At 42.0% G+C, this 249,365-nt stretch overlaps 6 protein-coding genes and 1 long non-coding RNA gene across 11 annotated transcripts; 5 read left to right on the top strand and 2 right to left on the bottom strand.

Moving 5' to 3' along the window:
* Positions 1-224: 224 nt before the first annotated feature.
* ptpn9a (protein tyrosine phosphatase non-receptor type 9a) lies at positions 225-42,909 on the top strand. The gene is made up of 13 exons (XM_039017136.1): positions 225-718; positions 14,020-14,163; positions 21,191-21,280; positions 32,237-32,361; positions 32,938-33,043; positions 33,187-33,297; positions 34,803-35,119; positions 35,540-35,627; positions 38,085-38,154; positions 40,023-40,101; positions 40,296-40,446; positions 40,707-40,914; positions 41,294-42,909. Exons 1-13 carry the CDS (start codon positions 686-688, stop codon positions 41,482-41,484), a joined length of 1,713 nt encoding a protein of 570 aa, XP_038873064.1. The 5' UTR covers positions 225-685; the 3' UTR covers positions 41,485-42,909.
* Positions 42,910-47,277: 4,368 nt separating this feature from the next.
* Positions 47,278-73,014, top strand: sin3aa (SIN3 transcription regulator family member Aa). Of its 4 annotated transcripts, none has more exons than XM_039017137.1 (21): positions 47,278-47,338; positions 57,462-57,675; positions 59,308-59,469; positions 59,602-59,708; positions 59,814-60,108; positions 60,258-60,509; positions 60,607-60,759; positions 61,504-61,659; positions 61,844-61,933; positions 62,422-62,540; positions 62,743-62,953; positions 63,139-63,255; positions 63,762-64,000; positions 64,267-64,450; positions 64,572-65,148; positions 68,352-68,521; positions 68,730-68,903; positions 69,045-69,137; positions 69,404-69,498; positions 69,618-69,819; positions 70,784-73,014. In XM_039017137.1, the coding sequence occupies exons 2-21, from the start codon at positions 57,493-57,495 to the stop codon at positions 71,012-71,014; spliced, it is 3,810 nt and encodes a 1,269-aa protein (XP_038873065.1). In that variant the 5' UTR covers positions 47,278-47,338; positions 57,462-57,492; the 3' UTR covers positions 71,015-73,014. The 4 variants fall into 4 exon arrangements, with proteins under 4 accessions (XP_038873065.1, XP_038873068.1, XP_038873067.1 ...); XM_039017140.1 differs by having other exon boundaries at positions 61,847-61,933; XM_039017139.1 differs by having other exon boundaries at positions 60,261-60,509.
* A 21,591-nt stretch (positions 73,015-94,605) lies between these two features.
* Positions 94,606-126,140, bottom strand: crabp1a (cellular retinoic acid binding protein 1a). Its single transcript, XM_039018071.1, has 4 exons — positions 125,823-126,140; positions 120,774-120,952; positions 97,801-97,914; positions 94,606-94,967 (listed from the first exon to the last, which is right to left on the bottom strand). Exons 1-4 carry the CDS (start codon positions 125,890-125,892, stop codon positions 94,917-94,919), a joined length of 414 nt encoding a protein of 137 aa, XP_038873999.1. The 5' UTR covers positions 125,893-126,140; the 3' UTR covers positions 94,606-94,916.
* A 9,259-nt stretch (positions 126,141-135,399) lies between these two features.
* Positions 135,400-153,963, top strand: wdr61 (WD repeat domain 61). 2 transcript variants are annotated; one of them, XM_039017141.1, is made up of 11 exons: positions 135,400-135,481; positions 135,660-135,706; positions 141,483-141,510; positions 141,659-141,764; positions 141,853-142,025; positions 143,024-143,172; positions 147,275-147,368; positions 147,920-148,013; positions 151,992-152,084; positions 152,434-152,512; positions 153,449-153,963. In XM_039017141.1, exons 2-11 carry the CDS (start codon positions 135,695-135,697, stop codon positions 153,536-153,538), a joined length of 918 nt encoding a protein of 305 aa, XP_038873069.1. In that variant the 5' UTR covers positions 135,400-135,481; positions 135,660-135,694; the 3' UTR covers positions 153,539-153,963. The 2 variants fall into 2 exon arrangements, with proteins under 2 accessions (XP_038873069.1, XP_038873070.1); XM_039017142.1 differs by having other exon boundaries at positions 135,413-135,522.
* Positions 153,964-156,083: 2,120 nt separating this feature from the next.
* Positions 156,084-170,158, bottom strand: slc25a44a (solute carrier family 25 member 44a). The gene is made up of 4 exons (XM_039017144.1): positions 169,961-170,158; positions 158,967-159,660; positions 158,676-158,803; positions 156,084-157,356 (listed from the first exon to the last, which is right to left on the bottom strand). Exons 2-4 carry the CDS (start codon positions 159,601-159,603, stop codon positions 157,165-157,167), a joined length of 957 nt encoding a protein of 318 aa, XP_038873072.1. The 5' UTR covers positions 159,604-159,660; positions 169,961-170,158; the 3' UTR covers positions 156,084-157,164.
* Positions 170,159-184,993: 14,835 nt separating this feature from the next.
* LOC120066522 lies at positions 184,994-185,456 on the top strand. The gene is made up of 3 exons (XR_005478777.1): positions 184,994-185,036; positions 185,145-185,249; positions 185,368-185,456. It is a non-coding gene; the product is annotated as an uncharacterized LOC120066522 (long non-coding RNA).
* A 20,369-nt stretch (positions 185,457-205,825) lies between these two features.
* Positions 205,826-240,941, top strand: ireb2 (iron-responsive element binding protein 2). The gene is made up of 22 exons (XM_039017145.1): positions 205,826-205,905; positions 216,837-216,926; positions 217,158-217,323; positions 217,948-218,085; positions 218,236-218,475; positions 220,014-220,083; positions 220,284-220,467; positions 220,913-221,052; positions 222,720-222,891; positions 223,781-223,881; positions 224,022-224,138; positions 224,479-224,638; positions 224,748-224,883; positions 225,145-225,229; positions 225,482-225,638; positions 225,886-226,010; positions 226,127-226,231; positions 226,452-226,594; positions 226,816-226,963; positions 227,210-227,332; positions 238,222-238,407; positions 238,540-240,941. Exons 1-22 carry the CDS (start codon positions 205,881-205,883, stop codon positions 238,648-238,650), a joined length of 2,922 nt encoding a protein of 973 aa, XP_038873073.1. The 5' UTR covers positions 205,826-205,880; the 3' UTR covers positions 238,651-240,941.
* Positions 240,942-249,365: the final 8,424 nt, after the last annotated feature.

Below are 249,365 nucleotides of genomic sequence, written 5' to 3' on the forward strand. Positions count from 1 at the left end.
ATTAGTGGTCTGTATATAATGTTTTTAAAAACACGTGTATATATACACACACACACACACACATACATACATTTACATAAATTCCTTCTTAAATTTAGGTTATAAGCACCAATCTTTTGAAAGAGTTATCCACCTCGCAATGTTTTGAAATGCAGGCTTTTATTTTGAAGGTTTCTCATTACCATAGAAAAGTGACGTCATTAGTGCTGCTGGCAGAATAGTAGTCCAGGCGACGTACGTAGAGAATAAAAGATTGAACACCATGCCTTTTGACTTTATTCTTGATTCTTAGCAAAGGTGGGTGACTTTACTGGCTGGACAAATGGGTCAAATTCGATCAACTGCGATTCGTCCCAGAGAAACGCCAAACTGTTGAGGACTATTTTCTTCAGTACTCGAGATTTGACACAACAGCGATTTTCGCTCATGCATGAGTCTTTTGATGGAAGATTCCATATAATTTCTTATTCGACTCAAACAGGCCAGACAAACAAAAACAGTATAAGCTTTCCATTTCTATATGAGGAACATTTCAGTTTTGTGAAATGCCAGTAACCTAGGCAAAACCGGTTGAGGTACTGCCCGGTAAGAGGATAGAACTTTCGTCGTTTACCTTTACGAAAAGAAAAAAAGGCCACCAAGTTGAAGAATTAAGGTGTCAGAATCTCAAGAACGAGACTGAAGAATGGCAGCCAGTTTGTCAGCGGAGGAAGAACAGGTAATTTTGAAAATAATGCAAAATATTTGATAATCTATACCGCCGTAAGAAATCATGATATTGTTGTGTGTCAAGTAGTTGCATTCCAGGTAGCCTACCATAGCCAGAATCCGATTTACGTTCATATCTTCTCTCTAGTCTGAATGGTGTGGTACAGTATGCTAGCCCAATAATTTACTGTTAATGCGAGCCTACCGTTACTGTAGCAGGCCATTGGATTCCATGAAAATACGACGCCACGCATTGGCGTGAGTAACCGGAAGTGTTGTCGAATCCAACGGTTTGCTTTAGCATTAGCTAGCCTAGAATGCATTGCTGAAGACAATTGAAGTTTAATTAAAATCTAGCAGTATTTAATTGTTCTCAATGTATAATTAGGAGTACAGCGCCCTCTCCCATCCCTGGATTCCGGTACGTTTAACGAGCCATCTCCCGCCGACTCCGCGGTGTCCTGATCACGGCACCCTGCAGTTCAGACTTTAAAGGGAAAATGTAATTACAACGACCTTAATGTCTGATGCTTTAGGCTACCTACACCACTGCAAGTTATGCTCTTAAATGGTTAAATTGTTGCGACTCAGGCATCTCGATCACAAACATTGTATACATTTATGGCACAGGCCTTTACATTGTCGCATACATTACATTGTCGAAAATTCAAAATATTACAATGGATTGTTTATGATTTATTACAGCTAGTGAAAAACACAATTGAAACTTGATTTCCGCGAATGTAGACCGTCTATCAAATGCTATAGCATTAGAAACGAACAGTATAAGGGGCGGCAGGTAGCCTAGTGGTTAGAACATTGGTCCGGTAACCGTAATGTTGCTAGTTCGAATCCCTGAGCTGTCAAGGTAAAAATCTTCGTTCTGCCCTTGAACAAGGCAGTTAACCCACTGTTCGTAGGCTGTCATTGTAAATAAGAATTTGTTCTTAACTGACTTGCCTGGTTAAATTAAATAAGGGCAAGAATCTCAAAAGCAATATTTTGTCATTTTATATTTGCATTGATGCACTTAGCCCACACATCCCCCTTAACATGCCACACAACAACAATATGGCTAGTACAGGTCAATATATCCATGCCAAGCTGCTGCCTCTGTATTTTTTTTTAACCAGGCAGGGAACTGGTATTATATAATGATAGGCTATCTATTGCTAGAGTCCATATGATTAACATTTATCCACAGCATAAAAAGGAGCTGGTTGACCTGTTGTAGGTCTATTCATGCTATAAAGCCTGATGTCCCTTTTTCCAGCCTGTTGGTAATGATGCTCTTTACACTTTCCAGGCCCTAATCCCATTTCACATTCCCCGTGGCTCATCTGGCCGGCAGGCAGTAAGTCTTATCTGGGGACTTAATTTCCTCTGCGGGCCCAACCATGGTGGAGTGCTGAACGCCTGTAGGCTGGGTTATTAGAACCTCGGCCTGGTTGTGTCCGGTTGTAACAGAGGGCCTCTGGGGGACTGCTAGTATGGTGGAACTTCACTTATAGGCAGCTGTTAAAAACATTTCCACTGGAGTGATGCTGCTGTTGTGGGGATACTTTGTGTGTGTGTGTGTGTGTGTGTGTGTGTGTGTGTGTGTGTGTGTGGTGTGTGTGTGTGTGTGTGTGTGTTGGGGGAGGGGGCAGGCAGTCAGTCGGCTCCCAGGAAGCTTAACAGGAAGAAAGAGCGAGTGGGGGATAGAAAGAATGACGCACGAGACTTCCTGTTAGGATCGACTTGTGCCAAATGGGACTGAACGGAATAGGATGGCACTCTCCACATATGGCTAATGTCTCAGCAATAATCATGATCATGTTACATATGAATCACCTTTAACATTTCTAAACTTAACAGTTCATAGGTTTAGCAAGACTATAAGGCCTGGCTGGTTTCTTTTAGATTCTGGCCTGTATATCCTAGTAGTGATGCACAGTATACCAACATTTCTGTAGTTCTTCAAAACGTTTTCTCGTGGCATCTACTGATTTGAGAGGATCAAGTCTATCAGCATAGCCGATCCTTTTATAGTGCGAGTACACCGTTCATGCCTCCTCTTGCCTACCTGTGCTACTTACTCATTGCTAGCTGTAGCCTGCCATGAGGAACCACTGATCTCACTGGGAGTCTGTACTGCATCACCAGTTATGCTGCACAGAAGTTAACACACTTGAATAATGCAACATGGCATGTAGAAATGTTGAAACTGTTAATTACTGACTGTTCCCGAAACAATGTCTAGTACAGGCTAGAACACTGCATACAATGGGAAGAAGATACCGATAGCTTTCCTTGCTAGCTTACAGCTGAAGCCAACATCAATTCACTACTCTTGTACCTTGTTACTTACAGGCAATGTTCCCTCTAAGCTTTGCGTGTGCAGTAGCCCCGAGACTGACATGCTGAAATATCAGCCCACTGAGAGAAGCAACAGATTGTACTTCAATCAACTTTCTAGAACAGTGGTCACCAACCTGTTGCTCACGATCAACTGGTTGATCTCCAATGCATTCCTAGTCGATCGGCAAACATTTATGTAAAAAAATGAAACAAAGCTTTGAATAGTTTTTTTATTTTTTATTCTCTCGGGCTTTTGCAGAAGGCGCACCCGATTCAGCTGCCTTGCGCTCCAGGAACGCAAACTGTTGCCATTTTGAACCATTTCATGTGTCTGAAGGTACAAACCCTGCATTTCAGGTGGGCACAGAGAGCAAATCAAGTGCACTATAGGCCTACCACTGGCCAATCGGATGGCTCAGATGACCGTGTCTGCGGTAATGTAGCAGGCATAAAAGAAAGCTACAGCAAAGTTGATACTGTGAGATTTCTAAAACCATGACTAGAGACTGTCAACGAATACAGCAAAGAGATGTTTTTATGAGTGCGTTCAAGTTCTTACTCAGCGCTGTCAACACTGTGTTCAACACTTTTTTTTATAAGCCATAAAATATATGTTCTTCCTATTTCCAGTCAGCACTACAACAAGCATTGCAGCAGTAATGAGTAGGAAAGTGTAACTACAGTGCATTCGGAAAGTATTCAGACACCTTTTTCTACAACTTTTATATATCACATTTACATACGTTTTCAGACCCTGTACTCTGTGCTTTGTTGAAGCCCCTTTTGGCAGCGATCAGTCTCAAGTCTTCTTGGGTATGACGCTACAAGCTTGGCACGCCTGTATTTGGGGAGTTTCTCCCATTCCTCTCTGCAGACCCTCAAGCGCTCGGGTTGGATGGGGAGCGCCACTGCGACGCTATTTTCAGGTCTCTCCAGAGACATCCGATTGGGCTCTGGCTGGGTCACTCAAGGACATTGAGACTTTTCCCGAAACCACTCCTGCGTCGTCTTGGCTGTGTGCTTAGGGTCGTTATCCATTTAGAAAGCCGATGTGAGCAAGACCTTTTAAACAGGTGAACATTCACCAGGCTGTGGGGCTAGACTGATTACCAGGACGTGTACTCAAAGCATGGAAGGACCAACTGGCAAGTGTCTTCACTAGAGGTCGACCGATAGCAATTATTGGAGGACCCAAAAAATCCGATACCGATTAATCGGCCGTATTTAAAAATATATATATAAATGACAATTACAACAATACTGAATGAACACTTATTTTAACTTAATATAATACATTAATAAAATCAATTTAGTCTCAAATAAATAATGAAAAATGTTCGATTTGGTTTAAATAATGCAAAAACAAAGTGTTGAAGAAAGTAAAAGTGCAATATGTGCCATGTAAAAAAGCCAACGTTTAAGTTCCTTGCTCAGAACATGAGAACATATGAAAGCTGGTGGTTCCTTTTAACATGAGTCTTCAATATTCCCAGGTAAGAAGTTTTAGGTTGTAGTTATTATAGGACTATTTCTCTCTATACCATTTGTATTTCATATACCTTTGACTATTGGATGTTCTAATGGGTACTTTAGTATTGCCAGCCTAATCTCGGGAGTTGATAGGCTTGAAGCACAGCGAAGAGCTGCTGGCAAATGCAGGAAAGTGCTCTTTGAATGAATGCTTACGAGCCTGCTGCTGCCTACCACCGCTCAGTCAGACTGCTCTATCAAATCATAGACTTAATTATAATATAACACACCGAAATACGAGCCTTAGGTCATTAATATGGTCAAATCCGGAAACTATCATTTCGAAAACAAAACGTTTATTCTTTCAGTGAAATACGGAACCATTCCTTTATCTAAACGGGTGGCATCCCTAAGCAGACAATATTAACTAAATATGCAGGTTTAAAAATATATACTCGTGTATTGATTTTAAGAAAGGCATTGATGTTTATGGTTATGTACACATTGGTGCGACAACAGTGCTTTTTTTCACGAATGCGCTTGTTAATAAATCACCAATTTGGCAAAGAAGGCTGTGATTCGATGATAAATTAACAGACACCGCATTTATTATATGCAGCGCAGGACAAGCTATATAAACTAGTAATATCATCAACCATCTGTAGTTAACTAGTGATTGTTAAGATTGATTGTTTTTTATAAGATAAGTTTAATGCTAGCTAGCACCTTACCTTGGCATAACAGGTAGTCAGCCTCTCTCCGCGTGGAGTGCAATGTAATCGGCCATAATCGGTGCCCAAAAATGCCGATTTACCGATTTTTGTTATGAAAACTTGAAATCGGCCATGTCGATTTAATCGGTCGACCTCTAGTCTTCACTGACATTTTCATCCTCTCCCTGACCGAGTCTAATACCTACATGTTTCAAGCAGACCACCATAGTCCCTGTGCCCAAGAAAGGGAATGGCTACTGCCCCGTAGCACTCACGTCGGTAGCCATGAAGTGCTTTGAAAGACTGGTCATGGCTCACATCAACACCATCATCCCGGAGACCCTAGATCCACCCTAATTCACATACTTCCCAACAGATACACAGATGATGCAATCTTAATTGAACTCCACACTGCCCTTTCCTACCTGGACAAAAGGAATGCCTATGTGAGAACAAAATTGACAGACATTTGCATCCCTAATACACACCCCTTGATGTTTTCCACTAAGTTTTTATTGAATCCATTTTAAATGTAAATAATTTTTTTACTTAGTATTTTTTGTTGCTGGCCTACAGACTACCCCTAAATGTGAAAGTTAAATATTTAAAAATGAAAAGCTGAAATGTCTTGACTTAAGTATTCAACCCCTTTTGTTATGGCAAGCCTCCATAAGTTAAGGTGTAAAAATGTGCTTGAGTGAGTTCATAAGTTGCATGGAATCACTGTTTTCAATAATAGTGTTTAACATGATTTTTGAATGACTACCTCATCTCTGTACCCCAAACATACAATTATCTGTAAGGCAACTCGGTCAAGCAGTACATTTCAAACACTGATTCAACCACCAAGACCAGGGACGTTTTCCAATGCCTCGCAAAGGTCACCTTTTTAGTAGATGGGTAAAAGAAAACGGACATTGAATGTCCCTTTGAGCATGGTGACGTTATTAATTAATTGAAACAGTTAGAGTTTAATGCTTGTGATAGGAGAAAACAACTGAGGATGGATCAACATTGTAGTTACTCCAAAATACGTGCCTAAATGACAGAATACAAATATTCCAAAACATGCATCTTGTTTGCAATAAGGTACTAAAGTAAAAATGCAAAAAATGTAGCAAGGAAATGTAACTTTGTCCTGAATACAAAGCGTTATGTTTGTGGCAAATCCAATTCAACACTGTACTGAGTACCACAATCCATATTTTTAATCATAGTGGTGGCTGCATCATGTTATGGGAATGCTTGTAATCTCTAAGGACTGGGGAGTTTCAGGATAAAAATGGGATGGCGCTAAGCACAGGAAAAATCCTAGAGAAACTTGTTTGTCTACTTTGCAACACACTGGGAGACAAATTCACCTTTTAAGTAGGGAAATTACTTAAAACACTAGGCCAACTCTACACTGGAGTTGATTACCAAGAAGACAGTTAAATATACTTAAATCTAGCACAAGACCTGAAAAATGGTTGTCTAGCAATGATCAACAACCAATTTGACAGAGCTTGAATAATGGAAAAATGTGGAGCAATCCAGGTGTGGAAAGCTCTGAAAGACTCACAGCTGTAATCGCTGCCAAAGGTGGTTCTACCACACTACCAGGTCACTGACCTCCTCCCTATAGGCTGACTCATTTGTCGGTGATCAGGCCTACCACCGTCGTGTCATCCGCAAACTTAATGATTGTGGTGTGGTGTAGTGCCAATCACCATATAAGTTCAAAGAAAGCCTGGAAGGAGGAGAGATGACTAGAAAAGATTCATTTGGTCGTTTTATGTGTGGATTAATTAACGGAGTAGAGGACCTTGTGCATTTCAGGTAAAATAACAACTCAATGTTTATATCCCAGGACAAATTAGCTAGCAACAGCAAGCTAGCTAAATAGGACAAATTAGCTAGCAAGTGCAAGCAAACTAGCTAAATTGCCATACATGTTTAATGCTTTTCGACCTGTCCCCAAATTAATGTCATTGGTTCAGAGTTTTTGATATTTGAACCTGAGTGTCGTGATCGCGTTTGGTATGGGGGGACAAAATAAATGTATGCACGGTGGCGCACGCGCACAGCCGGTTTGGGTTCTGTGTTAGTCCTGTTTTGACACTTTGCCTGTTTGATTGCTCATCGGAGGTCGTAACGGTATTTTTCTAAGTGTCCCGCTCCTTGAAGGTGTAAGCTCAGTGCGTATGTTGCTTATAATCCATGGCTTCTGGTTGGGATGTACAGTCACTGTGGGGACGTCGTCGATGCACTTATTCATGAAGCTGGTGACACCTCAATGTTATCAGATGAATCCCGGAGCATATTCCAGTCCTGTAGCTTAGCATCCTCTTCATCGGACCACTTCCATATTGAGCATGTGACTGGTACTTCTTGTAAGCCGGATTCAAGAGGATATAGTTACCGTCAGATTTGCCGAAGGGGGGGCAAGGGACAGCCTTTCATGTATTTCGTGTGGAGTAAAGGTGATCTAACGTTTGTTTCCTCTAGTTGCACAGGTGACATGCTGGTAACAGATTTTAGTTTCTCTGTGTTAAAATCACCGGCCACGAGAAGCGCTGCATCTGGATCTACATTTTGTTTGCTTACGGCCCTATACAGCTCGTTGAGTGCGGTCTTAGTGCCAGCATCGGTTTGTGGTGGTAAATGGAGAACTATGAAAAACTCTAACTCTCTTTGTAAATAATAGGTATTCTAACTCGGGTGAGCAAAAACTCAACTTCCTTAACATCAGAGGTTGCGCACCAGCTGTTAACAGAGATTCCGGAACTTCTACAAACATGGAGCATTGGTACATTGTGGGAGGCAACCCATCTGTCTAGAGACTAATCGGACGATGTTGGCCTTTTACGGATAGCGGACGATAATTCCACCCAATAACGATATTCAATAAATTGGATCAAAAAAGTATACCTCCTGCTTATCTGAACACATGCGGCCATTCTCATGCTGTGTCATTATTGTCACAATGTAAGGAATCAACATTTTGAAGCATATTTGTTTGGACAACTGCTCTTTTGGATGGCAATTGTCCTGCTGTAAAACAGTAGATCTGAAGATGTACCACTATCACACGGTTTTGTTCCCCCGCCCCCCCAAAAAATCGGAACCTGTATCGGACCTCAAAAACGTATCGGTCAGGCTCTAATATGAACTCGTTCACTGGTGGTTCGTATAGCTTTCAGACTTGTGAAATGGCCAGTTTCTCATGTCTACTCACTTGATATTGATCTCCTCTGGCCCTTGTTACAGCATATAGCCAGTCACCCCTCTCCATGTGAACCAAGGAACTCACTGATGAATATGATCCTAACTACTACTGTCAGGTACAGTCAAGTTTCTGAGCTTTCATTTGTCTGCTATCTTAGCCTTTTAAGGAGACGCAACAGACTCTGGGCAGAGTGTATGGGAAGGCTGTGACCTGTTCCTAGAGCAAGCAGTCGTTTTTGCTTTTCTGCAGATGGAGCGAGATCGGTAAGAAAATGACTCTGTGAGGATGGACACTTTTTGCTTTTATTGCAACATGTGTAACCCAGCAGAACCACCATTTGAGGAACAACATACTGGATCCTCTACAATATGTACATATTTCCGTGTATCCTCTTGATTCACAGAATTTGCCTGCGCCAAAACATTTTTCTTCGAAGTAGAACATTTTGGGTTGGTGACACAGGGTCCATAGAATACTTTTTAGGAATCCATTCATGCACTTAGTTCACCTGAAATTAGAAAAGGTACCCATCTTGACGTAACAGGTCAGTAATGGGTCCAACTCTTGGTGCATGTTCAAGTGTGAACTGTGAAGATTAAAAGTTTTGGTGAACCAGAAAGTTATTCCAGAGGTAGGTTACTTTTTAATAGTTTATCCATGCGCAAACACCTGTTTTTAGTCCCTCAATAACATTGTAATTTAATGGGCCTGTGTGAGTCTGAGAGCATATTCAGTGTCCTTGAGTATCACAATTTGTAGTGGTCCTTTATTGAATCCTGGTTGTTGGGCTCTTTTGGATCATAAATAATAGCATTTCTTCATCTTCTCTGGGAGTCCAGGGTTCCTGGTTGTATTTTAAGTAGAGCCAGACTGATATCAGTTGACTGGTATTATTGGCTGATATTGGCCCAATTGTTGTCTTTTACCCGAATATTTTTTTTTTAAATATAGTATCAGTTTTTATACAATTGATATTTATATAGGAAGATCAAAAAAAGATAATGCTAATTAGAGCACTTTAAAATGTACTGATAATCTGATTAGATATTGAGGCCCACCTCCTTTAAACACCACCTGCAACCAGAGGAAATGCTTTTTGCGTGAGATTTCTAAAAGAGCCGGGCCAATATCGTGACGTTCTTGGATTTACCCGTTAAAAGAATCGACTGATACACAGAAACAGAGATGAGAATGAAAGAACTACATGGTGACAACACAATACAGCAACACGGTGCAATTTATTTTTTCAACAATTACAAGTTGGCTTTCTCCTCAGCATTTAGCTGTTTTAATAGTGCAGGAGGCCCTGACACTCACCCGTTTGTCTTTGAAAGCCTGGCCTTTGCAAGAGGAGGACTGTGGCATCCTGTCCTTTTTAGCTCTGCTCATCAGTAGCTTTTTGTATTCTTGAAGAGCCTGACTTGACTACCCCTTCTCGCTGGCTGGAGAAGTGGAACTCTTGCTTTGAGCTTTCATTTCCCCCCTCGGGCTTCTGTGACAGCTTGCTGGTGCTGCCTGGCTGGGCTCGTCAAAGAGAATGTCCGGAAGCCTTTAGGGAGGACATGGACCTAGAGAGCGTGCACGCTTAGATTGGTCTCTTTACTAGTTGAAACATGATATAATGGGGGTCTCTAGTGCCTTTTCACACTACTGTAGGTTTCACTACTGATTTTGTTTATTTGTATCTTCATTAGATTTTGCAGCTACTCTTCCTTGGGTCCTCAAAAAACACAAAACATTGCAAGTAACAAAACATTGATAGTCCCACAAATGTAAAGTACAACAATATACAAACAATACATCATAAAAAATACAGAACAGAACAAATATATAGTGTTATGAAACCCTTTTTGTCCAAATGTGTTTCATTTGAATATTTTATTGAATGGATAATGGGGAAGCTTAAAGCTTTGAATTAGCTCCTGGTGTTTAGAGGGAAAGATGGCATGATATGAGGGACAGGAAGTTAATAGTCCACCTTGATCATTGCCCCGTCAGCTCCAATAGCACCTAGCTAATGTTATTTTTCATAGCATTCTTCTATAAAACATTATCTATGCACATCACTTTTTACTCTTTGAAAAACATTGTTGATTCAAATCTCTACTCAACCTTGTATTTCATAAAGAACGCTTAGATAACTGAGCAGAGTGCTGAAATGGAATTGTGTTCATAGTTATGTAATTGATAAATCAACAAGGGGGGGAGGGGGGACAGTCCCAGGCAGCGTTCATGTATCTAAAGTATCTGCATCTGCTGTATCTAAAGTACATTTTGCTTAACTATCTTAGTGGCCAAGGTGTCTGTGTTTGGTGTGTGCACATGGGTGTGTGTGATCTACATCCACAGGGCTCTACAGTGCAACCATTTTACTTGCATATAGCCTAAATGTTTTGCTGTGCGACCTAGAATTTTGCGCCTCGACAAATTTGAAGGATTCCAGCTTTATTACCTCAAATATTTTTTATTGTGCTCCCAAATTTCTTTGTGCGGTTACATTTTTAATTTAGGCGCACACATTCTCCTTGTTTATTTTTTTTTTTTTTAAGTTGGCGTAGAGCCCTGATCCATTTGTTTAAAACTGTCATTCCTTCAATAGCGAGGGCACATATTTTCTTGAAATTGATACTGATGTTGCAGTCTTGGATCTTAAGCCTCATTTAACTGTAGCTATTAAACATGGGAGGACTGACTGGAAGTCGGTGTTTTCTGCACAGAAGGCCAGTGTATTTGGTAAGGGAAGAGCCCCATGAAATGGACGAAAATGAATGGCAACTTATTGGCATTGGGCGAACCATATACACAATCGCAAATATCACTCAAATGGACGGCAGTTAATCAAAACCATATTGCAAGCGGAACATGGCGAATGCCAAGTGTCATACACCAAAAATCCCAAAGATGGCGAGTGCGCTCCACTGTAGATTTACATATGGCAAATGGTCACAAAGTCAGGTCCCAAGGGTGAAATTTTGAGAAAAATAAAATTTAAAACCTCCCAAGTCCAGTTTTTATTTTTTTTATTTTTATGATTTCTTATTTTTTTTCAATTATACATAACCGTATGGACATTTTGTCTTATTTTACAGAGTTGGTCCATAAGGCCTATGTTTTGTCCATTTGCAATATATGATCATAGGAAGTCAGCTTCCCGAACCCAAAAGTCAGTAAACCATGTCCAAATGGCATATACTGACCAAATGAGATTGGCTTAACACACACATGTCTATTTTGTCATGTTTGATCATAGGAAGTAAGAATTTCTCATTGATGTTGATTCAGCATGTCCATTTTGTAATGAAGTCCTTATGGATATACATTGGCAATGGACACTGTCAACTTGCAGAAGAGCATGTTCACACTGACGATATAGCATATGTGTGATGGACACTGTCCAATCGCTCGTTTGTGTTGATTTCAGCCTGTCCATTTGGTGATGAAAAATCCCTCATTAAATACATTGGAAATGGACAAATGTAATCTGTCCATTTTGCAATGTTACAATGGGCATTTACCATCATTGGACATGCTATAATATACTGCATTGGGTTCCCAGGTGCTTGTGGTTGAAAACATCCAAAATGACCAGGGGCACCCCCTGTTGGTTCAACCTGGGTGGGAGGTGCTCCCTACCTGGCCATGGACCCCTAGCACCCCCCTGAAACCATATTAAAAATACGCTCCTGGTAACCCGTTCAATTACCAGGTGCACGGCTGTCCATTTGCAATGTCTTACAATGGACATTTACCAACACGAATTGGACATGCGCTAATATACTGTAGAAATGCTCAATTGACTGACTCGTTGAACACGGGATGGCCGAGCAGTGATAGTGGTTCCTTTCCATCGCTCGTTGGTTTTGATTTCAGCCTGTCCATTTGGTGATGGTAAATCCCTCATTAAATACATTGGAAATGTACACTGTCCATTTACAATATAAAATGTACAATGCCAATATATTATACTGTCATCAAGTCAGTCAATAAGATATCATACTGACACCAAACTTATACATACTGACACCAAACTCACTTTGTCCAACTCTTTTAATAGCAAGGATTCACATATTTCAGAGCTGGCACACAATTTATAGTGCCTTCTGTTGAAACCATAAACCTTCAAAAACATGGTTACATTCGAGCTGCGGGTCCTGTTCTGACATTGTGTAGACCTAGCTGAGGCGACCATGAGTTTTGGCTCGATTGGTCATTCGGAGACTGAGCAACGACCTTAATTAGTGATGAAAATGCACTTTTTCCGGGTGTGGTAACGGGGTCCCTGAAAGAGCTATCGGACAGACTTTAGGGTCCGTCTCTGGGCCGAGGTGGTTTCAATGCACCTAGTCTTGTGATTCTGGGATTTTTCTAAGTGTTGTTATTTTCGCAACGTTCAAAATTAATTGATGTTATTGCAAATGGACGAGGGTGTTTCTCGGCCTGAGAATCTTTTTAGAGCCACATAACTCACCGTGCACTACCGACTGAAGCCCCAGAACAGGTTTATAAAGTTTCAGATCTCTAGGTCTGACGGTTCTTTTGATAGTTCGAACACAGGTAACTATTGCAGGCTCTGTGTATGTAAACCCCACACTGTGTCACTCCACATTGACTGTGTGTACGGAAAATCACGTAGCGCTTCAAAACCCGACTTAACGGATTCGCCTTAACACGCCGCAACTGGAGCAAACTTTTTTGAAGATAAACACATTTGTTTAACCATCACCAAACGGACATTGTATGATTTCTCGTAAATTCCGATAGATAAATGGATGTTTCTATTTTTCCTTACATCGTAGGTTTATGTACTTAGACTTGAAGCGGTCAAATTAGTGCTGTATTACCGTTTTCAACCTTTAATCCCAGAAAATGGGCATTCGTTCAAAGAGCATTGAGGCCTCGACGCCATCTTGTTTCTGGGCTAAAAGTACATTTGGCCAAACCTGTGTTCACCGAGTTTCATCTTCGAAGTCTTTTCCATTTACGAGAAATGGCCATGTCCGTTTGATGTTTTGACCATTTGCAATAAGCAGCTAGTTGCCATCTGGTGGAATTTTCCTGTACAGCAGAAAAATGTCAAACAATTTAAACATCGCGGAAATAAAGTCTCTCTGACATTTATTCCACCTTATGGAATCCAGTTTGGATTAATAGACCACTGTTGGAAGCACAGAAATGTGGAAGCAAAAAGTGCTACTGTACCTATAATATTTTTATATACATTTTTTTGATGGTATCATTTTTTTTCACAGCCAAGTTAAGTCCCCACCCCCACCAAACACCCCTTCCTCCTCATTAAGGTGCCACCATAGGTTTACTTAGGAAGGGCTCATGGTAATTGCTGTAACGGAATAAATGGAATGGTTTCCATGTTTGATACCATTACCTTTACTTCATTTCAGACATTATTATGAGCTGTCCTACCCTCTGTAGCCTCCTGTGAGATAGCATTTCATGTCATACATGCACCACTTCCTCATAGGATGTATAATGTTAAACCTGAGTTTCACTTATTCTAGTCTTTCATTTCTCCCTGGAGTGAGTACATTGTGTGTGACCACATCTCTCTCTGTGTATTTTTAGGCTACCAAGGAGTTTCTGGAGGAAATCAACAAGTGGACCACTCAGCATGGAGTGTCCCCCCTGTCCTGGGAAGTGGCCGTCAAGTTCCTCATGGCGCGCAAGTTCGACGTGCTCAGGGCCATCGAGCTCTTCCACAGCTACAGGGTGTGTGTGTGGGGGGGGCGGGGCATGCCAGTGGTTGCTGGTAACTTGTGAAGTTGGGTGGAAGATTTTAGGCAAATTTATTTTGAACTAAACTTTTTAGGAGGATTAATTGGTTTTATTTTTCCTACATTTGAGGGGGAACATCCTCTTCCTCCCGGGAAGAGCCTTCTCTGGTCACATGCAGGTGTATGTTTCCGGTCGTGTGTACATGCCGGCGTGCACACGTTTGGCTTATATGATTGATGGTCATGACAGTGTCATAACGTGTATTTTCTACAAGTTATTTAAAATTAGATTTTTTTTTTTTAAATGATTAAAGAATTTAAGAAACAAACTTTCAAACGGAAGGAAACTTCTTGGCAGGGAAAAAAATACATTTCAATAAATGTCAGTTTTGGCACTTATGTAGGTGTCATAACCAGACATAAAATAATTCAATATGTTACAGCGGGTGTAAATATAGTGTCATGAAAAAGTGATGTCGAGTGTTGCAATATGCACTTACCTAGCAAATAAAATAAGTTGTGTAGAATACTTCAGCGGTCTAACCAGAACTAGAATGTCATTCTATTTGTCCAAATATATGGATTTGGCTGTCTAAGCACACACTGACATGCACGGCTCTCTGGGGAGATTGTCTTCAAGTCTCCGGTGAGTGACGAAGTCCTTTCCATCTATGTAATGTATTACAGGTTATGGACAGGTGGATGACATGAGTTTGCCTCAACCCATGTGTCCAGCAGGTAGAGTTCAAGACCTACAGGCAGATGTGAGATGTAGGCTACTGAGGAAGCTTTGCATCGGTCAGTAGCCTACAGAGTAATTTGAGAAGAGTGCAGTTGTTGAACCTATGTACATATTCTAAATAAAGTGTAACAGTTCCATGTAGAATAAACCATACTTTCCATAATACTGTAGAAGCAGTGTTCTCCTAATTCTTTATTTAACCTTTATTTAACTAGGCAAGTCAGTTAAGAACAAATTCTTATTTACAATGACGGCCTAGGAACAGTGGGTTAACTGCCTTGTTCAGGGGCAGAACTACATATTTTACCTTGTCAGCTCGATTCGATCTAGCAACTTTTCGGTTACTGAACCAACGCTCTAACCACGAGGCTACCTGCCGCCCCAGTAATATAACAATGTGCAAATAATAAAATTCCCTGACATGTTTGAAGAGCACACAGCGCCCAAGGTAATGGGTTCATGGTTTTGTGCCTCGGATTGGACACAGTCTACTGTGCGCAAACGTGTAGGATAGACTATTGCGCAACGACCAACGCTTTTTCTATTAATTATAACAACTTACATAGCGTAATGGGTTTATTCACAATATGATCTGCTAATGAATAAAATAAAATATCCATGTTAGACCTGCAATTTTAAACAATACAAGGGGCTTGAAGTAACCTACTTGAATTTGGAGTAGGCCGTCTACCTTGACAATCAGACATTTCCTCAATGTGGTGTTTGAAAAGTCCTGGTAATTGTTGGAGCCAATTTATAAGTTGTCCTGCTCTCTTACAACTATCTCAGATTTTTATTTTTTTCTGTTTTTGAGCGATGTCTCCACTCGTTTGTTTCCTGCCACTTCAGTTGAAGGGTGTTGTGGTAAATGTTGGCTTCAACTTGGGTTTCTAAACAAAGTCTTCCATTTAAAAAAGGAACCTGGTTTTCGTCACATTCTCTTTATAAAAACAGCGATGGTGTGACACATATTATGAGATTAATGCTACTGCTATTCTTGGCTTTGTGTGCCTGCGTCAGCCACATACGCTACAGAAAAATCTCCTTGCATCCCATCTATTTTAGTCAGGCAATGTCCACATTATTCTCACATGCAGTACTTTAGAATGTAATCATCATTTGAATATAAATGCACTATTCTTAGTGGTAATGGCCTACTTTTCTTTTTTACGCTACATGCTTTTTTGGGGAGGGGGGCTTCTGCTGTATATTAGGCCCTATATGTACCATTTTCTTTTTATTATACAATTGTATAACACTGAAGTCCTTTAAGTGCTTGAGAAAGTCCTTGAATTTGACTTTCCAATGTCTGTATGAACCCTGCTTAAAGGATGTATAGTCCGAGGCCTATGTTGTATAGGTGGAGTTATGGGCTAATTTGCATATACAGTGCACTCGGAAAGTATGCTTACCGATATTTCGTGCATCCCTAGTAGTAAACCTATACAGTGCCTTCGGAAAGTACTCAGATCCCTTGACCTTTTTCAACATTTTGTTAGAGCCTTATTCTAAAATTGATTTAAATAAAAATCCCCAGCAATCTACACACAATACCCCATAATGGCAAAGTGAAAACAGGTTTAAAAATAATAATATAAGTATTCAGAGTCTTTGCTAAATTTGAGCTCTGTTGCATCCTATTTTTATTGATTATCCTTGAGATATTTCTACAACTTGATTTGGATTCCACCTGTGGTAAATTCAATTGATTGGACATGATTTTGGAAAGGCATACACCTGTCTGAGGTTCCACAGTTGACAGTGCATGTCGGAGCAAAAACCAAGCCACGAGTCGAAGGAATTGTCCGTGGAGCGCATAGACAGGATTGTGTCGAGGCACAGATCTGGAGAAGAGTACCATTAAAATGTCTGCAGCATTGAAGGTCCCCAAGAACAGTGGCCTCCATTCTTAAATGGAAGAAGTTTGGAACCACCAAGACTCTTCCTAGAGCTGGCCGCCCAGCCAAACTAAGCAATCGGGGTAGAAGGGCTTTGGTTAGGGAGGACTAGGAAACTAGTCAGGATTGGGGGAAAGATGAACGGAGCAAAGTACAGAGATCCTTGACGGAAACCTGCTCCAAAATGTTACCTTCCAACAGGACAACGGCCCTAAGCACACAGCCAAGACACCACAGGAGTGGCTAAAGGACAAGTCTCTGAATGTCCTTGCTTGGCCCCACCAGAGCCCGGACTTGAACTGATCTAAAGTCTCTGGGGAGACATGAAAATAGCTGTGCAGAGACGCTCCCCATCCAACCTGACAGAGCTTGAATGAGAGAACCTCCCCAAATACAGGTGTGCCAAACTTGTAGCGTCATACCCAAGAAGGCTCGAGGATGTAATCGCTACCAAAGGTGCTTCAACAAAGTACTGAGTAAAGGGTCTGAATACTTATCTAAATGGGATATTTTTTTTTTGCAAAGCTTTCTAAAAACCAGTTTTTGCTTTGTCATTATGGGGTATTGTGTGTAGAGGGGGAGACGGGACAACTTAATTCATGGGTATGCTTGTCATCGGCTAGGACTAGGGAGTTTCTAGGATTTAAAAACTAAATAGAGCTAAGCACAGCCAAAATCCTAGAGGAAAACCTGGTTCAGTCTGCTTTCCAACAGACCCTAGGAGACAGATTCACCTTTAAGCAGGACAATGGCCTAAAACACAAGGCCAAATATACACTCGAGTTGCTTACCAAGACGACATTGAATGTTCATGAGTGGCCTAGTTACAGTTTTGACTTAAATTGGCTTGAAAATCTATGGCGAGACTTGACAATGGCTGTCTCGCAATGGTCAACAACCAACTTGACAGAGCTTGAAGAATTTTCTTTCAAGAATAATGTGCAAATATTTTACAATCCCACCACTGCCAAAGGTGACTCTAACATGTATTGACTTTTTGTTTTCTTTCCCCCCCTCTAACATTGAGGGGGGGAAAGAAAACAAAAAGTCAATACATGTTAGAGTCACCTTTGGCAGTGGTGGGATTGTAAAATATTTGCACATTATTCTTGAAAGAAAATTCTTCAAGCTCTGTCAAGTTGGTTGTTGACCATTGCGAGACAGCCATTGTCAAGTCTCGCCATAGATTTTCAAGCCAATTTAAGTCAAAACTGTAACTAGGCCACTCATGAACATTCAATGTCGTCTTGGTAAGCAACTCGAGTGTATATTTGGCCTTGTGTTTTAGGAAAAAATAAACACTTTGACAGAGTATTTTTGTGTAGATTGTTGATTAAAAAAAATTACAATTTAAATCAACTTTAATCCTACTTTGTAACACAACTAAATGTGGAAAAAGTCAAGGGATGTGAATACTCTCTGTAGGCAGTGTATCTACTTAGCTAATGTACCAACACCAGTGGGTTGACAGGCAGCAGAAGTGTCCGTGTCGCATGTAATCCATTCCAATCCTGACCATCTGGCAATATTATTGAAATGCATTGCAAGTTTGCACCAACTTTATGGATGCTCATTTTCACTCCCATTTGCTGAGCGAAATGTATGTGCGTTGCACCCTTATGCAGACATGACAACATTGTTCACATGGCAGCTGGGGGTGGACCACAACGTGTTGTCTCTGGGCAATTGGGCATCATTTGGCAAAAGTGGGCATGTAAGTAATCCATACCCATCTCTCCAGTAAATCGTGACAAACTCTCAACTCGGTTTTGGATGAGACCTGACTTAATGACCAAAAATGATCCTATTTACAGTTAAAACCAGAGAAGTTGGTTCTAAGGGGCAGTTGACCTTTAATTAATCCTCCATTTGGACGGTGCTGTGTTTGGTCACTTTGTGGACAAATGGCTCTAACTGTTGAACACAAAATGGGACTGGTCTGTTCCAATCCACCACAGAGAATGGGAAATTCCCAAATGTCTTGTTCTCCCTCTAATTTCCTGAATAGCAGCAGGATGTGGCTGATAAAGTGACTTAATGTAAGCAGCAAAATCTAGAGGTTTTTGTTAGTGGTGGTTGATTTTTCAAGGACTGAATAATCTTGCCTCTTATGAATAAATACCCTATAAACTCTTTCAGTTTGAGTGAAAGGTGTTTGAAATGCCCATGTTTTACCTCTGCTTGAATGAAAGTGTTTGTGTGAGGTTGAGCTGTATTTGGCTTGTTGATGTGACACCCTTTTTTTTTGTCCATAAAGGCAAATATAACTTAATTTGGTTCAAATGGTGACATACAGGTACCTGCCAAATAATGGAAACACTTGAGTAAATGAGGGATACAAAGTATCGGTGCTTCCACACAGGTGTGGTTCCTGAGTTAATTAAGCAATTTTATTTTGCCTTTATTTAACTAGGCAAGTCAGTTAAGAACAAATTCTTATTTTCAATGACGGCCTAGTCAGCTCTGGGATTGACGGCCTTGTCAGCTCGGGGATTAACCTTTTCGGTTACAAGTCCAACACTAACCACTAGGCTACCTGCCGCCCCAATTAACATCCCATCATGCTTAGGGTCATGTCTAAAAATGCTGGGCAGGCCATGTCTATGGCCCCATAGGATGACAATGCCCTCATCCACAGGGCATGAGTGGTCATTCAATGGTTTGATGAGCATGAAAACAATGTAAACCATATGCCATGGTCTCAACCCAATTGAACACTGGAGAGGTGCCTTTAACAGTGTTTTCCATCAACAAAACACCAAATTATGGTGTTTCTTGTGGAGGAATGGTCTCACATTCCTCCGATAGAGTTCCAGATACTTGTAGAATCTAAGCCAAGGTGCTTTGAAGTGGTTCTGGCTAGTGGTGGCCCAACGCCTCCGTCTATTGCGCCTCTATTGTTCCTCAAGCAAGGGGGAGGGGGAGGCTGATGACATCACTAATTTCCCATCGAAACCACTCCTTGAATGCCCTACTCCTTGAAGTTTGCAGTATTTTGCTCAAAACATTAAAAAAAAAAATACCCTTGAGTGTGTGAACTTTACTGTATTTATACTTGGAATATCGCTTTTCAACAGTAAAAGTTTTTAAAAAATCGCTGCAGGACGTCTGAGGCAGGGAATCATAATACACAAGTAAAGGTTTTTGTCAAATTACTGTGAATTTTACTCAAAATGTAATGGGGAGACACTTGGTTACCGTCAATATACAATTAAAGTATTGTGTTTTTGATTCAAATCAGTAGTGTGGAATTTCAAAGAAATCCAAAAATGTTCTTGTCAGTTTGAGAATCATTAAACCTTTTTATATTAGCATTAATTATGTCACACCAGAGGACAAATTCAAGGCTCTAATGCATGAAATTGTTAATTAAACTGGACAAAAAGTTGGTGGCCACAACAATTTGAAGAAGAAAATACATTTCTACCCATTTGTACTCACTGGTAGTGTGCTTTGTGCACTCTCACTAAATATTGAACGCTACTTTGCCCCTTAGGGCCACTAGTATATTGTCCCACATATTAATTCTATGGTGACCCCTCCTATAACTGTAAGCATGTTATGTAATACGTCATAGTCCTTTGTCCACGGGTATCCAATTGTTTGCCACGGTAGTCCATTGAAGCCTCTTGATCCGCGTGGAGCAAAGCGGGAGACAAGGCAAAGGCGCTCTAGTCACTTGGGCAGGTAGTTCTTTGGAACTGTTATTGTAGTGTAGCCTACAAGGTTTAATTCACAGCTTCCCACAGGTATTTATAGCTTGTCTGCTTCTATATCACGGTATCTCTGTAATATGATACATCCTAGCACTGAAGCAGAACATCCTGAAGCTCATCTGTCAAATGGTTTATTTTCCTTTCTCCTTCCTTTCATCTAAACTTCCCTGTAATCACATGACGAGTGAAAGCACACTTGCTGGTAGGCGTTATCCATATTATTGCCTTCATCCTTCCAGCCTTTGATCAGATCAGTACAGATTAAGGAAAGGCCAGTCACTGAAGAGTTCTGAGACACTGTCTGGGGTGGGGGGATGCAATTCTGTTTGCATCCTCCAATATTTTGCTCTTGCCCAGCACCAACACACCCAATTCAACAAATCAAGGTCTTAATTGAAGACTGATTAGCTTATTTGAATCCGTTGTGCTGGGCTGGAACAGAAGCAGACTTTTGCTCTGGATCGGCACAAACACACCTGATTGGACTAATAGTAGCGGCCTACATTGAAGATGTAGGTGGATTTGAATCAAGTGTGTTAGTGCTGGACTGGAACAAAAAGCATACACACATTGCAACCCGAACATCTGTGTAGTGGATGGATGTTGTACTGTAGGCCTCACAGGCCTGATGTTCCCTTTTTAACATTTTTTTTTTAATGTTTCTAGGAGACCCGTCTGAAAGAGGGCATTGTCAAACTACAGCCCCAGGAGGAACCTCTGCGCTCAGAACTGCTCAGTGGAAAGTTCACTGTGCTGGTGAGTAATAGTTTTAATGTCACATATGTACAGTTAAATGCCTTTCTTAGAAGCTCTAAACCCAAAAATGCAGTAATCAATAACAATTTAATACTAAAAATGACACGGTAGAACAAACACACAAGATCTAAAAATAAGAACACTAAGTAAGTAAGCATACTACATACAGGGTCAGTTCCAGTACCATATTTACAATGTGCAGGGATACTGGATTGATAGGGGTAAGGTGACTAGGCATCAGGATATATGATTAACAGAGTAGCAGCTGTGTGTGTTGGGCCCTGTGAGTGTGCATAGGGACGGTGAAAAATAAGAATGAAAATATAAAGGTCAACTCCGATATTCTGTTAGCTATTTAGCAGTCTTATGGCATGAGGATCGAAGCTGTTCAGGAGCTTGTTGGTGTCAGACTTGATGCACCGGTACCACTTGCTAAGCAGAAGCAGATAGAACAGTCTATGGCTTGGGTGGTTGGAGTCTTTTTAATGATTTTCCAGGCCTTCCTTTCACACCGCCTAATTGTCCGCACCACCCTCTGTAGCGCCATGCGATCGAGGACAGTGCTGTTGTCATACCAAGTAGTGATGCAGCCAGTCAAGGTGCTCTCAATGGTACAGCTGTACAACTTTTTGAGGATTTTGAGAGCCCATGCCAAACCTTTTCAACCTCCTGAGTGGGAAGAGGCGCTGTCGCGCCTTCTTCACGACTGTGTGCATGTGTTGACCATTAAGTTCTTAGTGATTTGGACACAGAGGAACTTGAAGCTCGCAACGCGTTCCACTGCAGGCCCATCAATGGAGTTGTGCGTGGCCACGCAGTCGTGGGTGAACAGGGAGTACAGGAGGGGAATAAGCACACATCCCTGTTAACCAATTGTGTGTGCCAGCTTTGGCACCCTGTTTTCTCCTGCATCGTGTCTACTGAACACAACCCAGATGCTGAAAAATATAAACACTATTACAACTCCAGGACTAGACATTAAATTGGCTATCCTCTGCCTAAGGAGCAGCTAGTAGATGTTTCCCTTCCTGTCACTCACTCCCCATTAGGAGGAAGCTCTCGTCAGGATGGGGAGACCGGCAGAGGAAATGCACTTTAACTTTTTTTTATTTTCCAGCTTTGAGATTTCTGGAGCTGTATGAGCTTGGGGGGGGAGGCATATGCATAACCATGGTAGCAATTAAAAGGGAACAGTTTAGAGATTATGGGACAATTCTTAGACTAAAGGTACACTGTTGATTTAATGTGCATTTTACATTTTTGCTGCATTTGTTAAATTACTCTGGATACATTCAGTAGTATGGTAATATGCTTGGAATATTTGGGGTAGGTGCAATGACAAAAAAAAGGGTTTGAGTGCGAGGTATAACTGGTGCTTCCAAGTGGCCACACACCTCAAGTGTGCACACTTTCTAAGTAATTTCAATGCACTTTTATGACTCAGTCTTCAACTAAGGTTATTTAAAAAATATATTTAAAAAATCCCTGAAAAGCTTCTACCCGCAAGCCGTAAGACTACTAAATAGTAGCTATTGGTTAAATAGTTAACTATCTGCATTGACAGAATCATCACATATGCTGCTGCTACTTTTTATTGTCTATCCTGTTGTCTGGTCACTTTATCCCTACCTGGAGTGCCTTCAGAAATGATTTACACCCCCTTCACTTTCTCCACATTTTGGTGTTACAAAGTGGGATTAATGTTTTTTTTTTTTTTTCAATTTGTTTAACACTAATATATACAAAAGTATATGCACATCCCTTCAAATTAGTGGATTTGGCGATTTCAGCCACACCTGTTGCTGACAGGTGTATACAATTTGAACACAGCCATGCAATCTCCATAGACAAACATTGGCAGTAGATTGGCCTTACTGAAGCGCTCTGACTTTCAATGTGGCACCGTCATAGGATGCCACCTTTCCAACAAGTCAGTTTGTCAAATTACTGCCCCGGTTAACTGAGTGCTGTTATTGTGAAGTGGAAACGTCTAGGAGCAACAACGGCTCAGCTGGGAAGTGGTAGGCCACACAAGCTCACAGAACAAGACCGCCGAGTGCTGTAGCGTATAAAAATCGTCTGTCCTTGGTTGCAACTGTCGTGTCTTTGGCATCATTAAACTGAAGACTTATCAAATAACTCTCTGTAATTATTATTACGTGATTAATCATGTAACTGTAATTAACTAGGAAGTCGGGGCACCCAGGAAAACATTCAGATTATAAAGTTATAATTTTCCTAACATAACTTTCAGATATTTGAATATCTGATCACTTAGTCTTCGAATTAATGAATTATTTACCTCATGTTAGTCTCATTCCAAACATCGTAAATTGTTGGTTATCTGCACGAACCCAGTCTTCACTATGAGTCATCCATACATCAACTGTCTTAAAATATTTATTTACTAAGTAATTCACAGAAATGCATAAACAAACAGTAGATAGTTACAAGGAAATGATAACGGAGTTCCCTAGTGGGATAAACCGGTATCGCGGCTTGGTGGACAAAAAGGGGAGTGGGGGTCAACTGAGATGAGACACTACAAAGTTGATAATTATAACAATTGAAATGCTAATCCTTTGCACATGAATGCTCACTCATTCGGGAATAACTGCAATCAATATATATATTTACGCTCAGTGTGTCGTCGGGATCTCTGTTGAAAAGTTAGTTTCTGTTGGAGAGTTTGTCCGTCCTCTCTCTCTCTCTCTCTCTGCCGTGGTTAGAATGGATAGTTCAGAGTGACATTCATTCATGTCGTTATAGAATAGATGTTTCGGCAGTTGTTGGTCTTCGCGTTCAATGATACCGAATTTCTAGCTGCAGACTAGTAATTAATATCAAAGACTTGTTCTTATTCTGTCGGTATCGATAGTCGAAGAGTTTAACCACGGTTAAAAGATTCAGCCATCTACTCAAACCTTAGGTTTATGGTCTCCTCTCAAACCTTGGCCCTCTCGTTATCAAGGTAAGCTGATCTGGTGATAGAAAACCCGGGTGGGGGTTTTATTCGGAAGAGCAGTAAAAGAACCTAGTGTCATGAGACAGCCTAACTGTGCTCATGGGCGGTCCTCTGATTTAGTTAAACTCCAAAGGGAATTGGAGTTTCCTTCATAAAACAGTCCAAAATCACATTACACAATTTCACAAACAGTATCATCCTCACTCATTCATCTTATACAAAAATTAGATGTACACCTCAAATCTGAGGCTATTATATAAACAGCGTTATGGTAATGTGGCCGTATTGTCTCCCATGAGTTTCACAAAATTGTACCAAACGGACCAGTTCGTAGCTGGATTCTTCACCGATCTTTTATACCTTCTCCAGAACATAAATGTTCAGACCTCAAGTTCTGTGAGGTGGAAGAAATTCCTTTGTTCTCTCTATGAAAACTCCCTCTATACTGTGGCCATGAGGAGATAGGTCGTAAATTCCTGGAGGAGACTGAGGTCGCAGCAGCCTGAGTGTAGGAGAGAGGGGGATGGTGCTCTCTGTACCCAAAGAGGGCAACGTCATGACACAACACTCACTACCAAGTTCCAAACTGCCTCTGGAAGCAACGTCAGCACAATAACTGTTTGTCGGGAGCTTCATGAAATGGGTTTCCATGGCCGAGCAGCCGCACACAAGCCTAAGATCACCATGCCAATGCCAAGCATCGACTGGAGTGGTGTAACGTTCTCCACCATTGGACTCTGGAGCAGTGGAAACACATTCTCTGGAGTGATGAATCACGCTTCACCATCTGACAGTCCGACGGACTAATCTGGGTTTGGTAGATGCCAGGAGAAAGCTACCTGCCCGACTGCGTAGTGCCAAATGTAAAGTTTGGTGGAGGAGCAATAATGGTCAGGGCTGTTATATGGTTCGGGCTAGTCCCCTTGTTCCAGTGAAGGGAAATTTTAACACTACAGCATACAATGACATGCTAGATGATTCTGTGCTTCCAACTTTGTGGCAACAGTTTGGGGAAGGCCCTTTCCCGTTTCAGCATGACAATGCTCCCGTGTCCATACAGAAATGGTTTGTCGATCGGTGTGTAAAATATTGACTGGCGTGCAGAGCCCTGACCTCAACCCCAACTTACACCTTTGGGATGAATTGGAATGCCGATTGCAAGCCAGGCCTAATCGCCAAAAATCAATGCCCAACCTCCCTAATGCTCTTGTGGCTGAATGGAAGCAAGTCCCAGCAGCAATGTTCCAACATCTAGTGGTAAGCCTTCCCAGAAGCGTGGAGGCTGTTATAGAAGCAAATTAGGGACCATATTAATGCCCATGATTTTGGAATGAGATGCTTGAGGAGCAGGTGTCCACATACTTTTGGTCATGTAGTGTATCTTGATTAGATAAGCATTCAACCCCCTGAGACAATACATGTTAGAATCAATTACAGCTGTGAGTCCTTCTGGATAAGTCTCTAATAGCTTTACACACCTGAATTGTACAATATTTTAACATTCTTTAAGCTTTGTCAAGTTGGTTGTTGATCATTGCTAGACAGACATTTTCAAGTCTTGCCATAGATTTAAGATGATTTTTAAGTCAACTGTAATTAGGCAACTCAGGAACTTTCAATGTCGTCTTGGTAAGCAACTCCAGTGTGTGTTATGTTATTGTCCAGCTGAAAGGTGAATTTGTCTCCCAGTTTCTATTGGAAAGCAGACTGAACAAGATTTTTCTTCTAGGATTTTGCATGTGCTTATCTGTTTATTTTTATTATTTAAAAAACTCCCTAATCCTTGCCGATGATAAGCATACCTATGATGCAGCCACAACTATGCTTGAAAATATGAGTGGTACTCAGTGTTGTTGGCTTTGCCCCAGACACTTTATTCAGGACATGGTTAATTTCATTGCCACTTTTTTTTTTTTGCAGTTTTACTTTAGTGCGTTATTGCAGACAGGATGAATGTTTTGGAATATTTTTATATTCCTTCTAACTTATTTTCACTTTTTTTTTTTAAAGTCACCATTGTCCTCATGGTGAAATCCCTAAACAATTTCCATCCTCTCCGGCAACTGCGGTAGGAAGGACACGTATCTTTAGTGACTGAGTGTATTGATACACCATCCAAAATGTAATTACTAACTTCACCATGCTTTTTATTTAATTTTTACCCATCTACCAATAGGTTCCCTTTGTGACGAATTGGCAAACCTCCCAGGTCTTTGTGGTTGAATCTGTCTTGAAATTCATTGCTCGACTGCGAGACCTTAAAATGATCTGTATGTGTCGGGTACAGAGATGAGGTAGTCATAAAAAAATCATTTTAAACACTTACTATTAGTCCATGCAACTTATTATGTGTATTGTTAAGCACATTTTTACTCTTGAACTTATGTGAAGTTGAAGTTTACATACACATTTAAACTCCGTTTTTTCACAATTCCTGAAATTTAATCAGAGTAAAAATTACCGGTCTTAGGCCAGTTAGGATCACCACTTTATTTTAAGAATGTGAATTGTCAGAATAATCACATTCCCAGTGGGTCAGAAATTTACATACACAATTAGTATTTGGTAGCATTGCCTTTAAATTGCTTAACTTGAGTCAAATGTTTCGGGTAGCCTTCCACAAGCTTCCCACAATAAGTTGGGTGAATTTTGGCCCATTCCTCCTGACAGAGCTGGTGTAACTGAGTCAGGTTAGTAGGCCTCCTTGCTTTCACATGCTTTTTCAGTTCTTTTTCAGGCTTTGTGATAGCCACTCCAATACCTTGAATTTGTTGTCCTTAAGCCATTTTGCTACAACTTTGGAAGTATGCTTGGGGTCATTGTCCATTTGGAAGACCCATTTGCAACCAAGCTTCAACTTCCTGACTCTTGATGTTGCTTCAATATATCCACCTAATTTTCCTGCCTCCTGATGCTATCTATTTTGTGAAGTGCACCAGTCCCTCCTGCAGCAAAGCACCCCCACAACATGATGCTGCCACACCCGTGCTTCACGGTTGGGATGCAGTTCTTCGGCTTGCAAGCATCCCCCTTTTTCCTCCAAACATAACGATGGTCATTATTATAAAAACAGTTTTTTATTTTTGTTTCATCAGACCAGAGGACATTTCTCCAAAAAGTACGATCTTTGTCCCCATATGCAGTTGCATATCGTAGTCTGGCTTTTTTATGGTGGTTTTGGAGCAGTGGCTTCTTCCTTGTTGAGCGGCCTTTCCGGTTCTGTCGATATAGAACTAGTTTTACTGTGGATATAGATACTATTGTACCTGTCTCCTCCAGCATCTTCACAAGGTCCTTTGCTGCTGTTCTGGGATTGATTTGCACTTTTCGCACCAAAGTACGTTCATCTCTAGGAGACAGAACGCGTCTCCTTCCTGAGCAGTATGACGGCTGCGTGGTCCCATGGTGTTTATACTTGCGTACTATTGTTTGTACAGATGAACATGGTACCTTCAGGTGTTTGGAAATTGCTCCCAAGGATGAACCAGACTTGTGGAGGTCTACATTTGTTGTCTGAGGTCTTGGCTGATTTTCTTTTGATTTTCCCATGATGTCAAGCAGAGGCACTGAGTTTGAAGGTAGGCCTTGAAATACATCCACAGGTGCACCTCCATTTGACTCAAATTTTCTGGAATTTCCCAAGCTGTTTAAAGGCACAGTCAACTTAGTGTATGTAAACTTCTGACCCACTGGAATTGTGATACAGTGAAATAATCTGTCTGTAAACAATTGTTGGAAAAATTACTTGTCATGCACAAAGTAGATGTCCTAACCGACTTGCCAAAACTATAGTTTGTTAACAAGAAATTTGTGGAGTGGTTGAAAAACGAGTTTTAATGACTCCAACCTTAGTGTATGTAAACTTCTGACTTCGACTGTATTATCACTTGTGAATGATGCCCAGCATGTGCAGTAAGGCAAGAAACAGTGCATGCCTTTTTCTGTGACTTTAAAAAAAAAAATCAGTTACTCACCTCATGTAGCCTAGCCCATAGGCCTATATGTTTTGTATCACAACTAAAGTGGCCAAATATCTTTACGTTTAATCCGCTTTACAACCAGTGTAGAGCCTAACTGGCATACATAGGTGGCATGTGAGTTTCAAGTTTGGGTAAGAATTTTCACCATAATTGCACATTGGTAATAAAGCGATACATGCTTTATCGCATTTGCAGTCACTTTTGAGAAGTGCTTTCTCCCTAGCCTACTGCAGTGTGCGCATTGCTGCTCTTATAATGTGAAGAAATAGCCTAATAGTTTATCAACAATTTTAAGCTAAATGGTTCTGATCTGTTGTATCAGCCTCATTTGCTTTTTAAAAAGTTTTTTGATGCGAGTGTTTATTAATTTGGGATCTCACATCCCACAAATGTCCCGGAGTATGGTTGGAATATTTATTTATTACACAGAAGGAGAAGTTGACCAATAGAATAGGTTAACTTTTGTACTATGGGGATAGTAGGTTGACGTAGGTGTTCGTTAGGCCTACTCATTTTGTTGGCAGACAAAGTAGGCAAAATGTGGACAGTTCTTCTTAAATATGCGCCTCCAAATTCGATGAGGGATTCGCGCAGTTGCGTCCCCGACATGTCGGTCTTCACTTGTAGTATACTACTTAGCTGAGATGCCTGGGAGAAGGACCCGATCACTTGACAGTCATTGGCTAATAATAATTGAGATATCTGAGAGAGCCTTTTGAGTGAGAGGTGCTTCGGCGTATGGTAGCCAGGAGAAGGGAATTTATAATTATTATATTCAGCCCAAGAGCACAATACACTTTGGGTTGCAGAAGTTATGGATTTTTTTAGGGGGCTTTACAGCCACACAAGGAGGATGCCACCGGGAAATATAAGGCCTGGTTAGAATATTAAGTGCTTGTCAAATTGTGAAGGCGAGACTGAAGTGTATGCAGCCTGCACAAAAAACAAATCGGAGCTCATGCCTTTCATGTATTTTTTTTCCCCTTTTCTAATTATCATTAGTCGCATCATGCAACCTTAAAATGTATTAAAAATCAAAACATGTAGCCAAACGTTTGTATCGCAACTAAAGTTGCATAAATAACTCTAAATTTAAGCGCATAGGCTGACTTGTTTCTTTGTTAACTGCTCTACAGAGTAGCCGTTTGTGCGCACTTCCTTGGAAATCGTTTGGCGAAAACATCCTTTCTATTTTATTCATCTTTTTACAATTGTATTCTTCATACTATTAAAAAAATGCCACGGAATTCTTAGCGAATCTTGTCTGCTAAATGAATTGGTGTAGCCCACAGGCATTATGGCATAGCCATATCAGTAGTATTCTGTTCTTCTAAAATAGACTACATTTTCTTCATATCATGTTTCTTTAGACGTGTCTAAAATAAATAATGGATTTATTGTGGCGGTGTAGGCTATATTAAATGGATTTATTCAACTTTTTAAAATGGATGTAGATGTTCAAAATGTCTCCGTGGCTTGTCGGCTATGTGTGGAAGCCAAGACGTGTTTGTTAATTAACGGTCAATTACCGTGAGACCAGCAGTTATTTGCTTGACAATCACCAGCTGACACAATTTCATGACCGCTACAGCCCTAGTCATGAGATAAGCATGGTCCGGTGCAAATTTTCTTCACAAAACAAACGGGCTCATTCTGTTCAGGACATCTCGGGGTATAACACAATGTCATCTTGTACATCAAACATGGCGATCATAAATGTTGAGGCTGTACAATTCGTTGGGACATGGACTCTACAAGATGTCGGAAGTGTTCCACAAGAATGCTGGCCCATGTTGACGCAAATGCTTCCCACAGTTGTGAAGTTAGCTGGATGTACTTTGGGTGGTAGACCATTCTTGATACACACGGGAAACTGTTGAGAATGGAAAAACCCAGCAGCATTGCCGTTCTTGACACAAAACAGTGCACCTGGCACCTACTACCATACTCTGTTCAAAGGCACTTAAATATTTTGTCTTGCCCATTCACTTAAAAATCCTTTAACCTGTATCCCCCATTCATCTACACTGATTTGAAGTGGATTTAACAAGTTACTTCAATAAGGGATCATAGCTTTCACCTGGTCAGTTGATGTCATGGAAAGAGCAGCTGTCCTTAATGTAATTTACACTGAGTGTAAATTACATTAGTTTTCATATGGAAATGTGAGGTGCACATTTGGACTCATGGGTGTTTGGCTTGCTTGTATGACATCAATGCGGTATTATAATCCTCAACGTCTCATCTTTCAAAACACATTGAGTCCTTGTAAGTTACAGCATTTCCCTCACTCAAGCAATAAAAAAATGTGCAAAAGCTGCCAAATTAGTGGGAGAATGGGGGCAACTTCTAGTCGCGTGTGGTGGTCCAAGTCAGAACGGCTGTCAGTCAAAATCCTTACAGAGCTGTGAAGTGGAGTCCCTGAGATCATGTTACTGTCAGGCAACTGGTTTCAATTTAGGCACTTATCAGTGTGCAAATTTGACATTTTCAACCCATTTACGGGTATGAGTGTAAAAGGCTGCTAGTAGTAGTACTACTAGTAATATAAATTGGGTGTTGAATTCAAAATGGTATTTTATAGTCATTCAGAATTGTGAATGATAATGGTAAGCTGCGTAGAGTTTCAGCAAGAATGTTGTGGGGGGGGGGGGGTGTAAGATATCAGCATGTTGGTAGTCTTTAGAAGACTGTTGGAATGGGTTAATAATAACTCAATAGTTCAAATAGAGAAGTCAGGGTCCTTCCATGTAGTTTGTCTTGGACTGGAATCAAGTGTGGTAGTGAAGGGTCCCTCCCTCTCTCCCTGCCCTCCTTGCCTGGAAATCTGAGTCAGTCAGCAGGGCTAGAGCTATGACAGCTGATTGTCACCAATCCCTCTTCTCTCCCCCCTCCCTTCCCATTGTCACGCCACTGCCAGTCTGCTGCATCGATTTGAGACAACCTCCTTCCTCACAGAAAGAACACTTCCACCACTTCAGCACTGGCCCTCTGTCTGTATCCTGTCAGGTATTTTTAGTCATAAGACACATTTTCCCTCAAATAACAGGAGTGTCCAGGGCACGTATTCATTAAGCGCCTCGGAGGAGTGCTGATCTAGGATTAGGTCTTCCACGTAATCTTATTCATTATAATCTAAAATGTCAAACATCTTATTCAGCACTCCCACTCTTAAGACACTTTATGAATGTGGGCCCTGATAAAGGGGTAAATAAATTTGTCAAAATAGTCACTTGATCCGCTTTTTGGATGCTGGGGTGAGTGTAAATTGTGGCATTGTATTGTATGCTCTTCACTGTTGCGGTTCAGACTAGACTATTCAGTTGAAATTCTGTCGTTTTGAATAGGTCACACAGTTGCGCAAGAACAATGTATTGTCATTGATACTCCAGTAACCTGGTAACATGTTTTAATTGAACGGGACCTTTTAACAATTGTTTCCTCTTAAGTGCAATGTCCCATTTCATACTGGTAGTTTCATACAATTCACTCCTTCAGAGATGTGAGGCAGCGCCCATTTTAAATCTGACTGTGAACCCAGGTGCTTCCACGTGGCCAAAGCTCTCATTGCTTCTCATGGTCATGTCTACTCTGCCACCTTGTGGTTAACCTGAACCCAGACCCCATTTTGGATACTTGGACCTGCAAGCTGCTGCTCTGTCCCATGTATTTGATGATTGCATGTTGGATCCAGTGTGCAACTAGTTCTGTATGTACTTCTACTGTCAACTGTATGCACGTCTGTCAGAATACCACTTACAATTCCCTGTATTTAGATCAACAGAAAAAAATTGAAGTTAATACTAAATTAAATTTACAATCACTTTTTAACACTGTTTTAAAAGACTTCTGGTTTGATGTGCTGCTTATTCTATTCCTTTGCTCAACTAAGGTACTGTATAGAATCTTATTTGAATATTAGGATGTTGGCATCTGTGCCCCGCAGTGCAGCTAAGATGCACACCCTAATCGCTCCTTACTTTGACCCCTGTCTCTGTTCTGTTCTACCAGAGTGTGCGAGACCCTTCAGGCGCCTCCATAGCCTTGTACACGGCCAAGCTCCACCACCCCAACAAGACAGGCAACCATGTTGTCCTGCAAGCTCTTTTCTACCTCCTGGACCAGGCTGTGGAGAGGTGAGAACAGAGATTTGTTTGTGTGTGTGTGTATCGTATAGCAGACATTTTTACGTATGGGTGGTCCTGGGAATCTCACCCACGATCATGGTGTTCCAAGCGCCATGTTCTACCAACTAAGCTACGGAGGACCAGTATTAGCCTATTATCTATTCTGTTCAGTTATGTGGATGAGACTCCGGCTTAAATGACATGATCAATTTCCTTTTAATTTAAAATCAAGACCATTGGGTGAAAAAAAAACAGACAAATTGGACCAAATACCAGGTCATTAAAGATGAATAAAAATAAAATAAAAATTTACGCCACTAATTATGTGCACCTATGGCATTCATTATAGTACATTATGCATAGCACACGGAATTATAAATCTGCTTATAATGTATTAAGAAGGTATTACTCAAGGGTTTTTCTTAATTACTATTTTCTAATAGTGAAGACATCAAAACTATGAAATACTACATGATACCATGTGTTAACCAAAAAAAGTGTTAAACAAATCAAAATATATTTGAGATTCTTCAAATAGCCACCCTTTGCCTTGATGACAGCTTTGCACACTCTCTTTCCCTCCAGCTTTGAAACTCAAAGAAACGGCCTGGTGTTCATTTACGACATGGCGGGCTCCAACTACACCAACTTTGAGCTGGACCTCAGCAAGAAGATCCTCAACTTACTCAAGGTTAGAAAGTACTGAGCCAGCATATTGTAGTAGTGTATCAATATCTGTTCACCAGGCTAATATGTTGACAGAAAATGTATGTTTATGAAAAAGTGGCCAGGATTGCAAAACCGTTCCAAAATTGCAGCTCTGCTCTCCACCAGGGGGCGTTCCCTGCCAGGCTGAAGAAAGTGTTGATAGTGGGCGCCCCTGTCTGGTTCCGCGTGCCCTACAACCTGCTGAGCCTGCTGCTTAAGGAGAAACTCAGGGAGAGGGTGAGTGCAGTGGTATTATTCTCACTATGGGCAGAATCATATCTTCAGAAACGAGCACCAAGTCCAACTTTAACTATCAAGAATGTGTGACAGTGACTGATGTTCCAAACAGACTTCCTAAGTATATGTGGCCAATGCAGGAATCACACAACCCTGGTGTTGCTAGCACCATGCAAGCTGTGCCATCAGTTTCCATTTAAAACGGTGTTTTTTCAGATGCAGCATGATGGAGATATGTTCTGGCATGGCGCACTATCATAGGCTTAGCCTCAGTGTAGAGCGAAGCATGGCCCCTGTGTCTCTAAAGACATTACACCAGTAACCCCTTTCACTCCCTGCCGTAGTTTAGGAACATCTCCTAGTAAGGAGCAGATAAACACACCTGGGGATGATCGTTATGATCCCTTCCAGTGTATAAAACCTGACGTTGGAAGGTGAACCGCTGTCCACCCCTGCATGTAATTGGTACACAAGGCACTTCCTCCGCTGTCATGATTGATGGATGCAAGGTGTCTCCACTGTGACCTCTACACAGGAAGTCACTCCCCTCAGGGAATGCGAATGTTTGGTATCAGGAATCCCCACTGCAGCGTCCAAAATGGCACCCTACGCCCTATTATGGTGCACTACTTTTGATCAGAGCCCAATGGACCCTAGTCAAAAGTAGTGCCCTCTATTTGGAAAATGGTGCCATTTCACTAAACGGTAGATATGACAAATCTTTTGCGTGCCTCTTATAGATACAGCATGTACTGTATCTCTTAAAGCAGATTAGTTAAAGGCAGTAGGAGAGTGATTTGATTTTCCTCACCAGAACTAGAAAGACAACTTGAGTTAGTCATTGATGATCTCGTTTTAACTTTAACCTGCATCTTTTGATGAACTGGAGAAGTTCATGAGATTGAGTGCTTGGTTTTATCACCACAATCACATTTTTCATTGAGATGACATTTGTAGAATGGCTTTAATATGCAACATCAGAACTGGAATTAAAAAATTATTTATTATTTTCCAGAGTTTCCGAACTCGGTCCTGGGCCCCCCCAGGTGCACTTTTTCTAGCACAAACACGGCTGATTCAACTCATCAAGCTTTGATTATTTGAATCAGCTGTGTATTGCTAGGGAAAGAAACAAAATGTGCACCCAGGGGAGACCCCAGAAATTAGTTTGTAACCCTGGTTTTATTTATCGACTTACTATTTAAAAAAATAAATAATAATAATAATTATCGAGTCACATTTTCAATCTAATGTCTTGTCCCATGATGCATTTAATGGGAATGAAATCAACCTAATCCTATATTGTACAGAATCCATTGAACATCCTGAAGGCTGAAACCTACAGCTTACAAATCAGGATGTCCTAAAAAGGATTCCAGGCTTGTATTGACATGTGGTCCAGTTGTAATGACGTGAGTGTGTTTCGAAACGGCGCAAGGAAGTTATTTGACTGTGGTAGGGGAAGCCCTCACTCTCTCCTACATCCTTCCCCTCTCCTCTCCCAGGTCCAGATGGTCAAAATGTCTGACCTCTGCCAGCACCTCCCACGGGACTGTCTCCCTGAGCACCTGGGGGGGCTGTTGCCCCTGGATGCCCACGGCTGGAACCAGCAGCTTCTGGCTGGGCAGAACGGCCGTGTGGACCCCGTGGATGAGCTGGTTGGCATCCCCCTGGAGGACTCGTCGGTCCACAACCCTGGGCCTGAGGCCATGCGTCTGCCTGAGCTCATGGCCCACCTGGGTAGTCTCCAGCGCTCAGGCATCCACCTGGAGTACGAGGAAATCCGCAAGGAGCAACCACCTGGGACATTCCATTGTGCCCTGTGAGTAGATGGATAGAAGCACTTATAAAGGTTTAGCTTTGGGTCAGTCTACATTTCCAGGCTTTTGAGCTGGACGGGGAGAAGCCTAGAGTTCCGGGCCCATATTCACAAAGCGTCTGAGTAGGAGCTGATCTAGGATCAATCTCTCCTGTCTGTGTAATCGTATTCTTTATGATCTGAGGCAAAACTGATCATATACCAGCACTCCTACTCTGATTCTTTGTGAGGCCCCTGAACCCTCACTGGGTTACAAATGAGAGGAGACTGTAGGTTTATCAATTAAACTTCCAAGGAAAGAAGTAAAGTGTCAAACTGGGTGGCAAAACTTTGCACCAGTCCCTTGGAGTAGGAACTTGATGTATTGTTTTATGATATTCATAAATCACCATTGGTTGATTTTGTGTCTGTCAATCTCTCCAGTACTGCATACAACCAGGAGAGGAATCGCTATGGGGATGTCCTGTGTCTTGACCAAACAAGAGTTCACCTGAAAACCAGAAGAAACGAGGTGTGTACTTCTCAAAGGTTAAATGACAACGTCATCATGCAGTTAAATTTTACAGAATCATAATACAAGAGATATCAGTAACACTTTCTAGGAACCACCTGTGCATAGTGCATACAGTGCCTTCACTAAGTATTCATACCCCTTGACTTATTCCACATTTTGTTACAGCCTGAATTCAAAATGTATTAAATAAAAAAATTGTCCATCTACACACAATACCCCATAATGACTAAGTGAAAATATATTTTTTGAAATGTTTGCACATTTATTGAAAATGAAATACAGATATCTCATTTACATAAGTATTCACACCCCTGAGTCAATTCACACCCCCACGAAGCAAGCCCCTTTGGTGGCAATTACAGATTTGAGTTGTCTTGGGTCTGTCCGTATCAGCTTTGAACATCTGGATCTGGGGATTTCTCCCATTCTTCCTTGCAGATTTTCTCAAGCTCTGTTAAATTAGATGGGGAGTGAACAGCAATCTTCAAGTCTTTCCACAGATTTTCAAGTCTGGGCTTTGGCTAGGCCACTCAAGGACTCACATTCTTGATCTGAAGCCATTCCAACGTTGCTTTGGCTGTATGCTTGGGGTCATTGTCCTGTTGGAATGTAAATCTTCTCTCTAGTCAAAGGTTGTTTGTGCTCTGAAGCAAGTTTTCATTGAGGATTTGTCTGTTTGGCTCCATTCATTGTTCCCTCTATCCTTACCAGTCTCCCAGCATCCCCATAGCATGATGCTGCCACCACCGTGCTTAAAGTAGGGATGGTGTTTTATGGGTGATGCGCTGTGCCTGTTTTTCTCCAGACATAGCGCTTTGCATTCAGGCCAAAGAGTTCAGTTTGTCGCATTAGACCACAGAATCTTTTGCCTTATGCTTGGAGTCATTCGTGTGATTTTTGCAAAATCCAGGCGTGCTGTCATGTCCCTGTTCCTCAGGAGTGGCTTCGGTCTGCCACTCTCCCATAAAGCCCAGATTGGTAAAGTGCTGTAGAGCATGTTCTCCTTTCGCAGCCAAGGAACTGTAATTCTGTCAGTGGTCATTGAGTTCTTGGTCACCTCCCTGACCAAGGTTCTTCTTGCCCGGTTGCTCAGTTTGGTCAGACGGCCAGAGTCTGGCATAGTCTGGGTAGTGACATATATATATTTTTCAATTTCCAAATGATGGAGACCACTGTGCTCTTGGAAACTTTAAACACCCTAGAAATTGTTTTATACCCTTGCCCGGATATATGCCTCATCACAATTCTATTTCAGAGATCTACGGACAGTTCCTTGGACCGCATGGTATAGTTTCTGCTCTGAATATGCACTATCAACTGTGGAACCTAATACACTTGAGTGTACAAAACATTAGGAGCACCTGCTCTTTCCATGACATGGACTGACCAGGTGAAAGCTATGATCCCTTATTGTCACCTGTTAAATCCACTTCAATCTGTGTAGATGAAGGGAAGGAGACCGGTTAAAGACAGATTTTTAAGCCTTGAGACATGGATTGTGTATGTGTGCCATTCAGAGGGTGAATGGGTAAGACCAAAGATTTAAGTGCCTTTGAAAGGGGTATAGTAGTAGGTGCCAGGTGCACTGTTTTATGTCAAGAACTGCAACGCTGCCGAGTTTTTCACGCTCAACAGTTTCCTGTGTGTAACAAAGGTCCACCACCCAAAGGACAGCCAGCCAACTTGACACAACTGTGGGACGCATTGGAGTCAACATGGGCCAGCATCCCTGTGGAATGCTTTCGACACCTTGTATAGTCCATGCCCGATGTATTGAGGCTGTTCTGAGGGCACAAGGGGGTGCAACTCAATATTAGGAAGGTGTTCAGTGTATAAATCATGTCCAAACAATTGATTTGGCCACAGGTGGACTCCAATCATGTTGTAGCGCTAGCTCTAGGATGATCAAAGGGAATTGGAGTGTCATAGCAAGGGGGTGTGAATACTTATGTAAAGTAGATATTTCTGTATTTCATTTTCAATAAATGTGCATTATGTAAATTAGATATTTGATTTTCAATGTGCAAAAATGTCTAAACATGTTGTCACTTTGTCATTATGGGCTATTGTGTGTAGATGGGTGAGAATTTTTTTTTTTTTAATCAATTTTGAATTCATGCTGTAACACAACAAAATGTGGAATTAGTCAAAGGCTAGGAAAACTTTCTGAAGGCATTGCCTTTCATCAAGCACAAAGTGCATTAGAAGACTTGCTGTTAGTATTCCTGTCTTTGTAAACGTGCCTACGCATTACATGTGGTTCCCAGAACTTGAAATATTAATTTAAATGATTTGATTAATCTTGAATATGCTATTAAGACACACAAATAACTGAGCTATATTTTCATATGTTTGTGTTTGTATAATGTTATCTGAATTTCTACTGTACAGCTCTGATGTTATAAGACCCCTATTCTATCGTTCGCTGTGATAAAGTCCTGTTTTTTCCCACAGAGATCGGATTACATCAACGCCAGCTTCATGGACGGCTACAAACAGAAGAATGCGTACATCGGTACTCAAGGTACAAAGATGGCCGTCTATGATACCTGCTAGTTTCACCATCAGATACTTTTGCACTAATACATTTTCATGGGCTATTTATTAATTTGTAAGCGGTTCCTTTGGTTCTCAAACTATTGGTATTTTGGTAACACTAAAGTTGGCAGGTAAAATGCATTGATGTGGTGGATGCGTTGTAAGACTTGTCATAAGCATTTATAACCCGCTGATTGACAAAATAATTGAGTCAGTTGAAAATGCGATACATAAAGACACATTTTAAATTTCCAGTGCAGTCAAAAATGTGATTTTTTTTTCTTGTTGGGGGTGGGGTAGAAATGTTGAAATGAGTTATTTCCTCACTGTCTAAATTTGCAAAAGCTACTCCTCTATCCTAGTTTATTTACTTTTCAGACTCCCTAGCTTTACATTTACATTTTTGTAATTTAGCAGATGCTCTTATCCAGAGCGACTTAATTAGTGCATTCATCTTAAGATAGCTAGGTGGGACAACCACATATCAAAGTACATTTTTCCTCAAAGTAGCTATCAGCAGAGTCTGAGCTAGTGGTGTGGGGGGGGGGGTCAAGTGTTAGTTCACAAAGGGGGGGTTGGGGTGCTGTGGGATTATTTAAGAAGAGGTAGGGTTTTAGGAAGATGGGCAGGGATTCTGTTGCCACCATTGTGCCAGGACAGAGAAGAGCTTGGACTGGGCTGAGCACAAGCTGCCCTCCAGTAGTTATGGGAGGGCCAAGAGACCAGAGGTGGCAGAATGGACTGCTCGGGTTGGAGTGTAGGGTTTGAGCATAGCTTGAAGGTAGGGAGGGGCAGTTCCTCTTGCAGCTCCGTAGGCAAGTACCATGGTTTTGTTGTGGTGCAAGCTTCAAATGGAAGCCAGTGGAGTGTGCGGAAGAGCGGGTGACATGGGATAACTTGAAGGTTGAACACCAGGCGGGCTGCAGCGTTCTGGATAAGCTGCAGGAGTTGAGTGGCTAGGTTTGGAGGAGAGGGAGACAGAAAAGGAAACGAGGTAGTTTGTGATCAGAGACCTGGAAGGGGGTTGCACTGAGATGTGTAGGTGAACAGCCTCTAGTCAAGCGTATTGCTTGCCTTGTGAGTGGGAGGGGACTGGGAAAGAGTGAGGTCAAAAGGAGGGGAAAGAGTGAGTTGGAAAGAAAGTAATCGAAGGCAGACGTCGGAAAGGTTGAAGTTGCCAGGGAGGGAGGAAGGAAGGAGAATCTCCACTTAGGAGAAATGAGTAGCCCTGTGCCATGACCGCGATGTCCAGATGCTCTCGTACTATGAGAGAGAACATAGTCAGATGAAAAGAGAGAAGCGGTGTTCCATGTCTCCGTCAGGGCCAAAAGGTCAAGGGACTGAAGGGCAGCATAGGCTGAGATGCACTCTGCGTTCTTAATCGGCAGTTTCAAACGCTGCCATAAACTTTTTTTTCTGTGATTACTTGCGTCAAGAAACGTTATAAATGTAGGTCATTATCATTTCTACACATTTTCTACACATTTTCCATTTGGTTTTTGTCCTTTTTAAAGAATTATTGAGGAATTCAGGAATTGGCGTAAGCAGCATGAGTCCATAGCCCCATCCTGCCTGGTGTCACGGTATAGGCTGGTGTTGCAATGATGTGGGGAATGTTGTCCTGGCACATGTTTGGTCCCTTCATGCCAATTGCGCAACCTTTCTATCCCCCTAAGAATTTAGGCTGTTCTGGAGGCAAAGGGGGGTCCGACCTGGTACTAGATCGATGTACCTAATAAACTGGACACAGTGTCAAACATACACAGGCCGTATGCTTGACACCCCTGCTTTATGATGTCTTTGTCTTTATTAAAAGTAGCTCATTCCCTTCATTCTACCCTCTGCTGTCCATAGGACCACTGGAGAAAACCTATGGGGATTTCTGGAGGATGGTCTGGGAGCAAAACGTGCTAGTCGTTGTCATGACAACAAGGTAGTTCATCTTCTTACATATTTGTTTTACCCAGTGGGCATGATGTAGAGAATTGTTGTTAAATGAGTCATTGACATTTGGAAATGACTGTTGTGAACCAGACCCAAATACTGTAGGTTACAATGGGGCACTTCCTAGAGGTTCTAGAAAGATCGTCAATACCCTCATGGAGATAATCGATCTGTGTATTGCAGGGCGGACGAGGGAGGTCGGAAGAAGTGTGGTCAGTACTGGCCTCTGGAGGAAGGCGGTCAGGAGGTGTACGGTCACATGGCTGTGGTCAACCAGAGGGTGGACAATCACTCCCACTACAACCAGACCACCCTGGAGCTGCACAACATGGAGGTACAGTAGCAAGCTACACGTCTCAAGTGGCCTCTGCTCCCTTTACCCAAGGAGAACGCATGCCTTCCCATTGCTGAATTTGTATTTTTTCCAAGGACAAAAATCTGAGATTATCTAGCTATAGCACACACTACCATCTCTTCTTAGACTGTTGGCTAATATCAAAACTTCCATCGAGTTTGAACGATTGCAAAACATTGGTGGTTGTTCACCCATTTTGAAGCTACATCTCATGGGCTGTGTGTGTCTGTCTGTACCAGAATTGTGAGCAGAGGCAGGTGACCCACTTCCAGTACCTGAGCTGGCCCGACTACGGCGTCCCCACCTCGGCCGTGACGCTCATTGACTTTCTGGGGGCCGTCAAGAGGCAGCAGAGGCGGTCAGTGAAGGCCATGGGGCCCCAGTGGAGGGGCCACCCCTTGGGACCCCCCATGGTGGTTCACTGCAGTGCTGGCATCGGCAGAACAGGTGAATTATTAATTCTCATTGACGACCACCACTCCTTTAGTCTATGCGTGTCAGACTCATTCTAGTCCTTGAGTCCCAAATAAAGACACATAAAACATGATATGATAAAGGTTCATACAGGCTTATATCGAACTTAATTATCATCTTTCCTGCCAAAAAGAAGCCCTGTGGTAAGATCGGTGTAAAGCACAGAATGACATAGAATCTCTATGGACAGTCATAGGTGTCATCTCAATTTCTCTAATAGGGATTCTATTTCTAAGGCCATCACCTTGGCTATAATGTATGGAGGCCATAGTGAACTAATGTTATTCCTGCATTTTCCCCACAACACATTTGTTGATAATGATGTCTCCCGCCTTCCCTCCCCTCACCCCAGGTACCTTCTGTGCCCTGGACATCTGTCTGTCCCAGCTGCAGGATGTGGGGACGCTCAACGTGTGTCAGACGGTGCGGCGGATGAGAACGCAGAGGGCCTTCACCATCCAGACCCCAGACCAGTACTACTTCTGCCACAACGCCATCCTGGAGCACGCTCAGAGACAGGGCCTGCTCTCAGCCAATCAGTGATGCCTGGGGGTCGCCTCGTATTTCTCACAGCCAATCTGTGATGCCCTGGGTGTTGTCGTAGCCTATCAGTGACCCTTCTCGCAACCAATCTGTGAATGCAGGGGACACTTTGTAGCCAATCAGCATGCCCACTTCTAGCGAATGCCATCACTTCTTCCCTTTTTAAGAGGCCTTTAAGACCAACTCATTCCTCCTTCTGACTCTGCCACTTCTGACAGAGCCACAGTTGTGATGAAAAATGTTACATAGATAGTAAGACATAATAACATGCAAGACACAGCAACCTGGCAACAAATGTTGTCAGTTTTGTGTCTTCTGAGGAAGATTTTGAATCATTACGTGGCTGTTATCTGTGTTTATGCGAGTCTGTCGTTAGTGTTGTGACATACTGCACACATCATTCGCTTTGGTGTCTTGTGTGATCCAGATACTTAGCAGTAACCGATGACATGAACTTTGCGTTCAACATCCCTTTTAACAACCTGCCACATCTGTGACCAGTTCAGTGACCTTTGAGAAGGCATTTTCTCTTGCTCTCTCCCTCTCTCTCTCCATCCTCTACCCGTGAAAGCAAAGAAGAATGGTATTGGAGAAGAAAGTAATAATAAGAATAGTTTTTTTTTCAATGGTCTTTTGCCTCTTGGTATTGTCGTTGTGACCTTAGCGATACAACTATACTTGGCATACAAGCGTTGAACCCCTCCTGGGACGACCCCCCCCCCCCCCCAACTTCTCCTGGGCCATTGAATCGAATGGCTACATGTAGAAGTTGCCCATGAGATGCAGGTGGACTTCTCATCTTACCCTACCCCCAATCCAAGCCTCAACCATTGAGAGTTAAAATGCATAGATGACCTTAAGTTCAACTTAAAGTAATACTACACATATTAATGTTTTTGTGAGCAGCTGATAAAGTTGCTATCTCAATGCATTTCCTGCAGATCGAATAATTAAGAGCTGGCCTCCTGACAACACATGAACCATCTGCCTTCATTCTGTTATTGTAAGTCATTCACATTGGCTGTTCAAACGTTCCTTGTGAAAATCTTGTAGTGATCGTGACATTAAATGTTTGGTCGCCGCTGCTTTCACTCAGTAGTTGTTCCGTATGCTTCAGTTGTCATGTACGTCTGTTGAGACGCCTATGCGGCTATGGACCTGGTGTAGGAAGGCCATAACCCTGCTTCCGCTTTAAGACACCAGTCTTAGATCTCACCTCAGTAAAGTGCAATAGACTTTTATACACAGCCATGTTGAAGCACTTTGTGCTTTTAGAGATTACAGTTCTTGTGTTGGTGAAATTACAATTTATAGGAGATTGTATACATGTGATATACAGTGCCTTCAGAAAGTATTCACACTTACTTACTTGTTCCACATTTTGTTACAGCCTGAATTAAATAGATTTGTTTTCTCACCCATCTACACACAATACCTCATGACAAAGTGAAAACATGTTTATTTATTTTTTTTACATTTATTGAAAATTAAATACAGAAATTGAATTTACATAAGTATTCACACCTCTGAGTCAATACTTTGTAGAAGCATCTTTGGCGGTGATTACAGCTGTATGTTTTTTGGGGTAAGTCTAAGAGCTTTGCACACCTGGATTTTACAATCTTGGTAAGCAACTCCAGTGTAGATGTGGCCTTATGTTTTAGGTAATTGTCCTGCTGAAAGGTGAATTTGTCTACCAGTGTCTGTTGGAAAGCAGAGTGAACCAGGTTTTTCTCTAGGATTTTTCATCTGCTTATAGCTGTATTCTGTTTTTAGCTTAAACTCCCTAGTCCTTGCCAATGACAAGCATACCCATAACATGATGCAGCCACCACCATGCTTGAAAATATGAAGTGCTACTCATTGTGTTGGATTTGCCCCAAACACAAAGTTTTGTATTCAGGAAAAAAGTTAATTTCTTTGCCACATTTACTTTAAGTGCCTTGTTGCAAACAAGATGCATGTTTTGGAATTTGCGTATCCTGTACGGGCTAACTTTTCACTCTGTCATTTAGATTAGTATTGGAAAAGGGAAAGGGGGATACCTAGTCAGTTGTACAACTGAATGCATTCAACTGAAATGTGTCTTCATTGTGGAGTAACTACAATGTTGTTCCATCCTCCGTTCTCATATTACAACAATTAAATTCTAACTGTTTTAAAACCACCTTTGGCCTCATGGTCAAATCCCTGAGCATTTTCCTTCCTCTCCAGCAATTGAATTAGGAAGCACGCCTGTATCTTTGTATTGACTGGGTGTATTGATACACCATCCAAAGCCTAATTAATAACTTTACCATGCTCAGAAGGATATTCAGTGTCTGCTTTTTACATTTTTTACACATCTACCAATCAGTGCCCTTTGCAAAGCATTGAAACCCCTGCCTGGTCTTTGTGGTTGAATCTGTGCTTGAAATGCACTACTCAATTGAAGGACCTTACAATATATTATCTGTATGTGTGGGGTACAAAGATGGGGTACTCATTCAAAACTAATGTTAACCACTATTATTGAACACTGAATGATTCCATGCAACTTATGCGATTTGTAGCACATTTTTACTCCTGAACTTATTTCAGCTTGCCACAACAAAGGGGTTAAATACTTATTGACTCAAGACATTTCAGCTTTAAATCTTTTCACAACCAAAATTCCACTTTGACATTGTGTAGATCAGTGACAAATCTTAATTTAATCAATTTTTTTAGGCTGTAACAACAAAATGTGGAAAAAGTAAAGGGGTGTGAACTCTCTGAAGGTGTAGGTACAATATAACTTCATTACTGTTGGTTGGACTTTTGACCTTAAAGTATTCAGACCCCTTAACTTTTTCCACATTTTGTTAGCTTTATTCTGAGATGTATAAAAACAAAATTAAATCCTCAATGTACACACAATACCCCATTATGACAAAGCAAAAACCGGATTTTAGACAATTTTTACAAATGTATAAAAAAAACAATTAAAAAAAACACTTATTTACATAAGTATTCAGACCCTTTGCTATGAGACTTGAAATTGAGCTCAGGTGCATCCTATTTCCATTGATCATCCTTGATGTTTCTACAACTTTGTTGGACATGATTTGGAAAGGCACACACTTGTCTAAGGTCCCACAGTTGACAGTGCATGTCAGAGCAAAAACCACGCCATGAGGTCAAAGGAATTGTCCGTAGAGCTCTGAGACAGGATTGTGTCGAGGCACAGATCTAGGGAAGGGTACCAAAACATTTCTGCAGCATTGAAGTTCCCCAAGAACACAGTGGCCTCATCATTTTTAAATGGAAGAATTTTGGAAGAATGAAGACTCTTCCTAGAGCTGGCCGCCTAGCCAAACTGAGCAATCCAGGGAGAAGGGCCTTGATCAGGGAGGTGACCAAGAACCTCATGGTCACTCTGACAGAGCTCCAGGGTTCTTCTGTGGAGATGGGAGAACCTTCCATCTCTGCAGAACTCTACCAAGCAGGCCTTTATGGTAGTGGGCAGATGGAAGCCACTCCTCAGTAAAAGGAGACTAGTCAGGATCAAGGGAAAGATGAATAGAGCAAAGTACAGAGAAGATCCTTGATGAAAACCTGCTCCAGAGCGTTCGGGACCTCAGACTGGGGCTAAGGTTTACCTTCCAACAGGACAAAGACCCCAAGACAATGCAAGAGTGACTTCGGGACACTCTGAATGTCCTTGAGTGGCCCAGCAAGAGCCTGGACTTGACCCGATCGAACATCTCTGGAGAGACCTGGAAATAGCTGGGCAGAGACACTCCCCATCCAACCTGACAGAGCTTGAGAGGATCTGCAGAAAATAATGGGAGAAACTCCCCAAATACAGGTGTGTCAATCTTGTAGTGTCATACCCAAGAAGACTCTGCTGTAATCGCTGCCAATGGTGCTTCAACAAAGTATTTAGTAAAGGGTCTGAATACTTAAGTAAATGTGATATTACACTTTTTTTATAAATTAGCAAAAATGGCTAAACCTGTTTTTGTTTTGTCACTGTGGTGTATTGTTTAGATTGGGGGGGGGATGATTTAATCAAATTTAGAATAAGGCTGTAACGTAACAATGTGGAAAAAGTGAAGGTCTGAATACTTCCCGAATATAATCCATCTGAACCTGACATCTTGTCATGATTACACGTAGAATATTACCGTTCCCATTGCTGTACAGTGCCTGCATCATTCCATGATATCTTATAGTTGGATGAAATAATGTGTTCTTTGCAACTGAATTCATATTGAATTTGCTTGAAGTGGAGCCTCATTTAAGTCCGCCATCCTTGTGCACTCTTAATTATTTTAGAATTATTACCTTCAATGACGGACACAAAGTGTGACCAATATTATTTTTCTATTGTATTCAACTTTTTCTTACAAGTATTCAGACTTTAAAAGTATCTACTTTAAATTATATTCTCAGTTGTAACATTTATTAGTATGATTGAGGACAACTGAATCAAACTATGCTGTATGAAAAGCCAACATTTGTCTACACATGTGCATTTGAAATGGTTCTGTCTTTATTACCCAATTTTTTTTGCCAAGTATTATGTTTTCCAATCGAAGGAGATTGGGATATGTCCAATAACCTTTCAAAGGAAGACCAAAACAGTGTATTCAGCATATTAAATGAAAAATGGTGATTCCCAATTGATTGTGTGCTTTTGTCATATTTGAATCTGGTTTGTCTAGACTAATCATATTTCTGAAAAATCTAAGCTTGAAGAAAATGATTCATTTGGCTTTAATTATTTTTCTGTGACTTGATTACATTTCTTAGCATCTATAAAAGGCTATAGTCTTGGCTCCAGGATTGTTTTGCAGCTTTCTGAGGCGGCCAAAAGCTCCATAAATTCCTGAAGGGGGAGCTAAGATCTTTTCAACTCCAACTTAGTATTCCATCTCCCCTGTGATAACCGTTACTTGCTCTTTTTAAAACTTTGAGTTATCTGCTGTTGACCTTTTTTAGTTTTAGTGTCCAGTAGTAGTGGTTTGGACATCAATGATAGGATGCCCTAATATTATCACCACAGGGAAGTTGTCACCCCTAATGAGCCTTCATACTATCCTTACCTCTTACTTCAATTTTCTTTAGTATTGTTGGACAAATGTGAATACAATTGCATTTACTGCACAGACTCAAATCACATGTTTAGTTTTTTGCTCCAACACAGCAGTAGCATATGGCCAAGTGTCACTTCTCAGTAGTCTGCATGCATTTAAGATATCAAAGATATCACAGAAGTTAAAAGTAGCAGAGGATTTTCTTTTTCTTTAAGTGTCATGCCTCATGTCTTGACTCCATGGTTATACTTTAGGCTTGCTTGAATCAAGATGCTCTTAATTTGGAGGAAACCTGGTGGCATCCACCTGAAAGTGAAGGGAGGGTAGCCTAATCGAGAATAGATATTTATTATTACATTATGTACCATTTTTAATTCTATGGTATAAGATGCATTAAAGAAATTTCTGCTCACATTAGTTGCTCCCAAAAGCTATTATTTAATAAAGATTGGTAACATTTCAACAGTCAAGGTCTTCCTCTTTTGCTGTCACCAGGTGACAGTCTTTTGCCATAGCTTATACATCTGGATAGAATCTACTGACAATAACATATCTACATTTTTTTATTTTTTATGAATCAAAGTTCATACCAAATCCTTATTTGTTTCAAACTATTACATTTCTTAGACTAGACCAGCATAAAAAAGTAGGCCTATAGGTAACAGTTTGGCGGGTAATATTTAAACTCAAATGACGTAAGAAGAAGTGTACGCCAATGTAAGAGGATGGGGGGGGGCGTTTCCAACTATTTTGTTACAAACACGAATCCGGAGTGAGAAGATCATTTTTCCTAGGTATGTAACAGCTGGTAAAGCAAACATAAATGTTGCTGCTTTCATATTTCGAACCATATGACGTTCATAAGGATTGGGAAGGTTAAGGGCATATAGGCTATGAATCTTGTTCTTTCAAATGTATTGGTGTTTACGCGATAATGTCAAAGGAACGGCCAAAATAAGGACATGGTTGCAAGCCAAATTTCCCCCTAGTATGCGTTTCTGTTGCTGAAAGAACACGAATTAAATGTAAATTAGGTTATATAGAAATTGTTTACACTTCCCGAGAAGTAAAAATACTATGTAGTATCTTGCAGACCTCGATATATAGGCTACAGTTTGCAAATGGATCGGCAGGGGGAGGGAGTTATTGTGGTGAATAGGACATTTTACTCCCGAGTATCAAAGTAAACAAAGAATGTAATCAAGACGCTCAAACGGAGGCATTTACTTTACATTTACAACTGCTTTTGACACGGAATTGCCTATAACTTCAATTGTAATGACGCTTACAAAATGTTTCATAGTTCCTATTTGACTTTGGCATTGAGGGCAACTGACTTGCACGTTTCAAACGAAATCATCTAAATTGTCTTGTATATCAGGTTTCAACCATTGTCCTCACTGCGAGTGCCAAATCTACGCACAACAAAGCTGCTGCAACCGAGGAAATAATATAGTTTTCTATGTTTCCCGTATTGTTTTAAAACGCAGCATTTCACAATCGTCCCTGATCATTTTCGGTAGAAAAAGTAAGAGGGGCCATATCGAACCAGCTAGCATTTGGGATTTTGCAGGGCTATGTGAAGCTCCAGTTACAATCTGCTAGCTATATCGAGGGAGACCGAGACTTGTCTGCCATCAATCCTATAAAACTTGAAATGTCCTTGCTCTGTCCTAGCTGGTTAGCTTAATGTTGGCTACATGCTTAAAATGTTTCCGCTCTAGCAATAACCATATGGCTTTTTATGTGTTTGACAACATTATAGATCTGGTGCCTACGTCGGTCGACATTGTTAGCTGTGCTTCTATTTCCGAGTCTGAATAAGTCACATAGGCGAATCCAGTTGACTGTATTCAGCAGAAGCATGCCAAAACCCGATTCAGAACGAATTAAAATGTGCGTACTGGTCAATGTCTCGTAATCTGTACACTGGCACGGTTGTCATACAATCGCTGCTGTAACTCCTCGGGTGGAGGAGGGAGGAATCCCTGGCTGTGCTTCAGCTCCGCCTCCCGTGGGCGATGGTTTATTTTGGAAGTTCCACCAGTTTCTAAACCCAGACGCGCAACATCGCGAGACTTCTGGGAACGCTAGCGAAACAGGCCAGGGTTTGAGGAGTGAAATATTATTCCAAAATTAAGTTTATCGAAATCTAAAGGCATTACCTAGATTTGAGCCAATATATTAATTAATGTCAGGCCAATGTCTTGTTGAATATGTTATTACTCCGACCTCGTAAAAGTGCCAAACTGACACGTTTTCATTTGTCAGAAACAACTTTGTCGGAGTGCCTTTGACAGCCTGCATATGCCCAGTAATGCGCGAGACAACTCGGTGGAAAATCTGTTTCCCTCCAGCAGGTGACGTTGTTTCGCCCACAAATCAAGGAGTTTTTGTATGGAGGTCAATGAGTGTTAAATTTGGTCAACCAAATTTCTTTTCCTACGTGATGTTTATTTGATCGAATAGAAGTTTTGTAATGCTTCAGTTGTTACGAGTGTACTGATAAGTAGTATAAATGACATGCCGGCAACATTGAGAAAAATCACGTTATTGTAGTTGTCTCGAGATTACTTTGCAAATTCATAAAATGAGGTAGCGAAGGATGTCATTGCACTACTTAACGCGCATCCAAGTTCAGTTTAGAGATCCACCTGCGTCATTGGCATAGGGTTTGCTGGACGCTTCTGACTTGGACTGAAATAGGGGCCGGTACTCATGTTGTGTGCCAGTACGGTTGATATTTAGGTGCAGGAGCGCCACAATACTTTTGAGCTAATATTCTATAAGAGGAACAAGAGCTCATGCAATAGAACATTTTAGGTCCCGGTGTTGGGCCGAAAAGCTACCCCCTGCCAGAAAATTAAGTAAATTGAGGGTGAGGGGTGATTTTGGCAAGGCCATTTTCTTGCCTGCTGAAATCGTTGTCGTTCCCCCCCCCCTTCTAATTTCCTTAATTTTGTGGCTGGAGTCAAATACTTCCCGTGGCACACACTACTGGTCAACATGAGCTACCAAAATTATTCTGAAGTGTGCCAGGCCTTGCAGTCCCAAGATAGAAGGGGGGAAGAATTTCGTCAGGCAAGAAAATGGCCTTGCCGAAATCCCCCCCTAATTTTTTACATTTTGTGGCTAGAGTCAAATACTTTCTGTGGCACACATCAGAATCAAATGCTTTCTATAGCACAAACTTCACTTCAGGATAGGCAACCAAAATTAATTATTAATGTATGTGTGTTATATTAAACATAGGAGGGAGTAAAATGTAGGCAAGCAATAAACATTACAGAACTACTAGTCGAATAAGACATGGGAGAGATGACGAATTTTGTCAGAGATTTATTTATAGACTAATACATTTGAAACAAATAGCCAAACCTGAAAACTGCAGACATTACTAGTGCCTCCCCCATGATCAAACCGACATAAAAAAATAAAATGAAACGCAGCCTAACGTGATCAGAAATGTTAACTAGCAAGCAAGTCGCAGCAATGAAGAATTGTGTGTGTGCGCGTTCATGCGAAGGGGGGGAGCTTTTCGGCACAGCACCAGTACTCCCCTGCCCGTCAAGCACTGCTTCTGACTGGTCTTGGAACAGTAACAATGGGCACTCTCTCCCCGCTTGGCTCGATGGGATATGTAGTGATTTCTGCCAACACAGCCAGATATGTACACAGTCTTGTACCCTTAACCTTTTTTAAACTGACTATCGTATTTGTTGATTAAATCGGACATAATTAGTATAATGTGTAATGCTAGAATTTCAAGTTAATTGACAGAAGAAAACTCTACAGATCGCCAATGGCTAAATTACTTCCCCCGACATGAAGGATCCTCCTCACTACTCTGAAAGAGGCTATACAGACATGCCTGGTGACCAAATTGATTATGTTTTCCGTGCAGCGAGAGTTGAGTGGAGACTAACGGATTCGGTTCAGTCAGTCGTCCTGATGAGCCCTGATGAGGAATAACTTGTAATATTGGTACCATCTGGATGTCACGTGATAGTCTTCACTGCTCAATGGGGATGTACAATATTAAGTTTCAAATTCTCGCTGAAGTTTTTAGCCAAATTGGATATTGTGGCTAGAAACTCCAGCGAGAATTTGAAACATAATATTGTACATCCCCATTGAGCAGTGAAGACTATCACGTGATCCAGATGGTATCAATATTACAAGTTATTCCTCATCAGGGCTCATCAGGACGACTGACTGAACCGAATCCGTTAGTCTCCACTCAACTCTCGCTGCATGGAAAACATCATCAATTTGGTCACCAGGCATGTCTGTATATGTTGTGTCTGGGCCGGAAACGATGTTGTGTACACCAGAAAGCACGTCAGGTAGAAGGAGAAGATGAGAGGCGGATGTTTCTTTTGAAACTGATGGTGCGTTTGTAACAGTTTAACTTTAGTCCGTTCCCTCGCCCCGACCCGGGCGCGAACCAGGGACCCTCTGCACATATCAACAACAGTCACCCACGAAGCATCGTTACCCATCGCTCCACAAAAGCCGCGGCCCTTGCAGAGCAAGGGGAACCACTACTTCAAGGTCTCAAAGCGAGTGACGTAACCGATTGAAACGCTATTAGCGCGCTCCACCACTAACTAGCTAGCCATTTCACATCCGTTACACGTTGAGTGGAGATGAGTGAGAAGAAATGCATTGCAGTGGCGAACAAGAAGGGAAATAAGAGAAGTATTGTCATGGAATCTAGTAAAGCCTTGCTCTTACTTTTGGACCGAGTGCGTGATCTGGGAGATCCTTTTGACATCTCGAATATCATAGATGCGTTGGATAAGGTTGATAACAAGTGGGCTTATCTTGTTTTTTTGTGTGTCTGAAGAACAGAAGGAGCGTGCTTTGCAACTGAAAAATATATTGAATTGGAATGTGTTGCGTGTGTGGATCTGTGTAGCAGGGCACCTATCAAGGGGGTTATCTCTGGAGTGGCGCTAGAAGTGTGTGCAAGGGATGTAACTGAAAAAGTAGATGCAGTGGTTGATCCACGCCGACTGTCCTGTATGGTGGATGGAGTAAGGAAGACCACTCCAGCCATTATTTTGTACTTTGAAGAAGAGTCTCTTCCTTCGTATGTACAGTTCCAGTCAAAAGTTTGGCCACAGCTACTCATTCAAGGGTTTTTCTTTATTTGTATTATTTTCTACATTGTAGAATAATAGTGAAGATATCAAAACTATGAAATAACACACATGGAATCATGTAGTAACCAAAAAAGTGTTAAACAAATCAAAATATATTTTATATTTGAGATTCTTCAAATAGCCACCCGTTGCATTGATGACAGCTTTGCACACTCTTGGCATTCTCTCAGCCAGCTTCATGAGGTAGTCACCTGAAATGCATTTCAATTAACAGGTGTGCCTTAAGTTAATTTGTGGAATTTCTTTCCTCAATGAGTTTGAGCCAATCAGTTGTGTTGTGACAAGGTAAGGTTTGGTAAAAGACCAAGTCCATATTATGGCAAGAACAGTTCAAATAAGCAAAGAGAAATGACAGTCCACCATTACTTGAAGACATGAAGGTCAGTCAATCTGGAAAATTTCAAGAACTGAACGTTTCTTCAAGTGCAGTCGCAAAAACCATCAAGCGCTATGATGAAACTGGCTCTCATGAGGACTGCCACAGGAAAGGAAGACCCAGAGTTACCTCTGCTGCAGGGGATAAGTTTGAGTTACCAGCCTCAAAAATTGCAGATCTAATAAATGCTTCAGAGTTCTAGTAACAGACACATCTCAACATCAACTGTTCAGAGGAAGCTGCGTGAATCAGGCCTTCATGATCGAATTGCTGCAAAGAAACCACTACTAAAGGACACCAATAAGAAGACGACTTGCTTGGGCCAAGAAACACAAGCAAGAAATCTGTCCTTTAGTCTGATGAGTTCAAATTTGAGATTTTTGGTTCCAACCGCCGTGTCTTTGTGAGACGCAGAGTAGGTGAACGGATGATCTCTGCAGGTGTGGTTCACACCGTGAAGCATGAAGGAGTATGTGTGATGGTGCTTTGCTGGTCACACTGTCAGTGATTTATTTAGAATTCCAGACACACTTAACCAGCATGGCTACCACAGCATTCTGCAGCGATACGCCATCCAATCTGGTTTGAGCTTAGAGGGACTATCATTTGTTTTTCAACAGGACAATGACCCAACACACCTCCAGGCTGTGTAAGGGCTATTTGACCAAGAAGGAGAGTGATGGAGTGCTGCATCAGATGACCTGGCCTCCACAATCCCCCGACCTCAACCCAATTGAGATGGTTTGGGATGAGTTGGACCGCAGAGTGAAGGAAAAGCAGCCAACAAGTGCTCAACATATGTGGGAACTCCTTCAACACTGTTGGAAAAGCATTCCAGATTAAGCTGGTTGAGAGAATGCCAAGTGTGCAAAGCTGTCATCAAGGTAAAGTGTGGCTACTTTGAAGAATCTCAAATATAAAATATTTTGATTTGTTTCAACAACAAAAAAAAGTTACTAAATGATTCCATATGTGTTATTTCATAGTTTTGTATTCACTATTGTTCTACAATGTAGGAAATAGTACAAAATTAAGAAAAACCCTTGAATGAGTAGGTGTCAACTTTTGACTGGTACTATATATTTAGGCTATGCGAGCTAACCTGTAAGAGCCTTTGTGCTCAAACCCATGCAGTGTGATGAATGTAAATTTGTGAAGTGTATGTAGAGGGGAGGAGTATCATAAGCAATTTGAGGCGAAATGCTGCAATTGTGGTGGCGAGCATGCGCCCGAATGCAGGAAGTGCCCTGTTCGGGTGAAGGAGACAGAGGTGGCGAGAAGAGTGGAAGGCGGCAGTAAAGTTTAAGAAACCATGGTATTTGGATTAGAGAAACGAGTAAATGTTACTCGCCAACAGGATCCTGACATGTTGCATGTTAAAAAGGTGCAAACGTATTGGAAATCTGAGAAAATAGGCAGTGTTGTGAGTGCGGCTTAGCGTTTTTATGGCATTACAAGGAATCCTGTTGATGAATGTTCCATCCTGTAGGGATGTGATTTGGACTATGACTGAAGTAGTTAGATTGGTTTTAGGATTTAATTTTGTATTGTATTTTTTTTCCACTTTCTCGTACCTGTATAGTATGTGGCAGCATACACCTTTAACCAATTTGTAAGTCGCTCTGGATAAGAGCGTCTGCTAAATGACTTAAATGTAAATGTAACCTTTGTTTGCAGGCTGCCATAATACCAGAGAAGACGACTTTGTGGCTGTGTTTATCTAGTGAAAATAGGGTCAAGTGGCCAATGTAGAAATCACTGTATATTCCTGGTTGCAAAAATTTGAAATTTCTCTTGGTGAGAAAAGATGCACTGAATAGTGTAGGGAATCATTGTACCATAGTTTATACAGCTGTTGGACTAAAACCGAGAGTAAAAGGCTCAAGTGCGAGTTTCTGCCATGTTACAGGGAAGTGGGATGAAGGGGGAGATTTTGTCATTAATGACAATATGTCAATGTGAATAATTTCTCATATTTCAGGGGTATAACATTACAGTTGTATAGCTAATATGCAGTGTTTGTAGATCAACAGGTGAATGGACCTACAGCAGCCAAGGATCATCATGGCTGGGGTCATTTTTGCTGTTCTCCAAATCATATTGTTTTTTAATTGTATAGAAATGCAGTATCTCAACTTTGAGATATCCTTCAACTTCACTAAAACTCCAACCCTGGTTATGGCCCTGCACTCATAAGATGAAGGATATCACAGTCAAACAATCATGTATTTTAAACAGTTATTTGTGTATAACATTAGCTCAAATTGCAATGATTAACGTTACATGTCGACATGTAGGCGGTAGCTTATACCAGACAAATAGATTTCTCATAACCCAGCTCAGCAACTCACGTATGGCAGGCTATGGAACCATCGGCATTGGGTAAGGAAATATGTGTGTACTGTTGTAGATACCAAACCAGCTTATTAATTGAAAACGATGGTTTTCTTTGTTAACGTGACATGACGGACATCTGCATTCATCCATGCGTGCTGACAAGAGCCAATGCAATGCCTGAGGCAGGAATATTTAGCTAACCAGCTAGCGCACCCACTGGCAGGCAGCTTGTGGTCGGTCATTCGGTGTTCAAACAAGATAGCGGAGTTCAATCTTTCTCCCTTTTCAGCTAACTAGGTAGTTGGGAGCTACAGATGGGCTAGCTACTGCCTTTGCATACATTCATTCTGCACAATGCTAGTGGGTGAAGATTAAATAAAGTCAATTAAGGCGCTGTTTTCATAAATTGAAAAGATGAGCGATCTATCCAGCATTGCAATTGGAGTTAGCTGGCAATACATTTCCCCCCCAAAATGACATACAAATACATGGCTCTGGCTAGCATACAGTAAGGTCAGCTGCAACCAAGGCAATGTTTGTAGTTTTGTAGTTAGCATTTCCTCAATTAACGAAGCAAGCTAGCTAACAACCTAAAATAATGGAGGCTTGATAGCAAGAATAGTGTTGATGATTTTATAGAAATGTTAAACTGAGTATATACATTAGTCTAGTTATTACGGCGGTGATCTGCATATGGTTTTATTTGCGTTCTCGAGTGCAGCTTTCCGACGCTCGCATCCCGGAACTACCAGAACGGCTTTGTTTACAAACATTCGGATTATTTCGCGAGCATTTTGTTCAGTCTAATTTTCGAATGTTGTGTGCGCGAGGGTTGCGGATGAAAGTACACCCCCTTTCCAGTTAATATTTGAGGGACTTCTCAAACTGCCAATAATAACTACAATACCATCCCACTTTGCCGCTTCTTTCGAGTGCCGACCAATAACATTGTTCAGTGGGTGGGAAAGAGAAATACACAATCGTGGCCACGCCTCTTGTTTAAGAACCGAGCCGAGGTTTTCTCTCGAGGATAATTTTCCTATTGCGGTCCGGGGCGGTGATTGTTAAAATACTTATAGCTGTTTAAATTATTTTATTTACAAAAGTATATGCATGCTCCTGTTAGTCTTTTCGGCTTTCAAAGGTTTAAGTTTATACCCACGAATTGACTGCAACTTTAACGTGCCTGTTCAAGTCAGTGTTACCAGGGCAGGGGGTGAGTTCATTTGTCAAGAATTGAGAAAACAATCATTGTTTCATTTGAATTAGCTATTTCCCGATACAACTTTGATATAGCTAGCACTAAAGGGAAACTGGCGCGTGGAACTGGACTTTCAGTCACTGCTGAAGTACTCTTTAGCAAAGATTTGAGGGGAAAATGTGGTAAATTGGCTAGCATGTGAATATTGTGCAACGCTAACTTACTGTAGATAGTCTGCGGTGCTCCACTCGAAACGATTATCAATGTGTTGTTTATGTTGTATGCTAGCAAGACAGCTTAGCTAACTAACACACCTACCTTTGCAATGGACAAAAATTGGTAGTTTGCGAATTTTTAAAAGGCACCGTTAATGTCTCATCTTTTGTTGTGGTGGTCTTAGCTATGGCATTTGAAAACACTAGTTAACGTTAGTATGTTCTCTAAAGCACTTAATAGTTGAGTCGTTATCCAAAGGCGGGCACTGGATCGCTTCGTCTTGTAACTCGGCTACTCGCGGTCGGTGTTCTGAAATGGTGACAGGCCGCAAAGCAGAGGGGGAGGGTAAAGGGGACTGGCCATTACTTTCAACTTGAAAATAAGGCCGAAGCTATTATTGTGGCCAATACACTTGCATATGAGCCGTTCTCTTTATACTTAACTCGCAATGCCTTTATTTGGGAAACGCTGGTGGTTTGTTTGCAAGCTAGGCATGTGGCTACGATCAAGATACACAACATAAATCGTTAACTAACTAGCTTGTGACGTTAGTTTGTTGGCAGTTAGTTACCTACCTACCTGATCGAAGACGCTTGCTAAGTTAACTACATGTTGGCTGGTTAGCGAGTCGGCCAGCCGAGGTTGTCTAGGTAGGTGGCACCAACCAAAAACATGGACCCGGTCATATAGTTAAGCTAGTGGTCTATTCATCATAGCCTACGTGTGTAGGCTAGCCACAGATGTATTGGAATATTAATTCAATATAGCTAACGTTAACTAAACTTTTGCTAGCAAGCTTGCCATTTCTAAGCATAACAAATGCAGCATTGTGTAACTTACAAGGAGCCTGTCCGAAATGTTAACCAGCTACTAGCTAGATATTTTATTACATCAAAATACATATTTATTGGAACCTCTCGTTAAACTAACCAAGTAGAAATCTCATATTGACTATTTTGTCATCATGCGAAATTGCAGGAAATAAATCACTACCACGGTAGATAGATCATGAATGGAAGGTAGCAAGCCAGTCACATTCAATCAGGGGTGTATTCATTACATCTTAGCACGGAAACCGTATAAGAAGCAAACGAAATGGGGACGAACCTTCCTGAATTTGTCCAGTAGAAACTCTCGTTTTCATTGCAAAACATTTTCCGTTAGGAATAAACGGTTTCTGTTTTGCAAAGTAAATCGGCGTAATGTTCTGAATACACCCCAGTACCGTGGCGTCGCTTCGATAAGTAATTCATAGTTCTGCAGCATGCCTTGGCTGCTAGGTTGTTTTCAGTCTACATAGTATTCCAACATTGTATCAAAACGTGCCAGTCGTATTTTTATGTCCATGTTTAGCTTCAGATTCAAATGACAACTGGCACGCTCATACTTTCTTCCCAGCATGGATGTTTGAAATAAATAAAACCTGATTTGTGTTAAGTTTAGGCTTACATTTTTTTAAATGTATACCTTCCTACCTGAAAGTACATTTATATTTGACGCTGTCTTTCTCCCCATTTAAGTGAAAAGGTTATCACAATTTTTGCGCGAGTATGACAAAAAAAACGGCCGGGTAAATACATGACTACCCGGACGCCATGCTGAAGTTGTTTCGTCCGCAGGTCTTTCAGCCCCCTCGAGCATGAGTTCAACATGAAACGGCGCTTGGAGGAACAGGAACCGGTATTTGCGTCCCAACAGCGGCGCCTCACCGGCAGCACGGAGGCTTTCCAGCACCGCGTCCTGGCCCCGGCGCCTGCCGTGTACGAGGCCGTGGGCGACAGCATGCAGCCTACCGCAGGCAACATTCAGTATTCTGTCCCACAGGGCTACCAGGTACGCAGTGCTACACACGCAACCAAGGTTTACGGTTTAATAGATTTAGCTGCTATTTTTATTCATAGATGAGCAGTAACTTCCCTAATAGTGATATTCTGTTGTTATTTACACTTTGGAATGATTTAACAATTGATCAATCAATTCCAGAACTGCATTCATAAAACAACCAAACAATCAGTAATTTCCTCCCCAAAAAAGAAATGCCTTATACTGGTCAAAAGTTTTAGAACACCTATTCATTCAAGGTTTTTTCTTTATTTTTACTTTTTTCTACATTGTAGAATAATACTGAAGACATACAAATTATGAAATCACACATATGGAATCATGTAATAACCAAAAAAAGTGTGAAACAAATCAAAATATATTTTGTATTTGAGATTCTTCAAATAGCCACCCTTTGCCTTGATGACAGCTTTGCACACTCTTGGCATTCTCCATATGGCAAGAACAGCTCAAATAAGCAAAGAGAAACGACAGTCCATCATGACTTGAAGACATGAAGGTCAGTCAATCCGGAACATTTTAATAACTTTGAAAGTTTCTTCAAGTGCAGTTGCAAAAACCATCAAGCGCTATGATGAAACTGGCTCTCTTGAGGACCGCCACAGGAAAGGAAGACCCAGAGTTCCCTCTTCTGCAGAGGATAAGTTCATTAGAGTTACCAGCCTTAGAAATTGCAGATCTAATAAATGCTTCACAGAGTTCAAGTAACAGACACATCTCAACATCAACTGTTCAGAGGAAGCTGTGTGAATCAGGCCTTCATGATCGAATTGCTGCAAAGAAACCACTACTAAAGGATGCCAATAAGAAGAGACTTGCTTGGGCCAATAAACACGCGCAATGGACATTAGACCGGTGGAAATTTGTCCTTTGGTTTGGAGTCCAAATTGGAGATTTTTTGTTCCAACCTCTGTGTCTTTGTGAGATGCAATGTGAGTTAACGGATGATCTCTGCATGTGTATTTCCCACCGTAAAGCATGGAGGAGGTGATGTGATGGTGTGCGGGTGCTTTGCTGGGTACACTGTCAGTGATTTATTTAGAATTGAAGGCACACTTAACCGGCATGGCTACCACAGCATTCTGCAGCGATACGCCATCCCATCTGGTTTGCTCTTAGAGGGACTGTCATTTGTTTTTCAACAGGACAATGACCCAAAACACACCTCCAGGCTGTGTAAGGGCTATTTGACCAAGAAGGAGAGTGATGAAGTGCTGCATCAGATGACCTGGCCTCCACAAACCCAATTGTGTTGGTTTGGGATGAGTTGGACCGCAGAGTGAAGGAAAAGCAACCAACAAGTGCTTAGCAAATGTGGGAACTCCTTCACTGTTGGAAAAGCATTCCAGGTGAAGCTGGTTGAGAGAATGCCAAGAGTGTGCAAAGCTGTCAAGGCAACTGGTGGCTATTTTAAATATAAAAAAATATTTTAAAGATATATATTTTGTTTTGTTTAATACTTGTTCGGGTTACCACATGATTCCATATGTTTTGATGTCTTCACTATTATTCTACAATGTAGAAAATAGTACAATTTTTTTTTTTTATTATTTTTATACTTTTAATGAGTATGTTTTCTAAAACTTTTGACCGGTAGTGTATTTGACTCTGTCCCCCCTACAGGTCCCCACTGTGCCACATAACTCGAGTGGTCATGGGCACACCCCTAGCCCAGCTGTACACCACCACAGCCCAGCGGTCCAGCCCCACGGGCCCCCTGTGATGCAGGGCCACGCTCACCCCCCTGCCTCAGCCCAGGGCCAGCAGCAATTCCAGAGGCTCAAGGTGAGACCTCCTGGTGTTTTCCAAGCTAGCCTAATGAGAGCAATTTAGACATTTTTCTGAAATATAATCAAATAAGACCCAGATGAACAGTGATCAGACTTAGAGTGATGGATATCTTTCTGTCTCTCTCAGGTGGAAGATGCTTTGTCTTACCTGGACCAAGTGAAACTCCAGTTTGGCAACCAACCTCAAGTCTACAATGACTTCCTGGACATCATGAAGGAGTTTAAGTCTCAAAGGTGAGGTCATTCACTATTGACATTTAAGGTTTTGCCTCTCTCTTACTTTAGCATGACAAAAGTTAACGGCTTTTCAAGCAAATATGTTTCTCTGTTTCGTCACAGCATTGACACTCCAGGGGTGATAAGCAGGGTATCCCAGCTCTTCAAAGGCCACCCCGACCTCATTATGGGATTCAACACCTTCCTGCCACCGGGCTACAAGATCGAGGTCGCGACCAACGACCTGGTCAATGTGACCACGCCGGGTCAGATCCACCACATCACCCCTCACGGCATCTCTATCTCACAAATCCCCCTGTCGGGACCACCCACCCTGCACCAGCCCCAGGTGCCAGCCCCCACCACCACCTCTGCCCCACCCCCTCCCACGCAGCCAACCCCTACCAAGATAAGCAAGGTGAGTGGGTGAAAATATAAATATTACACATTATTTGCCTGTATTATGTTTACCACTCTGTTTTATCAGTCCGCTAGTCCAAAATGTTAATTATGTTAGTTTTTCCCCAACATGATTTTTATATACATGTTCGTTTTGTCTTTGTCTAGCAGCCACTGCAATCTCCAGTCCTCACGCCAAGCAGCCAGTCCAATCCGTCCATCCCCGCCTATGCCTCCCCCCGATCCCCAACCCTGCAGCCCCACACCCCGATCAGTGGCACGCCCAATGCCCCTCCGCTGCAGAACAACCAGCCTGTGGAGTTCAATCATGCCATCAACTACGTCAACAAGATCAAGAACCGTTTCCAGGGTCAGCCGGACATCTACAAAGCCTTCCTGGAGATCCTGCACACCTACCAGGTCAGCAGCCAAACCACATTTTCCTCTTAGACCACTTATCACATAATAGTCCAACTGGAGCATTCATAATAGCAATGTTTTTCTTTGTCAACTCTAGAAGGAGCAGCGGAATGCTAAGGAGGCAGGAGGGAACTACACCCCAGCCCTGACAGAGCAGGAGGTCTATGCCCAGGTGGCCCGGCTCTTCAAGAACCAGGAGGACCTTCTCTCCGAGTTTGGCCAGTTCCTACCAGATGCCAACAGCTCGGTGGTGAGTAGAGCACAAAGCATTTATCTGTGCCCTGAGAATCTAAACTGAGTATACAAAACATTAACAACACCGGCTCTTTCCATGACATAGACTGACCAGGTGAAAGCTATGATCTCTTATTGTCACTTCTTAAATCCACTTCAATCAGTGTAGTTGAAGTGCAGGAGACAGGTTAAAGAAGGATGTTTAGCCTTGAGACATGGATTGTGTACGTGTGCCATTCAGGGTGAATAGGCAAGGCAAAATATTTGAGTGCCTATTGAAGGGGTTATGGTAGTAGGTGCAGGGCAAACCGGTTTGTGTCAAGAACTGCAATGCTCTTGGGTTTTTAACACTCAACAGTTTCCCGTGTGTATCAAGAAAGGTCCACCACCCAAAGGACATCCAGCCAACTTTACACAACTGTGGGAAGCATTGGTGTCAACATGGGCCAGCATCTCTGTGGAACGCTTTCGACACCTTGTAGAGTCCTTGCCCCCAATGAATTGAGGCTGTTCTGAGGGCAAAAGGGGGAGGGGGGTTCAACTCAATATTAGGAAGGTGATATCAAATGTTTGGTATACTCAGTGTATGCCTATAAAGTCTGTTCAAAGTATTAATTTGTATTCAGAAGTATTTGTCCCTAAAAGTCCATATCAGACAAAATATTCAGTGGTTGACGTAACTTTTCGATAGCAGGTTTTCAAATGAGTATGCAACTACTGCTGAGTTATCTGCCAATGTCTTGTCCCTTGTCCTCCCTAGCTGTTAAGCAAGACGACAGCGGAAAAGGCGGAGTCTGTGCGGAATGACCACGGTGGCACAGCGAAGAAGCTGCAGCTCAACAACAAACAGAGGCCCAATCAGAACGGTTGCCAGATCCGCATGCTCTCTGGGACGGTTGCCACACCCCCTGTCAAGGTACTCACCCCTTTATCAGCACACTGTAGATATGAAAATGCATTACACTCTGACTGCTTTCCAGCATGCTCTACTATTTTACAGCTTGTGTTGAATTATTCATCAATATAAACTGATATGATATTTTTTACATCACAGTTGAGAATTCAATCTCTTTTTTGTTCACATCTTTGCTATCTTGAAGAAGAAGCCCAAGTTACTGAATTTAAAAGACTCGTCCCTGGTAGAAGCCAGCAAACATGGAGATGGCACAGAATCTCTGTTCTTTGAGAAGGTGAGTTTGAGCTTGGCTTTCTACCCAATTTAGTTTCATTAGCTACGGAATTAAATAACCTGATAGGTCAATGTTTTTAACTTATTTAATGAAATATTAACGAGTAAAAGTTGCTTATAATTTCCTGCTATAATGAACTAAATGTATTTATTTTTATTTTAACTTTATTTAACTAGGCAAGTCAGTTAAGAACAAATTCTTATTTTCAATGATGGCCTAGGAACAGTGGGTTAACTACCTTGTTCAGGGGCAGAACAACAGATTTTTACCTTGTCATCTCGGGGATTCGATCTTGCAACCTTTCAGTTACTAGTCCAACACTAACCACTAGGCTACCTGTCGCCCTAGGCGGCATACCCCCCATAAAGATTGAAGGTGCAGTATGATATAGTTCATCTTATAGGGAAACATGCTATTTTTTTTATTTTAACTTTTTGAATCTGTCTTTGCTTGACGTCTCATCCAGGTGTTTATACATTTTTTTGCAGGTGCGGAAGGCCTTGCGGAGTGCAGAGGCCTATGACAACTTCCTGCGTTGTTTGGTCATCTTCAACCAAGAGGTCATCTCCAGAACTGAGCTGGTACAACTGGTGCTGCCTTTCCTGGGGTGAGTACGGAAGTTGGGAAACTGCCACACTCATCAGTCAGTGACCGACTAACTCTAGATTCATCCACTCCAAATTGGTCGTGGCTTGTTTCACATCATTGACATGTTCGACTGGTTATGCATTCATTTGATCCATTCAGTAAAGCTTTGTGTGGCTGAATCAAAAACATTTTTTAACCAAAATGGCCACTGTCGTTGACAGGAAATTCCCCGAACTGTTCAATTGGTTCAAGAACTTCATAGGATACCGGGAAATGTCCCACACTGAGCGCTATCCCAAGGAGCGTGCCTTGGAGGGCATTGCCATGGAGATCGACTATGCTTCCTGCAAGAGACTAGGCTCGAGCTACAGAGCACTGCCGAAGAGCTACACGCAGCCCAAGTGCACCGGGAGAACGCCACTGTGCAAAGAGGTAAGTGCAACACTGCCCCTCGAAGGCAATCTAAAGAACTACAGCCATTTAACAGGCCCTCAAGGGAACATTTTTCACCAGCCATTAACCACACCTACCTGTCAGCTGTACACAGAAATAATTACTCCTTTTTATATGTGTAAAGTATGTACACAAGATGTTTAGTGTGTCCTTGCTTCATCCAGGTCCTCAATGACACCTGGGTGTCCTTCCCTTCCTGGTCTGAAGACTCCACCTTTGTGAGCTCCAAAAAGACCCAGTATGAGGAGCACATCTACAGATGTGAGGATGAACGCTTCGAGGTGAGTTAGCCAAAAACTGTAAACCAAATTAATAAAAACAGTTTCGATCTGTTTCATGGACAAATACATCCATCTATGCCAGGGATGGGCAACTTTGATGGGGGTGGGGACCACAAAAAAACAGAACTCGTGTCATGAGGAACCCCCTTGCTAACAAAACATTTTCAGCCCCCCTCGTGACATCTAAAATAAAAAATACATTTCCTGCAATTTTGCCATTGGGTGGAGGTGTATACTTTTGCAGTTTTTAATATAACTAATGTCCAATGGGCCCTACCCCTGTCAGTAATTCGACCATATTCACTACAAGTTTAGATAGCTGGCCGCTAGACTAATTTACCAATCTATAACATTTTTGCTGACATGGTCTAATTAAGTATCTGAAGCACAACCAAATTTTGAAATTGCTCCCGTTTGCCCATCCCTGATCTATGCTATTATGTTGTCTTGCCCATGTTGTGCTTGTCATCTAACGCTCCCTTATTTTCATTTGTATTTGCCTCCAGCTGGACGTGGTGCTGGAGACGAACCTGGCCACCATCCGCATGCTGGAGACCGTACAAAGAAAACTGTCCCGTATGTCTGCCGAGGAGCAGGCCAAGTTCCGCCTGGACAACACGCTGGGAGGCTCCTCGGAAGTCATCCATCGCAAGGCCATCCAGAGGATATACGGTGACAAGGCCCCTGACATCATCGATGGGCTCAAGAAGAACCCTGCTGTGTCTGTTCCCATTGTGCTGAAGAGGTGAGTGTCAAGCCAAAACTCAAACTGTACCAGGAAAGGAGTATTGTTTATTCCGCATGTAATTTGGATGAACTATTCCTAGTTTCTCTAAACTGTTGATTCAATTTTTATATATTTGTTTACAGGGTGTCTACGTTCTTCTTTCATGCATGCTCATATGCCTGTTCTTACATCAAAGTGTTGAGTTGAAAACGATGAATCTTTTCACTTAGTCACATCTTGAGGTTTTCCCCTGCAAGCCGTCCTCATTCCCATGTTGTCCTCAGGTTAAAGACCAAGGAGGAGGAGTGGCGGGAAGCCCAGAGGGGCTTCAACAAGATCTGGAGGGAGCAGAATGAGAAGTACTACTTGAAGTCTCTCGACCACCAAGGTATCAACTTCAAACAGAACGACACCAAGGTGCTACGATCCAAGACACTGCTCAATGAGATTGAGAGCATCTACGACGAGGTGAGTTTTCTTGAATTCTAATAAGTTAAAATGGACAGAATCTTAAATTGTGGGAATTTTATGTTGCTGTTCATTCAACAGCAAGTAGGTGAAAAGTGTGTGCTTTTGTGTTGCGGTGTAGCGACAGGAACAGGCGTCGGAAGAGAACACCGCAATGCCCAGCGGCCCCCACCTGACTTTGACCTACGAGGACAGCCAGATCCTGGATGACGCTGCCGCCCTCATCATCCACCACGTCAAGCGGCAGACGGGCATCCAGAAGGAGGACAAGTACAAGATCAAACAAATCATTCACCACTTGATCCCCGACATGCTGTTCGCACAGCGCGGCGAGCTCTCGGACCTGGAGGAAGAAGAGGAAGAGGAGATGGAGCTGGATGAGGCCGTGGCCAAGAAGCACAATGGCGTCACGCAAGGCGGAAGCCCCAACAAGTCCTCCAAGCTCCTCTTCTGCAACACGGGTGCCCAGAAGCTGCGAAGTTGCGCCGAGGCCTACAATCTATTTTACGTCAACAATAACTGGTACATCTTCCTGCGGCTGCACCAGACACTGTGCTCGCGGCTGATGCGGATCTACGGGCAGGCGGAGAGGCAGATTGAGGAGGACATCCGGGAGCGTGACTGGGAGAGAGAAGTGCTGGGCCTCAAGCGAGACAAGAATGACAACCCTGCCATCCAGCTGAGACTGAAAGAGCCCAGTGAGTTCATAGCACAAAACTGTTAATTCCACACAGCCTTTTCACACTCAATAACTCATTGATTTTCATCACTTTGATTGGTAAGTCTCATAGACACACAGTGCGTCCGCACTGGGTTAGTGGGGGGCTACTGTGGATCTGTGAAGCATTGAGCAAGCTAGAGATTGGCTAATCATAGCCCTTGGCCATACACAGTATGTGCTGTTGTCTGCAAAATTTCCACATTAAATCAGTTGCTATTCAGATTGTGCATTGAAAGATGTGTTTAAGTATAGAGGTCTGCCTGGTACTTGTTTTTTTTTCATCCTGCCAGCGGACTCCCACCTGTTACTGCAAGAACTGGTCCTCAACCCAACCGCAGTCCTGCAATGTTATTTTAGGTCGATGTAATTTTCGCGTGGCCCATTATATTAAGCTATCGATATTACTGGGTTTATCGGCCAATATGCTGGTGTAGTTTGGAGAGACTTTCTCTTGAGCTATTTTATAGCCTACATTTGGAGTGGGACGATTTTCAGATTGAGGCAAATGTGGTTAATCAGTATTTATTCCTAGGCAATGTTGTAAACTAGAGCCTTAATCAAATTTAGGAAGTACAGTTCCTTAGAAAAATACACCACAATGAATTTAACCTTTATTTAATTAGGCAAGTCAGTTAAGAACAAATTCTTATTTACAATGATGGCCTACCCCGGCCAAACCTTCCCCTAACCTGGACGACGCTGTGCAAATTGTGCACCGCCCTGTGGGACTCCCGATCACGGCCGGTTGTGATACAGCCCAGGATCGAATCAGGGTCTGTAGTGACGCTTCTAGCACTGCGATGCAGTGCCTTAGACCGCTGCGCCACTCGGGACACTTGCTCGTCGAACATCTCATTCCAAAATCATGGGCAGTAATATGGAGTTGGTCCCCCCTTTGCTGCTATAACAGCCTCCACTCTTCTGGGAAGGCTTTCCACTAGATGTTGGAACATTGCTGTGGGGACTTGCTTCTTTTCAGCAACGAGCATTAGTGAGGTCGGGCGCTGATGTTGGACAATTAAGCTCGCAGTTGGTGTTCCAATTCATCCCAAAAGTGTTCATTTGGGGTTGAGGTCAGGGCTCTGCAGACCAGTCAAATTCTGCCACAGTGATCTCAACAAACCATTTCTGGACCTCATTTTGTACATGGGGAATTGTCATGCTGAAACAGGAATTGTCCTTCCCAAAACTGTTGCCACAAAGTTGGAAGCACAGAATCGTCTAGAATGTCGTTGAATGCTGTAGCAATAAGATTTCCTTTCACTGGAAATAAGGGGCTTAGTCCGAGCCATGAAAAATAGACCCAGGCCATTATTCCTCTTCCACCAAACTTTACAGTTGGCACTATGCGTTCGGGCAGGTAGCATTTTTACTATTTTCTACATTGTAGAATAATAGTGAAGACATCAAAACTATGAAATAACACATATGGAATCATATAGTAACCCAAAAAGTTAACAAATCAAAATATATTTTAGGTTCTTCAAAGTAGCCACCCTTTGCCTTGATGACAGCTTTGCACACTCATGGCATTCTCTCAACCAGCTTCATGAGGTAGTCACCTGGAATGAATTTCAATTAACAGGTGTGCCTTGTTAATTTGTGGAATTTCTTTCCTTAATGTGTTTGAGCCAATCAGTTGTGTTGTGACAAGGTAGGGGTGGTATACAGAAGATAGCCCTATTTGGTAGAAAAACCAAGTCCCTAGTAATATGGCAAGAACAGCTCAAATAAGCAAGGAGAAATGACAGTCCATTACTTTAAGACATGAAGGTCAGTCAATCTGGAAAGTTTCAAGTGCAGTTGCAAAAACCATCAAGCGCTATGATGAAACTGGCTCATGAGGACCGCCACAGGAAAGGAAGACCCAGAGTTACCTCTGCTGCAGAGGAGAAGTTCATTAGAGTTACCAGTCTTAAAAATGGCAGCCCAAATAAATGCTTCAGAGTTCAAGTAACAGACAAATCTCAAAATAAACTGTTCAGAGGAGACAGCGTGAATCAGGCCTTCGTGGTCAAATTGCTGCAAAGAAACAACCACTAAAGGACACCAATAAGAAGAGGAGACTTGATTGGACCAAGAAACAAGAGCAATGGACATTAGACTGGTGGAAATCCGTCCTTTGGTCTGATGAGTCCAAATTTGAGATTTTTGGCTTTGTGAGACTCGGTGTCGGTGAATGGATGATCTCCGCATGTGTGGTTCCCCGTGAAACATGGAGGAGGAGGTGTGAGGGTGCTTTGCTGGTGTCAGCTATTTATTTATTTTTTAAATCGAGGCACACTTAACCAGCATGACTACCACAGCATCTGGTTTGGGCTTAGTCCCACTTATTTGTTTTTCAACAGGACAATGACCCAACACACATCCAGGCTGTGTAAGGGCTATTTGACCAAGAAGGAGAGTGATGGAGTGCTGCATCAGATGACCTGGCCTCCACAATCAACCGATCTCAACCCAATTGAGATGGTTTGGCATGAGTCGGACCGCAGAGTGAAGGAAAGCAGTCAAGTGCTCAGCATATGTGGAAACTCCTTCAAGATTGTTGGAAAAGCATTCCAAATGACTCCCTCATGAAGCTGGTTGAGATAATGCCAAGTGTGCAAGCTGTCATCAAGGCAAAGGGTGGCTACTTATAAAATATATTTTGATTTGTTTTAACACTTTTTTTGGTTACTACAGGATTCCGTATGTTATTTCATAGTGTTGATGTCTTCACTATTATTCAACAATGTAGGAAATAGTAAAAATTAAGAATGAGTTGGTGTCCGAACTTTTGACTGGTACTGTATACTGGGCGCATTTGATCTCACATGCCCATCTAGAAGAGCAGAGGTAGGCTACTGAAGTTGAAGTAGCGAATTCTAAGTTTGTGAATAATGTGACGTGCTTTTAATACAATGGGTAGGCCTAGGCTAACCCATACAAAGCGGAAAGACCACCATTTCTAACTCCGCAGGACAACAAAAATATTTTCATCCCAAAGAAGTCTGTCTGACCGCCCACTCCCACCCGCAGCATGAAAAATGCTGACCGCGCCAACGATCTGTCGGGATCCTCAGGTCCTGCGGGCATCCCATGGGAATGCAGTCCTCTATTTAAATGTCATCTGTACACTGGTTGAACTGAAATGCATAATGCCATGATCAGTTTCTGATAGTCTTTCTTCCCTACCTACAGTGGATGTAGAGGTGGAGGACTACTACTCTGCCTTCCTGGAGATGGTGCGGAACCTTCTGGATGGCAACATGGAGCCGGCTCAGTACGAGGACTCCCTCCGGGAGATGTTCACCATCCATGCCTACACCGCCTTCACCATGGACAAACTCATCCAGAGCATTGTCAGGCAGGTCAGTAGCCCCTCATTACTGCTTTTCTTTTACACTAGGTTTGGGCTAGTTCCTAGTAGCATAGCTAGTTTTTTGATCCTCCAGGTTGATGAGCCTATTCTAAACCTGTTTTCAGTTTTTGTTTAAGCATTTTTTATAGGTTGGTTCTGTTGGTCTAGACCTTGTGCACTTTTCTCCACTCAGCTCTTCTTCTTTTCTGTGTCTGCAGCTCCAGCACATAGTGAGTGATGAGATCTGCGTGCAGGTGACAGACCTGTACTTAGCAGAGGGCACCAACGGGGCCACCGGAGGTCCCCTTCCCACCCAGACATCCAGAGCTTCCACAGAGGGATGCTACCAGCGAAAGGCGGAACAGATCATGTCCGATGAGAATTGCTTCAAGGTAGATCGACCACTGTCAGGAAAAAATATTTTTTGTCCTGTGATGTCTGTTTCTGACTATCGCACACATGTATAAATAAAAACTCTAACGTTATCTTTCTCTCTCTCCTCTCTTGCCTTTCTTCCCTCGCTCTTGCCACAGCTTATGTTTCTAAAGAACAGAGGCCATGTTCAACTGACAGTGGAGCTTCTGGACACCGAGGAGGAGAACTCCGATGAACCCATGGAGGCAGAGGTAATAGACAGCACAGTACAAATATATGCTTTTATTTTCTCCCCTGTGAACCCAGCCATCTCAGCTTTCCGCCACTTAATTAGCGCACCTGTATTTTTTGTTCTACTGTATTTGACCAATGGCGAAGATTGTTGTCAATCTGTGAACACATCTAGTTGAAAGTTGTTTTTAGTGTTGTGGTAAACGGTAGATGTGTTTTGTCACTGCTAACCTTTTAATTTGGCAGCTGGTCTGTGTATTGAGTGGAGTTGTTTTGTATTTTCTAGCGCTGGTCAGATTACGTGGGTCGCTACCTGAATTCTGACTCTACCTCTCCAGAGTTGCGGGAACACCTTGCTCAGAAACCTGTCTTCCTTCCCAGGTTAGTGTCACTATTTGAATATGCATTCTTTATTCTCCCTTTTCAAGGGAGAAGTGGTGCAAAATGCCTCAAAAGAGAGTTAGCTTTGACTAGCCTAACCTGGAACCTTTTCTAATCAGGAACCTCCGTCGGATACGTAAGTACCAAAGGGGTAGGGAGCAGCTAGAGAAGGAGGCCAGCGAGGGAGAGAAAAAGTCCATGGAGAATGCTGAGAACCTTAAAATGGAATGTATGTTCAAGCTCAACTCCTACAAGATGGTGTATGTCTTCAAGTCTGAGGACTACATGTACCGACGCACTGCCTTGCTGCGAGCTCACCAGGTATTCACCTCCTCCCATTTACTCATATTCCTCTCCCACTACCGTCTTCGTGTAGTGGAGCTGTACATATTACCCTTTGTGACCTCATCCTTTTAATGGGCACAATCCTATTTGTGACTTGTTATTCTAGTCGGTTAAATTAGTAACCATACTCTAAATCAGTGGTTCCCAAACTTTCACTCAGGCTCCCCTTCAAGCATTGGGGAACATTCCGCGCCCCCTCCTGCACGTGCCACGTCTATTTCTGACTGTTCACAACCCTCTTGTTGGTGGAGAGAACGTTTCTCAGCTTTAAAGCTTATTTCCAGCAATTCTACACATTTTGTCACATGTTGCAGAGAAAAATTGTAAGTTCTACATCTCGTTTTGGAAAAATTTATAAAATTGCATATCTAATGTGTTTTCATGTTTGAGTGACTCAAACATTACAACAAAATATATTGCAAAAAAACGTTCGCTGACATGGATTAGTTGATCTGGACATTTCTGAGAGGTTATAAATAGCTCTCTTATGCCCCGTTCACATGCAAGTCGGAACTAGGACACTCAAGCTTTTCAGACTTGCTGATTCATTGAACGCGGCACGTATAACTACAACCAGTTAGCAAGTTGGAAATGTCAGCGTTGCCTAGTTCCGACTAGTTTGTGAACGTGACATACGCTATGCAATGACTGACATGACAAGGAAAACTGATGCACTACCCATTTTCGAAATTGCACCTTGTGCATTCTACTATTACAACTTTCAAGAGTACGTTGAAAGCCGGACTGAGTTCCTTTTTGGGGTGGGACCCAAGTGCCCCCTCCGCCGATCTCTCGCGTGCCTCAGTTTGGGAACCGCTGCTCTAAAGGACCACCAATTGTGTGAGCGATACCATAGAAACCTATATTTTCTGTGTTGAGAGTTCTGTTTTTTTAACACAGTATCATGACCACGGTGTCCCTCTCTCCTTTCCACCTGCAGTCACACGAGAGAGTGAGCACTCGGTTGCACAAGCACTTCCAGGCCTGGGTCGACTTCTGGGTGAAGGAGCATGTCACTCGCGATATGGCCGCTGAGACCAACAAGTGGCTGATGGGAGAGGGGCGTGACGGCCTGGTGCCGTGCACCACCACCCGCGAGCTGGAGATCCTCCACTTCATGAACATCAACAAGTACCGTGTCAAATACGGCTCACCCTTCAAAGCACCATAACCCACCAGGAATGGAAGGGGAGTTTGGGATTATATACTAGGATGGGTCAGGAATGGGTGAGGAGGAGAGGGCATATCAACAACTTTCTAAGGCTGATATGGGAGCACAACACAAAACTAGGTTTTACCGGGGGCGACTGGATCACTGTTTTTAACCAGCGTTTTTAGCTGTGCACACTTTTGCAGGGCCTTCGGTGCCAAAACGTAGGGAGTTGTTCTGTTGGTTGAAATCTAGCCACAGTCACTGACCTGAGCTCTTACCAGCAGACCAAACCACATCGCAAATCATGGTCTTCGGGGCTTTAATAAAAGGCTTTTGGGACTTGCCCTGTGTGCTCCCTAGAGGTGCCTGCTAGCTAACAGCCTCACTTGCGCTCAGTCAGTAGACTGGGGTTTGGTTGTTTGTTATTGACAGACATAGTAATATATGAAGCCATCAGAATAAGGATTCTGTTGTCAAAGATTACTTGTGACGGTGTAACTGCGGTATCCGTGGGAAATAGTTTTGGGGGATAAGTGCACTTAACTAGGAATTGGATGGGGTTGAGTTTGAGTTGCCACTGTTTCAAGGGTGCATGGAGCTCAAAGCGGACTGTAGTTGAAACGATCTGGCACAGCCACGTCCCTGTGTTGGGGACAAATCACAAAACCACATCACTTCAAAACGAGAACAAGATGTTTCTTATTGGTCACCTTTCCTTTTCAAACAAAAGGGTGCATTAAGAGAACGAGGCCTGAGTCACAAGCAGCGTTGTGGGGGAAGTGAGAAGTGAAAAGCACTGTTGTGTTTAATGTAAAAAGACAAGTAGATTAGCCACACAACTCTGCTGTGTCTGACTGTAAAATTGTATAGCTTGTGAATGTCAGATTATGAAATGTATTGTGTGTGTGTATATATTTATTATAAGTATATAAACACAACTAATCCTGGCCGCCCTGATATTCAACCTTTTGAAGTTGCTGGCATCGCCCTACTACGCCAATACACCAGCTTGTACACATAAACTGAGATCATTATGGATGGACTATCCACACACTGTAAATAAAACTGTACATAGTGTCAGACCTTTTTTATGACTAAGAACTGCGTTGTTGTGCTAGTAATACTTTCTAAGCTTACTGTGGACTTTAGTGAGAGATGGCTGAAGTTAGTACGTATATGAAAAATAAAAATGCAAGACAGTTTTTACCAAAGGGAGTTGATTATGATAGTTGTTTTTTGTTTTTCCTTACTGTGTTTTTTTGTTCTTTGTAGTAAGAAATGTTCATTTGAAAAGTAGAAATGTATCCAGGTCTTTGTTTTTGAAATGGAAGTTTTATAAAATCTTAAATTTTTTTGAAGTTTGATTTTGGTTTTCATTTCAGTCGATATCACTGCCTATGTGGATATGCTGAACATACTCTGAATGGAGTGGCGCTGGGCTATTAGCGGAGGGCCTGTATCCATAAAGCATCTCAGAAAAGGTCCTAGGAATCCTGTTTTAAAACCTGTTTTAAGCCAATCTCTATCAAATAATTTCTGGATAATAATTAAGTACCTTATTGTGATTGTTTTCAATTAAAATGGTAAAAAATAATAAAATAGCTTCTTAGCAAAGACTTGCTAGGACTGTCTGGGAGTGGACTGAGTGGGGAGGAAAAAACTGAACTAGCTGTTATTGGTAGAGAGGTTTGGAACTCATTATTGGTCAATTAACTAATTTACCGCATGGTGATGTCACAATGGAAAGGCTTAAGCTCCAACCCCCCAAAACAGGATGACATTTCAGGAAGTCTTTTCAAACAGCTCTTACATGAAAAGGGCATTATCATTTTCACGATTTCAAAGTATTATTCCAACCACATGGTGTGGAAATGTATATAAAACACAGGAAAATCACATGTTTTACTGCGCTGAGCATTTTAATCTTCTCTAAAATTGTTTGGCATGTGATACTAGGTGTACACTGAGTGTACAAAACATTTAACTGCTCTTTCCATGACAGACAGACCAGGTGAAAGCTACGATCCCTTATTGATGTCACTTGTTAAATCCACTTCAATCAGTGTAGATGAAGGGGAGGAGACAGGATTAAGGATTTTTAAGCTTTATGTAAAACACTTTTCAACTTACTCAAAATGATTTTGTCAGGATTGTCAGGATCAAGTCTTACAATGCATCCACCACAGTGCGTTTTTCCTGTTGACTTTAGTGTTTTCAAAGTACCAATAGTTTGAGAACCTAAGGAACCTCTTACAAATTCATAAATATCCCATGTTTTGGTGCAAAAGTCTTGAATGGTGAAACCAGCCGGTATCATAGACTGCTGTCTTTGTACCTTGAGTACCAATGTACGTAGTCTTCTGTTTGTAGCTGTCCGGGAAGCTAGCATTGGTGTGTGTGTGTGTATATATAGATATAGATATCTATATATATCTCAGCAAAAAAAGAAACTTCACTTTTGTCTTTCAAAGATAATGAATAAAAATCCAAATAACTTCTTAGTACACTGAAGAGGCCTTTCTACTTACTGACTCAAAAGAAAGATGCCCATAGTCCCTGCTCATCTGCGTAAACGTGCCTTAGGCATGCTGCAAGGAGGCATGAAGACTGCAGATGGGGCCAGGGCAATACATTGCAATGTCCGTACTGTGAGACGCGTAAGACAGCGCTACAGGGAGACAGGGCGGACAGCTGATCGTCCTTGCAGTGGCAGATCACATGTAACAACACCTGCACAGGATCGGTACATGCGAACATCACACCTGCGAGACAGGTACAGGATGGCAACAACTGCCCGAGTTACTCCAGGAACGCACAATCCCTCCATTTAGTGCTGAATGTTTGCAATAGGCTGAGAGAGGCTGGACTGAGCGCTTGTAGGCCTGTTGTAAAGGCAGGTCCTCACCAGACATCACCGGCAACTACGTCGCCTATGGGCACAAACCTACCGTTGCTGGACCAGACAGGTCTGGCAAAAAGTGCTCTTCACTGATGAGTCGCGTTTTTGTCTCACCAGGGGTTATGGTCGGATTCGTGTTTATCGTCGAAGGAATGAGCGTTACACCGAGGCTTGTACTCTGGAACGGGATCGAGGTGGAGGGTCTGGGGCGGTGTGTCACAGCATCATCGGACTGAGCTTGTTATCATTGCAGGCAATCTCAACGCTGTGCGTTACAGAGAAGACATCCTCCTCCCTCATGTGGTACTCTTCCTGCAGGCTCATCATGACATGACCCTCCAGCATGACAATGCCACCAGCCATACTGCTCGTTCTGTGCGTGATTTCCTGCAAGACAGGAATGTCATTGTTCTGCCATGGCCAGCAAAGAGCGCAGATCTCAATCCCATTGAGCATGTCTAGGACCTGTTGGATCGGAGGGTGAGGGCTAGGGCTGTTCCCCCCCAGAAATGTCCGGGAACTTGCAGATGCCTTGGTGGAAGAGTGGGGTAACATCTCACAGCAGGTACTGGCAAATCTGGTGCAGTCCATGAGGAGATGCACTGCAGTACTTAATGCAGCTGGTGGACTCACCAAATACTGACTGTTACTTTTTGATTTTGATCCCCCCTTTGTTCAGGGATACATTATCCAAGTTCTGTTAGTCACATGTCTGTGGAACTTTGTCTGTTTGTCGAATCTTATGTTCATACAAATATTTATACATGTTAAGTTTGGTGAAAATAAACTCAGTTAAAAGTGAAAGGACGTTTCTTTTTTTGCTGAGTTTATATAAAAATAAATTGACTGCACTGGGCCTTTAAGACACTGCTCAGACAAACTGAGCCAGGAGTAAAATCAATTCATAGAAGTTTCTCCGCTTGTAATCACGACCGTTTTGAGCTACCGCAAAGGAAAGATGGTGATGACGCTCAATGACGTTGCAAATAATGTCAGAAAAACAATCGTGACGAGGCATCGGCAGCTATGAACTCTAGCACGCTTCAGACAATCGCGGTAAATGTGACGATGGTTAAAAAAATATATACACTACTAGTCAAAGGTTTGGACACCCTACTCATTCAAGGGTTTTTCTTTATTTTTACTATTTTCTTCATTGTAGAATAATAGTGAAGACATCAAAACTATGAAATAACACATATGGAATCCTATAGTAACCCAAAAAGTTTTTAACAAATCAAAATATATTTTAGATTCTTCAAAGTAGCCACCCTTTGGCTTGATGACAGCTTTGCACACTTGGCATTCTCTCAACTAGCTTCATGAGGTAGTCACATGGAATGTATTTCAATTAACAGGTGTGCCTTAATTTGTGGAATTCCTTTCCTTCTTTATGCGTTTGAGCCAATCAGTTGTGTTGTGACAAGGTAGGGGTGGTATACAGAAGATAGCCCTATCTGGTAAAAGACCACGTCCATATTGTGGTAAGAACCACTCAAATAAGGAAAGAGAAATGACAGTCAATCTGGAACATTTCAAGAACTAACATCAAGCTCTATGATGAAACTGGCTCTCATGAGGACCGCCACAGGAAAGGAAGAATTCGCAGACGAGTAAGTAAACCACCACTACCCTCTGTATTATTGGCCAACGTGCAATCATTGGAAAACAAGCTAGAGGTAGACGATACTACCAATGGGACATTTAAAACTGTAATAGTTTGTTTCACCGAGACTAAACTGAACGACGACCCTGATAATATAGAGCTGGCTGGCTTCTCCGTGTTTCGGCAGGACGGGGTGGGGATTGGGGGGGGGGTCTATTTGTCAACTTCTGGTGCGCAATGTCTAATACTGAAGAAGAATTGAGGTATTTCTCACCTGAGGTAGAATATCTCATGATAAGAGTTCTCATTTATATTTTTCGTAGCCATCTATTTACCACCACAAACCGATGCTGGCACGAAGACCGCACTCGACGAGCTGTATAAGGCCATAAGCAAACAAGAAAATTCTCAGAAGCGATGCTCCTAGTGGCCGCGGACTTGAATACAGGCAAACTTAAATCCGTTTTAACTCATTTCTACCATCATGTCACATGTGCAACCGGAGGGGGGGGGGGGGAAACTCTAGACCACCTTTACTCCACACACAGAGATGCATACAACGCTCTTCCTCGCCCTCCATTTGGCAAATATGACCATAATTCTATCCTCCTGATTCCTGCTTACATTCAAAAACTAAATCATGAACTACCAGTGACTCGCTCAATACGGAAGTGGTCAGATGACACGGATGCTACGCTGCAGGACTGTTTCGCTACCACAGACTGGAATATGTTCTGGGATTCGTCCAATGGCATTGAGGAGTATACCACCTCAGTCACCGGCTTTATCAATAAGTGCATTGATGACATCGTCCCCACAGTGACCGTACGTACATTTCCCAACCAGAAGCCATGTATTACAAGCAATATCCGCATTGAGCTAAAGGCTAGAGCTGCCTCTTTCAAGGCGCGGGACACTAATCTGGACGCTTATTAGAAATCCCGCTATGCTCTCAGACGAACCATCAAACAGGCAATGCGTCAATACAGGACTAAGATTGAATCGTACTACACCGGCTCTGATGCTCGTCGGATGTGGCAGGGCTTGAAAACTATTACAGACTACAAAGGGAAACCCAGCTGTGAGCTGCCTAGTGATGCAAGCCTACCAGACGAGCTAATTGCCTTTTATGCCCGCGTTGATGCAAGCAACACTGAAGCATGCATGAGAGCACCATTTGTTCCGAATGACTGTATGTGAGCAAGACCTTTTAAACAGGTCAACGTTCACAAAGCCGTGGGGCCAGACTTATTACGAGGATGTGTACTCAAAGCATGTGCGGAACAACTATATAATTTTCACCTGACACGATCACTGCCTACTCTTAATTCTTGGCTAATATGTTGGCATGCGTACCGTTATATCAACACACTCATCTCTCCCGTTTAACTACTCTAAATCGCTTTGGCAAAGTTGTCAAGTCACTTGCTGATAATGTTGTATAAAATGATTGAAAGCGCTATCATTTTCATTGAACTAAATCAAAGTTAACAGGCCCTAGATGCCTTTAATTGCCCAATTTATAGGCATGCATGCCCAATTTAGGCATATTTTAAACAATGTGATATTGTGCTCCAAATAGATGACTTGAAATAACATGTAGGTTATTTAAATAATACTTTTTTTTAAACGGCTTATTTATTAGACTGTGTGGTTAGGTATATTATGTGAAATATGTTCTACTCTGAGACGCTTTGTGGATACGCCCTCAGTTCATTCTTGCAGTCCCTAGGCAGCAAGAAGACTTGAACGAAGTCTAATTTCTTCGCAAGGTCTCTCACCCTGGATAGATTTCTGCTGTGTGTGTGTATGTATGTATACATATATACATATACACACACACACACACACACAGTATCAGTCAAAAGTTTGGACACAAATGCTCTTTCAAGGGTTTTCCTTTATTTTTACAATTTTCTACATTGTTAAATAGTAGTGAAGACATAAAATATGAAATAACACATATGGAATCATGTAGTACCCCAAAAAGTGTTAAATAATTCTAAATATATTAGATTCTTTGAAGTAGCCACCCTTTGCCTTGATGACAGCTTTGCACACTCTTGGCATTCTCAACCAGCTTCATGAGGAATGCATTTCCAACAGTCTTGAAGGAGTTTCCACATATCAATCAATCAAATTTATTTATAAAGCCCTTTTTACATCAGCCGATGCAATCTGAGTCTATTGCTGACCACAGTCTTATGTGTGGAGATTTGGTGGGCTATTTATTATAGTGTTATCTTAGTACTGTTTAGCCACTGGGGGATGTTGTAGGATAGGATGTGTGTCTTGTACCAAACGCAAAGAAATGTACACGCATGCAATGTTCTTATTTTCCAGCAGATGGCGTTGTTTCACCATCTAACTTAAGTTATATACCAGTGTACATTATAATTGTTGATGAGCAGCATTGCCCATAGAAAATAATCAGAATATACCAGTAATGTAAAGTGGTCAACCAAAGTAGATTGTGGTGGTAGTTGGTCTCAGTCACCAACAAAAAATGTTACTAAATATATACTGGGAATGTTTGTGAATGTAAGTATATCTGCACTATATCTGTGTATTCCAATGTGCATAGGCGCCTGAGCAATTGCATTAAAGGAGCAGCTGCATCCCCACTTTCAAAATAGAGGTGCTAACATGTGTTTTACCTGAGAGGTGTCAACGTCCATTGGGTAATTTGTCATTTTCAATGATTAGTAATATTTTGAGCTAGTCTATATTAAAATGGATATGTGAATTTTATATATTATATAAAAATTAACAGATTGCATTTTGCACCACCTCCCCCTGTCGCCTCAAGATGAATGGTTTTGCCCAGTGGAAAGTTTTTCTTCCCTCCACGTTTGTATCGTTGTTGTATGTCGGATGATGGGCACAGGCATGACTGATTAGTCTTCGATGTATAGCAGCCTCTGGGAGAATCTCAATTGCTTGCGTCCTCTCTCCTCGCCTCCTTCTCAAAACCCATTGGTGGAGAAGGTCAGAGGGGCGGGACCTCTGGCTTTCTCATCCAATGGATTTTGAGAAGGAGAGTACGCAAGGAGGATGCAATTGAGATTCTCCCACTGACTCTGAGTAGCCTTTCATCAGCCTACGTAAGGTTGCACCTTTGCAGGAACCTGCATGTGCGGTAGCTAATATTACATGATTAAATCTGTAATAAAAAAAGTATCCCCAAGCTGTTTACAGGCATTTAAAACCATTCTGCATTTTTGCCATCTAATTTCTCAACATCAATCGGTTAAATCACATTGTTAAAATGTTTTTATTCAGTTACAAAAGTAAGAGTCCTGGCTGAGCCCCATATGCGAGCACACCGTGGCCACTTCGCGGTTACAATGTAGCCTAGCTGTGTCTGTGCGCCTATGCACAAATTGAAAAAAACACGGTAATTGTACCTCGATAAAACAGCTCTGCTTTGCTTGGTAAGTGCTTCTACACCTGCATTGCTTGCTGTTTGGGGTTTTAGGCTGGGTTTCTGTACAGCACTTTGATATATCAGCTGATGTAAGGGCTATATAAATACATTTGATTTGATAATATCGCCCAAATAAGCCATTTCTACCTTCATTGCATCAAATATGTAGCCTATGCTTCTGAGACAAATTCTGTCTCTAAAACGGCGTTGGAGGCGGTTTATGGTAGAGAAATTAACACTAAATTCTCTGGCAACAGCTCTAGTGGATATTGCTGCAGTCAGCATGCCAATTGCACGCTCCCTCAACTTGAGACATCAGTGGCATTGTGTTGTGACAAAACTGCACATTTTAGATGGGCCTTTTATTGTCCCCAGCACAAGGTGCACCTGTGTAGTGATCATGCTGTTTAATCAGCTTCTAGGTATGCCACACCTGTCAAGTGGATTATCTTGGCAAAGGAGAAATGCTCACTAACGGGGATGTAAACACATTTGTGCAAAACATTTTTGAGAAATAAGCTTTTTGTGCATATGTTTTTTATTTTACGTCATGAAACATAAGACCAACACTTTACATGTTGCGTTTATACTTTTTGTTCAGCTTGATTTATTGTGGTTAAACCTATGAAAAATAGTTGTTCTGTTCATAAATATGGATTCCCTCTGTGATAAAACAGAAGAATTGCAGGATTTCTTTTTTTTTTTGCACCCCCACTTTCAGACAAAAGTCAGGCGTCTTGCCAAGATTGATTTAGGACATTTGGATCATTACGTAAACAGTTACCAAGCTTGGCGTGTACAAAAAGTGGTTGGACATATCCTTTTACATGAGCACCTGGTTGTGTCCGAAGACACCGAATAAGTTCCTTTCCTCATCCTGTCACTTTCCTGACCAATGATGGATGCAAATACTGGATCGGTTCCATTAAATTGCTCTCACAGACAGGGGTCATGGAGATCAAATGAGACACAAAGAAAAAGCCACTCAAGGTTATTGGGACATGCCATATTGGTCACACACTTGTTTTCAGTGCAGCTGTGTACATAATCTGATGGGGTGGCTGGGGCTGAGGGGACTTCACTGGGACTGAGCAAAGTCTGGCTGGCCAGCGAGCCCTGGGTGGTGCACCATGACTGGCACAGATCCGATGAGGCCGGACAGGTGAGAGATAAACCCAGTCCCCCACCCCTCTCTGTTCCCCCCTGACCCAGTTAGCACTTGTAGCGCCGGGGCCCTGACGAGGAGCCGGACTGACACATGCCCACAGAATCCCTCTTCTCCCACCGGCAGAGGTAATGAGTTCTGTTAAAAGGGAACGCAGGAGAGGGGGTTGTACTTTTCCCCAAAGTCCTTCTGCATGATTATGCCTCAGAGTGCATGCTTCCCAACTTCCAACAGTGTTTGAACGGCCCCTAATGGGGGCCCGGCGTATACAAAGTTTGACTCTCAGAGCAGGCTGCTGTTGGAACTACAGATTAGGTATTGTCTCTGAAACAAGAGGCTCCTCACTGTCAAAGCTACCAATTAACTCACTGATTGGCAAACATTGGCGAATGCTGTTTACTATTCCAGTATGTCATGGGACAGAGTCTTTTCTCTTCTGGAGCACGGGGGTGGATGTCCTCTCATTCATTCTCTGTCCAGTGCACTACGCAGCCAAGACGAAGTGCTCCAGGTACCTCAAAAAAGTCACCTTGGAACAGCAAGTCCCATCTTCATTCATTCTTTTTGCTTTGTTGCAACAATGTTCTTCTTTTCACAACTGCAGTATGGGTATTCTCTGCACACACTACCCGGGGGATACTCCAGATCTGAACTATAATGAGGGCTTTCCGTGCTGTGTTGAGGCCCCCCACCTCCCGGCTCCTCCACAGCAATGGGGTTAGTCAGGAGCAGTCTGGCAATTTTGCATAACCACTGCAGCCTTCTGTAGTACAGTCACTCTCAAGCACTCTACCAAAGTTTTCGCACACCAATTTTCAATGTATGTGTGCATTGTAAAAGCAAACAAATGCTTTTTATCCGTAACAAAACTGAATCAGTCACAGCGTAGATGGGGTGTAAAGGCTACAATTGAATGGAGGACTGCCTCGTGTTAAATGTGCAATCAGAGGGAAAAAAACTCTGGACCACCTTTACTCCACACAGAGACGCATACAAAGCTCTTCCTCGCCCTCCATTTGGCAAATCTGATCATAATTCTATCCTCTTGATTCCTGTTTACAAGCAAAAAATTAAAGCAGGAAGCACCAGTGACTAGATCAATAAAAAAGTGGTCAGATGAAGCAGATGCTAAGCAACAGGACTATTTTGCTAGCACAGACTGGAACATGTTCTGGGATTCGTCCAATGAAATTGAGGAGTACACCACATCAGTCATTGGCTTCATTAATAAGAGCATCGATGACGCCGTCCCCACAGTGACCGTACGTACATACCCCAACCAGAAGCCATGGATTACAGGCAACGTCCGCACTGAGCTAAAGGCTAGAGCTGCCGCTTTCAAGGAGCGGGACTCTAACCCAGAAGCTTATAAGAAATCCCGCTACACCTTCAGACGAACCATCAAACAGGCAAAGCAGGACTAAGATCGAATCGTACTACACCGGCTCTGACGCTCATCGGATGTGGCAGGGCTTGCAAACCATTACAGACTACAAAGGGAAGCACAGCCGAGAGCTGCCCAGTGACACGAGCCTACCAGACGAGCTAACTGCTTCTATGCTCGCTTCGAGGCAAATAACACTGAAACATGCATGAGAGCACCAGCTGTTCCAGAATACTGTGTGATCACACTCTCCGCAGCCGATGTGAGCAAGACCTTTTAAACAGGTCAACATTCACAAGGCCGCAGGGCCAGACGGATTACCAGGACGTGTACTGCGAGAATGCGCTGACCAACTGGCAAGTGTCTTCACTGACATTTTCAACCTCTCCCTGTCCGAGTCTGTAATACCAACATGTTTTAAGCAGACCACCATAGTGCCTGTGCCCAAGAACACTAAGGTAACCTGCCTAAATGACTAGCGACCTGTAACACTTACGTCTGTAGCCATGAAGTGCTTTGAAAGGCTGGTCATGGCTCACATCAGCACCATTATTCCAGAAACCCTAGACCCATTCCAATTTGCATACTGCCCCAACAGATCCACAGATGATGCAATCTCTATTGCACTCCACACTGCCCTTTCCCACCTGGACAAAAGGAACACCTATGTGAGAATGCTATTCATTGACTACAGCTCAGCGTTCAACACCATAGTTCCCTCAAAGCTCATCAATAAGATAAAGACCCTGGGACTAAACACCTCCCTCTGCAACTCGATCCTGGACTTCCTGACGGGCCTCCCCTAGGTTGTAAGGGTAGGTAACTACACATCCGCCCCGCTGATCCTCAACACAGGGGCCCCTCAGGGGTGCGTGCTCAGTCCCCTCATGTACTCCCTGTTCACTCATGACTGCATGGCCAGGCACGACTGCAACACCATCATTAACCCCTGTTGTCTTAAGGGTAAAAAATTACCCACCACTATGTTTAACAGCAGAAAAACCCCCCTAAATTATATTTTTTCAGCTTGACATTTGATGACTTTTCCTAGTGACCCCAACATTAGAAAAAGTGAAACATCGCCTTTGTTCATATTTCCATGAAAGCTGTACACCACCAGGGTACAAAGATTGTCTTTGGGTCATTTTTGACCCGGCAGTTATAAAATCATTTACACACCACAAAAATCAGAAAGACAGACACACACACGCATACAATGAGAAATTAAGATTGTGTGCTACTGATTGAACTCAGCCAGCAGCTCCTGAAGAGGAAGATCACCATGGTTGGCACAGTTAAAAAGAACAAGCCTGAGCTCCCCCCTGCACTCCTCGCAACAACGGGGAGAAAGGCCTTCTCATCAAAGTTTGCCTTCACCCCACCACCACTCTAGTTTCTTACCTCCCAAAGAGGAACAAGAATGTGGTCTTCCTGAGCACACTGCACAAAACGGCTGAGATCAGTCATCGTGAGGACAGGAAGCCAGCCATCATCCGGGACAACAATCACAACAAAGGAGGCGTGGACAACCTGGACAAGGTGATTGGAATTTACAGATGCAGGAGGATGACTGCTTGCTGGCCCCTGGTCATCTTCCATAACATCATTGATGTGTCCTCATGGTATAAGATCAACCCTACCTGGATGCCTGATAAGCGAAACAAGAGGAGGGTGGTCCTGGAGCAGCTGGAAAAAGCACTTGTAACCCCACAACTTCAAAGAAGGGAGCGCCTCCCCCGCACAGCAGCCTCTGCAGTGCTTGTGAAAGCTGTTCAGGGGGATGAATCTTGTCCTGATCCACCTGAGGCTGCAGCTGGAGCAGGCAAGAGGAGGCGACGCAAATTCTGCCCCCAAAAGAAGGCCTGTAAAACAAATATTATGTGCTGCACGTGATAAATACAGTTGAAGTCGGAAGTTTACATACACCTTAGCCAAATACATTTAAACTCCGTTTTTCTCAATTCCTGACATTTAATCCAAGTAAAATTTCCTTGTCGTAGGTCAGTTAGGATCACCACTTTATTTTAATTAAGAATGTGAAATGTCAGAGTAATAGTAGAGAGAATTTTTTATTTCAGCTTTTATTTCTTTCATCACATTCCCAGTGGGTCAGAAGTTTACATTCACTCAATTAGTATTTGGTAGCATTGCCTTTAAATTGTTTAACTTGGGTCATATGTTTCGGGTAGCCTTCCACAAGTTTCCCACAATAAGTTGGGTGAATTTTGGCCACAGAGCTGGTGTAACTGAGTCAGGTTTTGTAGGCCTCCTTGCTCGCACACACTTTTTCAGTTCTGCCCACAAATCTATGGGATTGAGGTCAGGGCTTTGTGATGGCCACTCCAATACATTGACTTTATTGTCCTTAAGCCATTTTGCCACAACTTTGGAAGTATGCTTGGGGTCATTGTCCATTTGGAAGACCCATTTGCGACCAAGCTTTAACTTCCTGACTGATGTTTTAATGTTGCTTCAGTATATCCACATAATTTTCCTGCCTCCTGATGCCATCTATATTGTGAAGTGCACCAGTCCCTCCTGCAGCAAAGCACCCCCACAATATGATGCTGCCACCCCCGTTCTTCACGGTTGGGATGGTGTTCTTCAGCTTACAAGCCTCCCCCTTTTTCCTCCAAACATAACGATGGTCATTATGGCCAAACAGTTCTATTTTTGTTTCATCAGACCAGAGGATATTTCTCCAAAAAGTACGATCTTTGTCCCCATGTGCAGTTGCAAACCATAGTCTGGCTTTTTTATGGCGGTTTTGGAGAAGTGGCTTCTTCCTTGCTGAGCGGCCTTTCAGGTTATGTCGATATAGGACTCGTTTTACTGTGGATATAGATACATTTGTACCTGTTTCCTCCATCATCTTCACAAAGTCCTTTGCTGTTCTGGGATTGATTTGCACTTTTCGCACCAAAGTACGTTCATCTCTAGGAGACAGAACGCGTCTCCTTCCTGAGCGGTATGATGGCTGCGTGGTCCCATGGTGTTTATACTTGCATACTATTGTTTGTACAGATGAACGTGGCACCTTCAGGCATTTGGAAATTGTTCCCAAGGATGAACCAGACTTGTAGAGGTCTACAATTTTTTCTTAGCTGATTTCTTTAGATTTTCCCATGATGTTAAGCAAAGAGGCACTGAGTTTGACGGTAGGCCTTGCAATACATCCACAAGTACACCTCCAATTGACTCAAATGATGTCAATTAGCCTATCAGAAGCTTCTAAAGCCATGACATCATTTTCTGGAATTTTCCAAGCTGTTAAAAGGCACAGTCAACTGTAAATTGTGATACAGTGAATTATAAGTGAAATAATCTGTCTGTAAACAATTGTTGGAAAAATGTATTGTGTCATGCACAAAGTAGATGTCCTAACCCACTTGCCAAAAACTATAGTTTGTTAACAAGAAATTTGTGTAGTGGTTGGAAAACGAGTTTTAATGACTCCAACCTAAGTGTATGTAAACTTCCGACTCCAACTGTACGTCTGCAAAGTCCATGCACACACACTTGCATACTGTCCTACATGTGCTAATTAGAGTAGATAGATTTATGTTTTTGTTTTGAATCAATTATCTTATTTTATTCTTATTTATTGTTGTTGTTTTTACACCTTGGGTTGGGGCAATGGTTCAAAAAATGGGAGAAGACTAGTATTTTGTAGTTGAATTCCTCATTGTACAGTATATGTTCAGTATATAAGAATATATCACTATGTTTCCCTTCAATAAATTGCATCAACTACTTTCTGCACATTTCTGCTACTTTCTTAGGCTATACAAGTGCTATATCTTGCTAGAAAATGTATGTTTACACCTATGCAGTACCTTTAGCAATAATAATAATGATAATAAACATCTACTTTAGTAAAGAAAAGAATTATGACAGGTGTGTTGTAAAAACGAGTGGTGTCCACTGATTAAATGCAGTCTTTCTGCATTGTGAAGAGGGAAAACACAGGTATTCACAAGGTTTGTGATGAATGACAGGTTGTTTCTTCATTCAAAATAGATTTGGGGTTTAAAATTCAATTAAACTGCTTTATTTTAGAGGTTTAGTGAAGGCGGGTCATTTTTTACCCTTAGGACAAGGGGAGTATCCAGAATGTTAAGACTACACAAGGGTTAAGTTTGCCGATGACACAACAATGGTAGGCCTGATCACCGACAACGATGAGACAGCCTATAGGGAGGACGTCAGAGACCTGGCCGTGTGGTGCCAGGACAACAACCTGTCCCTCAACGTGATCAAGACAAAGGAGATGATTGTGGAGTACAGGAAAAAGAGGACCGAGCAGGCCCCAAATTCTCAACGACGAGGCTGCAGTGGAGCAGGATGAGGGCTTCAAGTTCCTTGGTGTCCACATCACCAACAAACTAACATGGTCCAAGCACACCAAGACAGTTGTGAAGAGGGCACGACAAAACCTATTCCCTCTCAGGAGACTGAAAAGATTTGGCATGGGTCCTCAGATCCTCAAAAGGTTCTACAGCTGCACCATCGAGAGCATCCTGACTGGCTGCATCCCTGCCTGGTGTATGGCAACTGCTTGGTCTCCAACCGCAAGGCACTACAGAGGGTAGTGCGAACAGTCCAGTACATCACTGGGGCCAAGCTTCCTGCCATCCAGGACCTCTATACCAGGCGGTGTCAGAGGAAGGCCCTAAAAATGGTCAAAGACTCCAGCCACCCTAGTCATAGACTGTTCTCTCTGCTACTGCACGGCAAGCAGTACCAGAGCACCAAGTCTCGGTCCAAGAGGCTTCTAAACAGCATCTACCCCCAAGCCATAAGTCTCTTGAACACCTAATCAAATGGCTACCCAGACTATTTCACACCCCCCCCCACCCTCTTTCACACCGCTGCTACTCTCTGTTTTCATCTATGCATAGTCACTTTAATAACTCTACCTACATGTACATTTTACATTTAAGTCATTTAGCAGACGCTCTTATCCAGAGCGACTTACAAGTACATACATTCATACTTTTTTTTTTTTTTTGTACTGGCCCCCCGTGGGAATCGAACCCACAACCCTGGCGTTGCAAGCGCCATGCTCTACCAACTGAGCCACACGGGGCCCACGGGGCCCAGTACATATTACCTCAACTAACCGGTGCCCCCGCACATTGACTCTGTACCGGTACCCCCCTGTATATAGTCTCGCTATTGTTTTTTTACTGCTGCTCTTTAATTACTTGTTACTTTTATTGATTTGATTTGTTGTTGTAATTATAACCTATCCCTGTGCTAGTAGCAGTACTTGTAAGTTTTTTTGCTGCGTTGTGCACTACTGAATACAACCAATCTCTGACATGCCTCAAACCTTTATTGAAAACCTCCATTCATAGTCAGTTACTTCACATTGGAGGTTCAAATGAGGACATTCAGCATTCCATGTTTCATCCCTTTTAAACACATCTTATCCAGCAATTTTTTCTCACTTGGATACCAGTACGTGTTTGCGGCCTCATCCTCTTGTGAGCCTTCTGTCTTCAACTCTGTCGTCACAGCCATTAACGTGAACCAAGTGTGAACTTGCACACAGATTCCTAGAAAACATACTAAATCTTGAAAATGTCTTCACTTTCATCAAATGCAGTGTTTTGTTTGGAAATGTTCTACTACTGGATTCCAATTGTGTGGAATAAATCCTTGGACACTTGTGTTGCACTGCAAGTATCTGTCAGAGCTCTGAATATGTGTGAATGCCCTTTGAGAAAACCATTTATTTGGAGTTAAGCGTGACTAAATATATCACAGGATGAAAGTCATTGGGGACATCTGAGGCACAAAGCACTCTGGGTAATTTGATGTGACAGCACTCCCACACTTGGCTGAACTTGACCTTTTTCATCCTTTGTCAGTCTTACTATTTTAATAGTTCCATCTGCTTATGATAACATGAGAATCTTTTAAGCTTTTGACACCTTTCAAAACCAACAACGAAGAAGACCAAAGCATGTCTTTTCAGGCTAGGAAAGTAAAGCTGGTTTTAATTCACCCAGTTTAGCATCATGGCTCCTTTGCTTGGAGAAATGTATTTACCAATTATTTATTGCGCAAATACAGTATATAGTGCATTCGGAAAATGTTCGGACCCCTCCACATTTTAGTTATAGTTCAGCCTTATTCTAAAATGGATTTAAAAAAAGTTATCCTCGCCAATCTACACACAATACCCCATAATGACAAAGCCAAAACAGGTTTCGAGAAATGTTTGCAAATTTATATAGAATACAAAACTGAAATCACATTCACAGAAGTATTCAGACCTTTTACTCAGTACTTTGTTGAAGCACCTTTGGCAGCGATTACAGCCTCAAGTTTTCTTGGGTATGACACTACAAGCTTGGCACACCTGTATTTGGGGTGGCCAAGCTTGTCTTTGTCTTGGCTTTGTGCTTAGGGTCGTTGTCCTGTTGGAAGGTGAACCTTCGCCCCAGTCTGAGGTCCTGAGTGCTCTGGAGCAGGTTTTCATCAATGATCTCTCTGTACTCCATTATTCTTTCCCTCAATCCTGACTAGTCTCCCAGTCCCTGCCACTGAAAAACATCCCCACAGCATGATGCTGCCACCGCCATGCTTCACCATAGGCATGGTGCCAGATTTCCTCCAGATGTGACACTTGCCATTCAGGCCAAAGTATTCAATCTTGTTTCTCATGGTCTGAGAGTCCTTTAGGTGCCTTTTTGGCAAACTCCAAGCGGGCTGTCATGTGCCTTTTACTGAGGAGTGGCTTCCGTCTGGCGAGGCCAACCCTAAAATCCTGATTTGGTGGAGTGCTGCAGAGATGGTTAACCTTCTGGAAGATTCTCCCATATCCACAGAGGAACTCTAGAGCTCTGTCAGTGACCATCTTGGTCACCTCCCTGACCAAAGTCCTTCTCCCCAGATTGCTCAGTTTGGCCGGGCAGCCAGCTCTAGGAAAAGTCTTGGTGGTTCCAAACTTCTTCCATTTAAAATTGATGGAGGCCACTGTGTTCTTGGGGACTTTCAGAGCTGCAGACATTTTTTGTTGCCCGTCCCCAGATCTGTGCCTCGACACAATCCAGCTCTACGGACAACTCCTTCGACCTCATGACTGTGGGACCTTATATAGACGTGTGTGCCTTTCCAAATCATTTCCAATCAATTGAATTCACAGGTGGACTCCAATCAAATTGTAGAAACATCTTAAGTAAATAAGGTATTTCCATTTTTTTATTTCATACATTTACTAATATTTCCTGTTTTCGCTTTGTCATTATGGGGTATTGTGTGTAGATTGATGGGAAAAAACTATTTCATCAATTTTAGAATGAGGCTGTAACGTAACAAAATGTGGAAAAAGTCAAGCGGTCTGAATACTTTCCGAATATGTACAGTACCAGTCAAAAGTTTGGACACACCTACGTATTCAAGGGTTTTCCTTTATTTTGACTATTTTCTACATTGTAGAATAATACTGAAGACATCAAAACTATGAAATAACACATATGGAATCATGTAGTAACCAAAAAAGTGTTAAAATATATTTTATATTTGAGATTCTTCAAAGTAGCCACATTTTCTTTGCCTTGATGACAGCTTTTCCAACAGTCTTGAAGGGGTTCCCACTTGTTGGCTGCTTTTCCTTCACTCTGCGGTCCGACTCATGCCAAACCATCTCAATTGGGTTGAGATCGGTTGATTGTGGAGGCCAGGTCAGCTGATGCAGCACTCCATCACTCTCCTTCTTGGTCAAATAGCCCTTATACAGCCTGGAGCTGTATTTTGGGTCATTGTCCTGTTGAAAAACAAATGCTGCTTTGAAATCTAAATTCAAGTGTGCCTTGAATTTAACACTTTTCTTTGGTTACTACATGATTCCATATGTGTTACTTCATAGTTTTGATGTCTTCACTATTATTCTATAATTAAGAAAATCGTAAAAATATAGAAAAACCCTTGAATGAGTAGGTGTGTTCAAACTTTTGACTGGTACTGTATATGTGTGGCTCGCAGTCGGCGTTCCAATTCACCCCAAAGGTGTTCGATTGGGTTGAGCTCAGAGCTATCTGCAGTCCAGTCAAGTTCTTCAACTCCGATATCGACAAACCATTTCTGTATGGACCTCTCTTTGTGCATGTAGGCATTGTCATGCTGAAACAAAGGGCCTTTCCCAAACTGTTGGCACAAAGTTGGAAGCACAGAATCGTCTAGAATGTCATTGTATGCTGTAGAGTTAAGATTTCCCTTCACTGGAACAAGGGGACTAGCTCGACCCATGACAAACAGCCCCAGACCATTATTCCTCCTCCACCAAACTTTACAGTTGGCACTATGCATTTGGGCAGGTAGCGTTCTCTTGGCATCCGCCAAACCCAGATTTGTCCGTTGGATTGGTGAAGTGTGATTCATCACTCCAGAGAACGCGTTTCCACTGCTACAGAGTTCAATGGTGACGAGCTTTACACCACTCCAGCCGATGCTTGGCATTGCACTTCTTAGGCTTCTGGGTGGCTTCTTGGCCATGGAAACCCGTTTCATGAAGCTCCAGACGAACAGTTCTTATGCTGACCTTGCTTCCAGAGGTAGTATGGAACTCGGTAGTGAGTGTTGCAACTGACAAGTCGGTTTTTACGCGCTACACGCTTCAGCACTTGGCAGTCCCGTTCTGTGAGCTTGTGTGGCGTACAATTTAGCGGCTGAGCCGTTGTTGCTCCCAGACCTTTCCACTTCACAATAACAGCACTTAGCTGACCGGGGCAGCTCTAGCAGAGCAGAAATTTGACGAACTGACTTGTTGGAAAGGTGGCATTCTGTGACGGTGCCACGTTGAAAGTCACTGAGCTCTTCAGTACGGGCCATTCTACTGTCAATGTTTGGTTATGGAGATTGCATAGCTGTGTGCTCGATTTTATACACCTGTCAGCAACGGGTATGGCTGAAATATCCAGATCTACTAATCTGAAGGGGTGTCCACATACTTTTGGCCATGTAGTGTTTTATTGGTCTAATCCTGATTTTGGACAGATTAACTAAGCATTACCACAAGTGCAACGTTTGCACCTTATTTTCAAGAGGTTGTAAAACAACAAAAATGTCAATATTAAATAAAGGTTCAGCGAACAATAAAAATGTACAGTGAAGTATTAATAAAGTTTTTTCTTTTATCCCCCTCTGAAAAAAGAAACCGGTGCAAATATTTAGTAGTTCGGTATTTTTATATTCTCTGTCATCTCTCAGCATCTGACGTCATTCTGATAATGTATACTCCAATTAGGTACTAATTGTCTCAGTTCACAAAACCAATGGGCCACTTTCAACAGGGCCCCCTCCCCTTCAAAACCCTGTGTAGGACTTAATTGGGTTGGGCGGTGGTAAGGAAGAGCTTTTTGGGAAGAGCTGTCCCTCTCTACTGTTGGTGACAGAGGGACAGACAGAAGCAAAACAACAATGACTTTATTCAGCTGTTTGGATGATCATTTGAGCTGCAGCTCGTCATGAAATTAACATCGCAGCGGCTTGTACCCCGGACCCGGCTTCTCCCCGACCCGGCTTCTCCCCGACCCGGCTTCCCCGTGCATTGTGATTCACTCAGGGGGAAAGTCATTCTTTCAAGGGATACCAGGTCAAAAAGCAGGGGCGTTACATTGTCGTCCTGGCAGCCTCTGTGTTGAATAAAGGGAACCGCCGCCTTGCTGCTGTGTTACGGCTTTCAGAGTGGAGTGTTGAAAATCCCTGGCAGCCGTGAAAGACAGACCGATTTGCTTTTTGTTTTTGATGTGGTGCCATTTTCTTGCCATAGAAAGTGGACACGGCTTTCGTTGGTGCCAAGGCTGGTTAGGTCCATAGCAATATGTTTCCCATTGCAATGGTGACGATAACCCAAAACAAGGCCTGTGTACTAGCTTGGGTAAAAACCACCTGTCAACACTAGTGTTGTGATGTTGCTAATGTCAACATGTCACAAGTGTGCCCAAAAGATGCGGTATGTACAATATTGTTACTAAAGTAATCACAGCATTACAACACAGGTTACTGCTCCTTGTGAGGTATTACAATCATCACTCACACATTATTACCACATCAACAGTTCAGTTAGTCCAGGGATTATTCTTCTAATTTGTTCAGTATTTTGGCCTGAAGAGTATTGTGGTTTTAGGGCTGTAAAAATGTTTGGAGTGGGTTCACCCACACTTATGATCCATCTACCAAATGTTCTGGCGTTCAAATGAGCTCAGTCTTGCTGTTTGAGAGTGGGTTATCTCCCCAGAGTCCTCCCACGATCTGTCTTAATCCAGTGATAGTGTTGCTGTCCCACACACAGCCCCAAGGAATCCTCCTGCAGTGCATCTCACATCTGATGCTGCTTAGCTTTGATCCCATTTTCAATTAACTCCTATCTTCAATTTTTTTCTCATTGCACTCCTCAGTCTGAGCCGAGTTGAACTCAGGCACGGATTAAAGGCGTAGATATTTTAAAGGGATATAACCATCCCAGAGTTGTCAGGTGTTTTTAGACCTCAAATGTGGTGTCCCGGGCCATCTGTAGATCCAGCTATATCCCTCAATCCAAAATGAATGGAAAAGATAAGCAGCATGTAATTTTCAATTTTCATTATCTGTTCTGTTCATCTGGGGTTGAGTAGCTGGATCTACACAACCGATGGCGTTATACTTAGACAACCTTAGCGGGCCATATTAAATTGGCCCGCGGGCCATGTTTGACATCCCTGCAATGATCTAACCTGGAGACTTGTTAGAATATATATATATATATTTGCATAACTGGTTCTTAGGGTTGACTCTTGACTTCAGTGCCACAAGTCATCACAAAAGAGCACTTTTTGTTCACTTGAATAGGTTTTCCACTGTTCAGACCAATACACTACACAGACCATAAAGATTTCTCATTGTTCTCCAGTGATATATTGTTCTCTTACCATGAACAGTACACTCATGCAAATTCGCCACTGCCATTTGTCACGCTAGCGACAGCCTTTTTTAAACACATTTACTGTCTTCGGTTTAGTCTGTATGGTCTTATTTCGTCTCTCCATTCTGCCTTTAATCTCATTGCCTGGAGTATCAGACGCGAGAAGACGGTCGTCTTGCAGGATTGTCTGGAAGATGGTGCAGCGCGATTGACGAATGGCTGCGGTATTATCGGATGGAATATGAAGCGCGGGGGCATTGAGTTTGGATTTTAAGGCGTTTTTCTGAGGTAGCCAAACGAAAGCAAATGAAATGGGCCTACTGTGCCTGCATAAATGTTAGTCTAATTTAATCGATGTAACCCCAGTATATATGGCGTTGTTGGACTTTCACCAGGGCAGTTTTTGTCCTACATGTCAAACGTTTTCTGTGTCACAGCCTCTTAGTAGTGTTGGTAGACTTTCTCCAGAGTGGTTTTTGGGTAACACTTTACTTGACATAACCATGTCATAATAGCTGACATAACTTGTCATAGCCTATATTTAGACCTGTTGTGACATATATTAATGTTATTTTATGGCTGGTTATGACACCTAAAATAAGAGTGTAAAAACCCACAAAACCTTTCACGGTAGGTATTTTATGGCTTGTTATGACACCTACATAAGAATGTGAAAACTCACAAAACCTACCACACAAGGCAACAAAAAAAAATGCTCTGTTGCTGATGACTGGGATGAATTCAGGAGCAGATTTCAGGACAAAACTCTTTTTGACTGATGACCGATATAAGGGCATGTACAGTGCATTCAGAAAGTATTCAGACCCCTTCCTTTTTTCTACATTTTGTTACGTTTTTTTCCCTCATCAATCTACACACAATACCCCATAATGACAAAGCGAAAACTGGTTTTTAGAAATGTTTGCAAATGTATTAAAACAAATACCTGATTTACATAAGTATTCAGACCTTTTGCTATGTGACTCGAAATTGAGCTCAGGTGCATCCTGTTTCCATTGATCATCCTTGAGATGTTTCTACAACTTGATTTGGAGTCCACCTGTGGTAAATTCAATTGATTGGACATGATTTGGAAAGGCACACAGCTGTCTATGTAAGGTCCCACAGTTGACAGTGCATGTCAGAGAAAAAAACAAGCCATGAGGTCGAAGGAATTGTCCGTAGAGCTCCAAGACAGGATTGTGTCTAGGCACATATCTGGGGAAAGGTACCAAAACATTTCTGCAGCATTGAAGGTCCCCAAGAACACAGTGGCCTCCATCATTCTTAAATGGAAGAAGTTTAGAACCACCAAGACTCTTCCTAGAGCTGGCCGACCGGCAAACTGAGCAATCGGGGGAGAAGGGACTTGGTCAGGGAGGTGACCAAGAACCCAATGGTCACTCTGACAGAGCTCCAGAGTTCCTATGTGGAGATGGTTGTCCTTCTGGAAGGTTTTCCCATCTCTGGAGCACTCCACCAATAAGGTCTTTATGGTAGAGGGGCCAGACGGAAGCCACTCCTCAGTAAAAAGCACATGACAGCCCGCTTGGAGTTTGGCAAAAAGGCACCTAAAGGACTCTCTAACCATGAGAAACAAGATTGAACTCTTTGGACTGAATGCCAAGCGTCACATCTGGAGGAAACCTGGCACCATGCCTACAGTGAAGCGTGGCGGCAGCATCATGCTGTGGGGATGTTTTTCAGCAGCAGGGACTGGGAGACTAGTCAGAATCAAGGGAAAGATGAACAGAGCTAAGTACAGAGAGATCCTTGATGAAAACCTGCTCCAGAGCGCTCAGGACCTCAGACTGGGGCGAAGGTTCACCTTCCAACAGGACAATGACCCTAAGCACACAGCCAAGATAACGCAGGAGTAAGCCTAAAGTTACCTTTTATGTTCATCTTGGCATAGTTCTGTTATAATCTCCACCCGGCACAGCCAGAAGAGGACTGGCCACCCCTCATAGCCTGGTTCCTCTCTAGGTTCTTCCTAGGTTTTGGCCTTTCTAGGGAGTTTTTCCTAGCCACCGTGCTTCTACACCTGCATTGCTTGCTGTTTGGGGTTTTAGGCTGGGTTTCTGTACAGCACTTCGAGATATTAGCTGATGTACGAAGGGCTATATAAAATAAACTTGATTGAACTGTTAATCCTAGGAAAGGCTTGAGTAACTCTATTTGGATACGGTCAAATATCAGTTTGAACACTCACTCAATTTTTTTTATCCCATTTTTATTCCTGTTTGCAATATTGACAAACTCAACAAAGAAGGTAGTGGTTGTAGATATGGATCAAACATTGAGAATCGCAGTTATAGCAGAACTGTAACACACATTACCACACCACAAATTACCATATTACGCAAATGTTGTTTTATGTAGACTATGCAGCAGATGCTGCTGGATTACGTAGGATATACTATATATTGATTTTTCAGCATGGCAGGGAAATGGGGGGTTAAGGAGTGTTGCAACATATCTGACTGGTTTTATTTTCTGCCTTGTCCAGGTTGGCCTTGGAGAAGCTTCATTCTCGTAAGTAAATCCGTGTGCACACCACGTCGTCAGCGCCGAACATCTAGGGAAAACAAACAAACACAGATTCCCATACTCTCAATTCAAGCTCACATTATACCGTTAAGAGAATAAGTCAACAAAGGTTAAACTATAGCATAATTGAGCATTGGTTTTATTTCCACTACATTAAACACCTATTTGGATGGCAGATGAGTGCCCACGGTAATAAAACAAAGTAAATATCTTCCATGTCCTCAAAATGCTAACATACAGAGGGTTCCTTGTGACCAGCTTTATTCTGTCCCATTTTTATCTTTTGAAGTGAAGTGGGAAAGCTGTGCTAATTGTGAGACATAGCCTTAAACACTGATTTTAATCATAATCAATTAAATGGAGCGTACATATTTTATGGAAATGTGCCCCAGTTACAGCGAGAACTGCCAAAGACAATCAAACTATCACTTTGAATTTCAGCTTCTGAGTCTGTGTGCTTCCATAAAATGAATGGTTGAGCCTCGAATCGAGGCCAGACTGTTTGTTTTGGCTTTTTCGTGAAATTCCTGCATATATTTTAGTCTCACCGTCTGACCCATCATTCAAAAGACACCGTCTGGGTGTAAGTTTGATGATGGATAACAACTCTTTTCCTCATGTTGAACTTAGATTCCAGGGTGAATTTTTTACAGTATATCAGTATCATCTTGGTGTGATTTAATGCTCACAAGTATCAACTTCTTCACATTGGGGTTTAATTTGCTGCATTAATGGTGGCTGCTCTGTTGCTTGACTAAGAGGCTAAACTTTTAAAAGCATTTAAGAATTTGAAATGTTGGACTTCCTTGAACCCATCAAAACATTCTAAATCCTTAGAACTTGAAAGTTCAAAACTACCTACACAAGAAAAGCCTGGTTCATTTGCGATTCAAAAATCAGAGATGTCGGGATTAGAGGAGAGTGATTATAGCATACTGTATGAAACGACAGAACATCCCTCCCGTAGTTACAAGACAAGACCCCTGTTCTCTATCAAGCCATTATGGGGTTGCGTCATATCATGTGCAATAGTCTATGGGGACCAGTGGAGGCTGCTGAGGGTAGGACGGTTCATAATAATGCCTGGAATGGAATGTCATCAAACACATGGAAGCCACGTGTTTGATGTATTTGATATCATTCTGCTCCGGCCGTTACCACAAGTCCGTCCGCCCCAATTAAGGTGCCACCAACCTCCTGTGATGGGGACTGAAGTAAGAAGAGCAGTGCCTGTGTCACCAGCAGCCATCCGAATAGTTCCGCTGCTGTCATTCTTCAACTATATCAATGGGATCCATTAGTGCTGCAAGGCACCCCCACCAGCTGGAGGTCAGACATCCAATGTCACCGGAGCCCGGCTCTGTGCACCCAACACACGGCTGCACTCTGGTTTTATCACTAACCCACTTGAAGAAAATCCATACATACACTCTTTCCTGATCGTCAGTTTTATGAGCAATGCTCATACACCAGTATGGTGACTCATTGACAAGGAAGAGCAAGTATGTAAGAAGATGCATTGCATTTTATAAAAGGAAGATCTACTTTGTCATTAGTAGTGTTTCTGAACAACCATTTTCCACTTGGTTTGCAGTTAACTGTATTCTATTGGCTCATAATGGTGCATTGGACTAATCCTGAACTCTTCCCGTTCTATTTTACTTTTGTGGCTATAGACTAAACCATGACTCAAACCCGTATTCACTGGCTTCATGCAACAGGAGTATAATGGTATTGGCAATACTCTGTTATATAACCCTCTTGTTATCCTGTAATCCTTGCACATCTCTCTGAAAGATGACGTAAAGCTCCTCACTTCAGAAGATGTCCTCATATAATCTAATTTCCTTTATGTGGCATTGGGAAATGGATGCATTTCCAGGGTGGCTGCTTATGGGATTCTATTAACAAAGTATTTCATAGGGCACAGTAGGTGCTTTTATATCCCATCTTTAATGTGCAGTAAATGTACATGCTGCTTTTAGACCTTCCCCCCTCATACTATATCACTAGTTATGAGGTCTGTGACTGAGGAGTTGGGCTGGACTGCAGAAAATTAGGGTTGGAAACATATCCATAGCATCTTATAGATGCAGTGATGGTGTATTATGAAACTGGGTAACACTTTATTTGGATAGTCCATCTGTAGATGCTCTACAGACTGAGTAATATTCAAATGAACTATCTACTAACCCTGGCTCTAACCCTAACCTAAACCCTTACCCTAACCCTAACCTAAACCCTCACCCTAACCTTAACCCTTATTCTAAATTAAACTGTAACCTTAGCAAGCAGTTGCTTATCAACGGATAGTTTGTTGATTATAAATCCAGACTATCCAAATAAAGTGTGACCTGAAATGGTACAATAAAGAAATAGCGCACAACATCGTTGAATAATGCTGTATGCATCTAGAAGGTGCTATGACCTTTCTAAGGAAATATAACAGTTCATAACAATTTCAAGGAAAGATTTACCAATAATTCATTTATATTCTATGCATTTTTTTTACATTTTAGTCATTTAGCAGACGCTCTTATCCAGAGCGACTTACAAATTGGAAAGTTGATACATATTCATCCTGGTCCCCCCGTGGGAATTGAACCCACAACCCTGGCGTTGCAAGCGCCATGCTCTACCAACTGAGCCACACGGGACCATGCGCTATGCGCATTGATCCATGTCAAAATGGGAGTTTGTTTAATCACTCAAGTAGTCTCTTGACAGACTGTGAGCAGGTGATTTGGTTCTGGGTGTCGAGGTTACCGCCCAAGTTCAGGTTTTTGGCTAGCGATACTACTATTACTACTACTACTATTAGTGGTATTGACTACCACTATGACTACTATTGTAGTCCTCACCAGTATCAGCTCGTCTCCTCGCAGTTCTCTTGTCCAGTATGTCTTGGGCCCATCTCCATCCACCAGCGTCTGCTTACACACCATCTTGTTCTCCGTCTCCCAGATTGCTAGACTCTGTGAGGCCATAGGAAGATATAGGGGGACTAGTCAGTGGACTACAGTACATTCATTGTTTTATAATATAAAACATAATTGGCAGATGCCTCCGCAACACAACTGGTCATTTTTCCTTTTACACACAGCAATATTTTCCACATAGGATGCCCTCGAGTAAATGCTTAAAATTAGAACAAAAACAGTAGAAGACTATAAGGTGTATGACTACAATGTATTGTCATTATTGGTGTTCGTAGGAAGCAGACAGTATGGAGCGGTGATACAGAGCTTCTGTGTTTTATACTTTTTTTAAAAATACTTACACGTTTAACATTTTTAAGACACTTGTACATTTTATACCAGTTTAAACTTATGTTTTAAGTGTTTATTGTGGGGCCATGGTGTTAGTGCTGTTCTTTTTGGCTGGATTGTACTGTCTCATGGCGCTAACGTTAGCAGGCAAGCCCTGGCTAGCTCCGACTAGCTAGGCTACTTGGCTGGCAGCAACGAAGCTTGTCTCACGTCACGGTTGGCTCTAGAAGCCGGGACTGCTGTTTCTGACCCGAGTACAAGCATGTTGGACTGCTCTGATTTGGAGTCAGATCCAGAGAAGGACAGTGAAGCCATAAAATGTGAGATCTGTGATATGTTCATCATAGTGAAAGAGTAATAATTTACTGACTTGTACACTTGTGGAAAGTGTAAACAACTCGTTGCCTCAACAGACCAGATCATTGAGCTACTAGAGGAGAACGGGGTCCTAAAAGAACGTCTCGCTCTCGCTATGGAAACTTCAAGACTGCATGCTGTTTTTGTTGCAACAATTCTAAATGACTGAGGTGATCATGCTGGTTGCTATACGAGATTGGGCTCCTCTGCAGTAGCTACTGAGAATACTACCTTGGACCACGTTCCCATATTAACACATCCCACTGACGAGAACCGGAGAGCTACTGCGTCTTGCTCTACACCATTGGAGGCAAAGTGGAATCCAAGTATCCTCCCTCTGTCCTCTCGCCCAGAGCTGCGGCTCTCTAACCGTTTTACAGCTTTGAGCCCCCTGACTTCACCCGGAGCCTTCCGACGAAGTCCTCCGCCACTCCCCCTGTCCTTCTCACTCCACCTCAGTACCCAGTGCAAGATCCTCTGAATCTGGTCCTGGGTTAGTGAGCCTGCCATCTCATGGAGCAGCCTCCGGACCACATGCTCGCAGCGACCCTCTCCTCATCCTCCAGTGGTGGTTGTTATGGGGGAGCTCCATAGTTAGGGAAGTGGTGGTCGCGGAAGCAAGGAACCACTGCTTCCCTGAAGCCTGTGTTTGTGACAGACTGTATATGTATGTCCCACCTTTGATATTTGGCTTATCTTCACAGAACAAAAATATAAACGCAACATGCAACAATTTCAAAGATGTTACTGAGTTACAGTTCATATATGGAAATCAGTCCATTTAAATTAATTCATTATAGGCCCTAATCTATGGCATGACTGGGAGTATAGGAATGCATGTGTTGGTTACAGATACCTTTTTAATAAATGGTAGGGTCGTGGATCAGGAAACCAGTCAAGATCTGGTGTGATCACCATTTGCCTCATGCAGCGCGACACATCTCCTTCGCATAGAGTTGATCAGGCTGTTGATTGTGGCCTGTGGAATGTTGTCAAACTCCTCTTCAATGGCCCAAGTTGCTGGATATTGGCGGGAAATGGAATACGCTGTCGTACATGTCAATCCAGAGCATCCCAAACATGCTCAATGGGTGACATGTCTGGTGAGTATGCAGGCCATGGAAGAACTGGGCCATCAGCTTCGAGGCATTGTGTACAGATCCTTGCAACATGGGGACGTGCACTATCATGCTGAAACATGAGGTGATGGTGGCAGATGAATGACACGAGAATGGGCCTCAGAATTTGGTCACCGTATCTCTCTGTGCATTCAAAATGCCATCGATAAAAAACAGGATTTGTCCGTGAAGAGTACACTTCTCCAGCGTGCCAGCGGCAATCGAAGGTGAGTATTTGCCCACTGGAGTCAGTTAGGACGCCGAACTGCAGTCAGGTCAATATCCTGGTGAGGACGACGAGCACGCAGATGAGCTTCCCTGAGACTGTTTCTGACAGTTTGTGCAGAAATTCTTTGGTTGTGCAAACCCACAGATTCATCAGCTGTCTGGGTGGCTGGTCTCAGGCTGGTCTCAGATCCCACTGGTGAAGAAGCCGGATGTGGAGAACCTGGGCTGGTGTGGTTATACGTGTTGTGAGGCCAGTTGGACATACGGTCAAATTGGCTTATGGTAGAGAAATTAACATTTCATTCTCTGGCAACAGCTCTGGTGGGCATTCCTACACTCGGCAGGCCAATTGCACGCTCCCTTAAAACTTGAGACATCTGTGGCATTGTCTCATGAAACATGGGACCAACACTTTACATGTTGCGTTTTATATTTTTGTTCAGTGTATATACATACACACACTGAGTGTAAAAAACATTAGGAACACCTTCCTAATATTGAGTTGCACCCCCTTTTGGCATCAGAACAGCCTCAATTCGTCGGGGCATGGACTCTACAAGGTATCGAAAGTGTTTCACAGGGATGCTGGCCCATGTTGACTCCAATGCTTCCCACAGTTGTGTCAAGTTGGCGGGATGTCCTTTGGGTGGTGGACCATTCTTTATACACACAAGAAACTGTTGAGCGTGAAAAACCCAGCAGGGTTGCAGTTCTTGACACACTCAGACCGGTGCGCCTGGCACTTACTACCATACCCCAATCTATGTCTCAAGGTTTCTTCTTTAACCGGTCTCCTCCCCTTCATCTACACTGATTGAAGTGGATTTAACAAGGGACATCTATAGGGGATCATAGCTTTTACCTGGTCAGTCTATGCCATGGAAAGAGCAGGTGTTCCTAATGTTTTGTACACTCAGTGGATTCGGAAAGCATTCAGACCCCTTCACTTTTTCCATTTTGTTACGTTAGTCTTTTTCTAAAATGGATGAAATGTTTTTTTCCCTCATCAATCTGATGTTCAATCGGGTTCGTAATGACAAAGCAGAAACAGTTTTTTAGAAAGTTTTGCTAATTTATTTAAAAACAATAACGTAAATATTACATTTACATAAGTATTCAGACCCTTTACTCACTACTTTGTTGAAGCACCTTTGGTAGCGATTTACAGCCTCGAGTATTCTTGGGTATGACGCTACAAGCTTGGCACACCTGTATTTGGGGATTTTCTACCATTCTTCTCTGCAGATCCTCTCAAGCTCTGTCAGGTTGTATGGGGAGTGTTGCTCCACAGCTATTTTCAGGTCTCTCCAGAGATGTTCAATCAGGTTCAAGTCCGGGCACTGGCTGTGCCACTCAAGGATATTCAGAGATTTGTCCAGAAGCCACTCCTGCTTTGTCTTGGCTGTGTGCTAAGGTTCGTTGTCCTATTGGAAGGTGAACCTTCACCCCAGTCTGAGGTCCTGAGCGCTCTGGAGCAGGTTTTCATCAAGGATCTCTCTGTATTTTGCTCCGTTCATCTTTCCCTAGATCCTGACTAGTCTCCCAGTCCTTGCCGCTGAAAAACATCCCCACAGTATGATACTGCCACCACCATGCTTCACAGTAGGTATGGTGCCAGGTTTCTTCCAGATGTCATGCTTGGCATTTAGGCCAAAGAGTTCAATCTTGGTTTTATCAGACCAGAGAATCTTGTTTATCATGGTCTGAGAGTCTTTAGGTGCCTTCAGGCAAACTCCAAGCGGGCTGTCATGTGCCTCTTACTGATGAGTGGCTATATCCTGCCTGGCTGGACAGGGCCAACCAGGCAGGGTATAACCCCACCTACTTTGCCAAAGCAAAGCCTCGACACCACCAAAGGGAGATCGACAGACCACTAACTTACTACACTGAGACAAGGCTGAGTATAGCCAATGAATATCTCCCCACCGCACAAGCCCGAGGGGCACAACACCGGACAGGAAGATCACGCCAGTGACTCAGCCTACTTGTATAGCAAAACAATCCTGGCATAACGTGATACACCCCTCCTAGGGACGGCATTGGTGAGCGCGAGCAAGCCAATGACTCAGCCCCTGTAATAGGGTCAGAGGCAGAGAATCCCAGTGGAGAGGGGAGACGGCCATCTCTGTCCCCAGTGTCTATGCTGCAATAGTGTATGTACAGGGGGGCTAGGGTCAGTCTGTCCTATCTAGTTAAATTCTCCTGTCAGGTGTCCTGTGTGATCTTAGTTATTGTCTCCCTCTTGTCTCTCTCCTCTCCCGGAGGACCTGAGCCCTATGACCATGCTTCAGGAATAGCTGGCCTGACGACTCCAGTCCACCTGGTCGTGCTTCTGTTCTGCCTGTAGCTATGGAACCCTGACCTGTTCACGTGACGTGCTACCATGTCCCAGACCTGCTGTTTAGACTCCCTCTTCCCTCTCCCTCTCTCTCTCTCGTACCTGCTGTCTCGACCTCTGTATGCTCGATTATGAAATTCTGATCATCTATGAACATTTGAATATCTTGAAGAACGATCTGGCCTTAATGGCTATGTACCCTTCTAATCTCCACCCGGCACAGCCAGAAGAGGACTGGCAACCCCCCCAGAGCCTGATTCCTCTCAAGGTTTCTTCCTGGGTTCCTGCCTTTCTAGGGAGTTTTTCCTAGCCACTGTGCTTCTACATCTGCGTTGCTTGCTCTTTGGGGTTTTAGCCTGGGTATCTGTGTAAGCATTTTGTGACAACTGCTAATGTAAAAAGACCTTTGTAAATACATTTGATTGATTGATTATGTTTGAATGTTGTACATTTTATACATTTTGTTTATGCAGGGCTCCCTTTCAAAAGAGGGCCTTGGTCTCAATGGGACCCATTAGTCATTATGTACAATGGACACAAGCTACTTCAATCGGTTTGATGCAACACCCCTATCCTCTCCTTGAACCCCCCTAATCTTGCCCGGGGGTGCAAAAGGAACAACCTCCATTAAATTATATTTATTTAAGTCTCTTTTAAATGAAATACAAACTTCAGGACCTGTCTCCAAATCCTTGAGACTTATTTATTTATTTATCTCATCTATGAAGGCCTTTTTTATAGGCAGAAAAAACACATTCTATAAGCCTCTTAGCACCAAAAAGGTCAAGTTTTTTCTCAGTTAGTTTGATTTAGTAATAGTTTTAAGACACATTTTCCCTTGGGTAATTGATTCAAATATTAAAGGATTATCAATTCATAAAATCCAGGGACCAACGCCTAAGGTCTTGGCTGACTATTGATGCAAATGAGCCAGATCTGTGGTTTTTGGCTAAAGGGTTTCTTGTGAAGTTTGTTTTGATAATGTTACCTTTGACCACCTCCTCTATCTTGGCAGCAATCTCAGAGCCGACTGAGAGACCTGAGTAATATAGCACCACTGTCCATCTCCACCACCGCAGACTCGAGATTCAAACCTGCGTCCCCAACAACGCAACTGACTTAAGCATAACATGCAAACTTCTGGAGCCAGATGCTAGCCTGTCACTCCGGTAACTGACCAGAAGATGAAGTCACTACGCAATGCTAATTTAGTCATCCACATTCCACAATACAGTCAGAGAATATTTTCCAAATGATCAAAAAGGAGCTTAATACTACATTAACTCCAAAATGTGTACGATATTTGGTCTCAACACATTTAGTCACAACTGAGTAAAACATTTTCCCCAAATGATCTAACTACAAATACTGCAACTCTTTTCCAATCAATTATGAAGATTTACGAAGTAATCTATTCCTTCTCATTACTGGTGAATATACCTATTTTTCAATGTAATTAAAAGGACATCTTTTGAACAAAGCTCGATAGTGTGCACATAGCCGTTCTCCACGCTGTTTGATGTTGTCCACAGTAGATTATGCTGCAGTTCCTAGTCTGTGAGACCCAAATGTTAATCACCATATCAAAGGTTGGGGGAAGCGATCAGAGTGCCTGCCGGGCCCGTAGACAGACAAGCTACAGCTGAACAGTGGAGCTCCGCTGTGCACTGCGCTTTTTTCCAAGCTCTCTCCTCTCCTTTCTAATAAACCCAGAGGCGATTTGCTACGGCCCCATTTTCCACTATCATCCGTCTCTGGCACCGACTCGGATGGATTTGCTCTCTCTTTCCCTCTACCTCTCTCCCTCCCTCTCTCTTTCTTCTGGTCTCTTTCTCCCCATCCCTCCTCCGGGCATTTGGTTTACCCCGTCACGCCTCTTCTGTATCATTTAACAAGCTAGTTGACTGGAACATCTGCTGGCTTTGGCTTTGGATAAGAGCCGTTCTGTTACCATGGCCTCTCAGCAGACAAAGAGGGAGTCTAATTTTAAGTGGGGAAAATCCTATTTCCTGCTCTGAATAATCATCTAGGTTTTGGGGTGAATTGGGATTTCTTGTGCTTTACTTAGCGGCATCCTAAATTAAAGCCCTTCCCATGAACTCCACCCCACCCAAGATATTCTTGTAGGCTATTACAGTTTTTCATTTGCTTGCAAGGTATAGATGCAGGGTGCATCTTCATAAAACATTACATTTAGTGATTTTATGACAATGCACAGTCCTGAAAGCTATCTATTATTCATTGGTACGTCACTGGTTTTTAGTTTATCACATTGATCCAGTGAGTTGTCAACATGACACAGTGTTTGAGCAAAATTCAGCCAAAAGCATTCTTTCATGAGACTTTCCATGGCTAGCTGTGGAGCTGTGGTCTCCCTGTGCCTCGCTGCAGGCGTGTTCCAAGCACTTGGCTTACTGTGGATGACACATTGTCTGTCAAAGGACAGCAGGGAGCGTGGCTGTCACCGCAACAGCCTAATAAGCTCCAATAGCCAAGACCCAGGAAGCCATCTCACTTAACTCTAAACTGAAGGCATGTTGCCTCACTGAACTAACTCACTTCGAATCTCCTTATACAGTGCCTTCAGAAAGTATTCACACCCCTTGACTTTTTCCACATTTTATTGTTTTACGGACTGAATTTAAAATAGATTAAATTGATATATTTTGTCACTGGCCTACACACCAATACCCCAAAATGTCAAAGTAGAAATATATATATAGACAGTGGGCTCCAAATTACTGGCACAATACTTAAAAAAATATAAACAATATACTCAAAACTCAAAATACCAACATGTGAGAAATACTGTACTTTATTAATGTTTCAATGGAACCAACCAAAATCATACAATTATTTCATACAAAATACATTTCACCAAAATCAAGGTTTCATAATGATTGGCACTCCTCACTCTTCATCAACCACCCCTGGCAAGGATAACAGCATGTAGTCTTTTCCTGTAATGTTTGACAAGGTTAAGGAACATATTTGGAGGGATTTTGGACCATTCCTCTATGCAGATCCTTTCAAGATCCTTCACAGTCTTGGGTTTGCTCTTATCAACTGCCCTCTTCAACTCAGCCCATAGGTTTTCGATTGGATTGAGGTCTGGCGACTGAGATGGCCATGGCAGAACATTGATTTTGTCACAGAATCATTTCTTTGTGGATCTTGAGGTATGTTTTGGGTCATTGTCTTGTTGGAAAGTCCCCCCACGGCCAAGTCCCAGCCTTCTGGCAGAGGCAACCAGATTGTCAGCCAAAATTGCCTGATAGTTGGTGGAATTCATTATGACTTGAATCTTAACCAGTGCCCCTGGACCTCTGGAATTAAAACAGCCTCAAAACATCACTGACCCACAACCATATTTCACTGTGGGTATGAGGTACCTCTCCTTGTATGCATCTCTGTTTCACCGTGAGTATGAGGTGCCTCTCCTTGTATACATCTCTGTTTCACCGTGGGTATGAGGTGCCTCTCCTTGTATACATCTCTGTTTCACCGTGGGTATGAGGTGCCTCTCCTTGTATACATCTCTGTTTCACCGTGGGTATGAGGTGCCTCTCCTTGTATACATCTCTGTTTCACCGTGGGTATGAGGTGCCTCTCCTTGTATACATCTCTGTTTCACCGTGGGTATGAGGTGCCTCTCCTTGTCTGCATCTCTGTTTCACCGTGGGTATGAGGTGCCTCTCCTTGTCTGCATCTCTGTTTCACCGTGGGTATGAGGTGCCTCTCCTTGTATGCATCTCTGTTTCACCGTGGGTATGAGGTGCCTCTCCTTGTATACATCTCTGTTTCACCGTGGGTATGAGGTGCCTCTCCTTGTATGCATCTCTGTTTCACCGTGGGTATGAGGTGCCTCTCCTTGTATACATCTCTGTTTCACCGTGGGTATGAGGTGCCTCTCCTTGTATACATCTCTGTTTCACCGTGGGTATGAGGCGCCTCTCCTTGTATACATCTCTGTTTCACCGTGGGTATGAGGTGCCTCTCCTTGTATGCATCTCTGTTTCACCGTGGGTATGAGGTACCTCTCCTTGTATGCATCTCTGTTTCACCGTGGGTATGGGGTGCCTCTCCTTGTATACATCTCTGTTTCACCGTGGGTATGAGGTGCCTCTCCTTGTATACATCTCTGTTTCACCGTGGGTATGAGGTGCCTCTCCTTGTATGCATCTCTGTTTCACCGTGGGTATGAGGTACCTCTCCTTGTATGCATCTCTGTTTCACCGTGGGTATGAGGTGCCTCTCCTTGTATACATCTCTGTTTCGACGCCAAACATGCCGATGCTGTATCTGACCAAAACGTTACATTTTGGTCTCATCTGACCAGAGCAACTTCTTCCAGTCATAATTTAAATGACGTTTGGCAAACTCCAAGCGGTTGCGTCTGTGTCTTGGGGTCAGAAAGGGCTTTCTTCTGGCAACCCTTCCAAAGAGCCTGTGGATGTGGAGGTGGCGTCTGATGGTGCTTTTTTAAACCTGTTGACCCCAAGACGCCACCAAGGCCTGCAATTCTTTCACAGTGATTCTTGGGGATTTTGTTGCTTCTCTCACCATACTCCTCCCTATCATGAAGGGCAAAATGCATTTGTGTCCTCTACCCATGTGGTTTTCAACTGTTCCATATCTTTTGAATGTTTTAATAATTTCCCTGACAGTGCTCAGTGGTATATTCAATCGTTTGTGGAACTTCTTGTACCCGTTACCAGATTTTATGAAGGTCTACGACCATCTGTCTCTTTTGAACTGCCAGTTCTTTTGTTTTCTTCATGGTGTTGGATGACAAAGGGATAGTGCATGCGTGTTACCTAATTTTTATACCCTAGTGAAACAGGAAGTGATGTAATGGCTCAATATAGTTCCTTAAGACTTACATAAACTTAAATAAATGGAATTTCATTTTTGGTTTAAATTTGGTAGATGTTATTTACAATAATCTTTAAGGCTGCCATTAATTGTGAAACCTTGATTTGGAGGACATTGATTTATAATTAAATCAATAAATTATTTTGGTGGGTTCTGTTTGAAACATTAATAAAGAACAGTATTTCTCACATGTTAGTATTTTGAGTTTATCTATAGTTATATAGTTAATTTTTTAAAGTATTGTTTGTCCATTGCCAGTCAGGGGTGCCAGTAATTTTGGAGCCCACTGTAGATATACACTACCGGTCAACTTTTGAACACCTACTCATTCAAGAGTTTTTCTTTATTTTTACTATTTTTTACATAGTAGAAAATAGTTTCTCAAACTAGACACTCTAATGTACTTGTCTTCTTGCTCAGTTGTGCATCGTGGCCTCTCACACCTCTTTCTATTCTGGTTAGAGACAGTTTGCGCTGTTCTGTGAAGGGAGTAGTACACAGCGCTGTATGAGATCTTAAGTTTCTTGGCAATTTCTTGCATGGAATAGCCTTAATTTCTCAGAACACAAATAGACTGACAAGTTTCAGAAGAAAGTGCTTTGTTTATGGCCATTTTGAGCATGTAATCATACGCACAAATGCTGATGCTCCAGATACTCAACTAGTCAAAAGGAGGCCAGTTTAATTGCTTCTTTAATCAGAACAACAGTTTTCAGCTGTGCTAACATAATTGCAAAAGAGTTTTCTAATGATCAGTTAGCCTTTTAAAATGATAAACTTGGATTAGCTAACACCACGTGCCATTGAAACACAGGAGTGATGGTTGCTGATAATGGGCCTCTGTACGCCTATGTAGATTATCCATAAAAAATCTGCCGTTTCCAGCTACAATAGTCAATTACAACATTAACAATGTCTACACTGTATTTCTGATCAATTTGATGTTATTTTAATGGACAAAAAAAAATATTTTCTTTCAAAAACGAGGACATTTCTAAGTGACCCAAAACTTTTGAACAGTAGTGTGTATATATATTTAAAAAATAATAATAATTACAAATTAAATCAAAATGAAAAGCTAAAATGTCTTGTGTTAATAAGTATTCAACCCCTTTGTTATGTCATGCCTAAATCAGTTCAGGAGGAAAAACTTGCATAACATCTCACATAAAAAGTTACATGGACTCACTCTGTGTACCGTAATAGTGTTTAACATGATTTTTGTAATGACAACCAAATCTCTATACCCTACACATAGTGAATTTCAATCACAGATTCAACCACAAAGACTAGAGAGGTTTTCCAATGCCTTGCAAAGAAGGTCACCTATTGGTAGATGGGTAAAAAAATATGAAAAGCAAACATTGAATATCAATGTGAGCATGGTGAAGTTATTAATTACACTTTGGATGGTGTATCAGATGTTATACATGTCCACCAAGTACTTGATGTTTCTGTAGTGAATTTAACTTTTTTTTTTTGGTCCTACTTGCATGTTTAAGATCTGAAAGATACAGGCATCATTTCTAACTCAGTTGCCGGAGAGGAAGGAAACCGCTCAGGGATTTCACCCTGAGGCCAATGGAGACTTTAAAACAGTTACAGAGTTTAATGGCTGTGATAAGAGAAAACTGAGGATGGATCAACAACATTGTAGTTACCCCACAATACTAACCGAATTGACAGAGTGAAAAAAAGGAAGCCTGTACAGAAAAACAATATTCCAAAACATGCATCATGTTTGCAACAAGGCACTAAAGTAATACTGCAAAAAAAAGGTGGCAAAGCAATAAAATATTTGTCCTGAATACAAAGTGTTATGTTTGGGGCAAAGCCAATAAAACATATTACTGAGTATCACTCGCCATATTTTCAAGAATAGTGGTTGCTGCATTATGTTATCGGTATACTTGTAATCGTTAAGGACTGGGGAGTTTTTCAGGATAGAAAAGAAACGGAATGGAGCTAAGCACACCCAAAATCCTAGAGGAAAACCTGATTCGGTCTGCTTTCCACCAGACACTAGGAGATTGATTCACCTTTCAGCAGGACAATAACTTAAAACACAAGGCCAAATCTACACTGGAGTTGCTTACCAAGAAGACAGTGATTGTTCCTGAGTGGCCAAGATACAGTTTTGACTTAAATCTACTTGAAAATCTATGGTAAGACCTGAAAATGGTTGTCTAGCAATGATCAACCAATTTGATAGAGCTTGAAAAATGTGTTTAATAATAATGGGCAAATGTTGCACAATCCAGGTGTGGAAAGCTCTTAGAGACTTACCCAGAAAGACTCACAGCTGTAATCGCTGCCAAAGGTGCTTCTACAAAGTATTGACTTAGGGGTCTGAATACACATGTAAATGAGATATTTCTGCATTTCATTTTAAACAAATTTGTTTTCACTTTGTCATTATGGAGTAGTGTGTGTGTAGTTGGGTGAAAAAAAATTTGTAATCCATTTTGAATTCAGGCTGTAGCACAACAAAATGTAGAACTAGCCAAGGGGTATGAAGGGACTGTATGTCAATAAGAATCACCTTTTTGTCGTCTTAATGGACTGTCTTCTCAAACGACGGGAAGGAACTACGACTGCAGTCTTTGCACGGCATCTTAATCAATCTCCCTGAACCCCCTGCACGTAGTGTACCCTGTGGCAGGTGAGTAATTCTAAAAGTCTGTCTCTATAGCAACCAGCCAGGCCAAAAGACTTGATTTGTCAAAGTCGTCTGTTTGTCGTGAAGTGTAGCGTTCTCCTCTTGGTGTCGGTCTACAGGAGAGACCATAATGGTTGCACCAAGGTTCGGTATAAAAAATAAGCGTGGTCGCTGACAAGCAGAGTGAGTTAAACGTGGTATGTACATATACACAGCTGTAGCTTTTCAACTTTCCACAGCATCAGTGGCCACTTTGACGTTGAAGAGCTTTGCGTTGGTGAAATTTGCTCGTCAACGTCAGCCAGGTTTCTCTCAGTCTCATTATCACTTTTTGGGGGGGTCACTGTGACTCCTGACTAAAACTTTGATCCAGCCCCCTTCCCTCTGGGGTGACTCTCTCAGCGCTGAATGTTCCTTATCACTTTCTCCCTGCCGGCAGAAATGAGATGCCCCTGTAAGTGAGAAGGGCTCTCCTGATCCCCTCAAATCCCCCGATTTAGAGAGCGCTTTTAACCTTGTGCCAGTGTGAAATAGCCCTCGCCTGTTTGCCTTGGGTAGATTAGTGTAATCCCTTTAAACCCCCCAACCTGGGCCAGGCCCAGGGCTCGGGACCCTGCCACAAGCCCAGCCAGTACGGTGTCTAATTGGGGACTGTGCCTACTATGAAGCTAAGTGGAAGCCGACCAAGGAAATATACCTGGGGAATACTTGTATCGAGGACGGGAGAAGAGCCTTTTTTAAAAGTGATCCTCAAACCTCACGAACAGCCAGAAAATACTTTAAATCAAAAGGAATGGAGGGATCGATCATATGCTACCTGACAGACACGAGCCATTCCCATAGACTCTACACATAACCGATGGGGATCTGGAGGTACAAGATGGCCTAGAGATGGCAGCCAAAGAGATGTATGGGTCTGTCCACCATGCCTGATGGCACAGACTGTAGGGGCCCTTTCTGTCTCTTACGATCCAACACTGAACTGTAAAATATCCTGCACAGGCTATGGAACCCGGCAGGTAGCCTAGTGGTTAGAGCGTTGGACTAGTAACCAAAAGGTTGCAAGATCAAATCTCTGAGCTGAAAAGGTAACAATCTTTCGTTCTGCCCCTGAGCAAGGCAGTTAACCCACTGTTCCTAGGCTGTCATTGAAAATGAATAAGAAATTATTCTTAACTGACTTGCCTAGTTAAATAAAATCCCAGTGCCATAATCTGATGCTCAAACCAATGAGTTACAGATTCCTGGTTCAGTCAGTCTAGAAATTGAGTAAGATGCATTCGTATCATGACGATACAATGTTGGCATTTCTATTTTATGTTTTTCCACAAAAGTAAGATTTATTTTCCCCAGTAAGATTTTTTTTTCCCCTTACAGTTATGAGCAGCAATTTTATTGACATAAAAGCTCTCTGCGCAATGATGCATGTTTTTTTCTTTCCATTTGCAATTATCTTGCCACCAGAATACCATTTGTCTAGACATTTTTGTGGGGTTTTGTGGGGGATTCGACTGTTATTCTTTTATTTTATTTTAAGAGGAATATGTTGGTGTCCTAGAGATGTATGCTTTGGCGACTGTTACCAGCTCTTTGTAAAATCATCCATGGCCTGTTCTGAAACTGGTGACGTAAGCAGTCTTAGATCTAACATACCAAAATATATGATTCGAGATCAATGTTGCTATAACACGCGATTGCCGGTAAGTACTTCGACCTAACTTAATCACATTTAAAATGACTAACTCAAGAATTGAAGATCCATGTTCTTCACATGCCCCTAAATGCAAGAGGTTAACTGATGTGACTTGGTTCAAACAATAGCATATGGCTTATTATTGTTCTGGGGGTTTTCGGCATTTACATTTTTTAAATGTTCATATTAAAATAAACATTTATTTCATTCAGAATTTATCATGGCAGTGTTATTCAATAGGACAATTAATGTGATTAAAATTAAGTAGAAAAGTCTGTTTTGTGTACTTGAGGGTGAGCTTATTAGGATGCGTTTACACATGCAGTTCAATTCAGATCTGGGTCGTTCCTTGAATAGAGTATATTTTCGGTAGTGTAACTTGGTCTAAAACAACTTCATTTCACCTCATTTTAACATTCTGTCATAAAAAGCATGTTTTTCCATTTCAAAGGGTAAACAAAATGTCTATAGTAAGTGTCAAAGTGCCATCAAAGTAACAGGGTTGAGGGAGGGAGGGGCAATTGAATGCAAGCTTCACAAATGTATTTTCATTGTTAAACATTTTTAGCCTATCTATCTGTTACATAACACGTGTTGTGCTCAGTTTCCCACCACAAAACACCAGCAAATGGCCAAAAAGAGTAGGACCAGCTCACCTGCTTTTACACTATGATTTGAGTATTATATGTTCAATGTTTCTTTTGCAAAAATAATTTAAAAAGGAATAGTTTAACCATATTAAAATGAGAGTTCAGTTCACATACCAGGGTTTACCGTAAAATGAGGGATCACATGAATGAATCACATGAAATACATTATAATCTTCAGAAATTGCGTAACTAGGCCTTTATAATGATGGTGAAAACTTGAAGAAATGTTGGGGTTAAGGGTTAAAATCTTCCTAGAAGTCATGAGGGACATGTAAAAATGCAGATATTTGGCACTAGCAATTTAGGTGTTTATTCATATAAAACATCTAATTTATTGAATTGTCTATGTGGTCTATATTAAAGGGCACTTTATTTAATATAACAATATTGGAGCACAATTTCTACTTAAAATATCAAGGTGACGCAAAATTATAAATTGCAGATTATTTCCATATCTGATACCAATCTGATTTTCCCTAATGTGTTAAACAGCTAAAAAAACACATGGAATCTGATCTTTTTTTATATACCACATCCATACAGTGCATTCAGAAAGTATTCAGACCCCTTTTTTCACATTTTGTTACGTTACAGCCTTATTCTAAAATGGATTCAATTTTCCCCCATCAATCTACACACAATACCCCATAATAACAAGGCAAAAACAGGTTTTTAGATTTTTTTGCAAATGTATTAAAAATAAAAAACTATCTCATTTACATACAATAAGTATTCAGACTCTTTACTCAGTACTGTGTTGAAGCACCTTTGGCAGCGATTACAGCCTCAAGTCTTCTTGGGTATGACGCTACAAGCTTGGCACACCTGTATTTGGGGAGTTTCTACCATTTCTTCTCTGCAGATCCTCTCAAGCTCTGTCGGATGGTTGGATGGGGAGCGTCGCTGCACAGCTATTTTTAGGTCTGTCCAGAGATGTTCGAAGGGGTTCAAGTCCGGGCTTTGGCTGTGCCACTCAAGGACATTCAGAGACCTGTCCCAAAGTCACTCCTACTTTGTCTTGGCTGTGTGCTTAGGATGATTGTCCTGTTGGAAGGTGAACCTTTGCCCCAGTCTGAGGTCCTGAGCGCTCTGGAGCAGGTTTTCATCAAGGATCTCTCTATACTTTTCTCCGTTCATCTTTCCCTCAATCCTGACTGGTCTCCCTGTCCCTGCCGCTGAAAACCATCCCCACAGCATGATGTTGCCACAACCATGCTTCACCGTAGGGAAGGTGCCAGGTTTCCTCCAGACGTGATGCTTGCCATTCAGGCCAAAGAGTTCAATCTTGGATTCATCAGATCAGATCTTGTTTCTCATGGTCAGAGTCCCTTTAAGTGCCTTTTGGCAAACTCTAAGCGGGCTGTCATGTGCCTTTTACTGAGGAGTGGCTTCCATCTGGCCACTCTACCATAAAGGCCGATTGGTGGAGTGCTGCAGATGGTTGTCCTTCTGCAAGGTTCTCCCATCTCCACAGAAGAACTCTGGAGCTCTGTCAGAGTGACCATAAGGTTCTTGATCACCTCCATGACCAAGGCCCTTCTCCCCCGATTGCTCAGTTTGGCCGGTCGGCCAGCTCTAAGAGTCTTTGTGGTTCCAAACTTCTTCCATTTGAAGAATGATGGAGGCCACTGTGTTCTTGGGGACCTTCCCCAGATCTGTGCCTCGACACAATCCTCTCAGAGCTATTCCTTCTACCCCATGGCTTGGTTTTTGCTCTGACATGCACTGTCAATTATAGGACCTTATATAGACAGGCGTGTGCCTTTCCAAATCGTGAACAATCAATGGAATTTACCACAGGTGAACTCCAATCAAGTTGTAGAAACATCTCAAGGATGATCAATGGAAACAGAATGCACCTGATGTCAATTTCGAGTCTTATAGCAAAGGGTCTGAATACTTATGTAAGTAAGTTATTTTGTAAATACGTTTTTTTTTTTGCAAACATTTATAAAAACCTGTTTTCACTTTCTCATTATGGGGTATTTTGTGTAGATTGATGAGGGAAAACATTTATTTAATTAATTTTAGAATAAGTTTAATGTAACAAATCGTGGAAAAAGGGAAAGGGTCTGAATACTTTCCGAAAGCACCGTATGTGGATCTCAATCCTGATACAATTTTGATGTTTGCTCTGATGTGGCTTTTATGCACGTGACCTGGCGTTACCATGACAACCACCCCAAAATGGTAAGTAACAATACCAGGAAATGAGCATTGCATCTGTGTGCAACTTCAGAGGCTATAGTGTGAATGTGCAAATCTGATATGGGTAAAACTGAGTGTGGACAGTGGATAAAAAAATTCTGAATTGGGTTCTTAGGGTGGGTGGTGGCTTTTTACCATTTATTTGGATTCCTCATGTCTTACTCATTATTAGAAAAAACTTTTGTGGACCTCTCGAGTGGCGCAGTGGTCTAAGGCACTGCATCACAGTGCTTGAGATGTCACTACAGACCGGGGTTGGATCCCAGGCTGCCGGCCGTGATCGGAAGACCCATGATGCGGCGCACAATTGGCCCAGCGTCATCCGGGTTAGGGGAGGGTTTGGCAGTCCGGGGTTTCCTTGTCCCATCGCGCTCTAGTGCTCCTTGTGGCAGATCGGGTGCCTGCAAGTTGACTTCGGTCGCCAGCTGTACAATGTTTCCTCTGACACGTTGGTGCAAGCAGTGTGTCAAGAAGCAGTGCTTGGCAGGGTCGTGTTTCGGAGGACACATGGCTCTCGCCTTCACCTCTCCCAAGTCTGTACGGCAGTTGCAGCGAAGGGACAAAACTGTAACCACCAATTAGATATCACGAAAAAGGGGTAGAAAAATATTTGATGAAATCTATCAATTTAAATGTCCAATTTGGGTGCAATCAATTTGCTTAATTTCTCAGAGATCAAATTATATAAATACAAAAATGCTGCAAGAATGCTAAACTTATCTGTTTAAAACTGCTAAAATTATTTCAGAACAATCTGAGATGGTCAATGTCATGGCTTGCTGAAATGACATGCAACGACCCTGGTGGGAAAGCAGCCTATAACCGGGGACTGGTGTAGTACCTTGTATTTGATGAATATGGCTGAGTTACAGTTTATCTGCACTGACGTGGCATCGTGACCCTGCTCATTCCAAACAACGGCTTGAGAAGTCCCCGAAGGGCCAAAGCTTGGAGAGAGGCCCCATCTATCTCATATATGTCAGCCCTCTAAGCCACTTTCTCAGACGTCAGCATGATACTAATAAGTCAGCCATGTAATGTATACATTTTTCATGGAAACGCTACTCAAAAGGAAAATAAGAAAGCCCTAAAAGCCTTGTCACAAACACAGATACACACACACACACACCTTCAACCAGTCTTATTTATCATCCCCCCTTCTCCTCTCCCACACCCTCAGTGTCACGCCCTGACCATAGAGAGCCCTTGGTCCTGGGCACCGGCGCAGAGGAGGGCTCCGGCCCTGGAGCTGGGTTGGACGCTGTGCCTGGACTGGGCACCGGCGCAGAGGGCTCCGGCCCTAGAGCTGGACGCTGTGCCTGGACAGGGCACCAGCGCCTCCCCAGTCCCGCTCCTAGGCCGGAGCCTTCCTCTGCGCCAATGCCCAGTCCAGGCACGGTGTCCAGTCCAGCTCCAAAGCCGGAGCCTTCCTCTGCGCCGATGTCCAGGCACGGTGTCCAGTCCCGCTCCAGGGCCGGAGCCTTCCTCTGCGCCGGTGCCCAGTCCGGGCGCGGCGTCCAACCCAGCTCCTAGGCCGGAGCCTTCCTCTGCGCCGATGCCCAGTCCAAGCACGGCGACCAGCCCAGCTCCAAGGCCGGAGCCCTACTCTGTTCAGCCCGGCGCCATGGTCGGGTCTGGGGAGGGGCTACGACCCGCACCGGAGCCGCCACCGACACTAGTCAACCCCCCTAACCCCCCCATTTGGTTTCAGGTTTTGCGTCCGGAGTCCGCACCTTTGGGGGGGGTACTGTCACGCCCTGACCATAGAGAGCCCTTGGTTCTCTATGGTGTAGTAGGTCAGGGTGTGACTAGGGGGTGTTCTAGCTCAATATTTCCATGTTGGTGTTTTGTATGGTTCCCAATTAGAGGCAGCTCTAATTGGGGATCATATTTAGGTAGCCATTTTTCCCACCTGTGTTTGTGGGATATTGTTTTGTGTTTGTGCATGTGCACCACTACTTTCATGTTTCGTTATTGGTTTATTGTTTTTGTTTAAAGTTTCACCGTAATAAAGATGTGGAACTTCAATCATGCTGTGCCTTGGTCCGCTCTTTACGACGATCGTGACACTCAGGGAACCCCAGAGCACACTTTTCCCAGTCTCCTCTGTAGCTCTGCCACCCTACCCAATGCTCAACCCCCATATTTTGCCAACCCAAATCCATCCCATCACTGAAAGCCAAATTTCCCAATTTCCAATTGTACAGAATCTCCCTCTCCCCCCTACCTACCCACCACACTAATTTGGTAATCCCCAACACAATCACCACTCCTCTCCCAAGTCTGTTAATTGTGCTTTGAGCTTCAGGCACCAAACTCGGAGTTGGGTGGCCTGTGTTTTTTTTATTTTTTAGATTGAGCGGTGAGCTAATGAGTGCATTCTGATTAAACCTATGGGTGGTGGTAACCCATACACATACACTGAGTATACCAAACGTTAGCAACACCTTCCTAATATTGAGTTGCACCCTTTTTCCCCTCAGAACAGCCTCAATTCGTTGCGGCATGGATGCTGGCCATGTTGACTCCAATGCTTCCCACAGTTGTGTCAAGTTGGCTGGATGACCTTTGGGTGATGGACCATTCTTTATACTGTGAGAGCAAAATTGCAAGATTGTTATAGTACTGTACCAGGGGGAGATGGCTCCAGTATGGAGTTGGAGGGCCAGACCCTGGTCTCTACACAATGAGGACAGTATTTACTGCAGATACTGTTTGCTGTGAATTATTAGTAACCTTGTGACCCATTCCATACATCTGTTGTTTGTCATGAACATCCAGGAGGATGGACTTTGCTATAAAATGCTGTGGCTCTAACCAGCTTGTTGAGTTCTCAGTGATCACCTCCAGGGGTGGTTACTGACCAGCTCCATTACTGCAGTAATTAAATAATAAAGTTCACTTGTTTTGAAGAAATGTAAATAACTCTCCTTTTGTTTACAATAATTTCACGACAATACACACAGGAAACTGTTGAGTGTGAAAAACATTGCTGCGTTGCAGTTCTTGACACAAACCGGTGCGCCTGGCACCATACCATACCATACATACCCTGTTCAAAGGCACTTAGATATTTTGTCTTGCCCATTCACCCACGCAAGGCTGCCGGCCCAGACAAAATCCCCAGCCGTGTCCTCAGAGCATGCGCAGACCAGCTGGCTGGTGTGTTTACGGACATATTCAATCAATTCTTATCCCAGTCTGTTGTTCCCACATGCTTTAAGAGGGCCACCATTGTTCCTGTTCCCAAGAAAGCGAAGGTAACTGAGCTAAATGACTAGGTCCACAGACGACGCAATCGCAAAAACACTGCACACTGCCCAAACCCATCTGGACAAGAGGAATACCTATGTAAGAATGCTGTTCATCGACTACAGCTCCAAACTCGTCATTAAGCTCGAGACCCTGGGACTCGACCCCGCCCTGTGCAACTGGGCCCTGGACTTCCTGACGGGCCGCCCCCAGGTGGTGAGGGTAGGTAACAACATTTCCACCCCGCTGATCCTCAACACGGGCCCCACAAGGGTGCGTTCTCAGCCCTCTCCTGTACTCCCTGTTGTTCACCCATGACTGCGTGGCCATGCACTCATCCAACTCAATCATCAAGTTTGCAGACGACACTACAGTGGTAGGCTTGATTACCAACAATGACGAGACGGCCTACAGGGAGGAGGTGAGGGCCCTCGGAGTGTGGTGTCAGGAAAATAACCTCACACTCAATGTCAACAAAACAAAGGAGATGGTGGATCGTGGACTTCAGGAAACAGCAGAGGGAGCAGCCCCTTATCCACATTGATGGGACAGTAGTGGAGAAGGTGGAAAGTTTTAAGTTCCTCGGCGTACACATCACGGACAAACTGAAATGGTCCACCCACACAGACAGCGTGGTGAAGAAGGTGCAGTAGCGCCTCTTCAACCTCAGGAGGCTGAAGAAATTTGGCTTGTCACCAAAAACACTCACCAACCTTTACAGATGCACAATTCGAGAGCATCCTGTCGGGCTGTATCACCGCCTGGTACGGCAACTGCTCCGCCCACAACTGTAAGGCTTTCCAGAGGGTAGTGAGGTCTGCACAACCCATCACCGGGGGAAAACTACCTGCCCTCCAGGACACCTACACCACCCGATGTCACAGGAAGGCCAAAAAGATCATCAAAGACAACAACCACCCGAGCCGCTGCCTGTTCACCCCGCTATCATCCAGAAGGCGAGGTCAGTACAGGTGCATCAAAGCGGGGACCGAGAGATAGAAGCTGTTTTTCAATCTCAAGGCCATCGGACTGTTAAACAGCCATCACTAACATTGAGGGGCTGCTGCCATCATGCTGACTCATCTCTAGCCACTTTAATAATGAAAAATGTATGTAATAAATGTATCACTAACCACTTTAAACAATGCCACTTTATATAATGTTTACATATCCTACATTACTCATCTCATATGTACATACTGTACTCTATACCATCTACTGCATCTTGCCTATGCTGTTCGGCCATCGCTCATTCATATATTTTTATGTACATAGTCTTATTCATTCCTTTACACGTGTGTGTATAAGGTAGTTGTTGTGAAATTGTTAGGTTAAATTACTTGTTACATATTACTGCACGGTCGGAACTAGAAGCACAAGCATTTCGCTACACTCACATTAACATCTGCTAACCATGTGTATGTGACAAATAAAATTTGATTTGATTTGAATGGCACACACACAAGGCTTAAAAATCCTTCTTTAACCTGTCTCCTCCCCTTCATCTACAGTTGTGGCCAAAAGTTTTGAGAATGACACAAATATTAATCTTCACAAAGTCTGCTGCCTCAGTTTGTATGATGGCAATTTGCATATACTCCAAAATGTTATGAAGAGTGATCAGATGAATTGCAATTAGTTGCAAAGTCCTTCTTTGCCATGCAAATGAACTGAATCCCCCCAAAAACATTTCCACTGCATTTCAGCCCTGCCACAAAAGGACCAGCTGACATGTCAGTGTGTCTCTCGTTGACACAGGTGTGAGTGTTGACGAGGACAAGGCTGGAGATCACTCTGTCATGCTGATTGAGTTCGAATAACAGACTGGAAGCTTCAAAAGGAGGGTGGTGCTTGGAATCATTGTTCTTCCTCTGTCAATCATGGTTACCTGCAAGGAAACACGTGCCGTCATCATTGCTTTGCACAAAAAGGGCTTCACAGGCAAGGATATTGCTGCCAGTAAGATTGCACCTAAATCAACCATTTATTGGATCTTCAAGAACTTCAAGGAGAGCGGTTCAATTGTTGTTACCATCAGTCCTGTGTCATGCCAACAATAAAGCATCCTGAGACCATTCATGTGTGGGGTTGCTTCTCAGCCAAGGGAGTGGGCTCACTCACAATTTTGCCTAAGAACATAGCCATGAATAAAGAATGGCACCAACACATCCTCCGAGAGCAACTTCTCCCAGCCATCCAGGAACAGTTTGGTGACGAACATTGCCTTTTCCAGCATGATGGAGCACTTTGCCATAAGGCAAAGGTGATAACTAAGTGGCTCGGGGAACATAACATCGATATTTTGGGTCCATGGCCAGGAAACTCCCCAGACCTTAATCCCATTAAGAACTTGTGGTCAATCCTCAAGAGGCAGGTGGACAAACAAAAACCCACAAATTCTGACGAACTCCAAGCATTGATTATGCAAGAATGGGCTGCCATCAGTCAGGATGTGGCACAGAAGTTAATTGACAGCATGCCAGGGCGGACTACAGAGGTCTTGAAAAAGAAAGGTCAACACTGCAAATATTGACTCTTTGCATCAACTTCATGTAATTGTCAATGAAAGCCTTTGGCGCTTATGAAATCCTCGTAGTTATACTTCAGCAGTCCATAGTAACATCTGACAAAAATATCTAAAGACACTGAAGCAGCAAACTGTGAAAATTAATATTTGTGTCATTCTCAAAACTTTTGGCCACGACTGTACACTGATTGAAGTAGATGTGACATCAATAAAGGATCATAGCTTTCACCTGGATCCACCTGGTCAGTCTATGTCATGGAAAGAGCAGGTGTTCTGTATACTTTTGTATAACTGTATTCGGAAATAAATGTTTTAATATATAGGAAATCTGCAGGCAAGATTCCAGTGAACAGAGTTTCAATCCCACAATTAGCACAATGTATTAGATTGCCGTAATCTGGCAATATTTTCATATTTAGTGTGTTAGATGTAGTCAAGGATGCAGTTGGACTGAACGAGAAGTTGCCCTAATAACAGTGTTTATCTAACAAGTAGAAAAATAAATATGGGCAAATTATGTGTAATTTACCAAAATCTGTTGAATACTTCTTTATGATTGACTCCATGTCATATAGTTGTTTTTAAATCAGTGTGCATTACACTTATTAAGAGGCAACATGTACCTGTACTGCACAATGGAGGATACCCTTTCCACATTACCTTGCATTTCCTGCCGTCCACCGTCTCCTCGTCGAACTCCTGGCCGATGTGGAAGTTGATCTCGGTGGTGCGGACGGTGGTGGATGTCTTGATGTAGAACTGCTCCCCGTCCTGACGGATCTCCACGTGAGGCTTGGAGGCAGCCGCCCCAGCCACCTTCCTCAGCATGGCATTCACGCCTGGATGGGCACAGCAGAGACCAGGGAGGGAGAAGGGTAGGAGGAGGGAGTTAGGCCTGATTCAGACAGACAGACACCCCCCACCGCCTAGATCCGTCTGGACCAGATTTACCCCAAAACAGTCCTCGACCTGACCCCTCTCTCACCACCCCACCCTGCCCTATCTCTCTCTCACTCTTTATGGACGTTCTCTTCTCTTGGCTACTTAATCATGTATATTTTCTTACTTTAAAAAACATGATAGGCCAACTGAATGAGGAATAGTTGTTCTTCAACAAACACCAATTAAAAGTGGTAAACCATAATAGTAGAGCATTGTTCTTCTGGTAAGTGCTCTGTGGTAACAAATCTGAAAACTTGAGGAGAAACCGGAGGAATTGTTGGCACTCCGGCCTGCGCAAGAGATTAAGTTTTTGGCCTGATTCCCCCGGCGGAAAAAACAACACTTGTTGTGTGACAGGGCCAGATCTGAATTGCGTTTCAGAGAATCTGGTGGCTGGCTGTGTAAAGCAGTGACTAAGACGCATGGCAAAGTCCTGGCATGAGGGGAGTTCTTTGGCATGCCCTGTGCCACTCTGCAAGTCTGTCTGGCCACCCCTATGTCCTTCCAACTGTCTGAATCCGCCCTACCAGGTCTTGCTGGTCTCTCCCTACCACTGTCCATATTATCTTGCAGGCAAAATGGCCACAGATGATACAGACTGACGGTTGAATTGTGGGCTTTTCAAGGAGGAGGACTCACTCCCAGACATTCACCCTATGGCTTCCCTCAAACATGCATTGATCATCAAGGGCTTTAGATACTTCCCACTGTTGAATCAACTGGTTGAATCAACATTGTTTCTACATCATTTCAACAACAAAAATTCAATGTGATGACATTAAATCAACGTGGAAAACTGATTGGATTTGCGAAAAATGTATCAATGTAAGGGAATTTTGTATTTTTAAAAACCAAATTTGAACCTAAATCCAATGACATAGTGGCATTTTTAAATATGTTTTTCACATTGAATTCACGTGAATTCAAAACTAGACATTGAATTGACGTCTTTGCCCAGTAGGTTTCAGCACTTAGCAACTGGTGTAACAGTAGTCTTAACCTTAACCAACTTGTGAATGCAACAAGCAAGACCACGTAACGAGCCATGGACCAGGGTATTGCGTATGTACGCTGACATCACGTCATAGCACTAAGCTGCACACAGCACTGCATGTTCCGTGCTGCCGTGCTGAAGAAACCGGCATCATGGTCCACCGTGCACCCCCCTCCCTCCGAGTTAACAGATGACTATTGGGACATTGATAGACACAGGCAGAGCCGCTTCGGAATCCACATTAGGCTGATGCACGGCTCTCAGTTAACCAGGCACTTATGCAAGAGGACACTAATGATCTGCAGGGGCAGTTGTGGTTAACCTCTACGGGATCGGTGTCCCCCCCGCCGGATGGTTGAGCTAACGTGCGCTAATGATTAGCATGACGTTGTAAGTAACAAGAACATTTCCCAGGACATAGACATGTCTTATATGGACAGAAAGCTTCAATTATTGTTAATCTAACTGTACTGTCCAATTTACAGGAGCAAAGTGAAATTTACAGTGAAAAAATACCATTCTATTGTTTGAGGAGAGTGCACAACAACAAAAAACTTTTATCACGGCAACTGGTTTGATGCATTCACCTCTGAAGGTAGATAATGTACTTACATTCAGTAATCTGTCTCTGATTTGTCATCCTGAGGGTCCCAGAGATAAAATGTAGCATAGTTTTGTTTGATGAAATCCATTTTTACGTAGGAACTGGGTTCTACAGTTTGAACCCCTGCTGTGTCTGTCCCCCCCCATCTAGATGTGTGAAGGTTAGTGTATTTTCTGTAGGGAAGCTAATTATCCATCTATGACATTCCTGGAAGTGTGTAAACTTAAATCTTTTATTACCATGTCATTTTTGTATGTTCTCTATAGTTATGTACTTGAAAATGTATCAATTTACCAATTCGGCACATTTGGGCAGACTTTTGTATTGTATTTCACCTTTATTTAACCAGGTAGGCTAGTTGAGAACAAGTTCTCATTTGCAACTGCGACCTGGCCAAGATAAATCAAAGCAGTTCGACACATACAACAACACAGAGTTACACATGGAATAAACAAACATACAATCAATAATACAGTAGGAAAATCTATATACAGCATGTGCAAATGAGGTAGGATAAGAGAGGTAAGGCCATGGTGGCAAAGTAATTACAATATAGCAATTAAACACTGGAATGGTAGGATGTGCAGAGGATGAATGTGCAAGTTGAGATACTGGGGTGCAAAGGAGCAAGATAAATACAGTATGGGGATGAGGTAGATTGGATGGGCTATTTACAGATGAGCTATGTACAGGTGCAGTGATCTGTGAGCTGCTCTGACAGTTGGTGCTTAAAGCTAGTGAGGGAGGTAAGAGTCTCCAGCTTTAGATATTTTTGCATTTCGTTCCAGTCGTTGGCAGCAGAGAACTGGAAGGAGAGGCGGCCAAAGGAAGAATTGGCTTTGGGGGTGACCAGTGAGATATACCTGCTGGAGCGCGTGCTACGGGTGGGTGCTGCTATGGTGACCAGTGAGCTGAGATAAGGCGGGGCTTTACCTAGCAGAGACTTGTAGATGACCTGGAGCCAGTGGGTTTGGCGACGAGTATGAAGCGAGGGCCAGCCAACGAGAGCATACAGGTCGCAGTGGTGGGTAGTATATGGGGCTTTGGTGACAAAACGGATGGCACTGTGATAGACTGCATCCAATTTGTTGAGTAGAGTGTTGGAGGCTATTTTGTAAGTGACATCGCCGAAGTCGAGGATCGGTAGGATGGTCAGTTTTACGAGGGTATGTTTGGCAGCATGAGTGAAGCATGCTTTGTTGCGAAATAGAAAGCCGTTTCTAGATTTAATTTTGGATTGGAGATGCTTAATGTGAGTCTGGAAGGAGAGTTTACAGTCTAACCAGACACCTAGGTATTTGTAGTTGTCCACATATTCTAAGTCAGAACCGTCCAGAGTAGTGATGCTAGACGGGCGGGCAGGTGCGGACAGCGATCGGTTGAAGAGCATGCATTTAGTTTTACTTGCATTTAGCATTTAAGAGCAGTTGGAGGCCACGGAAGGAGAGTTGTATGGCATTGAAGCTCATCTGGAGGTTAGTTAACACAGTGTCCAACGAAGGGCCAGAGGTATACAGAATGGTGTCGTCTGCGTAGAGGTGGATCAAAGAATCACCAGCAGCGAGAGCGACATCATTGATGTTTACAGAGAAGAGAGTCGGCCCGAGAATTGAACCCTGTGGCACCCCCATAGAGACTGCCAGAGGTCCGGACAACAGGCCCGCCGATTTGACCTACTGATACAACATTTTGAACAGTAATGCAATGTTTCTTTGAATCAGTCTAAAACATTGCACATACACTGCTGCCATCTAGTGGCCAAAATGTAAATTGCGCCTAGACTCCTAAGTGATATAATGGCCTCTCTCTTGCATTTCAAAGATGGCATGTTTTTTCTTTGTACTATATTTTACCAGATCTAATGAGTTATACTCTCCTACATTAATTTCACATTTCCACAAACTTCAAAGTGTTTCCTTTCAAATGGTATCAAGAATATGCATATCCTTGCTTCAGGTCCTGAGCTACAGGCAGTTAGATTTGGGCATGTCATTTTTGGTGAAAATTGAAAAAAAGGGTCCGATCCTTAAGAGATTGTGCGCACGACTGAACGAAATGCAGAACAGACGGAATGCATGCAATCTCTCTGAACCATACAATCATAGCCACGAAGAATGGTCCCCATTGGGTCATAGCTGAACTGTGCTGTGTTGGGTTGGCAGACATCTCACAAGGAAAATGTAATCAAAGCTCAGAGTGGTTCACAGGATCTGTTTGGTGGAGGCTAAGCAAGGTCAGTAAACTGCAGCTTGCATATTAAACAAACTTAGTTAAGCTGAGGGACTCAAACAGGTCCAGAACAAGGGGGTCAATTTTCTTTCATTTCAGGTAATTAATTTACAATTCATGAATGGAAAAGGATTGGGCAGTTTTCAAGTTATAGATTGAATTGTAATGTTACTTTTTCTGGTTTGAACTGAATTTGTACCTGGAAATATAGAACTCTAACATGTTTCTGTTAACTGTTTAACAGGCCCCCTGAGCCAATTTGATGACACGCACCCGTCGGATTACTAACTGTTAAACTGTTTAATGGTGCTCACAACTCAAAGCCATCCTCTGAGCAACAAACAAACCCAAACAGCCCCATAGGGAATATTCTCACCCAAACCCAAAATGTAACCAGTGTGGTCTCATTGCTTGAGCAGCATGGTACTTACAGTCCAGACACAGAAAGATCCAGCCACACAAATGAGTGACCCAGATAAACTGGTCCAATTCTAAACCATCACAATGATCAGAAAGGGAAAAAAAGCAAGTGAGAGAAAAAAACACAAAAGGCAGAAGAGGAGAGAATTCCATGAAGACCTCCACTGACACTGCTAACGCATGCCCTACTTAAACGTTAATACATGAGTAATGTTGTTCCCATGCACATGCAGCCGGACCCCGGCTATAACAATACCATGTCTATATCATTGACATCTCCTGTAGCTGAAGGCTTTCCCGCTACAGCTTGCTTGTATGCTCTCCCTCCCTCCTCATTTAGATGAGATAAGACAATAGCATATTGTTGGAAGTGAAGCAATGCCCAAGGAAAATACAAATATTTTTTTAAATGCACATGATGGTTAAAGCCCACGCAGGGATGCACTGTGCAGGCTATTGAAAAAAGAAAGGGATACAAAAGAGAGGGATGAGCGAGACAAAACGTCAAGAAGGGGCTTACCGAGGGCTTTGAGAAGTTCGTCAAAATTCTCACTGCTCTTCATTTTCCAGGTACCGGCAAAGTTGGGCATTTCTGCTGGGGCTGACAGTAAGGCTATGCCTGCAAAGAACCTGCTCCACGCTCTGTGCTTCCTATACCCTCTCTCTCTCACTCTCCTCCTTTCCTCTGCTTTGCACTCTCTCGTCCACTCACAACCTCTGCCTCTCTCAATCTTCCTCTCTCTCCTTTCTGTATCTCCCTTTCTGTAGCAGCTTCAACTTCCTCTTTGCCACGAGATTAAGCAAGTGTCTCTATTCTTCAAACACACCTTTTTCTTACTGTCTGCCTTTTACTCCCTCTATCTCAATTGTAGTCACACTCTCTGACTCTCTCTCTCTAGTGTCAGTTTTGACCTTGTCTCTGTCAGTAGTTATAGCAAGTGTCTTTAATCTGAATAACTATAGGTCCCTCCCCCTAGAAGCCCTGTCCTATTATTAACGTAAGACATTTGACACAATCTGTTCTGAGACTAGACAGAACACACCAAATTTGTCCTTCCCTAACCCAGACTGGAATTCAGAACCGAGATGATAACCTTTGTAAGCATGTGTGATTTTTTTTAAATTCATGTAAATTATTCATATTTTTGGTATGGTAATCAATTACATTTTCTGATGGAATTAACATTTTAAAGTCATGTCTGATACTTCCAGTTAGTGATTGTGTATTGTGATGGGAATAGTTTTTATTCATGGCCCAATCTTACATGCTTATGGCAAAATCTTCAGATATGGTTAATCCACTACCATATGGTTGGAAATGGAAATCCTTTATTCATTGCATCCTAACTTATTGTATACCTTATATCGCAAATCGGTCCCCTTATATGAATGCTCATATCGCTCTCAATAGTGAAACCTTTACCTTTTGTGGCACACTAAGGGAACCCGTGTGGCTCAGTTGGTAGAGCATGGCACTTGCAATGCCAGGGTTGTGGATTAAATTCCCATGGGGGACCAGTACAAAAATGTATGCACTCACTACTGTAAGTTTCTCTGTATAAGAGCATCTACTGAAATGAAGAAAAAAAAAAATTCTGAGGGCTTCATACAATAAAATATTTTAACTTGAACTTCACTTGTTTAAGTCTTTGATATTTTGAAATTGTCATGAGCAGAAAGGTATGGAGTGAGTGCACATATGTGTGTGTGTGCGCGCGCAACAAAAGTACCCCATTAGCCCACCATACTCAGTTAGTCTCATACATACAAACAAAGCACACTAATGGCTATTTTCAAACTGCCAGCACCAGTTGAGTTGATTATGAACAATAAACAAGGTGATTCCCCTTTCTACTTTTTAACATATTGATTGATTTTATCTGTTTACCATCATTGAACGATACAATAAGAAGCAACTTTACCGGACAGTTTTTAAAATAATGCAAAATTGTAAACAATAATTACAATTTAAATAATTTATTTCCATTGCCCGTCAAGGCTTCTGTGAAATAACTCAAGTGAAACAGCTCAGCTGGAAAGTTTTGAAAATGCACCACTTTTGGATTAATCGTTTTTTGGGGGATTAAAAATTTAATTTCCTTCACCTTGACACAGTTTGCCTCCAAACTCTAAATCCAATAATCAGGCTAAAAAGATTTTTTTTTAACAGCTTAAGCAGAAGAGGTAGAAACTCCCCTATCATTTCATCATTACATAATCACCCCCGGAGAACATGGAGAAGGAAGGGAGCGCTTGCTCTAGTTGGAGTAACATCAGTGGTTAATTGTTATGAAAATCTACCAAAAAGAAGTGTAGGTGAATAAAGCTTGGGGTTGTGAAAATGGAAGGGGAGAGATCAGAGGGTTCTGATCCTCACAGTATGGGTCCCTTAAGCCAGACATGGCAGGCAGACACCAGATGAGCATTATCACGGCTCCAAAGCACTCGGCCCTGTCAAAGAATTCATGCCAGAGAAATCAGGCCTACCTGCCTGGGAGATTAGAGAAGAAGGGAATATATAAATAGATAGTTAAGTGAAAGAGAAAATGAAAAGTTTCAGACTCAACAAAAGACAAGCACACCATATCTTTCTCCCCCCTAAAAAAAAGACATGCATAGGCCTACCCCATTGTGAGTTTGGATTAGTACTAGTAGATATATTGCAGTAAAACAAAGATTTTAGGACATTTTGAACCATTTCAGATGTTTTGGTGAAAAGTACATATTTTGTCATGTACTTTGCGCCGGGCAAAGCTGATTGAGTATTGCAACTTATATATTTTTAAGTGAATGTTTGCTGTAAGGACCCATGTCTAAAGTGTACTTGATGATGGATCACAGCAATGACACTGACAATTTCTGGAGCATACAAACTGAACATCGAATACATTGTTGTAACATAGCCGATATGTTGGTTGAGGGAAAAGTAAAGACAACCATATTGTAAGAAGGTCAAAATAAATAAAAACTTGGTAAGAAAAATCACATCTTTACCCACAATAGAGGAACAGGAAAAGCTAAGTACAGCAAACATGTAAAGGGTTTTAAAAACGGTGTCTTTCTCAAATCAATGCAAACCCATTAACATCAGCTGCATTAAAAAAATAACCTCTGACGTGAGTAATTCCCTTTTAACATGTTGCAGTTAATGCAAGACATCAACTCATTATTAACAATAATTTCCCAAGTCGACTATAATGAGTCATGTGGATGTGCCTCCCAGTGAGGCAAACCGCAGCACTGAGATAGGTAATGAGGTGAAACAAGCTCTGGAAGCGAAGACCTGTGGCAGAAATGGGCAGAATGAATGCACTTCATTGCTTTTGATGAGCAAAATGTTCCCTGCAAAAAAACATAAATAAGTCTGAAGTGTACTTGATTGAAAGAAACGCTGGTCTGGAAGTAAACACTTATTAGGAGCACAGAGGAACAATGACGCACTTCCTTCCACTAACAACTGCATTCGATTCAGCTCAAGAGCCTTCTGAACATAGAGTACATTCACAAGCACACACACACACACACACACACACACACACACACACACACACACACACACACACACACACACACACACACACACACACACACACACACACACACACACAAACAATTGTATTTATGAAGTAAAAGACTTTGTGGAGATGGTATGATGTGCCCATGTGCACTGTTGTGAGCATGTGTTGCAGAAACAATTAACCAACCCCCCTTAAACTTCAAACGGCTCGACAACATCCGCTGAAAAGGCAGAGCGCGAAATTCAAAAATATTTTTCCGAAATATTTTACTTTCATACATTCACAAGTGCAATACCCCAAATGAAAGCTTAACTTCTTGTTAATCTATCCATCGTGTCTGATTTCAAAAAGGCTTTACAGCGAAAGCACACCATATGATTATGTTAGGTCAGAGCCTAGTCACAAAAAACATACAGCCATTTTCCAGCCAAAGAGAGGAGTCACAAAAAGCAGCAATAGAGATAAAATGAATCACTAACCTTTGATGATCTTCATCAGATGGCACTCATAGGACTTCATGTTACACAATACATTTATGTTTTGTTCGATAAAGTTCATATTTATATCCAAAAATCTCAGTTTACATTGGCGCGTTATGGTCAGTAATGTTGTGCCTCGAAAACATCCGGCGAATTTTCAGAGAGCCACATCAATTTACAGAAATACTCATCATAAACTTTGATAAAAGATACAAGTGTTATGCACAGAATTAAAGATATACTTCTCCTTAATGCAACCGCTGTGTCAGATTTCAAAAAAGCTTTATCCGAAAAAGCACACCATGCAATAATCTGAGTACGGTACTTAGAAACAAAAACAAGCCATACAGGTACCCGCCATGTTGTGGAGTCAACAGAAGTCAGAAATAGCGTTATAAATATTCACTTACCTTTGATGATCTTCATCAGAAAGCACTCCCAGGAATCCCAGTTCCACAATAAATGTTTGTTTTGTTCGATAAAGTCCATAATTTATGTCCAAATACCTCCGTTTTGTTAGCGCATTTAGTTCCCAAATCCAAACTCACGAGGCGCGGGCAAGTCCAGGCGAAGTTCAGACGAAAAGTCAAAAAAATGATATAACAGTTCGTAGAAACATGTCAAACGATGTATAGAATCAATCTTTAGGATGTTTTGAACATAAATCTTCAATAATGTTTCAACCGGAGAATTCCTTTGTCTTTAGAAATGCAATGGAACGCAGGTCGCTCTCACGGCCACGCGCGTGACCAGCTCATGGCATTCTGCCAGACATATGGTTGAAACAGCTCTCATTCTCTCCCCCTTCACAGTAGAAGCCTGAAAGAAGGTTCTAAAGACTGTTGACATCTAGTGGAAGTATATGACCCCATAGACACTGTATATTAGAAAGGCAATGAGTTGAAAAACTACAAACCTCAGATTTCCCACTTCCTGGTTGGATTTTTCTCAGGTTTTCACCTGCCATATGTGTTCTGTTATACTCACAGACATCATTCAAACAGTTTTCTATCCAAATATACCAATAATATGCATATATTAGCTTCTGGTCCTGAGTAGCAGGAAGTTTACTCTGGGCACGCTTTTCATCCGAAAGTGAAAATGCTGCCCCCTATCCCAAACAGGTTTTAACAGGGATACATAGAGACATACATGGTTATAACCAAAGTGGCATTAAAAGGACCAGTGTTGGACTTACCATTAGGCAGAAGAGGCAATTGCCTCAGGCCTCACATCATCATGGGGCATCATGAGCAGGGAATAATAAAAAATAGTAATCATTAAAAAAAAGATATACTTTTTCCGCTTGAGGCCCCCCCATGCTCTGTCGTGCATTTCTTTAGTAAAAAGACAGGAACTGCTGATATTGCTCATCGAAGCAGAGGCACAGGACGTGTACACTATATATACAAAAGTATGTGGACACCCCTTCAATTTAGTGGGTACGGCTATTTCAGCCACACCCGTTGCTGACAGGTGTATAAAATCAAGCACACAGCCATGCAATCTCCATAGTCAAACATTGGTAGTACATAGACTTACAGAAGAACACAGTGACTTTCCACATTGGCACTGTCATAGGATGCCACCTTTACAACAAGTCAGTTCGTCCAATGTTTGTCCTGGTCAACTGTAAGTGCTGTTATTATGAAATGGAAATGTCTTGGAGCAACAACGGCTCAGCCTCGAAGTGGTAGGCCATCCAAGCTCACAGAACTGGACCACCGAGTGCTGAAGTGCGTAAAAATACCCTGTCTTCGGTTGCAACACTCACTACCGAGTTCCAAACTGCCTCTGGAAGCAACATCAGCACAAGAACTGTTCGTTGGGAGCTTCATGAAATGGTTTTTCATGGCTGGGCAGCTGCACACAAGCCTAAGATCACCATGCGCAATGCCAAGCATTGGCTGGAGTGGTGTAAAGCTTACCGCCATTGGACTCTGGAGCAGTGGAAACGCGTTCTCTCGAATGATGAATCACGCTTCACCATCTGGCTGTCCTACGGACAAATCTGGGCGAATCTGAGTTTGGCAGATGCCAGGAGAATGCTACCTGCCCCAATGCATAGTGCCAACTGTAAAGTTTGGTGGAGGAGGAATAATGGTCTGGGGCTGTTTTTCATGGTTTGTGCTAGTTCCAGTGAAGGGAAATCTTAACGCTACAGCATACAATGACATTCTAGACAATTCTGTACTTCCAACTTTGTGGCAACAGTTTGGGGAAGGCCTTTTCCTGTTTCAGCATGACAATGCCCCCGTGCATAAAGCGAGGTCCATACAGAGTATTGGTTTGTCGAGATTTGGTGTGGAAGAACTTGACTGGGATGAATTGGAATGCAAACTACGAGCCAGGCCTAATCGCCAAACATCAGTGCCCGACCAGTGCTCTTGTGGCTGAATGGACGCAAGTCCCAGCAGCAATGTTCCAACTTCCCAGAAGAGTGGAGGCTGTTATAGCAGCAAAGGGGGGACCAACTCCATATTAATGCCCATAATTTTGGAATGAGATGTTCGAAGAGCAGGTGACCACATACTTTTGGTCATGTAGTGTATGTGTAGCCCATGTATCTGATACTGTCTGGCCAAAAAGAGTATGGAATGTCAAACTCTTTTTGGCCAGACAGCATCAGGTACATGGGCTACATATAGTAAGAGAGAGGGGAGCTGTTTTGCTTGCTCGGATGCTTTCTCTAGTGTGACAGTTTCAGCTAGAGCTCTGCTGCCCGATCCGAGCCCGACGGGCCCCGACATTATAGATTGTGTTAGGGCCGGGTAGGGCCTGTTTTTTCATCAATAACTAGGGTACAGGTAGGGCTCGGTATCACTAACATTTTGAAGCTGAACCCTTTGCTCATGCTCCGCTGAGCAATACAGTCATATCTGACTAAGATCATGAAATGGTGTCAGAGGTGCTTCAACCTCGTCAAATTTAAAACAGGAGAGATTATTTCACATACACTAATAATGTTCCTTGAGTTTGTCTCGCCAATGAGCAGAGTTGGCCAAGCGGAACCGTTGCTATGGAAACTCACACACTCAGAGCCGCCATGAGCAGAGTGCATGCAGAGCGTGCTGCTTTGTGCTGGCGAGTGATCTCGTTAGTCTCAGTATGTGTTTCACCTGTGCTGGCCCAGCTAGTTTTTAATTTAAGAGCTACTTAAATTGGAAAATAGCTGTTGGGAGAGCTACACCTCACGTAAACTGAGGCGCGATTACCAGCTCAACCTCTTTAGTTTGAAAGAAGCCTGAGGATTTGTGTTTCCGCTGTTTGTTTTGCTCCATATTCTTTTTCCACCCTATACTAAATTGGTGTGGGTTTTTATTTTATGATGTCTTTTCGGAGGCAAACCTACAGATCTCGGATCTGCCGTTCCCAATGATGACCCATTTTGTCGCAGAAGGAAAATAATCCTGCAGCAGGAGGATTTTAATAAATACTTTAAACCTATTATCACCGCCAGGGGGCAGCTGGAAACTGTGTTTGTAGGCTATACAATGCAATCCCATACCTCAGGGGCTATGGTTTGGGGAAGGCTCTGCAAACCAACCGACCTCATACCGTCAAGAATTCTCACAGTTTGCACATGCATTGTGAACTGCTGTAACACAGTGGTCAGAGCAGCACACTTTGGCTCAGGGCATCACGAGTTCCCGCAAAATGCTGGCAATTGTTTTGACACTTTGTATGAATGGAAACTAATATGTTGGTGTAGCATACTGTTATTATTTAACCAATCCAAAGGCTCCTGCCTACCTGCCTCCAAAGGCACCTACCTTAGTAGGTAGGACTTTTCCAGTAGGTTACTGCCATTTGGGACGGTATTCGAAGGCAGCATCACGTGATAGTGCATTCACATTCTACTGAGCGTGAGACGTTTGTAGCCGCTGTAGTGCTAGTAATTCAGTGAACAACTATCCCAAAATGTAAATATGTAACACGAATAATATGTTACAGAATCGATCTCTGTAACGTCACCTCTTAATAAATGAAGTTGACACAGCAGAATAATTATCCTACGCTATAGGGTCCTCCTCTCGCATATTACTTGGTCTGCTGCTCCATCATTGTGGATATGACAGGTAAACTTGCATGCATGAGATCTTATAGGCTACGATTTGAGATAGCTAAATAAGCTATTTTACTGACTGTTTAAGAATGATTAATAGCCAGAATAGCGGTGTTTCACTGTGAAGTTAATATTGCATTAGAGCTGCTGTTTTTTTCTAATGAGTAGGCTAGCATTGTGATAAATTCACACATCTATCACACCCGTGCATATTATTAAATTACACCATTCAAGATAACATGGTTTAATATTCGTTGATAATTACTATAAAATCTAACTAGATTAGAAAGCCTAGGCTACTTCACCCTAATGTAAGCTAAATACTGGCAGTCAAAAGTTTGGACACACCTACTCATTCAAGGGTTTTTATTTATTTTTACTATTTTCTACATTGTAGAATAATAGTGAAGACATCCAAACTATGAAATAACACATAGAATCATGTAGTAACCAAAAAAAAGTGTTAAACAAATATTTTTTATATTTGAGATTCTTCAAAGTAGCCACCCTTTGCCTTGATGACAGCTTTGCACACTCTTGGCATTCTCTCAACTAGCTTCATGAGTTCGTCACCTGGAATGCCTTGTTAAAAGTTAAATAGTGGAATTTATTTCCTTCTTAATGCAACCCAATTACCAGCCTCAGAAATTGCTGCCCAAATAAATGCTACAGAGTTCAAGTAACAGACACATGTCAACATCAACTATTAAGAGGAGACTGAGTGAATTAGGCCTTCATGGTCGAATTGCTGCAAAGAAACCACTACTAAAGGACACCAATAAGAAGAAGGGGCCAAGAAACACGGGCAAGAAAAAGCCATATCTCTGTCTAGTGTCTGTGCTCTTTTGCCAATCTTAATCTTTTATTGGCCAGTCTGATATATGTATTTTTCTTTGCAACTCTTCCTAGAAGGCCAGCATCCCGGAGTTGCCTCTTCACTGTTGACGTTGAAACTCGTGTTTTGCAGGTACTATTTAATGAAGCTGCCAGTTCAGGACTTGTGAGGCGTCTGTCTCTCAAACTAGACACTAATGTACTTGTCCTCTTGCTCAGTTGTGCACCAGGGCCTCCCACTCCTCTTTCTATTCTGGTTAGAGCCAGTTTGTGCTGTTCTGTGAAGGGAGTAGCGTTGCAGCGTTGCACCAGATCTTCAGTTTCTTGGCAATTTTTCCCATTGAATAGCCTTCATTTCTCAGAACAAGAATAGACTGACGAGTTTCAGAAGAAAGTTATTTGTTTCTGGCCATTTTGAGCCTGTAATCGAACCCACAAATGCTGATGCTTCAGATACTCAACTAGTCTAAAGAAGGCCAGTTTTATTGCTTCTTTAATCAGGACAACAGTTTTCAGCTATGCTGACATAATTGCAAAAGGATTTTCAAATGATCAATTAGCCTTTTAAAATGATAAACTTGGATTAGCTAACACAACGTGCCATTGGAACACAGGAGTGATGGTTGCTGATAATGGGCCTCTGTACACCTATGTAGATATTCCATTAAAAAAAATCTGCCGTTCCCATCTACAATAGTCAATTACAACATTAACAATGTCTACACTGTATTTCTGATCAATTTGATGTTATTTTAAATGGACAAAAAAATAGCTTTTCTTTCAAAAACAAGGACATTTCTAAGTGACCCCAAACTTTTGAGCAGTAGTGTGTGTGTATATATATAACGATTTAAGATGTCTTTGGTACATAATTGGTTCAAATCATACTTTATGTGTTTGTATACTTGTCACTAATTTACCTCCAAAGATATTTCACTACCCCCTAAAGAAGGAGGAGTAGTGGTAGTGGTAGTGGGATATCGCATTTTGCAACGTGGTTTAAAAAAGGGGGACACAGGAAATTAGTTTAAAGAGTATATTGAGTAGAACGTCATTAGATATAGTCTCAAATATTTATTTTTATTTTTTAAGAGCATCGGGGCTGGCAGGTAAGATTTAGTTTCTACCTGACTCTGGCCCACACTCCAGTACAGTACGTGGCGGTAATGCACCATAACGTTGGATACCAACCGCCGATAAACCCCACCGAAGAAGAAGAACAGCGCTTCGAAGTTGGCTGCTTCGTGATTTCGACGCTTGCCTTGGAGCTCCAGTATCAAACGTAACATCACTAATTAATATGCATCTTTCAGCAATATCCAGGTGTTCTAATTTATTATATTTTTTTCTGCATTTCTGGAGTAGCTATAACGTTAGCTAGCTTTGCCAGATAGAGAAATAGCTATTTAGCTAGCTAACTTTACTTAGCTAACGTTATGTGAATTATTTTTGACTTTCAGGACGTAAAACTACTTGCAAGATTTAACGAACAACCATGAGCACTCAAGTAAGTGAAATAATTAGCTAACGTTAGCCAAAGCCAAGGTTAGTAGGTTGCTAAGTTAGCTAACGTTACTTCCTAGGTCTGTAATGTTCTGTTGTTTTAGGTAGCTAGCTAACAGTTAGCTGCTTGGCTAATCTTGCGAGTAAAAAACATACAGGCGTGCTGAAATCAACATGAATGTGTCTGTTTCAGACATTCAGTCAGGTTCATTCATTCTCTCAGTAAGTCTCTGGGGGTGAACCAAAATCTGAATTTACAGAAGACGTTGAATATGGCGGTTTTCATTTTAAGCACATGAAGCAGCCATTCACCAGCATTTCCAAGTTTAATAATGTCAAAATAGGCTAGTGAGATACCCCTACCCGAGGTAGAACAAAACACATCAATGTTTTTTCACATCCCTAATGTCGCCCATTTATGAAATGGATGGTTGTGCAAAAGTCATTGAATATTTATGAAGAATGTAAGCTTTACTTTTTGGTAGCTAATGTAATAGACAACTTTCCAAGTCAAATTTGCTTTCATTCAGTGCTGTATCATCCTATCTGACAAAGATGCATACAGTTACATGTTTTTATTGTTGTGGCTAGTATAATCTAGCCACAGTGGGCTCTGACATCTGAATTTGTGTCCAAGGTTCCTTGAACGATTTTGTATCTTTGGCCCATACTCTTGTAATTGGGCCAAGGGCCACCACAGATTCTCTTTAGGACCACCATGGATTTAGCCATACATCCAATATGGTGTCCAAAATCCAATATGGCTGCCATAATACCATTTAATGGAGGTTAGCTGTCCAGGTAGCTGCACAATTCTGGGATAGATGTAGCGACAAGGCCAGTATCCTTCCTGTATGACTGTCGTGGTATTGGGGCTGTGTGGTGATCAGTTTCAAATTCTACAACAGCAGGCACTCAGGATATGCGTCTTGCATTCCAACGATACCCATTGACTAATTGGAATGTTATCTCTGCCTGAATGATGCTGAGGATAAGAGTTTTGGATCCGTTCTGAAATGAACCTGGGGCATTCCCACTCGAACCTGATATGCCTAAATATACAGTATATCACAAAAGTGAGTACACCCCTCACATTTTTGTAAATATGAGTATCACTTTTCATGTGACAACACTGAAGAAATGACACTTTGCTACAATGTGAAGTAGTGAGTGTACAGCTTGTATAACAGTGTAAATTTGCTGTCCCCTCAAAATAACTCCACACAGCCATTAATGTCTAAACCGCTGGCAACAAAAGTGAGTACACCCCTAAGTGAAAATGTCCAAATTGGGCCCAAAGTGTCAATATTTTGTGTGGCCACCATCATTTTCCGGCACTGCCTTAACCCTCTTGGGCATGGAGTTCACCAGAGCTTCACAGGTTGCCACTGGAGTCCTCTTCCACTCCTCCATGACGACATCACGGAGCTGGTGGATGTTAGAGACCTTGCATTCCTCCACCTTCCGTTTGAGGATGCCCCACAGATGCTCAATAGGGTTTAGGTCTGGAGACATGCTTGGCCAGTCCATCACCTTTACCCTCAGCTTCTTTAGCAAGGCAGTGGTGGTCTTGGAGGTGTGTTTGGGGTCGTTATCATGTTGGAATACTGCCCTGCGGCCCAGTCTCTGAAGGGAGGGGGGATCATGCTCTGCTTCAGTATGTCACAGTACATGTTGGCATTCATGGTTCCCTCAATGAACTGTAGCTCCCCAGTGCCGGCAGCACTCATGCAGCCCCAGACCATGACATTCCCACCACCATGCTTGACTGTAGGCAAGACACACTTGTCTTTGTACTCCTCACCTGGTTGCCGCCAGACACGCTTGACACCATCTGAACCAAATACGTTTATCTTGGTCTCATCAGACCACAGGACATGGTTCCAGTAATCCATGTCCTTAGTCTGCTTGTCTTCAGCAAACTGTTTGCGGGCTTTCTTGTGCATCATCTTTAGAAGAGGCTTCCTTCTAGGACGACAGCCATGCAGACCAATTTGATGCAGTGTACGACGTATGGTCTGAGCACTGACAGGCTGACCCCCCACTCCTTCAACCTCTGCAGCAATGCTGGCAGCACTCATACTTCTATTTCCCAAAGACAACCTCTGGATATGACGCTGAGCATGTGCACTCAACTTCTTTGGTCGACCATGGCGAGGCCTGTTCTGAGTGGAACCTGTCCAGTTAAACCGCTGTATGGTCTTGGTCACCGTGCTGCAGCTCAGTTTCAGGGTCTTGGCGATCTTCTTATAGCCCAGGCTATCTTTATGTAGAGCAACAATTCTTTTTTTCAGATCCTCAGAGAGTTCTTTGCCATGAGGTGCCATGTTGAACTTTCAGTGACCAGTCAGTATGAGGGAGTGTGAGAGCGATGACACCAAATTTAACACACCAGCTCCCCATTCACACCTGAGACCTTGTAACACTAACGAGTCACATGACACCGGGGAGGGAAAATGGCTAATTGGGCCCAATTTGGACATTTTCACTTAGGGGTGTACTCACTTTTGTTGCCAGCGGTTTAGACATTAATGGCTGTGTGTTGAGTTATTTTGAGGGGACAGCAAATTTACACTGTTATACAAGCTGTACACTCACTACTTTACATTGTAGCAAAGTGTCATTTCTTCAGTGTTGTCACATGAAAAGATATACTCAAATATTTACAAAAATGTGAGGGGTGTACTCACATTTGTGATATACTGTATATATTTTTTTAAATATAGAGACCCGTTCCGAGCGGACCCGAATACAACTAGTCTCGTTACATATTGACCTGGTCAGAGCTAGACATGGTCTAATCCGATCCAAGTAAGGGAAGCAGCAGAAAAGTAATTTTAAGCTACTTTCTATTAACCAGCGCTGTTAACGCGTGAGAGGAGGGAGAGAGGTGCAGCTCTAGCAGACGGGGATTGGCCCTACTGTGAGCGCGTGACATGGGGACCAGGGAGGGAGAAATGGCAACCAAACAAGCCGACTTACGCTCTAGTAGACTAATAGCTGCCATAGCTAGGTTATTCACCATAAAATATGATTGCGTAGTGCCTGTCTTGGACTGCATCAAACCGGAAGAAGCTACACTGAACAAAAATATGAACGCAACATGTGAAATGTTGGTTTCATGAGCAGAAATAAAAGGTCCCAGAAATGTTGCCTACTCAGAAAGTTTCGAAGTTCTTAATTTTCCGTATTGTCTGACCTTCATGTCTTAAAGTAGTGATGGACTGTTTCTCTTTGCTTATTTGAGCTATTCTTGCCATAATATGGACTTGGTATTTTACCAAATAGGGCTATCTTCTGTATACTACCCCTACCTTGTCACAACACAACTGATTGGCTCAAACGCATTAAGAAGGAAAGAAATTCCACAATAACTTCTAACAAGTGTCATGACTCCAGTGAAGATCTGAAGATTCGGGTTACAGTTGGTCTGCTCTACAGCGCCCTCTCTCTCCCGCAGAGGGGTGAAGTTGGCCGTTTCATGACTGTTGTAAATACTGAAAACACTCTCTCCCACTCTGCAGAAATGGAAGTTAAAAATCCCTTTGTTACAACAGAGCGAGAGTTGCAGTACGGTAACATCAAAATATATTTCTGTAATCCAAACAGTTGGAAGGGTCCGTGGGTACATAAAGAACAATTGTCAGCTCAGTTGTTGTTTTGGGATCTCATTAAGGACGGTATAACAACATAAATGTATCTCTGTGTATATATTTCCCAGTTATCATGTTTACATCCAAATGTTGTGGAACTTGTAGGATTAAATATTAAACTTTGTGAGGTGAAATGTGATCTTGGCCTTCTAAATGAGAAAATGGTTTTCATGTAAAGTTTATCCATTCAGTAACCACGCCCATGTGAGCACAAACATTATGCCAAACATAATGGACCGGCCTTTCCCCCCAAGTGTTTAAAAGGACCCGCTGAAGAACTCTATAGACCAGTTACGTGCAGCGCCAGCTGAATACGGTACAAATGGTTAAGAAAACTACAAGACTAGAGATCAAGCAGGCGGACGGTGTTGAACCGGTTGTCATAAATGGTCAGACTCTATGAGACCAGAAAAACGTGGTGAGTGGCTGCACGTTGAAATGGTTAGAAAGTAAGAAGAAGATGACTACACAGGAACATTCAGTCTGCAGCTGTTTAAGTACTTTAGTCTGGTAAACTTGACCGAGAACCACCGGGTGGTACGTTCAAAGATCCATTCTAACGAACACTTCCTCTGGAAGATCCGTTCTCGACTTTCTGTCGAATTACTCCCCATAGATGGATCGAGCATTTTAAACGGAGAGACAGCAAAGACATACACACGTAAATATGTACATTGCAATTATTTAGAAAGAGCGGCCGTTCATTAGCAAAGTATTCGCATTTCCATGAGCATAGTTATCAGCTGTATGTACGTTGATGGAATTCCTGTCTCTCCCTTTCCCTCTGTTTTGAATCCGGCATTTTGTGTAACAAGCTGTCATATCAGTTTTGTCCACTAGGGACTTTTCATTGCATTGTGTAGTAATCAATGTGCAAGCTATTCTGTTTGTGTTTATGTAATTATGTGTAGTTAGTTAGTAAATCAATAATTAACCCATTTGTATATCGCAGATTCATCATTTATGCTAGGGTTCATGCAGATATCCAAGAGTTTTGCAACATTCCGAATGAGACTGAAGATAAATAAGAATTAATTAATTGACTGACGTAAGAGAGAAATATCTTGTTTAGTCGGGAGATAGTAACTTGTTAAATAGCTTTTCCCGTGGTGCCCCAGATTACTACTTAATTAATTGTTATATGATTAATTTAATTGCGTAATAATTGAATGTGGTATGTAATTTTTTTCCAAAATAACAGTCAAACACAGTGGTTAGAGCATTACGCCAGTAACCGAAAGGTTGCTTGATCGAATTCCCGAGCTGACAAGGTAAAAATCTGTCGTTCTGCCCCTGAACAAGGCAGTTAACCCACTGTTCCCCGGTAGGCCGTCATTGTAATTAAGAATTTGTTCTTAACTGACTTGCCTAGTTAAATAAAGGTTACATTTTTAAAATCATTTAAAAAGACACGGTACAAGGCACACCTGTTAATTGAAATGCATTCCAGGTGACGACCTCATGAAGCTGGTTGAGAGAATGCCAAGTGTGCGCAAAGCTGTTAAGGGTGGCTACTTTGAAGAATCTCAAATATAAAATGTATTTTGATTCAACACTTCTTCTTTTTTTGGTTACTACGTGATTCCATATGAGTTGTTTCATAGTTTTGATGTCTTCACTATTATTTTACGATGAAGAAAATAGTAAAAATAAAGAAAAACCCTGGAATGAGTAGGTGTCAACTTCTGACTGGTACTGCATATGCCTGCATGTATATATGTGTTGATGCTCATGTCTCCGCCCTGACAATGAGTTGTTGTCCCAAAAGCGTGAAGGCTATAGAAACGCATTGGGCTTATTTTGGCTTTGCCTCTTCCTCTCTGGATAAAATCGGACCTTTGCTGCTGCTGGATCAGTAATGGCAGTAATGAGTGATTTTATTGGCGGTGGATTTAGACCTTGTTTTTGAAGAACATACCGGAAGTAAGGACAATAGTTGCTTAGCGAAACTCCATTATTTTTTAAGTACTGAGTGTATTTTTAAGCTGGTGAATGGAATCGCCATATTCAATGTCTCCTGTAAACCCAGATTCTGTTTCAGGTAGGGGGAAGCCATGTAAGGTGATCACATAATGAGTTGTGAAAGCTACCTGTGCGTGATTCAATAACAATTTATTTTCTTTCCAGTACAGTATTCTGTTCAAGCAAGAACATGGTGAGTTTTGTCTTTACTCATCCTCAATATTAACCCCCCTGTTACAGACTCATTACATATTGAAATGACTATTTTCCTTTAAATAGAATGTCATTTGACACCTTGTAATTCCATTTTTGGTGTGTCTAATATGTGTGTTTGCCCACAGCCCACGACGATGCCATCTGGACTGCTGCGTGGGGTAGAAGTGAGCGGGATGGATTGGAGACAATAGTCACTGGCTCTCTGGACGACATGGTGAAAGTCTGGAAATGGTAATACACTGCATATTTTGAATTGAATTGAGCCAGTACGGTCGGTCTTCACTAAGTTGACTGCTCTGTTCTCTCTCTTGCCACTCAGGTCAGACGAAAAGCTGGAGCTGCAGTGGACCCTGGAGGGCCACCAGCTGGGTATAGTCTCAGTGGACGTCAGTCCCAACGGAGCCATAGCAGCCTCCAGCTCGCTGGATGCCCACATACGCCTCTGGGACCTTGAGTTCGGCAAGCAGATCAAGTCCATGGATGCGGGCCCAGGTAGGACATTGTCTGGTGGCTTTTCAGCCACATTATGTCCGGCGAGGGCATGTGTAGCAGCAAAGGCTGGGGACAATACGATTTTCATTCAGGAAATTAATGTAAACTCCATGAATTGAAAAAGCCCATTCAGTTATTTTTTCATGATTTGGGATTGACCCCAACCCTGATCTTCAACATTGAAGATGAAGTACTATGCTCAAATGTGGTTCTTAGGGTCAGGTTTTGTCAAACTGCCACCCTGTACAAGGCTCACATGGCTCAACTGAGTGACCACGACCGACAAAGTTGCAGCCAAAGCTATTGACACAAGACATATTCCCCTCTGCAGTTGTGTATGATTTGTTTAGTTGTTGACTAATTGTAGTTCAGGCCAGAGCCATAGGAGTTAGAACTAATAAATTGGTTATAAAGCCTGCTGAGCTGACTAACCCTGTGTCTGTTCACCAGTGGTGGCAGCCCTCCGCTCCTCTCTCTGATTGAGGGGTTGGGTTAAATGCGGTAGACACATTTCAGTTGAACGCATTCAGTTGTACAACTGACTAGGTATCCCCTTTCCCAAATAAAATGTGTGTTTAGTGAGTTCACCAGATCAGGCAGTAGGGATAACCAGGGATGGTCTCTTTTTAAGTGTGTGAATTGGACAATTTTTCTGTCCTGCTAAGCATTTAAAATGTAACGAGTACTTTTGGGTGTCAGAGAAAATGTATGGAGTAAACACTACATTATTTTCTTTAGGAATGTAGTGAAGTAAAAGTTTTCCAAAATATAAATAATACAGTACAGATACCCCAAAAAAGTACCTTAAAGTATTTTTACCCAGGGTTACACCTTTATTCTGTTAACCTAATCGTTCCAATAGAACAGCTAAGGAGAAACAAAGTAGCGCAGAAGTGTCCTGGCTTTTACTTCTGTGGGCTTCAATGTCACCCTTATGTTTTCTCTCTGTGGTTTTCTGTATTCAGTAATGTAATGAAGGGTATTTTGTCTCATTCCAGTTGATGCATGGACAGTAGCCTTCTCCCCAGACTCCAAATATATTGCCACAGGAAGCCATCTTGGAAAGGTCAACATCTTTGGGGTTGAAAGCGGCAAGAAGGAGTACTCTTTGGACACCAGAGGGAAATTCATACTGAGTATAGCCTACGTAAGATACAATCAAGATTGAATGATGTTTATTGTGGGACATTTTACTGATTATTACAGTGGAACAAGTGTTCATTCAAAATACATGTTTTTGGTCCCCCCACACACACACACACATTCTTCACACTTTTACAGTGTTCGCTAGTTTAACAACATAAAACAGGAACATCTATTTTGACAGCACTGGGCCTTTTTAAAATAATAACACCATACACACATACAATTAGCATAAGGGCTCTCCATTTGCACTCTGGGAGAGCAATTTGTGAAAATGACTTAATGTGCATCTCTGTAAATGCACTACACCCAACACAGGCTGGTCGTTATTAGTGATGTTGACTTGAGTATAGAACATCTCTGGGAACGCAGTTATATTTCTAATACTTGTTTCGGTGTGTCACTTATGGAGATACGCCTTAGGGCGGGTCACAAGCTTGAAGTATCCAATCACACAGCATCTGTTGGACAGGTCGTGTGGCGAATGAGGTGAGCCCCTCTCTTACATAAAGAGAGCCACTCTCCCGCCAACTGGTCATTCTCGCAACTTTGAGGAAATGACTGTGTTCACTAAAAGCTCTCCTCAGAACGACTAGATTCCTGTCTTCCTACTGAACCGTTCTCAGGCAAACCGTGAGGGTAATGCTGATGTATGTAGGACATTAGCTCCTGTCGTTTGTAGTGATGCACCAATATGACATTTTTGGCCAATACGGATATTCAATATTTTCCTTGCCAAAAAAACGATACCGACATATTTAAAATTTTAGCGGCCTTTTAAGCATTCTCATACAGTTAAATAGTACACACACACACACCATACTGACCAAAAAGTTATTTTGTTGGCATTTACTTATGTTGCCATTACCAGTAAAACATAATCAAAAGCCATTTATTTCACATACTTGTTGTTTATTTGTTCAGTCGTTTCGTTATCAACCAGGATTTCATCATACATGTCAAGCAGTGAAGTTTCAGCTCTGTCCGTGGCCTCTCTTCCTCGGTGCCCACTGTCAGTGTGTCCGTTTCCATCTTGTCCAGCTGTGTATGTAACATTTCACATAAACCTTGTTTTTGTCTGCATCGAAGTAGCGGTCCTTGTACATAGCATGGTGGCGACACAGTAAAGAGTGAATACCACCGAATCGCTTGTTCACAGCCTGTGTTGGTAGTTTTGTCGAGCAGGCGTTTCAATGCCATGACCGAGGGTATCACGTCTGCTGCAGGCGCAGTTGATGAGCTTATTTCTCCAGTCAGTTGTTTGAATAGAGCTAGCTAGTGTGTTAAAGTTTCAAACATGTTCTCAAATGCCGTTGAAATGGCAACAGCGGTATGACAACCAGCACAATCATGAGCATGCAATCCTCAACGACCCACTGTGCTGTCAGACTCAGCATGCTCATGGGGCTGATATCGCTGGTCCAAATGTCAGTCGTGAAGCTAATAGCAGTGACGCTATTACTGTGTAACTCTGGTAGGGCAACATCTGAAAAATAGCGCACTTGGTAGTGTGTACCGGTGCTCGACCAGTCGGCGAATGCCAACATCACCCACGACAGAGAACAGTTGATTGTCAAGGGCAATGAATCCCATTATCTTGGCGTTAATGGATTTCGCCTTTGAGTTGTCTCGCTGAAATGTTCTTACTCTTTCAAATCACTGCTGGACTTGCTGACTGCTTGTTGACTGATCCACACAGCAGGCATTGTGGGTTAGGAATGCTGTGTTGCAAGTGTAGCGCAAAATTTTACGTGGTGTCATTACGTCATGCACCTACATTATATAGGTATGCACGTCAGCTTTGACAGTCAGTGTCGGGTGCGATAATCAATGGCCATTTTTAAAGTGAGGAGAGAGGATGGAGGAAGCGTGCCTTGAAGCTCTGGGTATCTTCTTATGACATGTATTATCTGAGTTAGGCCCACTGAATTATACCTACAGAGGAGCAGCTTCTATGGAACTTTGAATGTCTTTGAACTTCCCAGTTGGTTTAACGTTGAACCAGTGAAAATGTTAGCTAGCTATCTAACAAGTTTGTTTGCAGAGCAGCTCTAGAATTAAAAACACATCTTACCTTTTTTTGAAGTTAATAAATCCAATGTGAAACGTGATGACTTTAGTATCCTTAACTAGTATTGAAAAAGTCAATCCATTCTTCTTTAAACATCTCTTCTGAATTACACTTAACATTCACATTGTCAGTAGGCTATAGTAAGCTATGCTTCAGAAGGGAGGGGCAGGTAGCCTACGCACACCCACTGGCAAAGATTTACAGCTGGCAGGCAGACACTGCAGTAAGTTTCTGAGTGACAGAATGAGGGCTTGGCATAGGTGTTTTTTTGCGGGGGGCAATTTGTGGGACTGGAAAAAAATGCCCAGAATGTAAAATAATTATCAACCGCTTCCCACGGTTCCGCCGCATCAACAGTGAAAGGTGGCAGAGCTAGAGCGGTGTTTGTCAGAGAATGAGACGTCACGAAAATCGGTTTAATCGTGAAAACGTCTGTAGCGTCCAAACTATTATGACCCCTCTATGGAAAGGTGTCTCTCTCACTAACAAGTCAGTCTGTCATGGAAAGAGCAGGTGTTCCTAATGTTTGGGTTACTTGAGTAACCCCGGTTCTATGAGAATACAAGTGAGCTGTCACTGCTTTTCTCTGCTTGCAAGAGCGCAAGGAAGAGGCACGCTCGAGAATAACCAGTTGGCGGGCGAGTGGCTCCCTTTATGAAGGAGAGGGACTCACTTCATTCGCCACTTTACCTGTGTCTCTGACACTGTAATTGGATACTTCAAGCTTGTGACCCACCTTGCTTATCCCATAAAACCAGGGTTACACAAGTAACCTAACATTTTAAAGAACTGAGTTGCTGCTGATCTTACTTTTCTCTGACCTTTTTTTCAGAGCCCTGAAGGTCCCGAAGCTTCTGCACATGTGCGGATCATGTTCTGCGCATGTTTATGCTCTACTTTAAGTAGTAGGGAACAGGCTACTCTGGCAAATGGTGCTTGTTTAATAAAGTTAGATCAAAGCTGAATCAATGTCTGCAAGATCATAATATTCTACATAACAGAACTGAATATAATAGCGTAGTATGTTACAGTAAGACAAATCCCACATTTTTCGCGGTAATTGAGGTAATATGTACATGTAGGTAGAGGTAAGGTGACTAGCAGCATAAAAAGGGGGGGGGGTCAATGCAAATAGTTAATGTAGCCATTTGATTAGCTGTTCAGCAGTCTTATGGCTTGGGGTTAGAAACTGTTAAGGAGCCTTTTGGACCTAGACTTGGTGCCTGATACTGCTTGCCGTGCGGTAGCAGAGAGAACAGTCTGACTAGGGTGGCTGGAGTCTGACAATTTTTAGGGCCTCTGACACTGCCTGGTATAGAGGTGTTGGATTGCAGGAAGCTTGGCCCCGGTGATGTGCTGGGCCGTAAGCACTACCATCTGTAGCACCTTGCGGTCGGATGCCGAGGAGTTGCCATACCGGGCCGTGTGTTTGGGTCATGTGGACATCAAGGAACTTGACTCTCTACCTGCTCTACTACAGCCCTGTCGATGAGAATACACCGGTAGGCTAGCTACAGTTTAACACCATCTGCTCTGAATTTCGCTCACTTTACATCATTCAACTACTTCGAAACGACACTATAACTCGATATAAATCCATATTGAGACTGAGATCAAATGGTTGGTATAGAGATGCTTCATAGTTATTTCACCGGCAAAACTATCAGTCACGATTGACAGTGCGAAATGTGAAGGAAAGGACGCAACAAATGTGTGTATAGTAGAGGTAAAGAAACATGCGTAGAACATCTTACGCACATGCGCAGAAGCTTCGGGACCTTTAGTGCTCGGGAAGAAAGGTTGAGAAAAGTCGGAGCCACAGCCTTTAAAGAATTGTCAGTGCTGCAACTATCAAATGTTCCCGATTTTTAATGAATTCATTTCTTCAGCTGGCAGTGGTTCATAGTTTTTATCCCACATTTCCCCCATGATTACATCAATAACATCTAGTTAAACGTTCAAATACAACTGCTCAAAACAAGCTTTATAACTATCAGAAATACTTGAATTGTATTTTTTCCTATCTTTTTTCCAGAGTCCAGACGGAAAGTACTTGGCCAGTGGAGCTATAGATGGAATCATTAACATCTTTGACATTGCCACTGGGAAACTACTCCATACGCTGGAAGGTACATTCTCTGGCCTCTGTGTCCCTCAACCACTTTCTCCCACAGCCAAGCACCAGTCGTCATGTCACCAGAATAAGACCCTTGTTATTTATTGGAAAGCAGCATCAAGCACATCACTGTGCACTTTCAACACCCAGTGAAGTTCATTACAATTTATTTAATCTGTAGCCTATTAAACTTAATGCTTTCCTGGGTCGTAGTGGGATAATATACCATTGCGTGATTACAAGTTTACGCCTATGGTTATTATATCAATATTTGCACATAAAGGTGTTTTGGTCATTTCTCGCATAAATTAATTTTACCGGCACAAAAAGATCCCACCTTTTGCGTATTTTGTTTTGTCAACATTTGTTAAGTACTTTACTCTCATAAAAAGGTTGGATGGAAACCTGGTTAGTAAAACATTTCACTGGCTGCTATGTGACTCAATCAACAATGGACAATGTCATGCGTCTTCATATTGAAGGGGTATAGCTCTCACGAATTGTCAGCACTGAAGACAAGCTGTGTGTGTTTTAATCGAGCATGCTGTCTCCCCCTCTCTGTAGGTCACGCCATGCCTATCAGATCGCTGACGTTCTCTCCAGATTCACAGCTCTTAGTCACAGCCTCAGATGATGGCTACATCAAGATTTATGACGTGTAAGTTCACTGGGGAGTTAATGGCCATCTGACTCGCCTGCTCTCATTTTAGGGTATTGTGGTGTAGAATAAGAATCCTACAGACTGTTCCAAACAAGTAAAAAATGCATGGCTGTATTGCTTTGTGTTCAAGGCAATGTATCCATGAATTGAATATTGGGGATATATTTGAAACAACTTTCTAAATCTTGGTGGTTCTCTTTGAGATCCAATTGAAATGTCAAATTACATTATGTCGCACAGGTCCACGCTGACTTCCAGTGATGGCTCACCCTAAAATCACCCCAAAGTCTGTCAGATCTTTTCAGACCTCAACAGTGGGTGATGCTGTTGCTATCACGCTCCTTTTTTGGAAAACATGTAATTATTTGAAAAAAAGTATTAACTGACACATATGGTTGCAAAGCTACCGGTAATATGGCAATCTTTGGTAACTTTTTGTTCATTTATACATAAAATGTTAGTATCTTTATTTTGTTATATTGTCTATACGTTTCTAGTGGCTAGACCATATGGTTCAAGATAAAATAGCCTAATTAATGAAATGGTTCAAGATAAAATAGCCTATTTAATGAAAAAAGCATCTAATCAACAATGGCATTATTTTCAATTTACTCTTCCAACTTTTTCCACAACTGCCACCAGTTTGGAGCAAAAACACTGACAACAAAAACATAGTAAAATAAATGTGTAAATATGCGGAAACCCTCATTAAACACCAATGGTATACGCTAAATTGATGATAATTTATAACTTTGTTATTCTATTTTAAAATATTTACTTTTTTTTTGTTGAATTTTACCCCCTTATCTCCCCAATTTCGTGGTATCCAATTGTTAGTAGTTACTATCTTGTCTCATCGCTACAACTCCCGTACGGGCTCGGGAGAGACGAAGGTCGAAAGCCATGCGTCCTCCGAAACACAACTCAACCAAGCCGCACTGCTTCTTAACTTCTTATGGCTGCAATCCCGGTAACGGATGATATGACAACAGCCAGTGAAAGTGCAGGGCGCCAAATTCAAAACAACAGAAATCTCATAATTAAAATTCCTCAGACATACATGTGTCTTATACCATTTTAAAGGTAATCTTGTTGTTAGTCCCACCAAAGTGTCCGATTTCAAATATGCATTTCAGCGAAAGCACTACAAACGATTGTTAGGTCACACCAAACCACAATAAGCACAGCCATTTTTCCAGCGAAAGATAGCAGTCACAAAAAGCACAAATAGAGATAAAATTAATCACTAACCTTTGATGATCTTCATCAGATGACACTCATAGGACTTCATGTTACACAATACATGTATGTTTTGTTTGATAAAGTTCATATTTATATAAAAAAAATCTGAGTTTACATTGGCACGTTACATTCACTAGTTCCAAAAACATCCAGTGATAGTGCATAGTATTTCAATACAAATACTCATCATAAATGTAGATGATAATACAAGTATACACTTGGAATTATAGATATGTCAGATTTCAAAAAAACTTTACGGAAAAAGCAAACCATGCAATAATCTGAGACGGAGCTCAGAACAATAGTCAAATTAGCCGCCATGTTGGAATCAACAGAAACCAGAAATTACATGATAAATATTCCCTTTGATGATCTTCATCAGAATGCACTCCCAGGAATCCCAGGTCCACAATAAATGCTTGATTTGTTTGATAATGTCCGTTATTTATGTCCAATTAGCTACTTTGGTTAGCACGTTTGGTAAACAATTCCAAAGTTCACTAAAACGTGACGAAATGTCCAAAAGTTCCATAACAGTCAGTAGAAACATGTCAAACGATGTATTGAATCAATCTTTAGAATGTTGTTAAAATAAATCTTGAATAACGTTCCAACCGGAGAATTACATGGACTTCAGATGAGCGATGGAACGGAGCTGCCTCTCATGTGAGCGCGCGTGGTCAAAGAATGTTCACCTCATGGCAGTGGTGACTCAATCCTGTCTCCTTCGGCCCCCCCTTCACAACAGAGTCATCAGACAGTTCTACAGACTGTTGACATCTAGTGGAAGCCGTAGGAAGTGAATACTCATTCATATCTGGCTGTGATTTCAATGGGATCTTGGTTGAAACTCGACCAGCCTCAGAATTTTCACTTCCTGTTTGGATTTTTTCTCAGGTTTTTGCCTGCCATATGAGTTCTGTTATACTCAGACATAATTCAAACGGTTTTAGAAACGTCAGAGTGTTTTCTATCCAATACTAATAATAATATTCATATATTAGTAAATGGGACTGAGGAGCAGGCCGTTTACTTTGGGCACCTTTCATCCAAGCTACTCAATACTGCCCCTGCAGCCATAAGAAGTTAACACAGCGCGCATCCAACCCGGAAGCCAGCCGCACCAATGTGTCGGAGGAAACACCGTGCACCTGGCGACCTGGTTAGCGTGCACTGCGCCCGGCCCGCCACAGGAGTCGCTAGTGCGCGATGAGACAAGGATATCCCTACCGGCCTAACCCGGATGACGCTAGGCCAATTGTGCGTTGCCCCATGGACCTCCCGGTCGCGGCCGGCTGCGACAGAGCCTGGGCGCGAACCCAGAGTCTCTGGTGGCACAGCTAGCCCTAGACCACTACGCCACCCAGGAGGCCCATATTTTATATGGGATAATTAGACACCGGTGGAAATCTGAAGGGCCCAACAAGGCCACTAGATGTCACCTGATAAAATTCCCACAACGTTGAAAGTCACAAATTCCGGTAGTTTAATGGTAAAATTCAAAAGTTTTGTAATATACCCTCCCCTTTTAACCCTAGACCCAGATAATCACCAAAATTCACCCAAAAGCTACAGGTGGTGCCAGTGTATACACACTACAGTGTATCGGAAAGTATTCAGACACCTTCACTTTTTCCACATTTTATGTTACAGCCTTATTCTAAAATAGGTCAAATTAATTTTTTCCCTCATCAATCCACACACAATACCTCATAATGAAGAAGCGAAAACGGGTTTTTAGACATGTTTGCAAATTTATTTCAAATAAAGAAACATACCTTATTTACATAAGTATTCAGTTTCCATTGATCACCCTTGATGTTTCTACAACTTGATTGGAGTCCACCTGTGGTAAATTCAATTGATGGAAAGGCACACACCTGTCTATATAAGGTCCCACAGTTGATAGTGCATTTCAGAGCAAAAACGAAGCGCAAAAACAAGACAGGATTGTTTCGAACGAAGCACAGATCTGGGGAAGGGTACCAAAACATTTCTGCAGCATTGACGGTCCCCAAGAACAGTGGTGTCCATCATTCTTAAATGGAAGAAGTTTGCAACTACCAAGACACTTCCTAGAGCTGGTCCCATCATGCGTTACAAAAAAATTACTTGTCTGTCCATTTCTCTTGGAACTTTGTTTTCTTGACTCGACCATATCCTTCTCTTAGCCACCGGAGCCACGTGGGCTAGCTACATTTCCCCGCTGCCATCTTTTTGATTTTCCTGGCTCTTCCCTCATTTTATTGTCAATAGATTTACGTTTCTTTTTGACAATAAATCGATCCATGTCAACCAGACTGCAAAATTAGCTAGTAGCAAACTGATGTGGGTGGCTGTAGTTGAGCAGTTGCGTTCTATTTCAGCCTTTCTGTTCAACAGCTGCGCTATACTGCCATCTATCTGCTGTCCAGAGTACAATATATATATTCATTAAATTAAGTGATTCAGGCCTGCATTAAACACATTGAATTGAAATTGTATCATTTATGTATTATGAATGGGAAATAGGAAAATTACCGTGAGCCGCAAATTAAGGGCTCATTCGGGCCGCGCAATGAATACCACTGATTTAGAGTAAATTCTTCCCAGAAGGGTGGAGGCTGTTAAAGCAGCAAAGGGGGGACCAACTCCATATGATTTGGAATGAGATGTTCGACGAGCACATGTCCACATACTTTTGGTCATGTAGTGTATGTATTTTATTAACACTTGGAAAATGTTGTTTTACAGGCAGCATGCCAAGTTGGCAGGCACTCTGAGTGGCCACGCGTCCTGGGTCCTCAACGTAGCTTTCTCCCCTGACGACACGCATTTTGTGTCCAGGTAAAGTGTGTGTGCTTGTCTTAAGTCAGTAACTGTTTTGGTTTTTAATAGTAAGTTCCTAGATCATATTTGATGTGATTTAATAATGGCAGGTGCCAAAGTCTAATTCAAAGACCATAAAACGATTGTCACTCGCATTTCTTTCACCATTCCAGTTATGTAAAATCAGTGATAAAGTCAATGATGGGAGAAGGAAGAGGTCCTATTTCCAAAATGTTCCAACATTTTTTTTCACGCACATTCAGATTTTAAGGGCTAGAGTCTACAGACTACAAATGACAGGTGTGACGCCAAGAAGTGTTATGAATCTTTGGGATGACAAAATTACTTTTGTCTTTGCTCCTCTCAGTTCCTCAGACAAGAGTGTAAAGGTTTGGGACGCCAGCTCCAGGGTGTGTGTCAACACATTCTTCGACCATCAGGACCAGGTGAGAACATTCAGTCAACTCCCAACGGCTAATGGAACATCCTTAGGACCGTACATTTTGTTTAGAAAGCACTTCTCGTTTTACAATCCATAAAGTGCATGCTCGATCGTATTATGGATTGGGTGAACAGGACTCATAGCCTTAATCCGCCATATTATTTTCACCTACAGTCTGATCACAAAAGAAAGAAAATGAGGGAAGGGATTAATAATATTATTGGGTCTAACAGCCATATACAATACAGTACACTCATCTCTTGCCCCCTTCGGTGTTATTGTGGCTGGCCACTCAAAAGAATATGGGAATTGATGTGGCTGTTGTCCTACTATGCCCCCTCCTGTCTTTCTGTTATGTCTCAGCGTTGGCAGACTGAATAATCCGAGCTGTCGTTAGATCTCCACTGCAGACGCCTGTAGGGAGGCTTAATCATCTCTGGAAGAAAGCTACACATTTACAGACATTGCTCTGAGGAGAGATCAGAGGCAGTTGAGTGTCTGGTCTGCTTTCCATTTTTAGCCTCTGTCTGAATGAAAGCTGCTAGGAAGTCAAGAGAATGATATGGACAAAAGCAGCTGATTAAAATCATCTCTCTTTTGTAGCAGTATCTCTCGTTCCGACTGGTCACAATAGACAGAGGAGCTCTTCTTGCTTTTCAGAGGTCGAATGGATTATTGATGAAAGAACATCCCTTGGTTGTCCCACCATCATTTAATCATTTCAAAGGATGCTTCTTTTTTTTTACAGAATAGTAAGATCTGAAAACTTGTCTGAATACATTTGATGGTGCAGTAGTACACCTGCATTCTGAACTGGTTTTGAAATGCCTAGAGTATTTTAAGGGACATGGTGTGTTTTTCCAATTCTGCCACTGTTTTTACACTTAACTGCTGCCTTGCATGTTGTTCAAGTCTTGTCGTCTGCTTTTTCCCCCCCTAGGTGTGGAGTGTGAAATACAACGGCACAGGTTCTAAGATCGTATCTGTTGGAGATGACCGGGCCATCCATATCTATGATTGTCCCATGTGATGCACCAGCTCTCATTCCTACCACCTCTCCCAGCTGCAGACCAGGCAGCCTGAATACTGGCGCTCTAGTAAGAGTACCACAGCTTATCTTGCCTGGCTCATCCTACTTATGGTGCAGCTCAATATTCTGACTTGCTCTCCTTCCTCTCATCTGCACTGATTTGAAAATTCACATTCACAAGCCCTGCTCCTTCTCATGGAGATGGAAGGTGAGGAGAGGAAGTCCATTTAGACTATTGAGATGCACCTATGGCCTAGCTCAGTCAGAACAGCCCATGGTTGCTCCACTGAGCCAGAGCTAAACTGCAATCAAAAATGATTGTGGGAGGTTCAATGTCATTGATTATTTTGCACTTCACTGTACCTTGCCCTCCTTTTGTTGTACTCAAAATAAAGGATTTTTTGTATTTTCATTTTCCCAACTAATTTGAGTTAATATTCTTTCCTGCCGGTGCATTATTTATTCATTTAACTTTTCAACATTTGCAGTAAATCTAAATACAGCAGATGTTTCCACAAACAATTACTGTACACAGGATTTCTGTGAAAAGTGAGGAAGCACACATTTCAATCAGCATGAACTTCTATCTCAGGCTGGCACCAAGGCTACAGTTAGTTATCCTATTACATTACATGCTCAAGAAGGTCTTGCAAACCAGTGCTCCATCCTGTGACCAAAAATCAGTACTGCATATAGAATGAATTCCTATTCCAAAGTGTTTTAAGAAAACTGTGCAATGTAATGGACACATTTGCACTTTGCCATGCCCATCGTAGAGAAGGAAAATGAGTTCACATTAAGGGGAGTTTTGCGCAACTGCCCATGTTAAGGTGGCACAGAAAAGTTTCCCCCGGGATTTTTTTCCTTTACCTGGGGAGGGTCCGTGGGCATGCAGCCCCATGAGATTATATTTTTGTAGAATGACGATTAAATTTATCCCCAACTGATGCAGCAGAGTGGGCTTTAACTTATTAGGCTGAAGCATGGGACTTCCCATCTGCATTTACCTCATTGAAAACCCCCAAAGTATGAAATGCTAATATACGTTGGCACTACAAGGTTTTTACTAGAAGAAAAAAATTGGTGTTAGGTGGCAATTTGGCACGGTCGCAGGCTGAAAGTTTAGGGTGCAGACAAAACGTAAGTTAATTTCCTGCAATTTTACACATTGTCATAGCTTATGCAGTGTTATGTTATCTGATTGATTTTATGTTTGAGTCAATGGGGGCTCCATACCATGACGTTTGTAATTTGATTCTCCCTTACGCTCTTTATTTTGGTGATTTAGTTCTCAAAGATCTTATTTTACAATATGTCCATTATCTTTTCTACATACTATCTGATTTTAGTCATTTAATTTTACACAAACGTTACCATCACAAATGTTTATTTTAAGAATAACATTTTTAGGAGTGGCAGCGATGACAAATCTAGGGGTTAATGGCAATTGGTGTAACATTGAGGATCAAATCAGCTTCAGGCACACTGTAGGGTTGTTACACAAGTAGGCCTGTTCCTGAAAGTGTGATGTCCAATTTATTGTACAAACTGTCAATGACCTTGCAATTCAAATTCATGAGTTATGATTTTTTGCTAAGCATTAGGAGAAACTTAAAGGCTGGGTGTGCTGTGACAGTATTTGACATTTTCCATCAAGTTAAAATAACTTACATCTATTTACTTTATCCAAAACACAGTTGTGACCTGAAATTGTTGCTATCTCATTGAAGAAATCAGAACACCCTATCCAGTTAACATGGGTATACTTCACAACTGAGCATGGTGCCAAATATCGCCACTCATATTTGAGGAAGGTATGAGCAGATGGGCAAATTCATAATGCGTGAATGCTTACAAACAATGTTAATTTCATGAACTAAAATCAATGAAGTGCAACAGTTCAGTCTACAACTTACAGAAAAAAAGTTGAAATATTCATAACACAACCATATTCACTATAGCATATACTCCATGAAATGTATGTAGTACATATAGAAACCATTAATTAAATTGCTAAATCTAATTTTAGCCAAGAAACACTTCATAGAGCATTTTATTGTGGCATGTTTCAGGACAATGGACTCCTAAAATGGCTGCCTCACCATGATCAAAAGTATGTGGACACCTGCTTGTCGAACATCTCATTCCAAAATCATGGGCATTCATATGGAGTTTGTACCCCCCTTTCCTGCTGTAACGGCCTCCACTCTGCGAAGGCTTTGCACTAGATGTTGGAACATTGCTGCGGGGACTCCACCAAACTTTACAGTTGGCACTATGCATTCAGGCAAGTAGCATTCTCCTGGCATCCGCCAAACCCAGACTCATCCGTCGGACTGCCAGATGGTGAAGTGTTTCCACTGCTCCAGAGTCCAATGGCGGCAAGCGTTTACATCACTCCAGCTGACGCTTGGCATTGCGCATGGTGATCTTAGGGTGTCCATTTCATGAAGCTCCAGACTGTTATTTTGTTGCTTCCAGAGGCAGTTTGGAACTTGGTAGTGTGTTGCAGCCGAGGACAGATTATTTTTACACCCTACGCACTTCAGCGGTCCCATTCTGTGAGTTTGTATGGCTTACCACTTTGCGGCTGAGCTGTTGTTGCTCCTAGATGTTTCCACCTCACAATAACAGCACTTACAGTTAAGCAGGGTAGACATTTGAGGGGGCATCTTATGACAGCTCAATGACTTTCAACATGGCACTCTTCAGTAAGGCAATTCTACTGCCAATGTTTGTCTATGGAGATTGCATGGCTGTGTGCTCAATTGTATGCAACTGGTGGAGCTGAACTAGCCAAATCCACTAATTTGAAAGGGTGTCCACATACTTTTGTATATCGTGTACTATTCCCATATAGTGTACTATTCCCAACAGTCCACAAGCATTGAGGGCAGGAGTAGGTAGCTCTGTTTTTAAATTGAGATGTGTTGAGGCACCAGCAATTTTACCATGCCATAGTGTTTCCCAAGCCTATTTTGAATAACTTGCTTTACACAAATCATATTCTGTGAAAAAGGGTACTATAGAGCAGTTCTGCTCTTATTCAACATAGCCCTGGTCCTTTCTCACCATAGGAAGAGAACTTGAATGTAATAACCTGCCCTGTCGACAGGCTCTCAGCAGGGTTGTCTACATTACCTTTGCCAGTGAAACGCAACCATTGGGTGAATACATGAACAATACAAAGCTGACAAACATGTACCATTTAAAGTTAACAAACACCATTCTTTAAGGGCAACAGAGGATTTGTGAGTCTTTTTTGAAAACCAGTTTAACCCAGTGTCAAATTTACCAAGCCTTATAATTAGTAAATTAAATGACTCTCCTTATTACACTTTCATTTGCAACACACATTTTTCTCCATACCTCTAATTGACAAGTTCCAATATCTACAGTTGTACTCCCTGAAAACAAAAAGGTATGAATCATAATTCCTCTGCCCAAACATCATGATAAAATCCACCAACCTCACATTAAAACATAAAAAAGGCAACAGTTTTTCAAAGGCAACCCGAATCGGCAATATGGGGGACCAGGTAGCCATGTTTTGTCTGTGTTTGACAGTGTCCCTGGCTACCTGGCCCAGTCTAGCCCGGGTCTGTCCCTGGTTGTCCCTCTGGTATTTACCAGTGTCTAGAGTTGACCAGCTCAGGCCGCAGGCTCAGTCTCTTGAGGGTCTCGTAGCCCACCACGATGACCACGGCCGTGGGGGTGGAGGAGATGATGCGGGCAGACAACCCTTTAGTCATCCCCCAAGGTCCTTCCTCTGCCAGCAGCTGCTTGAAGGTTGCAATGACCGATGACCTGCCCTCCACCTTAGGAGCCACAGTGAGAAAGGTTCATATCACCCAAAAAAATACCTTTAGAGTTCATAGAGAAATAGATGGATCGAGGTAGAAAGACAAATGAGGAGTCCCTTTAGAGTCTTGACAAACGCCTACTCAGTTGTTTCTTGGTGAACATGGGAATTTTTCTGGCTATGTATTTAAGCTAGGCAAATCATTCTTATGAACGTTGAAATATCCCCTGAAAACCCCTTGAACCTGCTTTGTAAAATATAATGAATTGAACTCATAAGTGCCTTGAACAGTATATACCCCCAAAATCCAGTGCATTCGGAAAGTATTCACACCTCTTGACTTTTTCCACATTTTGTTGCCTTATTGTAAAATGTATTACATTGATAAAAAAACAAATCTACACACAATCCCCCTTTATGACAAAGCAGAAACTGGCTTTTGGAAATGTTTGCAAATGTATTAAAAATTTAAAATGTCACATTTACATAAGTATTCAGACCATTTACTCAGTTGAAACACCTTTGGCAGTGATTACAGCCTCGAGTCTTCTTGGGTATGACGCTACAAGCTTGGCACATATTTGGGGAGTTTCTCCCATTCCTCTCTGCAGATCCTTTCAAGCTCTGTCAGGTTGGATGGGGAGCGTCGCTGCACAGCTATTTTCATATCTTTCCAGAGATGTTCGATCCGGTTCAAGTCCGGGCCACTCAAGGACATACAGAGACTTGTCCAGAAGGCACTCCTGCGTTGTCTTGGCTGTGTGCTTAGGGTCGTTGTCCTGTTGGAAGGTGAACCTTCGCCCCAGTCTGAGGTTCTGAGCGCTCTGGAGCAGGTTTTCATCAAGGATCTCTAGACAGGTGTGTGCCTTTCCAATCAATTGAATTTGTCCAATCAAGTTATAGAAACATCTCAAGGATGATCAATGCAAACAGGATGCACCAATTTCAACTATCATAGCAAAGGGTCTGAATACTTAAGTAAATAAGGCATCTGTTTTTAATTTTTTATAAATGTGCCAAATATTCTATAAACCTGTTTTCGCTTTGTCATTATGGGATATTGTGTGTAGATTGTATAAAAAAAAAGATATATTTTAGAATAAGGCTGTAAAGTGACAAAATGTGGAGAAAGGGTCTGAATACTTTCCAAATGCACTGTATATCCAATAAGAGGATCTGGTATGGTAAATTTGAAATGGTTTGCAAACCATGTCACCAGTGATTACAAAAAGGATTAACTAAGACAATAACACTGACTATGAATGTGTCACTCTTCATTCAGTTAAACCATAACAAGGATTGTTTACAGACAAAGCAATATACTTGTGGTTTTACCTGCACTCTGGCCCGCACAACATCCATGGGATTGGTGATGGTGGAGGCTGTGGCTGCTGCCATTGGCCCAGCGATAGCCTGCAGAAGCAGGTGAGGACAATCACTGGGGGCTAGTTTGGAAAGGTTCTCTGTAAACATAAACATAGTGAAAATGTAAGGCGCAAAAACATTTCAGTTGCATTTCAAGCAGCTTTAGAATTGCCCATGTCATGTAATATCATAGAAAATCTAGCTAAAATCTAGTACTGCTTGCTTAGTATCTGCCTGCTATGGCAGGTAAGAGTCGCCTACCTGCATAAAAATGATAAAAAGGCCACCACACCGCGCTATTGGGGATGTAGGTGAGGAGGGATGCCACGTATCCCCGGTAAAATCCCCGGAAACCGTCTGCGGCGCATATCTGCACCACAATGTCCCTGGTTTGTCCGAAAGTCACTTTGCTCTTGGATGTCGCCATCATTACTTTGGGTTTGACCTTGAAGCGGCTCAGGTGTCCCACCTGGCCTTGCATCATGAGCTGCTGAGAGACCATATCTATGGGCACAGTGATGGTCTGGGCCACCAGGGACGCCGCTCCCCCTGCCCACAGAGACTTCACTGTGTTATTGCTGGAATATTGGGACACGTACTTCCTTACCAGTTCGTAGGTGGTGATGTAGGCCTGGCCTGAGATCAAGGTGAAGGTGTTAACCATAAAGCCTCGGTAGAGGCCTCGCGGGCCCTCCGCCTTCAGGATCTTGTAGAAGGCGTCAAAGGTGCCTGTGTAGAGGGACTTGCCCTTCTGCACCTGCAGCCGGGTGCGGATGAGGGTGAACGGGTAGACTGTGGCCCTGGTGGTCATGGTCATGAACACACCCAGGGAGTAGAACTTTTTCTTGTCCAGGTCCTCCCATTCAATGATCCGGATGTTGCGTTTCTTCTCCTCCATCCTGCCTGCTGGTGTCCACAGCTCCTTGTTGAATGGACCGCGCGCCCTCCACAACACCTGATGGACCAAGAGAAGGACATTGAGGCAGGTAGACAACATGGGTCGTTCTGCCTCAAAAAGCACAAAAATAAGATTATCACGCACCATCTCAGATTGTTTTAAAATAGTTTGTTAGAAACAGATTTAATAAGCATTCCTGCAACATTATTTGTTTATTTAAAGACACTCTGAGAAATTAAGCTAATTGATTGCACCAAAATTGGCCATTTCAATTGATAGAATCCAACCAACATCGGATTTGAACCAGACCTCATATTATCAATGATTACTTGAGGAACCCAAATAAATTGTCAAAAGCCAACCACAGACCCCCCCCAAACCAAGCCCACCCCAACGGCAAGTATACAGCATCAGTTCTGTCTGACGAGTACTATGAAGCTGCGACTAGGAGTATTGTTTCTTTCTTCATACCATGTAATGTATTATCAGTGAATTTGGTGATGGCCATCTTCCCCTGTTCAGAGAAATTAGTCATTGAAATTGTTGAGTTTATGTACCATCATACAACAGCATATTACCAGGTTCTGATCACAAGATGGTGCTGTTGAATGTCCCCCACACCCTCAATGTTAATTTAAGACTGAACCTTCAAATGATGATTTATAAACGTAAATTGAGTGTTTAAGTTAGAACATACATAAAATAAAAAGCATATAAAACCAAAAAATTGCCTTGAGGACTACTCATTCCTCATTTCATTCTCCTTGTTCAGTGCATCAATTGCAGTGAGGTCGCTACATCCAAATTGACATTGGCAACCAGTTGCAGTGGCTTGTTCCTTAAATGGTGCAGATGTTATGCACCAAAAACAAGCATATGTGCTCTCCGTTTGACCAAGAAAATGATCTTGCTGGATAACTTGGATGCATGAATTTCACATTTACGTCCATGTTTTCATCATCCACAGAATCGGCAATTCCAATCCAGTTATCATCATAGCAGCAAAACTAGAATATCAGATACACGCATATTCACCCTTGTATGCTCATCAATGGGTTTCCCATGGTCAAAGTCAAACTTAATAGCATAATCTGTGTATTTGAAGACTCTTTGCATCCATGAGGCTTTTGGGGAGTCGTACAAAGTGATGGAAGCTGTGGGTTTCTGGCAGAGTTCTTGAATTCTAGTTTGCTACTCTGAGTACTGGATTGGAATTGCTGATGCTGTGGAGCAAGGTCATTTTCTTGGCCAAAAGGACACACGTTGTACTCCAAAAACAAGCCCCATCTGCTCCATTAAGATGAGAATTTCCCTATTTAGGACTCTAATCTGCATTTGTTAATGTAAATGGCATGTTATAGAAGGTTCCAGACAGTTGTTTTTGCAATTTCACTTGTTTTTGATAAACTTACTCAGGCTTTCTGAGCCTCATTCTGGAGTTCAAGGCCATCCAAAAAACATGAACAAAGGCTCCAACACCCAAATACGTCCTTTTACAAATGGCAAAGCTCTCAGTATCGTGAACCAGATCTTTAGATGTAGTACACATGAAATTGTGCCATACCCAACTTTATCCTCAACGTTATAATCCATTTTGTTGAACACAAGCGATACTTTCTGAGAGATGATATGCTATAAAGCTAGCTAGCTAATAAAGTAGCATCACCGATGAAAGGGGGAACACTAAAGTCTGTTGTTATTTTGCTTATGTTAGATAAAAGTTTGCTTGCTACCTAGCCAGCTTCGCAAGTGTGTGTTTCAGTATAGTGTAAACAACTAGCTACTTTCAGGTTGTTTTGAGCTTCGCTATTGTTATCATTCTGCAAAACATGTAGTTTGCCAACGTAAAATTGCTTAGAGCTCATTCACATACAGTGGGGCAAAAAAGTATTTAGTCAACCACCAATTGTGCAAGTTCTCCCACTTAAAAAGATGAGAGAGGCCTGTAATTTTCATCATAGGTACACTTCAACTATGACAGATAAAATGAGAAGAAAAAAAATCCAGAAAATCACATTGTAGGATTTTTAATGAATTTATTTGCAAATTATGGTGGAAAATAAGTATTTGGTCAATAACAAAAGTTTATCTCAATACTTTGTTATATACCCTTTGTTGGCAATGACAGAGGTCAAACGTTTTCTGTAAGTCTTTTCACACACTGTTGCTGGTATTTTGGCCCATTCCTCCATGCAGATCTCCTCTAGAGCAGTGATGTTTTGGGGCTGTTGCTGGGCAACACGGACTTTCAACTCCCTCCAGAGATTTTCTATGGGGTTGAGATCTGGAGACTGGCTAGGCCACTCCAGGACCTTGAAATGCTTCTTACGAAGCCACTCCTTCGTTGCCCGGGCGGTGTGTTTGGGATCATTGTCATGCTGAAAGACCCAGACACGTTTCATCTTCAATGCCCTTGCTGATGGAAGGAGGTTTTCACTCAAAATCTCACGATACATGGCCCCATTCATTCTTTCCTTTATCAGTCGTCCTGGTCCCTTTGCAGACAGCCCCAAAGCATGATGTTTCCACCCCCATGCTTCACAGTAGGTATGGTGTTCTTTGGATGCAACTCAGCATTCTTTGTCCTCCAAACACAACGAGTTGAGTTTTTACCAAAAAAGTTCTATTTTGGTTTCATCTGATCATATGACATTCTCCCAATCTTCTTCTGGATCATCCAAATGCTCTCTAGCAAACTTCAGACGGGCCTGGGCATGTACTGGCTTAAGCAGGGGGACATGTCTGGCACTGCAGGATTTGAGTCCCTGGCGGCGTAGTGTGTTACTGATGGTAGGCTTTGTTACTTTGGTCCCAGCTCTCTGCAGGTCATTCACTAGGTCCCCCTGTGTGGTTCTGGGATTTTTGCTCACCGTTCTTGTGATCATTTTGACCCCACGGGGTGAGATCTTGCGTGGAGCCCCAGATCGAGGGAGATTATCAGTGGTCTTGTATGTCTTCCATTTCCTAATAATTGCTCCCACAGTTGATTTCTTCAAACCAAGCTGCTTACCTATTGCAGATTCATTCTTCCCAGCCTGGTGCAGGTCTACAATTTTGTTTCTGGTGTCCTTTGACAGCTCTTTGGTCTTGGCCATAGTGGAGTTTGGAGTGTGACTGTTTGAGGTTGTGGACAGGTGTCTTTTATACTGATAACAAGTTCAAACAGGTGCCATTAATACAGGTAATGAGTGGAGGACAGAGGAGCCTCTTAAAGAAGAAGTTACAGGTCTGTGAGAGCCAGAAATCTTGCTTGTTTGTAGGTGACCAAATACTTATTTTCCACCATAATTTGCAAATAAATTCATTAAAAATCTTACAATGTGATTTTCTGGATTTTTTTCCCCCTCATTTTGTCTGTCATAGTTGAAGTGTACCTATGATGAAAATTACAGGCCTCTCTCATCTTTTTAAGTGGGAGAACTTGCACTATTGGTGGCTGACTAAATACTTTTTTGCCCCACTGTATCTGATCCTGTATCTTATGTTTGGGTACCCTGATACGCTAGGTCTAGTTAGGTCTATAAAGCATGAGTGAAACGCAATATTGTACCCAGGCGAGTTGCGTTGAACTTTTTGTCCGTTGTAGCCTACCTAGCTTGCTCACATCATGTAGAATGTGCGTCTCGCAAATCACATCGTGAAGCGGTTATGTACAGTCGTGGCCAAAAGTTTTGAGAATGACACAAATATTAATTTCCAAAGTTTGCTGCTTCTGTCTTTAGATATTTTTGTCAGATGTTACTATGGAATACTGAAGTATAATTACAAGCATTTCATAAGTGTCAAAGGCTTTTATTGACAATTACATGAAGTTGATGCAAAGAGTCAATATTTGCAGTGTTGACCCTTCTTTTCCAAGACCTCTGCAATCCGCCCTGGCATGCTGTCAATGAACTTCTGGGCCACATCCTGACTGATGGCAGCCCATTCTTGCATAATTAATGCTCGTAGTTTGTCAGAATTTGTGGGGTTTTGTTTGTCCACCTGCCTCTTGAGAATTGACCACAAGTTCTCAATGGGATTAAGGTCTGGGGAGTTTCCTGGCCATGGACCCAAAATATTGATGTTTAGTTCCCCGAGCCACTTAGTTATCACTTTTGCCTTATGGCAAGGTGCTCCATCATGCTGGAAATGGCATTGTTCATCACCAAACTGTTCCTGGATGGTTGGGAGAAGTTGCTCTTGGAGGATGTGTTGGCTGTGTTCTTAGGCAAAATTGGGAGTGAGCCCACTCCCTTGGCTGAGAAGCAACCCCACACATGAATGGTCTCAGGATGCTTTACTGTTGGCATGACACAGGCCTGATGGTAGCGCTCACCTTGTCTTCTCCGGACAAGCTTTTTTCCAGATGCCCCAAACAATCGGAAAGGGGATTCATCAGAGAAAATGACTTTACCTCAGTCCTCAGCAGTACCTTTTTCAGAATATCAGTCTGTCCCTGATGTTTTTTCTGGAGAGAAGTGGCTTCTTTGCTGCCCTTCGACACCAGGCCATCCTCCAAAAGTATTTGCTTCACTGTGCGTGCAGATGCACTCACACCTGCCTGCTGCCATTCCTGAGCAAGCTCTGTACTGGTGGTGCCCCGATCCCGCAGCTGAATCAACTTTAGGAGACAGTCCTGGTGCTTGCTGGACTTTCTTGGGCACCCTGAAGCCTTCTTCACAACAACAACAATTCAACCGCTCTCCTTGAAGTTCTTGATGATCCGATAAATGGTTGATTTAGGTGCAATCTTACTGGCAGCAATATCCTTGCCTGTGCAAAGCCCTTTTTGTGCAAATCATCTCAGATGATGGGTGTCATGGCTTGCTGAAATGACAAAGGATCCATCATAGTCTGTGACAAACATGGTCTGTTGAACCTCTCATTCAATTATAGTAATATAACTCAGTTGTACTTGAGGAATACCTACGCAAATCTAGTTTATAAACAGACTCAGGGTTCCCACACCTTCTTAAACATCAAATTCAAGGACTTTCCAGGCCCAATTCCCTCAAATTCAAGGACCCAACATGGCATAGTTTGAGACATGGATCAAGGTTAATTACTGTTACAACAATGCTAATTTTTATAATGAGAACTAGCAGGCTTTACAGAAGCTCACAGACAACAATTAAAAAGAGAGAGGCTTTAATGTGTGAACAGTGATGGCAGACTACGTGGTCTCTTGCCTTCTCTAACACAGCACAGCAAAACAATATATTGTGTAAGTGGAGCGATAAAGACAAAGACTTATTTACAAGTTGAAGAGCTAAGTAACTCCTCGTTTATTTCATTAGCACCAGCTTCACAACACAAAACACGTCGCAGAGTAAAAACACAACCTTTTTTCCCATCAACATGACCATGACCAAATTAATAGATAAACAAAAACACATGACCATAAATAAAATATTTTGCAACAAAAGATTAGATAAATGAATTGGATAAAAGTAAATAAAACATTTCCCCAACCATTGTGTTCTGGGGTTGTTGGCCTTTTTGGTTAATTTGTTTTTTTTTTTTTTTTTTTAGCACTTGCTCATTGAGTAGTGTTTTGCCCTTTCTTAAACTGTTAAAACAGTGCCCAACCCTTGCTTTTTGCTGCTATGCCCCTTCATTTGCTTTTCAGGTAGTGTTTCTATTTCAGCTATTTATGCTGTTATCTTTAGCACCCTTTCTCAGGCTATAGGACTTGGCAATAAGAGTGAGGGCTTCTCAACCTTTGAGTAAAATGACCAATTTACATTTGGTCCATCCATGGAGATCTGAACCATGTTTTTCTTTGGTAGATCTTTGGTGCTCTTCTCATATACCGCTTTAAGGTCCAACACAGTCGCATGTCCCATAAATTTAGAATCTTAAAATCTCGTCACAACTTTCCTCATCCCATAAACATCCCATAAACAGTGAAGGATGGTTTTGTTCTCTTTTAACATAAATATATGCCTTATAGAAAAAGGACATGTTAATCACAAAACATAGCGTGACTGCAGAAAAGCTGTTGTTAATCTAGGGTGTCGACTGTGCAAACCACAAGGTTGAGACAAGATGGAAAAATGCTGAATAACAAGAAGACAGGAACTGAGGAATGTGTAGGAAAAATGCTGAATAACAAGAAAACAGGAACTGAGGAATGTGTAGAAACCAACAAATCAGCTCAATCTTCACAAACACCATTCCGGACATTTGAATCCTGAGTGCTGTGTCTGGGCACCACCGATAGGCTAGCAAGTTTAGGAGCGCCAGTTATGACGGACTGTCTTGAGGTGGTGGTGAATGTGGTAATAGTTGTAGAAGACTGTCTAGGTGGGATGTAGATGACGATGACTTTTCCACATAGTTCAATAGAGTGGGAGCTGTAAGAAAATGTGTATCCAAGTCTGATGAATGACTAGCTAGCTGGCGTTAGCTAGCATTAGTCATGAAACGTTGTCACTAACAACTCTAGCGAACGTCCTTGGACTAAATGTAAAATTTCAGCTAACGTTAACAAACTGTCATTAATTTTAAATGTTCACTGTCCAGCTCTGCTTGCCGCAAGTTGGTTAACGTAACGTTAACAACTTAGCTAACGTTTGCTTGCTAGCACTATATTGACAGGTGTGATTCTGTGGGAGAACTGACAGACGTCAAGATAATGTTAGCTAACAACATAGCAAACGTTAATTTTACCGAATAATTCTGTAACGTTAAAGTTAATTTACCTAACCATGAAGAGACAGAATAATCTAGCTAACTAATTAACGTTAGTAACTAAGTATGTTGTTGTATTCCGTTCTACATGTTACCAGTGGTAGGACCTACCTGCTTTTAACTTGCAGAGTGCCGTCCTGTGTGATGCTCCAGCAGCATGGCTCGTCACAGCTGCTTCGCCCATGGCGTGAACTTTTATTGACTTGCTGCAGGCTCTGTAATGGGCCATATGGATGTCCCGCGGATCTTTAACAAGCCAGTCTTTGTCAATGTCTTTAGTGAGGCACGAGTCCTGGAATTTACATTTTCCAGGCATAGCTGAAGGTTCGCTTAACGTTAGCTTTCTCGCTTGCTTGCTGCTGTTTAACCTGCACCATCCGACTTCAATCACTCATGCACGCATGTGACCGTCGCACTCTCGAGGCAGGTGGCGCGTGAAACAAGGATGCACAGACAGCGGGAGACACACATGCAGACAGCGGAACGCACCCTATTACTGACGTTAAATTTTTAAAAATAAACTAAAAGAACTTCAATTTATATTCTTGCACAAAATATATAAATTCAAGCACTTTCAATGACCCATGTCCATTTTCAAAAACTTTTTCTCAAATTCACAAACTTTCAAGGATTTCAAGGACCCGTGGGAACCCTGCATACTGCATGAAATGTGTCTTGATAAATATTTGATTTTAGTTTGTTAAATTAATGTGTAACTAACAGATTAGTGACTACTTATTAGGGCTGACCCCAATTAGTCGACTGGTAGATTGTTTGGTCGTTAGGCTGTTGGTCAACCGAGATTGTTTTAATTTGAGCAGTAACATATATATTTGCGCCCATCTCAGTGAACTAACCCATTGCGGACGCCTAGATTAAAAGGCAATTCATGCTTAATCCAAAAATGTGGTCAGAGGCTCCATATGGAGGGTGTGACGCAACTGCTAAGCCTCCAGAGGCATGCAGAGACCAAATCAAGCTCCATACCGCATCGCCTCCCAAATTTTGTAACAATGCGGAGGGCTCTGTATAGCTCCGCATTGACATGATTGGTTGACGGTAGAAAACACAAACTGACTTCCTTGACAACAGCTCTGTGCTGTTCCGCGAAGCGCAAGAAGCATGACTTCTGCGGAGGTCGTATCACCGTAAATGCTGCATTGCCAATGCAGACGTCGGATTGACCATGCGCCCAGATGCACTTCTCTCTCCAGAATGCGCTCTATCCCGCCAATTTGTGCACATTCATTGTTTCATAACTTCATTGTGTGAATTGTTTGCGTTTGAATAGAACACATAATAATAAACACACAATGAGTAACGATAACTCGGCTATATACACGGAGTACCAGAACTGAGTCGATGTAATTGAGGTAGATCTGTAGCAGCCGTACGGTAGCATGGAGAACAGTCTATGACTTGGGAGGCTGGAGTCTGACAATTTTTTGTGCCTTTTTAGTGCCCTCTGACACCGGTTGGCATAGAGGTCCTGGATGATGACAGGGATCTCGGCCCTAGTGATGTACTGGGCAGTACGCACTACCCTCTATAGCGCCTTTGGTGGTTGATGACAAGCAGTTGCCATACCAAGTGGTGATGCAGCCAGTCAAGATGCTCTCAATAGTGCAGCTTTAGAATTCTGAGGATCTGAGGGCCTATGCCAAATCTTTTCAGCCTCCTGAGGGTGAAGTGGCATTGCCGTGCACTCGTCATAACTGTGTTGGTATGTGTGGACCATGATAGATCCTTAGGGATGTGGACACAGAGGAATTACAATCTCTCGACCTGCTCCACTACAGCCCTGTTGATGTGGATGGGGTGAGCTCGGCCCTCCGTTTCCTGTAGTCCACAATCAGCTCCTTTGTCTTGCTGACATTGAGGGAGAGGTTGTTGTTCTGGCAACACAATGCCAGGTCTCTGACCTCCTCCCTATTGGCTATCTCATCGATGTTGGTGATCATGCCTACCAGTCGTGTCGTTGGTAAACTTGGTATTGGAGTTGTGCGCAGCCACACAGTAGTGGGTGAACAGGGAGTACAGGATTCGACTAAGCACGCACCCCTGTGGGGCTCCTGTGTTGAAAATCAGCTTGGCGGATGTGTTGTTGCCTACCCTCACCACCTGGGGGTGGACCGTCAGGAAGTCCAAGATGCAGTTGCAGAGGGAGGTGTCCGGTCCCAGTGTCCTTAGCATAGCGGGCACTATGGTGTTGAAGGCTGAGTTGTAGTCAATGAACAGCATTATCACATGGGTGTTTCTCTTGTCCAGGTGGGAAAGGGCAGTGTGAAGTGCAATAGAGATTGCGTTATCTGTGGATCTGTTGGGGCGGTATGTGAATTGTGGGCCCAGCGTGTCTGGGATGATGGTGTTGATGTGACCCATGACAAGCCTTTCAAAGCATTTCATGGCTACAGATGTGAGTACCACGGGGCAATAGTCATATAGACAGGTTACCTTGGCCTTCTTGGGCACAGGGACTATGGTGGTCTGCTTGAAACATGTAGGCATTACAGATTGGTTCAGGGAGAGGTTGAAAATGTCAGTGAAGACACTTGGCAGCTGGTCAGCGCATGCCCTGTGAATGTTAACCTGTTTAAAGGTCTTACATCGGCTACGGAGAGCATGATCACAAAGTCGTCCAGAACAGCTGGTGCTCTCATGCATTGTTCAGTGTTGCTTGCCTCGAAGCACACATAGAAGGCTTTTAGCTAGTCTGGTAGGCATGCGTCAATGGGCAGCTCGTGGCTGGATTTCCCTTTGCAATCCGTGATAGTTTGCAAGCCCTGCCAGATCTGCCAGTTATGCTTACACACAGGTGTTCGGAGCATACTAGATAGCTAATTAGTACACGCGGCCACTTAGGTCTTCTGTAAACATGCAATGTAACATAGAGATATGGCCGTGTGGGAACAATAACCCTATATAGGTGGTAGTAATTTCACTTTTCCCCCCCTCCTCGTTGATATGAAAGATACATTACTTATATTTCCAAAACTGTACCACATGCGATGCATTTTAACATTCAGAACGAGTGTCAAAACCTTAACAAAACTCCCTCGACCATAAGATACTATCGTCAATAGGCACTTAAGCAGTTAGAGTCTAGGAATGGGTTAGTTTTAGATACAAATAATGGCTTCAATAACCATGTTTCCATCCAGTTTTTAATGCGAGTAATGTCATACCGTATTTTTTAAAATCAAGACAGCTGTGGAAACAGCAAGTTTCGGTGTAATTTTATAAATGCAGACAGAATTTGTTAATTCGACATTGTGGGAATTTGTTAGAGTTGAAAATGCGATGGAAACATTTTAATTTCGTTTTTTGTTTTCTCGGTACATTAAAACTTGAGCGAAAAAGTAAATGTGCGCACTACGTCATCACGCACTGATTTGTATCCGCAACAAGTCAGTTTGGTGGAATCACCACTGGTGGGAACATTCGCATATTTTCTTTTGCGGATTTATTACTTTCGCATGAAAATCGATCCCCAATTGTATGGAAACCTAGCTATTGTGACAATATTTTCTGCAGACAGCGCACACGCATTTGAATAATACAATTTACCATGAGCGCGCTGGTTAAACCTATCGCATGAACTGTTGATAAAAAGCTTAGCTATGTGTCATCGTAGGAATAAACATGGTGCATCGACCTTACAAAACAAGGAAACGTGACTTACCGTGTTATAGAGCCATTTTCACATAGCTCAAGACTCCATGTCTATGCTACAGATGGCTAAACTGAACTATAAGTATAACGTTCTAATAGCCTTGTAAAATTAAGCATTCGTTGAAAGGATTCAGACTAGTTAGAATATGGTTTGATATCAAATTCATGCCGTCCATTCGTAAATGTACGGTCACCGATGCCTGAGCGAACGTCTCGTCAGCAACACTAAAAAAACGTGCTTCCGGGTCACGACATTTTTCTAAATAAAAGTCCCCTCCCTCGCTTATGAAAAAAAGATTGCAGTATTACTGCATTACAGTGTAATTTGAGTGCAGTACAACTGCAGTATGCTGCAAATACTGCATCCAAAATAACATTTGTATTCTAGTAATTTTGCAGTAAAACTGCAGTTACAGTGCCATATAACTTTTTCTGCAATTACTGCATCCAACATACCACAGTCGCCTGCATTTACTGCACTTTTTCAGAACTGCAATCTTTTTTTGTAAGGGACGTAACAGTAGAAGTGTCATTAACCTGTAAAATATTAACAGTGATTCATATTTGTTCATATTTAAGTGACATTTGCATTAAATGTGAGTTTTAAAACATGTTCCAAGGTCAAATAAATGCCACAAACACAGTACACTGTATATGAAATACATATTTTTCTAGGTGCCGAAGTAAAAGTGGGGTTGGGATTATTCACTTGGGTTTTTAGAATTTAAATGTGGTGTTATTTCATGGGGGACAGAGGTCTAAATGCCGAGGAACACTTTGTACTCCATTCACTGCACTGTAGGCCTACAGGTGATCAATTACTGAACAAGCAAAACGATTGATAGTGTGTCCATAGAATACAAAACAGCCAATCGCCTCTTTATGCCTCTTCCGTCAAGTAAACGGATGAGGTCCAACAAGTCCAGAACAGCAAGGCTTGGTAACAGCACCTACTCTGAGGCTGTGAGATCGGTGAACTCAAGTTGAGTCTAAATCGCACTACTTCACTTTTGTACTGTCACTTTAACTCTCTGCTGAATGACTAATTCAGGACTATATCTAATCAATAGATACATTTGCAGTTGGAAGTTTACATACACTTACGATGAAGAAATTTGTTTTTCAACCACTCCACAAATTTCTTGTTAACAAACTATAGTTTTGGCAAGTCGGTTTGGACATCTACTTTGTGCATGACACAATACATTTTTCCAACAATTGTTTCCAGAAAGATTATTTCACTTATAATTCACTGTATCACAATTCCAATGGGTCAGAAGATTACATACACTAAATTGACTGTGCCTTTAAACAGCTTGGAAAATTCCAGAAAATTATGTCATGGTTTTAGAAGCTTCGGATAGGCTAATTGACATCATTTGAGTCAATTGGAGGTGTACCTGTGGATTTATTTCAAGGCCTACCTTCAAACTCAGTGCCTCTTTGCTTGACATCATGGGAAAATCAAAAGAAAATCAGCCAAGACCTCAGAAAAAACATTGTAGACCTCCACAAGTCTGGTTCATCCTTGGGAGCAATTTCCAAACGCCTGAAGGTACCACGTTCATCTGTACAAACAATAGTACGCAAGTATAAACACCATGGGACCACGCAGCCGTCATACCGCTCAGGAAGGAGACGCGTTCTGTCTCCTAGAGATGAACGCACTTTGGTGCGAAAAGTGCATATCAATCCCAGAACAACAGCAAAGGACCTTGTGAAGATGCTGGAGGAAACGGGTACAAAAGTATCTATATCCACAGTAAAACGAGTCCTATATCGACATAACCTGAAAGGCCGCTCAACAACGAAGAAGCCACTGCTCCAAAACCACCATAAAAAAGCCAGACTCCAGTTTGTAACTGCACATCGGGACAAAGATCATACTTTTTGGAGAAATGTCCTCTGGTCTGATGAAACAAAAATAGAACTGTTTGGCCATAATGACCATCGTTATGTTTGGAGGAAAAAGGGAGAGGCTTGCAAGCCGAAGAACACCATCCCAACCGTGAAGCACAGGGGGTGGCAGCATCATGTTGTTGGGTTGCTTTGCTGCAGGAGGGACTGGTGCACTTCACAAAATAGATGGCATCATGAGGCAGGAAAATTATGTGGATATATTGAAGCAACATCTCAAGACATCAGTAAGGAAGTTAAAGCTTGGTCACAAATGGGTCTTCCAAATGGACAATGACCCCAAGCATACTTCCAAAGTTGTGGCAAAATGGCTTAAGGACAACAAAGTCAAGGTATTGGAGTGGCCATCACAAAACCCTGACCTCAATCCCATAAAAAATGTGTGGGCAGAACTGAAAAAGAGTGTGCGAGCAAGGAGGCCTACAAACCTGATTCAGTTACACCAGCCCTGTCAGGAGGAATAGGCCAAAATTCACCCAACTTATTGTGGGAAGCTTGTGGAAGGCTACCTGAAACGTTTGACCCAAGTTAAACAATTTAAAGGCAATGCTACCAAATACTAATTGAGTGTATGTAAACTTCTGACCCACTGGGAATGTGATGAAAGAAATAAAAGCTGAAATAAGTAATTCTCTCTACTATTATTCTGACATTTCACATTCTTAAAATAAAGTGGTGATCCTAACTGACCTAAAACAGGGAATTTTTACTTGGATTAAATGTCAGGAATTGTGAAAAACTGAGTTTAAATGTATTTAGCTAAGGTGTATGTAAACTTCTGACTTCAACTGTAAGTGATCAGTACATGGGGTGTTCATAGATGGGGTGTTAACCTACCGGCATGCCTGTAAAATGACCTATATTATCCTAATGATGATGAGCAAGATGCAGACTTTACACATGTAAATCAGCCCAAGGCCAGCCTGAACGTGCCAAAACATGAATCAGGTCAAGTGTTTTGGATAGACAAATAAAATGTATTTTGAGGCAGTATCCTAGTAAGATCCTGCTGCTATAATATCACCCCAATTATGCCTGTAGCCTATCGACGGTTATCACAGAGGTTAACAGCGCTTTTCTTCAACCCATCCTGGTCGCAATTAATCAAAACGTTTCCATCTTGGACTTGGGTTTTTGGACTGAAAGTATTAGCGATGTGGGTTCAGGTTTTTGTGATTGTGTGACCTATTATTGCCTCGTAAAATAACTAGACTCTGGTGAGTAGACTGGACATAATTGATCGTTTTGCCAGTGCAGTGCTATATTTGAACAGTATAGTGTCCAATAGCTCAATTTTAAGCTGTTTGACCACAGTAAAACTCCAACACTTGCTATGCCCAAGCTTTTAGTTAAAACTCACCTGATTTGACACACAATCAATCGTTTTTCCTGTACAGTGCAATTTGTTTGTGCAATACAACAAAAATACAGTAAGACTTTTGTTAAACATTACATTTCAAAATTGTATCCTTGAACAATAGCACCAGTAAATTAACAAAATGCATACAATCAAAATAATGCCTTCTTTAAAAAAAAAAATGTAATTATATATTTTTTTACCCGTAGGCTATTATTATGTTCTTTACATTTATGTATTTATGCTCCAACTATTTCTCGATGCTATCTCACCAAATCTGAAACATAAATTGTATGGGGGTGGTAGGGATGTTGGGGAGGATAAGAAAGTTAAGACACCAAAAAATTGGGGTAAAAACAAAATAAATGTTTGGATTATCATGTAATTTGAATGGCAACACATTCCCTTACGCAGCATAATGAAAAATGGGATTTCCAATTTTGGTAAGAAGTTGACAAAACTTTGCAATGGCCAACTGGAAAACCCATTGTCACTAAATGTATTCATATCATACACATAGCGTTTTACCGCAGACCTTTATTTGGAAGGGAAAAGCAGAAAATCGGAAGTGTTAATGTTGCTGCTGTGACGCTAATGTTGCTGACATGAAGCTTATGCTGCAATGAGCTAATGCTGCCTGCATGAAAATTGACAAAAGGTGAAAGGTCACACAACGCATATTTAAAATAACATAGTGTTATCATTTTTATAGTGATTTTTAGATGTGGGCGTTGTCAAGTATGCATAATGTTATTCTCAATGACTGTGATGCAAATGTTTATATTTATTTATAAAAAAGTCGTTATAAGCATTGTCTGTACGTCACAAATTGTCATGTGACATGCTGCACACTCACTTTTTAGTGTTCTCCAACCATACACCAAATGATGTATACATTGAATGGATGTGATACACTCACAGAGATAAATAGTGATATCATCTTTATATATGTCCCATATGGCGTCTATGAGCGCACGGGCACCGCCATTGAGGCAATCTCTCTGAAGTGGTCAATTTTCTTCTACTTCTATAAATTGGCAAACAAACTGAAAGGGTGCATACTATCACCTAGTGTTTGCTCACGAGCATAATCCCTTGGCTGATCCCTTCTAATGGCCCGGATGGAATCACGTGAGCCTTCTTTAACCAGTTCCAACCCAAATATTGGGGGGCATCGGTCCAACCCAGTTGACTACTTTAAAATTATGGAAGTCCTCGATGGCAAGAGTCCTCTAACTCTATGGATACATTTAACAATAAACAATTTGAAAGCTATCTTTGAAAACGTTTTTTGAGCATTTTCACAAATTTGCATTTCTTTTTATTTTTTTTATTTCACCTTTATTTAACCAGGTAGGCCAGTTGAGAACAAGTTCTCATTTACAACTGCGACCTGGCCAAGATAAAGCAAAGCAGTGCGACAAAAACAACAACACAGAGTTACACATGGGATAAACAAACGTACAGTCAATAACACAACAGAAAAATCTATATACAGTGTGTGCAAATGTAGTAAGATTCGGGAGGCAAGGCAATAAATAGGTCATAGTGACAAAATAATTACAATTTAGCAATTAAACCCTGGTGTGATAGATGTGCAGAAGATGAATGTGCAAGTAGAGATACTGGGGTGCAAAGGAGAAGAAAAATAATATCAATATGGGGATGAGGTAGTTGGATGGGCTATTTACAGATGGGCTATGTACAGGTGCAATGATCTGTAAGCTGCTCTGACAGCTGATGCTTAAAGTTAGTGAGGGAGATATGAGTCTCTAGCTTCAGTGATTTTTGCAGTTCGTTCCAGTCAATGGCAGCAGAGAACTGGAAGGAAAGGCGGCCAAAGGAGGAATTGGCTTTGGGGGTGACCAGTGAAATATACCTGCTGGAGCGCGTGCTACGGGTGGGTGCTGCTATGGTGACCAGTGAGCTGAGCTGAGATAAGGCGGGGCTTTACCTAGCAAAGACTTATAGATGACCTGGAGCCAGTGGGTTTGGCGACGAATATGAAGCGAGGGCCAGCCAACGAGAGCATACAGGTCGCAGTGGTGGGTAGTATATGGGGTTTGGTGACAAAACGGATGGCACTGTGATAGACTGCATCCAATTTGCTGAGTAGAGTGTTGGAGGTTATTTTGTAAATGACATCGCCGAAGTCAAGGATCGGTAGGATAGTCAGTTTTACGAGGGTATGTTTGGCAGCATGAGTGAAGGATGCTTCGTTGCGAAATAGGAAGCCGATTCTAGATTTCATTTTGGATTGGAGATGCTTAATGTGAGTCTGGAAGGAGAGTTTACAGTCTAACCAGACACCTAGGTATTTGTAGTTGTCCACATATTCTAATCTGTAGGCAGGCTGATTGTTTGTGTTTGTGGGGTATATCCTAAATGCCAGTACGGCATGGCTGTCTAATATTTAATATTTATTAATATTAGACAGCCATGCCATACTAGCCAATCTACTGTTGCTAGCCATAATTCTGACTTGTGCTCTGATATCTGCATCACTGTTTTCTGCACATTAACACATTACCTAAAATGGATCAAATGAAAGTGTTGGTTCACAGCTCCAATCCAGATGTGTTGGTCATTACTGAGACGTGGTTAAGGAAGTGTTTTGAATACTGTTGTTAACCTTTCTGGTTATAACCTTTTTCAGCAAGACAGATCTTCCAAAGGTGGGGGAGTGGCAATCTTTACCAAGGATCACCTTCAGTGCTCGGTTGTCTCCACCAAGTCTGTCCCCCAAAAATGTGATTTTCTGGTTTAAAGCATTAAACTTTCAAATAGCTCTTTGTTGACTGTTGCTGGGTGCTTTCGTCCCCCATCAGCACCAGTCTGTACCCTACCTGCCCTAAGCTCTCTCCTGGCCCCTTACACTAAGTCTGAATTTGTCCTGCTTGGTGACCTAAACTGGGACATGCTTAAACCACCTAACCAAGTCCTAAAGCAATGGGACTCCCTAAATCTTTCTCAGATTATTACCAATCCCACAAGATATGACTCCAAACACCCAGAAAAGGCTACTCTCCTCGATGTTATCCTCACAAATGATCTTGATAGGTATCAGTCTGGTGTTTTCTGTAATGATCTTAGTGATCACTGTTTTACAGCCTGTGTTCGTAATGGCTGCTCAGTGAAACAACCTGTCCTGATTTGTCATTTCCTCATCTCCCACCCCTTCTAATGCGACTATCCCCGATGCTTCTCCCTCTTTTTCCCCTGCCCCGCTACAAAGTTTCTCCCTGCGGGCAGTCACTGAGTCCAAGGTGCTAAAGGAGCTCCTTAAACTTGACCACAAAAAACCATCTGGGTCAGATGGTTTAGACCCTTTCTTCTTTAAGGTTGCTGCCCCTATCATCGCCAAGCATATCTCCGACCTTTTTAACCTGTCTCTCCTTTCTGGGGAGGTTCCCATTGCGTGGACGGCAGCCACGGTTCATACTTTATTTAAAAGGGGAGATCAAGCTGATCCTAACTGTTATAGGCCTATTTCTATTTTGCCCTGTTTATCAAAAGTGTTGGAAAAACTTGTCAATAATCAACTGACTGGCTGTCTTGATGTCTATAGTATTCTATCGGGTATGCAATCTGGTTTCCGCTCAGGTTATGGATGTGTCACTGCAACCTTAAAGGTCCTAACTGATGTCACCTCTGCCCTTGATTCTAAGCAATGTTGTGCTGCTATTTTTATTGACTTGGCCAAAGCTTTTGATACGGTAGACCATTCCATTCTTGTGTGCTGGCTAAGGAGTATTGGTGTCTCTGGGGGGGTCTTTGTTCTGGTTTGGCCTCTCTCAAAGAGTGCAATGTATAAAGTCAGAAAATCCGCTGTCTCAGCCACTGCCTGTCACCATTGGAGTGCCCCAAGGCTCGAGCCTAGGCCCCACGCTCTTCTCAATTTACAGATTCAGATTATACAGTCTTATACTCAGCTGGCCCCGCCCCAGATTTTGTGTTAAATGCTCTACCACAAAGCTTTCTTAGTGTCCAACAAGCTTTCTCTACCCATAACCTTGTTCTGAACACCTCCAAAACAAAGTTCATGTGGTTTGGTAAGAAGAATGCCCCTCTCCCCACAAGTGTGATTACTACCTCTGAGGGTTTAGAGCTTGAGGTAGTCACCTCATACAAGTACTTGGGCGTATGGTTAGATGGTACACTGTCCTTCTCTCAGCACATATCAAAGCTGCAGGCTAAAGTTAAATCTAGACTTGGTTTCCTCTATCGTAATCACTCCTCTTTCACCCCAGCAGCCAAACAGTGATTCAGATGACCATCCTACCCATGCTAGATTACGGAGACATAATTTATAGATCGGCAGATAAGGGTGATCTCGAGCGACTAGATGTTCTTTACCATTCGACCATCAGCTTTGCAACCAATGCTCCTTATAGGACACATCACTGCACTCTATACTCCTCTGTAAACTGGTCATCTCTGTATACCTGTCGCAAGACCAATTGGTTGATGCTTATTTATAAAAATCCTCTTAGGCCTCACTTCCCCCTATCTGAGATTTCTACTGCAGCCCTCATCCTTCACATACAACACCCATTCTGCCTGGCACATTCTGTTAAAGATCCCCAAAGCACACATATCCCTGGGTCGCTCATCTTTTCAGTTCGCTGCAGCTAGCGACTGGAACGAGCTGCAACAAACATTCAAACTGGACAGTTTTATCTCAATCTCTTCATTCAAAGACTCAATCATGGACACTCTTACTGACAGTTGTGGCTGCTTTGTGTGATACATTATTGTCTCTACCTTCTTGCCCTTTCTGCTGTTGTCTGTGCCCAATAGTGTTTGTACCATGTTTTGTGCTATTACCATGTTGTGTTGCTACCATGTTGTTGTTATGTTGTGTTGCTACCATGCTGTGTTGTTGTCTTATGTCTCTCTTGATGTAGAGTTGTGTTGTCTCTCTTGTCGTGATGTGTGTTTTGTCCTAGATTTATTTAGTATTTATTTTTAATTTTTAATTCCAGCCCCCGTCCCCGCAGGAGGCCTTTTTTGCCTTTTGTTAGGCCATCATTGTAAATAAGTATTTGTTCTGAACTGACTTGCCTAGTTAAATAAAAGTTAAATAAAAAAAATGTATAATAACATGATAAACAGTGGTGGAAATAGTACCCAATTGTCATACTTAAATTAAATTAAATTATACTTTGCTTTTATTGTAGGAACACAAAGAAAGTACAAATAAAGTCAAATAAAAGAACAACAAAAAAGATCTGGCAGTTACAGTGATGATACCTTCATCATATCATCATATTAGTTACATTGACATCTTTGAATTAGACCTTTTCCAAGTATGAAACCCATTTTTCCCAGTATTCCTGACCTCTCTCCTGTTGAGTTCTTAAAGCAAAGGTCATACGCTCCATGTGGTGTATTTCTTCTACAATGTCTATCCATTGTGTCACTGTGGGAGGGTCTTTTTGTAGCCATTTCCTAGTGATATCCTTTTTACTGGCTGCCAGTAGGACCTTCAAGAGGTACTTTTCTCTATTGTGTAAGTTATCAGGTATTTCACCCAAGTACAAAGAAATGAATGTTTGTTCTATGTCAAATCCCATTATTTTTCCAATGTTAGATCTTATTTCTTCCCAGTAAGTTTCGATTGCGGGGCAAGTCCAAAAGATATGAGAGCGGTCCGCCCTCAATAGACCGCATTCTCTCCAACAAGGGTGTAGTGAGCCAGTCTGTTTTGATTTCAGTTTAGGTGTTATGAAGAAACGTATAACATTCTTCCAACCGAATTCTCTCCATGACCTTGAGTTGGTGGAGCTTTGTTGAGTCTCTAATATGTTCAACCATGTTTCATCAATTATTTCAATGTTAAGTTCCTCCTCCCATTTCTTTTTAATATAGTTTGTAGAATGTTTCTTTGAGGATTGAATACCCAAGTAGAGATTTGAAATAGTTTTTTTGTTACTCCCCAAGTTGTATGAGCTAGTGAATACTTGGATTAATTTTGGAGGTGCTCGAGGGTCAGTCACTTTTATCTCCCTGAAGAAATAGTTTCGAACTTGTAGGTATCTGTAAAAATCTTGTTTATCCAAGCCATGTTTTTTACTTAGGTCCTGGAAGTTATCTAGGTCCCCATTCCTTATAATTGTACTGAATGATGTGATGCCTTTCTGCGTTCATTGTTGAAATCTGCTGTCCTGAGTTGCAGGGATGAAGCTGGGGTCGTATGCGGGTCAACTCAGCAGTTTGACCTCTGTCTAAATTATTTTGCTTAACTACCCTTAACTATGTCTTCAGAGAGAAATTAATCCACTGATTTTGTCTATTGTATATTTCTATTACCATGTTCTTATTTCCCAAAACTGACTGTATGGGTATCTCTGTCAAAGTAGTCTCCATGTCTTTCCATTTGGATTCGTATTCTGAATTGCACCAACACACCAGAGGTCTCAATTGGGCTGACACATAATAATCTTTTAGGTTTGGTAAGGCCATACCCCCACAGTTTTTTGGTAATTGTAATGTTGTATATCTAATTCTTGGTCTCTTACTGTTCCAGATAAACCTTGATATCCGTTTATCCCATTCCCTAAACTGTTTAGGCGGGATTTCAAAGGGCAGCGATTGGAACAAATACAGTAACCTTGGCAGGATGTTCATTTTGATTGTTTCAATTCTACTACTAAGATCTAAGGGAAGTGAATTCCACCTGTCTAGGTCATCATATATTTTCTTGTTGATGTGATCGTAATTCGTGCAATAAAGTTTGGCTGTATCTTTTGGTTGATATTCTCCAAGATATTTAATGGATGAAGAGGTTCAGTGGAAGTTATACCTGCTCTTCAGCTCTTCCTGTGGGGTATAATTATATACTAGGGCTTGGGTCTTGTGTACGTTAAGCACATACAAACATTTGGAACATATTCAGGGTAAAACATCCATCAATCTAGGTACACTTGAGCATGGGTTTTTAAGGAATAACAGAACGTCATCAGCATACATGCATATCTTATGTTCACTGCCTCTTATTGTTATTCCCTCTAAGGTTGGGTCCTGTCTTATTGCCTGTGCTAATGGTTCGAGGTACAAGGAGAAGAGCGTGGGTGAAAGATTACAGCCTTGTCTTGCCCCTCGCTTTAATTTTATCGTTCGTGTCAAATGTCCATTTATCTTTATTCTAGCGGTCGGACATGAATACAGTGTTTTGATGCACTGTATCACTTCTTTGTTGAAACCAAATCTTTCCATAACTTGGAATAGGTAATCCCATCCCACTGAATCAAATGCTTTTTCTGCATCTAGACTGATTAATATTGCACTTGTCTTATTCTGAGTATTGTGGTCCATGACATGTAGTGTTCTCCTTATATTGTCCTGTGTCTGCCTATTTTGTATGAAACCAGTTTGATCTCCGTCAATCAATTCTGGGATTATGTTCTCCATTCTTTTGGCTATTATTGATGCATGTAGTTTATAATCTGTGTTAAGAATCATCCTGTCTTATTGACATCATGTTTTATTGCCTGTGCTAATGTAATCCCAAAAGAGGGTAAAGATAAGAAGGAATGCAGTTCATATAGACCATATATTAATATGAATATATAGACCTAGATATGAACTGCATTCCTTCTTATCTTTACCCTCTTTTGGGATTACAGGCCTCTCTCCATGACGGTGGGAGACCCCCCTCCCGCAGAGTCCAGTTAAAACAGGCCTTAAGTAGAGGTGTTAGTTGTTCTCTGAAGGTCTTGAACCATTCTGAAGGGAAGCCATCAGGGCCTGGAGACTTGTTTACTTTTAGTTGAGATTTTGCTTTATTAATTTCTTCGGTGGATATTTCTAAAGTTAGTCTATCATTTTGCTCTGTCCCAATTGAGGGAAGATCAAGTGAGTTCAAAAAGTGCTCTATTGTCTGTGCATCTGCCTTCTCTGGTTGCTTGTACAGATTTGTGTAATATGATTCAAATGCATTCTGTATTTCATCTAATTTGCATGTGATCTTCTTTGCTTTTGGGTCTTTTATTTTGAAAATGTTATTCTGTGCTTGTTGTTTCCTGAGTCTCCATGCTAGTAATTTGGTTGCCTTTGAGCCTGCTTCATAATATCGTTGTTTCAGGAACCTAAGCTTTTTCTCTACTTCTTCTCTATAAATCTGGTCAATTTCCTGTTTTACCTTTTGAATCTCTCGTAATATAAGAGGGTCTTTGTATTGACTATGAGATCGTTCTAAGTTTCTTAGGGTTTCCTGTAATTTCAGCAGTTTCTGGGCTTTAATCTTTTTCTTGAGAGATGATGTGGCTATGATCTTTCCTCTAATAACCACCTTAGCTGCATCCCACAATGTAGCAGGAGATACTTCCCCGTTATCATTATTCTCCAGATAGATGTTCAATTCTGTATTTATTGATTCCTTGAATGCTGGATCATTCAGCATGCTTGTATTAAGTCTCCATATAGTATTTATTGGTTTGCTATCAAGGTGTAGAGTTAGGTAAACTCCATTATGATCTGATAAGTCGCTCTGCCCGATTCTACAATCCTTAAGCCTGTGTCTATCTGCACTGTACATAAAAAAGTAGTCTAACCTGGAGTATTCAGTGTGGCTGGATGAGTAAAAAGTATATTCCTTATCTGTCTTGTGGATGTCACGCCATACATCGAGCAGTCCTAGATCCTGCAGTATCCTGCATATGGAAATGTCTGCTCTACCCAAAATTACAACCAACTAATTGCAGCATTACCGCAAAAATGGTAGAGGCAAGTGGAAGGCGGAAAAAGTAAGGAACTTGTCTGTCGGCCCTGGAGGCATTTTTTCACAAGGGCTATTAGCAGGACAATAGACACGATGTGGTCCCAAAAACACTTCTCTGACATAGGGTTCAGCATATCTCTCGATGATGTCATTGAATGTCTCGCCAGCTTTGATCCATGGCCTGCAGCACGCAAAGTTCTTTGTTTGTCAGACGAATTATTTGGTCGAAACTACAGAGCAGTACAAAACAAGAGGACACACATGGTTAATGTTCTGGGTTTTCTTTATATACACAATACCGTTCAAAAGTTTGGGGTCACTTAGAAATGTCCTTGTTTTTGAAAGAAAAGCACATTTTTTGTCCATTAAAATAACATCAAATTGATCAGAAATACAGTGTAGACATTGCTAATGTTGAAAATGGCTATTGTAGCTGGAAACGCCAGATTTACAGAGGCCCATTATCAGCAACCATCACTCCTGTGTTCCAGTGGCACGTTGTGTTAGCTAATCCAAGTTTATCAGAGAGATTAAAGTAGATGTCACACGTCAAAATTTGATGGATGACCCTATGTGAACCTATGTGACCGCTATGTGAACCTAAGGGGCTGCCTGTCAGGACATCCTGATGGTTAGGTGGGGGTCTTTGGGTAAGGGTCCAGTTGTCAGGTCAACCGGTAATGATTTATGACCCAAGCCTGATTTATGACCCTATGTAATGATTTATGACCCTATGTCATGTAGAAGGGTGCATGCCAATATTTGGGTTTCAGGTCAGGACATCGTGGTGGTTAGGGGGGTAGGGTTGAGTAAGTGACCAGGTGTCAGGTCAACCTGTTTCTCACGGTTTGGGGGTGGTTAATGCCCCTTTCAAAGAGGCTGGCTTTGCAGAAGCCTTATAAAGCGCCTGAACAATACCTGTTTAAGCCTGTACATGATAACCCCCCTGAATATTAAACAAAAATGACACCTATGCCAATTTTAGGGATGTTATGCACGGCTTGTCATGAACCCAGTGACCAAAGCCTTGAAAAAGTTCTGTGTGAAGCTCCAGAATGTTTTAAAGGATTTTTGGGTACGAGTGAGGGCCACATGTCTTACATATTCCACCCGGAGGATTCTACGGTAAAGATATTCACAGACAGTGGACCCAAACCCCTTTATCCGGCAAAACCTGGGAGTTTTCCCCCGGCTCTGGGGATGAGAGAATGGCTAAACATCAGGCTGGCGCTTTGTAAAATTGAACAGGTCCTGAGTGGTACAAATGTGCCAGGATATGCGTTGGAAGAACAGGTCTGCGGCCGCAGTGATCTCAAGGCTCTAAGAATTGCTTCAATGGACTATAGCCCTGACAACAAAGTGACAATTTTAGCCTGTGACCTTTATGATAAGTCTAATGCTACAAAGTCTGTCAATTCTCCTGTAGCTTCCAGAGCACGCAAACATGTAAACTTTTTTATTCCTGTGTTTAGTTTTAAATGGGTGGATTATCCAATTTTCATAACCCTTATGAATAAGCTGGACATTCTCTTCCAAAATGGTGAACAGTTACAGCGCTGGGCGAGGCTTTCCTTGAGACAGAGTCAAGACCAAAAGGCCCGACGTCGGATCTACCCCTGGAGTGAAAACTTACCAAGTGTTGATGAACCTTGCAAGAGATCCCGGCATTTTGATGGCCAACTGGACACTGATAATGGGGGATGGTTGCATCAGATCCCTGGATCTGTAAGAAAGGCTGCGTAAAAGACCTTAATAATGTAAGGCTATAAAATGTATGTACTAAATATTTTGAATGAAATAAATGGTTTTAAAAGCAGAATCTCACCACGTCATGAACTCGTTAGTTTGTTCACTCTTAGCCCAAAAACTTGCGGAAAAAAGCCATGTGCGCGCGTATGTGCGTGCGTGTGCTGTAGTGGCTGTGTGTGTGTGTGTGTTTCAAAAACAGAAAAAGGGGGCGAGGTGTTTGTTAAAAAAATACCCTTGCATCTGCGCTCAAGGCTCTCTATGCATGGGGTCGTTTGAAACCAAGGTTTACACTATCTGGCAAAACAGATGCCTAAAAGTCATTCAGCCCAGCGATCTCGAGACCTCCCCACCCCAGCATCTAGATGCTAGCCCCCGGAGATTTTAGAATATCAAAAGATACCTAATGTTTAGACACCCCCCCCCAATACCCTATGTTTGAACCAAATGGCAGGTGTTTGAACCACATGCCTTAGGCTTCAAAGATAACTTTGAGGCGGTTTTAGCGCGAAAAAATACGACACCACTAGAGTCAGACGGCTACAAAAGCTAAGCAAAACAGGTCCCCCTGTTAGCCTCGTTTTAGCGCATTTACCCTACAGCATTCCCCCAGGAATAGTTATCGGACGGACCCCGTTAAAAAAGATAATCTGGGAAAAACCTCCTCATGGATATTTCTGAAGGTTAGTTCTTGAAATAAATATTTACATATGCTATATATTAGATTTGTTTGTTCTGGGGAATTGTTTGAAAACGTTGTATGTTATAGAAATATTAAACAGGCCTTAGGGCCCGGATTCTTAACGTATAAAATGTCAATATTAGCTAAAATGATTAGAGCTTTAGTATTATCTAATGTTTTTTTTTTTTTTAGATTCTCAAACCTTCACGCAGATTCTCCGAGATATAACTGAACTCGAACCGGCCGTAGGGTCTCCGGAACAAATTGCTTACATCCCAACGCCGACCCTGAATTGTAGTAAGTAAGATCCAAGAATTCCGTAAGAATATTTATACCTTAAAAAACAAAAAGTGTCGGCATCTTATATTAAAAGTTATTTTATGTGTTTACAGCGGAAATACATCCTAGAAGGGGTGCCATAGGGAGTCTACACGGTTTCTGTGAAGGATATGCCTACGAGACAATTTTGCCCTACTCCCAGGATGTATTTACACACAAGCCGCAAACAGAGACTTTAAACGGCAGGTCAACTCCCCTGAGCCAGGACCGTTGGGCGCCCCCTATTAAACACCAACGGACAATCAGTGCCCAGATCCACAGGTCTGCTTCACCCGAACAATACTACTGGGAGGGTATTCACGAGACAGCGTTACAAGGACAAGGTATGAATCAATTATCATTTATATATATATTTTATTTTTATGCCTGAATATATAAAATAATATGTTTAAACATGGCCTAATGCTGTTTTTTTTATTTTTTTATTTCAGGCTCACAAGCTACAGACCAGGCAGATGCTATAATTAGGGTTGCCCAAAGACATGTTCCCGAGTTCTCAGAGCTTCTTCAGAACAGCCCTCTTCAAAAAAGCCGAGGTATTTAATTAATGTATTGTTAATATATAGGCTTATATCTGAAATGTATTTTACATTTTTATCAAACATATTTTAGGGTTAATAACCTATTTTTCTGTATGTATTATTTTTAATGCAGACTCCTCGCCGGCTTATAAAGACATCCAAGAAGCTACACATCTAGATCCCGAGGAGGCGCCAAAGACCCCAGTCACCAGAACAGCGAAGCCTGATGATTTCAAAGTTTTAAATGACATTTCTGAGGTAGACGATTTGATGTTCTGTGAAGTGGCCAACCTTATTGAAGCGGCCAATTCTGGTGGGGCAACAGCCTCTTGTGAAATAGACCAAGCCGTGCTTTTCAAGGCTTTTACACAGGGTTTAAAATCACGAAAGGCTTTACTTCAACGTCGTATGGGTATTCTATTCGAACATCAATACAATCAGGATGTGTCATTCTGGCGTAGAGAGCTTCCCCGCATGTTAAACAACAGTAGGGTTAAAACAAGCAAATACCTCCGTTAAAAAACACATATGTAAAAAACACAAGCACACACATCCTTAAGTAGAGAAATGGCGCCCCCTATAGACCTAAGCGAGACAATTGAAACCCTCTTAGCGGAAATCCCTACAGAGCTCCAAGATATAATTAACCATATGAATGATTCTGGGCTAATTGACATAGGGGCTATAGATGAAAACCTATTATCCCAGATTCCCTCCGAACTCATTGAAATTATTACACGTATGAATGAGTCAGGGTCTGCCGATGAAAACAGGTTATCACAGATACCCGAATCAATCATATCTTTAATTACCCAGATGAACGAGAGCCCTAGGTTTAATTCTGCACCCCCTACACCTCTAAGCCATCCTTTAACACCCATGTTCGAAGAGTCTGAAACCCAATACGATGTTTTTGAACAGCTGAACAAATGTCTATCAAATCTGGAGCGGGAAGGTCTTGATCACAATGTACAGAACGAGAGCCCTAGGTTTAATTCTGCACCACCTACACCTCTAAGCCAGCCTTTAACACCCATGTCTGAAGAGTCTGAAACCCAATACGATGTTTTTGAACAGTTGGACAATTGTCTAGCAAATCAGGATGGGGATGGTCTTGATCGCAGTGAACATGTTTTGTATCGAAATAAATTCCACAATATTGAGGTTCGACAGTTTTTCAATTTCGCATGGGGGGGTCAGATTCGGGAATATGCTGTGTTTTACGTAATGCTTATGGACACTTTGAATGAACTGGTAGATAGAGTTAGAGCTTATAGCCAACCAAGGGATACCTTACAGTTGGAAATTTTTGGAGACAGTCTGCAGAGCCGTGTATCGCTTATTTTAAATAAGGGTGAAGCAGATCTTGAACAATTTGTTAACCTGCTAGAACGCCTTGTTCAGTCAAATTTAAACGTGCTAGCAGATAGGACCCTCGAACTTGTAGTACAATTAGTCCGGCCACCACAAGGGGGCGGCGGGCAGAGACGTAAACTCGATAGCCTGATGCAGTCCGAAATCATAAGCAATAAAAAGGCCTACCTCATAATCGTTCACAATCATGGTAATAAGCTATGCTTTGCCATAGGTTTGGCCCACTTACTCAGCCCAGGATGTACAGAGCGCGAAGCGTTACAGAAAGCTCAAGAGCTACAAAAGGCTGTGGGTTTAGGTATACAGGAGGCTGTGGCTTTCTCCGACATAGGCAAATTTGAAAACTTTCTGAATATCAAGATTGTGGTTTTGTACCACAGCAGGGCTAATGACGCTCTCTTGAAGTTCCAAAATATACAAGAACCACACCCTAAGACTATGTACTTTTATGTGCAAAATGAGCATTACTATGCCGTAACTAACATCACAGCATTTTTAGGCGCCCCATATGTCTGTCCAGCCTGTCATACCGGCTACACCCGCAAGGGGGGGCACTCGTGCCGTTATAACTGTTCAGTATGTCTGGATAAACAATGCCCTATGCATCCGCTAAACTTGACACCCTGTGAGGATTGTCACCGCACATGTCGTTCGGCCTACTGTTACGAAAAACACAAAACTGAAACATGGCACCCCAAGGCCTGTAAATCTGTAAGCAGTTGTGACATTAACAAGAAATGTCCAAAATGTCATTGCAATTACAACCTTAAAATAGACAGCCCTAAACCCCATGTTTGTGGTATTCTACATTGCCCAATCTGTAAAGGGCCCTTGAAAAGCAGAGACGCAGAACTTGTTCAAGAAGTACCACATGAGTGTTACATTCAGCCCTTGGCTGAAGATGAACATACAGAGAAATATGTTTTTTATGATTTTGAGACAAATCAGCAATCAGGGGTTCACTTGCCTATTTTTGTATCTACCATGACTTTCACCGGTGAAAAGTGGTCGGCCGAGGGGCCCGATTGCGCCCGACTCTTTCTAAAACATTTTAGAAAGGCCCAGTACAGAAACTTCACGTTTATAGCTCACAATGCGCGAGCCTATGACTCCTATCTGCTTCTGAACCCTTTGATACAGCAAGGCGTGGCGCCCAGTGTCATTGCTCAAGGGAGTAAAATCTTATGTTTTGTTGACCACGCCTTCAAACAGAGATACATTGACAGCTTAAGCTTCTTACCCATGAGATTGGCTCAAATGCCAGAGGCCTTGGGTTTTGAAAACTCGGTCAAAGGCTATTTCCCCCACTTCTTCACATCTGAGGAGAATCTACATTATATAGGAGCTTATCCAGCCCCCGAAATGTACGGTTGTGATCAAATGTCTCCCAAAGAGCGTGAGAAATTCATGACGTGGTACGAGACAGTAAGACATGGAACTTTTGATTTTCATAAAGAGATGGAATCATACTGTGACAATGACGTGGTTATACTACGTGAAGGATGCCTCAGATTCAGAGAAGAGGTAATCAAAGATGCAGGCATTGACCCCTGGAGCTGTACAACTATTGCATCCGCGTGCATGAAAACCTATCGTACACACTATCTAACTCCAGCATCTATAGCTATCCCATCGCCAGACAACTACCGACGACAATTCAAGGCCTACTCTAGTGGTTCCATTCAATGGTTGGAGTACCTCGCCCAGGATAAAAATGTTTTTATCCAACATGCTTTGAATCGGGGGGAGAAGGCTTTTGGGCCTTACCATGTCGATGGATACACACAGATTGACGGTGTTGAGACAGTGTATGAGTACAACGGTTGTTTCTTCCACGGTTGTAAATTATGCTTTGTCCCCCAGGCCATGTGTGTCCTAACCCAAAAGACTTTTGGGGAAATGTACCAAGAGTTTCAAGACAAACTGAATTCTTTAAAGGCTACTTACGGGTTAAAAGTTGTGGTTTTGTGGGAACACGAATGGACAGCCCTGAAAAAGGCGGATCCTCATGTTCAGGCCTTCCTTACCCAATATGACCCTCCAGAGCCCCTGGAACCGAGACAGGCCTTGTTTGGAGGCAGGACCAATGCTTTGACATTGCGTTATGTAGCTCAACCCGACGAGACAATAGGCTATGTAGATTTTACATCCCTATATCCTCATGTAATGAGTTCCTCATGCTATCCTATAGGACATCCTGAAATTATTCACAGCGACTTTGACATACCTCAAAATTATTTTGGTTTAATCAAAGCGACTGTCTACCCTCCTAGGGGTCTGTTTATACCTGTGCTGCCTTACAAGGGGTCTAAAGGAAAACTTTTCTTTCCCCTTTGTCGCACATGCTGTGAACACAACAACCAGGAAAACCCATGTGATCACTCAGATCAAGAAAGAGCCCTGACCGGTGTATGGGTCACCGTTGAATTCTCTAAGGCTTTGGAGAAGGGGTATCGTGTGGCCAAAATCTTTGAAGTGTGGAACTTTTCCAGGAAATCAGACACACTTTTTAAAGAGTACATCAAGACCTTCTTGAGATGCAAGCAGATGGCTTCAGGCTATCCAGCATCGGTCACAGATCAAGAGAGTAAAGAGAAGTACATTCAAGACTACCATGACAGAGAAGGCATACTTCTTGACCCTGACAGAATACAGGTCAACAAAACCAAAAGAAATGTTTCGAAATTGTACTTGAACTCCCTTTGGGGGAAGTTAGCGCAGAGAAGCAATATGCTAACAACTTCGATCATTAAAGACCCGGAAGAATTTTTGGAATTTGTTTTTTCGGACCAATACGAAATTTCACATTTTTCATTCTTGAGTCAAGACATTGCCTTGGTGCAATGGCGGCGCAACCCAAAGTGGGTTCTACCCCCAGGTAATGTAAATGTGTTTCTTGCAGCATTTACCACAGCCTATGGCCGACTTGAACTGTACACCCTCATGGAACAGCTTCAGCGGCGGGTTCTTTACCACGACACAGACTCTGTGGTCTATGTAAGCAAGCCGGGGGATTGGAACCCCCCACTTAGCAACTATCTTGGGGGTTTAACTAGTGAACTCGCCGAGGGTGACCATATCACAGAATGGTCCTCATGTGGGCCCAAAAGCTATGCTTTTAGGACTAAAGACAATCACGTGGTGTTGAAAGCCAAAGGCGTGACTCAAAACTACGAAAATGCCCCGCGTGTAAACTTGGAATCAATCACGCGCTTGGTTGAGGGGTTCGTAAATGACAAGAATAGTGACTTGGAGATTTTGACCTCCTACAACAAAATAGTGAGGGATAAAAAGGGGTTCCATCTAAGAAACGCCCCACTCACTAAAAGATTCAGGGTAGTCTATGACAAGAGACGGCTATTGCCTGACGGTACCACATTGCCCTTTGGCTACTGACTTATGCTACAAGCCCCAGTGTGTCTTAAAGCTTAAGATATAATGACGGCTGTCGAGGATTTTGACCCCCGTTTAAAACTGCCCTTTTCGGCCTTAATTGCAGGCCCATCAAACAGTGGTAAAACTTTTTTTGTAAAAAGTATTTTAGAGAATTCTGAACATGTGTTATCTCAAAAGCCTGACAATATTGTATGGTGTTATTCATGTTACCAACCTCTGTATGATGAATTATTGAAGACAATAAAAATCAAGTTTGTTGAAGGAATACCCGAATCTCTGTCTGATGATGAACTTCTCCCCCCACATAAATATAATCTGCTGGTTTTGGACGATATGCTATTTGCTGGTAGCGAACACCCCGAAATTGCACGAGCTTTTACCCAATATACTCATCATAGAAACCTGTCCGTGCTTTACTTGGTCCAGAATGTGTTTCACCAAGGTAAAAATAGTCGGACCATTAGCTTGAATGCCAACTACATGGTATTGTTTAAAAATCCTAGAGACAAACTGCAAATTAGCACTCTAGCTCAGCAGATGTACCCTGGACGGAAATCATACTTTATGGAGAGCTATGAGGACGCTACCAAAGAGCCATTTTCTTATTTAATCGTGGATTTAAAAGCAAATACTCCAGAACACCTTAGGCTACGTACAGGGCTGTTTCCGTGGGAGCGGCCTGCTGCATACCTTCCTAAAAAGTAAACGCTATGTCTCTGCGTTTAAAAAGAAACCTGCCCCTCTTGACAAGGCTAGTTGGGTCTACAGCTAAAGGACGGAAGGCCATCTTGGGTAGTTGTTCTTCAGATCTCATATTAGCCTTATGTGAGATTGCTTTGAATCTTCTCAAAGGACGCATTCCACTCACCCTGAACCAATTGAAAAAATTAAAGAGACAAAAGACCGCGATCAAACTCTTTGCCAATAAAAGGGCCAGTCTTCAAAAGAAAAGACATAGTATACAACAGTCTGGGGGTTTTCTTCTACCTTTACTCAGTATAGCCGTGCCCTTCATCACCAGCCTTATTGCGGCCAGACGTGGGGGTTGAACACGCGGTGTGATGGCCACTAAAATGTACTTGGTGCCACAACAAGAGTTGGATAGACTTAAAAATCAAATGCAGGGTCCTGAAAATATCAGACAAACAGCTGAAAATGATTTGGATACGGCCATGAAGGATGTTTTGAACCGAAAAGGATTGAACCCCTATGATAAGATCCAAAAATACACAAACCTAATGCAAAGATATTTGACTCTGGTAAAGCAAGGGGAGAGAGAGACCAACCATTTAACACTTTCCCTACCGGACCCTTTAACAGATGTCGAACCTAACGATAGCCAGGCCCCGGTAAGGCCTGTACCGGCGATCTTACCTAGTGAAGATCCTATGTCTGGTGAAGCTCAAATGCCTTTTGAAGATAAAGTTATGCATGACCTACTGACACATGTGCCTTTACGTAACAGGAAGAATGTTAAATACATTATGAACAAGATAAAAGACTCAAAGGGGTTAGCTGCTTGGAACGATTCTGGAGAGTTTATACTTCAGGGCGCTGTTGTTAGGGGGTCCCATATGGTGGACTTACTTAAAAGTACCACGGCTGCCCACAAGGTTGCTGATGACCGAAGGCCTCCCGGCTGGCGTCAGTTTCTTAAGGCCCTGGCAATCCTGAACATTCCCCTCTCCGGTGTACCCAACCATAAGCTTCGTCAACAGATTCAAGCTTTAAAACAAAAGCCTTCAACGAGATACAGCACCCCTAAAGATGCCCCAACGACACCGTCCCCCTATGAAAGCGATGATGCTAACTCATTTACTCCCATGAACGTCTCAGGACCTTTTCCTAATCCCGATCTCTCGGCGTGGTTAGACTTTTGAAAATGACTTTTGAATGACTATGATTAAATTCAATAAAATGTTTTATTTTAAAAATAAGCAATTTAACATTTGTGGCATTCGTGAAACATATGACGTGAGCATACGCCTTGATTACGCGTTCTTAAACGACACACATTTGAACACTTTTGATATTTTCTAACAAAACAAGATACAAAGTTATCATTACTTCTTAAATCATCCTTATAAAGAAACATAACATCTTCAAAAGAAACTCCCCGGGCTCTTTGGCACAGGTAAAATACACAGTGGTGACCGCATGTAGTGGAAAGGTTATCTTGCACTTGTTTGATGCTGTAGTAGATCTTTGAACCGTTTAGGGTCAAAAAATCTTTAATAGATTTAGGGAAATGTGAAAAACCGGGGGGAAAGCCATAGGAATCAAAAAAAGTTGAGATTTTTCTTCCACCTTCCTGTTCTAATGTCATAGCTAGCCAATGTTCACCAGGCATGTGTTTAGGATGGGTATTGACAATAAACATTGCAGGCCTCTCAGGCCATATCTCAATAGGTAATTCATCACAAGCCATCACTCCACAAAATTGTTTTCCAATCAAGCGGCTCATGAGCCCTTCCAACTCTTGGGTATTCATGTCTTTGCTCAAAGGTCCTTAATAATAATCCACTAAGACCTGTCTTCGGGCATTCACTTCCAAGATTGAATCAGAGCATGCGTAAACAATCATGCTAACTGTACAGGCTAAAGGTGTACGGAAACGCATTTCCAGCCTGAGGTTACCTTGGGACACCACAGACAGATTTCCTGAGGTGTCATCATCAGGGGATAAATTGAAAGCATACAACGTGTAACCCTCTGCAAAATCATTTCTGTCAATAGGTAAAGAGAGATCTTTTAGATGCCTCCCTGTAGCCAGGAATAGATTGTAAAATTCTCGCACAGATATGTTGTTGTTAAATTGGGGTTGGAAAGCCTTAGCAGGAACCTGACGTCCGTCCTGACAGAGAGCTACATACTCTGCATTGAAGTGTTGAAAATTAAAGGGGTTTTTATCTAAACTCCCCGTATTAGAGGCGTGATCAACCAGACCTATAACCACATATCTAGGTAAAGGGCCTAGAAATAGGTTTTCTTGACTGCAGATTCTACTGCCCACAGGTATGCTAAAGGTTTTCATGGTAATTCTTTGGAGAGGGTAAAGGGCATTTCCTTTCATCAAAGCATGTGAGTGACCCAGGCGTACGGCCGGAGATACAGACACTTTTTTAATAAAAAGGGTGGCCCCCAACACTTTCGAACTAAAATCCCCGTCTTGGGGAGACATCAGGCAAAAATCATCCTTGGCCCTGGTTAATTTTAATCTTAAATCAACCGAATTTAAGAGTAACCGTTCTTGAAAGAAAATGTCAGAGTGTATAGGGCCTAGCAAATGAAACTCTCGAGATTCGGCGCAGTAGCGAGCTCGTGCCGCTAGTCCTTTGTTTGCACCGGTGGAAGGGTCTGTCGATTCCATAGAGGCTCCTGCAGTATCCTTGCTAAACAGCCCGGCGCTAAATTGTGTTTTGAGAGTGTCTTCGGAGTAGTTTAGTAAACACTCCATGATGGCTCTATAAGGGTATGTGGCGCTGCTTTGACTGATTAGGCGTTCACCCAAAGTCACATCAACTTGGGAGAAAATGGTGGCCAAGGGGTAATTAATGAGACTCACTTTGGCATCGCCTGCAATATTAGACCCATCTCTTTTGGTCACTTTTAGACGTAAATGCACCAAGGTGTTGTTGAGGTCCAGATAGTTGTCACCGTGGCCTGGTATGAAAAATTCGATAGGCCCGTTATCGGTAATAGCAGAGAGAGGGGCTATCTCCACATAACTGGATCTATCTATTGAATGCTGCGTTAAAGGGGCCGTGAAAAGATCGAGTTCTGTCTTTATAGCTTCAGAGGACATTCGATGTAAAAGAGCCATGTCACTTATTCTTTTAGAAAATACTTCCTAGTATTCTTTTAGCCTGTTTTGGTTCAGACCTCCTCACTTTACCACGTCTTTGACTTACTGAGGTTCTTTTAACAGTTAACCGCCGCTTTTTAGGTGCCGGCCTGCGTCTTAAACCTGGGGGTCTCTTTTTTGGTCTTCGAGACAATATCATAAGCCCCGAGCCTTCTTGATGCTCCACATCTGGTGACGCCCTTCGGGTCATAGCATTGGCTACAACCTCACTTACTATATTTTTAGCCGCGGATTTTAAATGTGGTTTGGCTATGCTGAAGCCCCTCTTCATAAACGGTAAAACCATCCTAAAGAGGTTACGGAATATACCGCCTATCCCCGCACCATACATTGTCGGTGCTCCATGATATCCTGGTAGTCCATTACCAACTTGATCCACATAGTATGAAACATAACGGTTAGGGTCGAGCTGATGGTGCTCCATAACTCTTTTATTTGTATTATGTTTATAAATATAATACAGATATTATATATGTAGAGAGGTTTTGGTGGGTCTAAAGTGGAGTTTTACAATCGTTTTACCATAAGTAAATTCAATGTTTTCGTTCTGATCCGTTTTAAGCTCAACCAGAATGTTTTCAATATAGTTCTTGCTGACATGTACGTAGTGCGGCTTGTCATAATTGACAGTGACGATGTCCCCATCCTTTCCGTCTATATGAACTGTTCGCAGGAGGGGCACACAGGTGTCTCCGACCCTTTGATAGGTTATGATGTCGGTATACACAAATATGTTGTAAAATCCTGCATGTATATCCGCAGGGAATGGGAATAATTTATCGTTCACATACGTCCATTTATTGGGACCCATCCCCAACATGTAGGCTAAATTACCGCTGGTCTTTATACCTCCGTTAGCAGGCCCTGAGATTTGTATCCTTTTATGGATTGGATTGTAGAATAGGAATATTTCCATCTTGTTCAGGGTTAGGTGTTCATTCAACTCTGAGACGATCCTGTCGACGGTTCTATAGAAACCTTTTTTAAGCTTAATAAGTTTTGCAGGTTCCGATAACCTTTTGCAATAAAAATCACGGTCCTTAGCTTTGATATTATACCAACTATGGGGGTATGTAATCTCGCTGAGACCTACTTCCCAAGCCTCTGATAACTCTATAGGCTTTGGAAAATTGGTTGTATAATTCGAACTCTGATTATTACGATATATCTGTGCCGACGCATTACTGGGGAGAGTCAGGTAGAAGCCGCTGTGTTCCATGATGCCCAACTGTGTACACGCGACTGATGCGCTAGTTATCATGACTAGGGGTTTAAATTAATCCCCGTTGCCTCCACCACATCATGCTCCAATACCCAACTGTTGAACTTTTGAGGCCAGTTTTTCCAGCGGACCAGCAACCATTTTTTACCCTTTTCTCTCTTCTGATCTAGAATCTCCTCCACGTGAAAGACTTTGTCTTTACCCAACTGGACCTTCTGTAATTCCTTTTCATAAAAAGATCCCTCTATAAGATCCCCGTCATAATCTTTTAATTTGTAGACCGGGGGAATGCGTGGCAGACATTCTGTAACGGTAAACAACTCCGAGCTAAAGCCTTGTTCGTATTTTTTGTCGAAAACACCCCTCAACTTTGATATACGAACCAAGTCACCCACTAGGAATTTAAAAGTCATTTTTTTCTTACGGCGAAGTGGGAACAAACCATACATATTTTTAAAGACTTGAAAAGAGTTTTCCGAAGAGACCTCAGAGGGCTTCATACGTATACTCTTATGGAAGCTGTGGTTGTACCCGTTTACTAAATCCTGAACTATGTCTGTATATCTGTGGGTGTTGTGAGCTGTAAAATATCGCCACATCCGCTCTTTCAAAGTCCTATTAAAGCGTTCCACAACCGAAGCTTTCAAATCAGAGCCTGTAGCAAAATGTATTATTTTATACTTATTCATCAGCTTCTGAAATGTTTTATTGAAGAATTCTTTTCCGCCATCCGTCTGCACTTTCTTGGGTGCGCCTCCTGCCTTCAAGATCGATTCAAAGGCCCGGGTTACCTCGGCCCCGCTCTTATTTTTTAACACCCTTACATAGGCTAATTTAGAGAAAATATCTATAACCGTTAGCATGTAGCGATTTCCATCATTTTTATCGGCCAGGGACTGCATGTCACATAGATCCGCCTGAAATTGGGATAAGGGGTGCGTAGAAAAAACTCTATTTCTTGGAAATTGTTTTCTTACAGGTTTATGTAGAGTGTAGGCATCTTGCTCGGATAACCATTCATTCACTTTAGCATCGCTTAACAGACTACCTGTTTCTTCGGCTATAGCTCTCTGTAAACGCTCTTTACCCCCATAAGACCCGGGGTTAGCGGGATTATAATATATGTTTTTCAACAGCTGCTCAGCCATCCTTCTTGCCTCTCTGAGGGACAATAACGTTAATGAGCCACTTTCAAATAACGACAACATTTCAGTTTGAGAATTTTTATTTTTTTAACACCAAGTATTACGTATACAACCAATTCAGGATTTGTTGCAAGATACAAGTCCCAGTTTTCTCAACAATCACATCATGCAACACCCTGTATATATGGTTTAGATTTACAGGTTTGTGTCGCTGAATTTTTAAAACACACACGTCGGATATATAAGTATATAAACAACAAATATGATACACGTTCACATTAAATGGGGGTTCAAACAAATAATGCAAAATCTTAGCCAAAGTTACTTCTAGCTCTTCAGACTCATCAACAATTCTTGATACCATTTGTGTCCATTGCAAACTCCCACCCGTATGTCGTACATGATTCATGATTTGTTCCATTTTCAGCAAACGCTCTACATTAGCCCAGGTATTGTGTGTCGTGTAGAACGATACATTATTCACTTTATTTTCAATAATCTGATGCATAACATTTGTAAGGTCTCTCAAAAGAAAAAATGTATTTATTCGCTCCAACATCGTAGACACATAGTTACCCATAGCTTTTACGTCTAAATAACAAAATGTCACTCGGTCTCTTGGGATTTATTGAGCCAGAAAAGCACCACATCAGCAACCACAGCTTCCCGGTATTTGTTGTCGGCCACCAGGGTGTGTCGGATTTCTTTGAGTTTCTCGTGGATGAAAATTGCCTCCTTCAGTTCATGTAGGAAGGCCTCGGTTACCCCGTAAACTCTAGGGATAGACGGCACAAGACCCATAGACTCCAGGGCGCTGACCAGCGAGGGTATAAACCTGCGGGACCACAGTCTTTTCACCAGCTCCTCAAAATGATTGAAAAAGTAGTATCTCGGAGGGTCGTATAGGCAAGGATGACGACGCTGGCTGGGGTGATTGATCTCACAGCCGATGCATTTTTCTCTTATATAGTCGCCAATCACCAAGTCTAAAAGTGTAGCTACAGAGGCCTTGATGGTATCCACAAAAATAGTACTGACCACCCCATCAAACACATCCTCAGGCTGGGTACATGTAGGGGGTGTCGAGGGTCTTGCCAGGGGTGAGTAGAGTGTAGGGCTGCGAGGCATTGAGTCCTTAGTTTCGGGGCCCCATGACGTAGCGGAGTCCTCGTAGAAGGTAGGGATATCCATGGTCTATGATGAAATGAAGAACCGGCTGCTTTTGCTTTTATTGTAGAACCCCGCCTTTGGGTATCTGGGCGTGGTTAAAGACTCCCCGTACTTAGTTTTCTTCTGAAGTTGTATCTTCTTGAGGCTCTTTTGAAACGTAATCTTCACGATTCGTATATATTATGCACTTCTTTAAATGCACAAGGCTCTGCCTCTGTTGGCTCTGTACAAAGAGATCATCCAACGCCTGCAACATGTTCAATTCCAGTACATCCCAACTTTTAAAAGGAATAAGCAGACGCAGTCTGGAATCCCCAGTATGGCCCCCCTCCCTGAGGTTTTGGTTTCGGATTTCCTGGGTGCCGATATAGAACTCCACGCAGCCGCAGGGACGTCCATTCTGTCTTTGTATTTTCACCCTGTGAAATATTCGTCCTGAGGAGTCAGGGGTACCTTCCCAACGGGTCTCGTGGCCCGTGAACACACTATACCCCTTGGTGATAAGGCGCAGTTCAGGACACACAACCTTGCGAAAAACCGACCAGTCTTCAACACCATATTCCAAGCCTACAGTCTGGTCTGTATATTCTTCTCCTTCAGCTACCGTATAGAGGGTCACTCTACAGGCCACGTAATCAAACCGATACCCCCACAGCTGTCCATTAGACATCAACACTTGATCTTTCAGCGCATTTGATGGAGGTATTTGGGTTCTATAAACATTTAAAAAACGTTTTTTTTGGAGCATCATATATTGCGGGTTGATACTTGGCCCGTGCTCTATGGACCAACCGAGGACCCGCTTCAGTTGTTACAGTCATCACTGCTTTGTCACCGATCCCAAATTCCATGGTTATTCTTAAGATCTTGTACAGTCTTAAACAGGAATTGTTCTGGGGCTTTATAAGGCTTCTGCAAAGCCAGCCTCTTTGAAATGTTCATTAACAACCCCCAACACTAGACATCCAGGAACAGTTTGACATGACACCTGGTCACTTACTTACCCAAAAAGCACCCCTAACCATCAGGATGTCCTGACCGGAAGCCCAAATATGGGCATGCCCCCCCATTCTACAAACCATTGGGGCATCAATCACTACATAGGGTCATAAATCATGATCTTTTTTTAAATTTACGACATTGACAGCTTGACACTTACCCCAAAGACCCCCACCCCAGGCCAGGATGTCCTGACCGGAAGCCCAAATATGGGCATGCCTGCTACAACAGGACATAGGGTCATAAATCATTACATAGGGTCATAAATCAGGCTTGGGTCATAAATCATTACCGGTTGACCTGACAACTGGACCCTTACCCAAAGACCCCCACCTAACCATCAGGATGTCCTGACAGGCAGCCCCTTAGGTTCACATAGCGGTCACATAGGTTCACATAGGGTCATCCATCAAATTTTGACGTGTGACATCTACTTTAATCTCTCTTTTATCCTTTTAAAAGGCTAAATAATCTTTAGAAAACCCTTTTACAATTAGCTTAGCAAAGCTAAAAACTTGTTCTGATTAAAGAAGCAATAAAACTGGCCTTCTTTAGACTGGTTGAGTATCTGGAGCATCAGCATTTGTGGTTTCGATTACAGGCTCAAAAGATACAGAAACTAAGAACTTTCTTATGAAAGTCTTCAGTCTATTCTTGTTCTGAGAAATGAAGGCTATTCCATCTGAGAAATTGCCTAGAAACTGAAGATCTCATACAACGCTGTGTACTACTCCCTTCACAGAACAGCGCAAACTTACAAACTTACTTACTGAGCAAGTTTGCCCCGGTGCACAACTAAGCAAGAGGACAAGTACATTAGAGTGTCAAGTTTGAGAAACAGATGCCTCAAGTCCTCAACTGGCAGCTTCATTAAATAGTACCTGAGGATTGTGTTTTTCTTGGAATAGAAACACCATAATATGAATCAAATTAATTAACCTAATTTCTTAAAATCAATCCCATATAATATGTTCTAGTACAGCCAATATTAAAACCAGTCAAATTCTTCGCAAAGATACCCTCTGGTGGTCAAACTAGCACTAACTAGCATTAATGGCAACAATTGCCGACACTTAAATACGTGCCATAGAATTCTGTGGCAGCCCGCAAACTGTCCTGCAGTACGACTACTTTTAAAGAAAGAACCACTGTATGTGATGGGGGTCTATGGTCAGTCTGTTATATCTGGTGTAATTCTTCTGTCTTATTTGGTGTCCTTTGTGAATTTAAGTATGCTCCTTCTAATTCTCTCTCCCTCTTTCCCCTCCCCTCCCGGAGGACCTGAGCCCTAGGATCATGCCTCAGGACTACCTGACCTGATGACTCCTGGCTGTCCCCAGTCCACCTGGTCGTGCTACTGCTCCAGTTTCAACTGTTCTGCCTGTGGCTGTAACAGGGTTATATTGGGGATTCTCCTTGCCACTTTATTGTTAAGCCAATGGGTTTTTGGTTTTATTTTTGTCTTGCCTTCACCTACTCAACATGGCATCTTATTGGCTGGTTTGCGTAGCTTGCTTACGAGGGAGGATGTTTCAGTTAGAATCGTCCCAGTGAACAAGCACCAAACCAGCAGTAAGTTGTTGGTTGCAAAGCACTGTACGTCAAAAGTGATTTTTATACTCCCAAGTGATTATTTAAATGTACAATTTATATCAATTTGTTTGTAAATGTTATTAAAACACCACACCTAAGATGTAGTGTTTTTTGGTGCATATTTATTTGTTGTGCATTTTGTTGTAGAAAATTCCAACTAATACTAGCTAGCAACTAACTGTGTCTGGTGGGGGGGTTCGTATATTTTGTACAGTGCATGAGTGCAGAGTTGGATGGTGAGCCGTGCATTGCATGACGTGCAATTTTGTGCTGTTTCTATCAGGTACAATGTTAAAAATATTATATTGTTGTATTATTTTGGTAACTACATTGCCCAGTGAACAAGCACCAAACCAGCGTGCGTAAGTGGAGAGTTGGATGGTGAGCCGTGTAATCCATGACGTGCAATTTTGTGCTGTTTCTATCAGAATAAATCTCCATGACTGGTGCTACAAGTTGGAGTTCGTGTCGATGATTGATTGTACACAACGCAAGAAGAGTACTGTTACACGGCTATGGAACCCTGACCAGTTCACAGGACGTGCTACCTTGTCCCGGACCTGCTGTTTTCGACTCTCTCTACCGAACCTGCTGTCTCGACCTCTGAATGCTCAGCTATGAAAAACCAACTGACATTTACTCCTGAGGTACTGACCTGCACCCTATACAACCACTGTGATTATTATTTGACACTACTGGTCAAACATCTATGAATGTTTGAACATCTGGAAGAACAATCTGGCCTTAATGGCCATGTACTCTTATAAATCTCCACCCGGCAGAAAAAAAATGGCCACCCCTCAGAGCCTGGTTCATCTTTAGGTTTCCTCCTAGGTTCTTGCCTTTCTATGGAGTTGTTCCAAGCTCCCGTGCTTCTACATCTGCATTGCTTGCTGTTTGGGGTTTTAGGCTGGGTTTCTGCATAGCACTTTGTGACATCTGCTGATGTAAAAGGGGCTTTATAAATACATTTGATTGGTTGATTTAAGTGTCCCTATGTTGCAAGAGACCTTACCATTGAAAAGGCAGTGAAGTCGAAGGATTTCTATATCAAGGAAGGAGGGTCTTATCGCCTCCGTGATGACCATCCTTACTGGCACCAGGTCCAAGGTCAGCTCCACATCACTGGAAGGGACACCTGCTTCTTCGTTGTGTGGACCACCAAAGCCTCCATCACCATCCAGCTTGAAGACTTCTGACAGACTCATTTTGCTCCTCCTGTCAGTACCTGTTTTCAGGAAACCCAATGATCAAAACATATTCCACAGACACACAAACACACACACGGCTCCCATAAGCAGCCAACTAAAGTAATGTAGTTACCTTTATCATGGGCGCACTGGAATTTCTATCTTTGATGTTCAGATTATTTCTTACCCCGTGTCTTAAGAAAGCCCCCTGCCTGTACTTGACATTGTTGAAAAACAAGTTAACAATGAATAAAGACCATACCAACAATAGGCTCCTAGAATAGGTTATATTACATTCAAGTTTTGCTCAATGCAGCCAAATTAACTAATGTACACTAAACATAAATATAAACGTAACATGTAAAGTGTTTGTCCCATGTTTCATGAGCTGAAATATTAGATCCCATATATTTTCCATATGCACAAAAAGCTTATTTCTCTCCAATTTTGTGCACAAATGTGTTTACATCCCTGTTAGTGAGGATTTCTTCTTTGCCAAGATAATCCATCCACCTAACAGGTGTGGCATATCAAGAAGCTGATTAATTCTAAACAGCATGATCATTACACAGGTGCACCTTGTGCCGGGGACAATAAAAGGCCACTCTAAAATGTGAAGTTTTGTCACACAACACAATGCCACAGATGTCTCAAGTTTTGAGGGAGCGTGCAATTTGCATGCTGACTGCAGGAATGTCCACCAGAGCTGTTGCCAGAGAATTGAACTGATGTTTTGCCTGTTTGATTGCCTTAAGGGGGGATTATTTGTATTCTGCCATATTCCCAGTTACCTTGCTATGGTTAAATGCGGTGGTTCGCTCTTTCAGTTTTGCACGAATGCTGCCATCTATCCACGGTTTCTGGTTTGGGTAGGTTTTAAGTCACAGTGGATATTGGATATATATGATAACAACATCCTGGAGATTGATTCTCTACTAAGTTTGACCAGTTTATTCGACTTGTAATATAACTTTTTGAAGTTTTCGTCCGAGTTGGCCTGGACCGGCGCCAGCGTTTGGACATGTGAACTAAACGTGCTAGCAAAAGTAGCTAATTGGATATAAGTAATGGACATTATCGAACAAAACAACGATTTATTGTGGAACTAGGATTCCTGGCAGTGCATTCTGATGAACATAATCAAAGGTAAGGGAATATTTATGATGTAATTTCGTAATTCTGTTGACTCCAACATGGCGGAGAAATGTTGTTAAATCTGAGCGCCGTCTCAGATTATTGCATGGTGTGCTTTTTACGTAAAGTAAAAAAAAAAAAATCTGACACAGCGGTTGCATTAAGAACAAGTGTATCTTTAATTCTGTGTAAAACATGTATCTTTCATCAAAGTTTATGATGAGTATTTCTGTTATTTGACGTGGCTCTCTGCAATTACTCCGGATATTTTGGAGGCATTTCTGAACATGGCGCCAATGTAAACAGAGATTTGTGGATATAAATATGCACATTATCGAACAAAACATAAATGTATTGTGTAACATGATGTCCAATGAGTGTCATCTGAAGATCATCAAAGGTTAGTGATTAATTTTATCTCTATTTCTGCTTTTTGTGACTACTATCTTTTGCTGGGAAAATGGCTGTGTTTTTCTGTGGCTATGTACTGAGCTAACATAATTGTTTGGTGTGCTTTCCCCGTAAATCCTTTTTGAAATCAGACATGTTGGCTGGATTCACAACATGTGTAGCTTTAATTTGGTGTCTTTCAATTGTGATTTCATGAAAGATTGATTTTTATAGTAATATATTTGAATTTGGCGCGCTACATCTTTTCTGGATTTTGGCCAAGTGGGACACTACCGTCCCACATATCCCAGAGAAGTTAAGGCTTGGCCGCAAATGGGCCGCAAAAGACCTTTCAAACAGGTCAACATTCACAAGGGCGCAGGGCCAGACGGATTACCAGGACGTGTACTCTGAGCATGTGCTGACCAACTGGCAAGTGTCTTCACTGACATTTTCAACCTGTCCCTGACTGAGTCTGTAATACCAACATGTTTTAAGCAGACCACCATAGTCCCTGTGCCCAAGAACACTAAGGTAACCTGCTTAAATGTCTAGCAACCTGTAGCAATCACGTCTGTAGCCATGAAGTGCTTTGAAAGGCTGGTCATGGCTGACATCAACACCATTATTCCAGAAACCCTAGACCCACCCCAATTTGCATACCGCCCCAACAAATCCACAGATGATGTTATCTCTATTGCACTCAACACTGCGCTTTCCCACATGGACAAAATGAACACTTATGTGAGAATGCTTTTCATTGACTACAGCTCAGCGTTCAACACCATAGTGCCCTCAAAGCTCATCACTCAGCTAAGGATCCTGGGACTAAAAACCTCCCTCTGCAACTGGATCCTGGACTTCCTGACGGGCCGCCCCCAGGTGGTAAGGGTAGGGAACATCACATCTGCCACGCTGATCCTCAACACGGGGTCCTCTCAGGGGTGAGTGCTCAGTCCCCTCCTGTACTCCCTGTTCACTCATGACTGCATGGCCAGGCACGACTCCAACACCATCATCAAGTTTGCCGATGACACAACAGTGGTAGGCCTGATCACCAACAACGATGAGACAGCCCTTAGGGAGGAAGTCAGAGACCTGGTCGTGTGGTGCCAGGACAACAACCTCTCCCTCAACGTGATCAAGAAAAAGGGGATGATTGTGGACTACAGGAAAAGGAGGACCAAGCACGCCCCCATTCTCACTGATGGGGCTGTAGTGGAACAAGTTGAGAGCTTCAAGTTCCTTGGTGTCCACATCACCAACAAACTAACATGGTCCAAACACACCAAGACAGTCATGAAGAGGGCACAACAAAGCCTATTCCCTCTCAGGAGACTGAAAAGATTTGGCATGGGTCCTCAGATCCTCAAAAGGTTCTACAGTTGCAACATTGAGAGCATCCTGTCTGGTTGCATCATTGCCTGGTATGGCAACTGCTCAGCCTCCGACCGCAAGACACTACAGAGGGTAGTGCGTACGGCCCAGTACATCACTGGGGCCAAGCTTTCTGCCATCCAGGACCTCTATATCAGGCGGTGTCAGAGGAAGGCCCTAAAAATTGTCAAAGACTCCAGCCATCCCAGTCATAGACTGTTCTCTGTTACCACTCCTGAACAGCTAGTCAAAGGGCTACCCAAGACCCATCTTGTATGCTGCTGCTACTCTCTGTTTATAATCTATGCATAGTCACTTTAACTCTATCTACATGTACATATTACCCCAACTAACCAGTGCCCCTGCACATTGACTCTGCACCGGTACCCCCTGTATATAGCCTCACTTGTTATTTTACTGCTGCTGTTACATTTTGTATTTTTTACTTAACATTTTATTTGTATTTTTTTCCTTAATTTCTTAAAGCATTGTTGGTTAAGAACTTGTAAGTAAGCGTTGTATTCGGCGCACCCCCTGTATATAGCCTCGCTTGTTATTTTACTGCTGCTGTTACATTTTGTATTTTTTACTTAACATTTTATTTGTATTTTTTTCCTTAATTTCTTAAAGCATTGTTGGTTAAGAACTTGTAAGTAAGCGTTGTATTCGGCGCACGTGACAAATAACATTTGATTTGCCAGCTAGCCAGCATAAACTAGCTTGCTGGGAAGGGCCATTGGGCTTTAAAAGAACATGAAGGACTCATCAGGGCGACTGACTGAACCGAAACCAATCGTCTCCACGACATATGTCATCAATTTAGGTAACGTCTATTGTCGCGTTCATGTGACATTTGGAACTAGGAAACTCTAAAATGTTCGACTTGCTAACTGGTATAGCGATACACGTGCCGCGTTCAACCTGTTATCAAGTGAGAAATGTCCGAGGTTCGGACTAGTACGTGGACGCGGCATAAGACTCTATGGCTGTATAGCCAGAGATACTGGATATAATGACGAGATGCTCAGGTCTCAGCCCTAACAATGGAAGTCGATGTCCACAGCGTGGAACGGCGTCTTCCTATGCTCTCTTTGATTGGTGGATACATCTCGTTATTTGAATGATATTTGAATATTCGATGAGGGCTGTTTGACGTCAAACCGCCTGAATTCAATGGAGAGTGAGACGCTATGCTAGCCTCATAAATATAAATAATTTCACCAGGGACAAATTAAATCACAATTTATTTGTCACATGCACCTGCAGGTAGCCAAGTGGTTAGAGGGTTGGGCCAGTTACCAAAAGGTTGCTAGATCGAAACCCAGAGCTGACAAGGTAAAAATATGTTGTTCTGCCCCTGAACAAGGCAGTTAACCCGCTGTTCCTAGGCCGTCATTGTAAATAAGAATTTGTTCTTAACTGACTTGCCTAGTTAATTAAATAAAGGTTAAATAAAAAAAGTCAAATAAAAATACAATGAAATGCTTACTTACAAGCCCTTAACCAACAACAACTGATAAAGTAGTTTTTTTCCACACAGTTGCCAGGATGTCACATGCATCACACTTATCAGTCCACTCCTAATAACCTAAGCATTACAACTTTTATTAGATCAAAATATAATTTCATTTTTATCTCCTAAATTCGACACTCATTGTCCCCCACATACAAAAACGCCTCACCTGCTTAATAATTAATTAGTTCCTTAACGTGGACATGTTTTGGGCGGAGTAAACCCTCTCGCTTCGACTCTTCCTCTCTGGTATAGCCTCTCCCGTTTCAGAAGTCATCATGGCGCTCACTTCCTCAGTCAAAGGTAAGAGTCGTCTACAATAACATTGCCAAGCTATTATTTAAAATCAACACAGTTTGCAAAGCAGTTGACGGCCATGCCAATTATTTCATTATGTAAAGCCTAAAATGTCTCACGTTTACTTGGGCTTCCTCACTGTCCAGGTAGCTTGTTATGCTAATGATATTTAGCTAGCTAACGTTAGCTGGCTAGTAACATTACTCCTTTAATCTTCACTTGCAGTCGCCCCAAAAAGTCACGTTACCTAGCTAGCTATACATCCAATTATCTAACGGGGAATTGCACTGCAGTAACGTTATTTATTGAACGCGTGGGGGAAAGTATTTAGCTAAGGTTAACTAGCTATTAACTATAGCGTGCTAGTAACGTTAGCGTGTTTGTCTTATCAGGATGTAATACACAATTGGTATATACAGCCTGAAACTAATGCTTCCAAAATCGTGTAAATTTTTCTTACAAGCCAGAATTTTGAATAAAATTACATTTAAACCTACTCCACCGCTTGTACGTGCGGTTTGTCCTTTAGCTGCCCGAAATTTGAGACAAAATATCCACAGGAAAGTATAATTTTTTTACCTGACTTTTTAGAGTGCCGGTAGGTATCGGCACCGATTATAACGTTAAAGTGAGTTTTATACTGGATATTCGGTTTTCTCTCGGCAATAGCAATTGAACCAAGCATGACAATGGCTGCGCTCGAATACTCATACTAACCATACTATTTGTGACGTGAATTGAATGTGTATATAGTATGCTTATTGGTCGTAGTATGGATATAGTTAGTATGTTAAAAGCTCCCGGATGTCGTACTAAATTTGCCAAAATATGAAGTATACACACAGAGGACACTATGTCTGTACTTTAGGGCCCATATTGCAATTCTTCAGGAAATGGGCATGGCTACACATCGTTTTCAGATTTGAAGAAAATGGCGGAAAGTACGCAGCCAAAGTACAACGAGATCGGATACAAATTCATAGCTTTAACTAATTATGACAAATGTTAAGAAATTGTTGAGCAATGTAATAACTTTTCAAATAAATGACCTTACACGTTATGTTGGCTGACAATTTGTTAGCTACGCTGTCTTTACGAACCACATAGCATATTATTAAAGCAATATGTTAGCTAGCTACCTAATGTTAGTTGGCTACTTATACATAAAACTTGCCAGTATATTAACCATCTATCTTAACTACCCAACGTTTATTGACTTGATTATAATCGTCATTCTTAGCTAAATGGTATAGTCGTTGTGCATTCTCAATGGACATTCTGTGTACCAGAGCGCAGAATAATGAATTTACGAGCGCTCAATACCCGTTGAATATGGTCGGTGTAAGTAAACTTTGGCAAAAGAGCATAATTAATTTGTTGCCGGCAGAAGTTAGTCACCAACACTCTGGATCAGAGGTCGACCGATTAATCGGCATAGCCGATTTCAAGTTTTCATAACAATCGGTAATCGCATTTTTGGACACCGATTATGGCCGATTACATTGCACTCCACGAGAAGACTGCGTGGCAGGCTGACCACTTGTTACGCGAGTGCAGAAAGAAGCCAAGGTAAGTTGCTAGCTAGCATTAAACTTATCTTATAAAAAACAATAATCACTAGTTAACTACACATTCGGTTACTAGTCCAATGCTCTAACCACTAGGCTACGCTGCAGCCCACTAGGCCTATAAAAAAACAATCAATCTTAACATAATCACTAGTTAATTACACATGGTTGATATTACTAGTTTATCTAGCTTGTCCTGCATTGCATATAATCGATGTGGTGCCTGTTAATTTATCATCGAATCACAGCCTACTTCGCCAAACGGGTGATGATTTAACAAGTGCATTCGCGAAAAAAGCACTGTCGTTGCACCAATGTGTACCTAACCAAAAACATCAATGCATTTCTTAAAATCAATACACACTTTTTTTTAAACCTGCATATTTAGTTAATATTTCCTGCTAACATGAATTTCTTTTAACTATTGTTAAAATTGTGTCACTTCTCTTGCGTTCTGTGCAAGCAGAGTCAGGGTATATGCAGCAGTTTGGGCCGCCTGGCTCGTTGCGAACTGTGTGAAGACCATTTCTTCCTAACACAGACCGTAATTAATTAACCAGAATTGTACATAATTATGACATAACATTGAAGGTTGTGCAATGTAACAGCAATATTTAGACTTAGGGATGCCACCCGTTCGATAAAATACGTAACGGTTCCGTATTTCACTGAAAGAATAAACATTTTGTTTTCGAAATGATAGTTTCCTGATTTGACCATATTAATGACATAAGGCTTCTATTTCTGTGTGTTTATTATAATTAAGTCTATGCTTTGATATTTGATAGAGGAGTCTGAGCGGTGGTAGGCAGCAGCAGGCTCGTAAGCATTCATTCAAACAGCACTTTCTTGCGTTTGCCAGCAGCTCTTATCTGTGCTTCAAGCATGACACTGTTTATGACTTCAAGCCTATCAACTCCCGAGATTAGGCTGGCAATACTATAGTGCCTATAAGAACATCCAATGGTCAAAGGTATATGAAATACAAATGGTATAGAGAGAAATAGTCCTATAATTCCTATAATAACTACAACCTAAAACTTCTTAACTGGGAATATTGAAGACTCATGTTAAAAGGAACCACCAGCTTTCATATGTTCTGAGCAAGGAATATAAATGTTAGCTTTTTTAATTGGCACATATTGCACTTTTACTTTCTTCTCCAACACTTAGTTTTTGCATTATGTAAACCAAATTGAACATGTTTCATTATTTATTTGAGACTAAATAGATTTTATTGATGTATTAAGTTAGAATAAGTGTTCATTCAGTATTGTTGTAAATGTCATTATTACATATATAAAAAGCGGCCAATTAATCGGTATTGGCTTTTTTTCGTCCTCAAATAATCGGTATCGGTGTTGAAAAACCATAATTGGTCGACCTCTACTCGGGATAACATGAAGACAGCCTAACCAGCTCTGCTAGGGTGAGTAAAATGGTTAGAGTGGTCTCATTTGTGTCTGGAAGTAGATTGCAAGCTAGCCAGTATTATCTTGGGTGCTTGACTGCCGTTGTAAGGTAAGAATGCTCAAATCAACCGTACTCCTTGTCCCGAGCGTCCAGTGTGCACTCCAAGACCGACACGCTCTGAATTTACAAAAGGACAATCTGACAATGCTCTGAATTTACGAGCACACTCTGGCACTCCAGATTGAATTTAAGAACACACCCAAAGTTTAAAAATGTCTAACTTGTCATGCTAACTAGCTAGCAAGAGGTTGCAAAGCAACAGCATCAACTTCCGGTAGACAGGTGAAGAGCTAGTATGCTCAACTGAAAGAATACCGTTTGTTTACTTTACAATATACTAAAATTAACGAATGTCATGTAGTATACAGTATGTTTTCTATGGGTATTCGAATACAGTTAGTGTATATGTTGAGAAACGTGGCCATTTAACTCAAATACGTAATTTCATGATTTCTAAGTTAATTATCTCACATCTTGGAAAAGATTTGCAATGTTTAACTTCTTGTTGACAAAATTTGGGTTAATCTTGGGTTTTGGAGCTAGCACTCAGTAGACTCCCATTCACTCCTTGAAGAAAAACGTTCCCTTTCCCAGAATCGCCCAGAATGCACCGCGCAGCCCATTGATGTAGCGTGGTATATATCTGCCGTTGCAAATGTTAGACCACTCTGTGAGGCACATCGAGCTGCAAGTTGAACATGGTGAGATTGTAGACACCTAAATTGATAATGCTGTTTGTTTAAGGGATTTTACAACTAACTAGCTACGTTAAATGCTGATATTGTCTTTGGTATTATTGTCTGTAGCTACGTTTGCTTGCTTGCTAGCTAGCTAGCTTGCCAGCCAGTCCATAGAGAGAGCATTGCATTGTGGATTTTGTAGTTGACTTGAGCTGCAACAGATTTCAACAACGATTTTTCATGTTGCTACCAACCTTATTATAATGCCAATATGAAACATTTGTTCACAAAAAATGTTGTTCTCAGATATTAGTGTTATTTAACACTGTCAATTAAAGGAATGAGTGGTTTTGGGTTGATTTTTCAAGTGAAATCTTCACCCACCTGAGGCACCTATCCGTGCAAAACGAACTCCACCATTGAAAATTGTAATTTCTGAAACGGGAGGATGGAGAACAATGGCACATTTTTTGTGTGAGTTTTTCCTTATTGTATTTTTATTTTGGGGGATTTCAGTCTCCAACAAAAAGGGTGGTGATTGTTCTCCATCCTCCCCTAGTTCAGAATATACTATTTTGTTTTCATGGCATGCTTGGTTCAATAGCTATTGACGAGAGAGAAAATATTTAATTCTGCATTGAGACCCCTGGCTCAGAACATATAAGGAAATCAGTCGATTGAAATAAATTCATTAGACCCAAATCTATTGATTTCACATGACTGTGAATACAGATATGCATTGTTGGTCACAGATACCTTAAAAAAAAAAGTATAGTTGAAACTGGGATTCATCAGTGAAGAACACACTTATCCAGCGTGTCAGTGGCTATCGAAGGTGAGCATTTTCCCACTGAAGTCGGTTACGACGCCGAACTGCAGTCAGGTCAAGACCCTGGTGAGGACGACGAGCACGCAGATGAGCTTCCCTGAGACGGTTCTGACAGTTTGTGCAAAAATTAATCACTTATGCAAACCCACAGTTTCATCAGCTGTCCGGGTGGCTCGTCTAACCATCCCGTAGGTGGAGGTCCTGTGCTGGCGTGGTTACACGCGGTCTGCGGTTGTGAGGCCGGTTGGATGTACTGCCAAATTCTATGGTAGAGAAATTAACATTCAATTATCTGGCAACAGCTCTGGTGGACATTCTTGCAGTCTGCATGCCAATTGCGCGCTCCCTAAAAACTTGAGACATCTGTGGCATTGTGTTGAGGCAAAACTGCACATTTTAGTGGTCTTTTATTGTCCCTAGCAGAAGGTGCACCTGTGTAATGAATGATCATTCTGTTTAATCAGCTTCTTCATATGCCACACCTGTCAGGTGGATGTATTATCTTGGCAAAGGAGAAATGCTCACTAACAGGGATGTAAGCAAATTTGGGCACAAAACTTGAGAGAAATAAGCTTTTTGTGCATAAGGAAAATGTCTGATAAAAAAAAAAAGATAATAGGAAAAAAAAATATTTCAGCTCATGAAACATGGGACAAACACTTTACATGTTGCATTTATACAGTGGCAAGAAAAGGTATGTGAACCCTTTGTAATTATCTGGTCTTCTGCATAAATTGGTCATACAATTTGATCTGATCTTCATCTAAGTCACAACAATAGACACACAGTCTGCTTAAACTAATAGCACACAAACAATTATACGTTTTCATGTCTTTATTGAACACACCGTGTAAGCATTCACAGTGCAGGGTGGGAATAGTATGGCAGAAATAACCTCAACCGAACGTCTTCTGTAGTTGCGGATCAGACCTGCACGATGGTCAGGAAGAATTTTGGACCATTCCTCTTTACAAAACTGGTTCAATTCAGCAATTTTCTTGGGATTTCGGGTGTGAACTGCTCTCGAGGTCATGCCACAGCATCTCAATCGGGTTGAGTTCAATACTCTGACTGGGCCACTCCAGAAGGCGCATTTTCTTCTGTTGAAGCCATTCTGTTGTTGATTTACTTCTGTGTTTTGGGTCATTGTCTTTGTTGCATCACCCAACTTCTGTTGAGCTTCAATTGGCGGACAGATAGCCTTAATTTCTCCTGCAAAATGTCTTGATAGACGTAAAAATGAATTCACAAGTTTTGATAGTAGCAAAGCAGCTCCAAACCACAATGCTCCCTTCACCATACTTTACAGTTGGAATGACGTTGGTGTGCTGTGCCTTTTTTTTCTCCACACATAGTGTTGTGTGTGCCTTCCAAACAACTCAACTTTAGTTTCATCTGTCCACAGAATATTTTTCAAGTAGCGCTGTGGAACATCCAGGTGCTCTTTTGCAAACTTCAGACGTGGAGCAATGCTCCAACCTAAATGTAAACTTTCAACTTCAATCGGCCATGCCGATTTAATTGGTCAACCTCTAATTTTTACCAGCTCGGGGATTCGATCCAGCAAACTATTGGTTACTGGCCCAACGCTCTAACCACTAGACTACCTGCCGCCCCTCATTATGGTTAGAAATATGAAGAGTGGTACTCAGTGATGTGCTGTGTTGCATTTGCCCCAAACATAACACTTTGTATTCAGGACATAAAGTACATTTCTTCGCCACATTTTTTGCAGTTTGACTTAAGTGCCAAATTGCAAACAGGATGCCTGTTTTGGAATATTTTATCTGTACAAGGCTTCCTTCTTTTCACTCTCACAATTAGGTTAGTATTACAGTCATTAAACAGTTTGAAAGTCACCATTGGCCTCATGGTGAAATCCCTGAGTGGTTTCCTTCATCTCTGGCAACTGAGTTAGGAAGGACGCCTGTATCTTTGTAGTGATTGGGTGTATTGATACACCATTCAAAGTGTAATAAATAACTTCACCATGCTCAAAGGGATATTCCATGTCTGCTTTTTTAAGTCTTTAGCCATCAACCATTGGGTGCCCTTCATTGTGAGGCATTGGAAACCCTCCCTGGTCTTTGTGGTTGAATCTGTTTGAAATTCACTGCTCGACTGAGGGAGCTTACAGATAGTTGTATGTGCGGGGTACAGAGATGGGGTAGTCATTAAAAAATCATGTTAAACACTTATTGCACACACAGTGACTTGTTAAGCACGTTTTTACTCATGAACTTATTTACTTTCAGCTTTTAATTTAATTGATTTGTTTTAATAACTTGAATAATGTAATTCTACGTTAACATTATAGGGTATTGTGTAGAGGTCGACCGATTATGATTTTACAACGCCGATACCGGTTATTTGAGGACCAAAAAAAAGCCAATAGCGATTAATTGGCTGATTTTTAGATCTGTAACAATGACAATTACAACAATACTTAACTTCTTCGGGGAAGGGGGCAGCATTTTCACTTTTGGATAAATAGCATGCCCAAATTCAACTGCCTGCTACTCATCCCCAGAATATAAGATATGCATATTATTAGTAGATTTGGATAGAAAACACTCTGAAGTTTCTAAAACAGTTTGAATCATGTCTGTGAGTATAACAGAACTTATGTAGCAGGCAAAACCCCGAGGACAAACCATTCAGATTTTTTTTTTTGAGGTCACTGTCTTTTCAATTAATTTTCATTGGGACACCAGATTTCTAAGGGACTTGTTTGCAGTTCCTACCGCTTCCACTGGATGTCACCAGTCTTTGGAAATTGGTTGAGGTTTTTCCTTTGTGTAATGAAGATGTACAGCCATCTTAAATGAGGGTCACTTGAAGTAAATTGTTTGAGAGGCACATTACCAGAAAAGTTGCGTCAGTTTGTTTTCTTTTTGTATTGAACACAGATCATCCCGTCTTCAATTTGATCGATTATTAACGTTTAAAAATACCTAACGTTGTATTACAAAAGTAGTTTGAAATGTTTTGGTAAAGTTTACATGTAACTTTTGAGATATTTTGTAGTGACGTTGCGCAAGTTGGAAGCTGTGTTTTTCTGGATGAAACGCGCCAAATAAATTGACATTTTGGATATATATCGACGGAATTAATCGAACAAAAGGAACATTGGTGATGTTTATGGGACATATTGGAGTGCCAACAAAAGAAGTTCGTCAAAGGTAAGGCATGAATTATATTTTTATTTCTGCGTTTTGTGTCGTGCCTGCAGTGTTGAAATATGCTACTCTCTTTGTTTACTGTTGTGCTATCATCAGATAATAGCATCTTATGCTTTTGCCGAAAAGCCTTTTTGAAATCTGACATGTTGGCTGGATTCACAACGAGTGTAGCTTTAATTTGGTATCTTACATGTGTGATTTAATGAAAGTTTGATTTTTATATCATTTTATTTGAATTTGGCGCTCTGTATTTTCCCTGGCTATTGGCCAGGTGTGACGATTGCGTCCCACCTACCCCAGAGAGGTTAATGAATACTTTTATTTTAACTTAATATAATACATCAATAAAATCAATTTAGTCTCAGATAAATAATGAAACATGTTCAATTTGGTTTAAATAATGCAAAAACATAGTGTTGGAGAAGAAAGAAAAAGTGCAATATTTGCCATGTAAAAAAGCTAACGTTTAGGTTCCTTGCGCAGAACATGACAACATATGAAAGCTGGTGGTTCCTTTTAACATGAGTCTTCAATATTCCCAGTTAAGAAGTTTTAGGTTGTGGTTATTATAGGAATTATGACAATTTCTTTCTATAACATTTGTATTTCATATACCTTTGACTATTGGATGTTCTTATAGGCACTATAGTATTGCCAGCCTAATCTTGGGAGTTGATAGGCTTGAAGTCATAAACAGCGCAATGCTTGAAGCACATCGAAGAGCTGCTGGCAAATGCAGAAAAGTGCTGTTTGAATGAATGCTTACGAGCCCGCTGCTGCCTACCACCACTCAGACTGCTCTATCAAATCATAGACTTAATTATAATATAATAATACACACATACGAGCCTTATGTCATTAATATGGTCAAATCCGGAAACTATCATTTTGAAAACAAAACGTTTATCCTTTCAGTGAAATACGGAACCGTTACGTATTTTATCAAACGGGTGGCATCCCTAAGTCTAAATATTGCTGTTATATTGTACAACCTTTAATGTTATGTCATAATTATGTACAATTCTGGTTAATTAATTAGGGTCTTTGTTAGGAAGAAATGGTCTTCACACAGTTCGCAACGAGCTAGGCGGCCCAAACTGCTGCATATACCCTGACTCTGCTTGCACAGAACGCAAGAGAAGTGACACAATTTCTCTAGTTAAAATAAATTCATGTTAGCAGGCAATATTAACTAAATATGCAGGTTTAAAATATATACTTGTGTATTGATAAAAATAAAAAAAAAGGCATTGATGTTTATGGTTAGGCACACATTGATGCCATGACAGTGCTTTTTTTCGTGAATACGCTTAAATCATCACCCGTTTGGCGAAGTAGGCTGTGATTTGATGAGAAATTAACAGGCACCACATCTAATATGCAACACAGGACAAGCTAGATAAACTAGTAATATCATCAACCATGTGTAATTAACTAGTGATTATGTTAAGATTGATTGTTTTTTATTGATTGTTTATAGGCCTAGTGGGCGGCAGCGTAGCCTAGTGGTTAGAGCATTGGACTAGTAACCGAAAGGTTGCAAGAATATAAGAATTTGTTTTTAACTGACTTGCCTAGTAAAATAAAGGTAAAATAAATAAGATAAGTTTAATGCTAGTTAGCAACTTACCATGGCTCCTTGCTGCACTCAGGTAACAGGTAGTCAGCCTGCCACGCATTCTCCTCGTGGAGTGCAATGTAATTGGCCATAATCGGTGTCCAAAAATGCAGATTACCGATTGTTATGAAAACTTGAAATCGGCCCTAATTAATCGGCCATTCCGATTAATCGGTCAACCTCTAGTATTGTGTGTACGCCATTGACAAAAAATGTAGATGTAATCCTATTTCAATTCAGGCTGTAACACAACAAAATGTGGATAAATTAAAGGGGTGTGAACTTACTGATGGCACTGTAATAATAAAGCAATTCTCAGAGCTTTGAGAACTATGTAATGAAAAGCGCTATACAAATTAAATGTGTTATTATATACATCTAGTCTTTTGTATGATTAGCTAACTCCACACTAGCAACGGTGTTTCTACTGTTGGCCTAATCTTTCGAAAACATTTGACATGAGGCTTGTGATGATAAGCAGGACGCGTTACCTCCCTTTACTAAATAGGAGCATATTTGAGTTCCCTTCCTTGTGTCCCTCATTTCTTTTTGCTCGTGATCTTATGTGGTTGATTTCCTGGTGACAGTAAGCATGTTGGTTTTACAGTATGCATGCAAGTCTTAACTGTTATTCAATTATTTGAGGCTTGTCATGCCCAGAAGGAAGAAATTAGTTGACATACACAGATGCACAATGGACAGTTATGCTGGCAACAAGATGCTTGCAATTTTCTTATACTAATGTGGTGACATTACGACCATTGTTTTCAAACAGTAGCCACCTAGTCTCGGAAATCCCAGACCTTGGTGCAGAGCATTCGTACATTTTGGGAGGCAACCCGTCTGTCTAGAGAGACTCGTAGGCACCTGTTTATCTAAATCTCAACTCGTTCTTAGTGCTAGTAGGCTGGTTAAGTCACAAACATTGGGACCACTTTGTGCTGTCCCCTACAGAGGCCTTCCTGACTACTTGTGATTTAGCTTTCATTCTAGCCTCGGTTCAAAGGGCCAGGGACCAAGTGGAACAGAACACATAGGCCTACATGACATTCCCCAGGCTTTTTTTTTTTTACAGGCAAAATGAAGGGAAAGTTAAATGGCGCTGATTAAAGCGTGTCGACCACTGAGAAGGGGGTGAAGGCTCTTCAAATGGCCCTCAGTTTCCATAGGATGTACAGTGGAATTTTCACTCCGTACAGAATATATCGGGGCGGCAGGTAGCCTAGTGGTTAGAGCGTTGGACTAGTAACAGGAGGGTTGCAAGATCAAATCCCCGAGCTGACAAGGTAACAATCTGCCGTTCTGCCCCTGAACAAGGCAGTTAACCCACTGTTCCTAGGCCGTCATTGAAAATAAGAATTTGTTCTTAACTGACTTGCCTAGTTAAATAAAGGTAAAATGAAAATACAACGATCCCTCATGCTAACACACACACACACACACACACACTCACTCTTTGTGTGAGGCTGGAAGTAGTAGTAGCCTAGTTGAACTCATGCGGGGTGTAAATAATGAGTGTACGTGCTCTCCTCTAGGACGGGCAGTCTCTAGTGTCAGATTGATATGTGTTTCTGTTTCCCTATACAGAGGAGCATCCTTTTAACCACCTGATTGACACGCTGAAAGATGGCGACCGGAAGTATTTCAATCCACAGAAGCTGAATGATGCAAGATACAGTGAGTGTGGATTTGTCAGCTTCTGTGTTGAACAACAATAGGCTAAGGCTTCCACTTATGCGTCAAAACACCAAACCAGAGTCTAATTACTTCTCAAAATGAAGCTTTTGACATTATAGGGCCATTAGTTGAACTGTGGTCAACCAATAGAATGTAAATAAATGCCACATAAATGCCAAAAGTTATGTTTTTCTGAGGGTGTTGATAATGGTCTCTCATTCCTTTCCATAGACAAGCTGCCTCTATCCATCCGTGTCCTCTTGGAGGCGGCCATACGCAAATGCGACGGCTTCTATGTGAAAGAAGAGGACGTCCACAACATCCTAGACTGGAGCAAGCAGCAGAATGTGGCAGAGGTGCCGTTCCCTCCTGCCCGGGTCCTGCTGCAAGACTTCACGTGAGTGTCTTTCTCTACCTCCCCAACCTTTGATTATCCAGGTTAATCTCTTTGATATACAACCTTTTTTGCAAGAGAAACCTGGTCCAAGATACCAACAGTGTCCCTGTGTCATAGCATACTCCCTGTCTATCCCTCCAAAGAAATGTAGAGTTGCAGCCATCCCCAGACCTTTTTGTTGGCTTCCTTTTTGTAGCGCCTGTAGGTGAAGTATATGGAGTCTCTGTAATATTTTGTTGGTCAGGGCTCGCCACTGGTATCATCAGTATGTTCATCTTGGGCAATTGATCAATTACACACAGTCTTGCTTGTTGTCTTAGGAATGAACAGTATTTTTCTGAAGAGACCTTGCTCAAGGGTATAGCAACATTGCAGCACTATCTGGTTACATGATCGAATCAAGATCTTGAGTACAATTAGTTAAACTAGCCTATTGCAGACTGTTCCACTAATTTCTATGGTTCCACCTCCTTAAAATCCCAATAGGCCTACATGTATTAAATCCTAGTGGGATCACCAATACTGTATTGCAGTGCTATCGGTCACCAGTGTTGGTTTCCCTGTGTGTTATTGTTTGTTTTGTGGAGTAGAATGGTGGATCTGATTGTTGTTCCTTCCACACAGGGGCATCCCTGCCATGGTGGACCTGGCTGCCATGAGGGATGCAGTGACCAAACACGGAGTGGACCCCAGCCTGGTCAACCCTGTGTGCCCCACAGACCTCATTGTTGACCACTCGCTACAGATCGACCTCAACAAATGGTGGGCTTAAAGGGACAGTTTGCTTAAAGTTACATATTTTATCTTACGATAGCTGGGAAACCCTCCTGAGGTTGATGGCTTCTTTATCCTAGTTGGATATCTTGATACTGTGCTATTTCTGAAATTAAATTATCCACCCTTTCTCTGCAGTGCCATACAGAACGCCCCCAACCCTGGTGGAGGGGATAGCCAGAGCCAGGGGCCTCCGTCTCGCCCCTCCCCCGCCAGACCCACACCCAGAAGGGGGTCCCAGTGTGGAGGCGAGAGAGGGAGCTGCAGCAAAGGGGGCTGCAGTGACACCCCCGCCACCCCGGGAAGACCTGCCACTGCTGTCCAGCAGATTGAGAACACCCCTCTCCTATGCCCCTTCCACCTACAACCCGTCTCTGAGTAAGACACTATACATATTCATGAATTGCACGTTGCATCAAGCCATTGTTAGGAATATTCTCTTGAAGACTGGGGTGTATTCATTACGCCAATTCTGTTGCAAAACGTTTCATCTGTTGCAAAACTTTTTAAGTTGGTAGGAATACCTTTTGTCATCATTGTCATCAGTTTAACATTAGCTAGCTAGCTAAGATTGAGGGGAGAGGATTGGAGCTAGCTAACGTTAGCATTGCTAGGGATTTTTGATAAACTTTAATGGCTAATGGCAATATGACCATGTCTAAAGTAAAATTGTCGACAACATAATGATGGAAAAGTTGTTTCCTACTAATTATTTGTCATTGTTTTGTTGAATATTTGTTATTTTTAAATACCTGCAGGCAACTTGTGCACAAGGTTAATAGATAAAGCAGATTGCGTTCTTCATTTCGCTTGTTGCATTATTATTTAATTATTAAGCCGTTCCCCCAAAGTAGCTGATTGAGTCACATGGCATGTTTGTTTGCGAAGAGCACACAGAGCAAGCGGAAGCTTTCGTGAGGTGACGATCCACTGTTGTGCAGGTGATCAAGTTGCACTTCAAATTCACTACTACTGTTTTCCAGCTAAATATATTATAAGTATAATTTTAACTATCTAAGATGTGCCAAATAAATTATCTCCAGCTCAGGGCTCCAACTATGCTATGTAAGTGGCTAGCTTGCAAGATCAAGCTTCTTGATAACCAATATGCAGAAACAGTTTGTGATATATTGAAAACATAAAATGTTCTATCTACACAGCATGTGCAACAATAGTAATCATATTACTTGTATTTTTTTAAACGATCACTTTATCAACTACACATGAACCAAAAACCCAGTTGAAACTACCACAACTTTTTTTAAAACATGCGGGAGACAGAGTGCATTTTGGAGAGAGCCTATAAAATACACAAGGCAAACAATTCACACAATGAAACGATGAATACACACAAATTAACGGAAGACGGAGAGCGCATTCTGGAGAGAGACGTGCTTACTAGTGCATCTTCGTCACACACCCCAGTTCCCTTCTTTTTGTGTCGACATTTTACATTTGGCATGTCATTTCTGAAAATACTAAGCTGTAGTGTAGACCACAACTCAATTATTTTAGCTAGGCCTACAACAGAAAATGCATGTGAAACGTTAACTTTCACTGCCTGCTAGACAAGTCAAAACAATTCTGCTGGCTTGCGCAGCAATTAAAGCTGCATTATTTTATCTTTCGGATCCATGTGGGATACAGACCCGACCCAATTTGGCTCCGATTCTCCCTCATCTCTGACATATTTTGGGTCGGATTGGGGGGGGAAACTACTGGGTCAAGTCGTTCTGGAGTTTCACAGATCCAATTCCATTCGGATCTCAATTTCGGAATCCGAGAAGACCTCTAATTCGGGAATGCAGGTCCTGGCTCCTGTGTATTGGGTGGATATATAGTGTAGTAAAGCCTACTCGGTACTCTGTATAGGAGAGAGGAAAGGTGCACATTGTCCTTGTCATTGTTTTCTGCAGACCTGAAACAGCTCTGAAAAACCAGGAGTTGGAGCTGATCCGAAACAAAGAACGGCTGCAGTTTTTTAAGGTAACTTTGTCTCTCTCTCTAGTTTCCGTCAAAGTAAATTCAATGTAAGCAAGATACTTAGTTAGAGACTCTGCAGCAGCTATTTCGAACTGAAACCAGCACCTATAATCACACATTGTAACACGGCTGCAACTTATTTAGGCCTGTGTAGCGCACCAGTCTAATCCTTTTTCTTACGTCTTTCTCCTTTTCCCCTGAAGTGGTGCTCCAAAGCGTTTAAGAATGTGAACGTGGTGCCCCCGGATGTGGGCGCAGTACACCAGCTAAACCTGGAGTACCTATCTCAGGTGGTGCAGGAGAGCCAGGGTTTCATCTACCCAGACAGCGTGGTGGGCACAGACTCTCACACCACCATGATCAACGGTCTGGGCATCCTCGGCTGGGGTAAAGAACAACAAATTAAAGTTCTAACAATGTCCACACAGCTGCCAATACAAATTAAAGTTCTAACAATGTCCACACAGCTGCCAATACTGGCTGAAATCCATTGGCATTAAAAAAAAAGTTATGAATATAACTACGGTGCCCTGAAGGAGGGACATTTCACAAGTGCTCAACCTCACAATAGCTGTGTGTTGCACAGAGTATACGGACTGAAGTACCCATTAACCTCCAATAAATACTAGATTAGCATCAAACAGAAAAACATCAAAGAGAATAGATAAAAGACTAAGAATTATGCTGAAACTACATTCATCAGGTCATAGGTTAATATCCAAGTTACAATGCTTTGGTGATGAAAGAACTTAAGAAGGAGATCGACGTGTGAATTATCCAATAGCTCTATAGCTTTAAGACGGTTTCCTGTCTCTTTCCCGCTCTCTCTCAGGTGTGGGAGGGATCGAGTCGGAGGCAGTGATGCTGGGCCAGCCCATCTCTCTGACCCTTCCCCAGGTGGTTGGCTGCAGGCTAGTAGGCTCCGTCAACATCCTGGCCACGTCCATCGATATTGTTCTGGGGATCACCAAGGTAGGCTACAGCTAAGAAATTAAACATACTGGTACACATCTGATGGTAGCTCAGAAATGTTGAAACCATATTCTAAAGAAGCTCCCGTGCACAGCACTTGCAAAGTATCACTTTTTATTGATTGCTAGCGTTTAACTTCTCTGGGATATGTGGGACGCTAGCGTCCCACCTTGCCAACAGCCAGTGAAATTGCAGGGCGCCAAATTCAAACAACAGAAATCTCATAATTAAAATTCCTCAAACATACAACTATTATACACCATTTTAAAGATAAACTTCTTGTTAATCCAGCCACAGTGTCTGATTTCAAAAAGGATTTACGGCGAAAGCACACCTTGCGATTATGTTTTCCAAAGAAGGAGAGGTGTCACAAAAGACAGAAATAGCATTCAAATTAATCACTAACCTTTGATGAGCTTCACCAGATGGCACTCCCAGGACTCCATGTTAGACAATAAATGTGTGTTTTGTTTGATAAAGTTCATCTTTATGTCCAAAAACCTCATTTGAAATTGGTGTGTTCAGAAATGCATTGTCTCAAACAAACATCCGGTGAAAGTGCAGAGAGCCACATCAAATTACAGAAATACTCATCATAAACATTGATCTAAGATACAAGTGTTATACATACGATTATAGATAAACTTCTCCTTAATGCAACCGCTGTGTCAGATTTCAAAAAAACTTTACGGTAAAAGCACACCATGCAATTATGTTAGGTCAGCGCCTAGCCACAGAAAAACATACAGCCATTTTTCAAGGAGAGGTGTCACAAAACTCAGAAATAGCATTATAAATATTCACTTACCTTTGATGATCTTCATCGGAATGCACTCCCAGGAATCCCAGTTCCACAACAAATGTTTGTTTTGTTCGATAAAGTCCATCATTTATGTTCAAATACCTCCTTTTTGTTTGCGTGTTTAGTTCACAAATCCAAATTCACAAGGCGCAGGCACTTAGTCCAGACAAAGTCAAAACAGTTCCATTACAGTTCGTAGAAACATGTCAAACGATGTATATAATCAATCTTTAGGATGTTTTTATCATAAATCTTCAATAATATTCCAACCGGACAATTCCTTTGTCTTTAGAAATGAAAGGGAACTCAGCGCGCGTGACTTAGCTCATGGCATTCTGCCAGACCGCTGATTGAAACAGCTCTTATTCGCTCCCCCTTCATAGTAGAAGCCTGAAACAAGGTTCTAAAGACTGTTGACATCTAGTGGAAGCCTTAGGAAGTGCAATATGACCCCATAGACACTGTATATTGAATAGGCAATGAGTTGAAAAACTACAAACCTCAGATTTTCCACTTCCTGGTTGGATTTTTTCTCAGGTTTTCACCTGCCATATGAGTTCTGTTATACTCACAGACATCATTCAAACAGTTTTAGAAACTTCAGAGTGTTTTCTATCCAAATCTACTAATTATATGCATATTCTAGCTTCTGGGCCTGAGTAGCAGGCAGTTTACTCTGGGCACCTTATTCATCCAAGCTACTCAATACTGCTCCCCAGTCCCAAAGAAGTTAACCTACATGTCGTTGAACCACCTTTAGGTCTTTTTAATTTCCTTTGTATTATCTATATTGTCATTGTAAAGTACATGATGGAGATGTTTTAAATGCACTGCCAAGCTTGATTCAATGTGTTCTCCATCTCAGCACCTTCGTCAGGCGGGCATAGCTGGGAAGTTTGTGGAGTTTTTTGGTCCCGGCGTGGCCCAGCTGTCTGTCCCAGACAGGACCACCATTGCCAACATGTGTCCCGAGTACAATGCCACCGTCAGCTTCTTCCCTGTCGACCATGTCACACTCAAACACTTTAAGCAAACAAGTAAGACAAGCTGTCACTAGCCTGTTTCCAGGTCTGTTTGTGCTGTCTTGCCAACTTATCTGGTCATTAGCGTAACAATCACCATAGGAGATGGTAAGACAGCACACGCTGTGAAAATTTACCATAAGAATTATGGCCAGGCTAGACTGTCACTTCTGAGGCTAGACTGTCACTTCTGAGGCTGGGATGTATGTCAGGTGTTATTTTGAGATTTATGTGCATGCTATTTGGAACATGCTGTTATAAAGAAATGTTTTATTGCAACCTCTTTGCAATAAGGAATTGAGACCAAAAGCTCAAGAGAAGTTTCAAGTGTTTATTACCAAGGATGCCATCAGTTGAGTGCATACATTTATACTCTTCCCTCCTTTTGGTCACCACCTTCTTGTAGGTGTCACATCCCCAGCCATACATTTTATTTCCCTTATCTCCCCTGTGGAATGTCCATGGTCCTCTCTTTGTTTAGCTATATGTCAGAATCACAACCCTGGTCATTGTCCTGGGCCTGACCATGCTTTCTGATCCAAGGCAATTTCGTCTTATGAGATTAGGTCAACCTTTACAAATTAGCATACACACAGTTTCATGGCCTAAACTCCATTTAATACTCACAGTAATCATTCACGAAACAGGATACAAACAAACTACAGTTTAACTTGAAACATGTTACATTTTAACAGAATCCATCAATGCTAAGAGAAGCTGTATTAATTGTTTTTCGCTCAGCAATGTTAATGCTAACTTAAACAAACCCAAATTCGGTCTACAGACTACTTTCTTGGTTTCCAGAAGGTGGGGTAAATTTGGCATTTGGGTGAATTGTCCCTTGATGTTTAAATGTTGCATATGTGGCATGTAATGTTAAAACTTTGTTTTCCTTTGCTCTCAGACTTTACTGAGGAGAAACTTGAATTATTGGAGGCTTATCTGAAGGCTGTGAAACTCTTCAGGAGCTACGAGGACTCGTCAGAAGACCCACAATTTTCTGAGGTATTCTTTTAGTCTTTTCAGATATTAGTGGCCAATAAGTAGAGGAAGCTATGGAGGAATATTGGTCCATATTACGAAGTGCCTCGTTTTTCTGTTTCACAGTCAGAGGTACAGTTATGTTGTCCCTGTTTTCTCTAAAGGTAATTGAGATCAACCTGAGCTCCATGGTGCCCCATGTGAGTGGGCCAAAAAGGCCCCAGGACAGGGTGGATGTCAGCAGCATGAAGGAGGACTTCCAGAGCTGTCTCAACGAGAAGGTAACATATCAGTCAGACGCCTTAGGTCAACGAAGTCGAGAACTGAAATACTTGAGATCATCAAACAATTAGCCTATTCATATTTTAGTTTGCATAGCAACAGAAAAGTTAAACTGCCCATTGAGGGGAAATGTCCTATATAAGGCCTTTCGTTGGTTCATCTCAAATGAATCAATCATATGACCCTTGTTCACTACAACTTTATATGAGTGATAAATACTTTTGTTAGAATGACCCGGTTTTGTCTGTTACGTAGAAAGGGGTGAGATCCCTGCCACATCTTCTGGCTGTAAAATATTGAAGTAAGGATTAGTTAATTAAATTGTGTTTCTTTTTCCAGGTGGGTTTCAAAGGGTTCCACATCTCCAAGGAGAAGCAGGAGAGCCTGGTGCCGTTCCTCCACGGCGGTCAGGAGTACGAGTTGGCCCACGGCTCTGTGGTCATCGCAGCCGTCATCAGCTGCACCAACAACTGCAACCCCTCCGTCATGTTGACCGCAGGTGAGAGACACTGGAGGAACACGGTACTATGTTCTCAGGTTTTCCTGAAATTCCAATTGGACTGTCAGGATTTTTGCCAATGCACCTGGTATCGCCTTTTGATTGACAGGTTTGCTGGCCAAGAAAGCGGTGGAGGCGGGCCTTATCGTCAAGCCTTACATCCGCACCAGCCTGGCTCCTGGCAGTGGCATGGTCACCCACTACCTCAACACCAGTGGAGTACTGCCTTACCTCAGCCAGCTAGGGTGAGGACACGCATGTCACGGACATGATCTGAACCTAGGTCTCCTACGGGAGAAACCAACGTCTCGACCGTTAGACCAGGAGACCATTTCCTCTTGGGCCAAGGGCTGACACAGGTTTTAAAGTCACAGGCAGGGCTACCTCATCACGAGACCATGAGCAACTATGTACCCGACTCATGTCCGACACACACCCACATCACTTGATTATGCATAATTGGCAGGAGTAGAATATTAGATAATTGTTCCTCATATCTGACTCAGGTTTGAAGTGATAGGCTATGGATGTGCCACCTGCGTTGGAAACACTGCACCTTTACCAGAGACCGTCTCTGAAGCTATCAAAGAGGTACTTGAACAAACTCTGTCTTAACTTGGTTACTATTCACTGCAGAGCTGGGGATGAATAACACTGTATTCCAGAATGAAGTATTTAGGAGATATTATCCAATCCCGTGTTAATTTGATCCTTGAAAAAAAAAAAAAAATTGGCTGCCTCTAACGCACCCTGTCGTCAATTCTTTTGACCACATGGGTGGCTAGAGAGAGTGACGGAGAGGTTTTATAGGAAGGTCTAACCTTCCCCATGCGCCCTCTGTAGGGGGACTTGGTGGCCTGCGGAGTGCTATCTGGGAACAGACACTTTGAGGGACGCCTATGTGACTGTGTCAGGGCCAACTATCTGGCCTCTCCGCCCCTAGTAGTGGCGTACGCCATCGCCGGCACCGTCAGCATCAACTTCGAGAAAGAGCCTCTGGGTAAGTGAACAACATCACGTTTCAAACCTCAAGACCACATTTTGAGGTTTGTTTGACACTTTATTTTAATAATCTGTCTCCTGTCTTCTACACTTTTTGATACCATTGATGAACTACCGTTCACTTGCTGTGATGGTCCAGAAACGTTATCTGGGGGGGGGGGGTCAATTTTTTTCCCCTGGGAGACCCCAATGGAAGGTTAAAAACAATGTGTTAGCATGTTTGTTACCCTGTCCCTCTGGTGTAGGTGTGACCTCTGAGGGGAAGGAGGTATACCTGCGGGACGTTTGGCCCACCAGGGAGGAGGTGCAGCAGATAGAGCAGGACAAGGTCATCTCTTCCATCTTCACAGAGCTCTGTGCCAGAAGGGAGGTGAGGGTCCTTTTTGTTTAGGGTTGGCTCCCTCTCTTGAGTCTTTTTTTTCTCAACCTATTCAAGTTTCATTACGGTGCAGTCATTACGGTGTGCTGTTTGTCACTCTGTTACAGAAAGGGAACACGTTTTGGAATAACCTTGAATGTCCAGAGTCTGTGGTTTTCCCATGGGATCCCAAATCAACATATATCCGCTCTCCTTCCTTCTTCAACCAACTTGTGAGTCTTATTTTTTGTGTGGTAAATTACTCAAATGTACAACAATAATAAACACTTTTAAGAGAGATCATTTAAGAAACTCAGAAGTAGATATATGTATTTCATATATTCAAAGCGTAATGGATAGTTTGTGAAACATATTGGCATCAGGTTAAGCTGAAGTGGTATTTCAGAACTACTCTGGGCCCTGGTTCTATATGACCTCTCCTCTCTCTCCCAGTGTAAAGAGGTCCAGCCGCCCCAGTCTATAGAGAACGCACACGCCCTACTGTTCCTGGGAGACAAGGTGACCACCGACCACATCTCCCCTGCCGGGAGCATCGCCAGGGTCAGTGCTGCTGCCAGGTACCTGCTGAGCAAACGGTGAGCACCCTATAATTGATCTCTACGTTGTACACAGACTGCTGCAGCATTTTACCAGGGGCTGGGTTGTTCAAATTCTTCACCTCCATTTATTTATTTATGTCGTATGCAGAGTGCTACTTTAGCATTTTACCAGGGTCAGGAGCAAATGTTTTGGTAAACTCTGTGGGACTCGGGAGGAAAGCAGTTTGACCTTTAAACTCTGGATTTCTCACTCTCAGCCTTACACCACGAGAGTTCAATTCGTACGGCGCCAGGAGGGGAAACGACGCAGTGATGACCCGAGGGACATTCGCCAGCATCAAACTCCAGAACCGGTTCATCGGCAAACCGGGCCCCAAGACCGTGCACATTCCATCAGGCCAGACTGTAAGTGAGAGAGGGGGTCAAGTCTAGAAACAGTGCATTTGAACTGTGCTCTTCAGTCAGCTCTGTACGGAAGGGAATAAGTATCTCCCTGCTGCTCACGATTTGATAACCCAAGCAAACGCTTCAAGTGATATAGTAAAATACCTTATTACAAATAACATGAGATTCATCTTTGCAGTAAATGGAGAGTGGATAATATACATGATTTCGGCCAAGTTGTTTAACAGTGTGTTTTTGTGCTGTTAGCTGGACGTGTTTGAGGCAGTAGAGCGCTACCAGAGAGACGGGGTTCCCATCATCATCCTGGCAGGGAAGCAGTACGGCTCAGGAAACTCTCGGGACTGGGCGGCCAAAGGACCCTACCTACTGGTAAAGGCTACATTCCACACCGAAGAGCCTCAAGCACTGGTCACATGCCAATAAAACTGGCTTCTGGGTGGAGCTTGTTCTTTAACACTTTTTTTAAACACTCTTTAACACTTGAAGTGTTGCAAGATTTTTCTATATATAAAGTTTTTTTTTTAATAACTAGATGCAGTACAACCCGAGGTGAGGGCGTTTTACGTGATGTTGGCTGCAGATCTGGTTCTGTACTGTGGCTGGCACCATGTGCTCTTAAAACCTGTTACAGCTAGACGTTCCGCTAGCGGAACATCTCGACAACATCCGGTGAAATTGCAGAGAGCGAAATTCTAAATAAATTATTAGAAATATTTAACTTTCATAAAATCACAAGTGCAATACATCAAAATAAAGCTTAACTTCTTGTTATTCCAGCCCCTGTGTCAGATTTCAAAAAGGCTTTACGGCGAAAGCAAACCATGCGATTATCTGAGGACAGCGCCCCATCATACAAATGCATGACAAACATTTTTCAATGTTTAACTTTCGTCACGAAAGTCAGAAATAACGATATAATTTGTGCCTTACCTTCGAAGATCTCCTTCTGTTGGCACTCCAGAATGTCCCAGAAACATCACAAACGTCCTTTTGTTCGATAAATTCCTTCTTTATATCCCCAAAATGTCCATTTATTTGGCGCATTTGATTCAGAAATACACCGGTTCCAACTCGCCCAACATGACTACAAATGATCTAATACGTTACCTGTAAACTTGGTACAAACATTTCAAACAACTTTCCTAATCCAATCTTAGGTATCCTAAAACGTAAATAATCGATCAAATTTAAGACGGAATATACTGTGTTCAATAGCGGATAAAATCAGAGTCCACTTGGCACTCACAATGATCAGCCGTACTTCTTAATTTCTCAAAAGGAAAACATCAACCAATTTCTAAAGACTGTTGACATCTAGTGGAAGCCATAGGAACTGCAACCACGTGCGTCATAAATATAGTTTCCCATAGAAAAATAATTGAAAAAAGTGACTTAATTTTTTTATTTTATTATTATGGTTTGTCCTCGGGGTTTCGCCTACCAAATAAGTTCTGTTATACTCACAGACATTATTTTAACAGTTTTTGAAACTTTAGTGCTTTCTATCCAAATCTACCAATTATATGCATATCCTAGCTTCTGGGCCTGAGTAACAGGCAGTTTACTTTGGGCACGCTTTTTATCCGGACGTGAAAATAGTGCCCCCTAGCCCGAAGAGGTTAATTAAAGGATAGCCCCCTATCTCTTAAAGGCCCTAGGATCCATGTGTACAGGGATGATCAGCCAGTTACTGGGACGACAACCTAACTTGGGATGAGGAAATGTTTTAACAGGTGGAATATTGGAAGAATCTTTAGAGGTTTACTTAGTCGCAGCTACAGTATGCTTAACTGCATATCATGGCACAGCTGCAAGTGGACACCTGCTCGTCAAACATCTTATTCCAAAATCATGGGCATTAATATGGAGTCGGTCTCCCCTTTGCTGCTATAACAGCCTCCACTCTTCTGGGAAGGCTTTCTACTAGATGTTGGAACATTGCGATTAGGCCTGGCTCGCAGTCGGCGTGCGAATTTATTCCAAAAGTGTTCCATGGGGTTGAGTTCAGGGGTCTGTTTAGGCCAGTCAAGTTCTTTCACACTGACCTCGACAAGCCTTTTCTGTATGTACCTCACTTTGTGCACGTGGGCATTGTTTCCTTGTGGTTAGAATGTTGGGCCAGTAACCGAAAGGTTGCTGGATCGAATCCCCAAGCTGACAAGGTACAAATCTGTCGTTCTGCCCCTGAGTTAAGCAGTTAACCCACTGTTCCCCGGGCGCCGAAGATGTCGATTTTGACACACCTCTGATTCAGAAGGATTGGGTTAAATGCGAAAGACGCATTTCAGTTGAATGCATTTAGTTGTACAATTGACTGGGTATCCCTCTTTCCCTTTCCCATTGTCATGCAAAAAATGGAAAGAGCGGTCCTTAAACTGTTGCCACAAGGTTGGAAGCAGATAATCGTCTAGAATGTCATTGTATGCAGTAGCGTTAAGATTTCCCTTCACTAGAACTAAGGGTCTTAGCCCGAACTGTAAAAACAGCCCAGATCATTTTTCCTCCTCCGCCAAACTTTACAGTTCGCACTATGCATTCAGGCAGGTAGCATTCTCCTGACATCCGCCAAACCCAGATTCGTCCGTTGGACTGCCAGATGGTGAAGCGTGATTCATTACTCCAGAGAACACGTTTACACTGCTCCAGAGTTCAATTGTAGTGAGCTTTACACCAATCCAGCTGACGCTAGTCATTGCGCATGGTGATCTTAGCTTAGCTTAGCTTGTTTGCGGATGATTGGCCATGGAAACCCATTTCATGAAGCTCCCGACGAACAGTTCTTGTGCTGACGTTGCTTCCAGAGGCAGTTTGGAACTCTGTAGTGAGTGTTGCAACCGAGGACAGACGATTTTTTCGCGCTATGCACTTAAGTAGTCGGCGGTCCCGTTCTGTGAGCTTGTGTGGCCTACCACTTTGCGGCTGAGCCGTTGATGCTCCTAGACGTTTCCACTTCACAATAACAGCACTTACAGTTGAACGGGGCAGGTCTAGCAGGGCATAAATTTGATTAACTTACTTGTTGGAAAGGTTGCATCCTATGACGGTGCCACGTTGAAAGTCACTGAGCTCTTCAGTAAGGCCATTCTACTGCCAATGTTTGTCTATGGAGATTGCATGGCTGTAGGCTCTATTTTATACACCTGTCAGCAAGGGTTGTCCACATACTTTTGTATATATCGTGTATATATATGGACACACTATTATTGTGGTACTTCTTAATGGTAAGTTTACAAACATATATTATGGTCATTATACTCAACTTGTATCATCATGGTAAGTGGTGAAATAAGTATAGCTAGTTATAATTGTAATGGCTTAGCAGATAATACCTGGCTAAAAGAGAAGGAATATACATTTACATTTAAGTCATTTAGCAGACGCTCTTATCCAGAGCGACTTACAAGTACATACATTCATACTTTTTTTGTACTGGCCCCCCGTGGGAATCGAACCCACAACCCTGGCGTTGCAAGCGCCATGCTCTACCAACTGAGCCACACGGGACCTAATATAATATATAAAGTTGTATGGGGAAAGTATGTGGGGTGGGGTGTAAGTATTTTCCTCCCATGGGCAAAGAAACTCAAAAGGGGTGATGATTTTACTTAATAATAATTTGGAACGAATGTGCAAAACTGTTTAAACAGATTCGCAAGGACGGTGGATACTTTTAAATATGCTATTGGACCATTAACAGATTATGTTAATCTATATGGTGCAAATGATGATGATCCACACTTCTTTGAACATATATATAATAATTTATCGAGCTTATAGGCAATACATGACTCGATTATTATGGTGGGAGATTATAATACGGTTTTAAGTTCCTCAATGGACCGTAAAGGAAATTGCACTACAAACTATCACCCTCATGCACTTAGGGAAAATACAAATATCATGGCTATATTGGTACTAGTGGATTTATGGATGCTTAAATATCCTGACCTATTGAAATATACATGGTGGAGGCTCAATCAAGCTAGTCGTCTTGACTACTTTCTTATGTAATTTTTGCTGGCACCGAAAGTTAAGTGTTGATAGGGGGCAGAATGCGTTCGGACCATCAAATAATTGGTATACACATTACTCTTAGAGAGGTTCCACATGGAAATGTAGTCAAAGCCTACTGAATGACAACTTGTTTTTAACCGAGACAGAATCATTTATAACTGACTTTTTATGTAACATAGGTACAGCAGATCCTCGTATTGTATGGAACACTTTTAAATGTGCCTTTAGATGCCATGCGACTCAATACTCATCTTTAAAACAAAAGCAATTTAGGTCAAAAGAGTATTTTTTTTTTACAGGAAATAGAGGAACTAACAGTACAGATGGCAATAAAAATGAACACAGAGGCACAGAATACATTAGAGGAAAATAAATAGTTTAACTTATTCAAGAAAGATCAAGTGTAATATATTATAAAAAATAAAGCGAACTGGATGGAATGAGGAAAAATGCACAAATTATTTCTTAATGTTCAACATATAAATGCTGCCAAAAATAGACAAACTTGTTACAAATGACGGAGTTATCATGATTCACTGAACGATATTTTGAAAGAGGAAGCAAAGTCCTTTAAGCATATGTTTATATTTCAGTCTCCATCTCCACTAACTGAAGTTAATTGTATGTTATTTTGTTCTATGAATAGTGTAAAATTAACAGCTATACAGAAAGACTCGTGTGAAGGACTAATTACAAAAGAGGAACTTATAGACGCAATTAAAGCCTTCAAGTCCGGAAAAACTCCAGGGCTGAATGGAATACCAGTTGAGGTATATCAAATATTTTTCGATGTACTCAAAGGTCCGTTATTAGCATGTTTTAACCACTCCTATAAAAATGGTTGACTATCAGATACTCAGCAAGAAGGTCTGGTTTCGCTTTTACTGAAACAGTACCCAGGTGTTAAATATAAAGATCAAGTCCACCTAAAAAACTAGAACCCCTTACACTTCAGTGTTGTGATGCCAAAATCCTAGTAAAATGCAAAGCGAATTGAAAAGGTATTGTTGGACATTATTCATCCTAATCAGACAGGTTTTTTACATGGACGATACATTGGAGATAATATAAGACAAATACTGGAAACAATAGAACACTGAACATTTTGGGGAATCTCTTATACAATGGGTTAAAGTTATGTATACTAACCCCAGGTGTAAAATAGTATTTTAATGGCTACTTCTCAAAGTATTAAATTGTCAAGAGGAGTAAAACAATGTTGTCCACTATCGGCAAATCTATTTATTAGATATTAAAATCAGATCCAACAACAATATTAAGGGGCTAGAAATCCAGGGCTTAAAAACAAAAGGGTCATTGTATGCTGACGATTCATGTTTTCTTTTAAATCTTTTATTTGGATCCCTGCACAGGCTCAGAGGATCTAGATAATTTTTCTAAACTATCTAAAGACAACTTTTACATTACCGTGTAGCTTACCAATAAAATGGTCCGACTGTGTAGGTATTTTCTTATAAGTGCCTGTTGGTTAAGGGCTTGCAAGTAAGCATTTACTTACATTTACTCCTCTCAGGCGCATGTGACAAAATAAAATTTGATATACTTGGTATTCATATCCCAAAAGAGAAATTATCGCACGACAATACATTTTAATAGAAAGTTAGCTAAATTAGATAAGATTTTGCTATCATGGAAAGGACAACACCTGTCTATTTGTGGAAAGTTAGTCATATCCCAGTTGACCTATTTACACATACAGTTGAAGTCGGAAGTTTACATACACATAAGCCAAATAGATTTAAACTCAGTTTTTCACAATTCCTAACATTTAATCCTAGTAACAATTCCCTGTTTTAGGTCAGTTAGGATCACCACTTTATTTTAAGAATTTGAAATGTCAGAATAGTAGAGAGAATGATTTATTTCAGCTTTTATTTCTTTCATCACATTCCCAGTGGGTCAGAAGTTTACATACACTCAATTAGTATTTGGTAGCATTGCCTTTAAATTGTTAAACTTGGGTCAAATGTTTCCGGTAGCCTTCCACAAGCTTCCCACAATACGTTTGGCCCATTCCTCCTGAATTTTGGCCCATTCTTCCTGACAGAGCTGGTGTAACTGAGTCAGGTTTGTAGGCCTCCTTGCTCGCACACGCTTTTTCAGTTCTGCCCATAAATATTATATTTGAGGATTGAGGTCAGGGCTTTGTGATGGCCACTCCAATACCTTGACTTTGTTGTCCTTATTAAGCCATTTGCCACAACTTTGGAAGTATGCTTGGGGTCATTGTCCATTTGGAAGACCCATTTACGACCAAGCTTTAACTTCCTGACTGATGTTTTGAGATGTTGCTTCAATATATCCACCTAATTTTCCTGCCTCATGATGCCATCTATTTTGTGAAGTGCACCAGTCCCTCCTGCAGCAAAGCACCCCCACAACATGATGCTGCCACCCCCGTGGGTGGGATGGTGTTCTTTGGCTTGCAAGCCTCCCCTTTTTCCTCCAAACATAACAATGGTCATTTTCGCCAAACAGTTATATTTTTGTTTCATCAGACCAGAAGACATTTCTCCAAAAAGTACGATCTTTGTCCCCACATACAGTTGCAAACCATAGTCTGGCTTTTTTATGGCGGTTTTGGAGCAGTGGCTTCTTCCTTGCTGAGCGGCCTTTCAGGGTATGTCGATATAGGACTCGTTTTACTGTGGCTATAGATACTTTTGTACCGGTTTCTTCCAGCATCTTCACAAAGTCCTTTGCTGTTCTGGGATTGATTTGTACTTTTTGCACCAAAGTACGTTCATCTCTAGGAGACAGAACACGTCTCCTTCCTGAGCGGTATGACGGCTGCATGGTCCCATGGTGTCTATACTTGCATACTATTGTTTGTACAGATGAACGTGGTACCTTCAGGCGTTTGGAAATTGCTCCCAAGGATGAACCAGACTTGTGGAGGTCTACAATTTATTTTCTGAGGCTGATTTCTTTTGATTTTCCCATGATGTCAAGTGAAGAGGCACTGTGTTTGAAGATATGCCTTGAAATACATCCACAGGTACACCTCCAATGGACTCAAATTATGTCAATTAGCCTATCAGAAACTTCTAAAGCCATGACATTTTCTGGATTTTCCCAAGCTGTTTAAAGGCACAGTCAATTTAGTATATGTAAACTTCTGACCCACTGGAATTGTGATACAGTGAAATAATCTGTCCGTAAACAATTGTTGGAAAAATTACTACAAAGTTAATGTCCTAACCGACTTGCCAAAACTATAGTTTGTTCACAAGACATTTGTGGAGTGGTTGAAAAACAAGTTTTAATGACTCCAACCTAAATGTATGTAAACTTCCGACTTCAACTATAAATGTGTTTAGCAGTTATTGCGGGTGTAGCAAAATGCTTGTGTTTCTAGCTCAACCGGTGCAGTAATATCTAACAAGTAATATCTAACATTTTCACAACAATACACATATCTAAAGGAATGGAATTAAGAATATGTAAATATTTGGACAAGCAATGTCAGAGCGGCATAGACTAAGATATAGTAGAATAGAATACAGTATATACATATGAGATGAGTAATGCAAAATGTGTAAACATTATTAAAGTGGCCAGTGATTTCAAGTCTATGTATATAGGCAGCAGCCTCTAATGTGATACTGATGGTTATTTAACAGTCTGATGGCCTTGAGGTAGAAGCTGTTTTTCAGTCTCTCGGTCCCAGCTTTGATGCACATGTACTGACCTCGCCTTCTGGATGATAGCAGGGTGAACAGGCAGTGGCTTGGGTGGTTGATGTCCTTTATGATCTTTTTGGCCTTCCTGTGGCATCTGGTGCTGTATGTATCCTGGAGGGCCGGTAGTTTTTCCCCGGGTGATGCGTTGGGCAGACAGTACCACCCTCTGGAGAGCCCTGCGGTTGTGGGCGGTGATACAGCCCGACAGGATTCTCTCATTTGTGCATCAGTAAAAGTTTGTGAGGGTTATTTACTCATGGCCCTGCCGACACCTAACGACTTGTTTTTAAAATTAAATGAGCACAAACTATTCCACTTTATTTGGAACGGCAAGCCATACAAAATTAAACAGGCCTATTTTAGTAATGAATATGTATTCAGAGTGCAGAAATGATTAAATATTAAAGCATTGGACCCCTCACGAAAGGTTTCAGAACATCTAAAAAAACATATAGCTATTTTTTGTAAATAATGGTGGAGTTATATCACATATGCAGTTAAGATAAATATATGGAAATGTCTGCTCTATCCAAAATTACAACCAACTATTTGCAGCATTACTGCAAAATTGGAAGAGGAAAGGGGAGAAGGTAAGGAACTTGTCTGTCAGCCCTGCATTTAAGACCAAAATTGGCTAAAGAAAATTGTGATAAATGAGAAGTATACCCGTTTCATTTAAGGACCAAAAAATTTACAGCTGCGCGATACATGTTGCAAAAATAGTTGGGAGAAGCTTTTCGATGTACCATTTCCATTCACTTGGTTTGTGAACTGATACACAGAACGACACCGGATTCAAAACTTAGGTTTTCCATTTGAATTATTATACAAAATTCTCGCAACCAATAGAATGTTATATATATATACACTGCTCAAAAAAATAAAGGGAACACTTAAACAACACAATGTAACTCCAAGTCAATCACACTTCTGTGAAATCAAACTGTCCACTTAGGAAGCAACACTGATTGACAATAAATTTCACATGCTGTTGTACAAATGGAATAGACAAAAGGTGGAAATTATAGGCAATTAGCAAGACACCCCCAATAAAGGAGTGATTCTGCAGGTGGTGACCACAGACCACTTCTCAGTTCCTATGCTTCCTGGCTGATGTTTTGGTCACTTTTGAATGCTGGCGGTGCTTTCACTCTAGTGGTAGCATGAGACGGAGTCTACAACCCACACAAGTGGCTCAGGTAGTGCAGCTCATCCAGGATGGCACATCAATGCGAGCTGTGGCAAGAAGGTTTGCTGTGTCTGTCAGCGTAGTGTCCAGAGCATGGAGGCGCTACCAGGAGACAGGCCAGTACATCAGGAGACGTGGAGGAGGCCGTAGGAGGGCAACAACCAAGCAGCAGGACCGCTACCTCCGCCTTTGTGCAAGGGGGAGCACTGCCAGAGCCCTGCAAAATGACCTCCAGCAGGCCACAAATGTGCATGTGTCTGCTCAAACGGTCAGAAACAGACTCCATGAGGGTGGTATGAGGGCCCGACGTCCACAGGTGGGGGTTCTGCTTACAGCCCAACACCGTGCAGGACGTTTGGCATTTGCCAGAGAACACCAAGATTGGCAAATTCGCCACTGGCGCCCTGTGCTCTTCACAGATGAAAGCAGGTTCACACTGAGCACATGAGCACATGTGACAGACGTGACAGAGTCTGGAGACGCCGTGGAGAACATTCTGCTGCCTGCAACATCCTCCAGCATGACCGGTTTGGCGGTGGGTCAGTCATGGTGTGGTGGCATTTCTTTGTGGGGCCGCACAGCCCTCCATGTGCTCGCCAGAGGTAGCATGACTGCCATTAGGTACCGAGATGAGATCCTCAGACCCCTTGTGAGACCATATGCTGACACATGCACATTTGTGGCCTGCTGGAGGTCATTTTGCAGGGCTCTGGTAGTGCTCCTCCTTGCACAAAGGCGGAGGTAGCGGTCCTGCTGCTGGGTTGTTGCCCTCCTACGGCCTCCTCCACGTCTCCTGATGTACTGGCCTGTCTCCTGGTAGCGCCTCCATGCTCTGGACACTACGCTGACAGACACAGCAAACCTTCTTGCCACAGCTCGCATTGATGTGCCATCCTGGATGAGCTGCACTACCTGAGCCACTTGTGTGGGTTGTAGACTCCGTCTCATGCTACCACTAGAGTGAAAGCACCGCCAGCATTCAAAAGTGACCAAAACATCAGCCAGGAAGCATAGGAACTGAGAAGTGGTCTGTGGTCACCACCTGCAGAATCACTCCTTTATTGGGGGTGTCTTGCTAATTGCCTATAATTTCCACCTTTTGTCTATTCCATTTGCACAACAGCATGTGAAATTTATTGTCAATCAGTGTTGCTTCCTAAGTGGACAGTTTGATTTCACAGAAGTGTGATTGACTTGGAGTTACATTGTGTTGTTTAAGTGTTCCCTTTATTTTTTTGAGCAGTGTATATATATATGAGGTATACAACCTTCCCAGCTCTGCAGATTTTGCTGACAGAATCATTAGATCACTTGTTTTGGTACTGCCCATAGGTAGCTTGTTTTTGATCACATGTTCAGGAATGGCAAAAAAATTGCAACATTTACTTGGAGCTAACTCTGCAAATAGTGCTGTTGGGTGATTTCAAAAGTCATAGTCAATCGATCAATTATATAATAATACTCGTTGGGTGATTTCAAAAGTCATAGTCAATCGATTAATAATATTCTTAGCAAAAAGGATTCTTTCATTTACAATCTGTGAACTTTGAGAATAGAAAGGTTCAGAACTTTTGAAACCGCACAGTGGAAAAATGGCAGCTAGAAATCGAATGGTCTTCAGAGATGGATGGGAGCGGTTGAAGGTAGCTGAAGGCTGGGACTAAAAACAAACAAAAGATAACTAATGTAAAATATACTGTCTGTAAAATGTACATAGTATCTATAAGCTGGAAGTAGAGGCCTAAGTATTGTTGTCCATTAGTTTACTCCAATTAGGGGAGGGGTGGTAGGGTTGGGGGACAATCATAAAGAAGGAAATATATATTTAAACGATACATATTTAAAATAATATATACATTTACAAAAATATATATGGGTTTTTGGAAATTATGCAGACAATTACATTGATAGAATCCACAGTATATCTGCAATATTAAAGCTGATATACCCCTAAAAATATATAAAAATATATATTTTTTAACATAAGCGCCAAATGCCATCTGTTCTGTGATCTCAATCAATAGACGTTTTTACCAAGTCATGTTTCACAGAACACTTGACCTAAAGCCCCAAAATAGTATGGCAATGGTGATAACTCCATAGTCTGAAATAAAGAGCGAGATGAACCAGATCCTAAAGGCAGAAGTCATCCTGGCTCTGCATAAAATCTCTACTCCTACATTGTTCTTTGTTTGAATTTACATGAGCTGGAGAGAAAAAAATGTGCACAATGAAATTCTAAATAAATCAAATATTCATTGGGAAATTTCATTCAATTGTATATGTGCCTTTTTTCTCCATGAGATACAGATCCCATTGGTCTCTTATTCTGTGTGTTCTATGGTTGGCAGGGTGTGCGAGCTGTCATAGCAGAAAGCTTTGAGAAGATGCACAAGAACCACCTGGTGGGCATGGGCATCGCGCCCCTCCAGTTCTTGCCAGGCCAAAGTGCCGATTCGCTAGAGCTCTGCGGGAAGGAGAAGTTCACTATCACTCTACCAGAGGACCTGTCCCCAAAGCAAATGCTGACTGTCAAAGTATGGCCTCCAATCAAATGTTACCTTTTTATAACTAAAATTTCCCATCCCCAGTTAAAATGTCTCGCAACTATCTTTGTCCATTGCATTGTCTCTTCATTGAACTACATTTTTCACTTTTTCTCTCTCTAGACTAGCTCTGGAAAGACCTTCAGTGTGACGACTCTGTTTGACAACGAGATGGACGTGGCCTTTTACCGGCATGGCGGGCTGCTGCGATATGTGGCTCGGACCATGCTCTAGACTAGATCATTTTAACTTAACTCAGCTTTAACCTCAAGGCCTGATTTTCTTTCTGTGCTTATATATGGGGTTATTCACACTCCAACCATCTAGTTGAATGTGTGGAAATGGGCGTACTAAACTAGCTTGCTCAAGTAGGGAAGACACAGACGCTAATTCACAGAGATTATGTACCCTCCCCCACCCACAGACAAATGCCTCCCAGGTCTAAACCGAACCTGTGCTGTTTTGAACTGCTTGTGACCAGTCCAGTCTGCTCCACTTCAGACTAGCTCAGACCAGCCCAACATTCTTTCAGTTCCAAGGCCAGCTCAGTCCTCTTTGACGATATCAATCTGCTTCAGCATTTAGACCAACACAATCCACTTTAGTACAGTTTGATATTTAACGGCTGAGCATGCCCCATTCAGATCAACCAGCTCCAGCAGGGTGCCTGTTCTATAGGGTGGAACATTCAGAACGTTGCAGTGTAGAAGTCCAATGTAAAGAATGGACATAACCTGATATCTTGTGAATAAAATGGTTGTGTCTGACTCTAAGTCATTGATTTTTATGTGTCAGTTGGAAAGTTTCATCTCTTTTGAACAGGTATCTGCACTTTTTATCAGCGCTTGAGCTTCCTAACCACATCAGTCAAGTTCAATTCTGAGACCAGATCGATCTACTTTAGCCGACCAGATGAGACCTTGTGCCCAATTCCAACCCAACTCTTTCCCTCTACTCCTTTAATGCTTATGTAGATCTGGACAGATTAGATTGCTGTACGCAATAGGGAGAATATTCTACTTTGCCTACATAATGTAATCTTTTTAGATTTGGATTCGTGCACCAGTCTCGGCTGTGCATATCTCCTGCAGACTCGTCCATCCGTTACAACAGAGTATTTCCTGGGATGTCCTCTTTTGCACTTATGGTCAGAATGAGAATGTGGAGGAAAAAGTTGTTTTTTGCTCTCCATGTCTACACAGCTTCATTATCTACTGGTTGAACTGATTATCTGACAACGGGGTTAGTATTTGGGTGTGGAAACTATCGATTTCACTGCTGCTGAGGCAGAGGTGTCAAAATGTCCTAGGCTTTGGTGCTTCTCATGACAATTTGCGAGGTCCTCTGTAAGATGCATACAATCTAGAACTGTATGTCTTTATATATGGCTCTGATAGTCTAGTTTGATCTACAATATCTCATTACATGTTGCTTGTCAGGTACCGGTATTTAAGGTTTACAAAGTAGTGGGCAACCATTGTTCGTGTGTTGGTATTAACACTGTGGTTGGACATTTTGCATGTTACGGCTGTCTGTGTGACAATGTTGCCTCAGTTGGCTTACTCAGATAATGGCACTATATGAAACTTTATTCATACAATATAATTGAGACTTCTGGAATGTGGATTTGAACATTAGCTTTTAAACGAATACTTTAGTGATCATTGAGATTGTCATGTATTTATTGTCATACTAAATTCAAACAGTTGACTGTCTGGAGCTGTTTGAAAACCCAACATTTTTTTAATGTTTTTATTTTTTACTTTTTACTTTCAAAGAGTGAACAATGCCAATGTGTTGCCATGACAAATTTCCAAAGCAAGTTTAAGCAGAGAACAGAGTTTCCTGACCTGTAATGATGTCATTCGTTTTGAGGGTGCATACACACGTCTTTGGTTGTCAAACTACATAGCTTAAATTAGCCTGATTTGGGCTTATTGGTTTCCTGTGTTTTGTTGTGTTTTGATTGGGTACTTGAGTCCTGGCCAGTGGTCTGATCCAGATGGTGTAACGCTGAAGAACTTTCAGAATCAGGTAGAAATGTCTAGTGTAGATACGATTGAATTGTCATGTAGAACGTGTAATCAAGTCAACTGTGTTCATTTCTATCTGCAATGTTATTCTGAGTATTTCACCTCGCTGAGTATACCCCAGTTTTATGTGAATGCAATTTCCCTTGAAAGTGTGATCCGTTCTATTGGCTTGACTTCACAGGTATGCGTTTCACTGACTGCTCTGGGGATTTTAGGTTTTTCCCTGAGAATACAAGCACACAGTAATTTAGTCAATTTTAATCAATGGATGACGTATGTGGTGTTATTATTTGTGTGTAGCTGTTGTTGGGGTACTGCTTCTTTTTTCATTTTCACAAAAAATTTACCATATGCAAGCAAAGCAAGTGCAACATTGCACATAACAATAAGTACCTGGTTATTGCAGAGAAGTGGTAAAAAAAATAATTAAGTACCGAATACTGAATTATAACAGATATTGTATATAGTTTTTAATAAATGATTGAAATGAAAGTTTTGTTTGTATGTTTTACTGTAAAGAAACTACAAAAACATCTCTATTTGGATGCTGGACTCTCAAATCAGTGCTGGCATTATTGTTCCAGCACATCACCCGCAAGTCCAAGAAAGACCTTTTCACACTGCTTTGTTCTTAGTCCTGGGCTATCTTACCCCCAGGCTAGACTGACTCATTGTTTTGCTTAGCAATGACCAAGAAGGGTAAAGAAGCTTCAGAATTTTGGAAAACCCATTCACTTACATGTGTTGGCTTGAAATTAACATGCTACATTTGTAGGTTTAAATGAAATCTTAACTGACTGTAAAATAGATCCTTTACTACAGCACTACTAATATCCAACTTCGACTTGAAGAATGTCTGTTCTTTGCCAGGAGATACCGACCCTGCCGTTATGCTTGTTTACACTGAGCTGCACTGTCGGGATGAGATCCATTACATTCTATCCACCACATTTTCTAACGTTTCTATGGACCCAGCCAAACAACAGAAGTGATGGATTCGACTTCTGTTTACTTTCCTATTGCAGCGCAACGGTGGCAAACTTGCCGGAGTAAATTATTTGAGGGTCAATTTATAGAGAATAAAAGTGAAGTAAACGTGTGTGTTTTGTGTGTTTTATGTGTGTGTATATATATTTATATGGGTGTGTGAATATTTTTAAATAGTCCCTTTTTTCAGGACCCTGTCTTAAAAAGATAATTTGTAAAAATCCAAATAACTTCACAGATCTAAAATTGTAAATGGTTTAAACACTGTTTCCCATGCTTGTTCGGTGAACCATAAACAATTAATGAACATGCACCTGTGGAACGGTCGTTAAGACACTAACAGCTTACAGACTGTAGGCAATTTAAGGTCACAGTTATGAAAACTTAGGACACTAAAGAGGCCTTTCTACTGACTGAAAAACACCAAAAGAAAGATGCCCAGGGTCCCTGCTCATCTGTGTGAACATGCCTTAGGCATGCTGCAATGAGGCATAAGGACAGCAGATGTGGCCAGGATAATAAATTGCAATGTCTGTACTGTGAGATGCCAAAGACAGCGCTACAGAGAGACAGGACAGACAGCTGATCGTCCTCGCAGTGGCAGACTACGTGTAACAACACCTGCACAGGATCCGAACATCACACCTGCGGGACAGGTACAGGATGGCAACAACAACTGTCCGGGTTACACCAGGAACGCACAATCCCTCCATCAATGCTCAGACTATCCGCAATAGGCTGAGAGAGGCTGGAGCCCTGTTGTAAGGCAGGTCCTCACCAGACATCACCGGCAACTACGTTGCCTATGGGCACAAACCCACCGTTGCTGGACCAGACAGGACTTGCAAAAAGTGCTCTTCACTGACGAGTCACGGTTTTGTCTCACATGGGGTGAAGGTTGGATTTGCGTTTATCGTCGAAGGAATGAGCGTTACACCGAGGCCTGTACTCTGGAGCGGGATTGAGGTAGAGTGTCCGTCATGGTCGGGGCTCGTGTCACAGCATCATCGGACTGTGCCTCTAATGACAACAAGCTATCTCAAAGCTGTGCGTTACAGGGAAGACATCCTCCTCCCTCATGTGGTACCCTTCCTACAGGCTCATCCTGACATGACCCTCCAGCATGACAATGCCACCAGCCATACTGCTCGTTCTGTGCATGATTTCCTGCAAGTCATGAATGTCAGTGTTCTTCCATGGCCAGTGAAGAGCCCGGATCTCAATCCCATTGAGCACATCTTGGTCCTATTGGATCGGAGGGTGAGGGCTAGGGCCATTCCCCACAGAAATGTCCGGGAACTTATATATATATATATATATTACAGTTGAAGTCGGAAGTTTACATACACTTAGGTTGAAATCATTAAAACTCGTTTTTCAACCACTCCACACATTTCTTGTTAACAAACTATAGTTTTGGTAAGTCGGTTAGAACATCAACTTGGTACATGACAAAAGTAATTTTCCCAACAATTGTTTACAGACAGATTATTTCACTTATAATTCACTATATCACAATTCCAGTGGGTCAGAAGTTTACGTACACTAAGTTGACTGCCTTTAAACAGCTTGGAAAATTCCAGAAAATGATGTCATGGCTTTAGAAGCTTCTGATAGGCTAATTGCCATACTTTGAGTTAATTGGAGGTGTACCTGTGGATGTATTTCGAAGCCTACCTTCAAACTCTGTGCCTCTTTGCTTGACATCATGGGAAAAGAAATCAGCCAAGACCTCAGAAAAAGAAATTGTAGACCTCCACAAGTCTGGTTCATCCAGCAATTTCCAAACGCCTGAAGGTACCACGTTCATCTGTACAAACAATAGTACACAAGTATAAACACCAAAGGACCACGCAGCTGTCATACCGCTCAGGAAGGAGACGTGTTCTGTCTCCTAGAGATGAACGTACTTTGGTGCGAAAAGTGCAAATCAATCCCAGAACAACAGCAAAGGACTTTGTGAAGATGCTGGAGGAAACAGGTACAAAGGTATCTATATCCACAGTAAAACGAGTCCTATATTGTCATAACCTGAAAGGCCGCTCAGCAAGGAAGAAGCCTCTGCTCCAAAACCACCATATAAAAGCCAGACTACAGTTTGCAACTGCACATGGGGACAAAGATCGTACTTTTTGGAGAAATGTCCTCTGGTCTGATGAAACAAAAATATAACTGTTTGGCTATAATGACCATTATTATGTTTGGAGGAAGAAGGGGGAGGCTTGCAAGCCGAAGAACACCATCCAAACCGTGAAGCACGGGGGTGGCAGCATCATGTTGTGGGGGTGCTTTGCTGCAGGAGGGACTGGTGCACTTCACAAAATAGATGGCACCATGAGGCAGGAAAATTAGGTGGATAAATTGAAGCAACATCTCAAGATATCAGTCAGGAAGTTAAAGCTTGGTCGCAAATGGGTCTTCCAAATGGACAATAACCCCAAGCATACTTCCAAAGTTGTGTCAAAATGGCTTAATAAGGACAACAAAGTCAAGGTATTGGAGTGGCCATCACAAAGCCCTGACCTCAATCCTATAGAATATTTGTGGGCAGAACTGAAAAAGCGTGTGCGAGCAAGGAGGCCTACAAACCTGACTCAGTTACACCAGCTCTGTCAGGAGGAATGGGCCAAAATTCACCCATCTTATTGTGGGAAGCTTGTGGAAGGCTACCGGAAACGTTTGTCCCAAGTTAAACAATTTAAAGGCAATGCTACCAAATACGAATTGAGCGTATGTAAACTTCTGACCCACTGGGAATGTGATGAAAGAAATAAAAGCTGAAATAAATCATTCTACTATTATTCTGACATTTCACATTTTTCCTTTTTATTTCAGCTTTTATTTCTTTCATCACATTCCAAGTTTGTCAGAAGTTTACATACACTCAATTAGTATTTGATAGCATTGCTTTTAAAGAGTCCAAGGCTGGGCTTGGTCCCCAGCGGGTCGGCCTGGCTCCCAAGCAGTGGTGGAAAAATCCCAATTGTCATACTTGAGTTGAAATAAATATACCTTGTTAAAAAATGACTCAAGTGAAAGTCATAGAGTAAAAAAGTCTTAAAACATTTGGTTTTAAATATACATTAGTATGAAAAGTAAATGTAATTGCAAAAACATGCTTAAGTATCAAAAGTAAAAGTATGAATAATTTAAAATCCCTTATATTAAGCAAACCAGACAGATAGCCAGGGGCACACTCCAACACTCAGACGTCATTTACAAACTAAGCGTTTGTGTTTTTTGAGTACACCAGATCAGAGGCAGTACGGATGACCAGGAGTTCTCTTGATAAGTGTGTGAATTTTCTGTCATGCTAAGCATTCAAAATGTAATGAGTACTTTTCGTTGTCAGGGAAAATGTATGGAGTAAAAAGTACGTTATTTTCTTTAAAGTAAATATTTAAAAGCAATGCTACCATTGCTTTTAAGTAAAAGTAGTCAAATATCTAAATAGTAAAGTACACACACCCCCCCAAAAATACTTAAGTCGTACTTTAAAGTATTTTTCCATAAGTACTTTATACCACTGTTCCCAAGTGGGTAGGCCTATGCCCTCCCAGGTCCACCTATCGCTCCGCCCCTGCCCAGTCATGTGACATCCATAGATAAGGGCCTGAATTTATTTGACTGATTTCCTTAAATGAACTATAACTCAGTAAAATCGTAAAAATTGTTGCATGTTGCGTTTATAATTTTGTTCGGTATAAATATTACCTATATATAAGGCCATTCATTAGCTAAATATTAGGGCCATAGGCAAAATATTTACCTGTCAAAGTGCAAGAAAAATAGGTAACCAGATTATGAAATGGCAGATCTGTAGTGTGTTCCTCCAGGCTTTGCTCAGTGGTGCCCGGGCACACAAAGCTCCACTATGAATGAAATCAAATCACATTTTTATTTTCACATGCTTCATAAACAACAGGTGTAGACTAACAGTGAAATGCTTACTTACGAGCCCTTCTCAACAATGCTGCATACAGTAAGAAGTAAAAAATTATAATAGAAAAAAAATATGTAACATGGGGAATAAATACACAATGAGCAATGATAGCTTGGCTATATACATGGGGTACCAGTACCGACTCTGTGTGCAGGGGTACGAGGAAATTGAGGTAGATATGTACATATAGGTATTAGGTAGGGGTAAAGTGACGAGACCACCGGATAGGCCTAGGACTACGTTTTTAGACAAGAAAAGTATTATACCTGGGCTACAACAACACAGTGCAATGAGGAATGTATTATTGATATCAAGTGAATACACATTTGTCTATAGGGTGTAAACTGCAGTGATGTAGGCTAATTTGAATATCCACTCACATTTCCTGTTTTGTTTCATGCTGAAATAACTACATAGGCCAACAGCCTGATTATGCAACCATTTGGATCAGTTTGGGTCTATTCTCTACAGTTTAGAAGGTCCAGAAAGGCACATTAGCAGGCCACTCATATGGTGTAGGCCTATTTTGTCAGGATGTAGCCCGGTGTTAAGATAGGCCTACTGTAACGCTCGTCGTTAGGTGGAAGAGAGGAGGACCAAATCGCAGCGTGGTATGTATCCATATTTATTTGAATACTTCTTTTACACGAACAAAAACAATAAACAAAATGAAACCAACGACGCTACAGTCCTGAACATGTGAACCTATAAAACAAAGAACGCAACGAACAGGAACAATCACCCACAAACAAACAGTGAGAACAGCCTACCTTAATATGGTTCCCAATCAGAGACAACGTAAAACACCTGCCTCTGATTGAGAACCATATCAGGCCAATTAGACAACCCTAAACCAATGAAACACATAACATAGAATATACCCACCCAGCTCACGTCCTGACCAACTAAACAAAGACTAAACAAAGGAAATAAGGTCAGGAACGTGACACCTACTGTAGGAAAATATGAGCTTTTCCTTTCCAACTCCCAGCTTGTTACACCTCGATCACACATACAGTTTCATTGTGCAAAAAAGTCACGCAACATCATCTGGATGTGTGTGTACAAAAGTTAAACATTCACCTTCGACCTTTTCTGTCAAGCCGTCTACGGATACAATTTGGTGCATAAGTTTGATAAATCCAACATATGCACCACCAGTGGAGACTGCTGAGGTGAGGACAGCTCATAATAATGGTCGTAATGGAGTAAATGGAATGGCATATGTTTGAAGTATTTGATACCACTCCACCTATTCCGCTCCAGCCATTACCACGAGCCCATCCTCCCCAATTAAGGTGCCACCAACCTCCTGTGTTATACACACGGAACGCACTGCAAGGCAAACGCAGCATTCCATTGGAAATGAATGTACTTCTGGTGTACCAAAACGCAAGGATACTGTCAGTGTGATCAAGGCGTTAATGCTGTAGCTTATTTTATTCAGAAAGCATCTCTCCTCCAGTGGGCTATTAGTAGGCTACAGAAAACAAGTCGAAATAAGTATCCAACAAGCTTTTGTAGTCTGGTTTTTCCTGGGACGGACTCAACAAGATGTATAAGGAATAGCCGTGGCCGTGAGTAATTGTGCAACAGAGCAATGAAGACAGACAGGCTTGAGATGTAGCCTAAATCCTAAATTAGAAGCGTATGCATATTAGCCCACAATTCATAAACTCAAGGTTAGGCTTAATACTGCAGTGAATATATCCAGTCAATTTACACAGTGAAATATATATTTGTTTTACTAGATAATGAAAACATAGGTAGCTTACACTATGTGCGCTCCCTCCCAGTACCCGGGTATGCAGCTCGAAAATCTACCATATTGTTTAAGTTTTGTAGGGACAATAATTGTATTATACCTAGACTACAACAACCCAACGTAATGAAGAATTGTATTGTTGTTTTCGAGTACAAAACTCTAGTATAGGCTGTAAACTGCAGTGAATAGCCTATGTAATTTAAATAACCGCTCAAAAGCCTGGCGTTTAGAATGCATATTCATCATTTCAAAATAACTGCATCTAGCCTGACTGATTGGGCAACCATTTGGATCAGTTACGCGTTTTATTTTCTTGGCAGTTTAGCCTACAAGGTGCAAACACATTAGCAGGGCAGTCATATGGTGTATTTTGTCATGGTGTATGGGCTAACAGAAACATGCTTATGCAGGGATTTCTAGTGGCGCTCATTTGAATTATAATAATGCGTGAGCACAAAATACGTTGTATCCATAGTTTCCGCGTTTGGCTTCTGTGTTTTTAAAAACGTTCTAAAATGAGGGGGATACTGAGAAGGAACTGCCAGATGCATCATAATAGCCCGGAAGTAAAGCTGCACTATGAGCCAAGTTTGAAATGGAATAGATTGAATACATGGAGCAGGGTATAAACACTCGCATTAAAACACTATTTAAATTTATTTTTGGAAGGGATGTGGTCATCATTCAATTATTACATCAAATATATACATCTCATGGTAGTGGGTAGTTATTTTATATATTTTTTCACAGGTCCATTATTTTTTGCATACGTCTTATAGCGACCCTATATTTTTGGCAGCCCTGGTGTGAATGTTGAAGAATGGAAGAGCAGACTGTCATATCACAGCTAGAACAACGAGACATATATTTCACTGGATGTAGGGCCCATACATGTGAAGCATCCAGTTGGAGTTTCCACTCACTACCAAATCTGGTGATGAGAGGAAGTCCCCATGGTTGGCAGTGGGAGAAGATGGAGGGAGATGGATTTTGGCCAACATTCTGCAGATTTTCTCATAGATGAAACATTTGATCTCCATACAGTTTTCTGTTTCCAAAACTAGACTTTGTTACAAACAGAGTGGACTGTGTTGTGTAGTGCAAAGACAAATTGAGCACACATGCACTTCAAAGAGTAGGCGAATAAATGCTTGAACACACCAATAGGATCTCACTAGCTCGTGCTTGGCTCGGCACACCTTGCTTGTTCTGCCCACTAAGATGAATTTATGCCCATTGGAAACGACACGACAGGATCTGGTCTATCTTGGGTTAGTTGTACAAATCTTTGGTCATATAACCCTAAATATTTTTGATGTGCAATTTGAAATTACAATTTAAGAGGACTAAGTACTTCTATAGCAAAAATATCTCAGATCTGTGCTGTTTGGGTGCAATGTAAGACTGCATATCGTTCTTAACTCTTCAGAGCGCACTGATGCACAAGTGATAGGCCTACATTGTATATCATGCTGACTACACCGTCTGCGTTGCGTGTGTGAGCATTGCAAAATAAATGTACACATGCATGTTATTCAATCATTTCATCCAAAGCTTGCACGTCAATGAGCGTCTGCGTAGCCAGGTGCTAAAACAGAATTTGGTTCTATTTTTGACGCTTAACATGCTGCAAGTCCAGCCTCTCTGATTTCCTCATTGGTTTTTAGGAGCATATACCCACGTGGGTGATTTGAAAGATGACTGAGGTCCACACTCCAGTCAAAATTGTTTGCTAACCGCCATATAAAAGGCCATAGAAGAAGACTAAAGGAGAGATTACTAGAAACTAACTAGGTTTCACCTTTTATTTGTGGATGAATTGTTGGAGTAGCGAACACATGATTTTGTGTGACTCAAAATAGGTAGAAATTCTACAAAGATCCAGAAAAAAAGGACCTTGTGCATTTCAGGTTAAATAACAACCCAATGTTTATGTCCCAGGACAAATAAGTTAGCAATAGCCAGCTAGATAGGTAAATATCCATTAATGTTTCATGTGTTTCGACCTGTCCCCAAATTAATATAGTTGGTTCAGAGTTTGTTTGGATATTTCAACCTACGGGTCCTGATCGCATTTGGTGTGGATGGACAAAATCAACATGCACGGTCTAGTCAGCAGTGAAAAATCGGTGAAACATAAGATATTACCGATTTTAATGTCCCGTTGGTAGGATATTTGTGATCGTAGCTCGTCTATTTTGTTATCCAATGATTGCACGTT

This window comes from Salvelinus namaycush, chromosome 21, assembly GCF_016432855.1.
Source record: "Salvelinus namaycush isolate Seneca chromosome 21, SaNama_1.0, whole genome shotgun sequence".
Classification (NCBI taxonomy): domain Eukaryota; kingdom Metazoa; phylum Chordata; class Actinopteri; order Salmoniformes; family Salmonidae; genus Salvelinus; species Salvelinus namaycush.

Coding starts and splice junctions, on each gene's coding strand:
- sin3aa (XM_039017137.1), top strand. CDS start 57,493: ATGAAACGGCGCTTGGAGGAACAGGAACCGGTATTTGCGTCCCAACAG. Junction 60,510..60,606: donor AGATCCTGCACACCTACCAG/GTCAGCAGCCAA, acceptor TGTCAACTCTAG/AAGGAGCAGCGGAATGCTAA. Junction 64,451..64,571: donor TTGAGAGCATCTACGACGAG/GTGAGTTTTCTT, acceptor GTTGCGGTGTAG/CGACAGGAACAGGCGTCGGA.
- ireb2 (XM_039017145.1), top strand. CDS start 205,881: ATGGCGCTCACTTCCTCAGTCAAAG. Junction 218,476..220,013: donor CACCTACAACCCGTCTCTGA/GTAAGACACTAT, acceptor TGTTTTCTGCAG/ACCTGAAACAGCTCTGAAAA. Junction 226,595..226,815: donor AGGTACCTGCTGAGCAAACG/GTGAGCACCCTA, acceptor TCTCACTCTCAG/CCTTACACCACGAGAGTTCA.
- wdr61 (XM_039017141.1), top strand. Junction 143,173..147,274: donor TCATACTGAGTATAGCCTAC/GTAAGATACAAT, acceptor TCTTTTTTCCAG/AGTCCAGACGGAAAGTACTT. Junction 148,014..151,991: donor TACATCAAGATTTATGACGT/GTAAGTTCACTG, acceptor GTTGTTTTACAG/GCAGCATGCCAAGTTGGCAG.
- crabp1a (XM_039018071.1), bottom strand. CDS start 125,892: ATGCCCAACTTTGCCGGTACCTGGAAAATGAAGAGCAGTGAGAATTTT. Junction 97,915..120,773: donor TGGACGGCAGGAAATGCAAG/GTAATGTGGAAA, acceptor ATGGCCTCACAG/AGTCTAGCAATCTGGGAGAC. Junction 94,968..97,800: donor GAGGAGACGAGCTGATACTG/GTGAGGACTACA, acceptor TGTTTTCCCTAG/ATGTTCGGCGCTGACGACGT.
- ptpn9a (XM_039017136.1), top strand. CDS start 686: ATGGCAGCCAGTTTGTCAGCGGAGGAAGAACAG. Junction 32,362..32,937: donor CTGGACCAGGCTGTGGAGAG/GTGAGAACAGAG, acceptor CTTTCCCTCCAG/CTTTGAAACTCAAAGAAACG. Junction 35,120..35,539: donor GGGACATTCCATTGTGCCCT/GTGAGTAGATGG, acceptor CAATCTCTCCAG/TACTGCATACAACCAGGAGA.
- slc25a44a (XM_039017144.1), bottom strand. CDS start 159,603: ATGGAGGAGAAGAAACGCAACATCCGGATCATTGAATGGGAGGACCTG. Junction 158,804..158,966: donor TTTTTATCATTTTTATGCAG/GTAGGCGACTCT, acceptor TTATGTTTACAG/AGAACCTTTCCAAACTAGCC. Junction 157,357..158,675: donor TTGTGCGGGCCAGAGTGCAG/GTAAAACCACAA, acceptor GTGGCTCCTAAG/GTGGAGGGCAGGTCATCGGT.